The sequence below is a fragment of the Ornithorhynchus anatinus genome, chromosome 3, assembly GCF_004115215.2.
Source record: "Ornithorhynchus anatinus isolate Pmale09 chromosome 3, mOrnAna1.pri.v4, whole genome shotgun sequence".
Lineage (NCBI taxonomy): Eukaryota > Metazoa > Chordata > Mammalia > Monotremata > Ornithorhynchidae > Ornithorhynchus > Ornithorhynchus anatinus.
Genome location: NC_041730.1, coordinates 83,918,652 through 84,207,009, shown reverse-complemented (window position 1 = coordinate 84,207,009; position 288,358 = coordinate 83,918,652). Strand labels below are relative to the sequence as shown.

The 288,358-nt window shown below is 42.3% G+C and overlaps 1 protein-coding gene and 1 non-coding gene across 11 annotated transcripts; one reads left to right on the top strand and one right to left on the bottom strand.

Moving 5' to 3' along the window:
• Nucleotides 1-68,931: 68,931 nt before the first annotated feature.
• On the top strand, nucleotides 68,932-276,623 carry CCSER2 (coiled-coil serine rich protein 2). 10 transcript variants are annotated; one of them, XM_029059682.2, is made up of 15 exons: nucleotides 68,938-69,001; nucleotides 70,703-70,878; nucleotides 86,624-86,685; nucleotides 100,629-102,096; nucleotides 104,783-104,985; nucleotides 181,017-181,107; nucleotides 184,070-184,226; nucleotides 189,025-189,220; nucleotides 231,688-231,771; nucleotides 243,501-243,587; nucleotides 246,420-246,518; nucleotides 259,627-259,711; nucleotides 260,409-260,447; nucleotides 264,681-264,720; nucleotides 271,438-271,671. In XM_029059682.2, the coding sequence occupies exons 4-15, from the start codon at nucleotides 100,668-100,670 to the stop codon at nucleotides 271,499-271,501; spliced, it is 2,574 nt and encodes an 857-aa protein (XP_028915515.1). In that variant the 5' UTR covers nucleotides 68,938-69,001; nucleotides 70,703-70,878; nucleotides 86,624-86,685; nucleotides 100,629-100,667; the 3' UTR covers nucleotides 271,502-271,671. The 10 variants fall into 10 exon arrangements, with proteins under 10 accessions (XP_028915512.1, XP_028915514.1, XP_028915513.1 ...); XM_029059684.2 differs by lacking the exon at nucleotides 260,409-260,447; XM_029059683.2 differs by lacking the exon at nucleotides 264,681-264,720.
• Nucleotides 162,350-162,488, bottom strand: LOC114810965. The gene has a single exon (XR_003758653.1). It is a non-coding gene; the product is annotated as a small nucleolar RNA SNORA7 (small nucleolar RNA).
• Nucleotides 276,624-288,358: the final 11,735 nt, after the last annotated feature.

Genomic DNA, 288,358 nt, shown 5'->3' with positions numbered 1-288,358 from the left:
CGCACACACAAACGTCCTGGACTTTAGTAGAAGGTACCATTATTATTATTATTATGAACGTGGATCATTAGAGTGAACATTCTGTACAGAACAGTGTACTGAATACTTACTATATGCAAGGCACTGTACATAGCAATGGAATTTTTTAAAAATGGTACTTGTTAAGTGTTTACTGTGTGCCAGGAAAATACAAAATAATTAATTTGAGCACAGTCCCTATCCCACCTGAGGTGCACAGTCTAAATTGGAGGGAGGAGGATTTAATCCCCATTTTACAGATGAGGTGACTGAGGTAGGGAGAAGTTAAGTGACTTGCCTGAGGTCACACAGGAGAAGATCCAGGATTAGATCCCATGTCCTCTGACTCCCAGGTCTGCACTTTTTCCACTAGGTTACACTGGTTGAATGTTGGGAGTCCATTGCAGCAAACGGACAGACCAGTCTGACAGCCAGCAAACGGGAGAAGGGTTACTCTCCTTGAGCAAAGGCTCCGTGAAGATTAGAATACCAAAAGACGGGCTCAAACCAAAGGCACACCTTATTTGGGGCAAACCTGTCAGTTCAGCAAGGATCTGTTTATAGGTGCCAACGATATGGAAGGGGTTATCAGTTTCACACTGGTCTTTCCAGCTAAATCTACACTCAAGGTCAGGAGAGGTGTCTTTGGTTTGAAGATGCAGCTGCTGAAGGTGAGATTGTATCCATGGACAATAATAATAAGAATAATAATTGTGGCATTTGTTAATCACTTATTATGTGCCAAGGACTGTACTAAGCACTGGGTTAGAGACAAGATCATCAGGTCCCATATGGGGCTCACAGTCTAAGTAGGAGGGAGAACAGACTTTGAATCCCCATTTGCAGAGGAGAGAACTGAGGCACAGAGAAGTTAAGTGACTTGCCTAAGGTCACACAGAAGACAGGTGGCGGATCTGAGTGTCACACTGAGAATCCCTTGCCCATGTGCTATTATTAATGTTAAGATTATGAGAGGCAGCATGATTTAGTGAAAAGAGCACGGACATGGCAGTCAGAGGTCATGGGTTCTAATCCCGACCGCCGCTTGTCAGCTGTGTGACTTTGGGCAAGTCACTTCACTTCTCTGGGCCTCTCTTACCTCATCTTTAAAATGGGGATTAAGACGGTGAGCTCACGTGAGGCGACCTGATTACCCTGTATCTCTCCCAGCGCTTAGAACAGTCCTTGGCACACAATAAGCACTTAACAGATACCGTCATTATTATTAGTTTGCTTGTGAAAATGCAGTAATACACCTTCCTGGCCCCTTTGCATTTGGGGTGAGCACTGGTCGGCCACTAACGGTGAAGAGGGAGAATGTAAGTCCTTCCTCTCTCAGGGCATGCCTTTGACTTGTTTTCGAAAAAGTGGGGCTAGTTGGAGCTGAGTCATCCACACTCTCTCACCCCCGTTCCTCCTATGCCTGAGGCCCAAATTGCAAAATGACTGGTAGGAAGTACCGTTGTATTGTGCCGGCACAGACTACCTCTGAGACTTCAACTGCGGCAGACACCACCGTCCCTTCCACCATTTTGTAAGCCATCACTGAGTATTAGACTTTGGCTGGCTTTGTAAGGACCTGGGGAGACTTTACAGCTTTCTTGTGGAAAAGGATAGGATCCTTTCCTCAATATAAGATGGATAGACTCTCACTGACAGCAGTATTGTTTTCAAATAAGGAGAACACATACGGCAAAGAGATCATTATTCATTATTTTAGGGACTTGGGGAAAAGGAGGCTATGATTCAATAAAATATTATTGGTTTTTCCGGCACCGGAGAGGGGCTCTTCTCATTTATATCTCCAAACTCCTATCTAGTGGAGAAATCATGAGTCTGGGAGGCAGGAGATTTGGATTTTAGTCTCAGCTCTTCCATTGGCCTGCTGGGTGACCTTGGACTACTCGCTTAGCCTCTCTGGGCCTCAGTTTCCTCATCTGTATGATAGGGAAAATACTATTTGCTTCTCCCTAGCTCCCAGAAATGCCCAGAGGTTGAAATTAGAGATCGCTGATGTTTACGTGCCCTGGGAAAATGAAAGCTTCCTACCAATTCAAGGTATTATATCCACCAGGAAAGCCTGGTGGATATAATATTGAGCAGCTTATTGAGCATTCATTCATTCAACCGTATTAATTGAGCACTAACTTTGTGCAGAGCACTGTACTAAGCGCTTGGAAGGTACAATTCAGCAACAGATAGGGACAATCCCTACCCAACAACGGGCTCACAGTCTAGAAGAGGGAGACAATGAAACAAAAGAGGACAGGCATCACGAGCATCAAAAGAAACAGAATCATAGCTATGTACACATCATTAATAAAATAAATAGAATAATAAATATGTACAAATATACACAAGTGCTGTGGGGCAGGGAAGGGGGTAGAGCAGAGGGAGGGAGTCGGGGCAATGGAGAGGGGATATATTCAATGGCTTAGCTGGTGGGTGACGGGAACAACAGAATGAGGTGAAAAGCCTCTGGCCTGGGGAGCTTTGAAAATGGAGAAAGTCTGGGTGAGATTAGGGAGTCTCCAGCTCTCTGGGAATAAAATGCTCAATAATACAACGAGCCTGGCTTTAGGAATAAGGGAAGGAAGTAGATGAGTCAGTTTCAAGTTTGTGCCACTTTCCCAAAGAGTTGGAGAATCTCAGGGCAGTTGAAAGACCTAAATGCCAACACCATTTTTGAAAAGTCAGTCAGTCAATTGTATTATTTGAGCCCTTCTGTGTACTCTGTGCTAAGCGCTTGGGAAAGTACAATACAACAGAGTATTGTACTTGGGAAAGTACAATAAAACACGTTCCCCGCTCAAAAGAAGCTTACATTCAATAGTATTTATTGAGCTCTTACTATGTGCAGAGCACTGTACTAAGCGCTTGGAATACAGTGTATGGGGGAGACAGATACTATAATAAATGACAGAGAGGCAAAATATTGGAGTATAAGAATGTTTACATGAGTGCTGTGGGACTCAGGTGAGGATCAAAGTGCTTAAGGAGTATCTGGCCAAGTGCCATAGGTGACACAGAAGGGTGAGGGAATAGGGGGAATGACGGGCTTAGAAGGGGAAGGCCTGTTCGGGGAGATATGACTTTAATAAGGCTTTGAAGGTGGGGAGAATGATGGTCTGTTGGATATGAAGTGGAGGGACCTCCAGAGCTGAGGAAGGATGTGGGCGAGGGGTCAGCGGCGAGATAGATGAGACTGAGATAGAGAGTAGGTGTGTGTTATGCTTTCTGAGCTCCCTTAGTGAAGGTGCACATGTTCTCTCTCAGGGTGGTTCCACCACTTCTTTGCTATGTGACCTAGGGCAAGTCACTTAACTTTTCTGCGTCTCAGTTACCTCATCTGTAAAATGGGGATGAAGACTGTCTGCACATAGTAAGCGCTCAATAAATACAATTTGAATGAATGAATGACTGTGAACCCCATGAGAGAAAGGGACTGAGTCCAACCTGATCCGACTGTATCTATCCATGTAATTAGTACGGTGCCTGGCACATAGTACTCGCTTAACAAATACCATTGAAAAAAGTTGTTTTTTGGAGGCCAAGACACCTCTCTGTCTGTGAGCCAATCTGTTGCCGTAAATAGCACCTTGCCTTAGGGTACATGCTTGGGTCCCAGCCTCTCTTCCCCCATTTCATGGGGGAAGAGTTGGCATATCATTACGTAGATATGACCGCATTCAGATCTCAGAACTCAGGGCAGGGCACACCCTGACTCACCCTCCTGTCGTCAACAGCCAGTGGGACATTTTCAATGACAACAGGTTCGACCTCTGCCATCCCAGTGGTACTGGGCTGGGGAAGTTTTACAGGGAGAATCAAACCCAGGCCCCAGTCCAACTCTGAATGGGGAGAAGGTACAGGGTTGGTGAGAAACAGTATGGCTTAGTGGAAAGAGCACGGCACGGGCCTGAGTTGTAATACCAGTTTTGCCACCTGCTTACGGTGAGACTATGGGCAATTCACTGCTTTATGTTTCAGTTTCCTATTTGTAAAATGGGGATTAAATACCTATTCTTCCTCTTAGACTTTGAGTTCCATGGGGAATGTTTCTGACCTGATTATCTTGTATCTACCGCAGTGCTAGTACAATGGTGAACACGTAGTAAACCCTTAACAAATACTATTACTACTATTATTCTAAAAGTAGAAGACAAGGGTTTTGCAGATTTTGTTGGGCTTTTTGGATCCTCCCTCTACTTCCCTTTGATTCCTCTTTGGGCCCAAGCCCAGATCATCTCAGCCTCAGAGTTCTGAAGTTCAGAGCCGGGAGTGAAGAGGGCAGTTTACTGTTCCCCTTCCCATCTCCACCTCTAGGCCTGCCAGACCCTATCTCTTTCTCTCAATGCCACCTCCCTATTTAAAGCTGAATGAACAGGGGTTCACTCCCTCCTCTCTTCCCTTGACTCTCTCAAAAAAGAGACAGAAATGGGCAAAGATGATGAAGCAAGAGGAAACTGAAAAATCCAATCAAAAACCAAGTTGAGGTGAGTGCCCTGGAACTCTGTGGCGTAGAGGGTCTCAGAGATCAGGGCCTGGGTCTGCTGAGTTCTGCCCAGTGACTTGTTGGTCCACCCACATGGGTGGGGCTGCATGGGTGAAGGCAGGAACAACAACAATAATTATTATTTTATGGTATTTGTTGAGTACTTACTATATGCCAGGCACTGTACTAAGTGTTAAGGTGGATACAAATTAATCAGGTGGACACAGTCTGTGCCCCACAAGGGGCTCACAGTTTTAATTCCTATTTTACAGAAGAGGTAAGTGAGGCATGTAAAAGTTAAATGACTTGCCCAAGGTCACACAGCAGACAAGTGACAGACCTATGATTAGGCCCCGGGTCCTTCTGACTTCCAAGCCCATGGTCTAGCCATTAGCATATAGTGCTTCTTGTTAGGTACTAACTGTGTGTCAAGCACTGCTCTAAGTGTTGGGGTAAATGTTCCATAGAGATATAAGGTAAGCAGGTCTCACAACTGGCTCACAGCCTAAGAGGGAGAATGGGTAATAATAATATAATAATAATGATGTTGGTATTTGTTAAGCACTTACTATGTGCAGAGCACTGTTCTAAGCGCTGGGGGAAATACAGGGTAATCAGGTTGTCCCCCGTGGGACTCACAGTTAATCCCCATTTTACAGATGAGGTCACTGAGGTACTGAATTTCCATTTTGCAGATAGAGAACTGAAGCACAGAGAAGTGACTTGTCCAAAGGTCATTCATTCATTCATTCATTCAATAGTATTTATTGAGCGGTTACTATGTGCAGAGCACTGTACTAAGCGCTTGGGATGAACAAGTCGGCAACAGATAGAGACAGTCCCTGCCGTTTGACGGGCTTACAGTCTAATCGGGGGAGACGGACAGACAAGAACAATGGCACTAAACAGCGTCAAGGGGAAGAACATCTCGTAAAAACAATGGCAACTAAATAGAATCAAGGCGACACGGCAGGTACGTGGAGGAGCCGGGATTAGAACCCAGGTCTTCTGACTCCCAGGCTCATGCTCTTTCTTGTAGTTTATGCTGCTTCTCTGCTTGATAATCATCACCGGTTACTGTGGACTGAGCTTCCTTCTGAAAAGATGTAGAATTTTCTTCCATTTTTGGTGGCTACTTTCCTGGGGGGAATCTTAGCTCAATGAAGTTTGATCTTTTTTCCTACCACCAAAGAGGCTTTGTTCTCACATAACCAAGTCTCCCGCTCTCCAGCCCTGGATCGAGTCCTTTTGATCTTACTGCTTTGGGTCAATGAACTGCTGTTTTCTCAGCAGGCAAGGCTTTTCATGGTTTTCCCAGACATTTGGCTCTTTACCCTAAATTACTTCAATTCTCCCGCACCAGCTTTGTGTCAACAAGGAATCACGCTGCCCCAGAGCTGCTGACTTAAACCTGGTAAGGAAACCCACTCCCCAAGTGGGAGGATTCAAGCAATGTCAGCTTTCAGCAGCATCATCATCAGCACTGTGTGATAATAATAATGATTATGTGAAGTGCTTACTGTGTGCCGGGCACTGTACTATGCACTGGGGTAGATGCAAGCTAATGGGGGTGGGGACACAGTCCCTGTCCCACACATGGCTCACGGTCTTAATCCCCATTTTACAGATAAGGTAACTGAGGCACAGAGAAGTGAAGTGACTTTCCCAGGGTCACATAGCAAACAAGTGGCAGAGCGGGGATTAGAACCCAGTGGCTAGAAATCCTCCCAGTGGGAGGATTCCAAGCGATTTCAGCTTCCACTGGCATCACCATCAGCACTATGTGCTGAGCTCCTCCTACGTACAGAGCATCGCACTGAGGCTCTGTTGTGTACCAAGCCTTTTACGGGGCCCTTACCATGTGCAGAGCACCGCACTTGGTATTTGGGGAGTGTACAACAGAAGTAAAAGGCATGACCCTTGAGAAGCTGGCACTCTAACCATTCCAGTTCCCATTCCAGGTCCTGACACCCCCATGGTTCATTATTTTGGAGAGGAGAATTGTCCTCTTCTCCCCGATTCAGAAATGGATACAGGTGCCTCCGCTCTAAGTTCCTGGAGAGCCAGATTGCCTGTCTGAGTGCTCGGTCTCCTTGCTGCTTTTCTCTCTCCACGAGTGTTCGCACGGCTACTTTGTTCGGCCCTGTCTGCCCGCCCGACATTTCAGAGCTTCACAGAATTTGCCCATTGCAGCCCTGGCGCGTCGCTTCCCCCTGCTAATCACCTAGTCGGTCGGCACTACATCTCCGGTTACTAGGCAACCGGTGTCTCCGAGTGGGGAAGCACACGGAGAAGAGGTGAAGATTGGTCACCCTGAGAGCTTGCCCTGTGTCTGGATCGGGGGTGTTACCTCAGAACAAAGATCCGCTTTGTGAAGCATGATTCAGTGTTAGATGCTCAGAAACTTCCTTCCCCGGTCCTCGCGTGGAACCCATCTGCCACTGCAGGTCCATCCATTCATTCATTCAAGTGTATTTATTGAGCACTTACTGTGTGCAAAAAACACTGTACTAAACTCTGGGGAGAGTACAATACAACAACAGACACACTCCCTGTCCATGGTGAGCTATGAGGATCGAGGACACAACTGCAAGCCGAGGGCACTTGTGAGCTGCTTTCTGATTTACACGTGTTCCCTCCCTACCTGCATGGATCCTAATGGATAGAGCGTGGGCCTGGGAGTCAGAAGGACCTGGGTTCTAATTCTGCTTTGCTGTGTGACCTAGGGCAAGTCACTTTATTTCTCTGTACCTCAGCTATCTCATCTGTAAAATGGGGATTCAGCCTGACTAGTTTGTATGCCTGACACATAGTAGGGGCTTAACAAACACCATTAAAATAAAAAGGTTACAGGATTCAGCTCCAGCTCCGAACCTCCTTAAGTCCTCTCTGCTACTTGCCAGCGGGGATGTGTGTGACCTTAGCATCCAACCCTTCTAGCTAATTGACTCATGGAGTCATTTACACCCCCTTAAAGTCCAGCTTTTACCCTCAGTCTAATCACTGATTGTCTGAAACACAGTCCCCCATCAGCAGGTCCAGGAATGGGGAGAGGAAGAGCAGGACTTTAACTCGCCTTCCTGAGGTTCAGGAAAATTTGCTAACCCCTCCTGTATCGTTATATAACACGACACGCTCACCTAGGACGTTCTTATCACAATGAAGTTTGTGTGAACATCCAAACCCAGAGCATTTCTTCGGAGCCATTAAAGTCCCTCCCAGACCCCTATTCACAGAAGCACCACTTCCAACAGGTTCTCCCATGGCTACACATCACTGCCTGGCTCATTGTGGGCAGGGACCATGTCTACTAACCCTGTTATATTGTACTCTCCCAAGCACACAGTAAGTGCTCAATAAATACAATTGATTGCCTGCTACCTGTAACCCTCACTAATCAGGCAGTACATCTGAAGCATTTGCTTAATTTACCTGCCATCTATCAATCAATTGGTCATTGGTATGTACTGAGCGTTTACCTTGTGCAGAACACTGTACTAAGGGCTTGGGACAATACAGTATAATAGAGTTGGTGGTGCTTGGCACATAGTAAGCGTTTAACAAATGCCATCATTATTATTATTATTATCTACAAGGAGCTTACAGTTTATGGGGAAGCAGCCTGGCCTAGTGGGTAGAGCATGGGCCTGGCAGTCAGAAGGACCTGGGTTCTGATCTTGGCTTCGCCACTTGCCTGTTGTGTGACCTTGCGCAAGTCACTTAACTTCTCTATGCTTCAGTTACTTCATCTGTAAAATGGGGATCAAGACTGTGAGCTCCATGTAGGACAAGGACAGCGTCCAACCTGATCTCCTTGTATCTGCCCCCAGCTCTCAGTACAGTGACTGGCACATAGTAAGTGCTTAATAAATACTATTATCATTATTATTTTTATTATTAATAAGCCAACTCAGCTAAATCAGTGCATCCATTAAACCATCAAGGGGCCAAACAGTGGCAATCAGCTTGTCCCTCTGAAGAGACTTTCTCTTGGTGCATTTTTGTCACCTCAAAAGCAGCATGACTATTTCTTCCATCTGTTTCCTGGAACAAGGATCTTTCCCTGCAGTCCAGCTTCACTGCGGGTTGGCCTCACTTGAGATGCTGAGAAAAACTCTACTCGGGAGGTATCCTGCGTTGCGATCTTCCTCCTCCCTTTCAGTTTATTCCCTTTCCGGTGACATGACCGGTTTACTTATCGTCTGCTATTAGAAAATGGAAGCCGGAGAATAGCCACACGGATTGCATTTATCCTTTCCTTTTATCTCTTGGGATTTCTGGTCAAGCTACACCTGGATGGTCCAGAGGTCGCTTCTTCAGTCTGGAGAGTTGCAGATTGGGACGGGACAAGATTGGAGCTAAAGGGATGGGAGCAGACAGGACAAACACAGAATTATCATTCATTCAAATCTCATGCTACCAAGATAAAGGGGCACCCAGTGAATCATAGTAAACTGTGGTATTTGTTAAGCACTTACTATGAGGCAAGCATTATATTAAACAAGATAATCAGGTCAGCCACAGTCCCTGTCCCACATGGGGCTCACATTCTAAGAGGGAGAACATGTTTTGAATCCCCATTTGACAGATGAGGAAACTGAGGCACTGAGAAGTTAAGTGACTTGCCCAACATAACATAGGGAAAGGGGTGGATTAAAGTTTAGAATCCAAGTCCTCTGACTCCCAGGCCTGTACTCTTTCCACTAAGCCACAAAAGTAATCACTTCTTTACCTAGAAGGACTTGAGGTCAGGGAAGCTGTGTAGCCAAACTTTCAGCAAGTAAGATAGTATGGATAGATCTATGATAATAATATTTAGTGATAATAGTAACTGTGGTATTTGATAAGTGTTTACTTTGTGCCAGACACTGTACGAAGCACTGGGATGGACACAAGTAAATCAGGTTGGACACAGTCCTTATCCCACTTGGGGCTCACAATCTCAATCCCCAGTTTACAGATGAGGTAACTGAGGCCCAGAGAAGTGAAGTGACTTGCCCAAGATCACAAAGCAGACAGGTGGCACAGCCGGGATTAGAACCCATGACCTTCTGACTCCCAGGCCCGTGCTCTATCCATTATGCCATGCTGCTTCCATTGCAGGCGATTCAAAGTTGATTACTTACTAGAAGGAAATGTGAAGATGCAAAAAGAAGATGCATGTCCAAGAGAAAAGCCATCATAAAATTACTCTAAATGTCCTGTGTCTCTGCTCGAGACTGAGTCCTGAGCCGAATGGTCCATTTATCTGACCCAGGAAAAACCTTGCTCATGAACTGATGCTCGGTGGAAAGGCTTGGTGCTTTCCGGGTCTGGAAACCTCATCTTCCGCAGTGACTCACCTGCCAGCCTGGAGCAGTCTTTAACTTACTGGAATCCAGAGGATGTTCAGAGAATTGACTTACAAAAAGTGGGTGTGTTTGTCCATGAACACAATTCAAGAGCTTAATACAGTGCATCGCACCCAGGAGGAGCTCAATAAATACCCTTAATATTTTATTACAACTGTCTCATGAGACTAGACTCACTTCTCTCATTAAACCCACATAGTGTCACCGAATTCTGTCAGTTCTACCTTCATGACGTCATTAAAATCCACCCTTTCCTCTCCATCCAAACTGCTACGGCCCTGATCCACGTACTTATCCTATCCTGTCTCGACTACTGCATCGGCCTCCTTGCTGACCACCCAGTCTCCTGTCTCTCCCCACTCCAATCCATACTTCACTCTGCTGCGCAGATAATTTTCTAACAAAAACCTTCAGTCCATGTCTCCCCACTCCTCAAGAACCTCCAATAGCTACCTATCCACCTCTGCATCAAACAGAAACTCCTGTCCACTGGCTTTAAGGATTCAAGCAACTTTCCCCCTCCTATCTCACCTCACCGGTATCCTACTGCAGCCCGGCCTGCACACTTCACTTCTCTAGCGCCCACTTACTCGCTGTGCCCCAGTCTCATCTTTCTCACCATTGACCTCTTTCCCACGTCCTCCCTCTGGCCTGGAATTCCTTCCCCCTCAGAATAATCTAGACCACCACTCTCCCTACCTTCAAAGCTTTATTAAGGTCACACCGCCCCCAAGAAACTTTCCCCGATTAGCCCCTCTTTTCTATGACTTCCTCTCTATTCTGTATCATCTATGCACTTGGATCTGTACCCTTTAAGCACTTGATAGTCACCCCAACTTTATTTAGCCCCAGCACTTGTGTACATATCCATAATTTATTTATTTATACTAATATCTGTCTCCCCTTCTAGACTAAGCTCACTGCAGGCAGGAAAAGTACCTACTCTGTTCTACCAAGTGCCTAGTCCAGTATTCTGTACACAGTAAGCACTCAGTAAATGCCACTGGGAAGCAGTGTGGCGAGTGGAAAGAGCCCGGACCTGGGAGTCAGCCTGGTTCTAATCCTGGCTCTGCTATTAGCCTGCTGTGTGACCTTGGGTAAGTCACTTAACTTTTCTGTACTTCAATTCCATCACCTGCAAAATGGGTGTTCTCCCTTCTCCCTTCTACTTGTACTGTGAGCCCCATGTGGGACCTGATGATCTTGAATCTACCCCAGTACTTAATACGGTACTTGGCACATAGTAAACATTTAACAAATACCATATTATTACATTGAATGACTGATTAACTGATTGATAACTACTGGACCCACAGTCTACTGGTAGGGCTGTTCTTTCTGCCTGAAAGGTCCCTTCCTCAAGCAGAGCTAGAAACCGAAACTCGGGCGGAAGGCCTGGAGAAGGTACGTTCCTCAAAAGGTTCTAGTCCTGCTGCTGGTGTGAATGGCAGTGTTGCGAGAGGAATGTGGCACTTTGTCTTTGCCAACGGTCCCAGGAAGAGGAACTGGGTTTGGGAATTCCATGATGGCCCACTGAACAGTCAAAGGCATCCCCTCCTGCTGCCTTCCAAATCTCCCCAAGAAAACTGGAAGCGGAGAGCTGGGAGGATTCAGGCTCTGGACCCAGAGGTATTTAAGACCTTCCTTCATTCCATCATAGTTACCGATCGCTTACTGGGTACAACGCACTGTAAAAAGCGCTTAGGAGAATGCACGATAAAAATAAACAGACACATTCTCTGCCCACAACGAGCTTACAGACGTAGACAGTAACCTCAGCATCCCCCATCCCTGAAGTCAGGGCATCCAATATCTCATAGAATCCAGCCAAGGGGCCGGCAGGATTTAACTTCCATCTGAATACCACCTCGAAGGGTCTTCTGTTCAGCAAAATGGATTCTGTCTGTGTTTTTTCTTGTCAAGGGCATGTCTCCCGTTCATTGGATTCTCAGCTGTAGCTAGAGGGCACTCTCTCTCCATTCCTCTGCATTTCCTTCTCAGTGGGCCATTTTTCTCGGTTAGAGAGCCGTGAGGCTTCTCTGAGAAATTCGACTTGTCATTTTCCGCTGCTTCCTGCAATCATCCTTTTGCCTTTGGGTCCAAGTGTGTGAGCTGAAAGAGTACTGGCCTGGGAGTCAGAAGACCTGGGCTTTATTCCTGGCTATGTCTCTTGCCTGCTCGGAGAACTTGGACAAGTTATGTAAGTTCACTGTGCCTCAGTTTCCTTGTCTGTCAAATGGAGATTCAATACCAGTTCTCCCTTCCTCTCCATTTATGAGCCCGATGTGGGACAGTGATTGTGTCCTACTTGATTATCTAGTGTTCACTCCAGTGTTTAGTAGAGTACTTGGCATTTAGTCCTCCACAGTCTGGCTCCTTCGCTCTTGTGCTCGAGCTGCAGAGCACTGCTGGTGGAAATCTAAATATAATAATAATAATAATGTTGGTATTTGTTAAGCGCTTACTATGTGCCGAGCACTGTTCTAAGCGCTGGGGTAGACACAGGGGAATCAGGATGTCCCACATGGGGCTCACAGTCTTAATCCCCATTTTACAGATGAGGTAACTGAGGCACAGAGAAGTTAAGTGACTTGCCCATGGTCACACAGCTGACAGGTGGCAGAGCTGGGATTCGAACTCATGACCTCTGCCTCCAAAGCCCATGCTCTTTCCACTGAGCCACGCTGCTTCTCAAATATCAGGTCGACTTTGTACACTTCCAGTTTACCCTTGCACGCTTTAACTCTACCCTCTCCTTTTCCTGGCAAAACTATTTCTCTACCCTCATTGACACCCACGCTTGTTCCAGACATGTCCTCTGCCCCCCAATCTCCCCTACCCCTTGCCCCCAATAACCTGGCCACCTACTTTAAGAAAATTGACACTATCAGGTGTAAGCTCCCTAAAATCACCCCTCCCTCCTCAGTCCCTCCCTTTCCGGCTCCCTCTTTAATTTTCCCATCCTTCCCAGTAGTATCTCTAGAGGAGATCTCTGCCTCCTCTCAAAAGACACCCCCTCCACCTGCACATCTCACCTCATTCCTTCACACCTTATCAAAACTCTCACCCCCTCTCTTCTTCCCTCCCCAAAAGCCATCTTCAACCGTTTGCTTTCCAATGGCTTCTTCCCCACTGCTTTCAAACATGCCCATGTTTCCCCTATCCTAAAAAAACCCCTCCCTTGACCCCACAGTTCCCTCCAGTTATCTCCTCACCTCCCTCCTACCATTCCTCTCCTCTCTGAACTCCTTGAGCGAGTCGTCTACACCCGCCATCTCAAATTCCTCTCCTCCAATTCTCTCCTTGATCCCCTCCAATCTGGCTTCTGTCCCATTCACTCCACAGAAACCTTCCCCTCAAAGGTCACCAATGTTCTCCTTCTTGCCAAAGCAGTGGACTCTACTCCATCCTAATCCTCCTTGACCACTCAGCTGCCTTTGACACTGTGGACCATCCCCTTCTCCTGGAAACATTATCCAACCTTGGCTTCACTGACTCCATCCTCTCCTGGTTCTCCATCTATCTCTCTGGCCGTTCATTCTCAATCTCCTTCAGAGGCTCCTCCTCTACCTCCCACCCCCTAACTGTGGGGGTCCCTCAAGGTTCAATTCTGGGTCCCTTTCTATTCTCCATCTACACTCACTACTTTGGAGACCTCATTCGCTCCCATGGCTTCAAATACCACCTCTATGCTTATGACACCCTAATCTACTTCTCCAGCCCTGATCTCTCCCTCTCTCCAGTCTTGTATTTCCTCCTGCCTTCAAGACATCTCTACTCGGATGTCCTGCTGACATCTCAAATTTAACATCTCCAAAACAGAGCTCCTTATCTTCCCACCCAAACCCGGTCCTCCTCCTGACTTTCCCATCACTGTAGACGGCACCAGCATCCTTCCTGTCTCACAAGCCCATAACCTTGGCATTATCCTTGACTCCTCTCTCTCATTCAACCCACATATTCAATCCATCACTAAATCCTGTGGGCCCCACCTTCACAACACTGCTGAAATCCACCCTTTCCTCTCCATCCAAATTGCCACCATGTTAATACAATTGCTCATCCTAACCTGCTTGGATTACTGCATCAGTTTCCTTGCTGATGTCCCAGCCTCCTGTCTCTCCCCACTCCAGTCCATATGTCACTCTGCTGACTAGAATCATTTTTCCACAAAAACGATCTGGACACATCACCCTGCTCCTCAAAAAACTTCAATCGTTGCCCATCCACCTCTGCATAAAAAAAAAACAACTCCTCTCCATTGATTTAAAGCACTCTATCACCTTGCCCCGTCCTACCTCACCTCACTTCTCTCTTCCTACAACCCAGCCCCTATGCTTTACTCCTCTAGTGCTAACCTTTTCACTGTGCCTTGATCTCGCTTGTCTTGCTGTCGACTCCTAGTCCGAGATCTGCCTCTAGCCTGGAACACTCTCCCTCCCTCTAATCCGACAGACAACCACTCTCTCCTGCTTCAAAGCCTTATTGAAGACACATCTCCTCCAAGAGGCCGTCCCAGACTAAGCCCCATTTTCCTCTTCTCCCACTCCCTTCTGTGTTGCCCTGACTTGCTCCCTTTGCTCTTCCCCCTTCCCAGCCCCTCAGCACGTATGTACATAACTGTAGTTTTATTTATTTTTTATTGATGTCTATCTCCCCCTGTGTACACAGTGAGCTCTTTGTGGGCATTGAATGTGTCTGCTTATTGTTGTATTGTACTCTCCCAAGCATTTAGTGCAGGGCTCTGCACACAGTAAGCACTCAATAAATGTTTGAATGAATTGAATGAATGAATGCTTAACAAATTTTATTAATATTATCATTATTACTATTATTAGCTCACCCAGAAGAAGTCTGCCCCTTCACAATAGTGAAAATGGTGCCTAAAGGAAGACAAACTCCAGAGAGAATCAATCAGTCATAATTATTGAGTTCTTACTGTGTTCAGGGCACTGTACTAGGTGCTTGGAAGGGAACGAAAAAACAGAGTTGATAGACATGTTCTCTGCCCACAATAAGCTTACAGTCTAGAGAAACTCACTGTCTTTTCTCCTCCAAGAGATCTTCCCCAATTAATTTTCCTTCCCCTCTGGATTACATCCCCTCAACTGCCACTTTCCCACTTCTGCATCAGGTAAGCACTGGTGTACTCAAAACTACTGCCAGCATTTCTGTACATCTCAAAAAGCACTGATTCATTGACATAGTCATTTCTGCTTCTTATTCTTAACCCTAAATTAACTCAGTGCCTGCCCCCTCTGTAGAGTGGAAGACCCCCGAGGGAAGAAATCCTGTCTTCTAATTCTAATTGTATTCCACGAAGTGCTTAATACAGTGTCAGGCAAACAATAGACACATAATGATTAATAATACTGCTATCTAGAGAAACACTGATTGTATGTGTGTTTGCAAATGTGGACTTCCGGGAGGGCAAGAGGTGGGTTGGCAGGGTAGGACATCCCCAAGACCAAGAACCCTCAGGAGTAGAGAATCCATGGCCCCGCAGAGCTGAGTACCAAAAGCAGGCTCCATCTGTTTGAGGTTGCTGAGAAGAGGAGAAGTATGGCTTAGTGGAAAGAGCCTGGGCTTGGGAGTCAGAGGTCATGGGTTCTAATCCTAGCTCCACCAACTGTCAGCTGTGTGACTTTGGGCAAGTCACTTCATTTCTCTGCGCCTTAGTTCCCTCATCTGTAAAATGGGGATTAAGACTGTGAGCCCCACGTGGGACAACCTATTTACCCTGTATCTACCCCAGTGCTTAGAACAGTGCTTGGCACTTAGCAAATGCCATTGTTATTATTATTATTATTATTATTCTTAAGAGAACAGCTTCCTAAGGTGGGGGAAGCAAGGGAAAAGGATGATGTAGACTTCCATAAGGGAGAGAGAAAAAAGAGAGGAGACTAGGAGAGAAATGTAAGAAGAAAAGAGAGAGCAGGAAATAAAAATACATATGGAGACCAAAATATTGTTGTTATTGATTTCGTTATATTTCCCTTTTGTCTTTTTCCCCATAGATGTAATGATAATAATAATTATTATAATGTTGGTATTTGTTAAGTGCTTACTATGTGCAGAGCACTGTTCTAAGTGCTGGGGAGGATAAAAGGTGATCAGGATGTTCCACGTGGGGCTCACAGTCTTCACCCCCATTTTACAGATGAGGTAACTGAGGCACAGAGAAGTGAAGTGACTTGTCCAGAGTCACACAGCTGACAAGTGGCAGAGCCGGGATTCGAACCCATGACCTCTGATTCTCAACCCCGTGCTCTTTCCACTGAGTCACGCTGCTTCCCCTGCCCCTTCCCTTTAGATTAGAAGCCCCCAGTAGACCAGTGACTCTCAGAATGGATTTCCGTGAATTCTTCCCACTTAAGTACAGGACTGCACGCATGAATAAGGGCTGAAAACATTCTGATAAGGATTGATTGATATTGAGTTGGTAGGGGCTCAGGGGGCTCAGAGTACATCCTCAGCAACAGACAAGTGCTTAGTACAGTGCTCAAGCGCTTAGTACAGTGCTCAAGTGCCTAGTACAGTGCCCAAGCACTTTGTACAGTGCTCTGCACATAGTAAGCGCTCAATAAATACTATTGAATGAATCTGCTTAGTTTCTGTTTCAGAAACCTTGGTGAAGTTCTGGCTCCAGTCTTAGTTTCCCACGCAATGACACTGAGCTGTCACCACTGGACAACTGGTCTACTCCCAGTTCTAATAATAATCACGATAGTGATAATCATGATGGGGGAGTTTATTCATCCCTGTTCCCAGTCTCACAGCACTTACATACATTTTAATTTTATTTATCTGTATAAATGTCTATTTTCCCCTCTAGACTGTAATCTTGTTAAGACCAGGGAAGTGTCTGTTATATTATGCTCTCCCAAGTGCTTCATACAGTGCTCTGCACAAAGTAAGTGCTCAATAACTATGACTGACTGACTAATCACTTACTATATGTCAAGCACTGAACTGAACGGTGGGGTAGATCCAAGAGGATCAAATTTGACACAGAGACTATGCCTCAGAGAGCTCACAGTGTAAGCAAGTGGGAGATGCATTCATTCATTCATTCATTCATTCATTCATTCATTCAATCGTATCTATTGAGCGCTTACTGTGTGCAGAACACTGTACTAAGCACTTGGAAAGTACAATTCAGCAACAGATAGAGACAATCCCTCCCCAGCAACAGGCTCACAGTCTAGAACGGGGGAGATTCAACTCTACAAACTCTGTTATGTTGTTATGCGGCACTTTCCTAAACTCTTAGTGCAGTGCTCTTCACACAGTCAGCGCTCAATAAATATGATTGACTAATTGATTTAAACCCCATTCTACAGATGGGAAAACTGAGGCCCAGAGAAGTTAAGTGACTTGCTGAAGGTCACACAAGGTGAAGGGGCAGAGATGGGAGTAGAAACCTGCTGGGATTCTCTTCGTTTTACATCTCAACGGCCTCAGGTCCCAATCTTTTCACATCTCCTGAGTGGAACAAGATCAGTCAGGCTTTGTGCTTGGGTGGGAGGCAAGCAACTTCTTCCTCTCCAGGAGTCGAAGTTCAGCACCATTACTGGGTGAAAACGTTGTTGACCCACCCAGAGTCAACACATAGATGAACTGGCCAGTGCAGTCAGGGAAGGTGGTACCATTGAAATATCTTCTGGAATCATTCAGCCAGTCTATAAAGTTTCCTCCACAAAACTTCCCAAAGAGTGACTGCTTGATGCTTCAAATACTTATCCTCTGGGGGTCACCAACTCACTTTCCAGAAGTCGTTTCCATAAAACATTCTAGAAAATGGTGAGTCACCCATGGCTTGGGGCCCTGATTCCAATCAGTGTCTTTAAAATGATTGGCTGTTCCCACTGCTTGATCTTCATTAGGAAATATTAATACTTTATTCATGCACCCAGTTCTATCTTGTACCCTATGATTTATCTACTATCCACATGAAGCCGTTTAATGAATTTCCATAAATCCTCAAGAGAGAAACAAAATGACAAGAAAGCCAATGAAAATTGCATCTTATAAATCAAGCATTGTTGGAAACATGCTTCCATACGTCGGCAAGCAGTACAAATGGACAGAGCCTTCCACAGTTTTGCTCTTGGGCTGGTACAAATAACAAAACCTTCATCATTGTTAAATGGTGGAAATTCCATAACCCTACGCCTTAGTCAGCTCTTTGGTTTTGGCACGGCGGGGAGGGCGTTCAGAAGGCTATACGAGGTCAGCAGCTCCGCTCGCTTATGATGTCCACCTCATCTGGTTAATTTGAAACACTAAAGAATGATCAGCACCAACTGAATGAATGCATCTTGTGCCTGGCTGGTGCTCTCTGACAACATCTGAAGCAACGGGCGGTCCTGCATCCTGACTGTAAGTTCTTCTAAGATGAAATGTATGGAGCCTTCTGCCAGAAGTCGATGGGTCACTATTAGATTACAAGCAGCGTGGCCCAGTGGCCTAGATGGTAAGATCGTTGTGGGCAGGGAATGTGTCTGTTTACCGTTGCATTGTACTCTCCCAAGCGCTTAGTACAGTGCTCTGCACACAGTAAGAGCTCAATAAATACGATTGACTGACTGAAAATCGCCGGTCTGGGGATTAGAGGATCTGGATTCTACTCCTGGCTCTGCCACTTATCTGTTGTGTGTAAAATGGAAATTAAATTCTACTCCCTCCTACTTAGACTGCGAGGTTTATGTGGGATAATCTAATCTCCCCCGATTAGACTGTAAGCCTGTCACTGGGCAGGGTTTGTCTCTGTTGCCGAATTGTACATTCCAAGCCCTTAGTACAGTGCTCTGCACATAGTAAGCACTCAATAAATACTGTTGAATGAATGAATGAATGGATAGGAACTGTATCCAACCTGGTTATCTTGTATCTAACCCAGAGTACACTGCTGGACACATAGAAAATGGTTAACACATACCACTGAAAGAACTGTATCTTTTACTTTTCTTATGTATCCCCAAGCATCCACTATGCTGCTCTGCCCACAACAGGCACTCAGTAATAATAATAATAATTATAATGGCATTTATTAAGTGCTTACTATGTGCCATGCACTGTCCTAGACACTGGAGTAGATACAACATAATCAGGTTGTCCCATGTGAGGCTCACAGTCTTAACCCCCATTTTACAGAGAAGTTAAGTGGCTTGCCCAGACAAGTAGCGGAGCCAGGTACAGTATTCTGTGCACAATTTATTATTAAGTGGCATCGAGTCTTTTCTGATTCATAGCGACTCCCTGGAAATACTTTCTACAGAACGTCCTGTCCTCTGCCGTAATCTGCAACTTTTCTAATGGTTCTTCCATTCTCGTTGTTATGGTCTCTATCCATCTAGCTGCCGGTCTCCCTCTTCCAGGTTTTCCCTGGACTTTTCCTAGCATTAATATCATCTCCAGAGGATTAGTCCTCCTGATTACATATTCAAAATACGTTAATCTAAGTAGAGCCATTTGGCCTACCAAAGACCACTTTGGTTTAATTTGCTCCAAAGTCCATTTGTTGGTTTTTTGGGCAGTGACAGTAGGCACTGAATAATAGGGAAGATGATGGTGAATGACTTGGGTCTATCAATCTCCTCCTTGAGATTGTAAACTCACAGGGAGCAGGAACCTAATCTCCTACTCACATAGGAGGGTTGGCCTTGAATTGGCACTCAATTGGCACTGCGCACAGTTGGCACTCAATTAATACTACTGATGGACTGATTCAACCTCAGAGGGAAATGCAGTTAAGTCCCAGCCAGCTGAAACATTTTAGAACCCCAATGACTTTGGTATAGTGTTTTTATCTTGATCCATTTGGGTGAAAGGGGCTTGCTTGAAGCAGCTTAGCCTAGTAGAAAGACCACAGGTCTGGAAGTAATAATAATAATAATATTATGGTGTTTGTTAAGCACTTACTATGTGCAAAACACTGTTCTAAGCGCTGGGGAGGATACAAGGTGATCAGGTAGTCTCACGTAGGGCTCACAGTCTTAATCCCCATTTTCCAGATGAGGTAGCGGAGGCAGAGAGAAGTTAAGTGATTTGCCCAAAGTCACACAGCTGACAAGCGGCTGAACGGGGATTTGAACCCAAGACCTCTGATTCCCAAGCTCGTGCTCTTTCCACTGAGTCACACTGCTAATCTGTGACTAGTCTGCTGTGTGTGTCCTTGTGCAAGTCACTTAACTTCTCTGTGCCTCAGTTACCTCATCTGGAAAATGGAGATTGACTGTGAGCTCTAGGTGGGATAACCTGATTACCTTGTATCTAGCCCAGTGCTTAGAACAGGGCTTGGCACAGAGTAAGCGCTTAACAAATGCCATCAGTATTATTAACTTCTCCGTGCCTCAGTTTCCTCAGCTGCAGAAAGGAGATTCAATACCTGCTCTCCCTCCTACTTAGACTGTGAGCCCCATATGAGACAGGGTCTGTGACTAAACTGATTATCTTGTATCTTTTTCATTGCTTCATATAGTGTTTGGCACATAGTAAATGTTGAACAATTATGATTATTACTGTTACAAATGATAATAACTGGTGCCAAACCTAGGAACGGACAGCTGTGCTTCAGCCTATTGGCCATATCCCTACCGAATGTCCAGCCTAGCAACATATCAACTGCATACAAGAAGTGCAGGTACACCCCGGTGATTTCGTCCTAAACCCCTCAGCCATCTCAGGGTACAGCCTGCCAGGGGCATTGAGAAGCGAGACTTATTGGTACGCTGGTTTTACTAATCTTTGAACAAAGAAGCAAATCAGCCTGGGGAATTCTCTGTCGGAGCGGGAGAGGATGTAAAGTCAGGTACGAGAGAAAATGTCATTAGTGATTCTCGAGATCAGCCCCATGGGGTCCGGAGGAAATGTAACCAAATATGAAAGTACATTGAATCTTACATTAGCTCTTGCAGGCCCTTCCAGATGGTTTCAATTGCTTTTATGAAAACGTGTGATTGACTGTCAAAATGTTGGAGGGAGACTCTGCCTCTGGATTTCCTTCGTCTCCCTAGGTGCTGGCGTGCTGCTTAGCCAGCTGGCAAAGACAGGGGATTTGCCCCCCTTTGGCTGGAGAAGGAGCACTCTTTTTTTCCCTTTTTTATTCTATTTCTTATTCCGTGATAAGCCTGACCTGCGGGTATTAATGGAACATGTGACTATATCCCCTTAGGACAATAAATTTGAGAGGAGGTATATTTTCCTTGGGGCTCAAACTGTCACCAGATCAGGATCAGAAAAAATGAACCATGTAGAAATCCCCAGGATTTTTTATGGTTCAATATTCTTCATTAGAAAACTACTTATGATTTAATTGTTGAAGGGGAGAGTTTTTCTGTTGAAAATGATTTAGGATTTCGAAAGCGTAAAAATACTAGTATCTGGAAATGTATCCAAACTTTGTTACATACTTAAAAAAAAAAACCACTCTTTGTATTCTCAGCATTCTCCCCTCCCTGAGAAAGTTCTCCTCCAACCCAAAGTTGGGCAAATTGAATTCTAAGCATCAAGGCTACTGTTCTCCTTTCAATCTCCCTGAAGAAGCATTTAAGAATGTATGACTAGGCGGATGGACTGAAATTGAGTTTATAAATCCTCTTTGCACTGTCTCTGGCTAGGAAGTTTATAGATTGGTAGTGCTTACCTCTTTGCTTCCCTTTCCTCTTTATTATTCTTCACCATTTTGCCTTTTTTAAAATTTATTTTGGGGGCCGTGTGGAGCTGCTCAAGAATATAAAGTCAGTCCCATCTGGAGCCCTGCCTAGAGGAGCCCAAATCCAAACAGAGAGTCCATTTCATGCAGTGCAGCTGGGGCCGGACAGGTCTAGACTTTGCATTTCTGTCTCCTTCAGTGAAGAATTGGACAAAGAACTTGTAAAAGCTTTATGGGAAGAATACACTGCATTGGTTATTCTTAACACAGGGATAGATATGGTGATCTGTTTCCCTTTGGGTGCTTTTTAAATTCCCCACCCGAAACCATCCCCTCCTGGTTCTTGTTTTATATAGGTATATCAATCCAGAATATTTTAGAAGCAATCTGAATCAATTCCGCTAGGAAATGGGAGAGAAAGAGCTAATTAGAGAGAAAGAAAGAGGGAGGGGAGAGGGAATAGAGAGTGCCAAGTGACCTTTGGCATCCTAAACCCAATCCACACTTCATGCACTCTTCAGGGCCACAAGAGAATGGCGGGACCGTCGCAACTGAAAAATGATGAGGTAAATAATAAAAAGATCAATTAAAGGACCCCAGTGTGCTGGGTGAAAACAGGGTTGGGGCTGCTATTTTATGCCAAGCGACAAGGCTTGATAAAGTTCCTCTGTGGAGCCTTGCAGACAGAGAAATTCAAAGCATGTGAGAACACACACACAAAGTCCCACTCAGAGGGTATTGACCTTTCCGCATCTCTCTAAGTAGAGGTGCTGACTTTTTGTTTTGAACACGAGGATGAAAGTGGAGCAGGGATTTTAGTGAGGATGAATAGTCAGTTGTATTAATTGAGTGCTTACTATGTGCACAGCACTGTAGTAAGCACTTGGGGGAGAAGAATCCAGCAATAAGCAGACACACTCCCTGCCCACAATGAGCTTAAAGGCTAGAGGGGAAGACAGTAATATAAGTAAATTATGGATATGTAATAAGTGCTGTGGAAGTAGGAAAGGGAATGAATAAAGGGAATCAGGGTAACTCAGAAGGGAATAGGTGAAGAGGAAAGGAGGGCTTAGTCGGGGAAAGCCTCTTGGAGGAGATGTGCCTTAAATAAGGCTTTGAATTTGGAGGAGAGTCATTGTCTGTTGGATATGAAGAGAGAGGGCATTACAGGCCAGAGGCAGAATGTGGGCAAGGGGTTGGTGGTGAGATAGATGAGCTCGAGGTCCAGTGAGAAGGTTAACATTAGAAGAGTGAAGTGTGCGGGCTGGGTTGTAGTGGGAGAGTAGTAATAATAATAATGATGATAGTATTTGTTAAGTGCTTACCATGTGCCAAGCACTGTTTTAAGCACTGGGGTAGATACAAGGTAATCAGGTAGTCCCACATAGGGTTCACAGATGATTTTACAGATGAGGTAACTAAGGCACAGAGAATTGAAGTGACTTGCCCAAAGTCACACAGCTGACAAGTGGTGGAGTCAGGATTAGAACCCATGGCCTGACTCCTAAATCCGTGCTCTTTCCGCTAAGCCAAGCTGCTTAGCGAGATGAGAAGGATGGGGGCCAGGTGATTGAGTGCTTTAAAGCCAATGGTGAGGAGTTTCTGTTTGATGCAGCGGTGGATGGGCAACCATTGGAGGTTCTTGAGGAGTAGGAAAACATGTCTCGAATATTTTTTGTAGAAAAGTGATTCTGGCAGCAGTGTGAAGTATGGACTGGAGTGAGGAGAGACAGGAGGCAGGGAGGTCAGCAAGGAGGCCGATATAGTAATCAAGGTGGGAAAGGATAAGTGATTGGATTAATGTGGTAGCAGATTGGATGGAGAGAAAAGGGTGAATTTTAGCAGTGTTGTGAAGGTGGAACTGACAGGATTTAGTGACGGATTTGAATAAGTGGGTTGAATGGGACTTGTGAGACAGGAGGATGGTGATGGAAAAATCAGGGGGAGGACAGGGTTTGGGTGGGAAGAAAAGAAGTTCTGTTTTAGACATATTAAGTTTGAGGTGACAGGAGGACATCCAAACGGAGATGTCTTGAAGGCAGGAGGAAATGTGAGACTCCATGGAAGGAGAGGACAAGCTTTAAATAATAATAATGTTGGTATTTGTTAAGCGCTTGCTATGTGCATAGCACTGTTCTAGGCGCTGGGGTAGATACAAGGTAATCAGGTTGTCCCACGTGAGGCTCACAGTCTTAATCTCCATTTTACAGATGAGATAACTGAGGTACAGAGAAGTTAAGTGACTTGCCCATAGTCAGCTGATGTGGTAGAGTGGGGATTTGAACCCCTGACCTCTGACTCCCAAGCCTGTGCTTTATAGACCTAATAGGCTCTGAAGCCATCATTTTGGATCTTTTCATCTCTAAATGGAAATTTTTAAGTTTTGTCAGAGACCTGGGTTGACCCACACTACAAGTCTACCTCAAAAAGCTAAGGGTGATGACCCCCAGTATCCCCAGAGGTTGGGCACCTATGTCTCCAAGTGCCCTTTTCCTATTCTTTTCTGGGATGTACTGATTCAACCTTGTTTAGCACTCTTAAATTAGTTCCATGAAAATAAGGTGCTATGCACAGAGATCCTACGCCAAGTATAGTTTCCCAAAGGAAAAATGTCTAGTACATTTGTGAGTTATCAAGGTAAAAAAATTAATCGAAATCATCTGACTAAAAAATGGTGATAAAAAACACCACAAAAAAACAGTGAAGGAAAATGCTCCACACTAAGTGTAGTTATGTGATGGGAAGCAATCAGACCTAGAGTAAAAAACAAGGACCTGGGAGTGAGGGGACCTGCGTTGCGATCCTGGCTCTGCCTCTTGCCTGCCATGCGACTTCGGGCAAGTGTTTTAACTTCTCTATGCCTCAGTTTCCTCCTCTTTAAAATGGGGATGAGAAACCTGTTCTTCCTCTCCTTTAGACTGTGAGCCCCATGTGGAAAAGGGACCATGTCCGACCTGCTTATCATCTATCTACTACAGGGCTTGGCACAGAGTAAGTCCTTAACAAATATCATAATTATTAAATGTCCATGTAAATACGTACCAATACTATGATACTTTGATATATATATTTTATGGGTGCATATTAATTTTCAAAGTACTGCTCTTCTATGCTATTTAGCAAAGGGCACCTTGTACAAATAAACTACAGATCTCACTTCATTCAAAGAACTGTTTGAGTGGGCTAATCTTTCTATTCATTCATTCCTTTACTCAATTGTATTTATTGAGCACTTGCTGTGTGCAAAGCACTTTACTGAGCGCTTGGGAGAGTACAATATAACATCAGACACATTCCCTGCCCACAACGAGCTCAGAGTCTAGAGGGGGAGACAGACATTAATATAAGCAGGGACTGTCTCTGTTACCGATTTGTACATTCCAAGTGCTTAGTACAGTGCTCTGCACATAGTAAGTGCTCAATAAATACTACTGAATGAATGAATGAATAAATAAATAAATAGATCAAAAATTCAGGTCAGTCCAGGCTATACCCAGATCACCTATAACATGAAGGTCGCCTTCTTGTGAAACCTTATAGTGAAGCAGCATGGCCTAATGGAAATTTATAGCACTCACCTGTTCCAATACTGTGTCTGTATACTTAAGATGTTTTTTGGATAATGTGGCATGGAGAGCCCAACTAGGCTTTTATTGTCAGAAGAAGTTTTCCTAATTCCCTAATCATCTTCTAGCCAAAGCAAAAATTGAAAACACAAATTATGGCAGAAGAGTCTACATCAAAAGATGAAGGGGAAGGGAAAAATACACAGTGAGATGCTTGCGCCAAGGTAAACTGGTTGCAAAACCAGAGAGTTATTTTGAGGGGAGAAAATGCTATAAGAAATATCGGCATTAAAATTCAGTTACCATCTCTAAGTGGACAAGTTCCAAATCTCCCTCTCTAGCTCTGACTTCTAATCTGATCTACAGATTCCCTCCATTGTCTTGCCTCTGGGACATTTCCACCTGGCTGTCCTACCATCTCCTCAACCTCAGTTGGTCTAAAACAGAACAACTCATCTTCCCTCCTAGATATATTCCTCCTCTTAACTTTCCCATTCCTGCCAGTAACACCACCATCTTCCCTAGGAGTCATGCTGGACTTCCTGCTGTCCTTCAATTCTCGAATAATGATAACAATATTATAATTAATAATTAATTCAATTATCATTTATTAAGCACTTCCTCTGTGCGGAGCACTGTACTAAGCTCTCAGGAGAGTACAATATAACAATAAACAGACACATTCCCTGCCCACAATGAGCTTACAGTCTAGCTGAAACATGTATTAAGTGCTTACTATGTGTTAAGCCCTGCACTAAGTGCTGGGATGCAAGATCAGTGCAAGATAATCAGGTCCAACATGACGCTTACAGTCTAAGTAGGAGGGAGAACAGGTATTGAATACCCATTTTGGCATATGAGGGAACTGAAGCACGGAGAAGTTAAGTGACTTGCCCAAGGTCACACAGCCGACAAGTGGCAGAACTGGGATTAGAACCCAGGTCCTCTGACTCCCAGGCCTGTGCTCTTTCCATTAGGCCATGCTGCTTCAAACTATTGAGTGCTTACTATTGTCCGAGGTCTGTATTAAAAGTGCTTGGAAGAATATATTGCAAGAGTTTGTAGAAACATGCCCTATAATGCATGTAATGCCATGTATGTCTAGTAACAAAGGCTACCAGTGGTCATCCTGTATCCACCATGGTACTTATTTCCCCATCTCTCACTGGGGACAGTGGTAGTAATTTCCAAAAAAAAGAGCCTCGTGGTGGGGCGGTCTTGCTAAACTCTGAAAATGTTAAAACAATTGTGAAACCATAGGGAAGGGGAATCTCCACACGTAGCCTAATGGACAATAACTGGGAAATAAGAAAAGTTCTTCAGGAGCCTTTTGCATGTCACATGGGATAGGTTTGCTGAATTTTACGGCTGAGAAGCTATCAAACTATCAGATTTTCTTAGCAAACTCTGGCAGGAGTTTCTCAAACTCAAATATGAGGGAACGCCTCTCCCTCATCCTTCTCTTCCCCCACCCCCAGCTCTTTGATGTCTGAAGGTGGTTACTTTCACAAAGTTCTTTCTGGTGAGGCCACTGCTTTTGACTCCATTATTATCAACAGGGTTGTTATTATTTCTCAGGCGTTCCAAAAAAAAAAACTTCTCTAAAACTGCGATTCACTTACTCTCAAGCGTCCTCAGGGATGGGAAAGAAACAGGACACAACCTCTACTTTCAGACTGAGAAGAATTAAGGCAAAGTGGAGATGAAGTGACTCATTTTAAGCCCCATACTGGTCAAGGGTGGGGTTCTGTGACAAACCCAGAGTTCTGATCCTTGGAAGAGAGCTCAATTCAATAAGCGATACCGATGCCCTAGAATATTAGCAATAATAATATTGACCATAATAAATTATTTCCAAGGCCTCACTGAGATTGGAGATCTCCAAGTCCTTTACTGAGATAGTAATGTTCTATGCCAAGCAATTATTGGAAAAAGTGAATCACATGCATCTTATTAGCAGAATCCCTTCCTTCCAGAGAGGGAAGAGAGGATTGGGAACATTCTGGGGTGATATTTCTTGGAATTTGCTCAGATATTCACAGCATTCTCATCCCAGCTCACTCAGAAGAGTCCGAAGCACTGTCAATTTAACTTAGAATTGAATTCTGATCCTAGCTGTACTTCTAGGTGATCTGAAGACAGATGAAACAACACCTTATCAAAGGAGCAGAGAGAAGTAAATGGAAAGGAGGGGAAAGGGTTGAGAGGAATTAAGCTCTTTGGTAGGAGGTTAGTGGTCCCTGTTGAACTCTGTTAAGGGGAAACAACTTCTGGATCAGGTATTTTTTTGAGAGATGAAATGGTTTCAATCCCTTTGGCATATTTATTGGGCACCTAATGTGCCCACACACAGTACTAAGCACTTGGGGCCATTTCCCAACCGCTAAGTACAGTGTTCTGCACACCATAAGCACTCAGTAAACATCTTTGATCAATTCCTTGAAGCCAGCTGATGCTCTACTGTCAGATGTGGGGAAGGCAGCCCCTCTCACCTCACTTGCCTATAGACTGGATTTATATGATCAACGCTCTCTGGGCTTAGAGGTCAGCAACACACCCTTCCCAAACCAAACAACTTTCTGGCAAAGTAGCACTGCCCGGCATGTTCTTTTCAGAGATCACAGCCTGGAGGGCAGGAGTGAAGAGGAGTGTCTTTGGGAATAATAATAATAATGATAATTATGACATTTGTTAAGTGCTATGTGCCAAGCACTGTACTAAGCAATGGAGTGGATACAAGCAAATTGGGTTGGACACAGTCCCTTTCCCAGGTGGGGCTTAAGGGCTCAATCACCATTTTACAGATGAGGGGAACTGAGGCCCAGAGAAGTGAGGTGACTGGCCCAAGGTCACACAGAGGACAAGTGGCGGAGTCAGGATTAGAACTCATGACTTTCTGACTCCCAGGCTCATGCTCTGACTATTTTTCTCATCAGAGCTGGGTCTTGGGGAAACCGATGACACCCAGTGCAGCTGCAAGCAGCCTTGAGTTGATGGGGGTCCTGGCTTGGCCACAAGACTCTCAAGATGGGTTTCCAGGCAGTGATCGGGTCTGGTGCTAACCCCAAACTCTTCGGGACTTTGTCAGATGACATTTTTCCCAGAATTGAGAGAGGAACTAGCTAACAGGTGCCATTCCCATTTAACAGAAGCTCAATCAGTCAATGAGTGATCTTTATCGAGTGCTTACTAAGTACAGAGCACTGTACTAAGCACCTGGGAGAGTACAATACAACAGAATTAGCAGATATGTTCCCTGCCCACAGCGATTTTACATTCTAGAGGAGGAGGCTGACATTAATATGAATGAATAGGTAATTTATAATGTATAATTTCAAGTTATATACGTAAGTGCTTTGGGGATGCGGCAGATATCAAATGTCCAAAGGTCTCAGATCCAAGTGTATGGACGATGCAGATGGGAGAGAGAGCCAGGGAAAAGAAGACTTAACCCGGAAAGGCCACTTGGAGGAGATGTGACCTTAACAATGGTTTGAAAGTGGAGAGTGTGGTGGTGGATTTCTCTGTGCCTCAGTTACCTTATCTACAAAATGGGGATTAAGAGTGTGAGCCTCATGTGGAACAGGAACTGTATCCAACCTAACTAACTCGTATCTACTCCAGTGCTTAGAACAGTGCTTGGCACATAGTAGGTATTTTACGATTACTATTATTAAGTATTATTAATAATATTATAATATCAAGGGGGAGGGCATTCCAGGCTAGGGGGAGGACGTGGGAAAGGGGTTGGCGGTGAGGTAGATGAGATCGGGGCACAGTGAGTAAGCTGGAGCTTAAGGAGCAGAGTGTGTGGGCTGGTCTGTAATGAGAGATGAGTGAGTAGAGGTAGTATGGGGCAAGCTGATCGACTGCTTTAAAAGAGTTAGTAAGGAATCTCTGTTTGATGCGGAGGTGGATGGCCAGCCATTGGAGGTTCTTGAGGAGTAGGGAGATGAGGACTGAACATTTCCATTGCAAAATGATCCGCGCAGAAGTGAAGTATGCGTTGGAGAGGAGAGAGACAGGAGGCCAAGAGGACGGCGAAGAGGCAGATGCAGTAGTCAAGAGGTCACTGAGGCTGAGAAGATGCGAAAAACTGCAGTGCTTTTGGAAAATCTGCTAATAATGCAAAAGCAAGTAGACTTAATTTCCTTGCAGAAGACTGTACCAGGCTCCGACTGCCATAAATAATGGATGAGGGAGGAGACACCCAATTACTTTTTCAGTAACTTCTCCTAGATAATATGGGTTGAGGCCATCTTTTTCTCCTATTCCATATTACTCGTGTCCAAAGCAGGGCTCTACACACAGTAAGTACTCAATTCAGTGCTCTGCACACAGAAAATGTTCAGTATAGTGCTCTGTACAATAAAAGAGTTCAATTCGGTGCTCTGCACACAACAGATGCTCCTTCAGGGCTCAGCACTCAGTTTAGTGCTCTGCACAAAGTATGTGTGTGTTTTTTATGGTATTTGTTAAGCACTCACTATGTGCCATGCACCATACTAAGTGCTGGGGTAGATACAAGGTAATCATATTGGACACAGTCCCTGTCCCACATAGGGCTCACAGTCTTAATCCCTATTTTGCAGATGCGGTAATGAGGTTTTAAGTTAAGTAATTTGCCCAAGGTCACACAACAGACAAGTAGCCCAGTTGGGATTAGAACACTATGACCTTCTGAGTGATCCAAATATTTAATCTGGCAGTGCAGTTGGTCACGGGCAGGGAACGTGTCCGCTAATTCTGTTGAATTGTATCCCCCCAAGCACTTACTACAGTGCTCTGCACATAGTAAGCTCTCAGTAAATACCACTGATTGATAGATCGATTGATTGTGGCTATACTGGTTATTACCATAGCATTTCTACCGAAAGATCTCTTCCACTTTCAGTTAGAGTCTCCAATTCCACCATCACCTCCAGCGTTCTTCATCCAAAGAGCTAAGTATTGTTTCCCCCACTATAAATTGAGATACTGAGAAGCGCAGCTTTTCACTCGAGCATCTAATAGAATACACAACTAAGCAGCATGGTTTAGTGGATGAAACACAGTCCTGAGAGTCAGGAGGACATGGGTTCTGCTATGTATATCTGCTGTGTGATCTTGGGCAAGTCACCTAACTTCTCTGGGCCTCAGTTACCTTGTATGTAAAATGAATATTAAGACTGTGAGCCCCATGTAGGACAGGGACTGTGTCCAACTTAATTAACTTGCATCTACCCCAGTGCTCAGGAGAGTGCTTGGTACAGAATAAGAGCCTTAACAAGCACATTTTTTTCCTTGAGTTTCTGGCCCATACCCCAAATCCCAGAAACCAGAACTCTAGGGGTCTGGTCAGAGGAGGACTAAGCAAGGGGTGAATGCATGTGTTGGTTTTTGGGGAGGGAGGGTGGGTTGTGGGGAGAGGGTGTGTGTTGCCTATAGGTGTGAGAATCAGTCCATCAATTGTATGTAGTGAGCACTAACCACGTGCAGAGCACTGTACTGAGTGCTTGGGAGAGTTGGTAGACATGATCCCTGCCCACAAGGAGTTTATATTCTAGAGGGAGGCAGACAAAATAAATTACAGATGGGGAAAGGGCAGAATATGAGGATTTGCACATAACTGCTGGGAATGGGGGTGAGAATCAAAGTGTTTAAGGGGTAGAGACCCCAACTGCAGAAGCAAGCAGAAGGGAGAGCAATAGGTGGGGAAATGAGGGGTTAGTCAGGCAGGGCCTGTTGAAAGAGAGGTGATTTAAGTAAGGCTTTGAAGATGGGAGAGTGATGATCGGTCCAGATACGAAGAGGACAGGGCTTCCAGGCTAGAGGGAGATCATGAGCAAGGGGTAGTGAGGGAGACAGATCGAGGTACAGTGACAAGGTTGGTATTGGAGGGATAAAGAGGGAGGGCTGGGTTGTCGTGGGAGAGCGGAAAGGTTAGGTAGAAAGGGGAGAGCTGACTGAGTGCTTCAAAGTCAGTGGACTCAAGTAGAAGAGGCAGACCGATGCAGAAGGGTTGCTGCTTCTCCCAGGTGGGACATGATATGTGACTTGGTATTCCTGGGGGGGGGGGGTCCGCTCTGCTTTAGTTTCAGTGAAGGGCTTCGTCTCTGTGTTAGCAACTGAATGAAGCAGCGCCGTTTCTGAGCTCTCTCCTGTAGGCTGATTTACTGGCAACTGCCTAAAAGCCGGGCCTCAGTGTTGTGCTTGATGGACGATAATAGCTCATATTAGCCAGAAGCGGCAACCGACAGATGTAGTATATATCGATTGGGGAACTTAAAATCCGAGGCCTAATGATACATTCTTCTCTGCCACATGGGGAGGGCTGAGGTTTAATGAAGAGCTTTTCTCTCTCTCCCCCCAGTGCCATCTAGGGCTGCAAGAAGGGACACAACTAAATCTCGTGGGAAAATAGGACCTTTATCAAACTCTGTGAGAGTGACAATCTGTCTCCGCTTGGCTGGAGTCATCCTAATTCTGGGAAATGAGATTCGGTCCGAAGAGAAGCAGTTTGGCCGAGTGGAGAGAACTAGACCTGAAAGTCAGAGGGCCTGGGTTCTAAACTCAGCTCTGTCACTTATTTGTTGTGTGATCTTGGGCAAATCACTGAACTTTTCTGTGCCTCAGTCACCTCATCTGTAAAATGGGGATTAAGGCTATGAGGCCCATGTGGGACATGGACTGTGTTCAACCTGATTACCTTGTATCTACCCCGGCGCTTTAGTACAGTGTCTGGCACACAGAAAGCACTTAACAAAGACCATTAAAAAAAAATGATAGCTCATCAGGAGCTGGAAGGTTCAGTGGCCAGGGCAGTAGTCGAAGCATACTGGACTGGTATATTTCTCCATTTCCAGCCTCTTCTCATATCTTGAGTTTTTATAACTTTTTTTTAAAGTGTTTTCTCATCCTCGGTTTAGATATTACCCATATTTTAAAGGTGAGGAGACCAAGGTTCAGAAAGGCTGTGTGACTTGCCTAAATCACTCAGCAGACCAGTGGCAGATCTGGGACTAGGTAATATATGGCTGAGATGGATATAAGTGAGCTCTACGATGCTGGACTCCCAAAATATACGCTTCCCACTAGGCCATATTGCCTCCCCTCTGCTTTTCGCTCAGATTGTTTGTCCTCCTCTGGGAGCCTTTTGGATTGGTTTTTTCCTTCACCCATCTAAAAACGTCCTTGGAATATCCTTCAAAGGAGCCATGACTGATTCGGATCCAAAGGAAGAGGGCCTCAGTCCGGAGGGTGACCGTGAAGTCAAGGAGATAGCTCCTCCTCTCCGGGCCTCTCCCAGACTCTTCAGTGAAGTCTCCCTGGTGCATCCTAACATGGTGATTTGTAACCATAGTGACGGGGAGGATATTTTCCAGAGGAATCCAACTCCCCGGCTTCCCCGATGAGTCATCCTGCCACCACCATCTGGATGGGCGGAGGCATGGGTCTAGATCCCAAGGGACAGGCAGCCTCGTGGGAGAACCCAGCCGTGGTTATTAATGTGAGATCATGCCCATAAGCAACTGGGAAGCTGAGGACTTGGCCACAGGGGGCAAATTGATGGTGGGTCTTTGCTGGGAGGACCACTGTCGGAAGCTTTTTGGTTTTGCCAGGTGTCTCCCTCCTCATCTCCAGGGTAATAGGCCCATTTCTTGGAAGCCTGGTGGTGCTGGTTGCCTGAAATCCAATCTAGTGTTAAAAAAAAAAACTAACCCCCCCCCCCACTGGATTACTGTAACGTCCTGTGCTGACCCTTCATTTTTACTGATGGGTTTTGTGCCAAAAATCTTAATTTTTCATTTTATGCTACCTCCTTTAACAATGTGTTTCTTGGCAGCTTTCCATGCCTAAATCACTCGGCTATTAAAACGTCTGTTCTGCACTGCAGCTGTCCATTTAGTTTATGGACCGATCAGCCAGGGGAGGATAATTTAGTCGACTCAGAACACGCCACATTTGGGGGCACAAAAGATCAGCTGACTTGACAGTGGGAGGTCTGTCCTTCAACTAATTTGTTCAGGGTTTGTCATGTGGTGTGATTATTTTGTAATTAAGACGTAGCGGGAAAAGGCGGACCAGATTGATGTGCAGCTACATGTGGCAGACGCACAACTGCAAGACTGTGCTCTTGTTGAAACATCTGTCTCCCCAGAACAGGTGCGTACACACTATTATGACGCTCCTAAAGTGTCAGTGTTTCAGAGTCTGCAATAGCTTCCTTGATTGTGCCCCGCACATCTGAAAGGATCGGTATTTGCACTTAGATCGATTTTAAATTAAACTGCCCATACCGAGTTAAAAAAGATAGCGCTCCCATCTAAGCAAGGTGAAATGAGTTTTCTATGTATTACGTTGTTGCACCTGTAGGTCTGTGCATCTGCTGAGTTTGAGACACCCCTTTGAAGGGCAGGAAGAAAGAAAGTCTCTTTGTCATGATGATGTCCTGTTGAGGGAGGAAAACCCTTCCCCAGAAAGAAAAACACAATAATAATAGTAATACTAACATTTGTTAAGAACTTACTATCTGTCAAGCACAGTTCTAAGCACTAGGGTAGATGCAATCTAATCAGGTCGGGGACAGTCCCTGTCCCACTTGGGGGCCAACAGTCTTAATTCCCATTTTACAGATGAGGTAACTGAAGCATAGAGAAGTTAAATGACTTTCATTCATTCATTCAATAGTATTTATTGAGCGCTTACTATGCGCAGAGCACTGTACTAAGCGCTTGGGATGAACAAGTCGGCAACAGATAGAGACAGTCCCTGCCGTTTGACGGGCTTACAGTCTAATCGGGGGAGACGGACAGACAAGAACAAAAGGTCACAAAAACAAACAAAAGGTGACTTAAAAGGTCACAGCAGATTCTACCCGACAGGAGAGATGCAAGGATTTGGGGATGTCTGACTTTCCCTTACTGCTCCCCAATTCTTTAACCCCGCATTAGGTCAACACTCTGGGCTGGACCTTGTGCCAAATTGCCTCCTAGAGGAGGTCTGTGGAATGAAGTTTCCAGAATATATTTGGCAAGTGACATCTTGAAGAACTACTCTGGCATCTTATTGGGTTCCTTAGCTGGCCGCTCTTCCTAGTGACCTATAAATGACTTGTGTAAAGATTACTTTCTGTCAATTTCATGCTGCTACTGTCCCACTGGCTACAGGGGCAGATAGATGATGTCTGCTGGGAGAACTGGATGGAGGACCAACTTTCCCCACCCTGTCCTGAGAGCTTCAGGACAGCTCAGCATGTCTAGTTGTCGTCCCACCTTGGTCACTTTGCCACTCAAGGGACTGACTTACCCACTCTCAGGTTCATCGAAAGGTGAATAATCAACAGTCTAGGCTAGAGATGGGTCATACTCGTACACTCATTCATTCATTTAGTCATTCAGTCGTATTTATCGAGCACTTACTGAGTGCAGAGCACTGAACTAAGCATTTGGGAAAGCACAGTATGACAATAAACAGACATTCCCTGCCCATCTTGAGCTTACAGTCTATCTTCTCAGTTCCTGATGGTCACTAGAGGGTCCCAGGAGAGAAGTGGCATCTAGTGGTTACCCATAAGGGAGACACTGCATTCCTGGCTGTACTGGTTTTGAAATCTCGGGTGTCCAAATATTCTACTGTTACCAGTTGACACTCCTCACTCTGACCCTGGCAGCATGGATGACTCAGCTGGGTGGAACCAGTCACCCCAGTCCTGGCCCAATGGTGACTTCGTATGGCCTAAAGACACTCCCACTTCCCCCTCTTTGGTTGTGTCATTGCTGCTCTGAGGCAATTAAGAGGAGCGCCTGTCTCTCCCATGTCTGGCGGGGTGGTTATGAATTAATGATTATTGTTGTGATAATACTGAGGAGGTGACGCAATACAGTAGTTATGTTTGGAGATGCTTATTACAGTTGGGAGCGCGTGCTGGGTCTAGCTAGGAGAGCAGGGCAGAGAGGGACTGCTCAGTTCAATGGACTGCACTCAGCTGAGGGGAAAAGATCATCACATGGTAAATCGTGAACCTCCTGGGTCAGTCAGTGCCTTGGCTCTCTTTGCAGTCTTTCTCACAACCTACTTAGTTCTGCTGACCCAGGACAGGCCAGCCTGACCCTGACTTTCCTTCCCCTTCTTTGCACCACATTCCAAGCTCCCAGTAGATAAGGCCAGTGGCATCGGGGCAAACATTACAGTACTAATGGTAATAATTATTAAGCGCTAACTGTGTGTAGAGCCCTGTACTGTAGAGAACTCTTTCCCAGCCAAAATTTAGGATCGAAAAGCAAGAAGCCAGTGAGGACGTCTGGGAACATATATTCCGTAATCTCTTACTATCCATGCTGATCCTATCGAAGTATAGGTTGGGGGGGGGAAAGTGTATATCAGCCCACCCCCACTGTCGCTCTATGTATACATTTCATGGTTGAACATGGCAGCTGTTTCTCTGAAATGCTCTTTCTCCTTCCCTTGACTGTGTACACTCTCTGTCCTTAGTTCCTGAAAGCTGAGCATTGTAGCTGGGTAACAGTAAGGGGGATTATAATGGACTGTGGGAAACTAATAGCTCCAAACTGAAGACACAGTGTATCCTGTAGGGACCATTGAGGATGGAAAGAGGCCAAGAGCTCTATCTTGATCTATTCTTGTGTCTGTTTAGTTCTCGTCCGGTGTAATGTGTCTTTTTTTTTTCTTTTCTCCTTAAGTGCTAATGTCTAAATCTATCGGTAATACGATCGTGGCCGTAACCCCTAGATCCTCTAGATCTGCTTTGTTTGTGAGCGACTTGCTCTGTAAAAATGTTCTCTGCTGGTTGGGTTTCTTTCTTTTTTTTTTCTTTCTGAGCTGGCTGCTCTCAGGAATGAAAAATATTTTTTTTGGATTAATGATATTTAAGCCAAATGTTTTTAATGACTGATTGATTTAGGCCAACTTCTCATCCTGGGATAGTTCCTTTAGGTTGTTGCCCGTAAATACAGCCGCCTTCTGTGGCTTAGAGAAATACAGACTCCCTCATCCCCCTGGGCAGCCCTAACTCCCCTGACAGCATGGCTGGGCTATGAAGTGTCAGGGAATGAGGTGAAGCATCTGGATCTCAAATCTCACTCCGGTGCTGACAGACAATGCCAGCCTTGTCCTCTGTCCCCACCCTGTCCCTTCTCAGGGAGGTTTTATGGAGGTGAGTGACATCGTGTCTACCGACTGCTCTAAACTTGTCTACCTGCTCTATTGTTCCCTCCTAAGTGCTTAGTACAGCGCTCTGCACAAAGTAAGCACGCAATAAAGATCTTTGATTGACAGCTGATTGAACTGCCCTGGGTTCCACAGAGGAAATTCCATCGAGGAATAGAGGTGGTTGGGATGACACGATCACCCTTCTGGGAAGACGGTGCTACCTCTTCTATCTGGACAGGGGCTCGAGTGAAAATGTTTTGATCCTGAATGTATTCCACCTTGGGATAGTTTGGGAAAACTGTCTTGAATTTCTTTAATCTATAACTGGGCTAATAATATGTCCCAGGTAGGGGCAGTTAAGGAGGGAAGCCTTCCAAGAGGGCTTTGAAAAAAGCAGGATTTTGCATATTTTTTTTTTTTTTACAGTAAAGCTAGAAACCTAGAGGGAAATTGTATTTGGTACTTACGTATTTACGCCCAACTTCAAAACATATATGGGTGTATATTCAATTGTGCTTTCTATTTATTTGGATATTTCATACTGATACCTACGTATCCTTGTTGCATGAGAATGTCAGTACCTGTTCTCACGTCCCTTAGTCAGTCAGTCAGTCAATCATATTTATTGAGTGCTTTACTGTGTGCAGAGCACTGTACTAAGCATTTGGGGGAGTACAATAAAGCAATATACCAGTCAAATTCTCTTCCCAAAAGGAGCTTACAATCTAGACTATGAGCTCCATGAGGGATAGGACTGTGTCCAACCTGGTTATCTCCTCAGCAGTTAGTAGAGTGCTTTACACATAGTAAGCACTTAATAAATATCATTATCCTCATCATCAGACCTTTTTTTAAATCCTTGTTCTTCCTCCTTCTCCCTTTATTTTTTAAAAGTTTGCTTTCCTATATCCCCCATTATATTGTAAACCCCTTGAAGGCAGGACTGTACACTATGACACTATGCTTCTGATGTTCTCACCCAAGCACTTAATACACTGCTCTGCACACAGTAGATGCTGCAATTGAATACAGTCGATTGATTGAAACGAGCTACGGTATTGCTCAGCCCCCTTCCCCTAACAACCCTTCCTAGTTCCTTCTCTGCCTTTTTATGGGGCCGAACTCCTTGAAGGGAGCAGGGGAGGTGAGGAGGCTGCTATGAGAGGTGATGTGGGCAGAGGTGGAAGAGGAGTTTAGCTGCCCGGAGCAGGCTAGATTGGGCAATCTCTCTAGGCTGGAGTGTAATAATGAAGATTAGAGGTTCTTCACCTTCTGCCACTACTGGAAGTGGCTTTAAGACAAGGAGGGAGAGTGGTATGGAAGCAATGAGAGAAGTTCTGTGAATTGACTGTCCAAAGCCAGTCCAAACTGGCTCACTCCAGGAGTGAAGCCTTCCCCAGCTAGTTCCTCATTTCTTCTTCTCCCACTCCCCTTCTGAGTCATCCTTGTCCTTGGATTTCCTCCCCACCTTCACCCCTCCTTCAGCCCCACAGCTCTTATGTACATAACTATAATTTATTTATTTAGATCAATGTCTATCTCCTCTAGACTGTAAACTCATTTTGGTTGGGGGATGTGTCTACCAACTCTCTTATATTGGGGAAGCAGCATGGCATAGTGGATAGAGCACGGGACTGGGATTCAGAAGGTCACAGATTCTAATCCCAGCTCTGCCACTTGTCTGTTGAGTGGCCTTGGGCAAATCGCTTCACTTGGGCCTCAGTTCCCTCATCTGTAAAATGGGGATTAAGACTTGTGAGCCCCATGTGGGACAGAGACCGTGTCCAAACTGATTGGCTTGTATCCACCCCTGTGTGGGATCCAACCAGTGCGTGGCAAATAGTAAGAGCTTAACTAATACCACAATTATTATTATTACCCTCCCAAGAGCACAGTAAGTGCTCAATAAATACATTCAATAAATGAATGATCGCAATAAATAAATGCGATTGATTGGTTATCCAGTCTAGCTTTAGTGTCTCTAGAGATGGTGGTGCTTCTTGAGAACTGAATGAATCCAGCCCTGGATGTGGATTTTGAGTTGCCCATAGGGGTGAGGTAGCAATAATGTTGTTGCTCTTTTGATTTCCATCTTGACTCCTGGTTGCCCTTCATTTCCCTTCAGTGGCTTTTACAGAGAGCTTACTATGGTTAGAGCACCTCCTCCCTTAGATGTAAGAATGGAATCCATGAATCATAAAAACAAAGCACTTCAAGAGGTCAAACATCTAGCCATCTCTCTTTGCAAGCAAATAATGATATTACTGTCTTTACTGATATTTATTGTTTACAAATACGCAAAGTGTTGTTCAACAAACTGGGTTAATTACGTGAAAATCCAAAAGGAACTCAGAAATCTGAAGTGAAGACTTATAGAGCAACAAGACTATAATGATAATGATAATGGTATTTGTTAAGTGTTTACTCTGTGCCAAGAATTGAGCCAAGTGCAGGGGCAGAAACAATACAATCAGATCAGACACATTACTTGTCCCACATGGGGTTCACAGTCTAAAGGATAGGTTCTCCTCTTATCTTTCTGGCCATTCATTCTCTGTCTCCTTCGTAGGCTCCTCCTCCCCCTCCCATCCTCTAACTGTTGGGGTTCCTCAAGGGTCAGTTCTTGCCCCTCTTCTGTTCTCGATCTACACTCACTCCCTTGGTGAACTCAACTGCTCTCACAGCTTCAACTATCATCTCTATGCAGATGACACACAGATCTACATCTCTGCCGCTGTCCTCTCCCCCTCCCTTCAGGCTCGTATCTCCTCCTGCCTCCAGGACGTCTCTACCTGGATATCTGCCCGCCAACCTAAAACTCAACATGTCCAAAACAGAGCTCCTCATCTTCCTCCCAAGCCCTGTCCTCTTCCTGACTTCCCTGTCACCGTGGATGGTACGATCATCCTTTCCGTCTCTCAGGCTCGCAACCTCCGTGTCATCTTTGACTCGGCTCTCTCGGTCACTCCACCCATCCAATCCGTCACCAAGCCCTGCCGGTCTCACCTTTATAGTAAGATCTGCCCTTTCCTCTCCACCCAAATGGCTATCTAACTGGTACAGGCTCTCGTAATATCCTAGCTGGATTATTGTGTCAGCCTTCTCTCTGATCTCCCTTCCTCCTGTCTCTCCTTGCTCCAGTCTATTCTCCACTCCACTGCCCGGCTCATCTTCCTGCAGAAACGCTCTGGACATGTCACTCCCCTTCTTAAAAACCTCCAGTGGTTGCCTATCAACCTCCACATGAAACAAAAACTTCTCACTCTAGGCTACAAGGCTCTCCTTCACCTTGCCCCCTCCTACCTCTCCTCCCTTCTCTCTTTCTACAGCCCATCCCACAGGCTCTGCTCCTCTGCCGCCCACCTCCTCACCATCCCCCGTTCTCGCCTATCTTGCCGTCGACCCCTGGGCCACATCCTCCCGCGGTCCTGGAATGCCCTCCCCCCTCACCTCAGCCAAATTAACTCTCTTCCCCTTTTCAAAACCCTACTGAGAGCTCACCTCCTCCAAAAGGCCTTCCCAGACTGAGCTTCCCCTTTTCCCTCTGCTCCCTCTGCTGGCCTCTCTACCCCCCCTTCACCTCCCCTCAGAAAAGATACTGAGAAGTAGCAGACGTAGAGGTAGGAGAACAAAGAGAGGAAGGTGTTAGTGAAAGCCAAGGTTAGATAAGGTTTTCAAGGAAGAAGAAAGGTCAGTGTCAAAGGCAGCCGAGAGGTTAAGGAAGGTTTAGGATGGAGTAGGAAGCCCCTGAATTTTGCAAAAATGAGGACATTGGTGACTTTAGAGAAGGCAGTTTCCTTTTGGAGTGAAGGGGGTTCAGAGGTTGGAGGAGGTCAAAGAGAATTAGAGGAGAGGAAGTCAATGCAGTGGATGTTGTTCAGCCGGTCCAGGAGTTTGGAGAGGAGAGGTAGGAGGGAGATGAGGTGATAACTGGAGGGAACCATGGGGTCAGAGGAGGGCTTTTTAAGGTAGGGTTTGAAAGCAGTGAGGAAGGAGCCATTGGGGAGTGAGGAGTTGAAGACAGAATTCAGAGAGAGGAGAAACAAGGGGTCAGATGTCTTTATATGTTGCCAAGGGATGAGGTCAGAGGCCCAAATGGAGAATGTAGATTTTGAGAGGAGGCAGAAGCTCTCCTCTTGATATACAGCTGGGAAAGATGAAAAGTTGAAGAGTGGGCAGCGAGGAGGGTGGACTGGAGAGGGGTTGACAAGATTTTTAGGGAGATCATGCCTGATGGTTTCATTGTATCAATAAAGTATGTGGTCAGGTCAGTGGGGTAAAAAATGAGGGGACAGAGTTTGAGGAAGGAGTTAAACACTTGAAACAGCTTCCACATGGATAATGAAGTAAATTTTGAATGTAAGGAGAACTGACCAGTACATTTTAGCAGAACAAAAGGAAAAAGGCTGCAATTGAGCCTGTTTAATTAAAATTTCCTTAACCTATAGAGTGGTTAAATAATAGAAGTGTTTAGGTTATAGAATGTTGCCTGCTGTAGACCTTTAAAACCTTCTGAGAAGCAGCATGACCTACTGGAAAAAGCACTCATCTAAGAGTTGTAATCCCAGCTCTGCCGCTTGCCTGCTGTGTGACCCTGGGTAAATCACTTAACTTTTATACACTTCTGTTTTCTCATCTGTAAAGTAGGGATTAAATACCTGTTCTCCCTTCTACTTGGGCTCTGACCCACGTTAACTGTGTCCAACCTGATTATCTTGGCTCTATCCCAGTGCTTAGTGTATAAGCGCTTAACAAATACTACCCATTATTATTAAACAGCACTAGCAACCCTCTGTGTTGGATGACAGGTGTATTCTTGGCTGAGGATGACAAGATGAATGTTTGAGAACCCCATTTCTTTATTCCCCCTTTCAAGTTACTATTTTTCCACAAATCTAATAGCTAGCAAACCCCAAATATTGAAGGAGCTTTGAAGTAGTCCATTTACTCTGTATGTAAATTTGTGCGTATGCACACATTTGTGAGCAGTTCATTTCCATAATCAGGAGTATTTATTGACCGACTGTTTTAGGAGAATGGCAGTAGTTTAAATATGACCATTTCCAGGCTAATTTCACAAACTAGCCCTAATTTTTAACCAAACTAAAACAGTAATGTAACTGGAATTCAACTCTGCGTACTCTGCCTGGGCCACATTTATCTGACCATAGTTGTTCAGTTGCTGCCACTAAATATTGAGAAAAAAAGATGCTGTGGATGTCAGTTTGAAAGATGTATAAAAATTCCCCTTTAACACCATAAATATCTTTCAAAAGGTACATACAAAAATTGTTGGAGTATTAAATGTTATCTTCTATAAGACAAGTGTAATGACTTATGCTGCAAAACGTCTTAGGCAGTAGATTTAACAAGATTTTTTTTGGAGTTCATATTATAACACTCTCGACCCCACTTCTCCGTCCAGTTATCGCCCTATCTCCCTACTATCCTTCCTTTCCCAAATCCTAGAACGAGTCGTCTACACTCGCTGCTTAGAATTCCCTCTTCAAATCTCTCCTGGACCCCCTCCAATCTGGCTTCCGTTCCCTCCACTCTACCGAGACTGCTCTCTCTAAGGTCACCCATGACCTCCTTCTTGCCCAATCCAATGGCTCCTACTCCATTGTAATCCTCCTCGACCTCTCAGCTGCCTTTGACACTGTCGACCATCCCCTCCTCCTCCACACCTTATTCAATAGTATTTATTTATTTTCTCACCTTGGCTTCAACCGGACTCCGTCCTCTACTGGTTCTCATCTCTCTGGCCGGTCATTCTCGGTCTCATTCATTCATTCATTCAATAATATTTATTGAGCGCTTACTATGTGCAGAGCACTGTACTAAAGCTTGGAATGTATAAGTCGGCAACAGATAGAGACAGTCCCTGCCCATTGACGGGCTTACAGTCTAATCGGGGGAGACAGCCAGACAAGAACAATGGCAATAAATAGAGTCAAGGGGAAGAACATCTCATAAAAACAATGGCAAATAAATAGAATCGGGGTGATGTACATCTCATTAAACAAAATAAAGAGGGTGATGAAGATATATACAGTTGAGCGGACGAGAACAGTGCTGAGGGGGTGGGATGGGAGAGGGGGAGGAGGAGAGGGAAAGAGGGGAGAAGAGGGTTTAGCTGCGGAGAGGTGAAGGGGGGGATAGAGGGAGCAGAGGGAAAAAGGGCGGCGCTTCGCAGGCACCTCCTCCCCCTCCCATCCTTTAACTGTTGGAGTTCCTCAAGGGTCAGTTCTTGGCCCTCTTCTGTTCTCCATTTACACTCAATCCCTCGGTGTACTCATTCGCTCTCACGGCTTTGACTACCATCTCTACGCAGATGACACGCAGATCTACATCTCTGCCCCTGTCCTCTCCCCCTCCCTTCAGGCTTGCATCTCCTCCTGCCTCCGGGATGTTTCCACCTGGATGTCGGCCCGCCACCTAAAACTCAACATGAGCAAGACTGAGCTCCTCATCTTCCCTCCCAAACCCGGTCCTCTCCCAGACTTCCCTATCACCGTGGATGGTACGACCATCCTTCCTGTCTCTCAGGCCCGCAACCTTGGTGTCATCTTTGACTTGACTCTCTCGTTCACCCCACACATCCTATCCCTTACCAAGACCTGCCAGTCTCACCTTTACACTATCGCCAAGATCTGCCCTTTCCTCTCCACCCAAATGGCTACCTTACTGCTACAGGCTCTCGTTATATCCCGGCTAGACTACTGTGTCAGCCTTCTCTCTGACCTCCCTTCCTCCTCTCTCGCCCCGCTCCAGTCTATTTTTCACTCCGCTGCCCGGCTCATCTTCCTGCAGAAACGTTCTGGGCATGTCACTCCCCTTCTTAAACAACTCCAGTGGTTGCCTATCAACCTTTGCTCCAAACAAAAACTTCTCACTCTAGGCTTCAAGGCTCTCCATCACCTTGCCCCTTCCTACCTCTCCTCCCTTCCCTCTTTCTACCGCCCACCCCGCATGCTCCGCTCCTCTGCCCCCCACCTCCTCACCGTCCCCTGGTCTCGCCTATCCCGCCATTGACTCCTGGGCCACGTCCTCCCGCGGTCCTGGAACGCCCTCCCTCCTCACCTCCGACAATCTAATTCTCTTCCCCTCTTCAAATCCCTACTTAAAGCTCACCTCCTCCAAAAGGCCTTCCCAGACTGAGCTCCCCCCTTTTTCCCTCTGCTCCCTCTATCCCCCCCTTCACCTCTCCGCAGCTAAACCCTCTTCTCCCCACTTTCCCTCTGCTCCTCCCCCTCTCCCTTCCCCTCCCTTCAGCACTGTGCTCGTCTGCTCATTTGTATATATTTTTATTACCCTATTTATTTTGTTAATGAGATGTACATCCCCTCGATTCTATTTATTGCTATTGTTTTTGTCTGTCTGTCTCCCCCGATTAGACTGTAAGCCCGTCAATGGGCAGGGACTGTCTCTATCTGTTGCTCATTTGTACATTCCAAGTGCTTAGTACAGTGCTCTGCACATAGTAAGCGCTCAATAAATACTATTGAATGAATGAAATAATAGGTTTTATTACCATTTTACAGATGAGGAAACTAAGATAAGATCATATAGCAGGCAAATAATAGAGCAGGGATTCGAACCCAGGTCTCTGGACTCCCAGCTTCTGTGCTCTTGCCACCAGGCCATGTGACTTCTCTACATTGCTTTTATTTTTTAAAATAAGATTTAATAGTAATTATCATTACTAAAGTTTATTCAAAACAATTAGCAGAGTACCACTGTAAGCACTGGGTTAACCCCTTGAAAATTCTATAAGGAACTCAATAATATAACTGGGAGGACAGACCCAAAAAAGAATAAGACTGTAATTCATGCCATAATGAAAGATAGATAAAATTCAATCAACAATCAATCAATGCTAGGTACTGAGTGCTTGCTTTGTGCAGAGATCAAAATTATCAGCAGTACGTGGCTCAGTGGAAAGAGCGTGGGCTTTGGAGTCAGAGGTCATGAGTTCGAAGCCCGGCTCTGCCACTTGTCAGCTGTGTGACTGTGGGCAAGTCACTTCACTTCTCTGTGCCTCAGTTACCTCATCTGTAAAATGGGGATCAAGACTGTGAGCCCCAGGTGGGACATCCTGATTCCCCTGTGTCTACCCCAGTGCTTAGAACAGTGCTCGGCACATAGTTAGTGCTTAACAAATACCAACATTATTATTATTACAATGTGTCTGTTAAACCCTGTTTTTGAGAGAACAGGCTTCGGGAACTTCACTGCTTAGGCAAACCACCCTTGGAGAGAGAACCCCATAACCATTCCCATGTTCTACCCTTAAGGTACTCTACTAAGGGCTTAGCACAATGCTCTTGCTCCCAGTAGGGGCCCAATAAGTATTATTGATTGGCTGGTCCTAAAGGTTGTCCAGGAGCTTTTGCCCGCTCTGCACTCTTGTAGAAGTGGGGCTCATAAACCATAGTGTCAGACAGCAGGATTATGATTAATGGTATTTATTGAGCGCTTACTGTGTGCAGAACACTATACTAAGCACTTGGAAAAGTACAGTACAAAAGAGTTGGTAGACACGTTCCCTGCCCACAATGAGTTTAGGATGAGGGTGCCAGGACCATTAGGTCACCTCCTGTGAGGCCCCAGACTTTAGGGATGAAGGCTACACAATCTCTCAGTAGCTGCTTCTAATGACTTAGCATCTTTATATCCAACATCACTCTCTCTTGCACTTTAAGTCCATTTCCTATAATTCGATACTCCGTAACCCCCGATCTCCCTCAAAAAACATCTCACACTGAAAACAGCCCTTCTTCTTCAGACTAAAACGCCCCCTCACCTTCCCTCTCTTCTTAGAACCCTTTCATCATTCCTGGTGCTTGTTGCTGAACCACCTCTAGTTTTTTCACGTCCTCTCTAATGTGCAGTGATAAAGACTGGACATACTTGCAATAGTACAGATTATGGTGAATAATTAATTGCTTATTGGCTCTTTCCAAGAGGCCTTTCTTACTTACGCCCAACGCCTGTAATTTACAACTGTTCATTTTCTCTATTGTGCCAACTTCTCTTTTTCCTTAATATCTTGAACTAATTACCTTAGATCCTCAATTATTGAGATGCTTCTCTGTTAATGAAATTCGGAAGGAATGCCCTACTTGATATCTGTTCTTTCCCTATAGTAGCAGGAAATTGTTTCCATTGCTGTCCCCAACCTGGAAATGCTGCCAGCTGGCTAGGGCAGTTTCCCTCATCCCACTTGACAATCTGGGAGTGAAACCTGTTTGACAGTTAGATTATTGTTAGACTATTGTTAGACTAGAAGCAGTGTTGCCTAGTGCAAAGAGCACAAGCCTGGGAATCAGAGGACCTGGGTTCAAATCCCAGTTCTGTTTTATCTCTAATTTGCTCTACCATTTATAATTTATGATGATGATGATGGCATGTGTTAAGTACTTACTAAGCACTGTTCTAAGCGCTGTTAGTTTATTCTTAATAGAAGTTACCGTATTTATTGAGTGTTCTGTACTAAGCCCTGTTCTGTTTGTCTGTACTCCCTCTCTCAGATTCATTCATTCATTCAACCATATTTATTGAGCACTTACTGTGCACAGAGCACTGTACTAAGCACTTGGAAGAGTCCAGAAACAATAAATGGACACATTCCCTTCTCACAGTGAGTTTACGGTCTAGCGGGATTGTGAGCCCCTTGTGGACTAGAAGCTGTTGTTAATTATTGTTTTCTTTTTTTGTATCAGTCCCAATGCTTAGCTTAGCCCTTGATAGTTAAGAAGTATTTAGTAAATGCAATAATATAAACCTCACAAAATGACAACAATAATGGTAATTCTGCAGTATAAACTCCTTCATGGCAATGCCCATGATTGCTGGGCACACCTGGGAGATGGCCAAGTCTCACCCGTGTGCTCCAGTTCTTCATTCTGAACCTCTCTCAGCACTGTTTTACCAAAGAGAAATCTCAGTCTCCTAATGATTAAGAAAAGACATTTAAGGAAATGTCAGACCTTTTCATTTTGTTCTTTATATATGATGGGTCATCCTGTGATTTCTGTAAATGGAAACAGGAGTTATAGTTTGTTTTCTTGGTTCAAGTGATCTGAATTAAAAGAGAAAAGGTTACATTTTTTTTTAAATGGACCTGCTGTCTAAAAATTGTAATGTCCTTATATGGCTGTTTATGAAATGGTACAATTTACATTTTGTCATTAAGAATTACAATTGCCCCACAATTCATGCTTAATTTACATCACCAGAGGGAATCAATCATCAATTAAGTAATCAATCAATTAATCACATTTATTGAGAGGTCCCAGAGTGTAGAGCTGGTTAGACACATTTCTTGCCCACAACAACCTTACAGTCTAATGGAGGATCTGGGAATAGATCTCTTCTTTTCTTCTAGAAAACAACCTTGGTTTACAAGGTGACTTCAGAACACTGAAGTTTTGACTATTATAGTTTTGAGAGGGAATAAAGTAAATCCTTGAGCATTTGATAAGTATATTTTAGAACGGGTTGGCTTAACCTGTCACTTAGTCTTTAAAGAGAACCATAGTCCCTAATAAATGAAAGTTTGTTCCTTCTTTTTTAATTATCCAGGCAAGAGGGTCTATGGTCAGTGTCGGATTTGATTATATGTATTTGATAAATCAATGTTCAACCTCACCCCTAAATAGAAGAGCAGGGTTAATTCCATTTTTCAAAATTTAGATTTAGGTTCTCATTACAGTGCTTTATGACAGAAACGATTTCTTAAATCCTTAAGAATTTATTCAGAGACAAGAGTCCATTGGCCAACAAACCTGCTAGATTGTAAACTCCTTGAGGGCAGCAATCCTGTCTACTAACTCTATTGTGCTCTTTCAAGCATTTAGTATTGTGCTCTGCATAAGGCAAGCACACACCAAGTACACAATAAATCCTATTGATTGATTGATGGTTGAAGTTATCCCTCCCTCTCTCACTGCCCTTCGCTATGATAACCGCAACAAAATGTGTGTATTTTGAAGATATATATTCACAGAGCCCCATTCTGGGAAAAATTTTGGACTGAAGAGCAGCAGTTGAAGGGATTGTACCCCCCCCCCACATTGTCAGGAGAGGGACAGGGATTCCATTTTTAGTGTCCGTTAGCTGAAGCACACAAGGAATGTACCGGGAGATGAGCTCTCAGCTTTCACTCCTTGTCTCTCCCTGACCATCTGCATCTCTCTTTGTCTTTGGTCAGCTTTTTCTTGCTAAGTGTCAGCTTTCTCAGTCCCTCAGGGAAACCCTCTTCTTGACCTTCAGGGCCTGTGGGGGCTCTCTTCTGCCTTCTCAGCCAGTCACAGTTAATTCCCTTCTCTCTGGAATACTTGTATTCCTCTGAGCTCCGGTTTCAGGCCAGACAGGCTCATTTGGGAGCAGAGAGTGTAGCAGAAGTTTCCATATTACTTATAGGGGTAGTTGCCGTATGTACTTGTCTATTGAGAAGATCATATACTCCCCGATCCAAGAGTTTTGACTTAAAATGCCTGGACAGCATGTTTGTGGTCAACCTGGATTACAGTTTTCCTTTATTTAATCCTATTTTTTCTCAATATGCATTGTATTTTATTTTATCCAATTGTTTCTTTAGAAGAAGTTATATTAAGAGCCAGAAGACAGTGTTTGGAGGCAGTAAAGACATTATGTTAGAAATATATTTTTATATTGATGCAAACTCTTTGGAATTAAAATTTGAAAGTATCTTAAAGTGTGCCTGAAGGCACAGATTAGATTTCCAAACTAATTTGTATGTACATGTTGAATCAAGAATGCTCAGAGCACTTTCTAAATGTATTTTCTGCCACATCAGAAATCCACATTTTGTTCCTCAAAGCCAGATTAGTATTCTTTAATGCCATTTTGGAAGATCGTGTTCTGCCTGCCCTAGAAATGGGGCCTGGAGGTGAGGGTGCTGGAGGAAAGGGACCGGAAGGAGAGTAGAGTGCTTGGCACATAGTGAACATTTAACAAATATGTCAAAAAAAAAAAGGAGAGGGGGAAGGGATACGGGACCTAGTGGGAAGTGAGAATGGAGGACGAGCGGATTTCTCTGACCCAAGTGTTTCTGGAACTTGCAGAACTAGAAACAAAGTTTGAGAAGCAGACTAGGACTTAAATATCCCAGCAGGGCCATCCCTGGGGCTGAGCAAATGAAGGCAGTTGGCGCAGAGTCCACAGGGTAGAGAGTTTCTCTCCTCTCCACATGAACGAGAGGCAGAGCACAACTAGCCAGGAGAAACCAGCAGCCTGTAGGACCAGCACAGCCCCAGGAACCAAAGGCTCATTTGCTGGGTCAGGGGAGGGAGAAGGAAAGAGTCACTGTAAGAGATATTGAAAAGGGTAGTAATTTGGCTGCTTCTGCCTGGCCCCTTGTTCTGGTAAGGCACTTCACTCCTTAAATTCCCTCCCTCTCACAGTGCCAGTCCCACACCACCGATTTGCCCCCGGCTCATCTGATTGTAGAGGGAAGAGACCATGTCCATTGTTTCTGTTTTACTCTCCCATGCTTAGCACAGTTCTCTGCACATTGTCGTAAGCACCTGATAAATATTGTTGATTGATTGATGGATCGGTAGATATCTCAGCATTTAAGGATGGCCCTCTAACCCAGAAACCCGGGAAGCAGAGAAAGCAGAAGGCTATGACTTCACCACCATTAGTGTTTGCTATCCTATTGAGGTTGGGCAGGGGAGGGGAAATTGGTCTGGTTACTGGTTACTGGTTTCACAGGGTCTGGTTCAAATGAACCAGTTGACTGATTGAACTTCCCTTGGCCTGACTTTACCTTCCAGTGAACACAGTGAGGATGTAGATCCTGTTAGATTGTCAGTTCCTTGATGGCAGGTACAGCATTCTACTCTCCTAAGTGTCTACTACAATGCTCTACAAATAGTAGGCACTCACTAAATACAACTGGTTGAATGAAAGAAAAGATCTCTCTCTTCCCCCTACTTAGCCCTCCTGTTCCCGCTATAACTCAGCCTGAATTCTTAGCTTCTCTGAAGACAACCTATTCACTGTACCTCTTTCTCTTGCTCATACTTTTCCTCCTGCTGGAACTCCCTTCTGCTTCTCATCCAGCAGTTCAGTACTCACGACTTTTTCAAATCTCTTCTAAAACACGTCTTCTCCAGGAGAGAATCTCTAATCTTCCCCCTCTACTTCTCCCCTCTAATGCCTTTTCAACACTTCCACATCATCTACGCACTTGAGCTCCCCCTCCTTCAGCACTTTTAGCACCTAAAGGGGGTCACCGCCCCCAATGGCACCCTCCTGATAGATAACACTTATCTAGCCTTTAAACTCTGTCATTTCCCCCCTACCTGTAGTTTATTATAGTGTCTGTCTCTTTCACTAGATTGTAATATCCTTGAGGACAAGGATCATGTCTACTAACTCTACTACTGTCCCACGCCGTTAGGACAGTACTCCGCACAGAGTAAGCGCTCAATAAGTACAATTGATCGACTGATTAGTAAAGGACCTGAATGCTAGTCTTAGGTATGCTCCTGATTTGCCACAGGGTTGAGCTCCGGGATACCAGGATTTCCCCATCTGCAGAATGTAAATAATCCCATCTGCAATTTCCCCTCAGCATTGTTCTGAGTGTTGAGTCAGTCCCTCCAAGCAAAATTACACCCAGTAAGGGAATGGAGGACAGAGAGGCCATTATTTCCATCTTCAGCTACTTTCTCCACAACCCACCTGACTATGAGATAGTCATGGCAACCCCCAAGAGGATGGGCTTTGAAGAAAGAGAGGGATGTGGTTTGGCAAAGCCCAGGGAAAGAACATTCTGGGCCTTAATGCTAGATGGCTAATGAGCCGGATGTCATTAAAACTATTAAGCTATTAAGGGTGCATGGGGATTTTATGTTTTTTTTTCAACCACTATAAGATTTGTCACGTGCAGTCATGGCCATTTTGAGAATATAAAATCGGAGTCATATGTTAAGAACTGACCTCATCACATAGATTCCCCTGGGTCATGAAATCAGTCGGGCATCTGGAGGCAAACCATAATCCTCGAAAAGATGACGTAAAGGCAGGTCTCAGATTTTAATGATTGGTTAGAAGGACGTGACCTCCTTCATCTCCATGACTACTCGTTTGAATCCCCAGCAGGTTGGGGGTGGCTGGGTAAACTGTTCCATCTGATGGGCGTTCAGTGATTCAACTGGTAGGCTCTGGCTTGATGTTGGGAGTTTTCAGAGCTGTTTTTAGGTGCTTCAGCTCTGCTAATCTAGCACTTTTCAACAGAACGTAAGAAACCAACAAACCAGAACTCTATTTTCCCCCTCCACACTCACTGACCCTCCTCGAGATGGATGCACTAGTCAAATCATTTCAGATGGAGTTTAAAAGGCAGAGAATAATCCCACTGAGCTGAATTGAAGGTATCCTCGGATATGGATCTTCCGTGTATATAGATATTTTCAGAAACTTGCTTTTTCATTAGGCTCACCACCATCACCACCATCATTCACAACTTCACTGTCAATGATATTATTAGATTGTAAACTCTTTGAGGGCAGAACCAAATTTTTAAAAGGGCTTTCCCAAATGCTTAGTTGAAAGTTCTGCCTACAATAGGTACTTAAAAAATTATTCTGATGACAATGATGTCATTAAAAGTATTCGTATTTTCATGGTCTTTTTTAAGCACTTATGTTACAGGCACTGTTCTAAGCATGGGGTGATAGAAGTTAATCAAATTGGACACAATTCATGTCCCATATGGCACTCACAGTCTTAATACCCATTTTACAGATGAGGGAACTGAAGAGAAGTTAAGTGATTCGCCCAAGGTCACACAAGAGACGAGGGGTAAAGCCAGGATTAGAATCGAGTCCTCTGACTCCCAGGCTGGGGCTCCATCCAGTTGGGCTATGCTGCTTTAACCAGTATTGGTTGAGTGCCTATGTGCAGATCAACTCAACTGAGTAGAAGGAAGACATATGCAAAAAATGAAATATATGACACTTGGCCTTGAGGAATCACCAGACTATGGGGGAAGCTGCTAACAAACAAACAAATATGGTATTGTACACATGTAAGAATAGATTTAAATAATAAGCACAAATGGGTCAATTTATCAGTAACTCATAAATAAACTGAAGTAGATGAGGGTATGGCATGACTGGGAAAGAGATGGGATGCCCTGGAAACTTTTTTGGAGTGCTTTGAAGGAGAGGAAGGACATGGTTTGTTGAAGCTAAGGGGCATGGACCTCAGCAGGGAGAAATTCTAGAAGAGTCAAGCATGAAGGAGGTTTTTTGGGGGAAGAGAGAAAAGCACAAGCTGTAGGGTACAGTGTAGCCCAGAGGAACGAGCATAAGCCTGGGACTCAGAGGATCTGAGTACTAATCCTGGCTCTGCATCTTGTCTGCTGTGTGATCTGGGCAAGTCACTTAACTTCTCTGTGCCTCAGTTTCCTCATCTGCAAAAGTGGGGATTCAATACCTGTTCTCCCTCCTTCTTAGACTGTAAGCCCCATGTGGGACCTGATGATCTTGTATCTACCCTAGTGTTTAGTACAGTGCTTGGCACATAGTAAGTCCTCAACGAATACCATTATTGATATTATTATTAGGAGATGTAAGTGGATAGGGAAGAGGGAACTGAGAAGCAGTGTGACCTAGTGGAAAAAGCATGGGCTTTTGGAGTCAGAGGACCTGGATCCTAATCCCAGCTCCACCACTTGTCTGCTGTATGACCTTGGGCAAGTCATTTACCTTCTCTGTGCCTCAGTTACCTGTTACCTCATCTGTAAAAATGGGGAATAAGACTCTGGGCCCCATGAGGGACCTGGATTGTGTCTAACCTTATTAGATTGAATCTATCCCAGCATTTAGCAAAGTGCCTAACATATAGTAAGCCCTTAACAAATACAATTAAAAAAAGAAAAAAAGTCGATAGAAGGTCTTGAAGCTGTCAAGCTGGGGTTGTAAGAGTGAAGATAAAGGACTGACTTTGGCTGGGTCGATCTGTTCCAGGTGGCTTTTGAAGAATATTTTTCAGGAGGCAATTCCATTTTTACCTCCTATGCAGACTAAACCCTCTTATGATATGCGGATTAAACCCTCATTTTTAGAGTCGCTAATTTCTAGCCCTACCTCCAAATCTTCCTGGGACACCAGAACATCTTCCTGATTCAGCTAAATGTTCCCACCTCTCTCTGCTTTGACTCCCCCCTCACTCTCCCCTCTTACACTGTGGCCACTCTGGGTCATCTCAGAGTAGCTGCCAAGGTCCCGGCAGCCTGGGAGAGATCGCTGAATAAAGGATGCTGAGGGAGATTCCTGGACCTGCTGGAACAACTCTGCCTCAGGATGGGGGACAGGCCTGAAGATGGCCACATAAGGCAAGATGGCAAAAATTAAAAAAGGACAGTGTAGCTGACAGGGGCAACTTTCCTTCAGATCTTGGGTTCTGTGGTAGTACTGTAGCTATTGCTTGGGGGTGAGTGGAGGGGTGAAAGTGCACACTATTTTCTTTCAAACTCTTCTTCTTTTCCTCCAGCCACTCTCTTTGGGCTTTTCTATTACAATGGCTAAACTAATGCTAAACAGTCTCAACCCAGGAGATTTAGAGACAGCCCCAGCCGTCTAGGGAAGGGGAAGGCAGTGTGAAATCCCGGCAGGAGAGGGAGGGAGAGGGAAGAGAAAAAGGCTTTGGGAACTGTGGAGAATGGGAACGTTTGAAAGAGGCCTTCATGGTGATCAATGCAAGTGAGCCACAGCCAATCCCACAGGAAATGGATGACTATCTACACTTTAAACAGTATCAATTACTAATGCAACTGAAGTCAAAGGTTCCCAGGGTGACAAATTACAGTCTGAATGTAGACAGAACAAAGCACACAATCTTGAATTCTGCAGGCATGACCTAGTGAAAAGAGCCCAGATCTGAGAGTCAGAGGACTTGGGTTTTAATCCCAGCTCTGCCACTTGTCCGTTGTATGACCTTGACTTCTCTGTGCCTCAGTTTCCTCATCTGTAAAATGGTGATTCAATACTTTTAGAACGTGAGCCCCATTTAGGACAGAGACTGTCTGACCTAATTAAATTTTATCTACTTTAGAATAGTGCTTGTCATATAGTAAGTGCTTAATAAATACAATTATTATTATTATCATCATCACCATCATCACAACATTTTCTTTTATCGAAAGGAAGGGGGAACTAAAATAAACATGAAGATCCACCTATGGTAACAGGTCTACCAGGCAGATACTTGGACCCACAACCCTGAAAAACAGAAGCAAATACAAAATACCCACTTCCCACCTTAACCTTTTTGTTGTTCTGAGCTAAAAGTATGATCAAAAGTAGGAAAATTAAATCCCCTGAAGTAGAGGTTGAATATAAATAATAGTGATGGTATTTCTTAAGAGCTTACCATGCGCAAAGCACTGTTCTAAGCACTGGGGGGGATACAAGGAGATCAGGTTGTCCCACCTGGGGCTCACAGTCTTAATCCCCATTTTACAAATGAGGGAACTGAGGCCCAGAGAAGTTAAGTGACTTGCCCAAAGTCACACAGCTGACAAGCAGCAGAGTCGGGATTAGAATCTGTGACCTCTAATTCCCAAACCTGTGCTCTTTCCATTTGAGCCACACTGCTTCTCATATGTGAATATGTTTATTTTGTTAATGAGATGTACATCCCCTTGATTCTATTTATTGCTATTGTTTTAATGAGATGTACATCCCCTTGATTCTATTTATTGCTATTGTTTTTGTCTGTCTCTCTCCCCCGATTAGACTGTAAGCCTGTCAGTGGGCAGGGATTGTCTCTATCTGTTGTCGATTTGTACATTCCAAGCACTTAGTACAGTGTTCTGCACAAAGTAGGCACTCAATAAATACTATTGAATGAATGAATGAATGAATATGTGGGGGAAGCAGCTTGGCCTAGTGGAAAGAGCATGAGCTGGGAGTCAAAGTACCTGTGTTCTAATCCCAACTCTGCCACTTGTCTGCTGTGTGTCCTTGGGCAACTCACTTAACTTCTCAGGTACTTCATCTGCAAAATGGGGATTCGATGCCTTTTTTTTTTTATGGTATTTGTTAAGCGCTTACTATGTGCCAGGTATTGTATTAAGTATTGTTCTTCCTCCTGCTTAGACTGTGAGTCTCATGTAGGACTGGAACTGTGTCCAACCTGATTATCTGGAATCTACCCAAGTGCTTAGTACAGTGCTTGGCACGTAGTGAGCACTTAGCACATACCACAGATATTATAATTTGGACTGTTGAAGGTGGACCAGGTACTTTATTGTAACCTGTCCTTATGGGTCTCAAAACTACTGTTGATATTCAAAACCATTCTACACCTCTGCTACTTTCAGGGAAGAGACAAAAAATGAAAGAGCAGCCCAACAGTCAATTCCCCTTTTTCTTCATAAAATAAGAAGAATGGTTAAATTGCAAAAACCTGTGGTTAAATATTAAAGCTATAAAATTTAAATATCCCTCATGGTGAGATTTTTGACTGATCCTAATCAAGGTTGTATGTTATTATTACATGTCTGAGAATCCTCTCCTTATTGCCATATTATGCACTTCAGAGAGTATTTGCACAGCTATAAATTCCTGTCTTTCTTCTCCTAAGGATATTATAGACTTCAATTTCACCTATTTGCTTCAGTTTTTCAGCCAATCTTTGAAAGTAAAGCTATTACAATCTTCATTACTGAATTGCCAAATGAAGTCTGCGCAAAATTACATTTTAAAAGGCTTCTGGGGAAGGCAGGAGATACACTAGGGAGATTTTCCAAGTGATGTTTATTAGAGATCGAGCCACAAATTCTTTTGGACAGCTGAATACCTTACCCACTGTTTGCCTGATTCAAAACCACTCACGGTATGTAAAGCCTGGCAAAGAGTTTATCTCAACAGACCTAGTATGTTTTTGTTAATAACAAAATAGAATTTCCATATAGGAAAGTCAAGTTGGAGTCTGTTTTCACTTCACATTTGCATGTGCCCCTGAGTTAGTAGAAATACAGCAGACACTTTGGGCTTCTTGGCTTGTGAAAACTGAAATGAAGTTTGAAAAATGAAGAGCTCTTCTGTGACTTAAACAAAATAGTCTGACCGCCTATTCATCACAGCATCCAGAGAGTGAAGAAAGCAAGCATGCCAAAGAGCTAAGCAAGAGCAGAATTGGAAGTGTGATGTTTGATCTTTATCCAGCAATATTCTGTAGATTTCCCAATATTTGTGGGAAGTCAAGTGAAACTCAGTATTATTTATAGCAGAAAAGGAGACAGAACAACTGTTACAGGAATGTCACTTTTTCCTTGCCAAGGTAGAAGAGGAGAGAGGAGCAGCACACATTTCTCTGAACCTTTATGCATCAGCATCCCAACTGGGGCTTAAAAGAACATTCTCATGTCCCGCAGGAGAGTGTTCAGCTTTGGTGTTAGATGTACTTGTGTGACTCACTGAAAGGCCTGCCCTGCACTGAATTCAAAGTGAAATAAGCCGGATAGCAATAATCTAACAGTTCTCAATACACATTCATCTTCCCCCCCAAAAAGGTGTTTTTTTAAAAGATGAGACAGTTGTGTAATAACTCACAGTAACGAACTCCCAAGAGGCTTTTCATTTGTCCTGACCCTCTAGAATAGAATCTGTGAACTTATGAAATAGAGGGTTGGAGGGAGAATAGGGAACTAGACATCCATTGTTAAAATGCTCTTCTTTAAAGTGCTCTTTCTGGATAGCCCCATTGAATATTTATGCTGGTATTTATGGTGTTCTTTCTCTCACTTGGAAGTAAAGTTTTATTATTAAACCTACTTTGCAAAGCTTCTTTTCTTTCTCAGTCTTTGAATAGGATGATTAGAATCCATTTCAACGTACCATTAATTAGTATAGATTTATTTAACATAGATCAGGACAGAGTTCAAATGTATTAGCTCAATTTGCTTTTTTGCTGGGTAGAATGTGAAAGGTAGCATCTTGAAAATTAAGTATTTATACATGTCAACATAAATGATCAAATTCAAAGTATTTTATTATTAGTACATATTTCCATTTCTATTTGATCATGTAACCATTGTGGTCTTTATCATTTTAAAATATATTTACCTTGTTTTGACCATTTTTTGGAATCTTGGGGATCTAGGTTATATTTTCTCCTCTAGGAAATCATACACGGTTTATCATTCTTTCACCTTACATTCAGTTTTCACAAAAAACAATGAGAGTGCTAACCAGGGTATAGTTGAACGTGTATGTTTGATGAGATTCAATCTCATCTATCTCTCCCTCCCTCTTAAGCAGGGAGCCCCATGTGGGACTGGGATTGTGTCTGATGGGATTATTTTGTGTTTACCCGAGTGCTTGGTACAGTGCTTGGCACATAGTAAGTGCTTAACAAATGCCATCATCATCATCATCATCTTGCTATTGACCCCTCGCCCTTGCCCTCCTTTTGACCTGGAATTCTCTCTCCTATCATATCTGAAAGACCATCACTCTCCCCACCTTCAAAGTCTTATTAAAAGTACTTTTCCTCCAAGAAGCCTTCCCCAATTTAGCCCTCATTTCCTCTTCTCCCACTCCCTTCTATTTCTCCCTTGCCTTTGGATTTGCCCCCTTTACTGACCCCTCCCTCAGCCCCATAACACTTGCATAGTTTTCTGTAATTTATTTATTTATGTTGATTTCTGTCTCCCCCTTCTAGACTACAAGCCCATCGTGGGCAAGGGAACATGTTTACCAATGCTGTTATACTGTACTCTCCCAAGTGCTTAGTACAGTAAGCACTCAATAAATATGATAGATTGTCTAAGTGATTGACTCTCTTTCCAGATATCAGCATTCCAAAGTTGGGGTGTTCAGCATGCAAAAATGGGTTTTGAGGAGGGTCTTGATGGGAGGGTAGTGGTTGGCTGAAGGTTGGTCCATGAAGGCATCCAACCTCCTGAGATCATTTTCCAAAGCAGGTCTTCTGTAGTCAGTATATCCTTGATCACAATATTTTTGAATACACTGAAATACATTTGGCTACACAGATCCAGATCAGATAGGACGACCTGAAATTGAACTACTGGATTTGAACTGGTCTGGTATCTCCGGAGTTGCTAACAAATGACTCGGAGTTAACTTGTACTGTCTTTGTAATTTTTTTTTATATTCAGAATATAAAGGATATTAGGCACCAAGTCATTTAAAAATAGGAATTGTATCAATTTTGTTAGAACTCTCTTGCATGGTTTAATGTTAAAGAATTTTGGATACTGATAATTATTCAGTAAATAGGCATTGCTGAAACAGAGAAAGGAAGGAGAGTTTCTCCGCCTGAGGCAAGGTGACCGGTACGTCTGCAAAAGGACTTCTATTGAATTATGTTGGAATGTGGAAAAAATACAGTGCTGTTATAGATTTGCAGTACATTCACAATGTTTTCAAAAGTGCTTATTATAGCAGAGTAATTTTGCTTGGCTTCGTAAAAGGTCACTTTAACTTTTAGTGTCCTGATCGATTAAAGTCCATCTCTAAACTACTTTAATTTAAAAGTGCTTCTCCCAGCTTCTACATTGGAAATGAGGTGGGTTCTGTTGATTGTAAACAATGAAGTGTTTGGGGACTTTTAAATCTTAGGATAACACTTTTCCTAAATGATTTGAGCTTCCAAAACAAAAAGAATCCCCATTATTCACCACTTTCTGACAACATCCCAGTATTTGTTCCAGAAGCTTTCTGGAATCCTCTCTCAAAAGAGACCAGACCTGGGCTAGAATAATCCCCAACTCATATCCTTCCCCCTAGGTTAAAAATGTTCTAAAAGACATAGCACTTTATCAACAAATTGGATTTCTAAGTCAGGTAGGGTGAGGCAGCAGCCTGATGAAAATAATCTAAAAGGATTTTGGTTTAATGAAGAATGCTTTTGTCTCATGGTATATTATTATAATAATCAATTGCAACTTTAATTCATTTGCAAAAATATTCCTCTTGGAACAAATTTCTAAGGTTGAAACAAACCTGCTATCTTTATTTCCACCTAGAAGGAACAGGAGAATATTTTAGACTTGAAAGAAAAATGAATTTGATTTAATCAATCGATCAATGGTATTCTCCTATGCATTTGGATCTATTCCCTATAAGCACTTGATAGTCACCCCATCCTTAGCCTCACAGCACTTATGTACACTTATTTATTTATGTTATTGTCTGCCTCCCTCTCTAGGCCACATGTCCACTGTGTGACCTTGGGCAAATTGCTTCACGTCTCTGGGCCTCAGTTACTTCATCTGTAAAATGGAGATTAAGAGTATGAACCCCATGAGGGACAGCGACTCTGTCCAACCTGACTGTCTTGTATCTGTCCCAGCGCTTAGAACAGTGCCTGGAACATGTAAGCGCTTAACAAGTACCATCATTAAAATGGACCAAAGAGATATGTCTGGGATTTTGCTCCTGGACCAGAGTTTGTGGGATGGTTAAAACCAGCACCAGGGGTCTCCTTGAACCACTTCCCAAGAGAGAAGGTAAAGGGTCAGAGCAACTGGGTCAAAGTAGTCCTCGGGCACACGTGACTTAGTGGATAGAGCACTGGCCTGGGAGGCAGAAGGACCTGGGTTCTAGTCCCAACTTTGCCACATGTCTGCTACGTGACCTTGGTCAAGTCACTTCAGTTCTCTGGGGCTCAGTTACCTCATCTATAAAATGGGGATTAAGACTGTGATCCCCATGTGGGACAGGGACTGTGTCCAACCTGATTGTCTCCAGCGCTTAGAACGGTATCTGGTACAGAGTAGGGGCTTAAGAAGTACCATCATCATTACAATAAATGAAATGGGCAGGGAATGTTGAATTTTACTGTCCCAAGCATTTAATACAGTACTCTACACATAGTAAGAATTCAATGAATACCATCGATTGATCGGTTGGTATTTATTGAGAGCACACTGTGAACATTGTCCTAAACTCTTGGGAAAGTACAATACAGTAAAATTGGTAGACCGGGTCCTTGCCCTCAAGTAGTTTACAGCCTATATGAGGAGACAGATATTGAAATAAATTACAGATTGGAGAAATTTTAAGAATCCTTATACAAGTATTGTGGGGCTGGGGTGAGTAGCAAAGTGCTTCAGAGATGAGAAACAATGACAAATCTGACAGGAGCAACAAAATTTTAGGCCCCAAAAAGCAGAGACCACCAGTCACAGAAATCATAGACTGCAGCCATCTCACAGTGCATATGCCCATTGGGCATAAGAGCATCAAATGAGAGAATGTGGATGATTTTATGCCAACCATCACCACTACCATTAGACCAATTCGGGCACATGTCCTGATGGTGGTAGGACATTCATTTCCCCATTCTCCCATTTAAAAATTTATCAAAATTTTATTTGATTGATTTTCCATTAATAACTTTATGACTTGTTCTGCTCTTCCCTTGGGGACAGAGTACTTCAAGCAAGGTTCTGGAGTGGGGTTTTAAGGGAGGAGGATAAATGGGGAGGAAAAGGAAAAGAGGGGAAGAGAAGAAGGCGGGGGGGGCAGGAAGAAGAGGAGGGTGGGGGAGAATAAGGAGAGGAAGGGGGGAAAGGGTAGAGGAGATGGAAGCGAGAAAGAGGGAAAGAAGAGGAGGAATGGAGAAAAGAGATGGAGGGTAAGGAGAAGACTGAGGGAAGGAAGAGGGAAGTAGAGGATAAGGAAGTGATGGCTAAGGGGAAAGTGAGGAAAGGGAAAGAGAGGAAAGAAAGAGGGTACTCTTGCTGTTGTGTGGACTCCTCCTCCTCTGCCACCTCAGATGCTCCTGCTGCTGCTTTCACCAGCCAGTGACTGAGGATCTGGATGGCCTAGGATGGTACGGGGAAGCCGGAGTTAGTTGCTGTCTCTCTTCCAGGGCAGCAGCTGGGGCAGGAGCTGGCTCTGGGTCAGGAGGTGATGCAGCGGCTGGATCACCAGGCCCCGTGGGGTTCATTACACAGCCAATGCAATTGGTCTGGAACCCTAGTGCCCACCTTGCTCCCGGAGCGTCCTCAGGCTGCCTGACATGGGAGGCGATGTGTGAACTGGGCATACAGCTTGGTCTCCCTCCACTCCTCAGGCTAGGATGAGATAACTCTCTGGGCCAGCCCCAGAGCTTAGTGATGACAAAAAGAACTTTGCAGGCCCTCCGTTATCCCTTGGAACTCATGCCCCTGAAGAAAACTTTTTATGTCGGTTTTGTTTTTTGCCTCATATTGTATTTTGATTTGTTTAGAAGAAGCATATGAGACCAAAATTAACACTAACGGACCGAGCCCTTGAGTAGAGTATAGAGCAGATAGATAAATGAATATTTCCTCTGTGGTATATAAACTCAGCAGCCGACCCACATTAAGGAATAATAATTATCACCATGGCTTATAATAATAATAATAATAATTATGGTATTTGTTAAGTGCTTACTGTGTGCCAGGCACTGTACTAAGCACTGGGGTGGGTACAACAGATTGGGTTGGACACAGTCCCTGTTCCACGTGGGGCTCACATTATCAATTTGCATTTTACAGATGAGGTAACCGAGGCACAGAAAAGTAAAGTGACTTGCCTAAGGTCACACAGCAGACAAGGGGCGGATCGGGGATTAGAACCCTCGACCTTCTGACTCCCTGGGCCGTGCTCTATCCATTATGTCATGCTGCTTCATAGTGCAAAATAGCACTAATAGATAGCAATATAATCAAATCACGATCCCTTGTTTGTGTCCTCTGTCTGGTTTGGTACTCCCTCCCCATTTATATCTGAGAGATTTCAACTCTCTCCAACCTCAAACCCTTATTAAAATCATATATCCTCCAAGAAGCCTGCCTTGATTAACCTCTCTTTTCCCTGACCTACTGTCCCTCCCTATGACATTATCTATGCATTTGGGACTGTACGCCTTAAAGACTTTATTATTCATTCCACTTCCAACCGCCCCAGCCCTTATGTAAATAGCCTTATATTCTGCCGCTTCCCCTATCTTTTTTTTAATGTCTGCCTCCCTAGATTGTAAGATCCTGTGGGCGGGTATCATATTTACCAAGTCAGTTGATTTGTATTCTCTCAAGCACAGAATACAGTCCTCTGTACACAGTAAGCACTCAATTAATACCACGTGATTGACTTGATTGATCAGAGGCAATCTCTGTCTTTCTCAGCCTAGGAGGGAGGAAGGACAGGTATTTTATCTTCACTTTGCAGATGAGGAAACTGAGGCTCAGGGACGTTAAGTGCCTTGCCCAGTGTCATACAGTAGCAGAGCTGGGATTAGGACTCAGGTGTCCTAACTCCGCGTCCCATGCTCTCTACAATGGACCACGCTACCTCATCACTCAGAAGCCTGGAAAACTACTAAATTATCTTACCCCATTTTACGGCTCATGGCATCTCACTTCTCCTTAATGGGAAACCTAATTGCAGTTTAGTGCTTACTAACACCTATTTAGCATTTATGAAGGTGTTCGAGACTGATAAAAGATTGGGAATCACAAATTTAGGGTAAATTAGATATCCTTAGTCTAATTTACACACCTTATGGTTACCTCTGGTAGCCAGTACCAGTTTCCAAGTAAAATGTGAAAGAGAAGCAGGGTGACTAATGGAAAGAGCATTGCCCATGGAGTGGGGAGAACTGGGTTCTAATTCCAGCTCTGCTGCTTGGGGCAATTCACATAATTTCTCTGTGCCTCAGTTTTCTCTTCTGTAAAAAAACATGGGAATAAGATACTGTTCTCTCCTGCTTAGACTGTGGTACTGTGTCCAATATACTTCTATTGTACTTAGCCCAGCATGTAATATTGTGTTTGACACATAATAAAGGGCTTAACAGGTATCACAATTATTATTAGTGAAAGTCATTCATGAACCAGCCAAAGGGTATTACTTCACAGCATACTGGAATTAATAGAAACTCATTTTATCTTTCTTTAACCATAACCAAACTAACCCACAAAGGCTGCCAATGTGGGCTTATTAAGAGTGAACTTTGAACCCAAAAAACCTATTATTCTCAGGGTTTGTAAACCATTAAATTGCTGATAGAAGATAGGTTTAATTGAGAGAAATGATTATTAGGCATCACAATTTACCCTCCATAGCAATTACTATTTAGGAAAATTCAAGAGGCAGATTGGATTTCTAGAGAAGATAAGGTTTATTCATTCATTTAATAGTATTTATTGAGCGTTTACTATGTGCAGGGCACTATACTAAGCGCTTGGAATGTAAAATTCGGCAACAGAAAGAGACAATCCCTGCCCATTGACGGGCTTACAGTCTAATCGTTTAGCTACAGATCCTCTCGAAAGCATTGTTCTCTTTTTAACTATAAGAAGTAGCATGGCCTAATGCAAAGAACACAGGCTTGGGAGTCAGAGGACATGGGTTCTAGTCCCACTCTGTCAATTTCTTGCTGTGTGACCTTGGGCAAGTCACTTAACTACTCAGTGCCTCAGTTTCCTCAACTGTAAAATGGGGATTAAATACCTGTTCTTCCTCCTACTTTGAATGTGAGCTTCAAATGGAACTGGGACTATGTCCAACTTGATTAATTTATCTACTTGAGCACTTTGTAGTGCTTGACACATAGTTAGCACTTAAATACAATAGTAATGAAGAGCAATAGTAACTATGATAGATCCTGACTGAAGCCTAATACTACTCTTACTGATGGTGCTTCTGGAATAGGTGTCTAACTATGTCTTCTGGTTTTGACTTATCCGTTAGGAAAAGTGACTTCCTCTTGGGTTTTACGGGGAGGGAAAGAACCCCAGATTTTGGTTTCTGCCATTAAAATATTTTTTAAAGGAATCTAGTAAAAGTGAATGCCAAGAGAAAAACATGTTCATAGCTTTTCTTATATGTTCAAAGATAATAGTATTAGTGTTGAATTTTAACCATCTATGTGGATGAAAATTTTGTGTGATTGACAGTTCCTTCCTTCATTCATTCAATTGCATTTATCGAGCACTTACTTTGTGCAGAGCATTTTTCTAAGCGCTTGGGAGAGTACATTATAACAATAACAGTCACACTCCCTGCCCACAATGAGCTTCATGCACCATTCGCAGCCCTTGCATAAAGTTGTTAGATGTCCCACTGTAGGGTTTCCATCTTTCTACCTGAAAAGTCTCCCGAGTACCCCCAAGTTTTCTGCTTTCAGACAGGATGATGGGAGCAGTCTAATGGAAGCAGCAGGGACACAAATAGCAGGGTGGTGGAGGAGATGTTGCCCAACTGCCTCTTCTTTTTCCTCTGTCCACTCTTGTGACCATGTTAGAGTCCAGGACAGAATTTGGACGAGATTTGGGGTTGCTTTACTTCTTCACTCATAAATCAGCATCGATCCCAGCCCTTCTGTATTTGTTAGGATTAAAGGAGGGCATAGAAGCAGTGTGACTTAGTTGAAAGAGCACAGGCTTGGGAGTCAGAGGATGTGGGTTCTAATCCCGCCTCCGCCACTTGTCTGCTGGGTGACCTCGGGCAAGTCACTTAACTTCTCTGTGCCTCAGGTCTGTCATCTGTAAAATGGAGATTAAAAATGTGAGCCCCACATGGGACAACCTGATTACCCTGTATCTACCCCAGCACTTAGAATGGTGCTTGGCATAATTATCATTATTATTATATTCCTCCCAGGTTCCATTAATCAAGATGTATAGGCCTCAGTGATTAATGATGAGTGAGCTGCATCCACAAATAGGCAGGACAAACAAACAGGATTTAATTTGGAACATAAATAGAGAGGTACAACACAAAGTCAGAGCTACACTAGGAAAACCTCTAAATAGATCAACTTCCCCTAACCTGGTCTACCTTCCTATCAGTTTAATCAGGTGGAATCAGCTTGGAAGAGGCTCCTCATTCACTCAGCATCAGAAGGGAAAAGAGCTGAAATCTTTCTTGGTTTATGGAGGGAGACCTGTGGACATGGGTCCACTTAGAATGACCCTAATTAATTTATTCAATCACATTTATTGAGCACTTACTGCATGCAGAGCACTGTACTAAGTGCTTAAAGACCCTCCCCAAAGAAGTCAGGAGTCAAGCCCTTTGGTTTCTTGGGTAAATTGTTTCCCTCCCTCTCTTTCCTACAATGCTCCAGTCTTCAGTTGGATCTTTTGCTTGAGTAAAGACTGACCATAGCGGAGCATTTGTCAACAACCTTTTGTATCTCTTCAAGAGATTTGTCCCGGATCTGACACCGGGGCGCATGCAGGTGGTGTGTTTCAGTCACTGAAGCCAAACAGTTCGGGGTACGGAGGTTCTTAGCTCTGCTCCCCATGGAGCTTATCAGGGCACAGATGACTTACTTCAACTTCCACACCCTCTGGACCGTGTTACATGCTGTGTACCAGACCGTATGACCCACACAGCAGAATCTAGTAATAGCTTTCAGCACTATAGTCCTGATAGAAATCTCTGAGAAGAGGGTTAACCTGGTGTAGGCTTACTTAATCTTGGCTTTAGTCTGTGTAATTCTAACTGCAAACCTGTAGAAATTTGCTTCTTCTACAAGGTGACTGAGTCATTTGCGTGTCTTCTTTTGGGATCGTTAACACAGAACTGCTTCTAGATGATTGACTCGAAGGTTTTTTGTTTTTATCCTAGTTTATTGAGTTTGGACGTGTTCCTCAGAGGTCCAGAGTTTATTTAAACATCTGCTTTCAAGTTCCTTGTTGGCTTCTCAACTAAAGTGGTTGAGAATTTAAATCCTCATACGCTGGGCCCTAGTGGAAATAAATATCTGCACCAGAACAGGAACCCAAATCCACTTCTAAATCTGTATACCGGGAACTGAGGAAATTCTAGAACACTAAATTGTCTGTGAAATGCGCCTCTTTCTGCGACAGAGCCAGGGGTGGCACTTCTTGGTATGATAAGTGCTACTTGGCCACATCCTGTACCAGTACTTGAAAGCAGAGCAGGCTCCTACCTGCTCTCTCACTGTTGATTTTCCTTCCCTGCTCCTTCCATCTCAGCTCACACATTAATTTTGAGTCCCAGGCCCTTTCTCTTTCATTCGAGAAGTGTCAGGGGTTGGGGGGAATAGAGATAGAGAACTAATGTAACCTCACTTCAAAGGATATAGCAAACCTTTTTCATAAATAACCTTTTTACATAGTAGCATGTTTAAAACCAGGGCCCACAAGGAGGCCCAACCGATAGAAGAGAGAGGGAATTTGATAACTGAGTTAATGTACTCTCTTCTTCCCCCACCTTTTCTGACCGCAGACCTCAATTAGGAGGTCAGAGAAAGCAGGCAGGCAGCATAGGGAAAGGGGCAAACTTTGGGCTTCTCCCACTTTAACATTTAAGAGACCCTATAGTTATCTAAACCAAACAAGTAAGCAGATTATTCTATCTTCATTTTCCTTAATAATACAAACAGTAGAACTGTTTATTTTAGAGGCCTGGGCTCAGTACCATGTGGTGTGCTGTGAAGTGCCCTCAGTGGTTCACCCATTCCTGCAGGTGAAAAGCACTCTGGAGAAGCAGCGTGGCTCAGTGGAAAGAGCATGGGCTTTGGAGTCAGGGCTCATGAGTTTGAATCCCAGCTCTGCCACTTGTCGGCTATGTGACTGTGGGCAAGTCACTTAACTTCTCTGTGCCTCAGTTCCCTCATCTGTAAAATGGGGATGAAGACTGTGAGCCCCACGTGGGACAACCTGATTCCCCTATGTCTACCCCAGCGCTTAGAACAGTGCTCGGCACATAGTAAGCGCTTAACAAATACCAACATTATTATTATTAACATCCAAGCTATTTATAAAATCTTGAAACATATGTTTTCTTTAACCCAAGTAGTTTTCAGCTTTTAAATTCTGTTGCTGTTGCGAAGCCCCACAAAACAACATGAGATGTCATAAACCTAATGGTAAAGGTTGGGAAAGGGTTGCAATTTCCAGGGCAAGAGAGAACATGCAGGCTAACTGTCAATTTCCATTCTTCCCACTAATCCTGCCCTCAGAGCTAAAAGAGTTATTGGAAACTCAAAAGAGAGTTAATGTTAAAGGGATACTTTCCAAATTAAATGGGGCAAGTTTGATAATGGTTAGGCACATGAGAGGAACAAGGAGCTTTTAAGACACTGCTTCCAGACCTGCGATTGTCCTGTGACTAATTTTGGAAATTTTATGTAGTTGGAGCTTCATGGCCCAGTTTCGTGAGAGAACCAAAGACCCCTGTTTTCAAAGTTCCACATTTCCACCTCAGTCATCACTTCTACCCCTAAAAAGCATGGCATAAGATCATTGACCGAATACTTGGAAAGTAAGGACTCTCACATGAAGCAGAAAGGCCTGGTGGAAAGCACATGGGCCGAGTAGTCAGAGGACCTGGGTTCTAATCTCAGCTCAGGCGCTTGTCTACTGTGTGGCCTTGGGCAAATGACTTAACTTCTCTGTGCCTCAGTTACCTCATCTGTAAAATGGGGATTAACACTGTGAACCCCATGTGGGATGTGGACCGCATCCAACCTGATTAGCTTTTATGTACCCCAAGGTTTAGTACAGAGCCTGGCACATACTAAGTGCTTTAAAAATACCATAAAAAGAGAAAAACAACACTCTAGAATTTGGGGGCATGTTCTGCCATGACTGCAAAGCACTGCCTTCCTTTATCCTGGGCCCTAAGAATGGTACTTTGGTTGAACAGTGTCTGCACCGGTATCTGGGCCCTACCACATTGCAGGTCACTGATAAATAGTAACTGCTGCTGCTTCTAGGGAAAGGAACTTTGCCCCACAACGTCACCCAGCAGGGTGGAGGAGGTTGATTTATGATTCCCAAGGTCTAATCCTCATGGAAAGTGGGTGAGGAGCAGGGAAAAGGGAAGGGGATCCCCCTATCTCCCTTCCTCCTGCTCTGGGGGCTGACTCAGCCCCGAGAGTTTCGCCTCAGGCTTAGCGGTTGCCCCGCCTAGAGCTGGGCAGATAGTTGCCCCGGCCTCCTCCCTCACAAACTTGTTTTTTGGTTGTGTCTTGTTGTTGTCTGGGGGCCGATCCAAAATATCACTTTGGGATGACCCCATCTGGAGGAGGGAAGAGGATGGGTTGCCTCAGGAAACTGGTCTCATTAATTTGTTCATTCAATCGTGTTTATTGACTGCTTTCTGTGCGCAAAGCACTATACTAGGCGCTTGGGCAAGTACCATACGGTGTAGCGGATAGAGCTCGAGCCTGGGAGTCTGCAGGGCACGGGTTCTTATCCCAGCTCTGCCACCTGCTTTCTATGTGACCTTGGGCAAGTCCCTTTGCTTCTCTGCTTATGCTTTGCTTTGCTTATGGGAAGCAGCGTGGCTCAGTGGAAAGAGCCTGGGCTTTGGAGTCAGAGGTCGAGTTTGACTCCCGGCTCTGCCACTCGTCAGCTGTGTGACTGTGGGCAAGTCACTTCACTTCTCTGGGCCTCAGTTACCTCATCTGTAAAATGGGGATTAAGTGTGAGCCTCACGTGGGACAACCTGATGACCCTGTATCTTACCCCAGCGCTTAGAACAGTGCTCTGCACATAGTAAGTGCTTAAAAATACCAACATTATTATTATTCTCTGGGCCTCCCTCATCTGTAAAATGGGGATTGGGACGGTAGGCCAGACTGTATTCACTCCAGCTCTTACTCCACTGTACTTCATTACATAGTCAGTGCTTCACGAGCCCCCTAATTACTGTGAGCCCCACGTCCCTGCCCCCAACAAGCTCCCAGTCTAGAGGGGGAGCCAGGCATTGACAGAAATAATTGCAGATGGATGCGTATGTGCTGGAGGGAAGGAGGAGGAGGAGGGAAGGAGCGAGTGCGATGGGGGGCCGAAGTGAGGTGAGGTAACTGCGCGAAGGCTGTCGGGAGGGCGGATGAGGGACCTGCAGGGGACCGCCATCCCGTCCCCGTTGCCAGGGAAAGAGGAAGCCGCCACCTCGGTGGGGCCCTCAGTAGGAGCAAGGTCCCGCGCTGTAGGCGGGGAGAAGGGCGCAAAAAGACGGCCTCAAAGGAGCGCCAAAAAGGCGGGCCTAAGGAGAGAGGGCACTGAAGAAGGGCTAGAGCGAGGGGCGAGGGCCGGTACGCGCATGCGCCGGGGAGGAGGGCGCTAGAGGGGGCGAGGCCCGGTGCGCGCATGCGCCGGGGAGGAGGGTGGTGAGAGGGAGAGGTCCAGCGTGCGCATGCTTCGGGGAGGAGGGTGGTGGTTGGGGGGGGAGAGGCCCGGCGTGCGCATGCGCTGTGGAGGAGGGTGGTTGGGGGGGGTAGAGGCCCGGGGCGCGCATGCGTCGAGGAGGAGGGTGGTGGAGGGGGAGAGGCCCGGGACGCGCATGCGTCTGAGCGGAGGGTGGGAGGGGAGAGGCTCGGGGCGCGCATGCGTCGGGGAGGAGAGTGGTGGGGGGGGAAGAGGCCCGAGGCGCGCATGCGTTGGGGAGAAGGGTTGGGGGGGAAAAAGAGGCCCGGGGCGCGCATGCGTCGGGGAGGAGGGTAGGGAGGGGGGAAGAGGCCCGGGGCGCGCATGCGTCAGGGAGGAGGGTGGTGGGGAGGGGAGAAGAGGCGCGGGGCGCGCATGCGCCGGGGTGGAGGGTGGTGTCGGGGGCGTGGCTAAGGTGTCGGGGGCGTGTCCCGGGGGCGGAGCCTGGCGGGGCGGCTGCCGGAGCCGGTCCCGCTCGCCATCCCGCCCGCCCGCCCGCTCCGGCCCGGGAGGGGCTGTGCCTGCCGAGCCCCCGGGGGCTCACCCACCTGCCCGCGGGAGGGACCGGCCCGCCGCCACCTGCCCACGGTGAGACCGGCGGCCCGCGGGGGAGGGGAGGGCCGGGACCGGGACCGGGACCGGGACAGGGACCCCGACCCCACCCGCCGTGCGGGGCACCGAGGCTGCGGCCGCCCCGCCGGAGCCTACGCCCGGGGCCGGGGGGTGGGCAAGGCCAGGGCAGGGCACGGGAGGAGAGGCGAGGGGCCGCCCCGGCCCCCAAACGCCCGTTCTTCCCCGCACCCCCGGGGCGCAGACCGGTCCAACCCCGCTGGGGGCTGCAGGATGCCTCGCCACGGACGGAGGCGTGGTCGCCTCCGCCCCTTCGGGCCAGCAGCTGCAGCAGATGCAGCAGCAGCAGCATCAGTTGCAGCAGGAGCAGCATCAGTTGCAGCAGGAGCAGCATCACTTGCAGCAGCAGCAGCATCAGTAGGTGCAGCAGCAGCATCAGTAGGTGCAGCAGCAGCATCAGTAGCTGCAGCAGCAGCAGCATCAATAGCTGCAGCAGCAGCGGCATCAGTAGCTACAGCAGCAGCATCAATAGCTACAGCAGCTGCAGCAGCAGTAGCTACAGCAGCTGCAGCAGCAGTAGTTACAGCAGCTGCAGCAGCAGTAGCTGCTGCAGCTGCAGTAGCTACAGCAGCTGCAGCTGCATCGGGAGAAGCAGGGATTGTCTCTATCTGTTGCCGAATTGTACATTCCAAACGTCTAGTATAGTGCTCTGCACAGAGGAAGCGCTCAGTAAATCCGATTGAATGAATGGCAGCAGCAGCACAGGCCCGGGACCTTCCCATCCTCCCCAGATGGGCCCGCAGGCCTGCCTGCTGGGGTCCAAAATGGGAAATCACCCAAGGGATTATCCTCCCCGGTAGGGTGGCTCCCTGCAATCGCAGAATGGCAATGTCGGTTTCTGCAGATTGCTGTCGGGGCATCTTTCCTCCCCAGATGCTGTGTGTACCAGACCTTGAAAGGGAGGTGGGGAGAAATACATGGGTAGCGACATGATGGAAGGAATTAGTCAGTGGTTGCCGGTTAAGGCCTCCAAGGGCTTGCCTTCGCTAGATGAAGGATGAAAAGTACCCCCCTGAGTTTGCAGGCCTTCCTCTTAAAACAACAACAAAAAAATAGAACCCAAATAACTTTGGTTTTATTTGTCTGAGTTTTAAGCACTTATTCTGGACCACTTAATTGACTTTATGGGGCGAGGGCACACTTTTCTTTTCCACCTGCACTCCCCCACACTTCCTGGGGAAAAGGGGAAGAATGAAAGGTGGGTTTGAAAATCAGTTTTACTCTTGTATAAATGAACTCATTTTGAAAGCACATATCATTTACATGAATGAAGTCTTTGCAAGTAAAAGCCTTTTCTTGGTTGACACATCTGTGCTTTCTTTTAACACAGCCTCAGATGTCAGAGAGGCAAATCCAGCCTTTCTACCGTCTAGGCCAGAAACATTTAAGAAATTTAAGAATCCCAAACTGTCCCTGGCTTGCTTTGGTGAATGTTAAGTACTTTTTATTATATGAGTGTTTTGCCAAGGCAACTTAAGGGAAGAATTCTTCCGTTCAACCTGGGACCCCTTTGGTCGCCGTCTTTCATTGGGGTCATACATGGTTGGGTTTAAATTGTGAAGGTGAAAAGGTAATGGAATTTGGGTGTGGCAGGCAATCTTTGAAGAGTTCCTAAGGACCCAATTTTGGATCTTTTCTGTCTGGTTTTGTAATTTTCAGCCCTTTGGATGAGCTGGGCGAGCTGAGCTGAGCGATGAGTCCAATTCCAAAATGCTTTGGCCCCATAGATGTAAACCCGTGGGTTCAAGTGGCTGTCCTCGCCATGTAGTTGGCACCCATGAAATTGAGGGGACCTTTGGAAACGCGGGGTCTAGGGTGAGTGATGAAACCTTTAGGTAAGTCAGTATGTTATTTATTGAGTGCTACGAAGTGCATGGGGAGAGTATAGTATAGTATAACAGATTTGGTGGACAGGTTCCCTGCCTACGTGTATGTGGGGGGAGGTCTCTTTTCATTCATTCAGTCGTATTTATCGAGTACGTACTGTGTGCAAACCACTGTACTAAGTGCTTGGGAAAGTACAATACAGCAACAAAGAGTGACAGTCCTGCCCACAATGAGCTCACAGACCAGAGGTGGGGAGACAGACATCAATACAAATAAACAGGCATCAATATAAGTAAAGTTACAGATATTTACATAAGTGCTGTGGGGAGGAGAGAGTGGGAAGAGCAAAGGGGCAAGTCACGGTGATGCAGAAGGGAGTGGAAGATGAGGAAAATTAGGAAGGCCTCTTGGAGGAGATGTGCTTTCAGTAAGGCTTTGAAGTGGGGGAGAGTAATTGTCTGGCAGATTTGAGGAGGGAGGGTGTTCCAGGCCAGAGGAAGGAGGTAGGCCAGGGGTCGGTGGCCAGATGGAAGCACAGTGAGAAGGTTAGCGCTAGAGGAGTGTGCGAGCTGAGTTGTAGGAGGAGTGAAGAGAGGTGGGGTAAGAAGGGGCAAGGTGATGGAGTGCTTTAAAGCCAATGGTGAGGAGCTTTTGTTCGCTATGGAAGTGGGTAGGCAACCACTGGAGATTTTTGAGGAAGGAGGTGACATGTCCTGAACCTATCAGAGTGAAGCATAGACTGGAGTGGGGAGAGATAGGAGGTTGGGAGGTCAGAAGGGAGGCTGATGCAGTAACCTAGGCAGGATAGGATGACTGATTGTATTATCAAGCTAGCAGTTTGGATGAAAAGGAAAGGGCAGATTTTAGCGATGTTGTGAAGGTGAGACCGATAGGACTTGGTGACGTATTGAATATGTGGATTGAATGAGAGAGCTGAGTCAAGGCTAATGCCAAGGTTACGGGCTTGTGAGATGGGAAGGATGGTGGTGCTGTCCATAGTGACGGGAAAGTCTGGAAGTTAAGATCAGTAACTAGATAGGTTGACCCAAAAAAAGTCAAAGCAGAGATCCCAGCTGCTGCTCCTGGCCAGCAGTGGTTTTGAGCATTTACCCCAGTGACTTCCTGCTACTCTAAGATGCCACATCTGTGTCAGCTTCTGCTTGTCAGGAGCCTCTGGGAATAGATACACCTAATTGCTCTCCCAAACCACATTCCTGTTAAATTCCAGAGGCCCTGAAAGCCAGCTGAGAAGGACTGGGGATTTGGGATGCCCAAGTCTTCATCTTAATATCCCTGATTCCTGGTTCACTGGCCTAGGTTAATTCAAAATACAGATGATCTTGCCCAAAATAAATAAACGAACAGATGAAAAAACCCTGTATTTAGGTCTCTATGAAGTGATCTATGTTTCTTCTGTGGTGGGTCTGCTGACCGATGTAAATGCAACTTTAGTTTTTTTATTCCTTTGGTCTTCTGTAAAATTTCAAGCCTTGGGCCTGGGTGGACAGGAGAGGAGAGTGGATCCCAGTGCTTGTTTTTGGGGAGCCCAGCATTTGAGGCATCCATTGGACTTAAGTGGTATTTGGGTTAGGCCCGGGTTCAAGATATTGGCCTATGAAGATTGTTTTTCTGCTTTTCATAAGGGATCTGATCTGTTTGGGATGGATCCCATAGCACTTATGTACATATCTTTAAATTATATATTATAAATGACTTATTCATGGTAGTTTCTCTCTCCCCCTCTAGACTGTAAGCTCATTATGGATAGGGAACGTCTGCTTATTCCATTGTATTATACTTTCCCAAGTGCTTAGTACAGCGCTCTGAACAGAGTAAGCACTCAGTAAATGTCATTGATTGACTTGCTTGCTAATGGGAGGCAATAGATTATGCCCAAGGGCTTGAAGCTGTGGTTAATGTAGCTAGACTTGGTCTTTAACCACCTGTGCCCATTGACACCCCCACCTCTCTTGCCTTTGGGCTTAGAATTCTCCATGGCAAAAACTGTGATCATATCTGACATAAATTCCTCAAGGGGAGAGACCACGACTTTTATTGTGCTTTCCCGAGTGCTTAATACAGTGCACTACACAAAACAGGCACTCAATAAATAGAATTTAATTTGGGGAAACTGTGCACCCAGCCCTGCCAGAATGTGTATTTTCACTATGTGTTTTGGCTTGAATGTTGTTAGGGAGTTAGGAAAAACTTGGCAGACACCAACCTGTTGGTTATAGGATGCCGAGGTGTCAGAAGAAATAGCTCGTGCATGTGCACCTGAGCACGGCCTTGGCTATTGAATCCAGCGAGGGTTTTGAGAGACCGCAACTCTTGCTTTTTCAGAAAACTGCGTGTGCAAAGGATGCTTAAATCCGTGCTACTTTGCAACTGGCAACCTACTCTAAGGCTACAGTTGGTCACAGCCCCTGTAAACATTGCCCACCAGATGGAGGAGAAACTAAATGCAAATTTTAAATAAAAGATGAGGTCTTACAATAGACGGCCTGCAGCTGGTGTCCATCAGTACCACGGTTAGAGTTACATATATTATCTTTTCTGGGAGAAGAGCCTATCTTGTTACATGTGAGTCTCATGGATATTGGAGTTGCGGTTTCCTCTCCAAAAAGTCAATTATGAAATGTGAAATGAGTTTACAGACTGATCTACTTGCACTTGTACTTAGGAAAATGGAATTTAATCATCAGGAAGCTAAAATATTGAGGATTTTTCAGTGGAAAGCAAGAAACCCATTTGGCTCTTGTTTTCCTGTTATGCTCATGGGTCCTCAAATAAGGTAGAAACTGCTTGGTTTAATGCTTGGTTAATAAATGTTTAACTGTTGCTGACAGATCTAAATAGTTTTTGACAAAATATCTTAAGCAGGTTGAATTTCATTTACAACATTTAAATTCCTAAGGTATACTAATTGGCTCATCATTTATTTGATGAAAGGAAATATTTGATGATTCGAAAGTGACTACTTGGTTCTGAAAATTGAATTGATCTCTGAAATAATAGAAAAATGTAATGCAGGAAACATGTGCATACTATCCCAGCAGTTTTATGTATCACTTTTGGCCTTATATATCTGTTTATATAATTTATGGGAGTTTAAGTGAGAAGCTGTCAAACTTTCAATGTTTTTTCAGGAGCTAGTAAATATTAAACTTTGACCTACTTAGTTGGTCCTTTATATTATTCAGATTTTAAAGCATGTGCACATCATCTTAAATCCTACAGTCAGATGACTGACTTGATTGATTCAAGTGATGTCCTTAATCCTTATTAAGAGCCATTCTCGTTCTTAGGGAACCTTATGACATTATACTTTATAAATCTAAGAACATGCATTTTCTTACCATTCAGCGCTCTAGTCCCATTTGTCCTCTTCATCCTAAAGCAGTTGTCTTTAAATGAATTATTTTCTTTCCATGTGGCCCCATTTTTCTCCTAATACTCCTATCGAGGGTGACAATTTAAAAGTCCTTGTAACGAACATAAAGCGATAACTTTATAAAAGGCAAGTGGAAAATGAGTTGAGAAGCAGTAGCTCTTAACCTGAAACAGTAAGGAGTTAGAAATCCTGGGCTGTCAGAGTGAAATAGATGTTAGTGTAAATGTTTGCTTCATTTCCATAAACAGACAGTCTTTGAGAGAATCGAGAGAATAATTTAATGGAGTTGGAAAGGTAATAGGGCAACTTCGCAGAAATGCCAATGCACTAAATGTGTTCATTTTTTAAAATCTGGAAATACCAGCCAATCTCTAAGATACGAAAGAATGTTTACTGCATTAATTCGATGCATTTTAACTTTTGAAGTTTGTTTCTTGTGGAGAAATTATGAATCAGTATAGCGAACATAAGCAAAACCCTCCAAACAATAAATGAGCATGTTCAAGGAAAAGGAGGAATAAAGGTGGAGAAGCAATTATTGCTACGGTATTAGCTCCTGGTAGTATTCATTTCTCCACTTCCTCTATCTTTCTCCTTCCCAGAATTTGGGCCCTCTTCGATCTGAAAGTAGAAAAACAGCTTTGGCAGAAAATTATTAAAAGGGCACAAAAGGCCCCTCCCATCCCCCTGGATTTAGAAAACTTGCATAAAATCTCTTGACTTCTACGGGTAAAGAGGTCGCAAATCCTACTTAATCCCTACTGGGAAGGCCTTCAAGACTATACTACTACTACTAATACTGATGGTATTTGTTAAATGCTTACTATGTGCCAAGCACTGTTCTAAGCGCTGGGGTGGATATAAGATTATCAGGTTGTCCCATGTGGGGCTTCATCCCCATTTTAAAGATGAGGTAACAGGCACAGAGAAGTGAAGTGACTTGCTGCAAAGTCACCCAGCTGACAAGTGGTGGAACTGGGATTATAACCCATAACCTCTGACCCCCAAGCCTGTGCTCTTTCCACTAAGCCAACCAGACCAGTAGATCCCAGACACAGTACCTGCTTATCCATTGGCTCCGTCTGACCTATCTGGGCATTGAAAGGTAGTTAACTATGCCGATGTATTTATAACCTTTCTGGTACTTTATTCATCCTTTTTACAGTTCTGCCCTTATCAGGGCTTGAATTGCAATTCTGGAAAGGTGTTATGTTAGTGCTTATCATTATTCAGTTCTATGGCAGGTGATTGACATTTTTTCCTCCTGTTACAGTGATCACAGGAATTGGGAGAGTAAGTCACATCTGTGTTCTGGAGAAATCAGTTAATCAATTAGTGATTTTTATGTACAGTGCCTGATGCATAGTAAGCACTTACATGCCATTATTATTATTCTTGAGCACTTACTGTGGGCAGAGCACTGTACTAAGCAGTGGAAGAGTAATAATAATGGTGGTATTTGTTAAGCGCTTACTATGTGCAAAGCACTGTTCTAAGTGCTGGGATAGATACAGAGTAATCAGGTTGTCCCACATGAGGCTCACAGTCTTAATCCCCATTTTACAGATGAGGTAACTGAGGCACAGAGAAGTGAAGTGACTTGCCCATAATCACACAGCTGACAAATGGCAGAGCCAGGATTTGAACCCGTGACCTCTGACTCCCAAGCCCAGGCTCTTTCCATTGAGCCACGCTGCTTCTCTCTGTAAGAGTATGGTATAACAGAGTTGGTAGGCACGTTCCCTGCGCACAGTGAGTTTATAGTCTAGAGGGATCAAGAACCATCTTTCTCGTAGCCTTTCCAATCTCTCTTGGCCAACTTTTCCTCAGTCTGCTGAATAATATGCAAGTAGTGCCTTTTCATGATTTGTCTCCACTGAAAATATGATGGACAAAAGGAGGAAAAAATTGAAATTGATTTCCATCTGCAGAAGAAATAAACAGTATGTAGTGAATATTCCTAGGTCATAAAACAGCTAAAACTCTTAAAAGCTGCAATCTTCAAGCACTTAATCCTGCTGTTCATTGGGTCATATGACAATTTAAAGCATTAAGTACTCAAGTCTCAAGTACTTAATCTTCACACTCATTCAAGGAACGCCTTAAAAAATGTTGCCACCCTGTGATCAAGTTGGGTTAAAATACTTCTTTCATCATGGTGTTTTATTTTCGAAGTTAATGTATTTAGACTAAATTTCGGAATCATGAACTAGCTTGTTCATATGAAAGTATCTTTGGGAGTGAGTTTGTATCCTCAGGGTGGAGAGTTTGCAAATATATCATTGGGAGGAACAGTTTGTTAAAAAAAAAAATCTTTGAAGATGGCAGTCAAATAATCTTGTTGATTCAGGAGAATCAGGAACCTCTTGTTTGGAAATTGGGTACTTTGGCAAAGCAAAACATATTAAAGCTGATAGGAAATACGGATAAGGGAAGGTTAGCATATTCACCTCTTTTTGGGAATTCTCACTGTTAGTGCAGTATTGACTTGTGATATCAAAAATATTTTCTAATATTAGAGCCTAATTCTTTTATATTCAGAATGTGAAAGAAATTTCAGTATCATTGGAAAAACGTTCCCACAGAGCAGTTTTGTAAGAGTAACCTCTAAAAGCAGCATTTAAAATTGTATGTGATTTTTTAATATGTTTGTACCATTTGTTCAAATGGGGACTTAAATGTTTGATGTTAGGTAGCGTGGTTTCTTTTTATTTTATTTAAAAATCCAATTTATTTGCCAACAAGTCATCTTCATAAAACAAGTGAAGGAATTGTTGAGTCATCTTGATTTCCTAATGAAATAACCAAATTTATAGATTTGGTATGTTGCTAAGGAATACTATTGGTATCCCTTAGTGCTTTTAAACTCATTAAATAATAGTTCTTTGATATCCCAGAATATATATTCTGTCACAATGGTCTAAAATATCTAGAATTCATTCCTAAGCAGCAAACTTAAGAATGAATAGCATCATATTGATTAACTTGCAAGCATTGTTTTAAAAAATGCTTATTTTAATGATTTGCTGACTTCCAGGATAGAGTAATTATAAATTAAATCAACTTCATTCTTAGAATATTTTGTTTACGGAGTAGCGTATGTAACAATTATTGCCATATTTTTTGCACCGTTTTATTTATATTGAAGTTAATTTAACTTTAAAATGGAAAAACAATATTGTCTTAAAAATCTGGAAGACTTTTGTAAACTTGCATAAATCATCCATTTATTCTCATTTGATGACTTTGCCTCTTGAAGCCTAGGCCCCTAACGTAGTCACTATTCAAATATGGGACTATCAAATAGGGATGAGATATTAGCATCTAATGTTAGATTTGTATTATGATTAGGCTGGTCAGCATTGTTTAATGTTTTGTATTTCCAGCCTCCTTGCAAGCCACTTTTTTTTGATAGGACAGGTCATACCTGTCATCAATAACATTTACCAAGCCCGAATCACCCTATGAAAATGGACAGTTTTGCAATAATTCAGGGTAGAGATGAACTGGATCTGGTTTCACTGTGGTTTGAAGAGATGGAGAGGAAGAAATGATAAAAGCAATTACAAACCAAGATATGCTGGAAGCAGGGTATTTAGACCAATAAAAGATTACTGGGAAATCTTTCTTAGTAGGTTAGGTGATATTATTGCATTTCCAGTTTTGATGAGGGAAGTGAGGTAATTTGGAGGGAAGATGTCTTCAAGGAATCGGAGGCAACATTTTTTCTCTCTTTTTTTTTTTTGGTTTCAAAATCCCAGAGCAAATCAGATTAAGAAACCGATTTTGATTTCCGATATTGGGTTCAATTCACTGTATATGTCAGTCAGTCAATCAGAGATATTTATTGAGCGCTTACTCTGTGCAGAGCATTGTACTAAGCACTTGGGAGGGTATACAGTACAATAGAATAGGTAGACATGATCCTAGCCCCAAGGAGGATTGGTTTTCTGATTTGCATAGGTAATCTGGGTTCTCTATATTCAGAAAGGAAGTAACCGTTTTCACAGTGTGCTCTGAATCAGGGCACAGGAAATGTTGCTCACCACAGAACACAGAAAGATTGGTAAAATCTTCAACTCAAGATGGCATCCTAAAGGCAGACTGTAGTCAGGAGGTGAGGGAGACAAGCTATCCAACTTAGGCTATCTTCAATATTTCAAGTGAACAGTTTCATGTTTCCTGGTAGGTATGGCAGGTACTCCCAGTGATGAAGAGGACAGGAACTATAGGAACAATAAACTGAAAAGTTAATGAGGGGGAGGGTGTAAGATGCTGTCTAGTCATCCCTCCCTCCAATAAAGCTCCCTGCTGCCATGCTGGGCAATGAGATGATAAAAAATAACTTCAAAAAGGGCAAATGAGGTAGATAATCAGCTTGAACCAGAGGTGTACATGTGTCATGTGCCTTTAATTTGTAGTTCTGCCTGTGCTTTACAAGTTTTATCTCATTAATCTTCACGTCATACTGGTGGAACAGAGATGGCAGTATTAGAAGAGTAATTTCTTCTATAGTTTTCCCAAAGGATGTTTATTCAGTTCTTGAACAGCGGGACATCAGTCAATAATGTGGTATTTAAGCCCTTACTATGTGCCAGGCACTCTACTAACCGCTGGGGTGGGTACAAGCAAATCGGGTTGGACACAGTCCCAGTCCCACGTGGGGCTCACGGTCTCAATCCCCATTTTACAGATGAGGTAAATGAGGCACTGAGAAGTGAAGTGATGTGCCCAAGGTCACACAGCAGACAAATGGTGGAGCTGGGATTAGAACCCCTAACCCCCTGACTCCCAGGCCTGTGCTCTATCCACTGCACCGTGCTGCTTCTCTAAATCAGTGGTATTTATTGAGCGCTTACTGTGTGCAGAGCACTGTGCTACTTACTCATTTGGGGTAGTACAATACAACAGAATTGCTAGATGCTTTCCCTGCCTACGAAGGAGCTTACAGTCTAGGGAGGGCGTGTTTATGTGAGGAAATGAGCCAGGGGAACTGCGGTATTGGCAGGAAGGGCTGCTGGGGAAAGGCACCTGGCTCAGGAAAGTTTGGGAGAGAAGGAGGAGGAGGAATGTTAGTGAGAGACCTGACTCCGAGAAATCCAACACTACTGGTCTCTTCCTGGCCGCTCTGCGGCTTCTTTGTATAGATGCCGATTGGTCCTAGATCATATCTAACCCTAACCTTTGGATAGGCATTTGTCGGTTAGTACAGTAGGTTATTTTGTAGTATTCAGTATTCACTTTGCATGGGTGTCCTTTTTAGCATCTTTTTTTCCCTCATCTCTCGACTGTCTTTGTCAGACTTCTGTTTTTAATTATCATGAGGATGGTTTTTAGCCCTGTTAGCTTTTTGGTGTTTAGAGTACTACTAAAAGCGGTAGCATGTCCTAGTAGAAAAAGCACAGACCTGGAAGTCCGAGGACCTGGATTTTAATCCCAGTTCTGCCAATTGCCTGCTTTGTGACCTTGGACCAGTCATTTTAACTCCTCTGTGCCTCAGTTGCCACATCTATATAATGGCAAGTTTATACCTATTTTCTCTTATTTAGATTGTGAACCCCATGTGGGAGATGAATTGTGTTGAACCTGATTTACTTGTATCTACCCTAGTGCTTAAATGAGTGCTTGACACACAATGCTTAAATACAAATTCAGGGACATGCCTAATGAAAAATTTGCAATATAAATTTTAGTGACCAGTATGCTTGGGGGGAATGAGAAAAAGACTGATTACTGGAGCTTAATTAGAACCTGGCCTGCCCATCTATCGCAATTTATCCAGAACAGCCCCAGAGATTTTGTAAACTATCCCTGACAGTCTTAGAAAAGTACACAAATTTTGAAATTGTAACTGCTTTAGGAAACTTTTCAGCCTGTCTTACACCTAGCTGCTCTTGCTCACTTTAAATTCTTAAGCTTGTATGTGGTGTTGGAGCATGCTCCATAATTACTTGTGTTAGGCTCCACAGAATCCAGAGATCTGTAAAGAATGCTGGTGGACTTTAGCCCTACATTTTCTTTCTCTACCATTCTTATGGCCCCCGAGAAAGAAAGGGAAAGATGTACAAGCTTGGGAGGGTATTCAGTTATTCCAGTTTTCAACAGATAATGTGATCAACCTTGCCTTGCATTACAGATATTGCATATTAAGTACTTTTTGTGGCATGACTACTCATAAAATGGGTTAATATATTTTGTAAATCAAAAAAAAGCATACTCACTTGGATTAGGGGGAAAGGCTTCTAAAGGCTTAGGAATTGATTTTGACTACTCTTACTAGAACTTGAAGGCATTTACATTTTTTTTTAATGTCTTTTCAAAGTAAAGAATTTAAGTGGCGTTGGGCTAATGGGGAGTTGTTGGGAGGGGCTGCCTGTGATGTCAAACATGCGTGGCTCTATTTCACTTGGTGCAATTAAATTGTTGGGAAAAGGCAGACTAGACAGTAAGGAGATTGCTCTGCTTCTCATACTGAACTTGTCCAGACAGAATTTGGGATGTTCTTTCTCGGATTGACCCCATTAGGGAAGTTGCTAGGGGCCTGGAAGGCTAGGGACTAGAGACAGACCAAGGTTATTTTGGTGCCATGGACAAATATTGAAAAAGTCACCCCCACCTAATTAATGGCTGTGGACTGCACTCCTTGTGTCCCACAGATGATGTCAACTCTAGTCTATACGCTCATTGTGGGCAGGGAATATCTGCTTACTGTTAAATTGTACTCTCCCAAGCGCGTAGTACAGTGCTCTGCACGCAGTAAGCACTCAATACGTACAATTGACCGAACTACTGATTGACTTTGCGCAGCTTCTTAAGGAAAGGCTGCCTGGGGCTGTTTCCAGGTTCACTTGGAACTTGGGTCGAACTGAGGAGGATCGACCGCCAAATGCCCAACTTTGTTGCCAGATCAGCTCAGCTGAGTGATCCACTTGTTCTCCTGCTCTTCGCTCGATGCATCAATGTACACATACGAGGGGTCCATCTATATAAGTGGTGCTATCCAATATACAGAGATGGCCCCTCTGGCCTTCCTGGATCCTCCTGCAGAGACCCAGTGGTTTGAGCCATGCTGAATAGGTTCAGTATTTGAGCCCAACTGATGCAGTTTGACACCTACAGGATTTTGCATCACAAAGGACCCAACCTCTAAAGCCTTGTTAGGTGTTGAGTGCTGCCCCCGTGATAGGATGACCATTTTAGAGTGGGCCAGGGCCTTTCTGCTTCCTGTTGAGGATGTTCTTGGAAGGACAGGGGTCTTGTCAGAAAGAGTAAACCAACATGGCGCTCTGTAGATCTTGCTGAGAGATGAAGAGAAGAGGAGCAGTGTGGATATGCGAGAGGTCCATGAGAGGTTAGAAAATTGGAAAGGGCTTATTATTATTATTATTACTGTGAGCATCTTAGGGTGTAGTAGTCCCATCCTGGGTGTCTGGAATATAGGAGAGAGACTGGTCGAGTAGAGTTACCTGGAGTTAAATTCCCACTGGGCTGAATCCCGTCTCCTTACTCTTGTAGCCTGTGGGCAATAGAGGAGCAGTATGGCATAGTGGAAAGAGCACGGGCCTGGAAATCAGAGGACTTGGGTTCTAAACCCGGCACTGCCACTTGCCTGCTGTGTGACCTTAATCAATCTTCATACTTATTGAGAACTTACTATGTTCAGAGCACTGTACTGAGCACTTGGGAGAGTATAGCACAACAGAATTAGCAGATATATTCCCTGCCCAGCGTGAGTTTACAGTTTAGAGGGGAGAATGACAAGTTTTTAACCTTTTTGTGCCTCAGTTACCTGTAAAATGGGGTTGAAAACTGTGAGCCCTATGTCGGACATGAACTGTATCATCCTTGTTTCTACCCCAATGCTCAGGACAGTGCCTGACACCTAGTAAGCACTTAAAAATACCATTGAGCAATATATGAACTGTTTTCAGAAATTGGAGTAAATTTTACTGGTGGGTGGGAATGAAGATGCCTTAGAAGATCTGAAGCTGACATAGGGGGTGACTTGTTGAAGGCAAGTAAAGGGTAGTGCCTAGGGGACCGTTAGCAGGATGGGTGAATGTTTGAAATTGTTTGAGGGTAGTGAAATTTAGGTGACTTAGAAGCTTAACAAAATTTTGCAAGTTTGCCATATTTAAATTTTATATGATTATGGTATTTAAGCGCTTACTATGTGCCAGGCACTGTACTAAGCACTGGAGTGGATAAAAGCAAATCAGATTGGACACAGCCCCTGTCCCCCATGGGGCTCCCAGTCTCAATCCTCATTTTACAAATGTGGTAACTGAGACCCAGAGAAGAGAAGTGACATGCCCAAGGTCACACAGCAGACAAGTGGCAGAATTTGGATTAGAAACCACAAATACAGTTATCCTTTGTAGTCGAAGACGATCCCACTGATGATGAACTTCATCTCTGAGTACATGTGTGCCTGAAAAGGCCAATTCAAGTCCCACAGTCGTGGCCACATTGTTCACACACGTTTTCAGATGTCCCTTGTGCTGTTAGTGATGATTTCAGGACATTTGCCTCCTTGTCTGTCCTTAAAACATTTCCTCTGTTTTCCCTGCCTTGGCTTTCCCAGTTTCAGCTCTCCATAGAGGGAGGTGTTTGGGTATGTTATTCTCTTTAGTTGTCCTGTGTTTGAGGTCAATGTAGTTTCAGTGCTAGGAGAGTGACTTCACTGTTTGTTTCATTGTTTCACAAACAATTTGAATTTTATCCTATATATTAGGCTATTTGGAGCCTTAGCTAGTAATCAGTACTAGCCGGGTACTACATTTTGGTATCGTCTAGAATGCTCCACTCTGACTCATGGCCAGGGTTTTATCCTTGTGTCATTATAATACGACTAACCTTGGGCACTATGCCCTTGACCTTTCTAGATCTGATCATTCAATCAAATTTATTGAACGCCTACTGTGTGCAGAACACTGTACTAAGCACTTGGGAGAGTATCCTATAACAATAATAATAATTGTGGTATTTGTTAAGCGCTTACAATGTTCCAGGCATGGCACTAAATGCTGGGGTGGATGCAAGCAAATTGGGTTGGACACAGTCCCTGTCACACATGGGGCTCCTGATCTCAAGCCCCATTTTAAAGATGAGGTAAAATAAAGTGAAATAACTTGTTCAAGGTCACACAGCAGACGCGGCAGATCCAGGATTGGAACCCATGACCTTCTGACTCCCAGGCCTGCACTCTATCCACTACGCCATCCTGCTTTTTCAACAGAGTTGGTAGACACGTTCCCTGCCCAGTCTGATGCCAAGTAGACTGAGAAGGAAATCTGCCATTAATTCTTTGGGCCTTCAATTTCTTGTCTGCTGCCCAAGGATAATACTTGCTGTCTATCTCTGAAGAGTATAAGGATTAATGATTTAAAAGTTTGCAGAGCAGTTGGATCTGATTAGAAGAAGCGAACATTCTGTGGTTGTGGCTGACATTTGAATAAGACAGCGTTGAGGCTTGGTACTGTGGAATTTCCTAGTATTGATTTTAAATGATCCTATCACTTATGTTCTAGGCACGACATATAAATAACAATGACTTAGCTTAAATTTGTTGGCTCGTACCTTTCTAGAATTGTTTCTGTGGAGTAAGATTAGGCAGAAGTCTGTCTGGATAGTTTAGGTGTTCATTAGAGAAGCAGCATGGCTCAGTGGAAAGAGCCTGGGCTTGGGAGTCAGAGGTCATGGGTTCTAATCCTGGCTCCACCGCTTGCCAGCTGTGTGACTTTGGGCAAGTCACTTAACTTCTCTGTGCCTCAGTTACCTCATCTGTAAAATGGGAATTAGAACTGTGAGCCCCACATTGGACAACCTGATCACCTTGTATCCCCCAAAGCGCTTAGAACAGTGCTTTCCACATAGTAAGCGCTTAACAAATACCACCATTATTATTATTATTATTTGCCCAGAAGCAGAAGGTTTGAATAGATGACCTCTTGAAGCCTCTTCCAGCTTTATGATTCTACAGACTTTAACCTTATTTGTAGTTAAATGGCCTCTTTCATAAGCTTATTGACTATGACGTCTCTTATATTGGGAAGCACCATGGCTTAGTGGAAAGAGCACGGGCTTGGGAGTCAGAGGACATGGGTTCTAATCCCGGCTCTGCCACTTGTCTACTGTGTGACCTTGGGCAAGCTGATAACTTCTCTGTGCCTCAGTTACCTCATCTGTAAAATGGGGATTAAAACTGTGAGCCCTACGTGGGACAACCTGATTATGTAGTATACACCCCAGTGCTTAGAACAGTGCTCGGCACTTAGTAAGCGCTTAACAAATACCATAATAATAATTATTATTATTATATTGGGAAATTGAATATGAAATAAAGTAGTGAGATTCTCTTTGGTGACTGTAGTTTACTCAGTATGTACTTGGTTGTGCATAACGGTGCACCAATTTTCAGTGCATATGCAACTATATGTAAGAAAATGAAATTTTACTTCAATTTACGTTCAATTTTTCATATTTGTTGACTGCTTACTCTTATTTTGGGCAAGTCACTTGACTTCTCGGTGCCTCAGTTACCTCGTCTGTAAAATGGGGATTAAGACTGTGAGCCCCACGTGGGACAACCTGATTCCCGTGTGTCTACCCTAGCGCTTAGAACAGTGCTCGGCACATAGTAAGCGCTTAACAAATACCAGCATTATTATTATTATTATTATTTATTATCACTGAGATATTCATTTGCAAGAACACGGGCTTGAGAGTCAGAAGTTGTGAGTTGTAGTCCTGGCTCCACCACCTGTCTGCTCTGTGACCTTGGGCAAGTAGCGTGGCTCAGTGGAAAGAGCATGGGCTTGGGAGTCAGAGGTCGTGGGTTCGAATCTCAGCTCTGCCACTTCTCAGCTGTGTGACTTTGGGCAAATCACTTACCTTCTCTGGGCCTCGGTTACCTCATCTGTAAAATGGGTATTGAGACTGTGAGCCTCATGTGGGACAACTTGATTACCCTGTATTTACCCCAGCGCTTAGAACAGTGCTCTGCATATAGTAAGCGCTTAACAAATACCAACATGATTATTTTCTGAGCCTCAGTTTCCTCATCTGGAAAATGGGGATAAAGACTGTGAGCTCCATGTGGGACAACCTGATTACCTTGTATCTCCCCAAGAACAGTGCTTGGCACATAGTAAGTGCTTAACAAATACCAATATCATTATTATCATTATTGTGATATTTGTGAATTTTTGATAAAATACTAACTGAAGCTAATTCTTATATGAAACTTTTAACATTTTTTGAGTTCATTTATGCACTTTCCAAAACCATGACTTTTCCCACATGGCGTAAAACACATCACACTCTTTCATTTGAGAATATCTATTGAGAATAGTACTAATCTTCGCTCCTGTAGTGCCAGTCTACTCACTGTACCTCTATCTTACATCTCTCGCCACTGGCACCTTGCCACGTCCTCTCTCTGGCCTGCTATTCCCTCCTTCTTCATATCCAACAGACCACCATTCTCCTAACTTTCAGAGCCTTATTAAAACCACCACTCCTAAAGGCCTTCCCTGAGTCCTCATTTCCCATTCTTCCCCTCCTTTCTGTGTCTCCTGTATTTGGATTTCTACCCTTTAAACACTTGATATTCACCCCACCCACAGGCCCATGGGACTTATGTAACCCTGGCTTCATCATTTGTCTGTTGTGTGACCTTGTGTAAGTCACTTCACTTCTCTTTGCCTCAGTTATCTCATCTGTGAAAAGGGGATTGAGACCGTGAGCCCAAGTAAGCGCTTAACAAATGCCGTTAGTCTTATTTTTATATCCATAAGTGATTTTAATGCCTATCTCCCCCCTCTAGATTGTATTCTATTGTTTTGTATCCTCCCAAGCACGTAGTACAGTGCTGTCCTCCTAGTGCTTAATAAATACCATTGATTTATTGATCATGAGAAGCCCATCTTCTGGCAATTCAAGTTTCCGCTCGGCTACTGTAATGTAGTTTCCTTTCTAGAATTTACTAGTTTCAGTGCAGTTTTGGCTAACTTTCAGAAACGGGCTAAAAGCAAAAATTAATTATGTGCATATTTCTTTTGAGAAAAGGCAAGCCTAAAACAGCATCTCAAAGCACATCTCCTGGTAAACAGACAGCTGCTGTAAGCAGTATTAAGGTTAATCATGGTACTCACTGCAATTAGTCTCCAAAGAAGATTAGCCTAATACTCTGTTTTCTGTAGTGATTTACACAGGCTTGAGCTGAGAGAGAAGTCAAAATGGCCTCAGTCACTAATCACAGAGCACCAAGCTTTTTAAATTTAGAGATATTGTAGTTTGGTACCAAGGCTAATCTAATTGGGAATACAATCTTTCTCTTCTTTCTCGTTTGCTTTCAGGAGCTTCTTTCCATGTGATATCATCCGGGCACATTTTAATCTGGACAAGGACTTTGAAAGAGGTATTTTTTTTTTTTAAAGCAAATGAACTTGTTTCTATATCTTTAGATCAGGAAAAATAGAATGCTCTGAAGCAATGATGTCTATAGATCTTGTAAATTATTTCCATTTGAAGTCACAAATGGCCTTTACTATTAAGAGGGAACATAGGTTGTAGAAAATGGTGAAACATTTCCACCTGGTTTATGATTACCTAAATGAATAAAGAAAGCTTTGTAATGGCAGTATGAGTTGCTGGTTATTAAAAGCTGTTTATTGCAAGATATTTGGTGCCAGGGTGAGCTGCCAGCTGTCAATCAATCATGGTAGTTGTGAATGCTTGCTGTGTGCAGAGCACTGTACTAAGTGCTTAGGAGAGTTCAGCTGGGAGAGAATTGTTAGACACGATCCCTGTTCTCAAGAAGCTTAAAATTTAGTAGGAACAGGAGCCTTCAATGGCTAGAATCCCTGGAGATTTCCCTAGAGAAGCCATATGGCCTAGTGGAAAGAGCATGGGACTGTGAGTCAGAAGACCTGGGTTCTAATCCTGGCTCTTCTGTGTGACCTCGGACAATTCATTTAACTCTCTGTATCTTTCATTTGTTAAGTGCTTACTAAGCACCAGCCACTGGGGTAGATACAAACTAATTAGGTTGATTGATCAGGATTAAATACCTGTTCTTCCTCCTACTTAGACCCAGAGCCCCATGTGGGACATGGACAGTGTCCAACTTGATTAATTTGTACCTGCCCCAGCACCTAGAACAGCACTTGACAAATAATAAGTGCTTAACAGTTACTATAATAATAATATTCCCAGGGTGTGCTGAGTCAAACTTGAGCCATGGGCCTATGAGACTTGTGTCCCTGGGTAGAATTCCCAGAATGACTTTCTTTGTGGATTCTTCTGCTTGAGAGTCTTCCAACCCCTGGTCTGGACAACCAGTTTTCATTGCCAACAAGTAGGACCTGTTGCTTTTATGCCCATTTCACAGTAATATTTTTTTCCTTTCCTCCTCTCTCCCCCTCCACTTGCTGAGTTGACTTCCAATCTGTCCCTTTTCTATCTGCAGCCTAAGAGGTTTTTCAAAACAGTTTTCTACACACAATCTCCCTGCTCCTCAAAAACATCTGGTGGTTGCCTATTCCATCTAACAGAAACTTCTGACCTTTAATTTTAAAGTACTCCATCAGCTCTCTCCCCACTATTTATCCAGTCCTCTGCCACCAGATCTCAGCTCACATTGTTCATTTCTCCCAAGTTAATCTACTTTCTGTGCCTCCTTGTTTCTCCTGCCACCAACTTCTTGAGCACATCTGCCCCAAACACGAGGAAATTCCTCCCTCTTCATGTCTGACAGGCCACAGGTCTCTTCATCTTTAAAGTTCTCCTGGAATCACAGATCCCCCATTAATTTCTAATCTCCCCAGTTTTTATCCCACAACTTCCATGTTAGCCCTTTTGCACCACCACCTAAATATTTTGAGATGTTGTGATTACTATGTACATATCTGATATACTTTATTAACAGTACCCTATATGTAATATACTGTAGTGTCTCCAACCCCATTTTAGTGGGAGGGAAGGGAAGTGTAAAGTGGAAGGTCACTGGCTGGATGGATAGGAAAGAGCAGATGTGGAAAATGTGGAGGAACAGCTGGTGGGATTTAGCTACAGATTAGATATGGGGATAGAAGGAGAGGGAGGAATCAAGGATACAGGCTAGGTTACAGGCTTTGAAAACAGGGATGATCAATCACTGGTAATTATTGCTATTATGCTATTAATTATTATCATTCATTATTGTAATTATGCTATTGATGTCTGTCTACTTGTTTTATCATCTGTCTCCCCGCTTCTAGACTGTGAGCGTGTTGTTGGGTAGGGATTATCTCAATCTGTTGCTGAATTGTATTTTCCAAGCACTTAGTACAGTGCTCTGCACACAGTAAGCGCTCAATAAATATGAATGAATGAATGAATCTTGAGTGCTTACTGTGTACAGAGCACTCGGGAGAGTATAGTACAACAGAGTTGCTGGACATATTCCCTGTCCACAACGTCTTTGCCGTCTAAAGGGAGAGACAGACTTTAATATAAAGAAATAATGTAGAGATATGTACACCATGCATTATAATGTAGAGATATGTACACAGGTGCCATGGGGCTGAAGGTGGGGCAAATACCAAGTGCTCAAAGGACGCAGATCCAAGTGAATGGGCAACACGGAAGGGAGAGGGAACCAGGGAAAAGAGGATTTAATAGAAGACCTTTTGAAGGAGATGTAACCTTCTTGGTGGTATTGTTGATAAACTATTAAAGAAGCAGCGTGGCCTACTAGTTACCTCCTCTGTAAAATGAGGATTAAGACTGTGAGCCCCATGTGGAACAACCTGATTACCTTGAATCTACCCCAGCACTTAGAACAGTGCGTGGCACATAGTAAGTGCTTAACAAATACCCTAATTGTTATAAAGCACGGACCTGGGAGTCAGGTTCTAATCCCGGCTCTGCCACTTGTCTGCTGAGTGACCTTGGGAAAGTCATTTAACCTTTCTGTGCTTCAGTTACCTCATCTATAAAATGGGGATTAAGACTCTGAGCCCTTTGTGGGACATGGACTTTGTCCAACCTGATTACCTTGCATCTATTCCAGCTTCTTGAGCACATCTTCTTGAGAAGATGTGCCTGGCACATAGTAAGAGCTTAACAAATACCATTAAAAAACTAAAAAATTAAGCTAGGCAAAGGAAAGAATTTGAATTGTCCTCACCAAGTGGAAGCTTTGTTGTTGATGACTACTATTTGAATATGACCAGCCAACCAGCTGTGCACTCACCTAGTAAGAGTAATCAGTGAGGATATTATGGAGGACAGAATCCAGAGCATTTCCTAAATTAAGATTGCATATCATAAATTGAGATTGTACCTTCTTCTTATATGGCCATGGAAGAAAATTCAATTGATTGGCATGCTTTACTCTTTTAAAAAAATCATGTTGGTTGCTTCTTAGTATATTGTGTTCTTTAGGCAGTTGCAAATTGATTATTTGATCATTTAAGTACCTTCCTAGATATCAGTGTTAAATTGACCAGCCTTTAATAATGTAAACAGATGCCCATTTGGAAAATTAGTGTATCTGTTTACTGCAGATAGAAAATATCAATAATTCAGGAAAGATTTAGATAAGCTTATGGTTGAGTGGGTCAAAAAATGAAGTTCTGAGAGGAAAAAAACCCCCCACTATTTCTTTGGAACATGGAGGTAAAAATGTAGGCTTAGCTCTTTGAAGGACAGGAACCATGTCTTACTTTCATTTTGCTTTCCAAAACACCTATTAGGTGTACCAGTGTTCTGCACACAGAGTGTGTTCAATAAAAGCTTGTTCTCAATAAGAGCCATTGAAAGAATGAATGCGATAGGACATGATCCAAGGAGTCAATTAGCTTCAAAGCACTACCCCAAACACAAGATTTATGAACCCAATTCTCCCCTGTTTTTAAGAGAATGTGAGTTAATTCTGCATGATTTCATGGAGCAAAAGTATTATCAGTCAATATTTGCCAAGTGCTTTCTCTGTGCCAAGCACTGTACTTAAGCTCTGGGAGAGCAAACTAGAGTTTGAAATAATGACCCCTTCTCTCAAGAAGTTTGGGAGACAGACTCTAAACTGTATTATAGGTGGAGGAAAGCAAAAGAATTTAAAGATATGTATATAAGTGCTATGGGGTGGGGAGAATGAGTACCCAAATACTTAGGTGGTATGGAAGTACTGAAGTGATAGTAATTGGGGAAATGGAGGGAATATGAAGTAGAAAGAAGGGCATGAGGAAGAGTTTGGTGGTGAGAAAAATGAGAATGAAAAACAGTGAGTAGGTTGATTTGGGAGGAGTGAAACATGTGAGCTGGCTTCTAGTGGGGGCGAAGTGAAGTTAAGTAGAGGGGAGAGAGCTGTTTGATGCCTTAAAACAAGTGGTCAACAATTTTTGCTTGATGTGGAGAAGAATGGGCCAACATTGGAGTATTTAAGGAATGTAGAGAAATGTGCAAAATGATGTTTTTGAAAAATGATACGGGCAGCAGAGTGAAGAACAGACTGGAGAGGGAAGACACCGGAATCAGGGAGGTCTCTGAGGTGGCTGCTGCAGTCGAATTGGGATATGTTAGTCGCTGGAACCATTGTGGTGGCCATTTGGATGGAGAAGAATGAGGCGGAAATTGTGAAGAAAACCAAGCGGACTTAGTGAATGAATATGGTACTTAGTAGTGCTCTGCACACAGTAAGTGCTCAAGAAATGCCAACAATGATGATGAAGTTGTGGTGGTTGAAAGAGAGCTGTGGAGGGGAATGACGAAGATATGGACTTGAGAGACGGGGAGGATGACGACCTCAACTGTGATGGAAAAGTTAGGAGGAAGAGAGAAAGAAGATGAGAAGTTCAGTTTTGGACATGGTGACCTAAAGGCGGTAGTGGGACATCCATATTGGAATGTCTTGGAGGCAGGAGGAAGTGCGAGATTTCAGAAGAGAGAGGTAAGGGTAGTGAGTTAGATTTGGGAGTCAGTCATGTAGTGTTGATAGTCGATGTTAGTGGGTGAGTTCCCCAAGAGAACGAGTGTAGATTGAGAATAGAAGGGAGCACCCTTTGATAGGGAGTGGGAGGCAGAAGAAGAGTGGATAAAAGACTGAAAAGGAGCAGGTAATCCATCAGTCGGTGGTGTTTACTGAGTGCTTTCTGTGTGCAGTGCTCTGTTCTAAGCGCTTGGAAGAATACAACAGAGTTGGTGGGGATGTTTCCTACTTCCAACGAGCAGTCAAGGAGGGTAGGAGGAGAACCAGAAGAGGTTGTTTTTATTTGTACTTCTACTGCCAAAGGTTGACTTTGCATCAGACAGCCTTAAAGAGCGTAAAAGAATATCAATCATCAATACTATTTATTGAGCACTTTTTGTGCAGAGCACTGTACTAAACATTTGGGAGAGTACAGTATAAAAGAGTTGGCAGACACATTCCCTGCCCACAACTTGCTTACAGCCTAGAGGGATAGGCAGACAATAGAGCAAATAATTTTATAGTCTATAATTTATTGATATTTACATAGATGGTGTGGGGTTGAGGGTGGGATGAACAAAGGTCACAGATCCAAGTGCACACATACAACACAGAAGAATCATATTTATTGAGCCCTTTCTTTGATGAACCAGTCCTTATTGATGGTTTTACTTAAATTTGTATTCCTTTACATAGTGGTTTGGACCGTTTTCATATTTAGTAAATATTAGTTCCTGTGGTATAATACCAGTATTTCAGTTTGAATTATCTTTTTATTTGCCCTGAACCAGAACCACAGCTATTCTTGGTGCCTAACACATATTAATTTCAAATATATGTGTTCTTATTCTGAGCTTTTTGAAAATAGGAAAACTTTCTGTGCTGGAATGTCAATTTATTACTGATTCAGTTATTTTCTGAAATCTGGGAAAAATGGCCAGATGAATCTTTACCAAACTCCTTGAATAAGATGGAAAGCAAAGTGTATCAAACTTTATTTTACAGAAGAAAATGAGACCTAGAGATTGTTGGTCTTTCCAAGGTCAAACAAATTAGCAATAAGACCTATAATGTAACCTTTCTCTGCTGCAGTCTCTCACTCTAATTGGTAAACTTTATCTTTCTCCAGGCTGTAAACTCACTTCAGGCTGTAAGCTTCTTATGAACAGGGAATATGTCTGCTAATTCTGCTGTACTGTAGTTGAGATTTTTTAGGTTTATACTTGCCTCCTTTTTTAACAGTGTTTGAGATCAGTTGGTGTACTTTGAAAATATTTTCTTCAAGAAAATGCAAGTTTTGAGTTCCATTTAATATTCTAATATTTAGTGTATCGAATAGGTTATGCAACTAATTTTTCCTTTTTCTGCACTGACCAGAAGTGTACCTTACGTACTATCTCTTGATGTTAACTATGTTTTCAGAGTGCTCTGCACACAGTAAGAGCTCAATAAATATGATCAAATGACTCTTCAGATGATATATTTCCTTCTCAACTGGAAAAGAGCAAATGTAGTTCCTTTATTTAAAACATTGAAAAGGAATGGACCTGGAAATTACACACCTTTCAGGAGATTCTAGACTGTGAGCTCGTTGTGGGCAGGAATGTGTCTGTTGTTATATTGTACTCTCCCAAGCGCATAGTACAGTGCTTTGCACACAGTAAGTGCTCAAAAAATATGATTGAATGAATGAATGAGACAGGTTATTGTCAAGTGATTAGCATGGATTGGAAAATAAGCAATTTGCTTAGGGTATGGTAATGTAATGAAATAATCCTTAGAGTTCTGTTATCATGCCCTTAGTTTGTCTCTGCTCACTCTTGGCTCAATTTTCAATTTTCCTAGCTTAATAGCTTCAGTATTCAATAGAGTAAAATGGAGCCTTGTAATGAGTAGCACATTTAAAAGTATCTCTGCCTTATTAGCAAATCAGCAGTTAATTAGTAACAAGGAATTGTTATTGTCTCATTTTGTATTTTACTTTTCCAAGCACTTCGTACAATGTCTTGCACACAGTAGGAGCTCAGTAAATAGCCTTGATTGATTGACTGAAGTACTGATCTTTAGGCTTTCTATATTAAAAGGAGGCTTATTTTGATAAATATGATAGTTCTTCATGGTGCCTGTTGGATAAAGTGCTCTTAGGTGATTAGGGAATGTTCCTCTGATAAGGCATGTCTGTCTAGTTAGTCTATGGGGCAGTGCATTTTATTCCCAAACTCAGCACTTAGGTGCTTATGTATATTTTGTGCATTTGTGTATAGTGAATGCATTTATGCATTAGAAGCAGCATGGATTAGTGGATTGAGCACAGTCTGGGAGTCACAAGGATATAGGGTCTAATCCTGGCTCTGCCACATCTGCTTCGTGACTTTGGACAAGTCATTTCACTTCTCTGGGCCTCAGTTACTTAATCTGTAAAATGGGGATAAGAGCATGAGCCCTATGTGGGACAGTGCTTTGAACAGTGCTTGACACATAGTAAGCACTTAACTAGTATTATATCTAGTAGAGGATAGAGTGCTGACATCTCAAGACTTACATTTTGGACATGTGATCCTGCATAGAAATTTCAGGAATCAGTTTGGGGAATTGCTTTGCTTTATAGATGTGAATAAATGGACTGACTTTTGTTGATTATTTATACTTTCCTAGTAGCAGTTGTATTAGTCACCACAATAATGGGTACGGAAACAAAGGTGTTAAAATATAATGATTTGTGTTTATTTACAACCCTTCTGCCTCAAACAGTCCCATAGTGCTATATTTCCAGACAGTTTAAATTAAGTGGGAATTGAACTTGATATTCTATTTGAGAACCATGTACACAGAGATAGGCTACTTGTGTCCTTCTGAACTAGTACAAAACAAAAGAGTGTGTTTCAAATCTCTTTGACCCGAGGAGCAAGATAATTGAGGTGTTTTCCGTTGAGCTCTGATGGAATTAAAATTGACATAGTTGTATTAATTACTAGCAAAATTACCTGGCTTTGCTTGGGATTAGGGAATTGGAGTCAGAAAAAGCTTCCTATTCACACCCCAGCGACTCTCTCAACCCTAATTCCTCAGCCATTTGCTAATTCTCTTACTTTTCTAAAGTAGTATACTCACTGGAGCTGATGAGACAACTTGCAGTAGAAGCAGGAGCAGGTGATTCTTTTTTATGGTATTTAAGTGCTTACTATGTGCCATGTATTTAAATGCTTCTACACCGGGGTAGATAAAAGATAATCAGGTTGGACATCATCCAAGTCCTGCATGTGGTTTACATTTTTAATCCCCATTTTACAGATGAGAAAACCTAGGTATGGGGAAGTGAAGTGATGTCCCCAAGGTCACGCAACAGACAAGTGGCGGAGCCAGGATTAGAGTCTAGGTCAATTCTGACTCCCAGGCCCGTGCTCTTTCCACTAGGCCATGCTGCTTCAGTTTCTGCTTTCATTCTGCTGGCTACCATCTTGGTGCATCTGAAAGTTGGAGATGGGGCTATCAGTGACCACAGTCAGATACTTGTCTCTTTAGTCCACCCAAAACCGTAGTGGTGAGGACAAGCTTGTTTACTCTTCACTCATGCTACTGACACTTTACTTCTTGTTGAAGAACTGCTTGGAGTTCACTTGTCTGTAAGGACCCCCTGAAATAAATTCATTCATTCATTCAATAGTATTTATTGAGCGCTTACTATGTGCAGAGCACTGTACTAAGTGCTTGGAATGAACAAGTCGGCAACAGATAAAGACAGTCCCTGCCGTTTGACGGGCTTACAGTCTAATCGGGGGAGACGGACAGACAAGAACAATGGCAATAAATAGAGTCAAGGGGAAGAACATCTCGTAAAAACAATGGCAACTAAATAGAATCAAGGTGATGTACATTTCATTAACAAAATAAATAGGGTAATGAAAATATATACAGTTGAGCGGACGAGTACAGTGCTGAGGGGATGGGAAGGGAAAGGGAGAGGAGCAGAGGGAAAGGTCTGTATATGGGATAGGTACATAAGTAACAGTAATAGCCTTTATATACTATTTTATATTAAAAAAAACTTGAAACAGTAACTGAATGAAAATTCTACAAAAAGTAGTCAAGAAAAAAATAGTAAAAGTGTCCTTATGAGCACTAGCAATCTCTGGCAGATAAGCGATTTTTCTTAGCATTTGAGCTTTCAATAAGTTGTTCTGAGGCCATTTCCTTGGAATGAAATTGTTCGGAGTTTTTAGTTGATTCCATCATGCTCCCTATTTCTTGTTACTACTCTAAAAAGCGCTTAGTACACTGCTCTAAGAAAGCTACCACAGATTGACGGTTAGTCAAGGATCACTCTACAAGGAGCAGTGGGACATAATCCAGTTTTTAGACTAGTAAAAGTGTAGTAAGTAGTATGAAAACTAGCTTCCTAATGTCACAATGATCCTTGTAGATTTATCCTTGACTAATAGATCAGTCTGTGGTATTGACTGTTCAGATTAGTGTACTTAGCACTTGGGAGAATATAGTACAAGAGAGATGGTAGACTTGTTCCCATGTCCATAAGGAGCTTTCAGTCTAAAAGTGGAGCTTAGTTAAAGTTCTCACAATGACTGTTTTTACTTTGAAGTAAAAACAAAATAGATTGAAAGCATCTTTAAAACATTTTCTATATTCTTAGGCCTCTCCCATGATCTCATAAGGAATACAGCACTTGCTTTGCAAGTGGGGAATCAAACCTTCTGAGTGCATTCAGTTCAGGGAAGCTGGAGTTTGCACTCAGCATCTTGGTACTTGTATGACATGCTGGCAAGAGAATGCTCAATGTGTCTCTCCTTCTGTTTGAGTCTGGAGGCTGTTATAGACAGCTTTGGAATTTTTCCAGCATGTTTAGGGGTCTTCTGTACATATCTGGTAATTGGTGTTTGAAGTTGCAAAGGAGTGTATTTTTCCAAGAACACATTAGTCCGCTCTCCTATAATGCATGTTTTCATGTAACGTTTTGGATAGTATATCATGGAAGAATAAGGGAATATTCTTCCAACATCTTGTGCCTAAATAGGACACGATGAATTGGACATTTTGGTTGTGTACACGCTCATTGGGATGATCAGGGCAGGAGCATTGTAATATACAATTTCTTACTGTGAAGTTATTCAAAAATGCAGCCCCCCTGCCCCATGCTTATTATAGGAATGTACTCTACTTTTCTATGCATACAGCATGCATTACACAGCATGATGTAGTGACTAGAGCATAGATCTGGGAGTCGGAAGGTCATGGGTTCTAATCCTGACTCCTCCACTTGTCTGCTGCGTGACTTTGGGCCAGCCTCTTCACTTCTGTGGGCCTTAGTGGCCTCAACTGTGAGACTGTGAGCCCCATGTGGGACTGGGATTGTGTCCAACCCCATTTGCTTGTAATCACCCCAGCACTTAGAACAGTGACTGGCACAAAGTAAATGCTTAACAAATACCATAATAATAATACTATAATGTAATATTTTAATTCACTTTTATTAATAATTTTATATGGAATTCCATTTGCTTGGGAAATTACTGATTAACCCAACAGGTGTGCTTAAACTAATTTCCCCCATCTAGTCAAAATTCTAAATTTCAGCAACTTTGAGATATGTATTTTTTGAAAGAATTTCCATTCATGCTCTTTTGTTTGAAAATGGTGGTGCCATTTGTGTGCATTTGTGTGGTAAAGCAAAATGATCTCTTCACTCAGATAATTTTTCACACATGATAGTGTTCTGGAATCACAGTTATACGTGTCTAAGGGACCAGATGTGTGGTTTATGTTTGTAATTCAGTTTTTAAATATAAATAGTGGTAGGGTACTTTCAATCATATTTTAATATAGTTTTATATTTTATTTTTGTTAAAAATGTACTTTTACCAGAGGCATTAACTTTGAGCTCTGTTGCACATAATCACCCAATTGAAAAAAAAAACCTCGACCTATTTTGCTGGGCCTGCTAATTGTAGTAGATGAGGCTAAACTTAGATATGAAGACCAATTTGAAAGGGGGTCTGTTGGGATTAGCAAATTTCAGAAAGTACTGTATTTATAAATCGAAGGTTCAATGAGCTCACTGAGGGTGTGTTATGGGAAGGGAAGAGGAAAGTCTGTGGAATGAGTGTAATAGCACAAAAGGTGGAAGTTGCTGAGTTGCTAAGATTATGTAATGGATCGTTCCTGCCATTCTTTTAGCTTCATTATTTTGCTGTGGTAGATTTGGATTTACCTTTCCATGAGGGTGAGACAATCAAATTAAACTATGCTATTGTACAGTGTTTTCTTGGCCCTTGTAATATGGCCAAAGGACTCTATCTCTTTTAATTGCTATTGATTCGCATTCAGCCATTTCCAGGAATTGATTGATACCCACTTACTCATTTTGTAGAACATACATTTAAGTATTACAGAGTGAGACTGACACTCTGCCAGCACACCTTCTTATATGATTATTCAGGTTGGAATGTCACTTTAATGATATTGCTCACCTCACAATGTTTATAGTTGCCAACCAGATCAGCTTAATGCCATCAGGAAATTTCATTAACTTGTTTTCTGCATTCCTTTATTTGTAATATATTCTGTGTGCCACTCTGTACTGGATATAATGTATAATTACTGAGTCAGACCAGTAGTTTTTCCAGTCCAGTGTTTGGTCTGTGGTAGCAAAATATAATTGGAGGAATTACTAGATGGTTGCCTTTAATTGTAGGAATTGTTAGGCGGTTGCCCTTCTTAAATTCAATCCTATTGTTTAGGGATGTGTCTATCTAACATTAGTAATTTTTCTGTAGTTCTCCAGTGTTCTCTTTAATAGGCTATTATGTCCTTCCTGTGCACGAATGTATCCAAAACCCACATGTGTATTTTCTCATATTTTTTGCTCACAAAATCCCCTGTAAACAATCAGTTGGATTTATTGAGCATTTGCTGTGTGCAGAGCATTGTGCTAAGCACTTGGGAGGGTAAAATATAACAGAGTTGGTAGACACTCCAAGAGGCCTTCCCAGACTAAGCCCCACTTTTCCTCATCTCCCATTCCCTTCTTTGTTGCCCTGGCTTACTCCCTTTGCTCTTCCCTCCCCCTTAACACCTCCTGCAGCCCCACAGCACTTATGTATACCTCCTAGACTGTAAGCCTGGTGTGGGCAGGGATTGTCTCTCTTTATTGCTGAATTGTACTTTCCAAGTGCTTAGTACAGTGCACGGCACACAGTAAGCACTTAGTAATTATGAATGAATGAATATCTGTAATTTTTTTTTTTTGTATTGATGTCTGTCTCCCCTCTTTGGGACTGTGAGTTCTTTTGTGGGCAGGGAATGTCACTTGTGTTGTATTGTACTTTTCCAAGGGTTTAGTACAGTGCTCTGCACTCAGTAAGCACTTAATAAATACAATTAAATGAATGAAGGAGCTTACAGTCTATGAGGACTATAATAACTGAAACCAAAGGCCTCTCTTTATACTTCTCTGTGCTGTTAGCTTCTCCAGTACCTAGTTTTACTTTGTTTCTTATATTCATTGGGCTTTAATCTGTGAGATTGTCCCATACTGAGTTTATTTTTCTTTTAGATCTTCGATAAATAGACTTTAATTAAACTTTTTTATGGTATTTAAGTACTTACTATGTGCCAGGCCTTGTACTAAGCGCTGAGGTAGATATAAGCTAATCAGGTTGGACACAATCCGTGTCCCATGTGGGTCTCACAGTCTTAATCCCCATTTTACAGATGAGGAAACTGAGGCACAGAGAAGTGAAGTGACTTGCCCAGGGTCACAGCGGAGAAGTGGATTAGAACCCAGGTCCTTCTGAGGCCCAGGCCCATGCTCTAACCATTAGGCCATGCTGCTTATTGACAAGTACGCAGAATATAGTGAAAGTCACATTGTGTAGATGCAAAAGTCTGCCATCCTCTTTATGCAGATCCTTTGCACTTAGAACAATGTTCTGCACATAGTAAGTGCTTAATAAATATTATCGAGTGATTTATCAAAGCCCTGTAATGATTTGGGGGATTTTAGCATGCTTCCTTAGTTTTAGAGCATTTAAACTGCCATCGTAATTTAAACTGCCATCGTAAACTAGGCAGCTTGTTTTGGGGACTGTACAGTGGATGTCTATGGCAGTTTCCCCCCAAAATAATGAATTCAAGTATGAAGCAATTCCATAGGGTTCTTTTAGGGGAAGCAAGCCACTTTACTTTAACTAGCATTACAGGTGCAGTAGTTAGTGAAGCCATTCCCTGGATTTCTTGGGGTGGTTTATGAAATATAAATTGCATTCGTTTAGCAAAAGCTTCAGAAGGCAGCATTTTTTCATAACCGAGCTCTGGATCAAAGATGATTACTTGGTTGGGGAGTGTAGTACATGGAAAAAGGAACAAAGTTCTGCCTTTCATATATTTTGTCTATCAAAATTCCCCTTATTTCATGGCCTGCTGGAGTGCTGGGTTAGGAGAAAACATTTGGAAGGCCTTAGATAAGTTATAACTATAACAACTTTTGCTTCTGCTATAGCTGTTAACAGAGACCTTCCAAATCATTTTCAATCCATCAGTGATATCTGAGGGCATACTCTGTGCTTAGTGCAGTGCTCTCTACCCAGTAAGCACTCAATAAATACCACTGATTGTGCAGAGCACTGTACTAAGCTCTTGGGAAAGTACAGTACAATAATTGATAGACACAATCCATGGTTGTAAAGAGATTACAGGGGGAGATGGACATTTAAGATAAATTTTGGATAGGGGACTAGTAAAGTGCAAGGATATTTAGGTAAGTGTTCTGGGGCCAAAGAGAGTATCAAAATGCTTAAGAAATGATTAGGTCCCACACTTAATTGTTTCCCTTTTCATTCTTCTCCAAATCTTAATTACTTTCATTGCCTCTGTTTCCCATATCAGTGGGCTAAGAGATTTCCCATATCAGTGGGCTAAGAGAATGCATACACATCTACCTTTTCATTAGACATCTGTGACTTCCTAGGCACTGAGATTGATTGCTTCATTCAGTCGTATTTATTAAGCGCTTACTGTGTGCAGAGCACTGTATTAAGTTCTTGGGAAAGTACAGTACAGCAATAAAGACGGACGATCCCTGCCCACAACGAGCTCACAGTGTCAGTACAGTACTTACTTTCTTGTTCAAGGTTACTGCTTGGTGTATTAGTAAGCTGGTTAAAATTTAATACTCTAAGTGGCTTGACCATGAGAATGTGCAAAGTTCAGCTTTGAATTAACCAGGCAAGATATGCAAGAAATCAGTAGGAATCTTCCTTTGGATAGATCTGGACTTTGATGTTTACATGTGTACTTCCAACTATATAAGAGAGTAAAAGCAAAACCACTCATGTTGTCAACACTCCAATCATTGAGCTCATTCGATATGGTGACTCGTTTCTGCCTTTTTATTTCCTCAGATTTTGCCAACTATCCAGGACCAATGCACCCAGTAGCTCATGGAAGAAAAAATCCAGCTCAAGGCATCCCTGGCTTCCAGATTACCGAAATATGGAACAAAATCTGTAGGAGGTACCCTGCAGTCAATGCCAAATGGAACAGCCGTTAACTTATCAGGGGATTATCGGAGCAGCGGTGGCAAAAATTGCATCAGACAGAATGGCTCAGTTCATATGTCTTCCTACCCATTTAACTGGCGAAAATCAAATAAATATCAACTCAGCGATCAAAGTGCCGAAGAGCCCAACCCTGTCCAACATCCTTATGACAAAGTAATTGATGAAGAAAAGCACCTTCAGTCTCCAGGAGCATTTGGTAAAGATGGACATAAGGTGTGTGTGAAGAGTACTACTTTAATTGCTTCAAAGTTAACGAAACCATCCAACATGTTTGTGTCATCTTCAGAGGAGCTTACCCAAAAGTCTCTGCCAGGACTCCCCAGTTCAGGAAAATTCACCAAAGGTACGTTATTAGGAAGGACTTCATATTCAGGACTCGCTGCTCCCAAATCTCACCTAAATGGATTCTATGGAAATAGACCTACTATAAGCTTGCAGAGGCCCAGAGCAAACTCTTATGCTGCCAGGGGCAGTTCAGGAGAAAGTTTAGCTCAATCCACAGACAATGGTAAATCTTTCCCAGGTGAAAAAATGGTAAGGTCACAGAGTTTTTCACATTCCATCCCAAATTCTTTACTGCCACCGGCATCCATAACCAGATCACATTCCTTTAATAGAGCTGTGGATCTTACAAGGCCTTATCCAAACCAACAGCTGTCCATCAGACCACCTCCAAGGCCTACTTTACTGTCAAGAAACTCAAGGCAATCAGAGGTACTCAATGGAAATGAACATTTGAGGTATGGGTTTAATAGACCCTTTGCTGCTTTACCAGGTTCTGGTTTAAAGAAACCCACCTTAACGAATGCCTCGGGCGGATCATCGTCTCTGGGATTTAGGATGGGTCGACCTTCTCTACTGAAGCCCAACAGGTCTCAGTTTATTGGGAAGAGCATAGTGGATGGTAATAAAAATTCAGCTGCTAACATATGCCCAGAGGAAGACTCTAAAATTTTGACAGATAACAGAACAACCGAGAAGGAAAATGACTCAATTGAAAATGGCAGTCAAAGGAAGGAAGGGAGCCACATCGTGGATGATGGTTTGGAGAAACATGAGTCTAAGGTCAGATACTTGAGTGACGATGTGGATGAAATATCCATATCATCTTTGTCATCTTCTGACAAGAATGACATGAGTGAGGACTTCAGTGATGATTTTATAGATATAGAAGACCCAACCAAAACTCAGCTAACACCAGAAGAAGACTCTATCAAAGAAGAAAAGGATGGAATCGCACCAGTGAAATCATGTGATACAAACAAAGAAAATGAAAAAACAGATGAATGGACAGATATAAGTATGTCAGGTAATTGCCTTTAATGTTTGTTTCTTAAATTTTGGAAATAATTCTGAAGCTGGCACTCCACCCATTAAAAGTATTTTCTACGGGAATTCAAAGTAATTTTGTGGCACAAGACCCGAATGAAAAAATTCTAGACTTGTGCTGTATTTGCAGTTCCTGTTCTCACAGTTTTCGTGTTTCCGCATTTTTATTCTACATCTGACCACATCTTGGCTTATTGATGAGAACCACCACCTGCCTGAAGCTGAGATATGCAGGCCTATGTACAGAAAGTATATGGATGGATATTAAAGCTGAGAGCTGTATGCTTCGTGCAAGTGCACCTGGACCTCAGTTCTCAAAGCAAACACAGAGGGTACTTGCACTGTGCTATTTCAGCAGGGAAGCTGTGATCTCACCATTGCTATAAATAGTCTAGCCAATTGCTTTCAGCAGGCTTCGGCCTTGAGTCTGCCAGTAGAATATGGCAAGAAACTGGAATCGAAGAAAGTTGTTAGCCTAGTGTTTGATATTTTTGGTTTGTTTGTTTGGGTCACTACAAATAGCCTTATCAGTCATCAGTGAATGTTACTGTCAACTAATGGCTGTTTAGTCATTGACAAATAAATTGGTTTCTCTCTATATACCAGATGATTGACTTTTGAAAGGTCTTCTTGGGGAGGTGGATTCACGTGTCATAGAAGCCTCACATCAATATCAGGAATTGCACTAAAAAAAGTGGAGGTGGATGTTAAAGCCAGCCCTTTGACTACCTCCTTATGGTAGGGCTTCGTCAGTGCTCTGACAGCAGTGCGATTTGAATGACAGTTGGGTTGTTGACTTCCGTTTCATCCAGTTTCATGTCTTTTCAAGAAAACCCTTCTTTAAAAAAAAAAACCGAAACACCCCATATTTCCTGACAAACTAAATTGAAATCCATTTACTCAGGAGTTTAACAGTTCCGTAGACTATATGTTTCCTTAATCTTTTAATGAACTTGTAAGAGTCTGATCTAAATCTTGGCAGTTTTCATGACAACATATTTGCTGTAGTCATGCACTGCCTTTTTCACTTTGCAAGGCAATATCTGATTTTCTTGAAATTGGGTATTGGATTGTAAATATGAACGATTAGTAACACCTAGAGAGGCTATTAGATTTGGAATTGAAGCTACTTCAGAAAGGGTAAAGTTCTTATTTTATGTTCCATGCTGATTTCAGAGATTGAGATGCAAATTGCAGTCAGCGATGGTAGGAAATCAAAGAAAATTTAACTGATCCAAGTGACATATAAAATTACTAAAATCAGAGCATTTCTTTGAATCCCTGCCTGTGTCATAATAATGAGCAATCCAAAGAGGTCTGGGAAATACGTATTTCTTATGAAAATCTCCTTCAAAAAAAAGGTATCCTATGATTGGCTGATTATATGAAGCCAGATTCTTGTATCGCTTGCCTTGTGATTGCACCACCTCCCTCTTTCCAACTACCAGATGAAGTGAGTGAGCAAATTGAGAGTCCACATTATTGAGACATGTTTCGAAGTAGTCACTGCTTCTGGTTAGTCATCAGCCCTTAGGAGTCAGATGGTCAGACTAGATAGCGTGAGTATCCTGGAGGAAATCTCATTTGAAGTTGGTAATCCTGGGATTCAGCTGAAGGAGGAAGAGGAAGTTCTCTGTCATGCCCATTATGGCTATTGAACACTTGCTAATGGCAAACCCCTGCTATGATGGGGAAGATTTTGTGAGACGCAGCATAGCCTAGTGGGAAGAGCATGGGCCTGAGAGTCAGAGGACCTGGGTTTTAATCCTGGCTCTGCCACTTATTTGTCATGTGACCTTGGCAAGTCACTTAACTTGTCTGTGCCTCAGTTCCCTCATCTAGATAATGGGGATTCAATACCTATTCTCCTTTTTACTCAAACTGTGAGCTCCATATGGAACCTGATGATCTTGTATCTACCCCAGCACTTAGTACAGTGTTTTGTACGTAGTAAATGCTTAACAGAAAAACCAAATACACAACAATTAACACCAGATATGATGACATGCCAGAAGTGAGAGGAGCCAAAATAGGGGTCTCTTTCCACCAGTAAATGCAGTGCTGGCTCATCTGGCTGTAGAGGAGCATTTCTTGAATAGGCTTGTCTTCAAAGATTCAGCCCCAGACCAATCAGTCAGTTGTATTTATTGAGCGCTTACTGCTTGCAGAGCATTTTACTAAGCACTTGGGAGAATACAGTACAGCAGAGTTGGTGGATAAATTCCCTACTCACAAAGAACTTGCAGTCTAGAGAGGGAGACGAGCATAAATATTCATTCAATCATATTGAACACAATGTGTGCAGAGCACTGTACTAAGCACTTGATACAAATAGGTCACCAATATGTACAAAAGTATTGTGGTTTTGAAGGTTGAGTGAATATCAAGTACTTAAATGATAAAATAAATATCTTGTTCAATGAGCTTTTGTTTTTGTCACCCTAGAATTACTGCATAAATGAAGATGATATTTTTCTAATGTTTTTGTATTTTAGAGCATTTGGTGTTTTTAAATAAAATTTAAGACTTGAAAGATACCCTTTGCTGACTAATATTTTGTTAGTTCTCTTTAATAACCTTTGATGGGTTTTAGAGTTGAATTTGATATGAGCATTTAAATGTTACATTTTCATGGATCAATAACTATTTTATCTTTGTTTAATCAGTGGAAGATAGGAGTCAAAGCACCAAACACACTACCGGGAATAACCTGATTTCCCCAGATACGGATTACAGAGCCAGTTCTTCATTTGAGCTTTCCCCATCCGATAGCTCCGATGGCACGTACATGTGGGATGAAGAAGGTTTGGAGCCGATTGGAAGTGTCCACCCTTGTGGAAGTTACGAGTCTTCAGAAATGAACAGCATAGTATGTACAGATTTAAATTTTTAGTTCATTTCTTGTAGTGTTTTTTTTTTAACCAAGCATTTATACATTCTATCTTTTAGAATATTGCATGTTTCTAGGATTGGAATTTCATTTAGTTACTGTTTTTCAAGGCCCACAAGATGCCCACCTGGGATTAAGTTGCTAAAGAATGAGGGTACATAACATGGAAAATACAGGGTCATTAAAATTTCATACCTTAAGTTGTTCTTATCTATTAGAACTTTCTAAAACACTCTTTGTATGTTTTATGGATGATTTGTCTTAAATTTTATTCTGAAATCAATACTTGGGTATTTGTCTGAGTCAGCAATTTCCAGTACAATTTGGAGTTGAAAAACGTGACACTAAACTAGGCACCAATACTGTATAGAATCCCTGAAGTTCCCCTGGGAAGCAAGAACCCATAGCCAGTTTTTGCTTACAGTGCTTTTGAGAGAAGCAGCGTGGCTTAGTGGCAAGAGCTTGGGAATCAGAGGACGTGGGTTCTAATCCCGGCTTTGCCACTTGTCTGCTGTGTGACTTTGGGCAAGTCGCTTAACTTCTCTGTGCCTCAGTTACCTCATCTGTAAAATGGAGATTAAGACTGTGAGCCCCATGTGGGACAGCCTTGATGACCTTGTATCTACCCCAGCACCTAGAACAGTGCTTGGCACACAGTGCTTAACAAATATCATAATTATTATTAAACTCAGAGCCTCAAAACCAAGGTTTGGGTGGTGTTCCTTCCTGTCTCACGAGCTCGTAATCTTTGCGTTATGCTTGACTCCTCTCTCTCATTCAACCCTCATATAAATCCACCACTAAATCCCGTTGGTCCCACCTTCACAATGTTGCTAAAATCCGCCCTTTCCTCTCCATCCAAACTGCTCCCACATTAATACAGTCACTCATCCTATCTTGCCTGGATTACTCCATCAACCTCCTTCTGATCTCCCAGCCTTCTATCTATCCCTACTCCAGTCCATACTTCACTCTGCTGCATGGATCATTTTTCCATGAAACCATTCAGGATATGTCACGCCGCTCCTCAAAAAACTCCAATGGTTGCCTAGCTATGTCTGCATCCAACAAATACTCCTCACCATTGGCTTTAAAGCACTCCATCACTTTGCCCCCTCTTACCTCATCGTGCTACTCTCCTATTACAAAACAGCCCACACACTTCACTCCTATGCTAACCTTCTCACTGTGCCTTGATCTTGCGTATCTCATTGCTGACCCTTCACCCATGTCCTGCCTCTGATCTGGAACACCCTCCCACCTCAAATCTGACAGACAATTACTGTCCTCCACTTCAAAGCCCGATTAAAGGCACATCTCCTCAACAGGCTTTCCCTACACCCCCCCCCCCCATTTCCTCTTCTCCTACTCTCTTCTGTGTTGCCCTGACGTACTCCATTTGATCTTCCTCCCCTTCCAACCCCAGAGCACTTATGTACATACCTGTAATTTATTTATTTTTTAATATTAATGTCTGTTTCCCCCACTCTAGACTTTAAGCTCATTGTGGGCAGGGAATGTGTCTGTTTATTGTCTTACTCCTCCAAGTGCTTAGTACAGTGCTCTGCACACAGTAAGTGCTCAATAAATACAATTAAATGAGTGAATGAATGAATGAATATTATAAAGATTTGGATTGATGCCAGAGTTGGATACTTTAAATTATGGCCTGTTAGGGTAGGCAACAGGTGTGTTTGCGTAGGCATTTGCCATTTTCAATGCCATAAAGAAATAATATTACTGGAAGAAAACTTGCAATGTAGATATAGTTGTGAGTGAAACGTAAAAATAAGAGCTAAGATGAAACCCCAATTTTTGAAATCTAAACAAGATTTTTACTCAAAAGAAAACCTCCACAAAACAAAACCTGTTGATCTCTCCCTGAAATTTATAATTTAACCCCATCAAATTCATATCTTCATTATAGGTAGTTATGAGGGGCAGGGAGAAGCAGATAAAATGCCTAAATTTGTAAAATATTGAAACAATGTGTTGATAGTCAACTACCATTCCAGAAAAGCTTAAAATTGTGGAACTTGTTTAAACTAGAGTTTGTAATACAGCTGTTACTCTGATTCAGTGTTTTAGCCCACTGTAGTTTATTTTGAGTTTATACCCTCCTTTTGTGAGGTAACATTCTAAAGCTTCAGTTAAGGGTTTGGGCTATCTTCTTTTTCCCTTTATTAGATTTCCAGGAGAAACAAATTGTCAGAAGCCTGTGGACTTGTCTGCTGCATTTTGGCTAGAATGGTGTTTCACCGATCTCTTCTCATTCTTTGAGTAACAGTAGGGACATCAGGATAAATGGTGGAGGTTTGGTAACTGTTATCGTGGTTTACATTTTAAGTATCCTAAATTATTTCCCCTCCAAACTTTTTATTGTTAATCCTTTAGTAAAGTTTTTTTTTTAAATTTCTGGAAAATGTTTGTTGCGATTTATTTTCCAAGGTATATGTAAACAGTTTTCAACTCCTTTATTGCTTGGATATTAATATGATAATATGCATTAATTGTTAGTTGTTCATCATTTCTTTTTTTAGCATGTTGACCAGGCAATATGATCTTTATTAGATTTTTAAATCTTAATTGGAATCCAGACTGCATTTAATATTGTAGAAAAACAGAATCAAAGAGTATTGGGTGAAAAGTAATTCTATATAGAGACACCTTGTGGCCAAAATGTGCTTCTTATTGATTAACGTTTACGTACTTTTCAAAGTCAGATGCAATTTCTTGTGTGGAAGTCCCCCAAATTATTAGTAGGACATAGCAGTTTCTATTTTTCTCCATTCATTCTAGAAACTCCCAATTCATTATGGAAACTTTTGACTTACATTTACGTAGACATTGAACGAAACTATAATTCATCTGCCTATGTTAATTTTGATCATTTTCCCGCTTCCTGTCTACTTCTAAATTGAGAAAATAATATAACTCCCCGGGGCCAGACAGTTTTTAGCTTCTGAGTCTCCTGAGAAGGGTGCCAGGTGTGGTGGCAGGTTTATATATGCTGTGTATTTAGTAATAATTCAAATGTTGATCAGAAAAGATTGCCATTTCATTTTACTGTAAACTTTCAACCACTTGTTAAATCGTAAGTTTTTGTTACATCACTCATCTAGATTTTGAAACTTAATGTTAAATTTCTACACACTTTAATTTACATATCTCTGTTATTGCAGAGGAAGTTGAGTATATTTGAGTTATGTGAAGGTGAGCATTGTGAGGAAGAACATTTCTAGACTTTTTTTAATGTGGTTGAAAGCTACCATGACTCAGACATAGAAAGATTCATTCATTAAGAGCAAAGAGGAAAGTAAGTTTCTTCAAGCTAGTTAGTCAGAAACTGCGAGTGTTTAATGAGGCAAAACAAATTACTCATTAGCAAAATCTCAGAAGAAATGACTTTTAAAATGAGTATTTCAGGCATTATATCCACTGACAATTTTATGTGCATTTCATTTTGTTCTGAAAAGTTACTTCTGCAGCTAACAATAGTGTTCTAGCTCAAAGTTGTCTACTTTCAAATAAAAGAGGTTCTCTTGTTTTTTGATTAAAAGCTATAGACTTTAGACTGTAAGCTCATTGTGGGTAAGGTACGTGTCTATAAATGGTTTTGTATTGTACTTTCCCAACCTCCCAAGGGGCACTCAATATGTACCATTTAATTATTAATCGGTTGCCTCGTGAGCTTGGAGGCGAAAGTTTTAACTAATTCTATTCAATGAGTGGTAGTGAGCACTGATAGTGGTAGTGATTCATTCATTCAGTAGTATTTACTGAGTGCTTACTATGTGCAGAGCACTGTATTAAGTGCTTGGAATGTACAATTGGGCAGCAGATGGAGACATTCCCTTCCCAATGATGGGCTCACAGTCTAATCGGGGAGACAGACGGACAAAAACAAGACAACATAATCACGATCAATAGAATCAAGGGGATGTACACCTCATTAACAAAATAAATCGGATAAACCAATTAATCAGTGGTACTTATTGAGCACTTCCTGTGTGCAAAGTGCTGCGCTGAGCATTGTACTCACCTCTTGGGAGAGTACAGTAGAGTTGGCAAATACGATTCCTGCCTTCAAGGAGCTTAAAATATGAGTTGCAGTCTATTTAATTTCTATTTCTATGTTCTATTTCATATTTAAATTTTGTCCGGATGGAAAAATGTTTTTCTCATTCTAGGAGAAAGAAGGGATAAATGACATTTGTTTCATAAAAACTTCAACCTTGCCAAGCTTAGATTTCTCTGATTTGCAAGAACTCCACAGCAGGGACCCTCTTAAAACACAGATTATTCCTTGTTCTGCTAATGAGTTTGTCCCACTATAGGCCTATATTTGTTTTTGAGTCTACCTCTTGGTATGGAATACCAAGGGAAAAGACCCGTCTGTTTAAGGGGCTTCACCTTCTTCCCACACTTTTCCACTAGGGCCATTCTGTGTCCCTTCCTTTTTATGGGATTAAGTGAGTGCAGCCATAGAACCCTTCTAAATCAACTTTCAGAATTAATACAGAGTCCCTTGGATTCTTAGTAAAGCATTTATGAATTTATATGCATCCTCCTTTGAACTTATATAGCATGGCTTAGTGGATACAGCATGGGCCTGGGAGTTGGTCAGAAGGACCTGTATTCTAATCCCAGTCCCGGCCCTTGTCTGCTGTGGGACCTTGGGTGAGTCACTTCACTTCTCTGTGCCTCAGTTACCTCTTCTGTAAAATGGGACTTAGGACTGTGAGCCCCATGTGGGACATGGACTACATCCAACCTGATTAGCTTGTATCTATCCCAGCACTTAGAACAGTGCTTGACACATAGAAAGCATTTAACAGATACCATCATCATCATTGTTATTGTTAACCACCCCAGCACTTACTACAGTGCCTGGCACATAGTAAACACTTAACAAATACCATAAAACCCCCCAAAACACTGGCCTAGTGGAAAGAGCCAGGGCCCAGGAGTCTGAGGACCTGGGTTCTAATCCCAGCCGTCCAGTCATCGTATTAATCTCCGGTCAAGTCACTTAACTTCTGTGGGCCTCAGTTACCTCATCTGTAAAATGGGGATTAAGACTGTGAGCCCTATGTGAGACAACTTGATTATCTTATATCTAATACCACCGCTTGGTACGGTGATTGAATGAATAGTAAACATCTAACAAATAATATAAAAAATGAATTTTTTCAACTGTACTAGTTGTGAATGTTTTTGTTTGCTTCCCTTGTTTAGAGATCAAGCCCATTGTGGGCAAGGGAAATGTTATTTTTTTTTTCTGTGTGTCTCAGTTGCCTAATACAGTGCACTGCACCAAGCTGTTGTGCGATAAGTACTGCTAAAACAAACAAGCCTAGTGCCTAAAATTCTCCTTCTCCAGACTCCACCCTCAGAGCTAATTCAGATGTTCTGGGACATCCCTTCTCCTACAGTTGTTTTTTTGGTTTTTTTTTTGTTGGTGCTCTGTACATAGTAAGGACTCAATAAATACTATGGATTGATTGTGCAGATCACTGTATTAAACACTTGGGAAAATACAGTTAGTAGACATAATCCCTAGCCATAAGGAGTTCATAGGGGGAGATAGATATTAAAATAAATTATGGAGAGGGGCATAATAAAGTGTAAGGATTTACATAAGTGTTGAGCTGGAGTATCAAAGTGCTTAAGAAATGATTAGCTTCCACACTTAATTGTTTCCCTTTTCCTTCCTCTCCAAATTTTAATTACTTGCATTTGCTTTAGCTTCCCATGTCAGTCTGTTTATTGCATCTGTTTATTGTTATATTGTATTTTCCCAAGCATTTAGTACTGTGCTTTGCAAACAGTAAACACTAAATAAATATGATTGAATGAATGAATGTGAATGAAGGAAGAGAAGCGGCCCAGTGTAGTGGATAGAGCACGGGTCTGGTAGTCAGAAGATCATGGGTTCTAATCCCGGCTCTGCTTGGTGACCTCGGTGACCTTAGGCAATTCACCTCACTTCTGTGTGCCTCAGTTACCTCATCTGTAAAATAGGGATTGGGACTTGAGCCCCACGTAGGACAGAGACTATGTCCAACCCAATTTGCATGTATCCACTCCAGCGCTTAGTACAGTGCCTGGCACATAGTAAGTGTTTAACAAATGCCAGAATTATTATTAGCCCTGAGTGGGACAGGTGCTATGTCTGATATGATTTTCATATATCTACTCCAGTGCCTAGCACAGTGCCCTGAAACATAATATTTAAAAAATACCTTAATTTTTGTTGTTACTAACAGTACAGGCAATAGAGGAGTTACAGTTTCTGAATTGCTTCCTTTAAGTTTTCAAACTGCATTTTGATACCTGGTTAATAAAAAATAAACCCCCAAACTGTGATCTGTTGAATCTCCCTCACCTGACCCTCAGTGATTGGCCTCAGTGATTGTTATTTTTTAAAAAAAGAGTTCATCAGTTAGGATGATCTCAGACCTGCTTTATAAGATGTGAGTTGACATCCTGACTCATCCCACCCGCTTGAAGCAATGCTTATTGCTCTTCTGTTTGGAAGGCATCTATAGCATTATAACTTGGAGTTGGACTTGGATGTTGTTGGAATTAACATACTCTAATTTAATTTAGTAGTCGTCCTGCATTTGGAACAGAGAACAAAACTCTGCTTGAATGTTTATAACCCCCTATTGTATAGTTCTAGTTCCATTTTTCCTAATGTTCACATATTCTATTACACATTGTTAATCTGTGCTTTACTAAGGTAGCAGCTGGCAAGAGTTGGCTCTCCGCCTGCGTAACTGTGGTAGTTTGGTGTTATTGGGAGTTAAATATCTGACAAACCTCGAGGTGCTCTTTGCAGGAGATAAAATCATGAGTCCTGAAATATTTCAATTTTGAGATGGATGTTGGAGGGAAAATCTCCGTCATCTCTCTAACTTGCCCATAAGTTGAACTATTGTAGTATTTTCTTTTCCTTCAGAACCAGTCTGTTGAGGAGAAAAATGAAATAGAGGATTAATGCTAATTAGTAAGAATATGCTTTGTTCAGAGTCTTGTCATAAGTTCTGGGGAAAAATGCATGGGTGAGAATAAGGCCAAGTCCTTGGCCCTTAGGGAAATTGTATAGCACAAAATTGTTTTTTTTTGGGATTTATAATTATTCCTTCAATTCGTTAGGGAAATATTAATAAAGTTGGCTTTCAGATGTTTTATTTTAAGTAGTATTGAATTGCCTTATTTGAACTATGAGACGTAGAAGTCTTCCGGAGAAACGTCTCCCCACTCCTCAAGACTCTCTAGTGGTTTCCCATCTACCTCCACCTTAAACAAACTCCTTACCGTTGTCTTTAAATCTTAATAAAGGAATGGAAAATATTACAGTTGAGAAGTAAATGTAGTTGGGATTGGATTATCTGGAGTTGAATTGGCTCAGGGAGTGAATTAATATTTTTAAATCAATCAGTGGTATTTATAGAGCACTTACTGTGTGCCAAGCACTATACTAAGAGCTTGGGGAAAGTACAATACAATAATAATAGTAACGATAATGATGGTATTTGTTAAGCACTTACTTTGTGCAAAGCACTGTTCTATGCACTGGGGGGATGCAAGGTGATCAGATTGTCCCATGTGGGGCTCACAGTCTTAATCCTTATTTTCCAGATGAGGTAACTGAGGCCTTGACAAGAAGTGAAGTGACTTGACCAAAGTCATACAGCTGACAAGTGGCGGAGCCGGGATTAGAACCCATGACCTCTGACTCCCAAGCCCGTGCTCTTTCCACTGAGCAACACTGCTTCTCAATAGAGTTGGTAGACATGTTTCCTGCTCACAAGGAGTTGAAAATCTAGAGGAGGAGACAGACATTAAAATAAATAATGAATACTTCAATTCTGTAGTCTGGAGGTGGGGTGAATATCAACTGCTTATAGGTTCAAATCCAGGTGCATAGGTGCTTCAGAACAGAGAGAGACTGCAGGAAATGAGGACTTCATTGGTGAAGGCCTCTTGGAGAAGTTGTGACTGTATTTTAAGGCTTTGAAGGTGGGGAGAGAGGTGGTCTGTTGTATACGAAGGGGGAGGGAGGCCAGAGGGAGGATGTGGGCAAAGAATTGGATGTGAGATAGATGAGACTGAGGTATAGTGAGTAGGTTGGCATTAGGGGAGTGAGGCATGTGAGCTGGTTTATAGTAGGAAATCGGGGAGGTAAGATAGGAGCGGGCAAGCTGATTGATTTGAAGACAGTGGTAAGGAGTTTGTTTAATGTGGAGATGGATGGGAAACCACTAGGGATTCTTGAGGAATGGGGAGACAAGAACGGAAATACTTTCCAGAAAAATGATCTGGGTAGCAGAATGAAGTAAAGACTGGAGTGGAGAGAGACAGGAAGTAGGGAGGCTGATGCATAGAGGCTTCCCCACTTCAAAGCCCTACTGAGAGCTCACCTCCTCCAGGAGGCCTTCCCAGACTGAGCCCCCTTTTTCCTCTGCTCCTCCTCCCCTCCGCCCCTACTCCCTCCCTCTGCTCTATCCCCTTCCCCCCTCCACAGCATTTGTGTATATTCGTAAATATTATTATTCTATTAGTTTTATTATGTGTATGTATATATATTTGTATATAATTCTATTTATTTTGATGCTATTGATGCCTGTCTACTTGTTTTGTTTTGTTGTCTGTCTCCCCCTTCTAGACTGTGAGCCTGTTGTTGGGTAGGGTTGTTTCTGTTGCCGAATTGTACTCTCCAAGCGATTAGTATAGTGCTCTGTTTACAGTAAGGGCTCAATAAATGCGATTGAATGAATGAATGAAGGGCAGTTTGGATGGAGAGAAAAAGAAGGATTTTTAGCAATGTCATGAAGATAGGGCTGATAGGATTTGGTGACAGATTGAATATGTGGGTTGAATGAGGGAGATATCAGAGAAGATGCCAAGATTATGGGCTTTTGGGACAGGGATAATTGTGGTGTTACCAACAGTGATGGGAAAGACGGGGAGAGGACAGGGTTTGGGTGGGAAGATGAGGAGTTCTGTTTTGAGCATGTTAAATTTGAGGTGTTGGCAGGACATCTAAATAGAAATGTCTTAAAAGTGGGAGGAAATGTGAGACTGCAGAGGTGGAGAGAAGTCAGGGCTGAAGACGTAGATTTGGTAATTTTCGGCATAGAGAGGTAGGAGTAAATGAGCTCTCCAAGAGAGTGGATACAAATAGGGAATAGGGGACCCAGAACTGAGCCCGAGTTAGAGATTGGGAGGCACAGGAGGTTCCTTAGAAAGATATTGAGAAGTAGCAGATGTAGAGGTAGGAGAACAAAGAGAGGAAGGTGTTAGTGAAGCCAAGGTTAGATAAGGTTTTCAAGGAAGAAGATAGTTCAGTGTCAAAGGCAGCCGAGAGGTTAAGGAAGGTTAGAATGGAGTAGAAGCCTCTGAATTTTGCAAAAATGAGGTCATTGGTGACTTTAGAGAGGGCAGTTTCCTTTTGGAGTGAAGGGGGTTCAGAGGTTGGAGGAGGTCAAAGAGAATTAGAGGAGAGGAAGTCAATGCAGTGGATGTTGTCAGCTCGGTCCAGTAGTTTGGAGAGGAGAGGTAGGAGGGAGATGGGGTGATAACTGGAGGGAACCATGGGGTCAGAGGAGGCTTTTTAAGGTAGGGGTTTGAAAGCAGTGAGGAAGGAGCCATTGGGGAGTGAGGAGTTGAAGACAGCATTCAGAGAGAGGAGAAACAAGGGGTCAGATGTCTTGATACGTTGCCAAGGGATGGGGTCAGAGGCCCAAATGGAGAATGTAGATTTTGAGAGGAGGCAGAAGCTCTCCTCTTGATATTCAGCTGGGAAAGATGGAAAAGTTGAAGAGTGGGCAGGAGGAGGGTGGGACTGGAGAGGGGCTGACAAGATTTTTAGGGAGATCATGCCTGATGGTTTCATTGTATCAATAAAGTATGTGGTCAGGTCAGTGGGGTAAAAAATGAGGGGACAGAGTTTGAGGAAGGAGTTAAACACTTGAAACAGCTTCCACATGGATAATGAAGTAAATTTCGAATGTAAGGAGAACTGACCAGTACATTTTAGCAGAACAAAAGGAAAAAGGCTGCAATTGAGCCTGTTTAATTAAAATTTCCTTAACCTATAGAGTGGTTAAATAATAGAAGTGTTTAGGTTATAGAATGTTGCCTGCTGTAGACCTTTAAAACCTTCTGAGAAGCAGCATGACCTACTGGAAAAAGCACTCATCTAAGAGTTGTGATCCCAGCTCTGCCGCTTGCCTGCTGTGTGACCCTGGGTAAATCACTTAACTTTTATACACCTCTGTTTCCTCATCTGTAAATTAGGGATTAAATACCTGTTCTCCCTTCTACTTGGGCTCTGACCCGCATTAACTGTGTCCAACCTGATTATCTTGGCTCTATCCCAGTGCTTAGTGTATAAGCGCTTAGCAAATACTACCCATTATTATTAAACAGCACTAGCAACCCTCTGTGTTGGATGACAGGTGTATTCTTGGCTGAGGATGACAAGATGAATGTTTGAGAGCCCTATTTCATTATTCCCCCTTTCACGTTACTACTTTTCCACAAATCTAATAGCTAACAAACCCCAAATATTGAAGGAGCTTTGAAGTAGTCCATTTACTCTGAATGTAAATTTGTGCGTATGCACACATTTGTGAGCAGTTCATTTCCATAATCAGGAGTATTTATTGACCGACTGTTTTAGGAGAATGGCAGTAGTTTAAATATGACCATTTCCAGGCTAATTTCACAAACTAGCCCTAATTTTTAACCAAACTAAAACAGTAATGTAACTGGAATTCAACTCTGCGTACTCTGCCTGGGCCACATTTATCTGACCATATTTGTTCAGTTGCTGCCACTAAATATTGAGAAAAAAAGATGCTGTGGATGTCATAGTTTGAAAGATGTATAAAAATTCCCCTTTAACACCATAAATATCTTTCAAATCGTATGTACAAAAATTGTTGGAGTATTAAATGTTATTTTCTATAAGACAAGTGTAATGACTTATGCTGCAAAACGTCTTAGGCAGTAGATTTAACAAGATATTTTTTGGAGTTCATATTATGATAACATAGAAGTATTTAGTGGGCTGAAAGTGGGGTAGTTGAACGTGGCTCTGTAGCCGTCATTGGGTATGACTTAAAAAATTAATCACAAAGGTGATTAAATTCCCATTTTTGAATTTTGTTAAAACTCATGCTTAATTACAATTAATCAGAGAAATATTCGATATTGTTAAATAGAAGGTAGTTGAAGGTTAATTGTGCATAATATCATGCTTGTTAGATATCCCTCAAGGTTTTCTGAATTTTAAAAGGGAATCAATGAGTCATTATTATGTTCAAAGATCAAAGAGGTAACTGCTTCAGTAAAAAGGAGAATATCAAAATGGAGCCTTTTTTCGATTAGTTGAAGAAATGCAGCACATCTGAAATTGAAATGGCAATGATGATCTTATACAAAATATCTTGTGGGCATACAGAATTAACAGTGGAAGTAGAATAAAGGAATACTTCAGGATTTATAGCTCAAACATTCAGGTTGAACTTTTTAAAGCAAAGAGACAAAACACTTACAGTGACTGGGGTGAAATATTTTCTCTGATGCTGACTGTAAAATAAGTTAGTGGAAGTAGTAGTGGTATTTATTGAGTGTTTACTTTGGCAGAGCGCTGTACCTTGCTCTGGGAAAAAATGCACAGGTAAAAATTAGAGATGGTCTTGGGCTCAAAATATAAAAATAAGGAATGGGAGAAGAGACAGGAAATAGACAAAGAAGAGTCGGAAGGACTTGGGTTCTAATTTCGGCTCCGCCACTTGTTTGCACTTTAACCTTGGACAGGTCACTTAACTTTCCTTCTAGATTGTAAGCTTGTTGTGAGCAGTAAACACGTCTTTCACTCTGCTACATTGTACTCTCCCAAGTGCTTAGTACTTTGATTGAGTCTGTGCCTCAGTTACCTCATCTGTAAAATAGGAATTAAGAATGTGAGTCCCTTGAGGGATATGGGTTGCATCCAGCCTGTGACTCAGTGGAAGGAGCATGGGCTTGGGAGTCAGAGGTCATGGGTTCTAATCCTGGGTCAGCCGCTTTGTCAGCTGTGTGACTTTGGGCAAGTCACTTAACTTCTCTGTGCCTCAGTAACCTCATCTACAAAATGTGGATGAAGACTGTGAGCCTCACGTGGGACAACCTGATGACTTTTTATCTATCCCAACACTTAGAACAGTGCTCTGCACAAAGTAAGCACTTAAATACCAAATACTTAACTTCTTTGTGCCTCAGTTACTTCATCTCTAAAATGGGGATTAAGACTGTGAGCCCCACGTGGGACAACCTGATTACCTTGTATGCCCCCCAGTACGTAGAACAGTGCTTGGCACATAGTAAAGTGCTTAACAAATGCCATCATCATCATCATCATTAGCTTGTATCTACACCAGCCTGGCTGGCATAAGTAAGCCTTAACAAATACTGTAAAAAATACACATAAAGAAAAATCAAAACCACCAACAATATAAAAGACTAGGACATTGATATGTACGCCGGGAGGGATAAGGCACCTTGGCTAGAGGAGCGGTTCCAAGCTCCCTGCTCCTCAGAGTCCATCAGTCACTGCCGTGGTCGTAGTCACAGCCATGATGGGAGCCGTAACCTTCCCACATTGTGAAAGTTGAGGTGTCCTCATGCTGCTGCTGCTTCCTCTTCACCTCAGCAAATTGATGTCTTGTCCCCATCCCTTGGCAATGTAACAAGACATCACCTCATCACCTCAGCGCGCAGAGAAGTAAGGGACAGCGGAAGTTGTGGTAGTGGGGCATAGGTGGGGAGGCAGGGGTTGGAGGAGATCTCTCTCACATGGAAGGTTCCCGCCATCTGTTGTAAGCAAGCGTTTGTGGATTGCTGCTTCTACTTCCTCCCCCTCTCGGCTGGGGTTAGGGGATGGTAGGAGTCCTGGTGGATTTGGGTGGAGGTCTCTCCCATGTGTCTGGCTCCGGAAGTCTGGGGTAAGGGGATGACTGTGGGCCCACCGTGCAGCCAGTCAGTCTGCAAATGCTTAGAGAAATATTTGTACTTTCAGAAAACATATAGCATAATGGAAATAAATAATGAAGTTTGTATCCTTTCTCAATAAGTATTCAGCCACTAACTAAATTTATCTATTGAATTATACAGTTCTAATTGGGTAATATTCATTATGCCCCCAATAGCATTTGTTGATGTTCAGCTGTGGGCCTGATTAGGCCCTCATTTCTCCCATTCACCCTTCCTTCTGCAATGCCGGCGCACCTGGAACTATATTCCTTAAGCATTTGATATTCATGCCACCCTCAACTCCACAGCTCTTATATACATATTCTTACACTCTCCCATTCCCCTATCAGTAATTTCTCGTATTGTCTTCCGCTCTCTAGATTATGAGCTCCTTGCCTATCAGCTCTGCTGCATTGTTCTTTCCCAAGGACCTAGTAGTGCTTGGTACACACCAAGTCCTCAGTAAATGCAACTATTGATTGTAAATTTTAATTAATGATAGTTTTTGAACAAGCATATTATTTGACATGTTATATTGGCATTCAGCAAGTCATTGAAGACACTGGGCATATTATATTTTTAGTATATTTCTTATTTGTTACTCATTCATGGAATACCAAAGAATTACTGTTTTCTAATCAGAGTTGATCGGTATCGGTAACTAAGGGAAACATTTGAGGCCTCTGCCTTGACTGGCTTCACACTGACCCCATAGAACTGCCTCCTGCAGCTGAGACCCTGTCAGCACTTCCATTTCTTTCCATTTTGGGATAAATGTTGCTGGGAGTTTATTTTACAATCATGGCTGGCATTTTTCTGGGGGAAATAGTGTACTATTTTGGATGATTTAAATGAGAGTCAGCCACAGATTTACAGAGAAATTGCCAGCTATAGTGGACCATCTGTCCTCCCCAGGCACAGTGACATCAGGTTTTACGATCTCTTGGGCTCCCAAAGTAACCATAAATGACCTTCCCCTTTGAGCAGTCATCATCATCATCAACGGTGGTATTTATTGAGCACTTACAGGGTGTATAGAACTGTACTAAACACTTGGGAGACTACATTACAAGAGAATTGATAGACACGTTCCGTGCCCACAACGAGCGTACAGAGGGGGAGACAGACATTAATTTTGTGTGGTGATTTACACAGTGATTACTAATGAAATTTTATGATAAATATCTTTCCTTTAGAGCAATGCTCTGAATTTTGGAGACATAATAACTCGAGGGCCTGAAATGAATGGTTTCATTGGTTTTCCAGTGTAACACTTTAACCAGAATAATAAATTGTGAATAAATTGGAAAGTATAGTAGTTCGAAAAATGTTATCAGCTTGAAATTCTTCTCCCCTCACCCACTTTACCTCCCCATATACTATTACAACCCAGTCTGCAGACTTTGCTTCTCTAATGCCGACCTACTCATTGTACCTTGATGTTGTCCGTCTCACCGCCTACCCTTCACCCATGTCCTGCCTCTGGCCTGGATTGCGGTCCTTCTTCATATCTGAAAGATGATAACTTTTCCTACATTCAAAGTCATATTTAAAGCTTGTCTCCTCTAAGTAGCCTTCCCCAACTAAGCTCTTATTTACTCTTATCCCACTCTCCTCTGTATCACCCTTGGACTTGGATTTCAACCTTCTCAGCCCCAGAGCACTTAGGTATGTAGCTGTAATTTTTTTGTATTAATGTATGTCTCCCCCAGCAGACTGTAAGCTCATGGTGGACAGAGAACGTATCTGCTATCTCTGTCACATTGTACACTCCCTAGTACCTAGTACAGTGCTCTGCACATAGTAAATGCTCAACAGATACGAGTGATTTGATTACCTTCCCTCAGCCTGTTTGAGGGTAAAATACGGTTCACAGTAACAACTTTTATAGGGGAGAAAAAAGGGTATGATATCAGAGATTCCGCCCAGAAACTCTCCTTTTCTGGAAGAAGGATGTTTTAAGAAACTCTAGCCTCCAGAAATGCCTGGGCTGTCTTGCACCTTATTGAAAATATTTTGATTTGTTGATGTTTCTTTAATAAATTCTTGACGACCCCAAGTGGTATATGGGAAAAGTGACTGGACTGTTAAGTTCTGTTGACTCAGGTCTGGCTACAGACTTGAAAGCTCAAAGGAAAAGAACACCCAGGGACTGGTTTGCATATCAAAACCTTCCGAATAAATAAATTAAACTCGCCTTGAACCATCCTCAGGAAATCCTCAGGATATCAGTGCTGCAGAGATTTGTGGAACATGAAGTTTTTCCTAGCATAATGTCACTAAGGAAGAAGAGGGGGCGAGATGGGGGGATTGGAAGAGGTTGGAGAGAGATTTTGTAGTTAGCTTTATATAATCAGGTGTTTCTGTCCAGGGGTATTTTGCTGTCACTCTAAGCAAAATTGAGCCATCTGATCCACCAAACCGTATATTATGTTACCTTCCCTTTAAGGCCTCTTGATATCCATGTCAAGGCCGGCGGATGAGATAGAGAGGAAATATAGATGACATGAGAACAAATGGAAACAAAATTACCCTAAGCCAGCTTGATCGGCTAGAAGGAATCAGTCAATCAATCACTGATATTTCTAGACTGTGAGCCCGTTGTTGGGGAGGAATCGTCTCTATCTGTTACTGAATTATACTTTCCAAGCGCTTAGTATAGTGCTCTGCACATAGTAAGCGCTCAATAAATACAATTGAATGAATGAATGGTATTTATTGAGCACTTCCTCTGAGCAGAGCACTGTACTAAAGTGCTTTGGGAGAGAACAGGAATGTACTGGAACCACTGTACGAGACCCCTGCCCGAGGGGCAGCATCCTGTCGAGCCAGAGAGGAGTCGTCACACACACCATAGGTCTGATCCTGAAAAGATTGACTCGTGGACCCGAATTCCTGAACTAGCTCTACCCATTGAACATTTTGGTAGCTGCAGCCCTGAATCACCAATACCAGCTGAGCCAGTCCGTCCAAGTAAAATCCTTTCTCGATACTTGGGCACCAGGGCTCCCATAATCTTCTTTCATGGGTTATGCCCTCAGCATTCTCAACTCAGTGGGTATGGTTGGGTGTCTGTCTTTCTGGTGTAGTTCTAGAACTATGTGACTGAGACTAGACTGGTTCTGGGCAGGGAACGTGTCTACCAACTCTATTACATTGTACTCTCCCAAGCACTTAGTACAGTGTTCTGCACCCAGTAAGCGCTCAGTAAATGAGAAGCAGCATGGCTTAGTGGTGGAGCCCAGGCCTGGGAGCCAGAAGGTCATGAGTTCTAATCCCGGCTCCACCACTTGTCTGCTGTGTGACCTTGGGCAAATCACTTCACTTCTCTGGGCCTCAGTTACCTCATCTGTAAAATGGGGATGGAGACTGTGAGCACCACATAGGATAGGGATTGTTTCCAACCCTATTTATTTGTATCCACTGCAGCACTTAATACAGTGCCTGGCACATAATAATAATGTTGGTATTCGTTAAGCGCTACTTTGTGCCAAGCACTGTTCCCAGTCTTCATCCCCATTTTACAGATGAGGTAACTGAGGCACAGAGAATTTAAATGACTTGCCCAAGGTCACACAGCTGACAAGTGGCGGAGCACATAGCAAGAGCTTAACAGACCATAATAATTATTATTACTACTAATAATAAATATGATTGATTGACTTAATGCCCCAGAAGCCATTGAGAACTGAAATTTTGATCCAAGTTCCTCCCCCACGGTAAAATGTTGAGCTTGTCAAGGGGAAATCACTTTATTTTGGGGACTGTATTCTAGTGTCTTTTCTGCACTTACCGTACGAGCTAATTATGGCGGTAAAACAGTTATGTTTGACTAGGTTCCATAACATTCATTGAAACATTTTGTCTACCCATTAGATAGATTTTTACTTGCTTAGGAGAACTTCCTGTTTGCCTGTTAGTTCTGTGATTTGAGTAGATTACAGTCGCTACTAATACAAGGACCAAAATGCTTTGATTTTTTGTACAATATCCCTTCAGTCAGGGTTTTGAGTTGCTGCCAATAATAGTGTATTACCATTTTGGCTATCATAGTATGCACTTGTAAATGGCCACAGTTTTTCATGGCTATGCTTCTTCAGCCTTTTCAAAATATATTCTTGTTTGCTTCCTGCGCCCTGTGATCACGAGTTTTGATCAATTTATCAATCAATAGTATTGAATACCTATAATGTGTTCAGAGCACTATACAAAGTTCCTAGGAGACTATAACGGAGGAAGAAGACAGGATTCCTGCTGTCAATTTGAAATCTAATGGGGGAGACAGACAAATAGTTTACTGCTAGGAGGAAGAAAGGAATGGAAAAATGGATGTCAATAAGTGTGTCAGTCAATCAGTAATATTTATTGCTTACTTCCTGTGTTGAGAGCACTGTTCTAAATGCTTGGGAGAGTACGATGCAGGGGAGTTGGTAGACAGGGTTCATTCCCTCAAGGAGCTTATAGTCTAATGGATTAAATGGTGCATAAGTGGTAGCGCATGTAAATTGATCTATCCAGAATTTCTGTTGATGGCTTTGTGTGCAAGTGCTGAGGAAATAGTTGGGAGAATTTGGCCTAGGAGCAGAGTAAATGATCTGGGAGAGTGCCCCAGAGGAAGAGGAGTTTTAGGAGGGATTTGAAGATAGGGAAGGTTATGATCTGTCGTATTTGGAGAGAGATGAAGTTACCAGCAGGGGAGAAGGTGTGAGTAAGGAATCAGAGGCCGGGGAGTCAAGATAGAATAAGAATGACTGTGGATATGTGGAAGTCTAAATGCTTCCAGCTCACTCTCCCGTTAGGATTGCAGTGCTCTGCAGTTTTCCCCTAATTTCCTTAGGACTCTTTGCATTTAAGCCAACTCTAATGGCCACGGTATAAACTGAGGGAGCAATTTGAGAATAGGGCAAGGCAAGTTTCCTGGAAGCTATTGCCATCTCTTTTAGAGCAATTTGTGCCTGAATTATAACAAACTATACTAAAGGTATATAAAAAACGATTTTGACCCTCTCACTATTTGTTGCATTTTTCATTTTTTGTGTAGGTTTAGAATGGTTATTTCGGACGATCACAAACCATTTTGGGCTTTACCGAGTTAGAGTGAAGCATAGAGTCCTGCACCCCATTTGCCCCATAAGTCTTTCCCGTAAGCCTTTAGTCCTTAACCATGGTTTTATCATCTATGTGAACTATCAGAAATCTGAATAGCAGTGTGGCCTAACACGGGCCTGTGAGTCAGAAGGACCTGGGTTCTAATCCTGACTCCTTCACTTGTCTGCTCTGTGACCTTGGGCAAGTCACTTATCTGTGCATTAGTTACCTCATCAGTAAAATAGGGATTAAGACCGTGAGCCCTATGTGGGACAGGGACTATGTCCAACCCAATTACCTTGTATCTACCCCACCTCTTAGTACAGTGCCTGGCACATAGTAAGCAGTTAACAAATACCACAAATTATTATTATTATTATTATCTGTGGTTGGTGAGGGAAATTTGCACATCTTACCTAGTTATCTGAAATAATTTCTGATTTGTCCTCCATTCTTTCTCTGTTAGGTACATTGTAGCTGCTTTAATAGTAGGCTTAATGTAATATATGGATATTAATTTTTACCTTCCTGGGGAAAATTTCCTGCTAACGTGATGAATGAATGACATTGTGTGAAGTGAATTATCCATATTACTCCTAAAGTTTCCATTACTCTACCTTAATTATTTATAAATCAATTAGCATCAATTAGCTTGTCTTAAACATTAAAAAAAAATCAATTGTATTGTTAGTCTCTTGCTTCTGGGAAGTGAGCTTTAAATTTTCCGGACAACTTTTAAAATTACTGCTTTTTGTCATTATTTAAATGAGCTGGCTAAATTGCCGCTTCATAATGAATTATGCAACTTTGCTATTACCTGGAAAATTTTATGTTCTGTGATTCTTCATAATAATAATAATTATGGTATTTGTTAAGTGCTTACTATGTGACAAGCACTGTTCTAGTGCTGGGAGAGATATAAGATAATCAGGTTGCCCATGTGGGGCTCACAGTCTTCATCCCCATTTTCTAGATGAGGTAACTGAGGCAGAGAGAAGTTAAATTGCTTGCTGAAGTTCACACAGCAGACAAGTGGCGGAGCCAGGATTAGAACCCACGTCCTCTGACTCCCAACCCCATGCTCTTGCCACTAAGCCACTTGGCTTCTTAATTGCTGGTGAAAGAATGCTCAGTCTTGGATAAGGGAAAATATATTCTATTTAGTTGCCATTGTTTTTGCGAGATGTTCTTCCCCTTGACTCTATTTATTGCCATTGTTCTCGTCTGCCTGTCTCCCCTGATTAGACTGTAAGCCCGTCAAACGGCAGGGACTGTCTCTATCTGTTGCTGACTTGTTCATTCCAAGCGCTTAGTACAGTGCTCTACACATAGTAAGTGCTCAATAAATACTATTGAATGAATGAATATAAAATACATAAGATATATTAAATAATTTACTGCAATTCTAGTAATGCAAGAGAGAATGGTCTCCTACCCATAACTAGCACATATGATGCAACTTGCATCAGTGTTAAAGATCTCACTCAAGTGCCAACTGGAGTGTTTCATTTTCATTATCAATTAATGGTACTGAGTACTTAATGTGTGCAGAGTACTGTTCTAAACTCTTAGAGGAGTGCAGTATAATACGGTTGGTAGGTACATTCCCTGTCCCCATCAAGCTTATAGTCTAAATCTGAAAGTAAGTACTGTAGGGCTGAGGGTGGGGTGGATAAAGGATACAAATTCAAATGCAAGGACAATGCAGGAGGGAGAGCGAATAGGGGAATGAGGGCTTAGTTGGAAAAGACCCCATGGAGGAGATGTGATGTTAATAAGGCTTTGAAGATAGGGAGAATGATTGTCAGATATGAAGGGGAAGGGAGACTCAGACCAGGGCAGGCCCAGGGGCTGGCAACCAGATAGATGAGATTGATTCTCTAACACCAACCTACTCGAAGTATCTTACCTATCTTGAAGTAAACATGCTGGGCTGTAGGAGAAGAATGTGGTAAGGAAAGAGGGGTTAAGGTAATTAAAGCCGATGGTAAGGAGTTTCTGTTCGATGTGGATGGGCAACCACTGGAGGTTCTTGAGGAGTGAGGAAACGTTGAATTTTTTTAGAAGAATGATCTGGGCAGCAGAGTGAAGTATGGACTGGAGTGGGGAGAGACAGGAGGCAGGGAGGTCAGCAAAGAGGCTGTTGCAGTAATCAAGGTGCTTGTGTTAACACAGCAGTTTGGATGGGGAGGAAAGGGCAGATTTTAGCAACGTTGTGATTACTGACGGAGTCGATGCAATAGATGAGCCTACCTTTAGTGAGTAGACACAGCATGGCCCAGTGGAAAATGCAAGAGCCTGGGAATCAAGAGGATGTGAATTGTAGTCCAGGGTCTGACATTTGTTGACTGTGTGACCTTGGGCAAGTCACTTTATTGAGCGGTTACTTTATGTAGAGTATTGCACTAAGTGCTACAATATAGCAGAGTTGGTAGACGTGTTCCCTGCCCACAGTAAGCTTACAGTCGAGAGAATGAGCTTACAGTTATCTGCAAAATGGGGATGAAGACTTTGAGCCCTATGTGGGACAGGGACTGTGTCCAAACTGAATATCTCGTGTGTACCCCAGTGCATAGAACAATGCCTGGCACATAGCACTTAACAAATACCATAAAAAAAAGCAACTCTACGAAATAATTTAATATTTTGGTAGTGATCCTCACAGCCCTCCTTGAACTCTCTCGTTTTTGCCAGCTGTATTTCCACTGGTGCAGTGGGTGCAGCAAGTGAATGGGTAGGCAGGGTTTAGAACACTGTGGAGTGCTTGCAATAATTTTATCTACAAAAACCGATTTTTGTCCAAAGTCACTGTAGTCTGGTAGCAGTAGAAATAGTATTTGAGAACCCACTGAGTGTAATGTCCATTGCTAAGTGTTTGGGAAAGCACAAGCAATAGCTCTATAAATAAGTCCGTGATTTCTAGGGTAGCGGCCTCACTAGCCACTGACCTTTACTGCCCAGCATTTTTTCAAGATTCCTTCAGAGCCTGTCCAGCACACAAGATGTTAAAGATGGTTCTCTCAGAAACCTTCACTATTGATATAGCCTATTCATAGTAGGCTTTCCCTTACTTTTTAAAAAAATGGTATTTGTTAAGTGTTTACTATGTGCCAGACACTGTACTAAGCATTGCGGTAGATAATTGTATTTATTGAGTGTTTACTTTGTGCACAGCTCGGTACTAAGCACTTGTAATCCACACCGTAAGCCCCCCCTCTAGACTGTAAGCTCCTTGTGGGCAGGGAATGTGTCTTTTTATTGTTGTATTGTGCTCTCCCAAGTGCTTAGTACCATACTCTGCAGATGGTAAGTGCTCAGTAAATATGGTTGACTGACTGACTTGGAAGAGTACATAAAGCAATAAAACAGAGTTGGTAGACAAGTTTCCTGCCAACAACGAGTTTTACAGTCTAGAGGAGCTTACTATCTAGATAATAAATTGGGCACAGTCCCTGTCGCATATAGGGCTTACAGGCTCACATCAGGAAATGTATTTTTATTTGAGGAACTGTGTTAAAGTTACTCCCTTCAATGTTTTATATCAGTAGACTTTAAAATAGATGACTTACCAGTCATCAAATGGTGGTGTTTATTGGATGCCTAGAGAGTTCAACTGACTTAGGCCTCAAGGATTAATAAAACCAAAAAAAACCAAACAACTCCTTGTTACTGTGGAATGGGCCATCCGTATTTTAACAGGATTATCCCAGGTGGTTCCTTAGGGCAAATGTTCAGAAGCTGAAATTAGTTTTCAGGCTATTTAAACTTTCGAGCAAATAATTTCATCAATTTAATTTTTAACTCCCAGTTTTGTTCATTCCTCTTCAAAACTGATGAAGAATTTCAAGGCAAACTTTTTTGTTTAAAGTGAAAATTCATTAGGTGGTGAGGGAAGCCCCTACCCAATCTGATCTCAGTGAGGAACCCATTATTAGGTAATGTGTTTGGGGCCTTGGAAAAGGCATATATCTGAATAGAATAAAGTATGTTCAACAGACCATTGATCATTCAAGTTAAAATAAATTTCTTTAGAAGTATATGAAGAGCAGGCCATATCATTGTTTGAGTCCTTCGTGTCCAAAACTGAACTCCCATCTTCCCATCTGATCTTGCTCCCCTACCCCACCTGACTTTTCCATCACTATAGACAACACCACTATTCTCCCTGACTCACAAGCCCGTAACCTTGGCCTTATCTTTGATTCATTTTCTTATTCAAACTTTCACCAAATCCTGTGGGCTCTACCTTCACAACATTACTAAAAGTCCTTCCTTTCCTTTCATTAAATCATATTTATTGAGCACTTACTGTGTGCAGAGCGTTGTACTAAGTGCTTAGGAGAGTACAATACAACAATAAACAGACACATTCCCTGCCCACAACAAGCTTACAGTCTAGAGGGGCTACTGTCTTTTCATCCAAACTGCTACTATACTGATCCAAGCATGGATTTGTATTATGTCTTGATTACTGCATCCGCCTCCTCGCTGATCTCCCTGCTTCATCTCTCCCCACTTGAGTCCATACTTCACTCTATTGCCTTGGTCATGAGTCAAAAAAAAAAGTTAAGTCCAGGTTTTCCCATTCCTTAAGAACCTCTAGGGGTGGGCCATCAACCTTTGTGTGAAACAGAAACTTTTTACCATTGGCTTTAAAGTACTCAATCACCTTGCCCCCTCCTCTCTTACTTCTCTGATTTCCTACTACAACTCAGTGTGCTCACTTTGTTCCTCTGATGCCAGCCTACTCACTGTACTTCATTCTCAACTATCTCGCCACCAACCCATCCCATGCCCTCCCTCTGGTCTGAAATGCCCTCCCCTCCCCAGTCTCCCCACCTTCGAAGGCTTATTAAAATTGCATCTCTTCTAACACGCCTTCTCCAAGAAAGTCCTCATGTCCCCTGCTCCCTCTCCCTTCTGTTTACCTCTGCACTTGTATTTTGTATTTTAATTTTTGCATTCTTTAAGCACTTGATATTCACCTCAGCCTCATGGCACTTAGGTACAGATCCATAATTTATTTTAATGTCTGTGTTCCTCGCTAGAATGTAAGTTCCTTGTGGGCAGGAAGCATGTCTACCAACTGGTTTAGTATAGCGCTCTGCACACAGTAAGTGCTCAAAAAATACCATTTGTCAATTTATTGCAGATGATCGAAGTTTTTTGGGTTCTGTTGTATAGGTTGCAAGTCTATGGTGACAGCCATTAGGGACTCACTTTAGGCCTGAGTGATGGGAGTGAATTTGACAGCTGCAGGAGACATGCAGTAGTGGCAGAAGGAACAGGAAGCAGCGTGGCTCAGTGGAAAGAGCATGGGCTTTGGAGTCAGGGCTCATGAGTTCGAATCCCAGCTCTGCCACTTGTCGGCTGTGTGACTGTGGGCAAGTCACTTAACTTCTCTGTGCCTCAGTTCCCTCATCTGTAAAATGGGGATTAAGACTGTGAGCCCCACGTGGGACAACCTGATTCCCCTATGTCTACCCCAGCGCTTAGAACAGTGCTCGCCACATACTAAGCGCTTAACAAATACCAACATTATTATTATTAACAGGAGAGGAGGAGAGGCTGCCTTCCTCTCACCCCTCTATCTTAATCTTCCTCCTCTTTTCTCTTCTCCTCTTCCTCATTTCCTCAATGGTGGGTCTCTCTGTGGCTGAAGTGGCACCGCTTGGGTTGTTGCTTGGGTTTTTAGGTGTGATTTCATTGGAAACTCCTATTTAACAGCCTGGAAGGGGCCAGTTATTATTATGTTGGTATTTGTTAAGCACTTACTATGTGCAGAGCACTGTTCTAAGCGCTGGGGTAAACACAGGGGAATCAGGTCGTCCCACGTGGGGCTCACAGTCTTCATCCCCATTTTACAGATGAGGGAACTGAGGCACAGAGAAGTTAAGTGACTCGCCCACAGTCACACAGCCGACTAGTGGCAGAGCTGGGATTCGAACTCATGAGCCCTGACTCCAAAGCCCGTGCTCTTTCCACTGCGCCACGCTGCTTCTCAAGCTTCTTCTCAAGCTTCTTCGCTGCTTCTGCTTCTTTACATCAGTTCTGTTGGGACTGGTCATCTGGGGCACTGTCACTGCCACAGCTGCTGTTCGGCTCAGGTTGAGGTCGGGTGGTGGCTGTATGACTTTCTGGACTCAACTGAGCCATTCTTTGAGTTTCCTGGGCCATTATGTTGAGTTTCAGCTCTAGAAGGGCCGCTTCTCATAGGCAAACATTGCTGCCTAACTCCACTAGAGAATGAGGAGGGAGGATGCAGTCAGTGGATGACAGCAATTCGAGTGGCCCTTTCCCTCCTCTGACTTTTTCCTTTTGTCCCTCCCTTTCTGTATCCTTTCCTTCCATATGTGCTCCTCCTTTTCCCCTTTTTGTGCTTCCTCACTTGGGAGATTGATAATTTAGTTTGCTAATCGGCTTATAAATTGTGGGTCACGTTGTCTGAGGTTAGGTCTTAGAAAGGTGGCTGGAGGTTTAACTGAATACTGATAGAGAAGGGTAGAGTGCATTATCCTATTCAGTGGAAATCCTTCTATACTTGGTTTTGAAACTACAAACCATTTTTATCTATATTGTGACATATTCCTCACCTACAAAATAAATTTGAAATGTGTCAAAATGGTAAATAAAAGCATCAGTGGCGTTGTACGTTGTGAAGCTGAGGCTCTGTTCAGAGAGTTAAGGGCCAAGTGTATGGTAGATAAAAATCTTATAATGAAAGTGGTAATTTAAAAATACTATTTATTGTGGATTTAGTTTAGTGAAGATTTTAGCTTTAGTTGTGGTTTCTGATAACATTTTGGCATGCGATTTCTGGTTCTGAGCAAACTTTTCAAGATTCATATGTTTACACTAGGAATAAATAGAAGTAGCATGGTGTACTGGAAAGATCACGTGCTTGGAAGTCAGAGGACCTGGGTTCTAGTTACAGGTCCACTACGTGTCCTCTGGGTGACCTTGGGTAAGTCATTTAACTACTCTGAGCCTCAGATATCTCATTTATAAAATGGGGATAGACTGACATGAACCGTGTCCAACCTGATTAGTTTATATCTACCGAAGCAGCGTGGTTTAGTGGCAAGAGCCCGGGTCTGGGAGTCAGAGGTCATGAGTTCTAATCCTGACTCAGTCACTTGTCAGCTGTGTGACTTTGGGCAAGTCACTTCACTTCTCTTTGGCTGTTACCTCACCTGTAAAATGGGGATTAAGACTGTAAACCCCACTTGGGACAACCTGATAAGCATGTATCTATCCCAGTGCTTGGCCATAGTAAGTGCTTAACAAATACCACCATCATCATCATCATCTACGCAGGGCTTGCTAGTGTGTGGCACTAGAGAGCATTTAATAAATATCTCTTCTCTCTCTCTCTCTCTCTCTCTCTCTCTCTCTCTCTCTCTCTCTCTACCACAGTGCATGTGCACAGTGTATGTTATTAAAATGTTGTTAAATGATCACTCCTGAAGACGTTGTATTATTTTGTTGGACTGTTATAATTCAGATTTCCTAAAATAGGACTATCCTTTTGTTGAAGATTTCCCATTCGTGCACATTAACATTGGCTGTGCAATTTAGTTTAAGTAGAGTAATCTTAAGCGTGTCAGGGTAATGAATAAATGAACACTTTTTCTGAATAATTAACAAGCCTGACACCTTTCTTGGTAAATTCTGGTTTTCCTTTTGAAACCATTGAAACAATTTAAATTTACAAGGAAAAAGGGATAACAGTAGAAATATTATAGAGCTCAGAAGTGGTAAAAATTAAAATAAGGGATTGCTTTAAAGTGTTAAAGAGAATAGGTTGCATGACCTATTAATCTGATGAGTTTTGGGTTAATCTCTGAATTTTGCTGCAGTGTTCAGAACCTGAGAACATTTTCAACATGCCTGCAATGCTTAAAAACATCTCACTAGACCTACATAAAATATTTTTCCTCTTGAACAGTGCCTTGTTCTCTTTTAACATAAATGAGATGTCACTTTAACTTTCAGTATAGCTTTGCATGCCTTTGTTTAATGATAGATGTAGCAATAACTATATTATACTTAACAAATGTTCAGCCTCAGTAGAAGCAAACAGGATTGTTTTAAATGCAGTCAACTGTTAAATAAACTGGGAAAGGGTATTAATCAGAGTGAATGGAAGACTAAGGATTGCAATATTGCTAGATTATTTTCTTTTCCATGTCTAGCTGCATCACAAAGATCACAAAGGGGCAATATTTCCTTGGGTGTGCGTATATTCTAGGTACTCTCTCAAGTCTTTATGCTTTTTAGCTTTTGTGTCTACTTTTGTTAAGTGACTCAGAATAATTAAACTACCAGCCTTCATGCATTGTTTTACTTGGGAATATTTTGATACTGTGAATTTCTGGAGAGAAGGATTGGGAAGAATTATGCTGCAGAGGAAATTTAACTTTCAGAAAAATGCACTGTCTTTGCATCTGCTTGGAAAAGTAAATGACACACTTGTACCCTTTTTTTACCATCTCTTATAGAAAGCCGAAAGTACATAAATTAGAATGAAAATGAATAAAGCCCACAGATATTGAGCACCAGAAGGCCATGTTGAAAAATGCATTTGCATTCAGGTTTTATTCAAAGCAGTTTAAGGGACAGCAGAATCAATTTGAGAGTAACAAGTGCTTAAAATTTGTTTTTACACAGAGATATAGATAAAGGCTGACAGTCTAGTCTTGTTAGCTATAAGGCACTCAAGTTACATACACACATGCTCATCGCATGTATCTAATTCTTCTATAAAACTCAGATTGTATTCTTGGAAGCCCTCTCATTAATAATGTTGGTATTTGTTAAGCGCTTAGTATGTGGCGAGCACTGTTCTAAGCGCTGGGGTAGACATAGGGGAATCGGGTTGTCCCACGTGGGGCTCACAGTCTTCATCCCCATTTTACAGATGAGGGAACTGAGGCACAGAGAAGTTAAGTGACTTGCCCACAGTCACACAGCCGACAAGTGGCAGAGCTGGGATTCGAACTCATGAGCCCTGACTCCAAAGCCCGTGCTCTTTCCACTGAGCCACGGAGTAAGAAAAACTCACCCTTTACTATTGACCCATTGTCACGACATAAATATACTCAGCAATGCTTCTTTGGTAATAGGGCATAGTGAATTCCAATAGGCTGCCTCAATCAGTGTTATCGATCAAATGCCTACTGAGTGTGAAGCGCTGTGTTGAGTGTTGGGAGAATACAACTCAAGCAAGATATCTATTCCCTACCCTCAGAGACTTGCGGTGGAATGGAGGAGGTTGACAAAGATTGTTTGCAAGTTGTGTGAGCAAGAGGAGGAACCTGTATATAGTTAGAAGTAGTTCAACTATTTCAGGATAAAAGAGCAGAATAATTGAATATACAAATGAAAATCAGTGGTGTACACACACGCACGTATGTGCTGAGGCCAGCAGTAGAATACATCAGTGCTAAGAGTGGCCACTGTTCATTCATTCATGCAGTCCTATTTATTGAGTGCTTACTATGTGGAAAGCACTGTACTAAGCACCATGTATAATGAATATTGTTTTGAAGTGGGGGAGAGCAATTATCTGTCTGAGGAGGGAGGGCTTTCCAGGGCAGAGATATTGATGCCTGTTTACTTGCTTTGATGTCTGTTTACCCCGTTTTAAACTGTAAGCCCATTGTAAGCGGGGATTGTCTCTACTGCTGAATTTTACTTTCCAAGCACTTAGTACAGTGCTCTGCACACAGTAAGTGCTCAATAAATGCGATTGAATGAGTGAATAAATGAAAGGAAGGATGTGGGTGAGAGGTCGGCGGCGAGATAGATGAGTCACATCACATTGAGTTGATGTGACTAGGGTGTTGTTAATTATTTGGGGAAGGTTCCCTGATGATGGTGGGATTTTAAGAGGGATTTTTTAAATGGGGAGAGCTGTAGTAGGGCAGATTTGGGTCAAGATCTCCAAACCCAGGGAACAGCCTCACAGCACTTATGTACATATTTGTAATTCATTTGTATTAATGTCTGTGTCCCCCTCTATACTGTAAAATCGCTGTGGGCAGGGAATGTGACTGTTTATTGTTCTACCGTGCTCTCCCAAGTGCTTAGTGCTCTGCACACAGTAAGCGCTCAGTAAATATAATTGAATGAACAGATGAGCAAGGCTATGGAGGCAGAGTCAACAGTGAAGTTTAGTTAGAAGGAATTTTGAAGAAAAGAATATAAACTGGGGAGTAGCTGGTATAAAGAGCAGATATGTAAAATAATCAGATCTGGTAGAGAGAGGAGTTTTCACTCATTGCAGGGGCGGGATGGGGAGCCACTGGAGGTTTTAAGGAGTGGAAAAATGTGTGCTGAGTGCTTCGAGAAGATGGATGGAGGAGCAGCGGGTGGTGGAGATTGGGGGGCTTGGAGGCGGGAAGACTTATGAAGAGATTCACAGCAGAAGAACGTTCTGTAATTCCCTGATCACATTTTAGTCAAATACATTTTGGAAACGTGTGTTATGGCAGGACTGCATGGCTTAGTGGCAAGAGCACAGGCTTGGGAGTCAGAGGTCATGGGTTCTAATCCCTTCTTCACTTGTCAGCTGTGTGACTTTGGGCGATTCACTTCTCTGTGCCTCTGTTACCTCATATGTAAAATGGGGATTAAGACTTTGAGCTCCACATAGGACAACCTGATTACCTTGTGTCTACCCCAGCATTTAGAACAGTGCTTGGCACATAGTAAGCGCTTAACAAATGCCATTATTATTATTATTATGTTTTGTGTATTTAGAATGTATTCTTTGAGTCTGATCTACCGGTGGTAAGGTCTTATTCTTGTGGGTCACTGAAAAGACCACCGTAAAACTGGCACACGCTTGTTCGCACATGCAGAAAGAGAACCTTGTTACAGTAATGTGTTAGTCCCACATGTTTGTAAGCCTGTCTCCTGGAATCCCGATCTTTGCATAACCTTTGGTCAACGAGCACGGTGAATGTGTCAGCTGCGGTGATCTCCCACCAGTCTTATGTTGGTTCACGCTGCTGAGACTGTGGTGCAGACAGAGCAAACGTATGAAACCAAAGACTACTTCCTACTTAACTCAGAGGATTATTGTAAGTATGAATGAGAGGTTAGAAAAGCAGATGGAGATCTTCTATGAAAGCCTCTAGTTGCAAGTCTTCTATAGAAGTATTAATCAGCTAATTTCATTTCACAAGAAGAATTTCCATATTCCATATTTCCATATTTTTGTTTCTAACCACCTAATTATCTCAGGATACGTAGAGTTGACTGATTTGCTGCCTTTTAAATAGGTAAGTCAGCGAGACAGAAAATACATAAAAGAGGTACACTTGATTTACTGTTTCATGGAATTTAAATGAGAACTAGATCAAACTAGTTGACTAAGTTGATGTATTGTTTTTCCTAAACTGGATATTTAATCTTCAGGCTTGCTGTTTTGAAATAATTACTGGGAGAGGTGAGTTTTAGGAGTATGTCTTACAAGATGTAATAATAATGGCATTAGTGATGCGCTCACTATGTGCCAGGCACTGTACTAAGCACTGGGTGGATATAAACAAATCAAGTTAGATGTAATGGTGAGAAGAAGTGTCATGGGCCATCCTCTCTTGTTTCAGTCCTTTCCTTCCCGAGTTTACATGATGCATAAGGCTGATTTTTTAAAAAAGAGTTGATAAGGAATTGTTAAAAATAATGCTTGACTGAGTAAATCAAGTATGTTTCAATTCATGCCATTTCTTCTAATGAACATGCTTGGTCCTACTCCACAGCTTCATTACCAATCATCATGTCACTGTATCATATGATAATTTTGAGTTAAAGCATTCACATCAAAATGTAATCTTTATAAATGTGTACTGTTGACTATTATAACTTCCCAGATTAAAAGACAATTATAGATGTCCGAGTTGGAAGATGATGCTACTGATGGTGAAATTTTTATTTATTTGTGTGAGTATGGCTGATAAAAAGCAGAGTTGACTGACAGTCCCTTCCACACTGTGGACATATAAAGATTGCCCCTTGATGCATTATTGCTTTTGCTACTCCATAGTTCCTGATTTCATTTTAATTTTTCCCTCTCTTTTTAATGGTATTTGTTAAGCATTTACTATGTGCGAGGCACTGTACTAAATGCTGGGATAGATAGAGTATAACCAGGTTGAACACAGTCCTCATGGGGTTCGCAATCTTAATTCAGCTGTTACAGTTGAGATAGGCCCAGAGAAGTTAAATGACTTGTCCAAAGTCGCCCAGCAAATTGGTGAAGCTAGGATTAGAACCCGGCAACTGTCTGATTCTCAGGCCTGTGCTCTTTTCAGTAAATCATGGTGCTTTTCTCTGTCATGAACTTCTTGAAACCATTGCTTGAAGAGATTCACCCCATTTCTAATTGCTGTATTTGACTTCTCTTTGCTGTCTCTCAATTCTCCATGGCTCTGCCACATCATTTGAGGTTTCGTCTTGTGTTTTCAACACGTATCTTCCTACCACAGATTTTACTACACATTTGGGTAGATCTCTGTTGGAGAATTAGACAACACGCATCTTTCTATAAAGAAATTCTTTGATGTTGGAAGAAACTTGCTTGCATGGGCATCAGTCGGTGTATGTATTACATAACCTGAATTTTCCTTAAAATGCGGTTATACAAGGATGTAACCCCCTCATTTTAGGAGAGCTGACAACTGTAATAGATCAGCATATTTACTGAGTGTCTACAGTGTGCAGAGCACTACTAACCACATGGGAGAGTACAATAGTTAGAAGACATGATACCGTCAGAGAGCATATATTCATTCATTCATTCAATAGTATTTATTGAGCACTTACTTTGTGCAAAGCACTGTACTAAGCACTTGGAATGTACAATTCAGCAACAGATAGAGACAATCCCTGCCCATTGACGGGCTTACAGTGTAATCGGGAGAGACAGTCAAGGTGGGGGACGGTGGGAGAAAAAAGAATAAAACACAGTGATTAGGTTAGCTTGGGAGGAATAAGAAAAGTGAGCCAGAGTGTAGCGGGAGAAGGGAGTGGTTAAGTAAGAGGGAGAGAGCTGGAGTGCCCCTGCTTGATGGAGTTTCTGTTTGAAGTGGAGAGAAATGACTAACTCTGAAGGTTTTTGAAGTTGAGGAGATACGAGGTCACTGATTATTTAGAAAAATGATCTGAGTAACAGTTCAGTCCGTGTCTTCTCACTCCTCAAGAACCTCCAGTGGTTGCCCATCCACCCCTGCATCAAACAGAAACTCCTTACCAAAGGCTTTAAAGCATTCAGTCATCTTACCCTGCCTACCTTACCTCACTGATTTCCTACTGCAGCTGATCCTGCATACCTGGCTCCTCCAGCGCCAGCTTTCTCACTGTGTCCCAGTCTCATCTATCTCACTCCCAACCGTTTTCCCACATCCTCCCTCTGGCCTGGAACTCCCTCCCCCTCCATATATGCCAGACCACTACTCTTCCCACCCTCTAAACTGTAAGCTCGTTTTGGACAGGGAGTGTGTCAGCTTATTCTGTTGTACTCTCCTAAGTGCTTAGCACAGTGTAGTAAGTGCTCAATAAGTACCATTGATTGATTGATTCAGAGCCTTATTAAGGTCACATCTCCAAGAGGCCTTCCCTGATTGAGCCCTCTTCCCCAGGTCCCTCTCCGTTCTGCATCATCCGTTCCCTTGGATCTGTGAATTTTGGACATTTACTATTCACTCCACCCTTAGCCCCACAGCACTTATGTACATATCTGTGAAGTGTATATTATAAATTATGTATGTTAAAGTCTGTCTCCTGTCAGTCTCGGACAGATTGAACCTTGTGCTGGCTTTATTTTGGGGTGGCAAAACTGAAGGGGTTTGGAAGAAAAGATCTCCTTGTCCCTGCTGCCTCTGCATGCCAGACTCCCCTAAAGTCCACCCCCACTCCCTTGTAGCTTCTCCGTGTCACGATTGCCTCCTCCCTACAACCAGAAACCCCAGATCTTAATTCCCAGTATTTCCAGAATCTGTCCCTGCTTCTCCATCCATACTGCCACCAAACTCATTCAAGCACTTGTCACATTCTGATTTGACCATTGCCTTATTGTGGCCTTTTCTGCTTGTAGTCTCTCCCTTCCCCGGGCCGTGTTTCTTCACTTGGCTGCCCGGGTTCCACCATCTTACCCCACCTTACTTATCTGCTCTTTTCACCAGCTACTCCCCAACTCACCTTGTTTGCTCCTCCCAAGCCAATCTTCCAAGCTTTACCTCACTCTCAACTTTTTCTCCTTTGTCCCCTTGCTCTTGCTGGTTCCCTGCCTCTTTTGCTTTTCGCATCAAGCAGACCACAGCTCTCCCCACTTTCAAAGCCCTTCTAAAATTCCAGCCCTTCCAACAAGCCTTCCCTGATCAATTTCTCAACACCCTGAGGAAACTGCAGCATGGCCTAGTGGAAACAGCACGAGCCTGGGAGTCAGAAGACCGGTGTTTTAATCTCGGCTCCACTACTTGTCTGCTGTATGATCTTGGGCAGTTCATTTCACTTCCCTGTGCCTCTGTTCTCTCATCTGTGAAATGGAGATTAAGACTGTAAGGCCTACATGGGACATGTACTCTGTTCAGTCTGACTAGCGCTTAGTACAGTGCTCTGCACATAGTAAGCGCTCAATAAATACTTTTGAATGAATTTTGTATCTATGCAGCCCGTAGTTACAGTGCTTGGCACATGGTAAGTGCTTAACACATACCATAAATAACTTAAAGCAAAACCAAAACAAAATCTATACGTTCTTCACTACCCATGTATATGTGTACTAAATTATGCACTTTACTGTAGCTGTAAATATTTTTATGTTCATCTCCCCCCATTATGAGCATAACCTCCTCTTGGGCAAGGAAGAGGTCCTTTTTTTATTCTGTACTTTTTGAGCCCTAGTACAGGGCAGCTAAAAAATGGGCATTCCCAAAATGCTACTACTAGGCATAGCAAAACCATTCACTTCAAACTGTGCAATGAAAGCATGTGATCTAGAAGAACGTAGTGTACCGTGTTTTTATCTGTCCTTTGACCCATTTCAGGATGTTGACCAGACTCCCTGATAGACTTGGAGGAACCAGGATTTCAGCAAAGACCCCTTTCTCCCTGCACGTTTGCAGACTTTCATTACGGCTGAATGGGGAGGGCTCATTAGAGCTGTGGAAGTCAGGACAGAAGATTTCAAATTCAGAGGCTTTGCTACGATAGGGAAAATCGCTAACAAAGCATACCTGGAAGATTGTGTGCTGTCTCTGAATTTCTAATAACGTTTCTAATGAAATTACCTAGCAGGGCTTATAGTGTAATATTCATTTTTATAGCTTAATATTCTAGAAGTGATTAATTTCTTAAAATCACACGTTGCAAAAATTCATCAGGGTAGATCTCATTCTCTTGCTTCAACTCCTGAAGACAGTCAGCCTTCCACAGGACCTGCAGGGGGAGAATGATCAGTGTGCGGTTGCTCCATTTTTTTCCATGGAAAGCCAAACTTACTCAGTCCTGAATCAGTCTCAGTGTTGCACCAGGTGCCCTGCCCTTCCTATGTCTCTCCCGAGTGCATCACTTTCCAAACACATTCAGGAAGTCTCAGGGGGTACAAAGTAGCAGATTTCACAGGAGACATGCCTATCTTCCCTTCCTCATCCCCAGATGGCATTGTTTATATTGGAAGGGCAAGGGTGTGTTTATCAGACTTGGGAGTGTTTTCTTGCCCTCTTTTGGATACTATGCAATATTGGGGGAAGTGGGTGTCTTTCCCCAGATACTGGAAGGACTTTGCATCATAGACTCTTATGAGAAGCAGTGTGGCTTAGTGGATAAAGCATAGGCCTGGGAGACAGAAGGACTTGGGTTCTAATCCTGGCTCAGCCACATCTGCTGTGTGACCTTGAGCAAGACACTTCATTCTCTGGGCTTCGGTTACCTCATCTGGAAAATGGGGATTAGGACTGTGAGCCCCATAAGGGACGGTGCCCAACCTAATTACCTCATAACTACCCCAGCATTTAGTACAATGCGGGGCACATAGTAAGTGTTTAACAAATACCATATTTATTGTTATTAGACAGTTTTGCTGGGCCTAGTGTATGCCAGAGGTCCATGTTTGTCCTTTAAGGGGCATCTTAACAGATAGCATTCCCATCTCCCAGCTCTTACCAGTTTCTAATGGGGCTTGACTGCCATTTGAGAAAGCCCTATGAGAGGGATAAACGCAGACTTATGATGATGATATTTGTTAAGTGTTTACTTTGTGCCAAGCACTGTTCAAATGAGACTACACTTTGGGAGAACTAAAGTTGTGATGAGTAATCTCCGCCTCTCCTCTTCTGAAGGAAAATTTGTACTCACTGTTTGTAAAATATGCTTGGTGTCTATGAAACAAGCCATAAAAAGATTTTTTTAAGAAATTTTTTAGAATTGTCATTTTATATTTCAGGTTCTGTAATAACTCAAGTGGAAGCTAGATGGCAGTAAAGTAACAATTTTACTCTTACTGGAAAAAGGTGAATTTGTTTACATGTCAGTAAATACTGCTTAATCTAGAATTTTTTGAGTGCACTGCAGGAAACAGATGAGTTGCCACATACACAAAAACACACACACAGTGTTTTTCCTTTTCTGGGAAGCGAGGTTCTGGAACTCTCTATTATTTTAAACCCTTAAATATTTCTTTTGTGTGTAAAATTGATTAGTCCTTCCCCATTTGGGGGTCCACAGTAGGTCCCTGTAGCCACAGGCCCTCCAACAATGGCTGACCATTCCCAATTTTGAACCCCGGGGCGGGGCAGAGCTGAGCAGCCTCAAAAAAGACTTAAATTTCCCATAGTCCACCATTGACTTTTTAAAACGGTATTTGTTAAGCACTTGGTATGTGCCAGGCACTGTACTCATCTCTGGGCTAAATACAACCTAATCAGGTTGGATCCAATCTGTGTCCCATGTGGGCTCACAGTCTTAATCCCTAATTTACAGATGAGGTAGCTGAGGCGCAGGGCAGTTAAGTGACTCGCCCAGTGTCACAGGACAGACACGTGGCTGAGCCGGCATTAGAACCCAGGTCCTCTGACTCCCAGGCCTCAACTCTTTTCTCTAGGCCATCTCTGGTATGGAGCAAGCTGTTTCATCTGTAGCCCAGGGTTCCCAGAAGGGTTTCCTGATGGCTGTGAATTTAAAGGCACTTGGGGGCCACTTCACCTCCTTTTCCTCCATCACCTGTTCCTTTATGCTTTTCCTGTTTTCCACTCTCCATTCCTTCATTCCTTCCCTCCCAGCAACTCATTCTCCCCTCCTCTTGGGTCGTTTTTATCGTGACTGCGACAAAAACAGTAATTCATCGAGGTCTAAAAGGGGTATTTTAAATGTAAAAACAGCACACACTTCCCCAGAGTGATTGTAGTAAAAACAAACCAAATGCCCAAACACAGCTCTTAAAAAATCAGTGGCTAGAGTCTCCTCAGCTTTGTCTAGAGAGATGGCTTTCAGACACCCTTTCTGCTGAGGGCAACCCTGGGACTCTGAACATTGAAAATGCTCAGTAAATGCTATTGATTGATTGATTGATTGGAGGCTGTGACCAGGGAGAGGCAGGCTGGTGCGTAGCCTCCCACAAGACTCTGTGTGTGTGTGTTTATGGTATTTGTTCAGCACTTATATGCCAGGCATTTTGCTAAGTGCTGGGGTAAATAGAAGCTAATCAGGTTGGACACAGTCCCTGTCCCATTTAGGGCTGATAATCTTAATTCCCATTTTATAGATGAGGTAACTAAGGCACAGAGAAGTTAGGGAACATGCCCAAGATCATACAGCAGGCAAGTGGCAAAACCTGGATTAGAACCCTGGGAGTCCTCCTAACTCTAAGGCCCGTGCTCTATCCGCTAGACCACCTTGCTTCTCAGCGATGTGAGGCTGAGCCATGGTGGGTGGCCGGGAGCCCCTCTTTCAGCCAATTACCCCGTCTGGAAGCCATTTGAGACAATCAGAAGACTCAGGGGTAATGAGTCAGACTGCTACTCAGGACCCTTTTATGATTTTATATGTACACAGATTTCCAGGGCACCAAATGAGAGTAAAACAAGTGAGTACTGCAACCTCTGTTCCAGGTCTAGTACAGTTGCTTCAGTTTAGAGCAATTAAAATAACGCTCCCCGAAGTTCATGCCTTTCCTGCCATAGACAGCTGTGTACGTAATCTAAATGCTATATAATACATGGCTTTATTTAGGTTACAGATGTTCACTTGAGCTACTGTGCTAACCTGTATGACCCCTCTCTTCCCCTCCATCCTCCCCTCCCCCCACCAAAAGCGTGCCACATACCTGCTCAGTTTGTCTACCAACTCTGTTATATTGAACTCTTCCAAGCACTTAATACAGTGCTCTGCACATAGTGTGCAGTAAATACCTTTGATTGATTGTCCATGCCTCCCATAGTCATGTGGAGCCCCATCCCAGGCTTACTGTGTGCAAAACCTGTACTGAGCTCTTGGGGTAGAGTAAAATATAACAATAAAGGTCACATTTCCTGCCCGCAGTGAGCTTACATTCTGCCTTTCCCTCATTCCTTTCACACCCTAACCATTGTTCCTAACTTCCTATCCCCAGAACTGTATTCCTACCCATTTTCCGTAGACCCCAGTCCTTGCCCCCTTTCTAACTTTCCCATTCTAACTCCTCTGTAAAGACTGATGTGGAACCAACCACATTGTACACTATGTGCATGGAAAAACAGTTCCTTATTGTGTTTACAGTTTAAGTACAGCACCTTAAGCCTTAAGACTTCTATAGTTTGATATTGAACTGTCCCAGTGGCTTGGATGGTCATTTTTGGTAAAGTGAATGCGTCGCTACAAGAATTTTGGAGTATATTCACCATCCCCCCCTTTTTTCACCCCCTCCTGAGGTGCACAGCTCTTATGCACAACTCTAATTTATATTAATGTCTGCCTTCTCGTCAATACTGTAAACTTGTTGTGGGAAGAGAATGTATCTGTTATATTGTAATATGGTATTCTTCTAAGTGCTGTGCTCTGCACACACCTAGCACTCAATATATATGATTGGTTGTGTATCCAAGGGTGAACTGTCCAGCCATTTATCTTGCCTAGCATCAGTGATCCTTATGTTTTTCAGTTCCCTGTGTTTCAGGTGCCTTTATTTAGCCTTGGGTGCATCGGGGGTGTCTTCCCCTTATTGGGTAGGTGGAAAGTGGTAAAGGTAATTACATACTGAGGTTTGTAGTACTCTCTGATCAGGGTACCGTTGTTATTTACCTTTCCAGTCTCGTATGGCCTACTGAGGTTTTTTTTTATCCAAGTTTCGACATCTCTACCGACCCATTTGCTGAAAAATCCCCCATCACAACCAACCTGTCAGATTTTGGTATTGCTTTAATAGCTGGGTCTAGATCCTTTTTGAATTTTTCATTTTCCTCATCATTATTCAGGCTATCCTCTTGATACTGGCAAAGAAGATTTGTTTTAGAGGCCAGGGTAGGGTTATCAGTATATGATATGTTTCAGAGGACTAAAAATGAAAACTGTATTTTCCAGTGTCAGAAAGATAACTCTGAAGAAAAGTCCCTCTAGAAATAGATATATCCAACAGCTACCTTCGTGAGCTGTCCTTAATCAGGTAGCTTGCTATCAATTATGGCAGGGGTTGTCGAATGCATCTAGCTTGTTCAAGTGTAACAAGTACTACTTTTGGACATCTGTTATATTTTTTTTGCGGGGGCGGCTAGGCGGTGGGTATTTGTTGCACACTTGTGTGCCAGATCCTGAGGTAGAAGCAGTCCTTGTCCCATATGAGGTTCACAATCCCAGGAGGAGAGAGTAGGATTTAATCCCCATTTTACAGATGAGGAAACAGGCACAAAGTTAGGTGACTTGCCCAAGTTCCCTAAAGCAAATGGAAAAGCTGGGATTAGAACCCAGGTCCTCTGACTTCCAGGCCAGTGCTCTTAACGTTGTCACACTGCTTCTCTACATTTTTACATTGTGCCCTAGTGTGGTTAAGTACTTTTTTTGGTTATGGCAGTGCATAACCAAGAACCATTCTCCTAGACTTATAAGTGGGGCAGACAGCTGGGCCTTGTTTTGGTAGATTGTTTGTTCTGGAATTTTGTTTTTTTGTCATCCCAGCTTCTCAATTTGATGTTAGGTATGGTCCAAGAGGGTTGTCCATGGAACTCCTCCAGGAGTCAGATGGGGCATTTTTGTGTGGATCCAGAGGCCAGGCAACACTATAGCTCTGTAGACTTTTGATTTGGCGTGAAGCCACGTGGCCCAAACTCTTTGAGTCTCCCAGTGGACATGCTGGCTTTCTTGATTAGATTTTCAATGCTGAAAAAATGAAGCCAGTTCATTTATATCCACATTCACACATTGTCATTATTCTAGATCTACTGTACATTTAATAGTGCCTCCATTTGCATCAAACTACTCCTTAGAGTAGGTAATAGTACTCTATAAAATTATATCATATTTCATAGATCTACATTACATTCGGCGAGACAGCCGATGGATTTTTTTTTCCATGATGGCCAGGGCAATAAACTGATTAATTTTGTTTTTGAGAGAAGGTTACATCAGATATCTGTAACAATTTGCTTATACATGCTCTGGTATTGAGTTTGAAAAGCTGATTGCAGTTGTTGCCCCGGCAACGGGCTCTTTTTAGGCAAAGCAAAGGATGGAGTACAAGTGACGTTTAATTTAATTATGGTCTCCAATTTGACTTGTGACTTTTGTTTCTTGAGACTTACATAAGATGTGAGGCATCCTGAATATAATGGTTTATCTCAATAAGTTTTACCTTATCAGAATTGGAACAAAGGAAGACATGCAAACAGCACCCAGAAATAGGTCACTGCTTTGCTGACTTGAAATCACCAAGATTGAAGATTCATATTGTAAGGATTGTGAAGCCAAAATATAGTCTTTATAAGATGGTCTTCTTTATTTTAGGTTTTGCTATTGTCAGGGTAGCTCAGATGCTTTCAAAATAAAGGCTTCTCAGAGAAAAATCAGAGTTAATGGAGAAGAAAATAGCTTCTTCACTGCATGGCCAGGCTGCTTTTGAGCTTGCCCTTTTTGTCTCTGGGTCTGAGGAGATTGCAATGTTTTAGAAACAATACGATCAATTGTAGGCCTCTGTAAAAGGGTCCTTCAAGCCAATTTGATAAGAGTATTGCTTGGCTGTGGAGGAGGGTGTTCTTTAATCTCCCTTGGCCAGAAGAAGTGTGGTCAAGATTGGGTATTGTGGGATATAAATATTGTGAGGAAATGAAAATTCAGTTGAATAATGTGAAGGAAACTCTCAGGGTTAGTTTGTAGAAATTCTGTCTCTGCATAACAGAGGCTAGATTTGATGGTCATCTGGTCTGGGGAAAAGCTGTGGAGGATTTTAGTAATGGAGCAGTCAAACTACAGCTCATTAATAAACAAGAGCTGTAGGAGGATGTAACTAAGACACTGCCCTTGAGCAGTGTCTCTGCAAGAAAAGTTGTTTATTAATAATAATAAAAAAGGTATTTAAGTGCTCACCATGTGCCAGGCAGTGTACTAAAGCACTGGGGCAGATACATGCAAATCGTGTTGGACAAAGTCCATGTCCCACAATGGGGCTCCCAGTCTTAATCCACTTTTACAGATAAGGTAACTGAGGCACAGAGAAGTGAAGTAATTTGCCCAAGGTCCCAGAGCAGACAAGTGGCAACACCAGAATTAGAACCCACGACCTTCTCGGTCCCAAGCCCATGCTCTATCCACCAAGCCATGCTGCTTACTAACTAGGCCTTCCTATTAGTCCAGTGGAAAGAGCAGAACTCGACTTATCTGGAGACCTGGGTTCTAGTCAATCAATCAGTGGCATTTATTGAGCAGGAATAAAGCCTCCTTGCATAGATTTCACAGTGTGCTTCATTGCTGTCTGACTCCTCGCTGGTTGCACTTCACGCTGCCGTGGGAACGGCAGCCTGGACCGGCCACTTGTCAGCTGTGTGACTTTGGGCAAGTCACTTAACTTCTCGGTGCCTCAGTTACCTCATCTGTAAAATGGGGATTAAGACTGTGAGCCCCACGTGGGACAACCTGATTCCCCTGTGTCTACCCCAGCGCTTAGAACAGTGCTCGGCACATAGTAAGCGCTTAACAAATACAAATACCAACGTTAACAAAAACGACAGAGACGAGAGAGAGTGAATGGTGCTGTAAAAGGAGTAGCGTGGCCTAATGGAAAGAACACAGACCTGGGAGTCAGAGGACCTGGGTTCTCATCCCAGTTCTTCCTCTTGTCTGTTGTGGGACCTAGAGCAAGTCACTTCACTTCTTTCTGCCACAGTTACTTCATCTGTAAAATGGGATTAAGATGTGAGTCCTATGTAGGACAGACCCTTGGTTTTATTTTATATCTGCCCCATGATTAGTAGAGTTCCATGCACATAGTAGGGGCTTAATAAATACTGTAAAAAAGACACTTTAACTCTAATCAGTTCTTTTTTCGGTCCTCCTTAAGTCTCAGAGAGGCTTGTCTGTCTGTTGAGTCTTAATGGGAGATTTCAACTTCATCGTCCTATCATCATCATTGTATTCACTCCAGTCAGTGGGGCTAGCTTTTAAGTGCTCATCTGCTGTGATAATGGTTTGATTTTGGGTTATTTTATGGAAAAAAAAATCCCATTGGATTGTAAGCTTCTCTTGGGAAGGGACCGTGTCTTCCGATTCTGTTTTATGATCCCAAGCTCCTAGTGCAGTCAGTTTTCTGTAACACTCTTTTCATTGCACATTTTGGATAGAATCCTGTTGAGGAATCAGGGAAGTTTCTTCTGGCAGTCTGACGATGTGACAAAAGTGTGAAACATCGTCAGAATAAATGGTTGCCTGCAAGCTGGTGGCGTCAGTGAAAACTTTAATGCTCTAACACAATTTCTCCATAGCAATAACAAAATCCCCATGTTCTAGAACTGCCTATATAGTGTACTCTGCTAGTAGTTACCCAATACCTACTGACAGTGATCATCTGTACCTTTTGTGATTGGGTTAGACTTGATGATTGTTGTCATGTTCCAGTTGGTAATTTCTGAAAAATGTTATTTTAAAAGACTGAATGGGAAAATTCTAAGAAAATGCAAATCACAATTCCATTCTAGTTCTGTAGTATCTTAAAAGTTGTTTCAGTGTTTCTTCAGCTCTTGAAAAACGTATTTTGCTTAAGGCAAGAAATTATTCTTGGTTTGAAGGAGTGGATGCATCTAGGGCCGCACCTATTGTAGTGTTATTCTTTAACATTTGCTTCCAGTATTAAGATGCTGTGAGTATTGAAACATTCACACCCTTTAGACCAGTAATGGTAGTCAGGATATTGATGTTATGTTAGGTGATAGATGTCAATTCCTTAGCCTAAGTATGTATGTTTAATAACATGACAACTCTGTATAATTTAATGGCATAGCAAAATTTTATTGCCATCCAGTGATAAAATGTAATCATCTTGTAGCACAGATGTCTTCGGCAGGCTGAATTTCAGTCAAGCCAATGCATCTTTCTGTTACAATTTTCCTCCATTTAGCACCAGCTGGATCGCAACATATAGATGAGTATATACTATATCTGAATTTTGACAAAGGCCCATCTAACATGTTTTCATGACTTCTAAAATCAAATTGTAATTGAAAAACTGTCACGAAAAGCCTTCCCCTGTAGTTTTGAGTGAATATTATTTTATATTAAAAATTTCAAAAGATGCAAATATGAACCTTTAAAAGCCATGGAAGTATTTGGGGATGACAGGAACATTCGACAAATACAACGAAACCTGAGCTCAATGTAAATGACAATGATATAGTTGTCCTTTTTGATCAAAGGAGACACCGCTGATGGTGAAATTCATGTATGGTTGCAGATGTGACTGAAAAGGCTATACACAACTCAGGATACTGATCAAACTTTCTACACAGAGACTATCCTTTGATCTGTCAAATGTGTGGTTTGCCACCTTTGATGGGGATAGTGATGCCTCGACGTCTTATGCTTGCAGTGTGCCATACCGCTGTATCTGCAGCAACTGACACCTGGTTTTCGGCTAAGGCAATGTTGCCTGAGGCATTCAGTCTGTTTGGCTTTCATTTGCCAATTTCCGTTCACCATCAAGTAGTTGTTTGAGTATTTTACTTATCCATCAATCAGTCGTACTTATCGAGTGCTTACGGTGTTCAGAGCACTGTTCTAAGCACTTAGAAGAGTGCAGTGCAGTTGAATTGGTCGACAAAAATCTCCTTCCTCAAGGATCAAGTGACCTAGTGGAGGATCTTATGATTTACTATTGTTTGTTCTCCTCACAGGTCCCATTCATCGAGGCTTTGTTGTGGTACACATAGTTGCATTGATAGATCATGACTTTTTTTTATGGTATTTTTCAGTCAGTTGTATTTATTGAGCACGTACTGTGTGCAAAGCACTATACTGAGCACTTGGGAGAGTACAATGCAACAGAATTAGCAGAAGCGTTCCCTGCCCACAATGAGCTTAGAGGAGGAGAGACATTAATATGAATAAATAATTTATAATATATATTTAAAGATATTTATGTAAGTGCTGTGGGGTTGTATGTGTGGGGTGAATATCAGGTGTTTTTTAACCCCTTGCTCTTAGCCTTGGGTTAGATATAAGATAATTGGGTTGAACACAATCCCTGTCCCAAGTGGGGCTCCTAATCTTGATCCCCATTTTACAGATAAGGTAACTGAGGCCCAGGGAAGTGATTAGACTTGCCCGAGGTCACACAGCAGACAAGTGGTGGAACTAGGTTTAAACCCACGTCCTCTGATGTGCCCCTGCTCTTTTTACACTAGGCCACCCTGCTTATCCTAGGATATCATTGTAGGAACACAAACAGGAAGACAACATATAGCAAAACAGGGCCACAAACAACAGCATTTGTGGCCCTGTTGAGTTGTTTGTCATCCTGTAAGTGATGCGGATTGAAGTTTTCAGAGGTGATGTACGCTAGCGTCTGTGGGGACTTCAAGTTTTATTCTACTGTTTACTACCTACTATTTTCTCTATCCCTAAACTACTTTAATGTCAGCCTCCTCCAGCAGACGGTATGCTCTTTGTGGCCAGGGATCGTGTTTGCCAGCTCTCTATTTTACTTTCCCAAGAATGTAGTATAGTGCTCTGCACCCAGTAAGCACTCAGTGAATACCATTGATCGATTAATTGATTGCTCATTGTGTTTGAGTAGGTGGGATAACATTACAGCTCTATAGATGTTTATGTCTGAACATCCCACTGCCACAATCTGCAAAAGGATGTGGTGGCTTTCTTGATTCAATTTTCTATTTCCGTGTCAGTTGTTGCATAGTGACAGTGTTTAGCTCTGTGTTGATTTTGGGTGCGGCTTTCCTCGTACAGACAGGTTCATCGCCTTGCTTTTCTTCAGACTCTCTTCAGCACATTCTTACTGCCTGGCTTTTTAAGACAAGTGGTTTATATTCCTTTTCTGGTCTCCGTTAGGCGTGACTTTCCAGGCTGCAGCCTTCTGGTTGCAGCAATTCATGAGTAATTGTCTAGGAATTTGGATAAATAAGTTACAGTGAGACTTCAGATGTCATGTTTTGGAATATTTTTAGTGGGCCAGATGAATTAGGGAAAGCGTAATTCAGATGCAAACAGTTTGATACCTGATCTGATAGACATGGTTGTTATGAATAATTGAGTGACGATCCGCCACGGGCTTTTCAGGACAAGGAAGGAGCCCTGGTCTGTGCTCCTTTGCTATTTTTTGTTTAAAACAATACTTAGTGGCAGACATTTCTCCTCAATTCTTCTTGTATTTGCCTTACTACAATTTGTAATAATAATGATAATTGTGGTATTCGTTAAGTGCTTACTACTTGCCAGGCACTGTACAAAGCATTGGGGTAGATATAAGCAAATCAAGTTGGACAAGTCCCTGTCCCACATAGGGCTCTCAGTTTAATAACCATTTTGCAGATGAGGTAACTGAGACACAGAGAAGTTAAGTGATTGGCCCAGGGTCACACAGTAGGCAAGTAGCAGAGCAAGAATTAGAAGCCAGGTCCCCTGACTCCCAGGCTCTTGCTCTTTCCCTTAGGCAAAGCTGCTTCCCTATCTATCAATAGTACCCTCATAGCTTCTTTCTTTCCATTTTAAAATGCCTAATATCTTTAGTAAATCTTTTTAACAGTATCTACATCTGATGATTTTCCAAGATGCCTTTAACCTTAGAATTCATATTTTTTAATCTTTCTTGACTAAATCTCAAAAGAAGGACAAATGAAGCTAATCTCCAAACAGGTGTATCCCAGAATACATACAATACGTCTTTTTGAAAGCCTGGGTAATTTTGAGTTATTAGAAGATCGGGCACGGTCATGCTGTGGGATACCTTTTCCTGTAGGCCTAAATAAAATTTGTTTCCTGTTACTTAGCAAACCCCAACATCACAACCGATCCCCTTGAGATAACTTATAAAGTAATCGATCAATGAGCAACTACTGTGTGCAGAGCACTCCATTAAGCACTTGGGGGAATACAACAGAAATAGTAGACCTGATCCCTGCCCTCAAGGAGTTTACAATCCACTTCGTAGGTTCACTGCTGCCTGCCCCCTCATGACTCCTAGACTGTCCTCATCCGCCGTATATTAAGCGCTTAGTACTGTGCTCTGCACACAGTTGAATGAGTGAATGAATCCCAAGCACGTCCCTCTCCACCCATCTACCCAGTATTTTATTTAACCAGGGACTTGTACAGCAGCTGCTCAAGCTGTGTTCCACTGTCACCACTTGCAGCAGGAAAGGACAGAAAAATGTTAGAGGACTCAGGCGGGAGCCCGATGGCCAGATACCGAGCCCTGGCTTCTCTCTCCTGCCCTAGGTGGCGGCGAGCCGATTCAAGTTTGACCATTTGACATAATAATTGCGGTATTTGTTAAGCGCTTACTGTGTGACAAGCACTGTACTATGGGCTGGGTTATATGCAGGAAAACTGAGAAGTGAAGTGACTGTCCCAGTGTCACACAGCAGACAAGTATTGGAGCCAGGATTAGAATCCAGGTCCTTCTGACTCCCAGGCCCATGCTCTTTCCACCAGGCCATGCTGCTTCTCACAGAGGTCGAAGTTCTTTCTTGCCAGCCCCTCTGTCCCTTATAGCTACCTGTCAGATTCTGTAGCCCAGGGGCATTTCCAGCTGTGATGGACAGCACTTCCCCCTTAAATGAATGGGAAGGCCTGAGGACCACTGATCGGGTTTCTCTTGGTTTGGCTGAGGGCAGAAAGGACTGGAGGCAGGAGAGAAGAGAGCGCCATCTCTTCCATTCCGGCTCCATCTGTGCCACCTCTCTCTGAAACCCAGCTGGCAAATCACCAATTTCAGGGCGATGATGTGGAGACAGGGCAAAAAGCAGGAGTGGAGAGGGAATTTAATTCCCTGCAGTGATTGGATGCAACACTGCTGGGACTTGAAGATCTTGGGCTACATCAGCAGTTAATGCATGTAATATCTCTAGCTTTTATGGCATTATAGTCGCTTTATAATTTGGTGGATAGAGAATCAGATTAGAATTTTGGGTATTGTACGACTTTGGATAAATCATTTACATTTTTTGCCTTAGTTTCACTATTTACAAATGGATTAACATATCTTCAAAGCAGAGATGCTGCAAAAGCGTATGTGGATGCTAGTAAAGTACTTGAGCATTTTGAAGAAAGGTTCCGTCTATGTATAAAGGCACCTTTTTTCTTTGATGAACAGCACTGGCTTATAAAATATCACAATACCGTAGATATTTGAAAGTTATGACTGTATCTAGGCCTTGGGTCCCTTCGAAGGGTCCTGTGCATTGAGATAGATAATGAAATTTTAGGAAAAAAATGTAGTTTAGAGACAGTTCAGCTCTGAGAAGAAAGAAAAGCAATCCTTGGTTTTATGATGCAATTGGTTCTTGAAAACTGCTTTAGTAAATTGAAATGGCATAAACACAAATTTATAAATTTTCTCATAGGCACACAAATGGGAGTTTGGTTCTGAACCAAGTCCATTTAACCAATTTTTATCCAAATTACGTGAAAACGTGATTTCGGTCCATTACAGCTGAGTGATATCTCTACATTCATGTTCTTGAAAATGTATACTGACTGTACAACTGTCAGCGTTAAAAAACAAAACAAAAAATCAAAATGGAGTGCTTGGTGTGAGAAGGAAGGAAGGGGCCACTGGGAAACCCTGGCGACAGAGGAGGTAAATTCAGGGACATGGGGTAGGGGAGAGCACACCGAAGCTGGTGATTAGAGATACATTTGGGGGGCACAAGGGAAACAACAAATTCTATCAATCTTGGTGATGATAACCAGGCTCCCTGGTTAATATTATCTCCCCAGGCACTTAATGAAGCAGATTTCCCAGCATTTCTTCTTTCAGCCCAGTGTTCCCTCTCTCAAATGTGCAGGAGCTGATTTGTCTCAAGTGGTGACTAATCCTTTTGGAAAGCAGAATTTAAAAAAAAGTTTTAGGATTTCTTTTTAAACGGTATTTGTTAAGCACATACTATATGCCAGGCACTGTGACACTGATCAGGTTGGACACAGTCCCTGTCCCACTTAGGGCTCACAATCTTAATTCCTGTTTTATAGATGAGGTAACTGAGGCCCAGAGAAGTTAGGTGATTTGCCCAAATTCACACAGCAGACAAATGGCGGAGCTGGGATCAGAACCCAGGTCCTTCTGCTCTTTCCACTAAGCCATGCTGCTTCTCATGCTTCTCTTAGGAATTTCCCTAATAAGATTAGCAATTTCAGATTTATGGGTAGAGGGGAGTTGGGAAAGGGGTGGATTGAGAGAGGTTGGGGATTAGTTTTCAAAATTGATCACCCAGTGGAGTCTCTAAGGACAGACAACTTGTCAAGCAGTGAAGCATTTCACTATCTGAGGCAGTAAATGATGCTAATCCCATAAAGGAGGCTCTTCTAATAAAGTCAGTCTTGATCACGTAAAGCCGAAAAAAAGTGGAAATGTAGACATATCAGGAGTATCATCCATCAGAACCCAAAGTCTTGAGGTAAGAAATGTCTGTAAATTATAATTAGGGCCCAAACCATCTTAAATGGAATAGAGCGACCTAGTGGGAAGAGCCCAGCCCTGGGAGGCAGAGTACTTGGGTTCTAATCCTGGCTTTGCCACCTTGGGCAAGTTGCTTAATTTCTCTGTGCCTCAGTTCCCTCACCTGTAAAATGGGGTTTCATTACCTTTTCTCCCTCCTGCTTAAAATGTGAGCTCCATGTGGGACTGATTATCGTGCATCTTCTCCAGCACTTAATGCAGTGCTTGGCACATAGTAAGTGCATAACTAATGCCATGATTATTGTTAATTATTAAATGGAAGTTGAAACCTGCATATTTTATTTTAAAATGTTTAGTGCAGTGGCATTGCTTCTACATCACCTAGATGTTTCACCTGGCTCCTGGGAAGTGAAGCCATGAATTTGAAAGCTACTTTAGGAAGCAGCATGGCCTAGGGGAAAGACCATGGGCCTAGGAGTTAGAGGACCTCGATTTTATTTCCGCCTCTGCCTGCCATTTGTCTTCAATATGAGCTTGGGCAAGTCATTTAATTTCGGTGCCTCAGTTTCTTCATCTGTTTAATGGGGATTAAATACCTGATCTCTCTCTTATTTAGACTGCGAACCTCATGTGGGACAGGGACTGTGTCCATCTAGATTAACCTGTATCTATTACAGCACTTAACCCAGGGCTTGGCACATAGTAAGCCCATAATGAGAACCATTGTAATTATTATTATTCTAAGTTTATTCAAGCCATGTGGAAGACAGAAGGCTATCAGTATGCTCTCTTATCCTTTTCAAGTGTATTTGCACATAGAGGTAGGACCTCATCATCAGTAGTATCATCTTGAATAACAAAAGATAGACACTGGTGCCATCAGGTGTTTTGAGCATTGGACACATACTATATAGAGGTAAGTAATTTGACATATGCTATGCTAGTTAGTGTGTCTCCACTTCTGAGTCATTTTGAACTATCGTTTTCTCTGGGCTTTAAAGAAAAATAACTGAAGCTTTGCTTCTTCCAATTTGGTGTTATATATTTACTTGCTTTTGCAATTAATTCCTAATGCTGAATTTGCAACATGTTTATTTTCTACTGGCTTACCCACTGGTAAAATAAGCAGATCTATAATTTCACTGCTACATTATGCTGAAGAAGCTGGTATTTCAGAGAGAAAAAGAAGTCTCATGATTTAGCTGAAAGTTTTTGTAATTTGGAGTGCTGAAAACACTTGGATGAATAAAATGTGTGTGGGCTGTATAAAAATGTTCATTTCTTTTCCAACTTTTTTCTGCTTTGAAAGGTTTGCTTTAGAAAGGATTGCTATTTTGATGAAAGGCTAGCCATAACGTATCAGGAGCTCACCAGAAAATTAATGGAATTGTGGTATTGGCAGGAAGATATTTTTGTTTATGTGGCAGTTAGGGTGAATAGTAAGAAGAGAAAGAGAAGTGGTTTGGACCCCATCCTGGAATGGAGTTATATTCATAATGATGTAAAAGGAAAACTAGGAAACTACAGAATAGCATTTATCAAACAGTAATGAATGAGAATGAAAGAGAAGAGAGAGTAAATAGATGGTCCCGTATGAAGAACCTATAACAGTGACAGAGAACATGATGATATGCTGCTATATTTATTTAGTTGTCCTTCACATTTGTGGATGGTAATACTGATACTGAACTTTACAAGTCTACTGAGGAATGTGCTGTTAACTTTCTTTAGCTGCATAGGTGTCAGCAAAAGAGAAAGGCAGAAGGAAAATGAGACTACTAGGTATTTTCTACAAATACATGCTGGCTAAATAGAAGAGCAAGAAGTAGTTTGATCAATGTCCTAAGATAGAATGTGAAAGACTTGCGCTGTATAGTTTGAAGACAAACTCTATAGAGTAGGTTAAAATCGGAATGTGAATCTTCAACGGTCACCCAACAAAATGGGTTCATTTGGTGTTCTGGGATTTAATGTTTAATTTCTGGGTTATTGTAACTTATTTTTAGACTTGCTTAAGAAATTTGACATTTCTGAGCTTACCATTCTCTCCTGGTTCTCCTCCCATATCTCTTACTGCTGCTCCTTCATCTTTTTCAAGGGCTCCTCTGCATCCCACCCCCAAACAATGAAGATTTCTCAAATCTTAGTTTCGGGCCCCCTTCTACTCTCCATTTACACCCACTTCCTTGGAGAACTCATTTACTCCCTCAGCTTCAAACACCTTCTCTATGCAGATGGCTCCCAAATCTATCTCTCATTCTTTACAATCTTGCAAATCCTCCTGTCTTCAAGACAGCTGTACTTGAATGTTTCACCGACACCTCCAATGGAACGTATTCAAAAGTGAACATCCCATCTTCCCAATCAAACCCTGTCCCTGTCTAGAGGGAGAGAGAGACAATAGTATAAATAAATAACATTCTTTGATGGATGAATTGTCAAATTCTCTCTCACATCTTGTTTTCCTACAAATATGGGCAAAGGCTTCTTCCTTCCTGTACTTTTTGTTCCTTTTAAAATCAGTATCTGGAGAATCAATTTCAGATAAAAAAATGATATCTTTAGTAGCTGGTAGTGCAAATTGATGTACCGCATATTTTGGAAACTGGCAGACACTAACCTGTTACCTTTTGAACTTTCTAGTATTTTGGGTCCACTCTCTATTTGGTTCTCTAAAACTGCAAGCTCAAACAAAATGGCTATTTATATACTATGATACAACCTTTTTGATGGCTCAGACATGCTTTTTTAGTATTTAAGGAAAATACTGGTCTTTGCTATTTATTTCCCCTGTTAATTGCCACTTTGCTTCTAAACTACCATCATTGTTTCTGGATATAGACCTGTCTAAACTATGTATTTTGGTTCCTCCGTTTTCCAAATGAAGGAAACATGTTTACTGATTTTATTTTGTAGTTCCAGAGTCCATTTTTACTTCCTTTTAAAAAAGTGAAAATGTTTTGTCAAATTTTAAGCATGATTACCATTCTTTAAAGCACACTGTAGGGCAAAACAATGTCTTAGTAGAATGCGTTCAGTAGTTCCTCAGTGAGAATATGTAGACTACATGAAACTTTGAATAGAATTCTGGTCTATACGTAACAATTTCATAACCTTTACTTAGTGGATGTTCATATTTAGTCAGAGGTCGTGGGTTCTAATCCCGGCTCCGCCACTTGTCTGCTGTGTGACCTTGGGCAAGTCACTTAACTTCTCTGTGCCTCAATTACCTCATCTGCAAAAATGGGGATTAAAAATGTAAGCCCCACGTGGGACAATCTGATTATCCTGTATCTACCAGCGCTTAGAACAGTGCTCTGCACATAGTACACGCTTAACAAATGCCATAATTATTATTATATTTGTTTTTTGACTAGGGAAGACACCCGTTGTTTTAAATCCTGTGTGAAAGATGTGAATAGTAGCGTGGCCTACTTGAAAGAACATGGGCCTGGGAGTCAGAAGGCCAGGGTCCTAATCCTGGCTCCACACTTGCCTGCTGGGTAACTTTGGGCAAATCACTTAATTTCTCTGTGCCTCCATTTACACTTCTGTAAAATGGGGGATAAAATACCCATTCCCCCCACCCTCATAGCTTGTCTGTGGAAGATAGAGACTGTGTCTGATCTCACTGTTTTGTGTCTAGCTCAGTGTTTAGAACAGTGCTTGGCTCATAGTGTTTAACAAGTGTCACAATTGTCACTAGTATTAAAAATTTGAATATGCCTTCTCAATTTCAAACTGAAGTTAAAGAAGGGAGGTGTCATTTGTCATGAAAGCCATATCTTTTTTTATGGCTGACTTAAAAAAAAACCCAGCAAAGATTTGCCTTCTGTTTATAAATTGAAATTGTTTAGGTTTCCTGGGGGAAAAATATGCGCAGTGAAATATTCTATTATTTAGTTTTGAAAAAACTCATTACATCAGAGTCAAATTTGTCATAATAGGGAAACATGATTAGAGTAGATATCCACCAGTGGATATAGTTTTCTAAATGTTTAAAATCCTTTTTAGGAATAGTTCCAAAAATGACTGCCAAAGTTTGATAGGTCTTTTGGGTTGTTTGATCTTTACGTTTGCCAAGAGGGTCAGCCGGTGTTTTTAACTACGGTGAATTAAAAACAAAACAAAAAAATGTTTAAAGTTCTGAAGACCGTTCTTTGAATAGACCTGCTCTGTTCTCTACTTGAACCCTGAATAATGTTTTTACTTATTTATTTTCAAAGCAAGCATATGGTCCACGTTTTGATTCTAATTGAATTATACTACAGCAGCAGATTAACTATTTAGCATAGAACTCTAGTATATAGCACAAGGTACTAATACCTTGCTTAGTACATGTAAAAGACACCACTTTGAAAATTCAGTATCTACATCCTAAAATAATTTATTATTGGCACGTATTTACATTGCTTATCGATCAGGTGACTGTATGGTGCTTTTCATCACTTTAAAAAGTATATTTCAATGATTTGGTCAATTTTTTTAAAATCTTGGGATCACAGTGTATTTTATTTTCTAAAGAGAGCTAGAAAATGGCTACTGAGCCTAGTGATGAAGGAGTGTAATTCCCAGGGCATTCTGCAAGGTGGACAGGCCCAACAGAAATCCTGAAAACTAGCTGACACTCATGGGTGGCAGAGACCCCAGTGACAACCAAGGCAAAAGCCAGCCTAGGGACGGTGTTTGGACCCAGTGTTTATGCTGCTGCAGTTCTTTAGGCTGGGAATAGATCGTCCACCTGAAAATAAAAATAATAATAAAAATGTTGGTATTTAAGTGCTTACAATTTACAGAGCACTGTTCTAAGCATTGGGGTAGATATAGGGTAATCAGGTTGTCCCATGTGAGGTTAACAGTCTTAATCCCCATTTTACAGATGAGGTCATTGAGGCACAGAGAAGTTAAGTGACTTGCCCACAGTCACACAGCTGATGAGTGGCAGAGCTGTGATTCGAACCCATGACCTCTGACTCCCAAGCCCGTGTTCTTTCCACTGAGCCACACTGCCCCTCGCAGACACACATTTGCTTGAATTTCACGGTGTGCCACACATATTTTCATTCAATCGTATTTATTGAGCCTTTACTGCATGCAGAGCACTGTTCTCACCATGTTACCTTACCTTAGCCGCCGCCTACGGCCGCCACCCACCCCGGACAACCTCAGGGCCCCCCCGCCGCCACAGGGTTATTTGGTCATGAGCTCTGGGACTCTCTCGGCCGCTGGCCGCTTGACTTTGAGTCTGATCGGGTAGGGTCGGCTCGTCCCCCGACCCTGGTCATCGCCTGCTTATTAACACTATTGTAGTGTGCCTTACTGTAGCATGTTGCTATATTTGCGATCTCGCTTTTTATTGTTTATTGTCGTCAGACTTTGAATTTGATCAGGTCGCCCCTTAATCGAGTCTACCCCCGACCCTGGTCATCACCCCTTTTATTAACACGACTATATTGTATCATACTGTATCATGTTGCTATATTAGCACCACTGTATTGTATCATATTGTATCATGTTGCTATATTACCGATTTCGTTTATTACTGTTTATTGTTGTCAGTGCTGCCACCCACCTCTCTGGCCTCGCCATGTCCCTCCTCCCCCCCTCCCCCCTCCCGCCCCTTCCTATCCTCCCCTTCCCCTTCCCCTCTCTCGCTCAGCTCTTTCCCGCGCTCTCCTCTGTCTCCTCCCCCCCTCCTCTCTCCCGCCCTAGAACCCCACTTTACCAGCGCTACCCCTCTTCCCCCTCCCCCTACTCTTCCCCCCACCAAACCCCCTCTTCACCCCCTCCCCCCTTCTCTCTTCCCCACCCATGCCCCATCCCAGTCCTCTTGTCCCACCGCCACCCCTCATCCCCCTCTCCTCGTCCAGGGCCCCGCCACCTCCTTCCCATCCAAACCCTCCCCTCCCCCCGCCCTTCCCCCCCTCCTCCCCTTGCACCCACAGCTACTTTCAAGTGTGGCCTCTGGAACCCCCGCTCTATCACAGGCAAGCTACCTTTCATCCATGACCTTTTCCTCTCCCGCTCTCTCCTCCTCCTCGCCCTTTCGGAAACGTGGCTCTCTCCCGAAGACACGGTCTCCGCCGCCGCTCTCTCCAGCGGAGGCCTCTCCTTCTCCCACTCCCCCAGACTCACCGGTAAGGGAGGAGGCGTCGGCTTCCTCCTCTCGCCCCGATGCCGCTTCCGCACTATCCCTCCTCCCCCCCCCTCTCCTTCCCCTCCTTCGAAGCCCATATCATTCGCCTCTACCACCCACTCCAGTTACTTGTCGCCGTCATCTACCGCCCTCCCGGTCCCACCTCCGACTTCTTCAACCACCTTGACTCCTTTCTCACCTTCCTCCTCTCCTTCTCTCTGCCCACTCTGATCCTTGGAGACTTCAACATCCATACGGATGTACCCGACGACTCCTCTGCCACCCGCCTGCTATCCCTCCTCGACTCTGCCGACCTCCTCCTCCACCATACCGCGCCCACTCACCGACTCGGTCACACCCTCGATCTCGTCATCTCCTACCGCTGCACTATCTCCTCCCTCACCAACTCTGAAATCCCTCTCTCTGACCATAACCTTCTCACCTGCCTCATCTCTCACACTCCCTCCCCCTGCAAATCTTCGCTACTGCCCCACAGAGACCTCCGCTCTCTCGATCCCATCCGTCTTTCCAATAGCATCTCTCCTCACCTTGCCGCCCTGTCCTCTCTTCCCACTCTTGACGATCGGGTCTCCGCTCTCAACTCCACCCTCTCTACTCATCTTGACTCTCTCGCCCCCCTTTCCCTCCGCCGCTCTCGCTCCACTAACCCACAGCCCCGGATCACCTCCTCCGTCCGCCTCCTACGCTCCTATGCTCGAGCTGCTGAGCGCTGCTGGTGAAAGTCCAAGCACCGAGCCGACCTCACACACTTCAAATTTATCCTTTCCTGCCTTAACTCTGCCCTCTCCTCCGCCAGGCAAAGCTTCTTCTCCTCCCTCATCGACACCCATGCCCGTCACCCCCGCCGATTGTTCCGGACCTTTAACTCTCTCCTTAGGCCCCCTGTTCCTCCCCCTCCCCCATCTCTCACCCCTAATGATCTGGCCACCTATTTCCTCACGAAAATCAACACGATCAGGTCTGAGCTCCCCAAAGTCACCCCTCCGCCTCTCCCCTCCCCCCCAACAACCCCCTCCCCTACTTTCCCATCCTTCCCTGCAGTATCCTCAGAGGAGATCTCCTCCCTCCTCGCAAGTGCCACCCCCTCCACCTGCGCCTCGGACCCCATTCCCTCTCACCTTCTTAAAACCATCGCCCCTGCCCTCCTCCCTTCCTTAACTTCTATTTTAACCACTCGATCTCCAAGGGCTCCTTCCCCTCTGCCTTCAAACATGCCCACGTCTCCCCCATCCTAAAAAAACCCGCTCTTGACCCCACTTCCCCCTCCAGTTATCGTCCTATCTCCCTACTACCCTTCCTTTCCAAAATCTTAGAACGAGTCGTCTACAATCGATGCCTAGAATTCCTTAACTCCCATTCTCTCCTAGACCCCCTCCAATCTGGCTTCCGTCCCCTCCACTCTACCGAGACTGCTCTCTCTAAGGTCACCCATGACCTCCTTCTTGCCAAATCCAATGGCTCCTACTCCATTCTGATCCTCCTTGACCTCTCTGCTGCCTTTGACACTGTCGACCATCCCCTCCTCCTCCATACCTTATCTCACCTTGGCTTCACGGACTCTGTCCTCTCCTGGTTCTCCTCTTACCTCTCTGGCCGATCATTCTCGGTCTCCTACGCTGGAGCCTCCTCCCCCTCCCATCCTTTAACTGTTGGAGTTCCTCAAGGGTCAGTTCTTGGCCCTCTTCTGTTCTCCATTTACACTCACTCCCTCGGTGAACTCATCCGCTCTCACGGCTTTGACTACCATCTCTACGCAGATGACACGCAGATCTACATCTCCGCCCCTGTCCTCTCCCCCTCCCTTCAGGCTCGCATCTCCTCCTGCCTCCGGGACGTCTCCACCTGGATGTCGGCCCGCCACCTAAAACTCAACATGAGCAAGACTGAGCTCCTCATCTTCCCTCCCAAGCCCGGTCCTCTCCCAGACTTCTCCGTCACCGTGGATGGCACGACCATCCTTCCCGTCCCGCAGGCCCGCAATCTCGGTGTCATCCTTGACTCGTCCCTCTCGTTCACCCCACACATCCTATCCGTTACCAAGACCTGCCGGTTTCACCTCTACAATATCGCCAAGATCCGCCCTTTCCTCTCCACCCAAACGGCTACCTTACTATTGCGGGCTCTCGTTATATCCCGGCTAGACTACTGTGTCAGCCTTCTCTCTGACCTCCCTTCCTCCTCTCTCGCCCCGCTCCGGTCTATTCTTCACTCCGCTGCCCGGCTCATCTTCCTGCAGAAACGATCTGGGCATGTCACTCCCCTTCTTAAACAACTCCAGTGGTTGCCTATCGACCTCCGCTCCAAACAAAAACTCCTCACTCTAGGCTTCAAGGCTCTCCATCACCTTGCCCCTTCCTACCTCTCCTCCCTTCTCTCTTTCTACCGCCCACCCCACACGCTCCGCTCCTCTGCCGCCCACCTCCTCGCCGTCCCTCGGTCTCGCCTATCCCGCCGTCGACCCCTGGGTCACGTCCTCCCGCGGTCCTGGAACGCCCTCCCTCCTCACCTCCGCCAAACTGATTCTCTTTCCCTCTTCAAAACCTTACTTAAAAATCACCTCCTCCAAGAGGCGTTCCCAGACTGAGCTCCTCTTCCCCCTCTACTCCCTCTGCCATCCCCCCTTTACCTCTCCGCAGCTAAAGCCTCATTTTCCCCTTTTCCCTCTGCTCCTCCACCTCTCCCTTCCCATCCCCACAGCACTGTACTCGTCCGCTCAACTGTATATATTTTCGTTACCCTATTTATTTTGTTAATGAATTGTACATCGCCTTGATTCTATTTAGTTGCCATTGTTTTTACGAGATGTTCTTCCCCTTGACGCTGTTTAGTGCCATTGTTCTTGTCTGTCCGTCTCCCCCGATTAGACTGTAAGCCCGTCAAACGGCAGGGCCTGTCTCTATCTGTTGCCGACTTGTTCATCCCAAGCGCTTAGTACAGTGCTCTGCACATAGTAAGCGCTCAATAAATACTATTGAATGAATGAATGAATACTAAGCGCTTGATGCAGAGAAGCAGCATGGCTCAGTGGAAAGAACCTGGACTTAGGAACCCCAGAGGTCATGAGTTCTAATCCCAGCCCCGCCACTTGTCAGCTTGTGATCAATTCCTTGGCACAGTTCCTTGGTCCTGAAGTTTCAGGATCCTGGCCTGGAGGGGTAAAGAGAGATGATAGGAGGAAGAAACACTCATTTTCTAACAAGTCATGAAGGCTGTAAATTATAAACCATGAAGGGTGAACCCAGTTGATTCAATATCAGGAGCAAAATCTCCTAAGTTTTTATTGCACATGAAGGGATAAGAAGTAAATTGCGTATACATCAATCAATCAGTGGCTTTATGTTGAGCACTAATCATGGAAAACATTTTAGTAAATACTTGGGAAGATACAATACTCATTTCCGCTTTTCCCCCTCCCATCTGCATCACCCTAGCACGTATTTGCACCCTTTAGTCGTCACTCAGCTCCACAGCATCTATGTATATATCCGTAATTTATTAATTTATATTTTCCCCTCTAGATTTTAAGCTCACTGTGGGCAGGAGGAATAGCTATTAACTGTATATCATACTCTCCCAAGCACTTAGAAAAGTGCTCTGCACAAAGGAAGCACTCAATAAATAAGATTGAGAGAATTGGTAAAGACAGTCCTGTCCCCCAGAGAGCTTCCTACTATCTAGTGGGGAAGACACACATTGAACTAAGTTACAGATAACAAAGTGTATGGATATGTACTTATATGATGCGGAGTGAATATCAAGTGTTCTGTTTTATGCTGTCGAGTCTTCCTCGACCTTTTGCGAGTCCATGGATAGATCTCTCCCAGAACGCCCCACTCTCCATCTGGAATCGCTCTGGTAATGTATCCAAAGAGTTTTCTTGGTAAAAATACGAAAGTGGTTTACCACTGCCTTCTTCCCCGCAATCTCCGCCCTCGACTCTCTCCCGTACTGCTCCTGACTAGCACAGTTGAGTTCCGATTTGTAGCAAATTGCTTTCCACTCGCTAGTCACTGCCCAAGCTAGGAGTGGAATGGGGTAGGCCTCTGCTCGACTCTCCATCCTGTAACAGAAGCTGGTAGAGTACTGGAAACTCTCCAGGTGCAATCCTGAGAAGGATTAAGTGCTTTAGCTGTGCTTTAAAATAAATTTCAGATACAGACCATGAGGATATTTCCATAAGTGCTGTGAGGCTGAGGGTGGGTGAATATCAAGTGCTTAAGCAGTAAAGATCTGAGTCCACAGGCAAGGCTGAGGGGAAGGTGGGTAAGGTAAATGAAGGCTTAGCCACATAAGACATTTTGGAGGAGGTGTGATTTTAGGAGGGCTTTGAAGATGAGGAGAGAGGTTGCCTGTCCTATATGAAAGGGGAGTGAGTTCCAGGACAAAGGGGAGGATGTAAGCAAAGGATCAGTGGTGAGAGAGATGAGATTGAGGTGTAGAGAATAGTTTGGTGTTCTGTAGAAAAGAAGTGTATGGGTTGGGTTGTATCAGAAAATCAATAAGAAGAGGTAGGAGGGAGAGTTGATTGGATGTCTTAAAGCCAATGGTAAGGAGTTTTTGTATGATGCGGGGGTGGATGGGCATCCATTGGAGTGTTTTAAGGAGTGGGGTCATACGGGCTGAACTGTTTTTTAAGTGATCTGGGCAGCAGGTAGAAGTATATTTTGGAGGGAGGAGAGACAGGAGGCAGAGAGGTCAGCAAGGAGGTTGATGCGGTAATCAGAGCAGGATATTAAAAGTGCTTGGATTAGAGTGGTAGCATTTTAGATGTAGAGTAAGTAGTTAATTCTAGAGATGTTATGAAGGTAGAACTGATAGAATACTGAAACACTGAATGTGTGGGTGGAATGAGAGAGATCAATTGAGGACAGTGTCAAGGTTTTTTTTTAATGGTATATGTTAAGCACTTACTATGTGCCAGGCACTGTACTAAGTGCTGGGGTAGATATAAGCTAATCAGGTTGGGCACAGATCATGTCCCACTTGGAGCTCATAGGCTCCATCCTTATTTTACAGGTGAAGTAACTGAGGCATAGAAATTAAGTGACTTCCCCAAGGTCACACAGCAGTCAAGTCACAGTGTTGCAATTAGAACCCAGATTCTCTGACTCCCAGGCTCGTGATCTTTCCACTAGGCCATGCTGCCTTTTATGGGCTTGGGAGACAGGGGAGATGTGGTATTATTTACCACGATAGGAGGACAGCGTTTGGGTGGCAAGATGGAGTTTTCTGTTTTTGTTATGTGAAGCTTGAGGTCTCGGTGGACTATTCAGGTGAAAAGGAGAGAGATCAGGGCTGGAGAGATAGATTTGGGAATCATCTGTGTAGAGATGGTAGTTGAAAGTTTAAAGTAGTTTAAAATAATAGTGAAAAGATTGAGAACTAAGGCAATTCATATGTCTGTGAACCAGTCTGGAGGACTGCTCATTTTTAGCTACAAAAAGCCCCCTTCAAACATGAGTAAGGCAGAATCCATGCAGAAATAATTAATATAAAATGAAGGGGCCCAGTAATAAAAATAAATGAATAACTCAGGCATTAAAGGAAATGATTATGGTGTTAATTATCATGATATAATTTTGTATGCCTTTCAACATTACATATGCAATTATGAAAATAACTTTCTGTCAAATACCATGAAATTAAAAGTTATTTGCAAATAAATGGAATGTACCGGGTGCTGAAATTCAGAAATTTGTAATTGCTGTAAATTTTGTGAGCAAACCTTATTTAAAAAATGAGTCAAAATAGAGATTTCCCTTATTTACCTTATTTTTATTGCTCCTTAAATTTGACTAAACACTTTAATGCAAGACATTGTTTTATATGTAGGAAAAGTGGTGGATAAATAAGACTTCTGGTTTACTCAAACTCTGGCTTGCAAATGAGTCTCTGGGTACTGTGATGCTTAATGTTTCTGTGGGTATAGGCCGAAGAAATAATAGAAATTCTGCTCTAATTTAATTCTCAGTAAAAACAAACAAATACCCAAATTCCTGTGATTCACATTTGTTGAAAAGACATAGATGTTTGGGCCTGAAAGAATCGTAAACTATCAATGAAAGGAAAGAATGTTGCCCTTTGGCTTTCTACAGTGATTTCAGAACTATTTATCTTGTGTAAAATTCTGAGATCTATCACTGCTCTTAAGTACTTCTGAATGTAATTTTGGAGTTTACGGGCTAACTTAAAGCTTACGGGCTAACTTAAAGCCAAAGGTAATGAGTGACTTTCTTTTAGCATTGCTGTTCTATTAAATCCATTTGAAATAGATATTTTTCACTTTTATAAGTTAGTCTTTGTGTTACTATCCATCTTTTTTAAATATATGACAATGAATAAACTTTGTGTTAAGGCTTAATAGTTTTAATAGTGCCGTATTAAATTTTAAATCAGTGTACATTGGTGGGACAGATTAAATACTGTGTGAAAACTTGTCAAATAAAAAAATTCTAAAAAGCTTTTCTAATATTTAGATATTTTTAAGTGAAAATGGTCAAGTTCACCCAAAATGTTTAAAGTGTATGCTACTGTCATATGTGATACAGTACAGTTAGGTGAACTATTAATGCTAATCAGTTATGTTTAGTTGATATTCCTAATTACTTGAAATTTTTTATTCTAATTTGAATTGGAATTAAACTGATTCAATTTTATATATAAAAATTTATTTAAATGATTATATAACCCATGATACAGATCTATATAATGAAGCTAAAATTTTATCATTACACTGTGGTATTAAAAAGAGTGCTAAGCTTTTTGTAGGCCTTTATTTACATTTGTAACTTAGAAATTTATTTCATTTTTGTAATTCCTATGGAGGTATATATCTTTTTGCCTTAGAAGGAATTTCCTAGATTTAGGGATGCTATTTAAATAAATATGATGAGTTTTGGGATAAAATATTTACCTCAGACTCCTGGGAGTGAAATTCACTTGTGACTTTTTGATTTATGGTTCTACTATTCTCTTATTGTTTAGAGTGGATACATTGATAAAATTGAATCATATAAGATAAACAATTGAATCGGATCACAGTGAGCGTCAGTCTATTCTCATTACTAATATATAAGTCAAATTAGGTAGCACGCTATAAAAAGGTTTATACTTTGTTCTCCCGGCTAAATTAAAAATGTTTGTGTTCATAATTGTTCTGTGCTTGCTATCTGCATGGAAAATAGACTCACGTTATGGTAATCAATTTTGAGGGGTAAAGATTGCCCAATATTCTGTGTTAATGTAATTATAAAACCCCTCTCACTGAAGTCAGTTTATCTGCCATATCAAGAAAGAAAATGACCTCTTTATTTTCAACTTATATTGTGCTAATTTGTCTTTAGCATTCACCATCAATGCTCGTGTGTTTATCCATTTGTCATTTATTCACCTGTGTCTAATATTCATGTCTATTTTCTTGTTCTTATTTTTTTGTGGTATTTGCTAAGTGCTTACTATATACCAGGCTCTGTAATAACCACTGGAGTAGATACAAGTTAATTAGGTTGGATCCAATCCATGCCTCATGAGGAGCTCAGTCTTAATTCCCACTTTAGAGATGAGGTAATTGAGGCCCAGAGAAGTTAAGTGACATGTCCAAGGTCACACAGCCACATGTTGGAGCCGGGATTAGAACCCAGTTCCTTCTAATTCCCAGGCTTATGCTGTATCCACTAGACTATTCTGCTTCACAGAGGGTCTTTCAATTTGTCTGCTGCCTTTCCTCCATTGTTAGTCTGAAAAACCTCGAGGGCAGGGGCATCTTTGACTACTTTTGTATGTTTGCCAAGCATTTAGTTCAGTACTGTTTCCGGGAGGGATTCAAAAATGCTGTTGATTCTGATGTTTCATAGAGGGCCTATTGGAGCCCCTTTTATGGCCATGTTATTCAGGCTGTTCTTGGTAAATATCTTCAGTTGAAAAGCATTGTTTTAGAAACTTCTAATCAATATGAAGCTGGATAACTACCTGGTATTTTATGCATTTCAAACCAACCAAAAGCTCAGACCTCTTTCATAGTAGCAAGGAACAATAAATTTATTTACTTGAAATAAACAAACTATTTTGATTTCTTTGAATCTGGGTAATGGCATTCTTGAGAAATTTTAAGATTTATTAACAACATTCTTGAGAACAACACTGCTTGAGGAACAGCGTGGCCAAGTGGTTAGAGCCTGGGCCTGGGAGTCAAAAGGACCTGGGCTCTAATCCCCGCTCCACCAGTTGTCTGTTATGTGACCTAGGACAAGTAACTTCTCTGATTGCCACATCTGTAAAATGGGGATTAAGACTGTGAGCCCCATATGGGACATAGACTGTGTCCAATCAGATTGTTTTGTTTCTACCCCATCACTTAGTACAGTGCTAGAACATAGTAATCGCTTACTAAATATCATTGAATAAAAAAAATTGTCAATGTGGAGGAATGACAAATAGGATAGGTGTAATGAAAATATCCCTGTTCTGTAGCCTGAATGTCACCCTTTTGAATACACTGCTCCCCTCCATATGTGAGGTATCTTAATGCAAGGTTTCATAAGATTGCAATCCTCATGTTATAGTAGAAACCAGATGTAATATGGTAACTGAGGGAATGGTACTAATCTCATTTTGGATTGGAGGAAGTGATGAGGCATGATCCTTTTGGGGAAGTTTCTCAATAGAAAATCTGGAAAGATTTGTTCACTTTTCTTGAAGGGAAGGGAGAGTAGATGGTTAAGCTGGAACTTTTAAAGAATCAGTCAGCAAATCAATGGTATTTATTGAGCACTTAGCGTGTGCAGAACACTCAGCTAAGCCCTTGAGGGAATACAGTACAATAGAGGTCATAGTTTTAATCCCTATACACAGGGAGTTTACAGTCTTTCAATCAATCAAGCACTCCATGGTATTTATTGAGTGCTTACTGTGTGCAGAGCACTGATCTAAGCACTTCGGACAGTATAGCACAGCAGAGTTACATTGTCTAGAAGGGGAGACAGGAATTAAAATAAATTACAAATAGGGAAAATGGGAGAGTGTCAAGATATGTATGTAAGTTTTTTTATGGTATTTAAGTACCATGTGTCTAGCATTGTTCTAGGTCTGGGGTATATACAAGATAATCAGGGGGCTCACAGTCTTAATCCCCATTTTACAGATGAGATAACTGAGGCCCAGAGAAGTTTAATGACTTGTCTAAGGTCATACAGCAGACAAGTGGCAGGGCTGGGGGTGGGGTGAATATCAAGTGCATAAGAGGCTCAGATCCGAGTGCATCGGTGACACATAAAAGGGAAGGCATATAGGGTCAGGAAACTAAGGGTTAGTCAGGGGAAGCTTCTTGGAGGAGATGTGATTTTAGTAGTCCTTTGACGATGGGGAGAACGACAGGCCTGATGGATGTGAAGGGATCGGGAGTTTCAGGCCGAAGGGACAATGTGGGCAAGTTGGCCACGATGAGATATATGTACAGTGGGTAGGTTAGTGTTAGAGGAGTGAAGCGGTAAGGCTGAACAAAAAACTGATTCCATTTTTTCGGGAGGCCATTTCCATGAATGTAATGAATAAACATAGTTGTGGTGTTCGTTAAGCACTTACTATGTGCCAAACACTGTACTAAGCTCTGGGGTAGATATAAGGTACAGGTCCCGCATGGAGTCCGTGGTCTAAATAAGAGGGAGAAGAGGTATTGAATCTCCTTTTTGCAGATGAGGGAACTGAGGCACAGAGAAGTTAATTGGCCTGCACAAGGTCACAGGTCTTCTAACTCCTGTGATCCTGCTTGTGTATTCCTGACATTGGATTAATGTAATCCTACACTTTTATAATTTGGACAGGTATACCTCCAGCAGCAAGGGAAATAATAAACTTACAATGCACTCTTTTTTCTGTTCCTGTTTGGATTTTAATTTACCCACTGATTTTTGTTGTTGTTGTTGAGGTAAATTAGTATAGTGGAGTCACACCAACTGAGTTCTTTCAATGTGAGGGACTAAGTGATAGGTATCTTTCAAAACATTTTGATAGGTAGATCTTGCTATGGAATTTGGTAATTCAAGAGTTAGACTTAAGTTAATTAGCATTATTGCTTGTTTGGAATTTCAATTTCAGTAATAATGGGGTGGTGTTCTTCTCGTTTGAAAGATAATTTGATTTACTCTGTTTGGGGAATTATGCAATAGCATTTTTTTCTAACAATACATAAGATCAAATGGATCAGTGAATAAACACATATTTCTCAATACTTCTGACTGTTGAGCTCTAAATGAATAATGTATAATTACTGAAAAACAAGTGACCATTTTGGTATATAGTTCTGAGCAAGGAATTTCAGACATTATCCAAAAGATGAATTATTGGTATTGTTTCCGAAAGAGAGTGCATACTGTCATGCTAGTCCTAAGACTTTAGTCTCCAGAATATTTATCACACCTAATAAAGATCAAGAAAATGAAACAAAACAAAAATGTTGTTTTAACATTCATAGCGTCTGAAACCTTAAACTTTTAAAATGTAGATAGTTGGTTTGTTGAGTAAATCATTTTTAAATTTGCTACTGTTGAAACCAGTACTTTTTCATGTTTTGCTTTTTATTTCATATTAGGCTTCCAGCTCTCCATTAATTATCTTAAATTAGCCATTTACATTCTGGCTATTTACTTCTCTCCCTTTTTTTGCCAAACAGCATGCCAGTTAATGCTGAAAATTTTGAAGTTATGAAGATGCTGAGTTCTGTAATAAGATAATGATAAACTCTTCCTGATGTCTAAGGACATGTATCAGTAGGCATATAGCTGATAAGGATTAGCCAAGTCCTATAAATTGCTGATTTGCAAATGGCAGTTATTGATGGTATGTTGTGTGCTTATATTCAGAGGCTACAGCTGCAATCTGAAGAGCAGTTTTTGTGTAGGAACATCTGTTTGTCTTGCATTGCTCTTTTCAGTCATACTCATGGAGAACAATTACCAACAATATCATCATCTTTAAAAATAAAATGATAAATATGCATTTTTCTGATGCCTCCTCTAGACTGTAAGCTTGTTGTGGGCAGGGAATGTGTTATAGTGTTGTGTTATATTCCCCCAAGTGCTTAGTATACTGCTTTGCAAACATAAGTTCTCCATAAATGCAACTGATTGATTGACCTTCTTATAAAGCTCAGTCCCCTCCATTCATTCATTCAATTGTATTTACTGAGTGCTTACTGTGTGCAGAGCACCGTACTAAGCACTTGGGAGAGTACAGTACAAAAATAAACAGATACATTCCCTGCTCACAGTGAGTTTACAGTCTTGAGAAGGCGAGACAGACATGAATACAAGTAAATAAAATTATAGATACGTACATAAGTACTGTGGGTTCAGGACGGGGAGGAGAGAGGAAGAGCAAAGGGAACAAAGGGCAACGCAGAAGGGAGTGGGAGATGAGGAAAAATGGGGCAGAGTCTGGGAAGGGCTCTTGAAGGAGATGTGCCTTCAATAAGGCTTTGAAAGCAGGGAGAGTAATTGTCTATTGGATTGGATTTGAGAAGGGAGGGCAATTCTGTCGGATTGGATATGAGAAGGGAGGGCAATCCAGGCCAGAGGCAGGATGTGGGCAAGGGGTTGGTGGCGAGACAGGAGAGATTGAGGCTTAGTGAGAAGGTTAGCACTAGAGGAATGAAGTGTGCGGGCTGGATTGTAGAAGGAGAGAAGTGAGGTGAGGTAGGAGGGGGCAAGATGGTGGAGTGCTTTAAAGCCATTGGTGAGGAGTTTTTGTGTGATGCAGAGGTGGATGGGTAAAGACTGGAGTTTTTTGAGGAGTGGGGTGACATGTCCTGAACGTTTTTGTAGAAAAATGATTCAGGCAGCAGAGTGAAGTATGGACTGGAGTGGGGAGAGACAGGAGGCTGGGAGGTCAGCAAGGAGGCTGATGCAGTTAATCTAAGCAGAATAGATGAGTGATTATATTAACCTGGTAGTAGTTTGGATGGAGAGGAAAGGGCAGATTTTAGCTATGTTGTGAAGGTGAAACCAACAAGATTTAATGATGGATTAAATATATGGGTTAAATGACTGAGAGGAGTTGAGGATAACACCAAGGTTATGGCCTTGTGAGTCAGGAGGGACGGTTGAAAGAAAGTGCTTCAGTAGTAGTATTCATAGTATTTATTAAGCACTTACTGTATGCAGAGCACTGAACTAAGCTTTGGGAAAGAGTATACAGGTGGGAATTAGGCACTGACCCTATCCCTGAAGGGCCTCACAATTTATGAATATCGGTGGGAGAGAGGACTGGAGACAGACACATCGGGACCAGTGTAACAACAAAATACCAAAACAGCATAAGAGACAGGAAGAAATAGACAATGCTCAGAGTAAAAAACAAAGTCTGGGAGTTTGTGACGGAGGAGGAGACTTTCAGGCCACTTGGGATCGAATCCACGGCACACACATAGCCGCAGCGATGTCTTCTGCAGTCACTTACTTTCCCCAGGTTCTATGAGGCCGCATGCTGCAGGTTCTCTGTTCTCTTGCTGTTTTGTTTCCTGGTGGAAAGCAGGGCGGGATGGGTTCCCCTCAGTGGTGTAGACTCTAAACTCAGCGTGGGCAGGGAATGTGTCTGTTATATTGTTGCATTTTACTCTCCCAAGCACTTAGTACACTGTTCTGCATGCAGTAAGTGCTCAATAAATACCATTGACTGACTGAGGGGAACTGGTTTTGGGTCCTGGAAAGGCAGTGTGTAGAGCTGTAGAGCTCATAGAATATGCCAGGGGCAGAATGCCCTGGGTGACAAGGAAGAAAGACAGTTCACTCAGCCACGAGCAGGGATTGAGGATGTGCTCTTTAGCTTCTGAAGAGCTGTAGCCTCACGCAAGACACTCCTAGAGAAAGATTTGAGGTGTCAGCAGAGCTATAAATGGAGGGATTGGGGCCTGGGACTGATTAGCTTTTTAGGGCTTCCTACACTTTAACAGTGATTAAATTAGTTGCCAAAGTAGTGGATTAATTATACAGTCCCACTAATTCCACATTGGTGACATGCAAAATTTTGCATCTGAATTTTTCAAAGTATAGGGCTTGCCGTTTGCTCTTATGCGCTGGAGTGCAGCATGGCTTAGTGGTTAGAGCATAGGCCCGGGAGTCAGAAGGATCTGGGTTCTGATCCTGGCTCTGCCATGTCTGCTGTGTGGCAATGGGCAAGTTACTTCACTTCTCTGTTCCTGTTACCTCATCTGTAAAATGGGGTTAAGAGTGTGAGCGTAATATGGGACACGGACTGTGTCCAAACTGATTAATTTGTATTTACCCCAGTGCTTGACACATAGTAAATGCTTAACAATTACCATTATTATTATGATTATTTTTGTTAGAAGAAAAGTTGCTGAAAAGAAAAGAAGGGTATAAAATGGATTCACAAGTGGACTGGTAAAAAAAAAATGGTATTTAACTCATGTAAAACTAAGCAAAAAACTAATCAATATTTTGGAGAGCGGCTGTACCCATACTCTCTGTGGCTCAGAATTGGGGTATGCATGAAAGAAATTCCCAGATCTTAGCATTGATTAGCTGCAGTTAGATACAGTCAGTCCTCAAGTTTTCAGCATCTTAAATCAGTGTTGGAAGTTGCAATCTTTTTTTCACAGGAACGGTGTTATGAATGGACTCTGTATGAGTATGAATTGAGGCCCAGAGAAGTTAAATGACTTTGCCAAAATCACCAAAGCAGAAAGGTGACAGAGCTGGGATTAGAACCCAGGCCCATGTTTTTTCCACTAGGCTATATTCCTTCTAATAGAGTAACTAAAACTGTAATGCAGTGCAGTAAAATGGGCATTATCCCTATAAACATTGCCCCTACCTATAAATTGTCTAAAAAAGCAGACACACATTTTAAATATTATTTTTTAACCAAAAATAGGCTCATGGGACGGTCTGGGTGAAGTTTCCAGGGCATTTTGAGGTAATATGGAGGGACGTTTTGAAGGGTTCTTGGCTGAAGTCTTGTTAGATGTCCTGACTGGAGCATAAGAAAGAAACAAAGAGGCTTCCCTCATAGGAGGCAACTTCCAGTTTGGTAACCTGACAAAACAGAGAAAGGAAAGAGTTGTAGGAGAGGAGAAGAAGGTTAGAAATGTTGGCGATGGTGATGATGATTATTGGGTAAATTAAAACAATTACGTGAATGAACTGATGCATAAGTGGATGGATAGTAAGTGTAGACAATATCAAAAATGTTTTTTCTCACAGGCATAGTTTTATTGGGACTCTAGAATGAGGACCCCTCTCAGGGTCACACTTGGAGAGTTTACCAGTCTCGGCTACAGGAGGGAGAGTCAGGCAGAGGTTTACCCATTCCATTCCTAGCTTGGGCAGTGGCTAGCGAGTAAAAGGCAATTTGCTACAAGTCAAAAACTCACCTGTGCTGGGCAGCAGCAACATGAGAGAGAATCAAGGGTGAAGACTCAAATTTACTGCGTGGAAGAAGGCAGTGGTAAACCTCTTACCAAGAAAACTCTATGGATACGCTACTAGAACGATTGCAGATGGAGGTGGGGCGTTCTGGGAGAGATGTGTCCATGACATCGCTATAGGTTGAAGACCACTCGACGGCATAAGCAAGACAAGAACGAGAAGGAAAGACTCTCCTTGAAATAGTGTATGTAGGAACTTTAACAGTAGGAATGTAAGCAAGTAGAATTTGTAAGAGAGAATTCCTATTGTTTGGTTTTAAACAGTTATATGCTACTTAGATTACGCAGAGTTGCTTCATAATATATGAAATGATGGATTAAAACATTTACTAGATAATTGGTACACAGAGAATAGAAATTCTAGACTACAGATTGTAAGTTCGGTTTGGGCAGGGAATGTGTTTACCAACTCCGTTATATTGTATTCTTCCAAGCACTTAGTAAAGTGTTCTGCACACAGTAAGTGCTCCTGAAACACCATTGATTGACTGATTGAAGTAGAAATAAATGGCTAAGAGTATCTCTTGATAACTGAACTATTATATTTGTAGTTATAATATTTTCTAAGAGATGAAGCTAGTGCCATATATTCTGCAAAATATATTAATTTACTGGTGAATGAGTACACTTTATCAGATTGCTCACAGATTCTTTTATTACTGTAGATTTTTTCTCACTACTTAATCCACATTTTAACATTTCTTTTCTTCTAGTGCTAACTGGCTGAAAATGGGAAATTTGACTGATTTTTAAGTTAGCTGCTCTTGTTCTTGTTACTTCTAGGCAAAAGACAATTATATTCTGCATTTGCTTATTTCTTCACCTGCCGTCTAGTAATGCATTTATATGGCCTTATATACTCTTGTAATTTTGAAAAAGTCTATTATTTGCAGTTTAATTAGTCATTTACAGTGATCCTCTCAACGACCACTGCATTTCAGAATGGGAAAATAATTTTCTCCACAAAATATGCCAAACATTTAAAAAGCATTAAATATATGTTCAGTCTTGATATTATTTTAAATTAATATTAATAAGATGTGATGCATTAAATTTTGCCTAATTAACCACTTGGAAAGATCCCATCACACTCACACCAGTTTACACTATTCTGGATTATCGGCATTGTTTTCATCGTTGTCTCCATTTTCTGAGCACACATGTGCCATGGCAGTTCAGTCTTTACACTCAGGGTTTTCTAATCAATCGTATCGAGTGCTTATTGTGTCCAGAGCACTGTACTAAGGGTGTGACCAACCACAGTTTAACAGAGTTGGTAGACACATTCCTTTCTAATAGTCTCAAACCCTCCAAAGAGTTCACCTGTATCAGTACCAAGCCTATCTACACCTTCCACAAAACAAGGATTTCCTAACCCAAAGCCATTAGGATTTTTGAAATCCCCAAATCCTTAGCTTTCAACAACCCTTTGGACAGTGTTTCTCAGAGCATTCTCAGATTGCCTGCTAATCTCCATCACCATCCTGTGACTTGAATTTTTGTCCCCTGAGCCAGGACAGAATTAGTTGAGGTTCAAAATCTAGCCTGGCTGTATGGCTGGAAAGATAGCTGCTCTCTGAGGGATTCTCCCGCCCTCTTCCTTGGTAGTGTGACCCAAATATAGAACTCAGATTTCTGGAAGAAAGGCCACAAATAATCACCCCTTTTCCCTCTGCTCCCTCTCTGCTCCTCCTCCGCCCTCTGCTCCTCCTATTCCCCCCTTCATCTCCCCTTAGCCAAACCCCCTTTCCCTCTGCTTCTCCCCACCCACCAGCACTGTGCTCATTTGTATATATTTTTATTACCCTATTTATTTTGTTAATGAGGTGTACAGCCCCGTGATTCTATTTATTGTGATTATGTTGTCTTGTTTTTGTCTGTCTCTCTCCCCTGATTAGAATGTGAGCCCATCATTGGGCAGGGATTGTCTCTATCTGTTGCCAAATTAGACATTCCAAGCGCTTAGTACAGTGCTCTGCACATAGTAAGCACTCAAATACTGTTGAAGGAATGAATGAATTTTCTATGAGAAGATATTCAAAGCCATTTTACCAAAGATGAAGATAAATTTAGTCACTTGATACCCCAGTATTGAACCAGCTTATATTCACTTAGTGTTTTGATTGTAAAGATTTCATTTGTAAATGCAGACGTGACTGAGAAAACTAAAGTGAAGCCGACAATCCCTTTCACATAAGGTATCTCGAGAGCTCACCCCATGCTGCATTGTTGCATTGGTTATGCATGATGCTTGTTGCAGCTTACGATTTTTTCTTCACATCACAATCTTCCCAAAGCTTTTGCTCCAAGACGGTTACCCCAGTTCTGATCACCGCATGTCATATAGCTTGAGGTTTAACTCTGTGGCATTTTTAAAACTTTCCTTCTCTCCACCTTTTCTGTGATCATCCTGTTTCAGCTCACCATGGAGCAGTTGTTTGGGCATCCAGTTTTTGTTTATTCTCCCCCTCCACCCAAGAAAGAAGTGAGGTACTGGTGATCTGATTGCGTGCTAGGATCTCCTTTTTGATGATCCTGCCTTTCATTGGATATTAAGTGGGGCAAGTATGTAGCACTGGTGGAAGTACTGTAGAAGCCCAATGTTGTGTCTGTGATAAATGTAGGCTACTTGCCAAAACGAAGGTAGTGCAACTCTGTATATTTTCAGTTTATTCTGAATCTCGCATAGAATGCACTAGCTAATTTGGTTTTCTACCTCCTTGTCTGTCTCTGCACTGTGACAGCATTCAAGGGCCATGATGTTGGACCTGGGATTTTTTTTTAAAATATGGTATTTATTAAGTGCTTCCTACATTCCAGGCACTGTTCTAAGTACTGAGTTAGATATAAAGTAATCAGGTTGGAAACAGTCCATGTCCCACATGGGGCTTACAGTCTTATACCCCATTTTTCAGATGAGGTAACTGAGGCACAAAGAAGTAAAATGACTTGCTCAAGGTCACACAGCAAATTGGCAGAGCTAGGATTAGAACCTAGGTCCTTCTGACTCCCAGACCCGTGCTCAATCCATTAGTCCATGCTGCTATTCTTTGTATGTAAGCTTTATCAAATTTTCTACTGCATTCTCCATCTTGGCCACATAGAGTAATTTTAACAGGCCTGGAACTGTTACACCATGGGAGATAAAGGATATGATTTGGTACCTTTAATTCTGTAGAGATCAGCCATAATCTTAGCACAATTTCATTAAACTACCTATTAAACTACCAAAGGTTAGTCAGCTAGCGGAGTCAAATGATTTTGAGAGGTCTACAAATATTATCATTTCAGTACTTGTTAAGCATTCATTACATACCAAGCAGTATACTAAGCACTGAGATTGTTACAAGATAATCAGATTGGACACAGTCCCTGTCCCACACAGGATTTACAGTCTAAATAGGAAGGAGTAGAGTTTTACCGAGAAATTGCCCAAAGTCACGAAGCAGACAAGTGACAGATCTGGGTTTAGAACTCAGGCTCTCTTACTCCTAGGTCCACGTTCTTTCCCTGATACTGACAGATACTGAGTCTTAATGTTGTGCCCTGTATTTTTCTGTCTAATATGCAGCAAAGATTGTGTCTATTATGCTTTGCTGTGGTGTGAATCTGCCTTGCAGTAGTAGGAGTGCATGGTAAACAGTGTTCTCCAATAGTTGGATGTTTCGGACTGGCTTGGTAATGAGCAGTAAGATCCCACATGTTTTCCACACTCAGTTATTTTCATTTTCTTCTTGAAGATGGCATATTTGAAATCCTGTGGCATTTTCTCTGTGTTTCATATGTTGAGGAAGCACTGTGGTCTAGTTGTTAGAGCACGGGCCTGCAAGTCAGAAGCACCTGAGTTCAAATCCAAGCTCTTCCACTTGTCTGCTAAGTGACCTTGGGCAAGTCACTTCAATACTCTGTGTCTGTTACCTCATCTGTGAAATGGGGGTTAAGATTGTGGTCTGTTTGTGGGAGACTGATTCTCTCTACTGTATCAACCTCAGCTCTTAATACAGTGTGTGGCACATAGTAAGCACTTGAGTATCGCTGAGGAAGAGTCTGTGGAGGTGACCAACCAGTGTATTCAGCTTGTTACCATTATTCAGTAGAGCTTTGCCATTCTTCATGACACTGCCTGTAAGTGGAAACTTCATTAAGTATTGGGGAAAAGGCTTTGTCTTCCTCTGTTGATAAGCAAACTCTTGTTAGAGGATGAATTTCAGTGGTGGAAGGTGATTATAGAAGTCATTAATCAGTTATTGCCTGCTTTTTGTCTCAAGATGACAGAGTCATTTCTATTCATCAAAGATGGTGTGTGCATTCATATATACAAGTTTGAGGGTTGGGTCTGCAGAGCTATAGTATTAGGAAAGAAGATCTAAAATAATATTTGGTTAGGAGTGCGTTCTTCCCCTCTCCTAGGCTATTCCTTTACTAGGGTCCATATTAAAGTTTTTCAGCTATGCAGAGGGTTGCTACTGGGCCTCTCTACTCATTCGAGTTCTTCCTATAATTTAACATGGCTCGTTTCTTCCAGCTCTTCCAAAATGGACCTGCTCACCTTGGCATTGGCTTGGCCGAAAGCCTCCCTTTTTGTGTTTCCTTTTCTATTATTTAACCCTTTCATTAGGTCTGGGATTTCCTGAGCTGGGATTGACTATGTTGTTGACTCATTAAGAATTCTATTTTTCTGGCTGGAGTTTCATTTTAAAATCATATTCAGCTAGAAATTTGTGAATTTGCAGACATTTTCCTGGTTCCTTCTCATTAACAGACTATTAATAGGGGGAGCTCCAGGATTACTTAACAGTAGAGCACAGATCATGCAGCATTTAAATTCTAGACATATTACAAAAGCAAAGTAGAATTTAAACCCCAAACAAGTTTGCCCTGATTATCACATGCACACAGCCACCACTTAAGCCACCTAAGAATGTGTAAACATGTGTAAGGGCCTACATTGTAGGGGGCTGAAATGGAACCTACACAAATAAGGAGTGAGAACAACTATTTTAAAGACTTAGCTTCTATCAAACAATGTAGTAAAATAGCTTTTGGGGATACAAGTGGCAGGCAAATCAGCCTGGCATGCAACCTTTGGGAAAGGTGTAGCTCCCCTTGAGCGGAGACCTTGAGGAGATTGGAAATCTTAGGCCGATTAGGAAGTAATTACAGGTTTTGGAAAGTGGCAAGTATTTTGTCATATCAGGTTGGGTTTTTTTTTTTATCACACAGTTTGGGATGAATTGTATGTTGTTTTTTTTTAGCCAAACTCACAAGCATGATCAATGACATAACCATTAACATGATTGAAATATTCTTGCCTTTTGTGTGTGTGTGTGTGTGTGTATATGTATTTAAGAGCCTTGCTGCTGATCTAGTGGGAAAAAACACCATTTTAGGAATCAGAATACCTGAATTCTAGTCAATCAGTGGTATTTATTGAGTGCTTACTTTGTGCAGAGCACTGTATGAAGCATTTGGGAGAGAACAGTACAGTTGGTAGACAGTCTCTGCCCACATGTAGTTTTCAGTCTAATGGGGGAGACATATTGAAGGTAAGGAGAGCAACTGATTACAAGGATATGTATATAAATGCTATGGGAATAGTAGGGGGAATACCTAACTGTGTAGGGGGTGGGACTTATTACATAGGAGAGGTGGCAAGGAGAGAAAATATGGCAGAAGGTGTGAAAGCATAGTCAAGGAAGGCTCCCTGGAGGAGATATGATTTCAGTAGGCCTTTGAAGAAGGGGAGAGTTCTGGCGGACACGTCAGGGGAGGGGCTTTCATTCTGGAGGGAGTGCATGCCCAAAGGTTGACTGCGGGTGAGGCAAGATCGAGGACCAGTGAGTAGGTTGGTATTAGAGGAGCCAAGTGTGCAGACTGGGTTGGAGTTCTGATTCTGCCGGGAGCTGGCTGACACAGAGGTCTCTGCAGTGGGTTCCACCCCAGCCACCTACTCACTCATTGCACTCTGCCCACTGGGAATGTGGCTGGCGGGGGGTAGGGGGAGGGCCAATGACATTGTACAAAGTCATGCACTATAATCAACTCTTTTGTATAGGTTCTCAGTTCTGAAATCTGAGGACTGAGGCTCATTTCTCATTCTTGATGGGCATTTCCATTGTATAAATTTCATATAAGGGATGATGTCTACCCACCCTGTTATACAGTACTCAGTGTATACAGTGCTGTTGGAGAGAGGTGGGATGAATGATAAAGTACTTAAGGGGTACAGACCCAAGTGCATAGGTGACACAGAAGAGAGGGAGTTGAAATCCAAGTTGTTTTCCAAGCACCTCCTCTTTGGGTTAATAATAATAATAGTTATGGCATTTGTTAAGCGCTTACTATATGCCAGGCACTGTTCTAAGCACTGGGGTAGTACAAGTTAATTAGGTTGGAAACAGTCCATGTCCCACATTGGGCTCACACTTCCAGCCTTTCAGAGTGATTCTTTCGGCTCAGGGCACTGTTCAGCCAGATCTAAGCTTTAAGGAGCAGATTTATTTCAATGGAAAGAAGTTAATGTCTCTTTGCGCTTGGACTTCCCCAGTTCTCTGCACCATTTCACTCTTCATTGTTACAAATAATTGAAAGTATACTATAATTGTTTAGGGTGACTTTTTCTAAAGCTAAAAATGTAAAATATTTCATGTTGGTTTTGGAGAAATGAGGTAGTAAAATCTTTTGTCCATCTGCTGGTAGAGTGGAAGTTCCCAAGTCCTCATGTTCCTTGAATTTTCAGCAGTGTACTTTATTTCGCAAGAATATTAACTAGAATTTTTTAATCTTGTTAAGTGGCAAGCTGTGCAATGCAATTGGAATAATGGAATAATTAGACTTGTATGAATTGTATGACTAAAATCATACAATCAACGAAAACTTCTCTCTCTAGGCTTCAAGGCTCTCCATCACCTTGCCTCCAACTACCTCTCCTCCCTTCTCTCTTTCCACTGCCCACCCTGCACGCTCTGCTCCTCTGCCGCCCACCTCCTCACTGTCCCTCGGTCTCGCCTATCCCGCCGTCGACCCCTGGGCCACGCCCTCCCGCGGTTCTGGAATGCCCTCCCTCCAAACTAATTCTCTTCCCCTCTTCAAAACCCTACTTACAGCTCACCTCCTCCAAGAGGCCTTCCCAGACTGAGCTCCCCTTCTCCCTCTACTCCCTCTACCGCCCCCCTTCACCTCTCCGCAGCTAAACCCTCTTTTCCCCCCCATTTCCCTCTGCTCCTCCCCCTCTCCCTTCCCATCCCCTCAGCATTGTACTCGTCTGATGAACTGTATATATTTTCATTACCCTATTTATTTTCTTAATGAAATGTACATCTCCTTGATTCTATTTATTTGCTATTGTTTTAATGAGATGTTCATCCCCTTGATTCTATTTATTGCTTTTGTTCTTGTCTGTCCGTCTCCCCCGATTAGACTGTAAGCCTGTCAAAGGGCAGGGACTGTCTCTATCTGTTACCGATTTGTATATTCCAAGCGCTTAGTACAGTGCTCTGCACATAGTAAGCGCTCAATAAATACTATTGAATGAAAGAATGAATGTATGATCATAAAATCATACATAGCGAAGCAGCATGGCTCAGTGGAAAGAACCCGGGTTTAGGAGTCAGAGGACATGGGTTCTAATCCCAGCTCCACCACTTGTCTGCTGTGTGACCTTGGGCAAGCCACTTAACTTCTGTGCGCCTCAGTTACCTCATCTGTCAAATGGGGATTAAGACTGTGAGCCTCTCATGGGAGAAACTGATTACCTTGTGTCTACCCCAGAGCTTTGAACAGTGCTCGGCACATATTAAGCGCTTAACAAATACCAAAAAAAGCCATTATTATTATTATAAAATCAGGTGTTTATTTAAGATATTCTTTTGAATATTTTGCTCTTTTTGATCAACTTGGAATATACCTTTTTCCTGCATGTAATTCAGATATTGTAAGGAATGATGCAGAAAAGGTGTAGAGGAGAGATGACTGTCCCCGAGTGGAGAATAGAGTCCAAGGTGAATTTATTAAATTATAGTGGGGACTGTTTTTCAAAAATCTGCAGTAGTGCTTGTATAATGAGGACAGATGCCTCAAGCAAGGTTGTCTAAAGCAGTGGTGTGGAATCAAGCTAAGTGTGCCAGTGTTGTACACATAAGACACCTGTGGTTCTGTTTAACTGAAGTCTTCATTCCTAAAATCCGTGTTCTGTTTGTTCATAGGACATCCTCAATAACCTTGACTCATGTGACCTTGAGGACGATGATCTCATGCTTGATGTGGACCTACCTGAAGACACACCTCTTGACAATGGTTAGTGAAAAAGGGAATGACCTTTATGGGAATGTTGTTCAACCACTCAACTTAAAAAACTGAAGCCCTGTTGTGCAATGGATGTCCCAAGTCCTTTCCCCGTCCTCTGAGTAGGCTTTTTAAATTGTTACCGGCACCTTGAAAGAAGGCAAGTAAATTCAACCGAGCATTTTCTTAATGTTCAGCAGATGGAGTATGTTTTTGAAAATTTTAAAAAAAAATTTTGGTATTTGTTAAGCACTGCATAGTCTAGTGGATAGAGCACGGGCCAGGGAGTCAGAAGGACCTGGGTCCTAATCTTGGCTCCACCACTTGTCTGCTTCTCTATGACCCTGGGCAAGGCACTTCACTTCTCTGCATCTCAGTTACTTCATCTGAAAAATGGGGATTAAGACTGTGAGCCCCTTGTGGGACATGGGCTGTGACTGTCCCATCGCTTAGAACAGTGCCTGGAGCATAGTAAACAGATGCCATTTTATTTTTTTATTATTTATTTACTCCATGCCAGGCACTGTATTAAGCACTGAAGCAAATACAAGCTCACGAGGTTGGATACAGTCCCCATCTCACATGAGACTCACAGCCTTAATCCCCATTTTATAGATGAGGTAACTGAGGCACAGAGAAATGAAGTGACTTTCCCAAGGTCACAAATCAGGTATGTGCAGAGCTAGGATTAGAACCCAGTTCCTTCTGACTCCCAATCTCATGTTGTATCCACTAGGTTTTGAATGGAAGTAGCATTAAAGTTTTGGTTACATCACTAGATGTTAGGTTAGTCTTTTACCTTCACACATGCTTAACTTCCATCAGAGTTCAAAAGTGTAAGCCTACGTCTACATTTTTGAAACTAGGTGAAAATGTCTCATTCTGGTTCCAGGAAGGAAAGTACACAGTCAAGTATCAAGACATGGGTTATGGAAGACACAATATATGTCACCCTGTCAGAAAAAGAAATGAACCTGGAATAGTTCTTTTTTCATGTCACTTGATATGACTTCTAAAAGTCACTTTTTTCTGATTATCCCTTTTATCAAGAAGAAAAAATAAGGTGCACATTTTCAAAATATTGCCATTCAGTGCCGTGTACCCCTTTGCCAAAACTCTGCTCCCCTTAAACCTCTCTGTCCTAAATTTGCTCTGTAATTTTATCGTCTTGAATGATTATCTGTGTTTTTACAGTTGGACATATGTGATAGGTTTAACAAGGGCATGTGTGAGAAGCTTCCAAGAATTCCTACTTTATTTATAAACTATTCTCTAAGATCAGATACTTTTAATCAGACATACCTGTTATTTTGCATTGTATGAAAACTGTGTGAACATTACAATATCCTTGTGTAAATAAAGGCCTCCTTATCTTCCTCAGTATAGATCATGGAGGATCATATTATTTAGTGACAATAATAATATTAATTATTGTATTTAGACACCTACTATGTACCAGGCACTGCACTAAGTACGATGGTAGATTCAAGTTTATCAGGTTGGACACAGTTCCTGTCCCACTTGGGGCTCAAAGTCTCAATCTCCATTTTGCAGATGAGGTAACTGAGGCACAGAGAAGTTAAGTGACTTGCCCAAGGTCACCCAGCAGACAAGTGGTCAAGCTGGGATTAGAACCTATGACCTTCTGACTCCTAGACCCATGCTCTATCCACTGCACCATCCACTTTTCTACTTTATTTTGCTCAATATGTGAAGGAACAAGCAGTCAAAAGCCCTAGTAGAATAGTTTTTAGGAGATATTTTCTTGGAAAAGTGCATTGAGCTGCCTACTTATAAATACTAAAAGGTGTTGATTAAGTACAAAATATGAACCGTGTCGTCTTTAAACCTTTTAACCAATCCGCAGGCATTCTTAATTTATGTGACTTCACTGAAATCAACTCCCTCATTTGCTGTCTTCCCGACCTAAAGAAACTTGGCCTGTTCCATTCCACAGTCTGGGATGGTGCTTAGTAGTATTTATAGAAACAGCCCTAGCTCAACAGCTATGTAAGCACCGAGCGAGGATGGTAGTTTGGAGTCACAGGGTAAACTGGGCTCACTTCCCAGTATGAAGGCTGGGAACGAAGCAGGAAGGAAGGCCTGTTTATCAATGTCTTGTGTAGAACTATGTCTGAGTAGGCTGCAGAGCAACACAATGTTTCTCTTGTACAAAGTAACTCTCTTAGTGAGAGGCCGAAGATATGAGGAAAAAGTTTTCCGGTAAGTGAAGAGGAAACTTGGGTGATCGAATGGAGGGTCTATTCTTTAGGGTTCTGCTCTGCTTTGATTTCAGGGAGAGAACTGTTTGTTGCAGCGAAGGGTTGGCTTTTTTTCAGTGGTTTTTTAAGACCTGCCAAGTAGTTTCCACTGGCCGGTTAGCGTAGACAAAAGCTTTGTCCTTTGTGAAAGCGTTATTGCTTAAGAAGCTTTTAAAAGTTTAAATCGTGTAGATTATTTAAAGGTTGGAATGCAAACTTGCAGTTGATGAGATTTAATCGTTTGAGAGAATTTTCAGTGGACAGCTGTTTTTCATTGCACTTTGGTCTAGGAACTTGAAAAAATCCTTGTCTTTTCAGTCATTTTTTCTCCAAAATCATAAAGGGTAAACCACTGGGATAAAAAACATTTAAAAAAATAACTCCACCACGATTATAAAATCCAAAATGCTAACTGCCATTTTAATAAGGCAATTTTGATGTTTTTTAACATAAAATATGATGGTATTTGTTTTTTACACCATTGTAAAATTAAGTTGCTGTGGGTTAACTAACAGTGGTACTGCTGCATCTATATCCCCCTGAAATTCTTTTCTTCTGTAATCTGTGTATTGTAACCGATATTAGAGCTCTCCCTGAGCTCCTTTTAACAGTATCCTAGCTGCAAACCATTCACAGTGCAGGCGGCGTGGTATTTGTATATGTGTGTAACAGGTTTTATTTCCACATTAATTTCTCTTTTGAAATCTGCCCAGTGGATTGTGACAATATGAATCGCTTCGATCGCTCGGACAGAAATGGGCGGCAGCAACAGGAAGGATTCTGGAAAAGGACTCCCCAGCGTTGGAGAGGGCAAGAACACTATCACCTGGGCCACACGGAGCACTTTCATCACGGAGAAACTGATAACAGGTAGAAACCTATTGCTGCCAAATCCAGTTTGAAAAGTTACTTTTGAAAAGTGACTTTTGAAGAAGCATGTGTCATTAGAGTTTTGAGAGGCACACAAAATGTGTCCCTGCCAAAGCAGCACTGTTGTCTGTTGCTAGTTAGACCTCGGATCTCTTTCAGCATTTCCTCATAGCAGCCCTTGTGGCGTGAAATCCTGTTTCTCTTTTAGTTTTGTCACGTGTAAGTGGTGGAGCTAAAGGTGAAGTTTGAACTTTAGGAAGGCCTTTTTTTTTTTTTTTAGCTCAGCTCAGCAATCCTCAATTTAGAGCTGAATAAACTTTGGAGTGTTTGATTTAATTGGTCATTTGTTCAAGAGCAAATAGAATCATTTTCAGGCCATTTCATGTCCTACTAAGAAGAATGCATTAATGAGCAGTTGTAAATGAACTCTTCTTGCGACTGGATAGGTACTTAACTCAAGTTATTCTCCTTCGAAGTATAGGAAAGTCTCTAATTTGATTTGACTTTGATGGCACTGTAATTTATTGGCTGTAGAATAACTTTAGCTTTCTTTTATTTATAATCTGGAACTCCTTTGATACTTTCTCTTCTATTTTTAAGTTACAAGGCAGTGCTAAAACTAAGGAAGATTAAGTATGTGCATGAATTATAATTTAACTTACTAGCGTTCTGAGGACTTATTTTCAAATTTCCCATTAGTTGGGAATGGGTCTGCCTCTAATGTTGCCAGCTGTAATATTTTAGGGAATGGGGCAGTTTTTATGGGTTAGGTGAGAGAGTATTCCATCCAGACTCGTAATCTAGATGGATGAGTGGTTAAAGATGATTCAGGATATGGTGCTCAAAGATGCGGAAGGCATCTATGCGACGTACTCCGATGCCAGAAAACTATTTGATTCTACCCTATCCCGAGATGACAGTGTGGATCGTGGAAGTCTTGATGTACCTGATCTTACCTGATCCCTGGACCAGAAAGCCCCTGGAAAGGCAATTTTACCATGGACTTGAGCGGTCCAGCCTCATGGATGGTCTTCAGATTAGAGCAAGCTGAGAGTCCTGATCCACACCCTGGGGTTGTTTGGGTAAAGGGGATGATGATGATGATGATGGTATTTGTTAAGTGCTTACTATGGGCCAACCACTGTTCAAGCACTGGGGTAGATAGAAAGCAATCAGGTTGTCCCATGTGGGGCTCAGAGTCTTAATCCTCATTTTACAGATGAGGTAACTGAGGCACAGAGAAGTGAAGTGACTTGACCAGGGTCACTCAGACGATGAGCGGAGGGCTGGGATGAGGAAAAGTGTACCGGGGCAGGCACCCCATGGCATTCATCTATGTGTTGGGCTTTCCATCCATGGGAGACGTGTTCAATTTAAAGAATGAAGAAGAGGGCAGAATTGTAGTTCACCCAGTTCTGCTTTAACATTGGGATTGCATTCTTGCAGTATGGTCTCGTGGAAAGAGCCCACCAGGACTAGGTGGGAGTTAGGAGACTCAGGTTATAATCCTGTTTTTGCCACTTGTCTCCTGCTTGACCTTAGGCAAGTCATTTCACTTCTCTGTGCCTCTGTTTTTATCTCTGAAATGTAGATAAGCTGCCAATTAGCCTTTCCCCTAGACTAACTATGTGAGCCAGGCACTGTGCTTGGTCTGATGATCTCGTGTCTTCCCTTGTGCTTAATTCATTGCTTGGCATAGAGTAAGTGTTAAACTAATGCCACAATTATTATTATTATCGCAGAACCCCACATTAGGAAAAACTTGCATCATGGTGCTCATCTTGTGCCACTGCAGTCGGAGAGACTTGGGTTGTCAGAGGAATGTTCCCCAATTATGCCAATGAGCCTTGACCAAAACATGTAGTGAAAAAATGTACTGTGGCAGGACTCACGGAGTGTACTTATTTTATGTATATACTATCTTAGGCTCTGGGGACTGGGGGTGCACGTTAGAAGAGAAGAGCACAAGAACCGGATCTTGCCATTTAGGAGTTAGTGGCTTCTACTGGGCGTGCTTCTCCTTTTCTTTGGGATCTCAGTGAAGTTGAAAAAGGAAACTAGAATATGCCCGACTGCTCTGGATGAAGAGCTGAATTTGACCTTTTTACATTTAATTTATGGCATTAGAAGCAGTATTTTACAAGAAGCCAAACTCACTAGTTAACCTGCAGAAACTCTTCTTTAAAAGTATTCCTTTCAAAAAAATGGAGGACTATTTAGTTCTGCCACAGTGCTTGCTTCCACTAGGTGTTTTGGATAGGTTATAGTGACAAAATTAGGAACTGCTTTTTGGACACTGTACTTCTGTCCAAATAAGAGGTTGTGCACATGCAGGGTGTGTGAATATTACAAGATGGGTTTTCTTTAATAAGAATTTCTTTTAACTATGCAAACCCCATGTTATAGGAGTCTTGTTTGAAGATCAGTTTTGGGGTTCGTGATCTCCACTTCTCATTCATTCAATTGTATTTGAGAGTTTACTGTGTGCAAAGCACTGTACAAAGCGCTTGAGGGAGTACAATATAACAATAGGCACATTCCCTGCCCACAATGAAATTATAATCTCTTTGGTTCCCTCCCTCCATCTACTGTTACAGCCACACCATAATATGCCAAATTAGAGAATTGAGGAGTGCTGTTTTTATAGAGGAGATAAGTCCAGAGAGAGCAACCTGAAAAATAGCCCATTCCAATTCAGAGAATGAGGCTTCAGGGAAATGGAGGACCCCTGGGTTCTATTTCCAGCTCGGAGTCAGGAAACAGCATATGCCATCGTTATTTGAGAGGATGTGCTTTCATCTGTAGCAAATTTGAATTCAAGGATTTATGAACCATTGTATAATGGAAATTTATGGTAATTAATCTTGCGTATGTTATTTTGACCCCAAACCCTTAAATAGCAAATGCAGCTAATTTTTTTAAAGCAAACCAATTCAGCCATGTTAACTAAAGTTTGCATTCAGCTGTCCTAGGAATTAAATTAATACTATTATGAGACTCCTAAGACTAGTGTTTCTAAACTACTTGATTTTGGATATGAATTTTTATTTGGCAACTTTGGCCTTTATTTTCTATGTCCCACTGTTAAAAGCAATCTAAAGAATGTTAGAGAAAATACAGTTCTGATAGGTCACTCATAATATGCATTTACTTTGCATTAATCTAACAGTAGTATCATGGTTTCAGATTTTACTATATTACTTTAATCTTACTTCTATATCATTTTGTCATTTCATAGTTTAACAATATTCACCTTATTTGAACAAACAAAAATGTTGCAAAAATATGTCCTAAATAATAAAGATATATGTGTAAATTATTTGACCTCAAAATGCCCTAAAGACTTCTTTGTTTAAAATAAAAGTATTTAGGTCTGAGCCAGCATGAGAAATTTGAATAATTCAAACAATAATTTCACAATGAGAGTTTGCATAACCATTTAAAGACATGGAGTTTTAGGATGTGAAGATGTATTTTGAATTGGGGTAAAGACATAGTGATTGAAATAAAATGAAACCACGGCTTCCAGGTTCCTTAGAGTCAGTGCATTTTAGTGTTTGATTATAATTACACTTTGACTTTAATCGTTATGGGTTGTCTTGGGTAGTCAACAGTGAACAGAGAGAAACTTCCACTTCAGATGAATTGAGCTACAAAATCAACTCCACCACTAGGTCATATTCATTTTGTTTTATTCAAATGGTACAGATACTGTACAATTTGGGTCTGGCACTGCAGATCTGTGGTGATTGTTAGAGTTGTTGGTTTATTGTGGTGGCAGAGCCTCCATGGACATTTAAAACACTTTTGTCCCAGATGAAATATCTCAGAATGCCCTTGATAACCTAGGGAAGATGATGGTTGATGAAGAGTTTAGGATGAAATCCCTCAACTGCCTTTTCCCCCTGTGCCCCCACCCAAAAAACAAAAGCGAAAAAAAGACAACTTAAGAGAGCAGAAATTAGCAGAAATTTAGATTCATTGGGTAGAATTCTGGTTTTGGCGAGTATTTGACCTAAAATCAAAAATTACATGCTTAAAACTCTTGCTGTAGTGTATTCTTAAAAGCAGAGCACCCCTCTGAATTTTATACATTGTATTGCCACATCAATAAAATGTACTCCCATCATCAACTTTAGAGTGAATTGTGACCACACACATCACAGATCCTCCACAGAACTCCCTTTAAATAGTTTGCAGACTTAGTGAAATGCACAAACCTCTTTAAAGTCAGTGTGTATCGCACATCTCCATACAATACTTGACTTTTCATACTTTTTTACCCTCATAGAACATGCACATCATTGGCATGAAATTAAAATTCGTCATGCACTGATTTAATGGGGTATAGATGTAATGGGCTTTTTGCAGTTAAGATGAAATAATAAGGGACTTTTTGTCAATTCCAGTTTGTTAGGGAACCTAGTTATGAAAGTGATGCATAGACAAAGCTCTGATGAGGGGTTTTTGTTTCTATTGCAGCAAAAATGAATGGGATCATTCTCTCTAACCAATGATGACATTTGGGCCTCAGCCACAGTTTTTTTAAAAAAAAAAAAGAAAGAAAACCCTCCCAGAGGACTGCTAGAGCTAATTCCAGTGGAATTTAATGCTGGGATTCAAAGGAGAGTTAATCATCTCAAAGGCCTTCTATAATAACTATAAATTATTCAGTGCCAGTAGTGACCATTTTGCAACCATTTTGGTTTATTCTTGATGTGGTTTTTTCCCTAACAAATTACACGTTCTTGTTAAAGCTGCAAGCTGAGATCAATCTAAAGCAAACTGTTTCTTTCAGAAGATCACCCTACTTAGAATCTCCTGTGGGACATTTTGAAAACTATGGCAAAACCAACCTTTACCAAGCTTCTCGCCCAGTGATGGGTTTACCCGAGAATACAGTGATGCTCGATGAAATGACACTTCGGCATATGGTTCAGGACTGCACTGCTGTAAAAACCCAGTTACTCAAGTTGAAACGGTTGCTGCATCAGGTTAGTGCACACTGATATTTCACATCTCTAACAGTTTTACTGGTGAAGCATGTGACTGGATATTATTTTCTCCAACTCTTTATGTCGTGAATACTGTGATTTCGTTCAAGATTGTTTAGGACAGAAATGGAAAGGGTAAATGAGAAATTTTAAGAACACATACAGTAGAAGCTTGTTTACATGGTTTGTATAGCATATAGTAGGTTAAATATTAGACACTTACCCACCCATTTCTTGAATAAATTATAACATATGAACCCATCAGTGGTGTTTGAGTGCTCACTGTGTACAGAACAGCTGTATTAAGCGCTTGAGAGAGTACGATACAGCAGAATTGGTAGAAACATTCCCTGCCTACAACGAGCTTACAGTCTAGAGGACTGTAGCAAACTCCCTGATCTGTTAAAATATCGGCAACTTGAAAAAGAGTGGCTTTCCTCTTTCAGTAATATGGTGATGTGTACCTATTTTGATTGCAGGTAATACTTGACTTGATAATATTACACTTAAAGCATCAGATTAGAAGGTATATTTCTCTTTAAGCAAGAAATACAAGAACCAGATGGTTAATAGTGAATGGACATGTTGTCATGCAACACTAAGCAGCAGCATTAAGTAAAATTGAGCAAAGCCATAGACTAAAGTAGAGGAGGTGAATGAATCCGTACTCCAACCACCCCAATATGAGTTCTATAAACAAATGATTTTGCACAGCAATCTCTGAAATAGATTTCAGGTAGTATAGAAGTGTGCATTTGATTATTAAGTATTGAAATTCTGTAGTTCTGTCTGGCTTGGCATGGACTGGTGTGATTTTTATAAAAATTATAATATAAATATTGTCATAAAATAACACTGTCCTAATCACTCAGAAAAGCTGAGAATCAGTGTGACCTGGTGAAAAGAGCACAGGCCTGGGAGTCAGAGGATCGTGGTTCTCAACCCAGCTCCACACATGTCTGATGTGTAATCTTGGGCAAGTCACTTCACTTCCCTCCCTCAGTTACCTCATCTGGAAAATGTGCATTAAGCCAGCAAGGCCCAGATGGGACATGGACTTTGTCCAACCTGATTAGCTTGTATCTCCCCTAGCGCTTAGTACAGTGAAGGGCACCTAGTAAGTGCTAAACATATGCCATAAAAGGAAACAATCAAAAAACAGTGCTCTGCACACTGTACTTGCTTAATAAATACTATTAAGTGATATTTTGAAAAGCACTGAAGAGCAGTACATTTTAAAGTATGTGTATCATGTTTGTACTGTAGTTAAGTACTTTTCAAAATTTTTTTTGAAAAATATAAGCCTATGAATAATTATTACCTAATTTTAATTGAGCCAGAAAATTTTTAAAACAATTTAAAATAAGAGTTTTCAATAATGTGATTACAAAATTACAAGTCCTACAACCTTTAAGAAGATGGGTTTCCAAGTACGGAAGTACTTGTTGGAGCATTAAGTTCTTTTCATGCTGCATTTTTGCAGAAAAAGAGGGCTAGACTTCTTGGATAGTTTGAATGACTCTGTCAAAATTTTTTGCATTTGATCTTTGGAAATTCAGTGATAATGAAGCTAAACCTTCCTGGGTATAATATTATTTTGTCTGGTTGTATCCACATTGGAGGACAGAATAGGATTTGAGATCAGGGCCAACAGGGTTTTGGGAGAAACCCCAAACACTTCCTCCAATTCAGAATTACCATTATTAATATTTTTCCTAATTCAGTGATCCCATTTACCTTGAGAGGAGAAGTAATCAATGGAAACTGCGAGGTGTGAAATTCAAACGATGATCTCTTATTATCCTGAAAGAACAGAGGTTGTGAGTATAGGCTTGTCTTTGATGTGAAATTTTCGTTTTCCAATATTTGAAAGCATCATTTCTGGGAGGAATGAGGGCTCTCCCACCATTATCTTGAATTCCTCTACGGGTGCACACTTGATGAATTAAGCCTGTATTTTTTGTGGTGGGAAACACAGTAACCGGTTTGTGACACTTTGCTATTATGTACCAAAGGATATTAACATCAACTACAGGATGAAACTTCTTGCTTTCTGTACCGTCATAGCTACTTATTGGAAAGCAACTTGGATTTCAAGTCAGTGTAAATGAATGAATGAAGAACAGTGTGACCTAGTGGATAGAGCATGGACCTGGGAGTCGGAAAGACCTCAGTTCTAATCCCGGCTCCGCCACTTGTCTGCTGGGGGACCTTGGGCAAGTAACTTCACTTCTCTGTGTCTCAGTTACCTCATCTGTAAAATGGGGGTTTAGACTGTGAACCCCATGAGGGACAAGGACTTTGTCCAACCTGTTTACTCATAGTGCCTGACACATAGTAAGAGTTTAACAAATATCATAAAAAAACCACAAATATTCTAAATATTCAGCATTTCCATCCTCAGACTCTTAAATGGGCCTAAATGATTCTTTGCTACCCTTGGCCCTCTGAAGGCCAGCTGAAATGAAACTGCTCCCTTCAAGGATCCTTCTGTCTTTGCTTTTGTGGTATAACTTTCTCCTTTCATTCCACTCCCTCTCCCCAACCTATGCACAGTTTTTAAAATTCTTTTCTTGCAAGAATATTCCTAGGGCAATCTTTTTCCGAGAATCATGCTTATTCTTCATTTTCAACTAATTGCAAACTTGTGTATTTCTTTAAATGATGAAATTACTCTGCTAGTCTGTGGATTGTCCATCATCAGTAACTCTTCATGTTGCCCTCTCCTGTGTTAACAGCCCAGAAAGGAAAGTTTCTCAACCCAAGACTCCCCTATGGAATGACTTCTCTTACTACTATGCATAATTGGTCCTCCTTATTTTCTTACAATTTCAATCTGAAACATAAATGTAAAAGCTTTTTTATATTTGTTCCTTTGGCTCCCTTTGTAACAGTAGTTTTTTGAGAATCACGGGTAGTTAAGTGTTTTTACATTTTAAATCTCATTTTTCAAGGACTTTGGATCTAAATGGATGGATTTGAATACATCCATCTATTTAAAGTACTCTGAACATTTTCTTCCCTATTCAAATTTTGGCTTGCCATTGAAAATGGCATTCAGGTTAAATGATCGCTATTAAATTTTTTTGTAAAATCAGAAGCAAAAAAAAAAGCTTTTGCATCTTCACAGTCATTTATTGTTAACTCTCTCACTCATTGGGATGTTTTTCTTGGTCATCTTTTTTTTTAAAAAAAAAACAAAAAAACTTTTAGTACTACTTTTGTTTTAGGGCAACTGCAGTTCCCTCTTGGTTTAAGATTTTCTGATTTTTATCTCAACAGAGACTTGCTATGATTTTGTTTCCTTGACTTAAGCACCTAAAGCATACATTTCAGAAATACAGTTCTATTTTTATGGGAGCTTAAACAATTTTAAAGCATATATAGTGCCTATCAGAATAACAGCTGTCAGAATAATGCGTTGGTTATGCTGTTACATTCTACTCTCCCAAGCGTTCAGTACAGTGCTCTGCACACTCTAAGCACTCAGATATGATTGATTGACTGAAGGGAGTACCCAGGGTGTACTGATCAAATGAGAATTAATCTATCAGTGATATTTACTGAGCATTTACTGGGGCACAGCACTATACTAAGTACTTTAGAAAGTACAGTACAACAGAGTTGGTCAATTGGATCCCTGCTCTCAAAGAGCTAAAACTCTACAGAGGGAGACAGGCATTAAAATAGATTAGGGTTAGGGAAACTAGTAGAATATAAGAATATTTTAGAATAAGTACTGTGGGGCTTGGAAGAGTATCAAAGTGTTTAAGGGGTGCACAGCAAAGTTCAGAGTTCATGCAGAGGAGAGAGCGCTTAGGGAAAATAAAATGCTTAGGCTGGGAAGACCTCTTGGGAGAGATGTGATTTTAGGAAGGTTTAGGAAGGATGCAGGGAGGTCAGCGAGGAAGCTGCTGTGTAGTCAACATGCGTATTGAGGAGTGCTTGGATCCAACCGCGTAGCAATTTGGATGAAGAGAAAAGGGCCAAGTCTAGAGATGTTGTGAAGGAAGATCCAACAGGATTTTGTGACAGTTTGAAGGTGTTGGTTGAATGAGAGAGATGAATTGAGGATACTCTCCAGGTTTCAGACTTGTGAGACAGAGGATGGGGATGCTGTCTACAGTAATAGGAAAGTCAGGGGGATAACAGTGTTTAGGTGGGAAGATGAGTTCTGTTTTGTATATATTAAATTTGAGGTGTCAGCAGGAGGGTGGGAGGCAGAGGAGGAGCCTACAATAGAGATTGAGAATGAGCTGTAAGAGAAATAAGAGGAGATCTAGAAGAGGACAATGCCGGGGAAGCTAAGATTAGAAATGTTTCCAGGATAAGGGGGTGGTCCTCAGTGTCAAAAGCAGCAGAAATTGAGGAGGATTCAGATGGACTAGTTAGTGACCATCAGTGCTTTTACACAATAAGCGCTTAATAAATACGACTGAATGAGTGAATTTGCCAAGAAGGACACATTGGTGTCCTTAAAGAGGACCATTTCCCTGGAGTGGAAGGGACAGAAGCCAGATTGCCAAGATCGTGGAGACAATTGGAAGAGAGGAAGTAGAGGCAGGAAGTATAGACAGCATGCTCAAGAAATTTGAAGGAGAATATGAGAAAAGATGAAATGCCATTCCTAGATCCTAGTCACCCATTGAGGACCTTTCATTCTTTATCCTAAGCCTGGTTGAATCTATTGATATATATGGCATGCATAGCTTCCTGGGGTAACAAATTCAATGCACTTAGACCCACTGTGTGACTCCTCTAAGTCATCTCACAATTTACCCTTTAGTTAATATCAGAAAATTTTTCGTTCTTTATTTTGAGTTCTTGTGTACTACTTGAATACTGATATTTTCAGTCATTCATTTGTATGTAAAACAATGATGGCAATTATGCAGTAGGGATTGAGGCTAATTCAGAAGTCCACGAGTCCAAATTTGACGAATTGAGCGTTAAACATGAAATTTCAAGAGCAGAATACTTTTTATGGCTCTTTCAAAAATCAAGTTACAGACTGTCACCAGTGCCTTCTATTAACCCATTTGCTGTCTGTATTATCCAATGATGGGACAGTTCTCACTTTGCTGCTTTGTTCGGCTGAGAGGGAGGTATTGTGGAAAATGGTGTTATTTTGGTAGTAGTGTATAAAGTAATGTGCAGGTCACTTTGTTGAAAGCAAGCAAGCGCCAGTCTGAGAGGATGCTTGTCCTTTCAAGGAGCAGACTCCCTTTATTGCTCCCTCTGAAATTCCAGCCAACATGCTGTGCTAAAATTGGGTTTCCTTTTTGGTGTCAAATAAGAGCTGAATAACTTAAAGAGAATCAGGAAGCTTTCTAGGGCGTGTTTGAAAGCTTGTCCAAATTCTTGCAGAAGCTAATAACTTAAAAGTCATGGTGCCAAAGTTCTTTTTTAAAGTCAGACAGGAAAGCGCTTTCGGAAATGGCTCAGGAAGGAATTTTTAGATACGTGAGTGACCTTTGATATCAGTTTACTTTATTCTGTCAGGCATCAAGAGTGCAACTCTGAGTGTGGTAGAATTCAGGAAAAAAGATATTGTCTTAAATTTACAAATAATTTAGAGAGGTTGAATCCATTATGTTTTGGTATTTCCTTAAATATAGACCTAAAGTGAGGGAATAGGGAGAAAGTGAAGGAGGGGGGTCAAGTTTGGGGTACGGGGAGCAAGAAAACTGCTAGGAACAAAGGAGGGGAAGCTACCAGGTTGAAGAATTTCCTTACCTGAAGGGCCCTATCATCATGTTAGTTCTGGTTCTGGAGTGGAACCCACCAAATTAAGTGGAAATCTTGGGGGAAACCACCATGAGCTGTTCCATGACTGTATTGTGGGGTTCATCTGTGGATTGTTCATGGGGCTGAGGGTTTGTGTTTAGAGGTGATCGTGACATCTTTTCATCTTAAAAATAGATTTATACTACTCTTATGTGGGTTTCAGTAATGCCTTTTCTTGTCCAATGTCTTCAGAGTTAAAATGAATCATCTGGAGGTAAGATGTTCAAAATCTTCCAATTTGTAAATGCCTTTGTTCTGTTTCCCAACACAGTTGTTTTTCATCTGATATAGAAAGGTAACACATTCTTGTGAAAAGGCAGTATTCATTCTGAGAATAGCAATAGGACAGTCTTATATTATTGATTTTGCTCCACTCCCTCAGTCCCATACCCTTTTGGCTGGACCAAAATCCTAACCTGCCACACTACAGTAAGGAGGATTATCTTCTTGCTTACCTGTTGCCTGTCTGGGTCCCAGTAACTTTTAAAAGATGGCGCATAAATGTGTTAATGTCCAAATCTATCCCTCTCCTGGCATAGATAAAAGGATGAGGGAAAGTTTGGAGGTGTATGCAGCTTGCAACAACTTTATTTCAAAAAGCCTCTGGGAGCCAGGGTCAGGGCAACAGATTGTTTTCTTTTTGTATGGTATTTGTTTATGTGGCAGGCACTGTTCTAAGCTCTGGGGGAGATAAAAGCGATTCAGGTTCGACCCAGTCCATGTCCCACATGGAGCTCATAGTCTTAATCCCCATTTTACAGATGAGGGAACTGAGGCACAGGCAGAGCTGGGATTAGAACCCGGGTCTTCCTGACTCCAAGGCCCGTGTTCCATCTACTAGACCACCCTGCTTTTTGTTGGCTTTCTCCAGGAGCAAGTGAGGCAACCAAATAATAAGTAGGGCCAGGCAGAGAGAGAAGTAGGCAAAGTGGCACATGAGAGGCCTGAGTAGGAAGGGTTAGAAATAATACTATTATTATTATTATGGTATTTGTTCATCAATGAGTGGTCTTTATTGAATGCTTATTGTGTGCAGAGCATTGTACTAAGCACTTAGAGTACAATACCCCAGAGTTGGGAAATACATTCCCTACCCACAATAAGCATACAGTCTGGAGGGGGAGACAGACATTAAAATGAACAAATTACCAAAATGTACAAATGTGCTGTGAGGGTTTGGGGGTGGAGGGAGGTGAATAAAGGTAGCAAGTGAGAGTAATGCAAAAGGGAGTGGGAGAAGAGGAAATGAGGGCTTACTCACGGAGGGACTCTTAGAGGAGATGTGCTTTCAATCAGGCTTTGAAGGTGGGGAAAGAGAGTAATTGTCTGTTGGATAAGAAGGGGGAGAGCATTCCAGGCCAGATGCAGGACATGGGCGAGAGGTCAGTGGTGAGATAGATGAGATCGAGGTACAGTGAGTAGGTTGGCAGGAAAGTATGTGGACTGGGTTGTAGTAGGAGAGCAGCGAGGTAAGATAGGAGGGAGGAAGGTGATTGAATGCTAAAAGAGCTTATATTTGATGCAGAAGTAGATGGGCAACCACTGGAGGTTCTTGTGGAGTGGGGAAACATGAACTGAATGTTTTTGTAGAAAAATGATCCAGGCAGCAGATTGCTTCTGGAACACTAATCTCTCCACCTGCCAACTCTCCTGAGAGTGAAGTGAGGCCAGACATGGGGAAAGGATCCAGGGGACAAGCCCCCACTTTTCCACCCAATATAAGAGACACCACCCACCTCATCGTACAAACATGAGTCTCTGGGCTCTCCCTGGTCTATTTCTGTCTCCCGTGCTTTGTTTTTAGAGCTTAGTTCTCAGTGTCCTTCTTTCTGTCTTCCTCTCAGTGGGTCTGTGGGTCTACTTCTCTATGGGACTGAGATGGCTTCTACTCTTCTTTTGCTTTTCCCGGCATTTTTCCCTCTTTTCCCTCCCTGTCCAACACAGTAGTAGAATTATCCTTCAGTTAGAAGGTGAAATTTTTTGGTGAAATTGCTGTGTGTGAGTCTTTGAGAGAGAATCTCTAGCACGTTTGCATATGTGGGTGATGAAAATATAAGCATGCACTTTTTCTTGGTCTCTTATCATTGCTCAGGCACTGATGATTAAGAAAAGGAAATACATATACCTGAGTTGTTTTTCAGTAGTGGTGCTGATTTAGTAATAATTGTGATATATAAGTGCTTACCACATGCCAAGCAGTGGAGTAGGTACAAACTAATCAGGTTGGACACAGTCCCCGTCTCCCGTGGAGCTCACGGTGTAAGTAGGAGGGAGGACAGGTATTGAATCCCCACTTTGCAGAAGTGAAGTAACTTGCAGGTAACATGGCAGGCAAGTGGCAGAGCCAGGATTAGAACCCAGCTCCTCCAACTCCAAGCCTCCGACTCTTTCCATACTAGGCCACGCTGCTTCTTGGTGCTGAGCCACCCACACTCTCCAGCTTTGTCCTCCTGTGCCACCTGGGTACCTATTGTGAGACTGCTGATAGCCAGAATGAGTTAGTGCAGTCTGGAGTCCCCAACAGAATGCCCCAGCCCTAAACCACAGCAGACACCGCAATGCTGTCATCCTTATGCTAAGCCATTGTTGAATATAAAGGTCCAAGGGGATCATTTCAACTTTCTTGTGAAATCCAAAGAAAAACAAAGAGCCACAGCAACAGCAACAAAAGGATGAATAGAAAGATGATTGTGCTAAGGGCTGGGCCAGGGTTCTCGTAGACTGTGTGCCTTTGGTCCCGACTTCAGGCCATGCTGGCGTGGCTCACTGCCCATCATACAAGGAAGTCCAGGGAGCTCAGGAGAAAGAAAGAGGATTTTGGGACATTTGGGGTAGCAGAATCAGTCTGTGGTGTGGTGGGCAGTCAGCCTGGCCCACTGGCATGGCATGAGGCAAGGTGATGGTGGCTTTGCAAACCCCTTTCTAGTAAACCCCACAGATGTCTCCCCTCCATCCATCCTCTGTCCCACAGTGAAGCTAAAGTCTCTCCAGTTTGTAGTTGTAGCGATTGATATTCTGAGCCATGAGAAGCAGCATGGCTTAGTGGATAGAGCACTGGCCTGGTAGTCAGAAGGAACTGGGTTCTAATCCTGGTTCTGCCACTTATCTGCTGTGTGACCTTGGGCAAGTCATTTAACTTCTCTGTGGACAAGTTACCTCATTTGTAAAATGGGAATTAGAACTATGAGTCCCATGGGGGACAGGGACTGTATCCAACACAATTTGCTTGTATCCACCCTAGTGTTTAGTACAGTGCCTGGCACATAGTGAGCCCTTAACAAATGCCCAAGTAAAACCCAAGTAAAAAACCCAAGTAAGAACCTTGTCTAATTGAATGTCACCAAAATCCCCTTTTAGTCCCAAATAGGTGTTTGTTAATGTTATATTTTAACCATCTGTAAGTTCTGGTTGGTGTTGGATATCTTTTGTCATCCTTTTGAACAATGGGCCCAGTAAGTTATTTGTACAAGCCTACTAGGCAGTAATTCAAACCACCCCCTCAACAACAACAACAACAACAACAACAAAAAAACAAGCCCCAAGGTGTGCAGGAAAGTTTATTATAAGCTGTTTAGATTTCCTTCAGGGGTAGACATTGAGTTTTCAACTTAGAATTTCCATAAAGCATTAGGGGAAAGCAGCTTGTAAACCAAGAATACATTTATTTGAAAAATGCCTCCTAAGGCCCGAGATGTTTTAATCTGTTATGGAACATTAACACTGGTCTCCTGTCCAAAGCACACAGCTTTCAGCAGCTCAATAATTTTCATGTGTCTACAGATCATTGCAAAGGGGGAAAAGGTTATAATGAACAAATACCTACAAAACTTTTAATAAATATTTTCTCCTGGCAGATTTAAGGCACTCTTGCTTCTACATTTTTGTATCTAATTGGAGATTCATTTCATTCTTTTGGGAATATGTTGATATTTCTTGTTTGTATTTACAGGCCAGGCATTTTGAAGTGGCACAAAAATACTGCTGAGGAAATTAATTCTGGAGTGGATTAGCTAAAGAACCCATTCTAACCACGAAATATTTTGTAAATATTAATAAATGATTTAGTATGCATCTGCACAAAAAAGACACAACTCCTGAAATCGGAATGCCTAAAAACAGGATGATTTGTGGCTTTTACTCTTCCCTCTGCTGTTTCGTACTCAATCTCTCTGCATGGTTAGTGACAACAGCCTCACGCCCTTTGGCGGATTATAGTCTTATTTTTTTTTCCTCTATTTCATTTCCATTGATTTCCTGGATCTTCAATCTTACTTTAAATTTCTGAGCTTTGGGGAGTTGCAGAGCCATTGATAAAAATGAACTTTGGTTCTTAGGTTGGTTGATTGGAGAATAAGTAGTAGTAAGTTTTGTTCAGGATGGGGAGAATGTCTGCTCCCACAGGGTAGGGGCCAGAGTGCTCTGAGGGGTCCCTGCGCATAAGCACATATCCTGTTCTAAAAGTTGTTTGGGGCCTGGGACAGTTCTGCTGGGAATTCAGCAAGTTCTATTTGGTTTTTGTTGTCCTTTGTAATCCTTTTAACCAGTGGGCCCAATAGGTTTATTACATAAGTTTACCAGGCAGTAATTCAAGCCACACCCTCAAGAACAAACAATAAAAAAACTTGTCTTTTCAAAGAATGACCCATTTAGAAGCTGCAATGCCTCTAGCTTCATAAGCCAATTTTGAGAGGCATGTGCATGGAGAAAGGGTAGAAGGGAGAAGGGGAGCCTGGAAGGGAAGACGTCTACCAACTCCATTACATGGTATTATCCCACGTGCTCAGTACAGGCCTCTGCACATAGTAAGCACTCAAAAAATACTGTTGTTGAAGATGATGATGTTCTGTCAGCCACAGATATGAAGGGTGTGTTGTTAACTTGATGGAGTGGCAAAGGGGAAAATGCGATTCAGTGAGTTGTAATTTAAACTCACTGAATGCAGAGGTTTTTAAGTTAACCAGCCAAGATGAGCAGCATCACCCATGTGCAGATTGCTTGCTCTCCCTATTTTCAGATCACCTGAGCATGAAAAACCCTGAAGCAGAACAGCCATGAGAGAGAATTACATAATAAAATGTGGAAGACTGTGAAAGGAACTATTACAGGGTGGGGTGGTGCAACAGAGGAAAAAAGTCAAAAAATTTAGAAATAGAAAAGTTGTGTAATGAGTTAGAATTCTGATATATTGAAATTTACATTTTGCAGTTTTGACAATACAAAGCTTAAAAGGCTTTATGAAAAGGCATAAACTTTCTCCATGTTTTATCCATTGTTCTTCTGGATGTCAACCTTCTGCTTTTGATCTTAATATGATGTGTTAATTGAATTTTGACCCCATAACTCTTAGAAGTCTTAGATTTATTCATTCATTCAATCGTATGTATTGAGCACTTACTGTGTGCAAAGCTCTGTACTAAGTGCTTGGGAGAGTACAGTATAACAATAGACACATTCCTGCCCACAGTGTGCTCACAGTCTAGAGGAGGAGACAGACAATACTATAAATAAATAGATTAAATAAAGAAATAAATTACAGATAGAACCTTATGTGCTGTGGGGACGGGAAGAGGATGAATGAGGTTGCAAATAAGACCAGTGCAGAAGGGAGTGGGAGAGGAGAGGAAGGCTTAGCCAGGGAAGGCTTCTTGGAGGACAGGTGCCTTAAATAAGGTTTTGAAGCGGGGGAGAGCAATTATCTGTCCGATATGAATAGGGAGGGCATTCCAGGCCAGAGATAGGATGTGGGCGGGAGCTTCATAAGCCAGCGGAGAGGTAGATGAGATTTATCCAAAAACGTGCCAGTATGCCTAATGCAATGTTTGGACTGATAGAGAATTTCAAAAACATGCAACTTTTTAAAAAAATGTATGAATCCAGAAAGAATGCAATTCAGTTTTTTGCTTACCCAGGCTGGATATGAATTGGTAATAATCGTTAGGAAGAAGACTGAACATTAAGTAAAAAAGTTCAAAAGCATTTACAACGTACAGAGAAGTAACCCCCAAATGAACGTATTTTCACTTATAATTTTCCATTCATGTTTTGAAATCTGGGTCTGTGGTTTGGGTATTTTAAGGGTATTGCAATTCCTGTTTTAAATTAATCTTCATATTCCCAGAAAGGTTTCTGGTAATTTGTTGCATGCTAAAGCAGAAACTTGAATGCTGTTATCCATGAGAAGTAGAGAACTGGAAGGAGAATGGGGCATGATTTTCTGTGGGTTTTTGGAAAGGTAAAAGTTGTTTCTTATGAATTTTCCATTTGGATTTTCTCAAGACAGTAGTTCCAGAAGGAAAATTCCAGATAAGCACTTTCAACCTAAATAACTTAAGGTGCCTATCTGTATCCGTCCCAGTGAAAGCCATGATTTCTCTCTTCTCTGAGCAGTGAAAACTTGTCATGACTTCTCCAGAAATTGGAGTTATGAAATTAGAAAGCATCCGCTGTAGGAACGCCACCTAATTTTAAAAACAGTGTATATACTTGTCCTTTTGAGTATATAAGAAGACATTATCCTATCCATGGCAGATAATGTGACTGACACACTCTTCCATTTAATGGGCCCAAAAAGACATTTTCTTGCTGTGCTTTTGCATTTTGTCCTATACAAGACCTCTCTCACTCTCTTGACCATAAGCTCCTTGTGGATAGGGAACATCTACCAACTCTCATATATTGCACTCTCCCAAGCCCTTAATCAGTGCTCTGCACTCAGTAAGGGCTCAGTAAATTCCATTGATGATGATGATGATCATCTTGGTTTCCTGATCTTTGCAGAATCTCTGCTCCAAGAGCAACCCCTCTCCTGGTTTTTACCCTTTAGGCTGGTGTTTCCTGCTAGTCCCCTGAGCTTTATTGTCTTTAAGATGTTTATTCTGTCTTACAAGTGCTCCTTTTCAATTCCTAGAGAGGTGCTCTCAGTTCGGAACAGTGCTGGGGATGCAGGGATGTGCTCAATAGATATTGTTTTCATGTGAGAATCTCAAATGCTTTGCAAACTTTCCCTGCTATGGTCCTCCTAGCACATAGAAGAAAAGTGTTTTCTAGCCTAAAGCCATTTACGGCGTACTGTTTGTTATAGATTTTCTGTCCACAAGGATGAGGGTTCTAATTCCAGCTAGGGCTGTTTATGAGCCTGCAGAGCAGTCTACTAGGCTTTTGGGGAAAAACAAAAGAAGACTTTACTCAAGGCTTTGAGAAGTTTACAGATTGCAATTCTATTGTATTGTGCTCATCCAAGTGCTTAATACGGTGCTTTGCACACAATAAACAATCAGTGGTATTTGAATGCTTACACTGCTCTGTAGAGAGCAGTGTACTAAGCTCTTGGGAAACCATGATATAGTAGAGTTGGTAGAAACCATCTCTGCCCACAAGCAGCTTACAAGGCAGAAGGTAAGGTGGGTAGGGGAAATGAGGATTTATTTAGGAAAAGCCTCTTAAAGGAGATGGGATTTTTAGGAGGGCTTTGAAGGTTGGTAAAGTGGCCTTCTGTTGGCCATAAAGGAAGAGGAAGTTCCAGGCCAAAGGAAGATATGGGAAAGGGGGTCAGCCGCAGGATGGATGAGAATGAGGTGCAGATAAGATTGACATTAGAAAACTGAAGTATGTGGGTTGGGTTGTGGAAGAAAATCAGTAAGGTAAGGGAGGGGGAGAGCTGATTGAGTGCCTTAAAGCTAATGGTAAGGAGTTTCAGTTTGATGTGGAGGTGGCTAGTCAACCATTGGAGGAATTTAAGATGAGGAGACATAGGACCTGAATGGCTTTTTTTTTTCAAAGAATTGTGGTATATATTAAGCTCTTACTATGTGCCAGGCACTGTACTAAGTTCTGGGGTGGATACAAGCAAATTGGGTTTGACACAGTCCCTCTTCCACATAGTGCTCACAGTCTTAATCCTCACTTTACAGATGAGGTAACTGAGATACTGAGGTACAGAAAATAATAAATTCTCATATTTGTTAAGCATTTACTATGTCCCAAGCACCATACCAAGCTACTGTACTAAGACAATCAAGTCACACACAGTCCCTGTCCCACAAGGGGTTCACAGTGTAAAGTGGAGGGAGAACAGGTATTGAGTCCTCATTTTACAGATGAGGTAATTGAGGCACAGAGAGGCTAAGCAACTTGCCCAAGGTCTCACAGTAGACAAATGGCAGAGTTGGGGTAAGAACCCGGATCCTTCTGATTCCCAGGCCCATGCTCTATCCACTAGGACACACTGTTCCTCTGATAAGTGATAAATACCATTTATTGATTGGGACACTGGCCTAAAAACTATGCAGTCTTGTTTGGTTAGAGTGTAAGCTTCTTGTGGTCAGGGAACATGTCTTGTGCTTCTGATTCATTTCATTCATTCATTCAATAGTATTTATTGAGCGCTTACTATGTGCAGAGCACTGTACTAAGCGCTTGGAATGGACAAATCGGCAATAGAGACAGTCCCTGCCCTTTGACGGGCTTACAGTCTAATCGGGGGAGACAGACAGACAAGAACAATGGCAATAAATAGAGTCAAAGGGAAGAACATCTCATAAAAACAATGGCAAATAAATAGAATCAGGGTGATGTACATCTCATTTCATTTGTTGTTGTATTTATTGAGTGCTTACTGTGCAGAGCACTGAACTGAGTGCTTGGAAAGTACAATTCAGCATCAGAGGCAATCCCTGCCCACAAGGGGCTTACAGTCTAGAAGAGGGAGACAGACATCAAAACAAGCAAGCAGGCATCAATAACATCCATATAAATCAATAGAATTAAAGATATATATACACATCAGAACAAGTACAGTGGACCACATTCATAGGTACTCAGTCAAAAAACCTCAGGTCCCTCACTGGTAAAATGGGCGTGGCTCAGTGGAAAGAGCCCGGTGTTGGGAGTCAGAGGTCTTGGGTTCGAATCCTGGCTCTGCCACCTGTCAGCTGTGTGACTGTGGGCAAGTCACTTAACTTCTCTGGGCCTCAGTTACCTCATCTGCAAAATGGGGATGAAAACTGTGAGCCTCACATGGGACAACCCAATGACCTTGTATCTACCCCAACGCTTAGAACAGTGCTCTGCATGTAGTAAGCACTTAACAAATGCCAACATTATTATTATTATGGGGATTAAAAGTGTAAGTCCCATGTGGGATAGGGACTGTGTCCAGCCTGATTAACTTGAACCTATTCCAGCACTTAGAACAGTGCTTGGCACATAGTAAGCGCTTAAGAAGTACTCTCATTATTAGGGCAGGGGGCAACCGAGCGGCAGCCCGAAGAGGTTCCCACCCTAGTGGCTGCACATGCCAGGAGGTGTCCGCTCAGGGCTAGGCTCAGTTCCTGGAGGAGCTGCGGGTCCTGGTCCTCATTCATCCACATTGTCCCCTGCCTGACAGATCTTACTGGGGTTCATTCATTCAATCAATCGTATTTATTGAGCGCTTACTGTGTGCAGAGCACTGTACAATTGGAAAATACAATTCGGCAACAGATAGACAGTCCCTACCTGACAATGGGCTCACAGTCTAGAAGTGGGGAGGCTTCCCCTCCTCACCCAAACTGTGCAAGGCTGGCGTGGGAACCCTGGCCACTCTTTAGGTCCTCTCTCTTCCCCCTTACCACAAAATATTCTGCACAAGCGTTCCTAGTCGTCAAATGGAAGGGCGTGAACTACTGCTAAGGACAGCAGCACTGCTTCAACAGCAGGAAGACGAGCACACTTTAGCACCCTAAAAAATAAGATTTAATAGACAGAGCGTTTAGCTACCTGCAGCCATGGGGGAGGACCGAAGGAGAGGGAGGGGAGAGAGTGGGGAGAAGATGGGGGGAGCGGGGGAGGCAGAGGGGATCCAGCTGGCATGGCGGACGTGCAGGCTCCTCTTTTGGACTGCCCATCCCAACTTCCCCTAAGTCAAAGCTGAGCCACTGGAACGAGCCCTCTGAGAGCGGGTCGTACTGTGAGTAGGGGCAAAACAGCGCTCTGAGGCTGGGCTCAACTGGAAGACTGTGGTCGGCTGGTGGCAGCAGACCTTGAGGCCGGCACTGAGCCGTGCGTGGCGGCTGGAGCGCTGCTCCGAGAGCACAGTCCGACATGCTTTCCCCTGCTCATCCAACAGCCGCCTGCTTTTTCATAGAGGAGAAATTCAAAGCTGTCGCAGCGTCAAGGGAAACAGGGAAGGGAGGAAGGATCGGATGGCGAGGACTATGCATTGATGATATTGCAGCATTTGAAGACAAATGTTTCGATTGCTATCTTCTGTCAGGAGCTGTCTTCCTAATGTTCCAGCAGTGGCCCTAATGCTAAGATTAGGAAACATGCGGTTGGAAGCAGCGTGGCTTAGTGGAAAGAGCACGGGCTCGGGAGTCAGAGGTCATGGGTGCTAATCCCGCCTCTTCCACTTGTCAACTGTGTGACTGTGGGCCAGTCACTTCACTTTTCTGTACCTCACTTACCTCATCTGTAAAATGGGGATTGAGACTTTGAGCCCCACATGGGACAGGGATTGTGTCCAACCTGATTTGCTTGTATCCACACCAACGCTCAGTACAGATCTTGGCACATAGTAAGCGCTTAACAAATTCCACAATTATTACTATTATTAGTGGGAAAAACACAGGTCCAGGAGTCGGGAAGACCTGAGTTCTAATACCAACTTTGCCACCTGTCTGCTGTGTGACCTTGGGCAAGTTATTTAACTTTATTCCTCAGTGCCCTCATCAGTAAAATGGGGATTAAGACTGTGAGCCCCATGTGGGACAAGGACTGTGTCCAATCTGATTAACTTGTATCTACCCCAGCACTTAGAACAGTGCCTGGTATTCAGTAAGCATTTAAGAAATGCGGTAAAAAAGTTGGCATCTATAAATGACCTCTAGAAGTGGGGGGTGGCAGGGCCTAAGACTGACCCCTAAATCCTGTTCTTCAGTTTCCACCCCCTCTTAGGCCTCTGCTGCTGCCTTGGGGAGTGTGAGGATAGAAGATGGAAAGGTATGGGGAGAATGGTAAATTTAAGCTTGGGAAGAAAGAGCAAGGGAGCCATACTGGTGGCAATTCTAAGAAAGGCGAGGCTAAGGCAAGAGGGAGAAGAACTTACAGAGAGGGATTTACCTGCAAAAGCCATGAAAGTGAAAGCAGAGCATATATCACTTGAATAAGAAGTGATTTCTGCCAGGATTATTTCATTTTATTTATTTCATTTCTTTATTCATATCTCAAGCCTTTGAAAGCCTCACAGTATATTAAAAACAAGCTACTTATCCGCCCTCATCACATTGGTTGCGAAAGTGAGTTTCAGAGTAGCTAGCTAGGGCGTATATTGCAGGGTAAAAATGAAGAGGTGTTTTATTGCTGGGATGTTCAACATTACTTATAACTTTGTTTGGGACCATTCTGTGTTTGTGTTAACTAAACTGATATTTCATATCCTGTATTTACTCACATAATTGCCTTCCTTGCATAATTCTCCCCAGGCCCCTGGTTTTTGAGGAGAAAATATGAGATTATTTTTGTAAACAGTGAGAGTTTTATAGAAACTCCAGGGACGAAGGGGAAATGGAGGCTGAGTTTCTTTGTGAGCACGTTAGGGTAGAAAGAAGAGAGGGGTCAGAGCATGCAGGGTTAGAAAGAAGAGAAGGATCAAACCATGCATGAAAGTTGCAGTTACAAATTCATCACAGTTTCTTCACTGATAGAGAAGCAGCGTGGCTTAGTGGAAAGAGCCCGGGCTTGGGAGTCAGAGGACATGGGTTCGAATCCCGGCTCTGCCACTTGTCAGCTGTGTGACTGTGGGCAACTCACTCAACTTCTCTGTGTCTCAGTTACCTCATCGGTAAAATGGGAATTAGGAATGTGAGCCTCATGTGGGACAATCTGATTACCCTGTATCCACCCCAGTGCTTAGAACAGTACTCTGCACATAGTAACTGCTTAGCAAGTGCCAACATTATTATTATTATTATTTTTGCCAATCTGGGGTAGGAAGAGGAGAAGGGAGAAGGGTTAATTCATTGAGTGCCTATTGTATGCAGCATTTGGGAGAGCACTGTGGAAGAGAGACAGTATCAAATGCCCTTTACCTTTCTATTCCTTTCCTGTTTATTTTTCCTCCTCTTTCTCCTGCCTTCTTTTTTTGCTTGACTAGACTCCCCACATATTAGCCCCTCCTCTGTGGCTACATATCATGTAAGAAACTTTGGTATTTGTAATTCATCTCGGCAAGGATGGTTTTTAGGCAGAATTATAGTATGTTCCAGTATCGTGATTATTTCATGAGAAGAATTGTGCCCTAGAAACTTTCTTCATCCTCATCACAATTGATACCACCACCAACCTGTCTCTGTTTAGATTGTGAGCCCGTTATTGAGCAGGGATTGTCTCTATCTGTTGCCAAATTGTACATTCCAAGCGCTTAGTATAGTGCTCTGCACATAGTAAGCGCTCAATGAATACTGTTGAATGAATGAAGCCTATAGTCATGACATTATCCCTGAGTCCTCCCTCTCCTTCAACCCCCAAATTCAGTGACACACCAAGTCCTGTTAGTTCTTCCTGCACAACACTTCTTGGATCTATTCCTTCTCCATTCCAGTGGTCACCACTCTGTGCAAGCACCTGTAATAGCCTGGCTTCCCTCTAAACTGTAAACTCATGGGCAGGGAGTGTATCTACCAACTCTGCTAGATTGTACTCTACCAAGCACTTAGTACAGTACTCTGCACACAGTAAGTGCTCAGTAAATAAGATTGATTAACTGCTGCATCAATATCCTTAGTGATTGGGCTGCCCAGAGAGAGTCCCCAGGCTTTTTAGGCTCCTCCACGTTGGAATGTCTGATTCGGTCAGAGTCAAAGGAATCATTTCTGGCCCTTTTCTGTTGTTGTAGGAGTGAAGCAGAACTGGGGGGGTTAGTCCCCAGTCTTTGTTGTCACGTTTGACGATACAGAGAGAGATCTGCAGGTTGAAGTCAGAACGTGCTTCCGGTCCACTGGGGAACTTCCAGCTCATCAGGTTATGAGCACCGTAAAAAGTTTTTGAGACCGTAGTTCAGGAATTGCTCTATGCAGATGACTGTGCTCTGGAGACGCATACACGAGAAGACGGGCAAATGCTTTGCCGATTCAGCACCGTGTTAAGGGCCGACAATAAATCTGAAGAAACAGAAGTTATGTATCAGCCTACACCTGGGAAACCCTACACACAGCCAGAAGTTTTCATCAGCAACACAGACTTTGAAGCAGTTTCCGTTAATTCTGCTAGGTGGCCAAAATGTTGTTCAGTTATGCATGGGAGAGAGAGAAAATAATAAGAAAGGTTGGCATAATCTTTGGCAGATTGCACAAGGAAGTGTGGTGACAATGAGGCCTCCGGTGCCAAATCAATTTGAAAGTCTAACAAGGTTCTTTTTTAGGGCATTAGTTAAGCACTAACTACGTGCCAGACACTGTTCTAAGCGCTGGGAGAGATACAAGCTAATCAGGTTGGACCACATGGGACTCACGATCTTAATCCACATTTTACAGATGAGGTAACCGAGGAACAGAGAATTGAGGTGACTTGCCCAAGGTCACCCAGGAGATGAGTGGTGAAGCTGGGATTAGAACCCAGGTCCTTCTGACTCCCCTGCCTGTGCTCAATCCACTTGGCCACGTTGCTTCTCTTGTGGAGTCCATTCTTCCAAAACTATGAGACCGGAACCTACCTATCTAGCTTCTGTGCCATCTATGAACCGTGCCAAACAAATGGTAGATAGGACAAGTTGATCAACAACAAAGTCCTGGAATGCAGTCAGATTTATTACCAGGCTCTCCCCAACACAGATCCACTGGGTGGGACGTGTGAGGAGAATGGATGACTGCAAGGTACCCGAGCCGCTGTTACGTGGAGAAGTATATGGAGCACACCCAAATTGGGAAGGCGGAAGAAACATTTTAAAGTCATGGTAAAACACAGGCTCAAACAGTCCAACGCAGCAGTGGAATGTTAGCCGACCATCACAGCGGACAGGACGGGAGAGCCTGGTGGGCAGAAATCAGTGAGGGCATTTTTCTCCTAGTGTCAAAGACAAGGAAAGAGCCAGTGTACGACAAGCTGGTTAGGGTGTCAGGGATTTCATTTTTATGATATTTGTTAAGCGTTTACTATGTGTCCAACACTGTTCTAAGTGCTGGGGTGGGCACAAGTCAGGTCGGACACAGTCCGTGTATCACATGGGGCTCACGGTTTAGGAGGGAGAGCAGGAATTGAATCTCCATTTTAAGGTTGAGGAAACTGAGGCACAGAGAAGAATAATAATGATCATGGTATTTGTTGAGCACTTACTATGTGTAAAACACTGTTCTAAGTGCTGGGGGCGGTACAAGTCAGTTAGGTCCGACGCAGTCCCTGTATCACATGGGGCTCACAGGTTAAGTAGGAGGGAGAGCAGGAATTGAGTCCCCATTTTAAAGTTGAGGAAACAGGCACAGAGAAGAATAATGATAATTATGGTATTTGTTAAGCACTTACTATGTGCCAAGCACTGTTCTAAGCCCTAGGGTAGATACAGGGTAATTCCCACGTGAGGCTCACACTGTTTAATCCCCATTTTTCAGATGAGATAACTAGAGACACAGAGAAGTTAACTAGCTTGCACAAGGTCACACAGTAGACAAGTGGCGGAGGTGGGATTAGAACCAATGTCTTCTGAGTCCTAACCCCATGCTCTTTCCACTAAGCCTTCCCGCTTAGTCAAGTGAATTGCCCAAGGTCACACAACAGATAAATTGAAGACCTGGGATTGGAACCCAGGTCCTCTGACACCAATGCCCATACTCTTTCCACTAGTCCACTCTGCTTCTCCTAACAATGAGGGAGATGTGTCCATCCTGAACTGGTCACTTCAGCCATACCTGCTACATGGTTAAAACCTCACTCATTCCTCCAATACCTGTCAGAACTCAATTGTGATAATTGAGAAGCAGCATGGCTCAGTGGAAAGAGCCCGGGCTTGGGAGTCAGAGGACATGGGTTCTAATCCTGGCTCAGCCACTTAGCTGTGTGACTTTGGGCAAGTCACTTAACTTCTCTGTGCCTCAGTTCCGTCATCTGTAAAATGGGGATTAAGACTTTGAGCCCCAAGTGGGACAACCTAATTACCTTGTATCTGCCCAGCGCTTAGAACAGTGCCTGGCACATAGCGCTTAAGAAATACCAAAATTATTATTATTAAAGCCAGCCTGGCACTGACCCCATTGCCGCCCAGCCTCTCCTGTTGCAAGATAGGGCTGTGAATGCCAGGGATCTGGGACATTCCTGATAGGCGTGGGGGTCGGGGGAGGGCAGGATGGTTCCCTCTAGACTGTAAGCTCATTGTGGGCAGGGAACATTCATTTGCTCATTCAGTTGTATTTATTGAGTGCTTACTGTGTGCAGAGCACTGTACTAAGCACTTGGAATGTACAATTCGGCAACAGAGATAATCCCTGCCCAGCAACAGGCTCACAGTCTAAAAGGGAAAAGCAGTGTGGCTTAGTGGAAAGAGCATGGGCTTAGGACCTCCGCCACTTGTCTGCTGTGTGACCTTGGGCAAGTCACTTAACTTCTCCGTGCCTCAGTTATCTCATCTGTAAAATGGGGATTAAAACTGCGAGCCCCCCGTGGGAAAATCTGATTACCTTGTATCTACCCCAGCGCTTAGAACAGTGCTCAGCACGTAGTAAGCGCTTAACAAATACCATAAACATCTCTACCGACTTTATTTTGTACTCTCCCAAGCGCCTAGTCAGTGTTCTGCACATAGTAAGTGCTCAATAACTACCATTGGTGGAACAGTTGCCCTCAGTGAGTAGAGGAAGGGGAGCAGAAAAAGGCTAGGCCGTCCTTCTGCTCACCCCTGGGAGTGATCTACCCCTTGGCATACTTTGCAGCACTCCTACTTGGTGCCCAGACCTTTTGCCTCATAGCTTCCAGAGTGGAGGGGCAGAGCCAAGACCTATGGCCTGCCACGCTTTCTCCCAGCACACTTTCTTGCATCCATTGAAAACCCCAGGAAGATGTCTCAGGCCAAGCTTTGGTTCCCATCACTGACCCCCTCCATCACGGATAAGTCATGTGTACATTGGGGGACACATTGTGGTTTTCCCACCTGGATGAGGATTGTATCTGCCTTTTTTCTTCTCTGCAATAACACTGGTTCTGAGGGCTGAAAATAATAACAGCAATATAATAATGAGAGTTAAGGACTTTTTAATGGTATTTGTTAAGCGCATACTATGTGCCAGGTATTGCACCAAGTTAGTCAGGTCCCACATAGGGCTCACAATCGTAATCCCCCTTTTACAGATGAGGCAACGGAGGCCCAGTGAAGTGACTTGCCCAAGGTCACACAGCAGATGAGTGGCGGAGTGGGGATTAGAACCCAGGTCCTTCTGCCTTCCAGGCCTGTGTTCTGTCCACTAGGACACACTACTTCTCTATTATGTACCAATCATTGCGTTAATAATAATAATATAATAATGTTGGTATTTGTTAAGCACTTACTATGTGCCAAGCACTGTTCAAAGCGCTGGGGTAGATACAAGGTAATCAGGTTGTCCCACGTTGGGCTCACAATCTTAATCCCCATTTTACAGATGGGGTAACTGAGGCACAGAGAAGTTAAGTGACTTGCCCAAAGTCACACAGCTGATAAGCGGCGGAGCTGGGATTCGAACCCATGATCTTGCCACTAAGCCATGCTGCTTCTCAGTTAAATTCTGGTTTAGATACAAGATAATCAGAGAGTACACTGACCCTGTCCCACAGTTGGGTACTGATTGGGGGAGGCAGCAGAGTAAAGCTCATTAAAGGACTAGAAGAGGGCGGAATGGGAGTCTGATGGACCTATAGACTGTAAGCTTCTTGTGGGCAGGGAACTTGTCTACCAACTCTTTTGAATTGAATTCTTCCCAGTGCTTATTACAGTGCTCTGCACACAGTATGTGCTCAATAAATACCCTTGATCGATGGACTCTGAGGGCAGAATTAGAGTGGACAATATAACTGGACTTTCCTTTGCTCTTCTGGTGGCAGGGGTTGGGGCTCTGATGGGTTACCTGTCAGGAAAAGGGGAAAGAGAACCCACTCCAGACCAAGTGTCCTTCTCTTTAAGAGATGAGTAAGGTGGAGGAAGGGGAGAGAGAGAATTGAGCTGGACCCAAATAATAATATAATTATGGCATTTAAGTGCTTACTATGTGCCAGCCACTGTACTAAGTGCTGGGCTGGGTACAAGCTAATCAGGTTGGACACAGTCCCTGTCCCACATGGGGCTCACAGTCTGAACCCCCATTTTACAGATGAGGAAACCAAGGTCCAGAGAATGGAAGTGACTCGCCCAAGGTCACACAGCAGACAAGTGGCAGCGGTGGGATTAGAACCCCTGACTTTCTGACTCCCAGGTGCGTGCTCTATCCACTACGCCAGGCTGCTTCTCAGAGATGTTTGGTGGTACATCCAGGCGGCAAAGGATGAGGAGAGAATGAAGGGAGGGAACTAAAGTAGAAGAGAAGATTGTGGAGGGTGGGGAGGGAGGGTGCCCAGCAGGGAGGGAGGGCACCCTAGTCCAGCCACGAGCAGCTCAGCTGCTCGGGATGACAGAGGCAGTGTCAGTTTGTGCTCCCCTCCAACCTGCCCCGTGTCCCCGGCCGCTCACCATTGGGCATTCCTGGAGGTTTTGGATGCCCGTCGTTGCAGCCGCCCCACCTGGCGCTCTGGCCGTAGCCCTTGCCCCTCCGCCTTCGGCCGGGTCTCCGAGGCCCAGGGGCCGCTCAGCACGGAGTGGAGCCTGAGCAGCCTCACCACTGGCACCCAACATCCCGCAGCAACCTCACCACGCCCACAGAGCGGGCCAGGAGGAGCCGCGGAAAGGATGCACGAGCAATCCCTAGGGCACAAGGACACTTAGTCTAAGAGGGAGAACGGACCCAGCGGGGAATAATGGTAAGCTAATTCAGGTAGAAGTAGGAAAAGTGATATTTCATGCCTGCAACTCCTTCCCCCCTTCATAGATGACCAACCACCATTCTCCGTACCTTCAGGGGCTTTTCCAACTTCACATCCCTGACTAAGCCCTCATTTCTCTTACTCCTGTCTGCTTCACCTGTGCAGTGGGATCTGCACCCTTTAAGCACTTGGTATTCTTCCCACCCTCAGTGCCACAGGCCTCATGAGCATATCTGTGATTTATTTTAATGTCTGTCTCTCCCACTAAACTATAAGCTTCTTGTGGGCTGGAACACACCTACCGACTCCGTTATATTGCCTCCCAAGTGTTTAATATGGAGCTCTGCAAATAGTAATGCAGGGTAAATGCCAGTGATTGATGTTAAAAGCAGCTCACACAGTCTTTTTACATTTTCAGCACTTGCTTGATTTCTAATACTTTACAAAAATATTTCACATATACCCTTTCTTTGCATCCAAAGGTACATGTTCATTTACAACTGAATGTATAAGACATTTTAAAGCTGGTCTTATTTTCCCAACTCTTCTCCTTTTATCCTCATACTATCCCTGTGAGGTAGGGAGAGTCAGCATTATCCTCCTCATTTTCAAAGGCACAGGGAGGTTAAATGACTTGCCCAAGGGCGTACAAGCCTGTGGCAGAACTGATACTCCAGATTTGCCAACTTCCCGAGTTGGGTTCTTTTCACCACACTAGGGGTCTGTGACCCTTTTTGTGCAGAGCAGCAAAAAAAAAAAAAGGAAACTTGGAACAAATGGTGCATGGAGTCAATCACAGAAATTAAGCACACATTTAATGAACATTAATGTAATTTCATTGTGGTGGTATAATTGTGAAGTAATAATGAAGAGAAAAGATATATATAATGAAAAGATATATATATATATATATTTTTTTATGACGAGAGGAGGCAACGAAAGAAGGAGAAAAATCAATGAAACAGTGAGACAGATAAAAAAACACCCCAGTAGGAGCTGAGGATGGGTAGAAGCAGGGTCTTGTGGGGCTCTGAGCGCCCCTTGGCTCTACCAGGCACCATAGAGGAAACCCTGCCTCCAAAGAAGTAAAGGGCAGGTAGAACATTTAGAATGTCAAAAAGCTTGGGCAGATAGGAGACAGGTAACAGAAGCCACTGAGTATAAAGAAATGTACAAAAGTGCTGGGTGGGGGGTAAGGGTGGGGCAAGAACCCAAGTGTTTAGGGAGGGGAATAAGAGAAGCAGCGTGGCCTAGTGGATAGAGCCTCGGCCTGGGAGTCAGAAGGAGCTGGGTTCTAATTCCAGCTTCACTACTTGTCTGCTGTGTGACCTTGGGGGAGTCACTTGACTTCTCTGTGCCTGTTACCTCATCTGTAAAATGGGGATTAAGACTGTGAGCCTCATGTGGGACATGGAATGTGTCCAACCTGATTATCTTATATCTACCCGAGTGCTTAGTACAGGGAACATATTAACAGATATCACATTCTTATTGCAGGAATTAAGGCAAAATACTGTTACCTCAAAAAAACCCCCCACGAACTGTTGCTTTTCCTGCTTTGGTATCTGAATAGCTTCAATTAGCTTACCATTTGTTACTGTTATCAATTAGCTTACCATTTAAGCAGTTAGAACAGTGCTTTGCACATGGTAAATGCTCAATAAATACGATTGAATGAATTAATCTCCTATAGGTCTGTTCTCCCCCTCGAGACTTTTTTTTCTTTTCCCTCTCCCTCTGTTTGGGTGGGCTCTAGAGTGGGCGTCATTGTTGCACACCACCAGGCTAAACAGATAGGTTAAAGGGGGTTAGGTGTTCATCTTGATTCCAATGTTAGAGGGAATATCTCTGTTGGCACTCAGCTGGAGGGGAAAGAGGTTAGCATGGGGCAGAGGAAAGGAACTGGGAGGGACATAGGCTTATTTGAGCAATCAACCAGTCAATTCAGTATTTACTGAGTGCTTACTTTGTTCAGAGCATTGTTCTAAGCTCTTGGGAAAGCATAATGTATTTTTTCCTCTTTTTTTTTTAAATGATGTCTGGGCAGTAGCTAGTGAGTGGAAGGCAACCTGCTAAAGTCAAAATTCACCTGTGCTGGGCAGCAGCAGCATGGGAAAGAGTCGAGGGCAGAGACTCATTTACCGCATAGAAGGAGGCAATGGTAAACCATTTCTGTGTTTTTACCAAGAAAACTCTCTGGATACACTACCAGAACGATTGCAGATGGAAGTGGGGATTTCTGGGAGAGATGTGTCTATGGCGTCGCTATGGGCCGGACACGACTCGACAGCATAAGACAACTATAACAACATTTTAATGCTTACTGTGTGCCAGGAACTGTACTAAGGGCTGGGATAGATACAAACTAATCGGATTGTACATATTCCCTGTCCCTCATGGGATTCACAATCTAAATCAGAGGAGAATAATCCCCATTTTACTGTTGGTGGAAACTGGGGCACAGAGAACTTTCTCCCTCTCTAGACTGTAAACTCCTTATGGGCAGAGAACATGTCTACCAATTCTCTTGTACTCTCCCAAGTGCTTAGTACAGTGCTCTGTACACAGTAAGTGCTCAATACCAATGGTTGAATGACTTATTCAAGATCATGCAGCAGACAAGTGGCGGAGCTGGGATTAGAACACAGGTCCTCTCTCTCCCTGGTCTGTGCTCTTTCCATTAGGTCACACCGCTTGATGGACATGATGCCTGTCCTCAAGATCTTATAGTCTAGCAAGGGAGACAGGTAACAGAAGCAACTGAGTATAAAGAAATGTACAAAAGTGCTGGGTGGGGGGTAAGGGTGGGGCAAGAACCCAAGTGTTTAGGGAGGGGAATAAGAGAAGCAGCGTGGCCTAGTGGATAGAGCACAGGCCTGGGAGTCAGAAGGGCCTGGATTCTAATTCCAGCTCCACCACTTGTCTGCTGTGTGAATTTGGGCAAGTCACTTCATTTCTCTGTGCCTCAGTTCCCTCGTCTGTAGAATGGGGATTAAGACTCTGAGCCCAATGGGCACACGGACTGTGTCTAACCTGATTACTCAGTCAATCATATTTGAGCACTTATGGTGTATAGAACACTGTACTAAGTGCTAGGGAGAGTACAGTAAAGCAGTAAACAGACAAGACTCCCTGCCTACAACAATCTTGCAGTCGAGAGGGGGAGACAGACATTAATACAAATAAATTACAGATATGTGCATAAGTGCTGTGGGGCTGGGAGGGGAGGATGAATAAAGGGAACTTGTATCTACTCCAGCACCTAGTAAAGTGCATGGCAAATAAATACTATAAAAAAAGCATGAGGAAGTAGGGAAGGAAAATAAGGTGGGAATGAAAGGTTAGTCAGGCAACTCTTCTTGGAGAAGATGTTTTACTAAGGCTTTGAAGATGTGGAATGTGTTGGTCTCATGGTTATATAAGTGGAGGGACTTCCAGGTAGGAGGTGGAGTGTGAGCAAGGGGTCATTGGTGGGTGAGGTGAGAAGTGAGGAGCAACTGTCATATTCAAGCGCTTACTCTGTCAGGAACTGTACTAAATGCTGGGGTGGATACAAGCAAATCAGGTTGGAAACGATCCCTATCCCACATGGGGCTCATGTCTTAATCCCCATTTTACATCTAAGCCCAGAGAAGCTAAGTGGCATTTAGGTTGGTATTAGAGGAGCAAAATGTGTGGGCTGGGTTGTAATGGAGAGGGTTGAGGTGTGCACATGGATTTCTAGCCTTTCTTCACCTCCCACTCCCCTCAGCCCCCCAGCATTTATGCACATATCCATATTTTCATTTATATTAGTGTCGAGAAGGACTGAGGGACTTAAAAACAACAACACATTAACAAATAATGGAAAGTACTGCTCAACTTGGACTTCAGACTACTTTACACTTGCCTTTTTAAATAACTACAGTTCAGTGAAATGCTTTCCATTTTTTCCTTTTCTTTATCCCCTGAAAGATTGATTTGGTTTTTAACAATGTAGATTATCATTGAAGTCGTGCATTTATAGAATGTGTTCAAGCATGATCATAGTGTATAGGAGCCAAACAAGGAATGTGATTGTAGACTTGAAGGATAATTTTTTGTTCAATTCACAGTTTGTTATGACTTTCTGGCTCTATTTTGAGAAGTGTGTTTAGTGAAAAAATTATACTCCCAACATACTTGTCAGTTGAATTGTTCAGGAATGTTGTTCAGGAGAAGCAGCGTCTTCTAGTGGAAAGAGCACGTGCCTGGGTTCTAATCCTAGATCTGCCACATACCTGCTGTGTGTCCTTGGGCAAGTCAGTTAACTTCTCTGTGCTTCAGTTCTCTCATCTGCAGATGGGGTTTCAATTTCTGTTCTCCCTTCTACTTAAACTGGGAGCCCCGTGTGGGACCTGATTGTCTTGTTTCTACACCAGTGCTTAGTACAGTGCTTAACAGAAACCACAATTACTAATATCAGCACACCAAATTTTAATTTTATTATCATAATCAAAGTACTAAGATGTGGTGTATAAATTGCTCTTTGGAAACAGGAGAATCCAGGCCAACCAGAAAAAATAGCAAGAGCTCTGCTCTACGTTTGAAGGTGATGTGCGTTTTAAAGCTTGAATATTTCAAGAAATGTTTTGTGAAATTGATGTAGATTGTTCATTGAAGAAAGAAAAACCATTTTCAGTTGTGCATTTTTCCAAAAGGAACAATTTATTTGGTGAGCTAAAGGACTTTCATGAATTCTGGCCCAACCAGTTTCCCATTTTAGTCTGCATCCTTTAGCAGTAAGGCAGAGATCTGTACTCATAATCAAAAGGCTAGTGTTATTTATGGTTTGGACACAAAGTGAATCTGAGAACTTTCATAACAGATAATAGGTGTTATCTGCGGTTTCATTAACTATAGCTAGCTCTGAGAGAGAAGATTTTCACAGTTAAAATGAACATATTCTAGGTCTTGACATTTGTTTTTAAGTGAAAAGAATGGAATTTTCAGTTCCTTTTTTCAAGCCTAGCACATTTAGCACATGTACAATTATAGAAATAAATTTGCATTAGAAAGATGTTGTCGTGATCTATGCTTTTTTAAAAATATTAGTGATTCTGTTACAATCTAGTATTTTTCTTCTACTAATCACAGTTTATGGTTATTGTAATTATTGCTTTAGAGGAACAGAAATTGTAGGTAGTTAGCAGAGTCATGGGCTATTTGGAGACAGTATTTTGAAATTAGGCCAAATACTGAACTAGGATTTATTATTACTTAATCCAAAATAATTCCTCCTTCCCCTCCTCCTTTCCCTCTCCTCTCCCCTTCTTTACTCTCTCCCCTCTTTTTTTCTCCCCCCTCACCCCCTTTCCTCTCCATCCGATCTATTGGATTTTCAAGGATGAGGTTCTGGGGGTTGGTGGTGTGTTTCCCCTTCTAGACTAAAAGCTGGTTTCAGAAAGGAATGTTTACCAACTCTGTTATACTTTACTTTTCTCAAGTGCTTAGTACAGTGCTCTGCGCACAGTTACGTGCTCAATAAATATGATTGATTCAAGTGGGGGCCAGGACTGAATTTAACAGATGTCTGACCCTATCTCCATTCATTAAGGGATATGAAACATCTGTCCCCTTTCTGGTGCTCAGTATCATCTATTTCCATTACGTATCCAATTCAGAGTAGAGCTGTCTGAGCCATGGAGGCCTACATGATCACATCTCTCAGGTCATAAATTCCTGTGACTTTTGTCTTCTATTGTCCTCTCCCAAGTGCTTAGTTCAGTGCTCCGCGTACAGTAGGTGCTCGATAAATACTATTGTTCGACTAACAAAAGGGAGGAGCAGAAAGCAATCTTCCTTACTGCTTCTAGTATCACACTTAGCCCAGTTTTTCTACTCACATCCTTGCCCAGATTCTATTTTCAAATGAGGAGTTAATAAATATCTAGCCGCTAACAATACAGAATTCCCACACTACTCTAAAAGTAGAGCAGAATGGTCTAGTGGTTAGAACATGGGCCTGGGAGTCAGAAGAGGCTGGGTTCTAATCCTGGCTCTGCCACCTGTCTGCTGTGAGACTTTGGGCAAGTCACTTCACTTTTCTGGGCCTCAGTTCCCTCTTCTGTAAAATGAGGATTAAGACTGGGAGCCCAACTTGGGAGAGGGACATGTCCATCCTGATTACCTTGTATCTACCCTAGTGCTCAGAATAGTGCCTGGCACATAGTAAACGCTTAGCAAATACCATAAAAAAGGGCCTAGAAAAGTGGCCTTGGCAGCATGGTGGAGCTCCTTCTATATGACCAGAATTGATTGTCCTGTCTACCTGTCCTGTCTACCTGGCTACCCCTTCTCCTTTACTGTCTACATTACTAAATTTGCTCTCAGATGGAGGTAGGCCTGAGTGTGTAAGTGGGAAATTCTCCCTTTAAAGTATAGCCTGAAGATGGTTTACAACAGGGCCTTTTCCCTCCAGGGTGGGGAAAGGCAGCTTAGCCAGTTATATGTGTTTCGTTGCAGTGATAAAAGATGGAGGGCACAGTGGGAAAATAGGATCGTGCCACAATGCCACCAATTCAAAGCCACTTCCATTTCTAGCTTTTATATGACAGTGTGTTTTATGTTGGGATACACTATTGCACCTCTTGGTAAAGTCAGCAATGACATTTTGACTTGTAGAACAGGCCCTTCAGTCATCATTTAGCATGAGTTAACTCTTTTCTTTTGCTTTAACTGCAGTGAGATTCAATTCCTAAGATCTTTCTCCCCATATATGTCAAATGTAACAGGTATAGATCACATTGTTGAAAAATAAGGACATTAGTTATGTTTTCATAACAGTCGCTAAATAAAAAATTAAATGCACAATAAAGAATTAAATTGAATATTGTATAGATTGACAGAAAATCACATCAGACAATTGAAGTTTTCGAAGTAAAAGGCGTTAAACGTTATCCCTAGAAGGAGTGCATTAAAACCAAATCCATACAATCCATTAGTTTCTCACTAAGACAATAAACTCAGCTAGTATGTATGATGTAGGAGCCCTAAAAAAAAAATTCTAAATTCTATTGCTGTGATATTAACTTTCTGTGTGTGGGTTTCAGACTATTTCCTGACCTGCTTCGAAGCCTGAAATGAAAATCTCATGAATAACTTTGAGTGCCACTATGAATAACAGCCACTGTGATTGCAAAGTTTTAGTCAGCTCAATCCTTAATTTAAAGTAATGAAAACTGACTACGTAGATTTAATGATGGAAAACTGTAACTGAGCCCTTTTCATGAGGTTCTAACTGTTGCCACTTAATTAGTTTTACTGTGGTGTTGAACTTGAAGTGGGGCATGCCAGGACTGTGCAAGAAGCCACATAAATAAGAACAGTGTGGCCTCATGGATAAAACACAAGCCTGGGAGTCAGAAGGACCTGGGTTCTAATCCTGGCTCTGCCACTTGTCTGCTGCGTGAGCTTAGGCAAGTCACTTCACTTCTCTGAGCCTCAATTACCTCAACTGTAAAAATTACCTCAACTGTAAAATGGGGTTTAAGATTGTGGGCCCCATGTGAGAAAGGGCCGGTGTCCAACCTGATGACTTTTTGTCTATTCCAATGCTTAGTACAGTGCTTAGAACATAATAAGCACTTAACAAATACCATTAAAAAAAAAGACTTCTAAAGATCCCAGAAGAAATGTCCAAGCCCAAGCCCTGCCCCAAAACATTACCTAAGTGGGTCCCCGGACCATGCGTTTCACAGCCGCAAACCCATTGGAGATTACATCTACTCCCAAAAGACTCAGGATGTAGCTTGGAAAACTATTAAATTCTGGTATTTGTTCAGCACTTTATGTGCCCAGAACTGCAATAAGCTCTAGGATAGATGCAAAATAATGCCACTTTCCCTTCCTCTGTTCTTTCAAATTTAATGTAATCAGTCAGTCAATCAGTTGTATATCATAAATGCTTACTATGTGTAGATCACTATACAACAGAATTAGCAGACATATGTCCTGCCCACAGTTAGCTTAAAGTCTGTTGCCATGATTACACTCCTTATCCTCTTCAGGTCACCTAATGACATAAAACTAGGGTTTCATGCTTTCTACATTGCTAATTGACAGCTAAAGACATGTCAACAGTCTTCTTAATGCATACTCCACTGGAAAAGGGGCCATCCTATTGAGAAGAGTGTTCTAGTTTTTGCAGACATTTTCACTGCAGTTTAGTCAATCATTGGTATTTATTCAGTGCTTCCGGCAGGTAGAACACTGTACAAAGTGCTTGGGAGAATATAATACAACAGAGTTGATAGACACCTTCCCTGTAAATGCAGGAGAAGTTTAATAATAATAATAATAATGTTGGTATTTGTTAAGCGCTTACTATGTGCAGAGCACTGTTCTAAGTGCTGGGGGAGATACAGGGTCATCAGGTTGTCCCACGTGGGGCTCACAGTCTTCATCCCCATTTTGCAGATGAGGTAACTGAGGCACAGAGAAGTGAAGTGACTTGCCCAAGGCCACACAGCTGACAGGTGACAGAGTCGGGATTTGAACCCATGACCTCTGACTCCCAAGCCTGGGCTCTACCCACTGAGCCTCGCTGCTTTAGGAAAAATCATGCTACCTTTACTGTATTCGAGGACCTTGGAAAAGGGTTCAGGGCCATCAGTTGATTAAGCTCTGGCAGTTGATGTGTTTTGACTACCTTGAGAAGTTTATCAAGACCTTAAAGTTACTCTAAAATGATAATAGCCGAGGGTGTCAGAATCGAACTCACCAGGTGACCTTTTTCCCATCAGTCGTGCAGTGCGAGTGTAAGTGTGTGTCAAGACCAATTTTGATCGACAGTCCTTGCATTTGTTACCCACAGTACCCGATGCTGCTTAATTTTTCCCTCTTGGTGCAATAGAATCCCGGCTCTGCCACTTGTCAACTGTGTGACTGTGGGCAAGTCACTTAACTTCTCTGTGCCTCAGTTACCTCATCTGTAAAATGAGGATTAAGACTGTGAGCCCCACGTGGGACAACCTGATTCCCATGTGTCTACCCCAGCACTTAGAACAGTGCTCTGCACATAGTAAGCGCTTAACAAATGCCAACATTATTGTTATTATTAATAGAAGCAGTGCATCCCAGTGGAAGGAGCACGGTCCTGGGTTCTAATCCTGGTTCTGCCACTTGCCGCCTGGGTGACCTTGGGCCAGTCACTTCACTGGACCTCAGTTTCCTCAACTGTAAAATGGGAACTCAATACCTCTTCTCTCTCCCCTTTAGACTGTGAGCTCCTCAAGGGACAGGGATCGCATCTGACCTGATTGACCTGTATCTCCCCTAGTGCTTGACATAGTGCTTGACACATAGTAAGCGCATATCAAATTGCACCATTATTATTATTGTTATAGTCTTCCCAAAGCCTCTGCTGCGAGACATTCCCTCCATTTCTAAAACAGCTCCAGAGGCTGACCTTCCTTCTGTTGCTGCCTTCCTCTGCCATGCCTCTTTATTATGACTTTAAACTCTGCTCACAGTTATCTCATTTCACCTCACCTTATGACAGTCATCGGAGAATCTTGCTGGATCTGTTCTCCTCACGTGTGCCATCCGACAGTAGTTTAATCAAACGAGTACTGATCTGCTGGCGGGAGCCCTATTACATTACAGGATCTTATTGTCCCTGATCATGTCTTGACCCTCGATGTCATTGAGGTGGTCTTGGTGGACCTATTTCAGAAATTGGCTATTGAGCAGGTGGCAGATTTGGGTTTTACAACTATAAAGCTGTCATTGCTTTTTATAACTTAAGTACTATCTGAATCTTGATACCGTATTGTGCCACAGTTTTTTGATTCTCGAAGGACCACTAGTTTATCTTTTTTTATTACTTTCCAGAGCCCAGAGGTACTGTTATTAGTTTTGAAAGATATGTAAATGTTGTAGAGATGTCTTAATGATGTTCCATATACATTTGCTACCATGTTAATCCATGCATTTATCCTATCCTGCCTTGATTACTGCATCAGCCTCACGGCTGACCTCCCTGCCTCCTGTCTCGCCCCAATTCAGTCCATACTTTACTCTGCTGCCCAGACTATTTTTCTACAAAACTGTTCAGTCTGTTTCCCCATTTTTCAAAAACTTCCAGTGGTTGCCCATCCACCTCTGCATCAAACAGAAATTCCTTTAAAGCAATCACCTTGCCCCTTTTACCGTATCTGTCTGATTTCCTGCTACAAGTCAGCCTGCACACTTCACTCCTCTAATGCCAACCTACTCACCGTGTCGCAGTCTCACCTATCTCACTGATGATCGCTTGCCCACATCCTGTCTCTGGCATGAAGCTCCCTCCCGCTTCATGTCCAACAGACAATCACTCTCCCCACTTTTAAAAGCTTTATTAAAAGCAACTTTCCTCCAAGAGGGCTTCTCCAACTAATCCCTCATTTCTTCTTCTCCCACTCCCTTCTTCAGTGCCCTAACACTTGGATTTGTACCCTTTATTCATCCCACTCCGAGCCCCACAGGACTCACATGTATATCTGTCATTCATTTTAATGTCCGTCTCTTCCTTTAGACCGTAAGCTCCTTGTAATCAGAGAATGTCTCTACCGACACTGCTGTATTATACTCTCCCAAGCGCTTAGTACAGTGCTCTGCATACAGTAAGCATTCAGTAAATGCAATCGATTGATTCTGTATCCGATTCGTAGCAAAAATCAAATTATCTCTACCTAACTGTGGTCTGGAGTCACATTGAGTTTCTGGGAGCACATAGTCGACAGTATTCTTCAGTAGTTGTTCCAGGAGGACTTTGGTTAGGATTTTGCCCACAGCGTAGAGTAGTGAGGTCCCGCGTCTTAGTGGAAAGAGCAGGGCTTGGGAGTCAGAGGATGTGGGTTCTAATCCCGGCTCCACCACTTGTCTGGTATATGACCTTGGGCAAGCCACTTAACTTCTCTGTGCCTCAGTTATCTCATCTGTAAAATGGGGATTAAAAGTGTAAGTCCCACATGAGACAACCCCTATCTTGTACCTACCCCAGTGCTTAGAACAGTGCTTGGCTCATAGTAAGTACTTAACAAATACCGTAATTATTATTATCCCTATGTGTACATATTTATAGTTATAATTATATTTATTTTTATTAATGATCTGTATATATATCTATAATTCTTTTTATTTATAATAATGCTACTGATGCCTTTTACTTGTTCTGCTGTCTTCCCCCTTCTAGACTGTGAACCTGTTATGGGCAGGGATTGTCTCTGTTGTTGAATTGTACTTCCCAAGCGCTTAGTACAGTGCTGAGCACACAGTAAGATCTCAATAAATACGATTGCATGAATGAATGAATCCCAGGAGGGTTTCTGCATTCAGCTTTTGCTAAATCAGGTATATGTATTACAGCCAGTCATATTCACTCCAAGGCTCTGGTGATGTACTGAGGCACTGATATTAGAATGCACTTTTCTAGACCACTGGGAAGCTTCTAACTCAACAAACTATTTGCCCAATCACCTTACATAAATTGGATTATGGAAGCACAAACACAAAAAGGTGCACAATTATGAATTTCAGTAATTCTGAGTTGCTTTCGGGAATTAACCAAATGCTGCACTCTTAATAAACTGAAGACTAAGGTTAGGTTCTAACCTATATTTAGCAATTTCTACATATAAGTAAAATTTTCACTAGTGATAGAGATTATTACTAACACTGAATTTTGCTAAATGGGACATAGTCTAATCACTCGCTCTCTTTGTACGTGCACGCCGCCCCCCACCCCCACACACATATTTTTTGGGAACTAACAGCCTCAAACTTTGGCCGAAATTGAAGAACTACAGTACCTATCCAATAGAGAAGCAGCATGGCATAGTGGAAAGAGCACGGGCTCGGGAATCAGAGGTCATGGGATCTATTCCCGTCTCTGCCACTGATCAGCTGTGTGATTTTGGGCAAGTCACTTGACTTCTGTGTCCCTCACTTACCTCATCTGTAAAATGGGGATTAAGACTGTGAATCCCATATGAGACAACTCTGGTTACCTTGTATCTACCCCAGCGCTTAGAGCAGTTCTCAGCACAAAATAAGTTCTTAACAAATGACATTATTGTAATTATTATAGTATCTAACCTCTGTATATCATTGAGGCCTGGATCCTGACTTATTACTTGAGGTAATTGTTCATTCAGTTGTATTTGTTGAGGGCTTACCATGAGCAGAGTAAAAGATGCTCAGTAAAATGGGCATGATGATCATGTTGGATTGCTGGGAAGTAACAGCTGTAGGAAAGTCATTCCGGTTTGTGACAATCAGGAATGGGATTGTATTTAGAAGACTTCAGAGAGTAATTGATTCCATAAACCACAAATGCAAACGCTTTCAAAGCAGCAGCTATTTCCAGCCCATTCCTGAGCACAAAAGACAGTACTCCCTTGTGTACCCTTGCAAACCCTCCCACATGGAGGATTATGGCATTAGTTGTGTTCAAAAGAAGGTGCATATTATGAGCTGTAAATAATCTGGGGCCACCTTTTATTGTAGCAGGCATATCCCACAATATTGCCATAATGTATTCTCAAAAATGCAGTGGATTTAAGTATGTTTTCTTGTAGACTTGCATTCATATAGTTAGGTTCTGTTCCCAGAATCAAGAAACCTCTCTTTCCACCTCTTTTGATCTTATGTTTTCCTCATCCCCTTGCACATAAGGTCTCCTCCCATCCCCAGAATTTGTATTTTTGAAAATAGAGAAGCAGAATGGCCTAATGGATAGAGGAAGGCCTGGGAGTCAGAAGGACCTGGTCTCTAATCCCGACTCCTTCACTTGTCTGCTGTATGATCTTGGACAAGTCGGTTAACTTCTCTGGACCTCAGTTACCTCACTATAAAATGAGGATTAAGACGGTGAGCCCCATGCAGGATGAGAGCTGTGTCCAACTTGATTAGCTTGTGTCTACTTCAGCACAGAGTATATTGCCTGGCATACAGTAAATGCTTAACAGATGCCATTAAAAAAACCCAAACAAACAAGGAAAGGGTGCCCTTCAAGATATACACCATTGCCAGTCGAATAGGAACTGAAAAATGTTTCCGGGTTTCCAATTTGAACCATCCCAGCGGCCTGATGCCGGTTTCCGTCCCCTCCTCTGTGCCCCAAGCAGGAGGAACCGTCTCCCCATCAGCTTGGCTGACCAGCTCCCAAATTTTCCTCCTCCCTGCGTGCATCTCCTTCCATTGTTCTCTGACAGAGAGAACCAAGTTGCTTCTAGTGTTTCTCCCTGGAAGCATACAGCCAGGGTGTAGTAGAAGGTCAGAGCCTAAAGAGGGGAGGCCAGAGGAAAGGAAGGGGCAGCAATCCCCTCCCAAGCCTACTTCCCCTGCCCTTCCATTGGTTGTTCACTGACTCGGCCATCCCAGAGAAGCTGGGCTGCAGCTCAGAGAATGAGTTGTGGTAAAGAGAGGGGGAGGTGGCTTCTCCACTTTGAACGGAGGCAGCCCAGATAATAATAGTTGTGATATTTGTTAAGCACTTATTGTGTGCCAGGCACTGTAAGTGCCAGTGGGGTAGATACAAGCAGATTGGGTTGGACACAAACCTTTGTCCCACAAGAGACTCACAGTCTCAATCCCCATTTTACAGACGAGGTAACTGAGGCACAGAGAATTGACTTGCCTAAGGTCACACAACAGGCAAGTGGTGGAGCTGGGATTAGAACCAATGACCTTCTGACTCCCAGGCCCATGCTCTATCCACTACGCCATGCAGATGGATGTAGGATAAAGGGGGCCTGGCTGCTCATCAATGAATAGTGGAAGGGAGCTTCTCAGCTCCTCCTGGAGGCAACTTAGTTTCGGGGCAGAATGTAAGGAGTAGCCCAAGTTCAGGAACGGGAACAAGGGTGAGCAGGAGCGCCAGGGGAGTGCGGCTTATCTGACTGGTGATGGCACAGATCAGCCTGGGATGGAAGAAACAGGCCCGCTGCAAGTTGGTGAATGGGAGGTGACAGGGTTGGGGAGGGAAGAGTGGCATCTTTGGAAGGGATACCACCCCTATTATCCCATTCCAGTCTTTTCTGCCTTTGTCCCACAAGCCTTTTGGTTAGAGAAGTTGAACTGCAGCTCACTGAATGATTGTTAGTGGGGTGGGAATTGACTTGCCTGCCTGTTTCCTCTCATGTCCTTGACCCATACTGACTGCTGCTTTCTATAGGGGTGAAGACCACAGGCATCCATATCGCTTCTGTCTATTCGACTTTAAAAGCAACATAGCTGACAGGATTCTTCACCTCTGAAAGCCGTTAAAGGAAGGCACTTGTCTTCAAAGCAACCTGGCTGTTGGGAGGTTTTAGTCATAATCAGTAGTATTTTTGAGCACTTATTCTGTCAAGATCACTGTAGTAAGCACTTGGGAGGACACAGTAGAGTTAATAGACATGATCCCTACCCTCAAAGATCTTCAGGGTAGAGGAACTGTAGAGCCTGGAGTCCTACAAGGGGTTGGAACAGTGGGGTAAGAACAACCTAAAAGCTCCCTGTTGGACACTGCTGCTTTAAATGATAGGAAATGCAGCCAGGATACTAAAATCCCACCTTCTGCAAGAGGCCTTCCTTGGCCAAGCCCTTATTTTCCCCTTTTGTCTCTCCCTTATGCATCATCTGTGCACTTGGGTCTGTACCGTTTTAGCACTTGATATTGATCTCACCCTCAGCTCCACATCCTTTATATACATAGCCATAATTTATGTAATGTCTGGCCCGTCCTCTAAACTATAAGCTCCTTGTGAATGTCTTCCAATCCTGTTGTACTGTACTCTTCCAAACAGTACAGTGCTCTGCACATAGTAAGATCTCAATAAATACCATCGATTGATACTAGGATGATTGCAAATCTGAAGGTTGGACATTTTAGTTTTAGAAATGCCAAGCAGTTTTGAGGGCTTGATGTTGTAATCAATATGACACATGGAGATTTTGCAGGCTTCACAGAGCATTTTTGAGAAGGTTGTCAGTGTTTTACATAGATCATTAAATGTTCAATGTAAAACTGTCCCTTTAAGAGGGACTGAAGCAAGTTTATAGATGGTTTTTGAGCCTTCATTCGCGTCGATGGTACAGATCTCCATAGAAAGAGTCAGTTTGTAGATCTTGAATTTATTAGAACTTTGTGCTGGTTTTATAGCTTCTTAAATGGATTAAAAGGCAATTTAGGTACAAATTTATTGTATGGAGTTTATTTTTTCTTTTCTGTCCCACAGCCCTCACTTATTAACTGAAGTTAGAATTCAATTTAAGAAATTAGGTAACTTTTTTTCTACACCCATGTGCTGTTGCCGATTGGTTTTTAGTATGTAAAATTAATCAGCAAAGCTTGTCAACAGTGCATTTGTGCCCTGGTTATTAGCATTTTCTTCAGATTTTCATTGAATTATATTGCACGGATCCAAATTACAGAGAAGCATTTTCATCAGAAGAACATTAGACCTCTTCTCTTTTGCGTGGTCCCCTAGGGTGCTGCAACTTACTTTCAGAAATCGTGGAGGGGGAAACAACTTCTCTAGTGCTAATTCTCTGCTGGAAACCATTTTTGGTGAATGACTATCACTCTACGGCTGCCGGTTTTCTTGCCTCTCCTTAGTTCTCCAGGATTCCTCTCTCACGTGTGTTGGGGGATGTGGAAGAGGATTGAGACAGTGGTGGCCATGCTGATGGCAGAGTCATTGGAACCACTCCTATCCGTTACCAAGACCTGCCGGTTTCACCACTACAGTATCGCCAAGATCCGCCTTTTCCTCTCCACCCAAACGGCTACCTTACTGATACAGGCTCTCGTTATATCCCGGCTAGACTACTGTGTCAGCCTTCTCTCTGACCTCCCTTCCTCCTCTCTCGCCCCGCTCCAGTCTATTCTTCACTCCGCTGCCCGGCTCATCTTCCTGCAGAAACGATCTGGGCATGTCACTCCCCTTCTTAAACAACTCCAGTGGTTGCCTATCAACCTCCGCTCCAAACAAAAACTCCTCACTCTAGGCTTCGAGGCTCTACGTCACCTTGCCCCTTCCTACCTCTCCTCCCTTCTCTCTTTCTACCGCCCACCTCGCGCGCTCCGCTCCTCTGCCGCCCACCTCCTCACCGTCCCTCGGTCTCGCCTATCCCACCGTCGACCCCTGGGCCACGTCCTCCCGCGGTCCTGGAACGCCCTCCCTCCTCACCTCCGCCAAACTGATTCTCTTCCCCTCTTCAAAACCCTACTTAAAACTCACCTCCTCCAAGAGGCCTTCCCAGACTGAGCTCCTCTTCCCCCTCTACTCCCTCTGCCACCCCCCCTTTACATCTCCGCAGCTAAACCCTCTTTTTCCCCTTTTCCCTCTGCTCCTCCACCTCTCCCTTCCCATCCCCACAGCACTGTACTCGTCCGCTCAACTGTATATATTTCCATTACCCTATTTATTTTGTTAATGAATTGTACATCGCCTTGGTTCTATTTAGTTGCCATTGTTTTTACGATATGTTCTTCCCCTTGACTCTATTTATTGCCATTGTTCTTGTCTGTCCGTCTCCCCCGATTAGACCGTAAGCCCGTCAAATGGCAGGGCCTGTCTCTATCTGTTGCCGACTTGTTCATCCCAAGCGCTTAGTACAGTGCTCTGCACATAGTAAGCGCTCAATAAATACTATTGAATGAATGAATGAATGAATACAGTCTATTCAGGGGGAGAGCTGGGACATAATTTTCCTCCTACCTTTAACCCCCTGTAATGTCCCTCTGCTGACTTGTCAGCCCTAACTTCTTCCCAGCATTAGAATCAGACTCAGTATGCTTAACTGAAAACACAATGAGCCGGGATATTTTATTTTCTACTTGAATATTTCCCAAATGTTTCCCCTTGAGGTACTCCCAAATAAGGAATAACATGCTTCAGAAAGTATTTATTGAGTAAAATGCATTTAAGAAAAAAAAAAACAAACCTTTCCATATAGCTTTTTGATTTATTGTAGGAGAGGGTCTGAATGGGTTCCGAAAATTGTCTAACTACTGACCTTAAAAACTGGCTTTATGTTTTTCCACCATTCATTGAATTGTATTTATTGAGTGTTACTGTGTGCAGAGCACTGTACCAAGCACTTGGAAAGTACAATTCGGCAACAGATAGAGACAGTCCCTACTCAATGGGCTCACAGTCTAGAAAAGCCACATGGCTCATCTTTTCTTCCTCCCATATCCCTACTCCTACACCCCACTTGAAGAAAGCATTTGAATTAGGTGTCCTTAATCAAAACTGGACAAAGCATTTAAATTGGATATCCTTAGTCAAGCAATCAGTCAGTGTTATTTATTGAATACTTATTGTGTGCAGAGCATGGTGCTAAGCACTCGGGAGGGTACAATATAGCAGAGTTGATTGGTTCCTTCCCTCTCCACAAGGAGCTTACAGTTTAGAGGACTTAATATATAATAGCTCCTCCACTCACTGACTGAGTCACATGGGGCTTAAAAGTAGAATTAATAGAAAACATTCAGCAATCTTCCCATCAGTGGCACCATCCAATTCATACCCAACACACTGCTTGATAGGGATGGAGAAGCAGTGTTGCTTAATGGATAGAGTACAGGCCTGGGAGTCTGAAAGACCCAGGTTCTAATCCCGGTTCTGCTACATGTCTGCTGTGTGATCTTGGGCAGGTCATGTCACTTCTAATAATAATTTAAAAAAAAATGTTGGTATTTGTTAAGTGCTTACTATGTGCAGAGCACTGTTCTAAGCGCTGGGGTGGATACAGGGTAATCAGGTTGTCCCACGTGACGCTCACAGTTAATCCCCATTTTCCAGATGAGGTAACTGAGGCACAGAGAAGTTAAGTGACTTGCCCACAGTCACACAGCTGCCAAGTGGCAGAGCTGGGATTAGAGCCCATGACCTCTGACTCCCAAGCCCAGGCTCATTCCACTGAGCCACACTGCTTCCCTACTTCTTTGCTTGTTACCTCATCTGTAAAATGGGGATTGACTGTGAGCCCCATGTGGGACACGGACTGTGTCCAACCTGATTAGCTTGTATCTACCCCAGTATTTAGTATAGTGCCTGGCACATAGTAAACGCTTAACAAATACTATTAAAAAGAAATAGTGTTCCTGTGGCCTCTGGATAGGTTTGTGGCTGCGGGCCTGTCCACCACAGCTCCATTTTGGACCCTGCCATGGGTGTCTCCTGCTGGAAGTCCTTGAGGAAAGCTGGTTGGCCAGGGAGTTTCAGCTCCATGTGATCTGGAGTTTTGCTTCCCTCTGCATGGTCTGGACCTTTTCAATATGACATCCCTACCTGTCACCTAAGAAAGATCTTAAATTTACTTTTCTTTATTGCCCTGCCTTCCTCCTACCCACTTAGTCAAAAAACATGAAGTCAGATGAGTCAGTTGAACCAGTGGTATTTATTGAACACTTACTCCGTGCCCAGACCTGTACTAGGTGCTTGGAAGAGAACTGTACAGTAGAGTCGGTAGACATATTCCCTGGCCCCAAGGAGGAGGGAGGAGGAGGGAGTGTGTTAAACACTCGGGTTAAAAAAAAAAGCCTAGTCAGTGATGAGATTGAGCAGATTGTTAATTGAAGTTTTAGGACAATCACAGGGTTTCATGCTATTATTGACATCTAGTACAACCGATAAAAATTGGCTTCATACCTTTAACTCAATATAAACTTTGATTTTGGATATTGTAGACACAGTTATTCAGCAGAAAAATAGACAACCTTCCTTTTCTTTTTGCAGAATGATGAAAATGACTCATTGCAAGAAATGCAACTCTCCTTGCCACCAAGTCCAGAAGTAGAGGATGTCGATCCTGTGTATAAGGTAGAGTCAGTGGTATTGTGTTTTTATTTAAACTATTGCTTATACTAAATGTTTGATAACCCATGAATGCACAGATGAGAATACTCTATAACCTATATATTGAAGAAATTATAAAAATCTTTGAGAATGAGACGATTACTCTCTTTTTGCAAGGCTATCAGGTAATTCTCTTCCCAGTTCCCAATCTGTTTTGCTTGCATCCTGCTTTGGTTATCCCGACTGCTTCTAGACTATAAGCTCCTTGTGGGCAGGGTACATGTCTACCAGTTCTATTATGTTGTACTCTCCCAAGAGCGCAGTACAGTGTTTGCACACGGTAAATGCTCAATCAATATAATCAACTGATTGACTAGCATGAATCTGGTCCACTCCCCTGACTCCTGATCGGTAGATCGAACTTCCTTCTTCAACAGGAAAGGTCCCTGTTCTGGGAATTGACTCTAAAGCTCCGGGACAAGAAGGATGAGCCTAATTATGTACGTGTGAGAGGGACATACCGGCCAGTTATTGCTGGCCATGGTACCAGAAATCTCCCTTCCTCTGCACTATTTTATCTTTCCTCACCCAACCCTCCTGTAATCATGTGCCTCTGTTCACATCCCTTACTCGTATAAAATTGAGGCACAATTCTGGGGAATTCTGGTGAAGATCGGGTCTCCGACCGTCGTTCGGGAACAGACTTCCTACTTAATAACATTAGTTACAATATTTTCTCATTACATCATGCCAGCTTGTACAGTTTTGACTTAGTATTATAACCAAGAGCATTTGCCCATGTTGTAACCTGAATTTCACAAAATTTAGGACCTCTGAACATTCGAATATACCCAAAGTGTGGAGAGCTGAGAGATGGTGGAAATGAGTCTCTGCCACCTCTCAGCTTTAGGACTCTAAAGAGGATCTCTGCTCCTCTTGCTTTCAGGACTTTCTGAATAGCTGCTCACTTTACATGTCCCACCTTCTGGTATATTTCTTGAAGACAAAAAACAGAAACAGAACCTCAGATCATTCTATCTAAAGGGCCCTAAGATGTTTTCATTTTAAAATAGTTGGCAAATGTGTGCTCTGTGAAAGTGAGGAATACTGTATTTTCATTTTAGTGACCCTCACTGACCTGCAGACTAATTGAAGGTGGAATAGTGACACCTTTAACATATATATGAAACTTCTTTTCCGATCGTGGAGAGGTAATGAGTTGTATCCTTCTATAGAGTACCCAAGGATCAATCGTTTCTATGCTTATCTCTAGTAATCTTCATAAAGCAGTCAGCCAAGAATGAAACAATAAAAGTATTGATATTTTGAGGGCAACTAGAAGCTGGTGCTAGTTAGATATTGAAAGTATCAAGCTATCACCTTTTTTTGGTGAACCTAAGAACATGAGAATTGTCAGCCTTTGTGAGATCAGGGTTTGATATACACCAGTTTTTTTTTCTCTGATAGCATCAGAAGATCTTGCAGCCTTATTTATATTAATGTCTATCTCCCCGCCTAACTGAAAATTTGTTCCGGGCAGAGAATGAGTCTGTTATATTGTCTTAGTGCTTTGCATATAGTAAGTGCTCAATAAATAGTCTCATATTTAAGAGTGTCTATATGACCAATTTCTGACTTAAGAAGTTTGGAGTTAAACCACAAGGCACTTAGACTTATAAATTCACACCCTGTTTCAGCTTTTCAACACTGGTTTTCTCTATGGTTCTGAGGTGGTGGGTGGTGGGAATATACAGGAGCAGGAGGAAAGAGGAGAAGCAGGAAAGCCATGGTGGAGTAAAAGAGAAACGAGGGTCGAGGGAGAAAGGAACAGAAAAGGCCAGAGAGTGGTGGGGGTGTTAATCTAATTGCTAGGGAGGGTTGAAGTACCCTTTTTGCTTCAGGTGAAGTAAAAATCAGATTTGTTTTCCTGGAACCTTGCTGATTAAATATAAATAAATTAATTTAGTTGTATTACTCATCTGCAATTGAGTACACAATTCTGGTTTTTGAAAAAATAGGGCATCTGACTGTGGTTCTGGGACCATTGCTTCATTTAATAATCATTTAAGAAAATTGGTTTTCACTTCCAACATTTTGACTAAAGGCACAGTTTTCAGGAATCGGTTAAGTCATTAGTCTGAGGACTGTCTGTACTTCCAACATACCTAAATTATCCTGCTAATAATCCATTCTGGACCCAATTTCCATGAATTTATCAATTTTTCTTGAACCTAATGATTTTTTTCTGCCTACACAAACTGCCCATGCTAATGAATTGTTTCCCTTTTTCATAGTTCTACCATATCTAGATAAAATTTATATGGACATTTATTACACTTCATTATGCTCAGTTCTACTTGAAGGGGGCAAATTTAGTTGACTCACAATTTAACGTAAAAAAAATTGTTCCCAATATGTCTTTGAAAAGCTCATTTTAAGCCTTCTTCTTCCTGTCCTTTCTTTCACACTTGTGACAAACATGCAAAGGGAATTATATCGATAAAAGTTAAGCCGATGATTTATCTGGCAACATAGCGTAATGGAAAGAGCATGAGCTTGAGAGTCAGAGGACCTGGGTTCTAATCCTGCCTCTGCCACTTGTCTGCTCTATGACCTTGGACAAGTCATTTATCTTCTCTGTGTCTCAATTCCCTCATCTATAAAATGAGGATTAAGACTGGGAGCCCCAAGATTGAGATGGACTGAGTCCAATCTGATTATTTTGTACCTACACCAGTGCTTAGTACAGTGCCCAGCACATAGTAAGTGCTTAACAAATACCATTTCCCTTTAGACTGTAAGCTCCTTCTGGGAAAGGAATATATCTACCAACTCTTGTATTATACCCTCCCAAGTGTGTAATACAGTGCTCTGCACACAGTAAGCACTCAATAAATATGATCGATTGATCTTACCAGACCGAATAAGAAATTCAGAGGTGAGTAGAATTGTACATTGTACCTTTCCTCAAATTATTTCCTAGATCTCTCAATTCCTCCCTAAATCTACTCCTTCCACCTGTGCTTCTGACCCCATCCCTTCATGCCTTTTTTAAACACTTCCCCCTCCCTTCTTCCCTCCTTGACTGCTAACTTCAACTGTTCGCTCTTTAGTGACTTCTTCCCCACTGCTTTCAAACATGCTTATGTATCCTCTATCCTAAAAAACCCTCCCTCTCCCCCCCCCCCGGCCCTCTCCAAATATCGCCCCATCTCTCTCCTACTATTTCTCTCCAGACTTTGGGAGGAAGTTGTCTATACCTACTGTCTCCACTTCCTATCCTCCAATACTCTCCTAGATCCCCTGAAATCTGGCTTCCACCCCCTTCATTTCACAGAATCAGGCCTCTCTAAGGTAAGCAATGACCTTATCTCTTCAGATCTGATGGCCTCTACTCCATCGTAGTTCTCGTAATCCTCTCAACCATCTGTGACATGGTAGACCACCCCCTTCTCCTTGAAACTGTATCCAACCTTGGATTCAATGACTCTGTCCTCTTTCGTTTCTCTTACTATCTCTGACTGCTCCTTCTCAGTCTCTTTTGCTAGTTTCTCTGCCTCCCACCCTCTGACAGTAGGGGTCCTTCAAGGCTCAATTCTAGGTCTCCTTCTGTTCTCCCTCTATACCCACTCCCTTGGAGAACTCATTTGCTCCCATGGCTTCATTTACCATCTCTATGCAGGTGATTCCCAACTCTATAGATACAGCCCTGACCTCTCTCTTTCCCTTCAATTTCACATTTCCTCCTGCCTTCAAGACATATGTACTTGGATGTCCTGCTGACACCTCAAATTAAACATGTCCGAAATTGAACTCCTTATTTCCCCATCCAAACCCTCTCTTCCTCCTGTCTTTCCCATCCTGTAGACAAACACCACTCTTCCCCCTGTCTCAAAAGCGTGTAACCTTGGCATTGTCCTCAAGTCATCTCTTTCATTCCACCCGCATATTTAATCTGTCACCAAATCCTATCAGTTCTACCTTCCCAGTGTCGCCTAAAGTCAGCCCTTTTCTCTCCATCCAAACTGCTGCCATGCGGATCCAAGCCCTTATCTTATCCTGCCCTAACTACTGCACCTGCATCCTCGCTGACCTCCCAGCCTCCTGTTTCTCCACCTTCCCCCCCCTCCCCCACAAACCTCACACCAATTCGTACCTCACGTACCTCACTCTGCTCCACGGATCATTTATTAACAGAAACAGTCAGTCCATGTCTCCCCACTCCTCAATGGCTGCCCATCCACCTCCACATCAAACAGAAAGAAACTCCTCACTATCAGCTATAAAGCATTCAATCAACTCACTCCCTCCTACCTCACCTCACTAATCTTCTACTGGTGTACAACTACTATACTCCACTCATCTAGTGCCAGCTTATTCACTGTGCCCCGATCTCATCTATCTCCCTACTTACCCTTTTCTCACATCCTCCCCAACCCTGGAACTCCCTCTCCCTCCATATATGCCAGATCACCATTCTTCCCACCTTCAAAGTATTATTAAGGTAACATCTCCAAAAGACCCTCCATGATTAATCCCTCTTGTCCCTGGCTCTCTCTCCCTTCTCCATCATCTTGGATCTGTGACCTTTGGACAGTGGATATTTTCTCCCACCCTCAACCTCATAGCACTTATCTACAAATATTTACATTAAATTATATATTATAAATTACTAATTCATATTAATGTCTGTCTTCCCCTCTAGAGTATAAGTTCTTTATAGCCAGGGAACCTGTCTGCTAATTCCCATGTATTGTACTCTCCCAAGTGCTTAGTATAGAGCACTGTAAAGTGCTCTGCACGTAGTAAGCACTCAATAAATTCCATTGATTGATAGATTTATTTTGAGCCAAAAGGAAAGCTCCCATTACAAGCTTACCTCACTTATAGTCACCCAATATTAAACACCCACACACACACACACACACACCCAGTTTTCCTTCATATTCAAAGAAGACGCCAGTGACAGTGAAATTCATTCCTGGGTGTCTGTGTGATTGCAAGTCCAACCCACCTCAGTGCAGTAGAAGCCATTTCAGGTTGCATCCAGTATTGTTTGAAAGCTTACCCTGCATTACAGCGATCTTACAGTATAACAACCTTGTAAACCCAGCATGGGCAGGGATTGTGTCTATTGCTGAATTGTCCTTTCCAAGTGCTTAGTACAGTGCTCTGCACAAAGTAAACGCTAAATAAATATGATTGAATGAATGAATTTGCTTGATGCCTTACGCTGTGCCCAGGCCTGACTAGACCTAGTGAAGTAGCTGAGCACTGTAGGTAAATATATTCCTTCTGCTTTCTCTCCTCCTGGAGGAGATTAAGCAATCAACAATGAATTGACCTTGGAGGAAACTCTGCCCACATTGTATGTCAGCTTTTCATGGTGTTGATGACACCGTCAGAGCAGATAATCAAGGAGATGATTGAACTGAGAAGACAGCTTACTTAGCTCATTAATAGCCACATCATCCATTTCTAAATTGGGTCTCATTGTGAGGAATCAGTGTCCAAAGAGTTCAACAGTCCAGTGCATCAATGCCAGATGCTGAAAAAGAAATAAAGATTTCCTCACCACCCACTGAAATCTGGAGAATAATATTAATGCTATTTAATGCTACAATATGCTCAGCATTGTACTAAAACCTGGGGAATATGCAAAGGTAACCAGTTTGGATAATCCGTTTAATCCCTGTCCCACATAGGATTCACAGTCCACAAGGGAGGAAGAACAGGTATCTTATCCACATTTTAACACTGAGAAAAGTGAAACCCAGGGAGTTTGTGACTTTCCCAAGGTAACACTGCAGATAATAATGATAATTATGGTATTTGTTAAGCAGTTACCATGTGCCAGGCACTGTACTAAGCAATGGAGTAGTTACACGCAAATTGTATTGGACACAGTCCTATCCCACATAGGACTCACAGTCTCAATCCCCATTTTACAGATGAGGTAACTGAGGCATAGAGAAGTAAAGTGACTTGCCTGAGGCCCACAGAACAGACAAGTGGCAGAGACAGGATTAGAACCCATCACCTTCTGACTCCCAGGCCCGTGCTGTATCCACTACATCATGCTGCTTCCCCTAGGTAGTAAAGCCTGCACTGGAACCAAAATGTCTTGACTCCCAGTTCCATGCACCTTCTCCTAGGCCATGATGCTTTTCAAATGTCTTGTATGAATTTTCAAGAAAGTGGATGAACTTACAAAGGTAATGGAAAAAAGTCAACTCTAATCGAGAGAGGAGTTTAAAGATGTTGTGAGACGTTCCGAGGGAGTTAGCCTGTAAGAGTTCTTTAGAGAGAAAAGAAGTCTGAAGTTCAATCCAAGTGGGACAATTCTTCCCAGAAGTTGAAAAGCCATAGTTAGCAGAACAAATTTCTATTTTTGCAGTCACGTGGAAGTCATATTACAACTGCTGTGATATTATGATTTGAATTATTTTAGTAAAGTTTACTAAAGTATATGGCATAAAAAGGAATTTCATATTAGTTTACAAAAGATTGTGGAATGGCTCCCAATTTATAAAATGTAAATCCATGGGGAAAAAGTACCCCCAAACCAAAATACAAGTATATTTTCAAGGTACATAATCCAGTTGTATTATGTGGTGTGCCTGAGTCATTAACCTGTATCTAAAAGAGAAAAATAAAATAATTATTTTCATTAAGGAAGATAGCCCTTGTTTAAGGCATGACTCTTCTTTATCTTTTTAATTAGTGCAAATTAAAAATATTTGTTTAGTATCTATCAAAGTGCTTTCTTTTTCATTCAATAGTATTTCAGATGTATTTACTGAATGCTTATTGTGTGCATAGGACTGTACTAAGCACTTGGAGGACTATAATGCAATAAAATCGGTAGACGTGTTCCCTGCCCACAAGAAGCTCGCAGTTTGGGGTGGGGAGGCAGACATTAAAAAAATGTACATAAGTCCTGTGGGGCTGAGAGTGGGGTGAATATCAAGTGCTTAAAAGGTTCAGATCCAAGTGCTTAGGTGACAAAAAGGGAGAGCAGGCAGGGAAAATGAGGGCTTAGGAAAGGACTTTTGGAGGAGATGTGATTTTAATAAGGCTTTGAAGGTGGAGAGAGTGGTGGTCTGTTAAATATGAAGGGGAAAGATTTCCAAGTCAGAGTGAAGACGTGGGCAAGAAGTAGGTGGTGAGATAGATGAGTTCGAGGTACAGTGAACCAGAGTACAGTTAGAAGAATGAAGTATGCGGACTGGGTTGTTGTAGTAAGTCAGTGAGGTAAGGTAAGAGGGGGCGAGCTGATTGAGGGCGAGCTGTCTGATGCAGAGTTGGATGGGCAACCACTGGAGATTCTCAAGGAGTAGAGAGATAGGGACTGAAGTTTTTTAGAAAAACGATCTGGGCAACAGAATGAAGAATGGATTAGAGTGGGCAGAGACAGGAGAAAGAAAGGTCATCGAGGTGGCTGTTGCAATAGTCAAGGTGGGATGTGACTGGTGTTCCGATCAGCATAGTAGCAGTTTCAATGGAGAGGAAAGGGTGGATTTTAATGAGGTTATGAAAGTAGAACTGGCAGGATTTGGTGACAGATAATAATAATAATGTTGGTATTTGTTAAGCGCTTACTATGTAATAATAATGATGTTGGTATTTGTTAAGTGCTTACTATGTAATAATAATGTTGGTATTTGTTAAGCACTTACTATGTGCATAGGAGTGTTCTAAGGGCTGGGGTAGATGCAAGGTAATCAGGTTGTCCCATGTGAGGCTCACAGTCTTAATCCCCCTTGACTTGCCCACAGTCACACAGCTGACAAGTGGCCGAGCCAGTATTCAAACCCGTGACCTCTGACTCCCAAGCCCAGGCTCTTTCCACTGAGCCACGCTGCTTCTCCATGTGCCAAACACAGGTAGTCAGGTTGTCCCATATAGGGCTCAGAGTCTTCATCCGCATTTTACAGATGAGGTAACTGAGGCACAGAGAAGTAAAGTGACTTGCCCAGGGTCACAGAGCTGACAAGCAGTGGAGCTGGGATTAGAACCCGTGACCTCTGACTCCCAAGCCCGAGCTTTTTCCATTGAGCCATACAGCTTCTCATGGAATATTTGGGTTAAAAGAGAGATGAGTGGAGGATAATACCAAGGTTACAGGCTTATGAGATAGGTAGGATAGTGGTGTTGTCTGCAGTGATGGGAATATCAAGGAGGGGCAGGTTTTGGGTAGGACGATGAAGTGTTTTGTTGTGGAAATGTTTAGTTTGAGGTATTGGTGGGAGATTGAAGGCACTGGAGTATTGAAGGTATTGGGATATTGAAGGCACATGTCGAAGAAGCCTTCCCTGTCTAAGCCCTCCTCTCCTCTTCTCCCACTCCCTTCTGCATCACCCTAACTTTATTCATCCCCCTCCCAGCCTCACAGCACTTATGCACATATTGTAATTCATTTATAATAATGTGTGTCTCCCCCTCTAGACTGTAAGCTCGTTGTGGGCAGGGAATGTATCTGTTATATTGTACTCCTCCAAGCACTGTGCTCTACAAATAGTAAGCGCTCAGGAAATACGATTGACTGACTGACATCCTGGTAGAGATGATATGAAAGCAGAAGGAAATGTGAGGTTGCAGAGAAGGAGAGAGTTCAGGGCTGGAGATGTCGATTTGGGAATCATCAGTGTAGAGATGGTAGTGGAAGCGATGGGAATAAATTAGTTAGAGGGAGTGGGTATAGGTGGAGAATAGAAGGGGACCCAGAACTGAGCCTTGAAGGACTCTCAATGTTAGATGGAGGGAAACAGGAGAAGAGGAGCCTGCGAAAGAAACTGAGGAATGGCTAGAGATATAGAAAAAGAACCAGAAGAGGACAGGGTCAGTGAAGTCAAGGTTGAATAATGTTTTAAGGGGAACGGGGTAGTCTGCAATGTTTTTGCTTTCAGAATAGCTGCCAGCTACCAAAAATCTTTGGTTTTTTTGTATTGAGAGCTTCTGGAGCCATGGCAAAAATCCTGGGACCAGTCCAGAGGCTTTTATAGCTTGATAAAATTCTTGGTGGCAAGCTATCTTCTCCTGTTCCCAACTTTACTCACCTTTGAATTCATACAGCAATGTTAGAGAATGGGCCCGGGAGTCAGAAGGATCTGGGTTCTCATCCCTGCTCCTCCGCTTGTCTGCTTATGAACTTGGGCAAGTCACTTAACTTCTCTGGGCCTCAGTTACCTCATCTGTAAATTAGGAATTAAAACTGTAAACCCTGGGCTATGGACTGTGTCCAACCTGATTACGTTGTAGGAACCCCAAGGCTTAGTCCAGTGCCTGGTAAACGCTTAACAAATGCCATATAAAACAAAAAAAAAAGATATTCCCTTTTTATCATGAATGGTTGTATCATGCGGTATTTTTTCCCATTAGATGTATGTGATATAAATTGGGTTCCATTCCAAAACCTCTAGAAAACTATGCATTTCCTTTATATGCTATATACTGCTACAAAATTATTGTTTAATTTGGTTCAATAATTCAAAACGTATCACAGAATTAAATGAGAAGTTAGAGTATATTATTGAGTTTTTCATGGTGGCTGAAATGGTAGATAGTTGTTCTGCTGATTGGAGTAATGGCTTTTTCAGTTTTAGTGAAGACTCTTTCCAATTTAGTTGAACACCACCCTTCTTCATGAAGTTCCTTGTTACAGATCAACTCCTCGTTGTCATCTCAAATTTGAACTCCTTTCATCCTCAGATTCATCTCTTTTTCTTTAATGCAAGATGTCTTTTTTCCCAGATCTCGTCTGATGGTGCCGAGTACAGTGCTCTGCACATAGTAAGCGCTCAATAAATACTATTGAATGAGACCATAACTTTTTCATTTCTTTACGCATTTTGCAGTGATACATTAGATTTTCAAGGTGTCAAATAATAAAAGTTCCCATCCCAGTTGTTTGTATTAAGGGGTGGCTTTAACCTGGAATATGTAAGCAGATTGATTCTATCTCTGGCTTATAATTATCACAGGGTGGCTGTAACCTGGAGTGTGCTTGTGTTTGTAGTAGAAGAACATTGTTATAGTTTAAATTATATGATGTTATGATTTGCTGTTCTCAAGAAGGACCAGGTCTTTTAATGCTCAACCAGTTACAGTTGCAAAAATAAAAGTTTTGTAAATATGAAGGTTAGCATTGTCCCACCTAATAGAAAGAGCACAAATTTGGAAGACAGAGAACATGGGTTCTAATTCCAATTCTGCCACATATCCTCTAGACTGTGAGTTCATTATGGGTAGGGAATGTGTCTGCTAATTCTGTCATATTCTCTCCCAAGTGCTTAGTACAGTGCTCTGCACATTGTGAGCACTCAATAAGTTCCATTGATTGATATCTGTCATGTGACTTTGGGCAAGTCACTTAATTTCTCTGTGACTCAAGTATGTCATCTGTAAAATAGGGATTAAGACGGTAAACCTCTTGTCGAACTTGGGTGTCCAGCCTGATTATTTTGTGTCTACCCCAATGCTTAGTACAGAGTAAGCGCTTAACAAATAGTGTTAAAAAAAATGGAAAAAAACCCAAACACTGCAAACCGTTCTCATGTGCTTTGTTGCGAAGTGTCTTAGAGTGGCGAAATTCTATCTGAATCTGTTCTTAGTTTTAGTATTTTCCTTTCTTGTGCTTGCTTACATCTTGTATGTATTAGAGCAGTGTTTGAAATGTCCTTGCACCTTTTGAAATGTGTTGTCTTTGAACCCAATTCCAAGGAAATCCCTTGCTAATAGTTAACTTCACGAGGGCTTTTTAAAGTAGTAGATAAAAGCAAGCATCGGGGAATTTAACTCATCCAATACACCTATCATCTAAAAGGAGATTACTCAACAATGCCTATGTGGCAAAAATATTAGAGTGGATTGCCCTTTGAAGCACCTAATAAATGATGAAAGGAAAAATATATTCCGTATGTTTTCTCGTATTTCCTTTATATATAATCTGACTTGCTTTAGTTATCAAGATTAAAACCGACCAGGTTTTAGAGTTATTTTGGTGGTTGTTTTGTTTTTGTTTTTTTCTTCTATATCTGGATGTCTTATTCCTTCTAGGTCACTCCCAAATAATAATTGGAACAAAATGTCCTTTTTGTACAGCAGATCAGTCATTCTAAATTGAGAATATGTGGCTTTAGTGGCTATCTAGTCAAAACCCGTTAAAACATAAAACCCAATTGCAAGATCAAATTCTATTGTCAAGTGTTTACTCTTTACTGTGAACTTTAAGTGTCAAGTTGCCTTTTGCACACAAATCGTAGCTCCCTTGTTTTGGGTTAGGCAAGCCAGACTGTAGCTATTAATGTGGAGCCCAGCTTTTGTCTCCTCTGTGGATTGAGTAACCCTGTAATTGAGGGAATGTAGATAGCATGGAGAATTAAATGGCACTTAAAGCTTTTTCCTTCAGAAAAACATGGTGTAAATATGATGGTCGATAGACTGTACTTAGTCCTGTTTTTCTCAGAAAAACATCTAGCCTTAGTGAAAAGCTCTGCACGTAGTAAGCGCTCAATAAATACGATTGAATGAATATGTTTTGGCAAATACATGTTTCCTTCAGAACATGGCAGGATGATAAAACTAAATATTCACTTTCTATGGAAGATCTTTTTTCATAATTAATGCTTATTTTCATACTAGGACTTGAGCACTATTTGATTTACAGCTTCACAGGGAGATAGAAAATGTATTGAACTACCTCCCTCCTCTGCCCAGAAAATTCATATTGTCTCTTTTTTCTATTATGCTAGACTGAAGATCTCCTAAATGAGATAAAGCAGCTTAAAGAAGAAGTGAAGAAAAAAGATGAAACAATTAAACAATTAGAGCATCAGCTTGTAAGTAGTTCCAGAACGCTCTAGATGGATACTTTTACAGAAAAGATGTGCTCTCATACGAGGGTATATTTTTATAGCTCCCTTGATGAAATTCTGGGCTAGGTTTTAACTTCAATTTTCTCCTTTTCCCCTGTCAGGAACATGAGGTTTTTAATTTAGACATTTTAATTTAGCAAGGGACTATCTGTATAGTTCAATTTTCAGTCAAGAGGTGAAAATCAAATATTAAGAATGAAACTTTGACTTTTTTGGGGCATCCAGGGAGCACGTCTATGAAATCTGTTGCATTATACTCTCCCTAAACCTTTAGTACGGTGTTCTGCACTCACTAAGTGCTCAATAAATGCTACTGATTGATTGATCCAGGATTTATGGAACAAGATTGACTATCTGTGGCACTGATGAGTTTTTAAATTTTCAACAGTTTCTAATCTATAATTTTTCAAGGCAAGTGTTTGCCTCAATAACACTGTTGGTAATTTAGAGAAATATTTTTCTTATCAATAGATAAGTATTTTGAAGAACACCAGATTGATAAGTTAAACCAATTTTTCATATGCAATATTGACAGCACTTTCTCTTTTTCTCCTTCATAGAATCATTCTCAAGATTATTGAAGGAGCCTCTGTTGCTCAGGGGATGTGACCAAAAAAAAGTATAAATATGCTTATTTGGCAGTATGCCATCTGGAAAAATAGCTACTGAGAGCCCCAAGACAGAAAAAAAATTCAGCAGTTAATATATTTTAAAAAGGGCATATAATTTTAATGAGGGAGGTCTTTTCTTTAGTTTTAAACAAAAGTAATCATTAGTGGTGATTCGTGGTTATCACTGTTGCTAATAACACATTAAACCTTTAATTTTCCTTCCCAACCCCAAACCAGGCTCAGCAATTCTCTTTCATGGTTTGCTTTTGACTATATAACCCCTTTTCTTGATTTTTAAAATATATCTTTTTGGGTTTATTTGTGTGGGATTTTGCCCCAGGAATATATAATTTTGTTTTTGAGACTAGCAATTTGAGTATGTGAATTGGAGAAAAAAGGAAGGTGGAGATGTATATTTTAGTGGGAATCTTCAAAAGAGCATTTGCAATTTGAGCTTGAAATACCGGACTTATGCAAAACTAAGATAAAACGTTTTTCATAGACTACAGCCACCTTTTAGCTTAATCTGTGGAATATTACTTTTTCTGACTTATACCATTTTTTTCTTGAAATCCTTTTTCCTTGTAGCAAAGGATTACATTTTTTCCCTTTACTAGTTCACCTGATTACTTCCTTACCAGTAGTCTTGGAATTTATTGACTGTACACTTATTGACTGTAATGAGAAAGAATTTTGCATTTCAACACTTCCTTTGTTTTTTCATGGAATTTTGGATATTAGTCTTCATCTCTCAGCCTCTTTGTTTCGTAGAATGTCAGGATTCCAGCATTACCAACTTTTCAGCTCTCTGTATTTTTTTCTTGTGCTGTATCATCCTTATATTGAGCTTCAGAGTTTCCTAATGCCAGCCTCCTCCCCAAATTGTGAAAGTGTATTGCCTTTCCAAATGAACTAACTTTCTTTAATAGAAACGTTTTGCCTTTTAGATATTTCTATTCAACTTTTACGTGTACAAATGACTTTATCTTTCTTTCATAGTTTTCAAATGAGAGCTTATTTCTGATTACAATCCTTATCTGCGAGCCTTTTCTCCGAGGAGCTTACAGGACTTCCACCAGGGTGAATTGTAATCTTATCGTGACAGATCATACCCCCATATAATATATGAAAAAGCTTGAGCTGAAGAGAGGTTAGGTTATTTGCTCCAAGTGAACAGCATACCCTGATTTAGTTAGGGCAGGCTGTTGTTATGAACATCAGTTTGGCTCTCCCATGTAACAAACAAAGGCAGTTTCAGAAACCATTTAGTGTGGTCTCTCCTTAATGGAGCTGAAGTCCTTGAGAGGCATGAACACTATCACAATAAGTGATTTTTTTTTTACTTTTTCATTCCCTTGATTTACAAAATTCTTCATGTGTAAAACCTTGGTTTTTATGCATTTTTGGCATTAAAAAATGAATTTTAAAAATCAGCATTATAGAGACTGGCGTTTCCAGGGAGCTCTTGTATATTCGTCTTTTGTGCTGAGCCAATATGTTTTGTGTTGCATATTCTCTCTCTGTCACTCCCTCCCAAACAGCGAAGTAGGAAAATGAAAAGCTCTGGTAGTATTATGAATTGCCCATTTTCTCAGACAGAATTCTTAGTGTTGGTGTAGCAAGACAAATAGCAGCCGTCTAGCATTATCGTTTCTTGCAGTAATCGTGGATCTTTTTTTTCTAGTTGGTTCCTCAAGGAAGGGAATTTACTTTCCTACTGGGCTTTATAACTAGTTGTTATGGCAACTCACTAGCTTCATGTGGAGGAGAAATGTATTTTAAAGATGAATGGACTTTTCACATTTTTGGTCTATGGTTATTTAAGAGAATCCTAAAATGTATTGCCTTTCCAAACCCAGATTTTCACAAAACAAAACATTTATTAACTGTTCTAACCAAATGTATGCATAAATATATTTGGAGTGAATAGGATGTTTAGTGATGATTGCTTTCTAGATATCTGTATATACAGTGACTGTCACCCTAAGACTTCCCTTTCTACTATGAGCAATTGCAAAGGTTAGCACTAAATGCCCCAAAATATATATATACATATATATGTATATATATATATGTATATATATGTACAAAGATGTCCAAGCTGTATATATATTTGTCCCCCCAAAATTGAGAAATAATGATTTTGATCAATAATTAAAACCAATTTTTTTTTTTTTGTGTTAAGACTGTGGGGTGCAACTGCCAGAAAGAGAGCCCAAAATCTAAAGGAGACAAATGCATATTATTGGACAAATATACCCAGACATCCTGGAGAAGAAGTTCTGTGAGTAGCACTTGATCTTTATCCTTTCATGCTTGCTCCCTTCCCATACAGTTTTGCTTCATTCTTTCATGCCAGGCCCTGATAGTTTGGGCTGTTTTATTGCTGCATCTCTTATCTCTTTCTTTCTTCGTCTTTGTCCTCTTCCCCCTAGTTGTGTCTGTGTGTCATCAAAAGCTTTTATCGTGAGTCCTGTAGAGATCGTCCTTGCATTTTGATATCTTTGCCGTTCCGCACCTTTATATAGCCAGACTTATACGGGGGACTAGCCTGCACATGTGTAAAAAACAAAAAGAAGCCTGATCATAAAGAAACCTAGAAAGAGGTCCAAGCTTTATTCCTTCCTAGTAACCAGAAAGTACACAATATCCACTCGAAAATTATTCCCTTCATAAAGTTTTGGATGATCAGTTAGTAAAGATTAAATGGTGTTTTCAAAGTGTAACTTGATCAAATTTTTTATCTGGTTCAGTCGTACGTCCAAATTAACACATGTGAACACTGAGACGTAGATATATAGAGATATATAGACGTAGGATTTGAGAGGGGGGAATTGTTCCACTATCTATCCTCCCACAAATGCAAGCTTTTTCAGCTAGGTAGCACAGCTTAAAGAATAAAGAACCACCGTAGTTGGGGAATGTGGACACTGCAGAAGGGGATAAATGTTAGTGGGGGAAGGAGACCCATAATACTTTTTATTTAAGCACACCCCCATCCACCATTAGACCCTACTCATTTGCAGCACTTTGAGGCAGTGTGCAGAGTCATTGGTTCTCCTTTCCCTTGTTCCTTTCATCTGCCCAAAAGAGCCAAACATTTTTCTCAGCTCTCTTTTCCTGAGTGAGTGTTTTTTTGGGCCGGGAGAGAGGGGAATGGACTCTCATTTTCAAAGAAGACCTGAAGTTCACCAATCAGGTGATTATTCCTGGATTAAGGGGTTCTAGAGAAGCAGCGTGGCTCAGTGGAAAGAGCCCGGGCTTTGGAGTCAGGGGTCATGAGTTCGAATCCCAGCTCTGCCACATGTCAGCTGTGTGACTGTGGGCAAGTCACTTAACTTCTCTGTGCCTCAGTTACCTCATCTGTCAAATGGGGATTAACTGTGAGCCTCACGTGGGACAACCTGATTACCCTGTATCTACCGCAGCGCTTAGAACAGTGTTCGGCACATAATAAGCGCTTAACAAATACCAACATTATAATTATTATTATTATTATTACTTTTCATCTCATTTTTCAAACATTGACATCAGTTGGATTTCAAGCTCATTTTAAGAGGGGTCTGGCATACCCGAATTGAAAAATATATTTAAGCCTTGAAGTTTGGGTGGAAATTATTTGCTGTAATCCTTGGAGAAAATCATTTGGTGTTTGCTGTTTCCTCAAAATACATTTTTGATAACTATAAAGATTTAAAAATTCTCTGTATTCACTGATTTTATTTTTCCACAATAAGGTTACTGCAATTATATAGAATGGTATTTCTCATCTCAAAAATTGTCAATTTAGCCTGCTTGAACTTTAGCAAGAGCCCAGGAGTCTGGAACAAGACAGTGATCTGGAAAGAATATCATCCACTTCGGTTCAGGCTCCAGTAACTCGTAATATCGTTTAATGAGTACATTTCTTCTTTGGAAATATGTAAATTTGCCTCTACTGAATTCAGTTTAAGTTTGAGTTTTAAAAATCTGCTTTAATCTAAAAGAGACTAGGGATAGCTCTCCTTGTGGGTGAATGAACTCAAGTAGGAGAAAGAATCCTGGGCTAAGAATCAGGACACCAATTTCAGCCCCACCCCTGTGACTTGGGCTAGCTGAATGACTTCTCTAAGACTTTCTCCATTTGGACAATACTTGTTTATTTTGGACAATGCTTGTTTATTTGTATTCATGATGGTATTTATTAAGCACCTGCAATGTGTCAAACACTATCCGAAGCACTGGGTAGATACAAATTAATCAGGTTGGACGTAGTCCCTGTCCCACCTGGGGCTCACAGTTTAAGTAGGAGGGAGAACAGGTATTGAGTCTCCAATTTACAGTTGAGGAAACTAAAGCACAGAGAATTAAATGACTTGCCCAAGGTCATACAGCAAACAACTGGCAGAGCTGAGATTAGAACCCACGTCCTCTAACTCCCAGGCCCGTGCTCTTTCCATGAGGCCACACTGCTTCCCAACTTTATAGGGATTTTCCTAACTTTACAGGGGTATTATGAAGTTGGGAATCATTGAAAAAAGAAAGTTAACGCTAATCTTCCTACAGAAAGAGATGACGTTGGCATAATAATAATTATGATATTTGTTAAGTCCTTCCTCTGTGGTAACCACTGTAGTAAGCCCCGGGTTACATACCAGATAATCAGGTTGGGAAGAGTCACTGTCCCTCCTGGGGTTCATAGTCTTAGGGGAAGGGAGAATAAGTTTTGAGGAAATAAAGGCACAGAGAAGTTGAGTAGCTGAAGGTCACACATCAGGCCAGTGGCACAGATTCTCTGACTGCTTAAAAAAGGAATGGATCAATGTTGGGGAGGACAGGCAAGTGGGAAGCTAGGGGTTGGGAAGAGGGCTTTGGGGAGACCATAGAGGAAGGAAGCCATAAAGAGGTGGGATTTCTGTTTGTCAAATACATGTGAATTCGTCTAGACTGTCAGCTTGTTATGGGCAGGGAACATGTCTGCTGATTCTGTTGCGTTGTACTCTCTTAAGTGCTTAGTACAGTCCTCCCCACATAGTAAGTACTCAATAAATGCGACTGATTGATTGAAATCTGCAATAACTAGTGAAATTCACATTGAGAGATATATACCAAATATTCAACATTTCTGAGGAAAGATCACAGAATCATAGCTTGAGTACCATCCAGATGTTTCTGGGTTAGGCTCAATTTTAGAGAATTCCCTTTTACCCAATTATTCTGTGGTAGTTTCTTTTTAAATTGAAGTTTAATTTGGATTTTCTAAGAGACATTAATGGATAATAGTTCAAAATGGAAAATGAGTTCAGATTTAAATAGGTTATCATTTGATTTTTGTACTAAATTTAAAAGTTTAAAATAATTTTCTGAAAGAGTTTGGAATGTTGTCCCTGATAAAATTTCTAAAAACAAATCTACAAGCCGAACGAGATCATTAATGTGCAAATACGATGAGCCTCTCCAAAGAGAAATGCTATGAAAAGATGGCCAATTTTCAATGATAATAATATTAATTGTGGTATTTAATAATTTTGGTATATGTTGAGGGCTTCCTATATACCAGGAACTGTACTAAGTGCTGGGTAGATAGAAGCAAATTGGGTTGGACACATTCCATATGGGGCTCACAGTCTCAATCCCCATTTTACAGATAAGGTAACTGAGGCACAGTGAAGTGACTTACTTAAGGCCACACAGCAGACAAGTGGTGGAGCTGAGACTAGAACCCCATGACCTTCTGACTCCCAGGCCCGGGTTCTATCCACTACGCCATTTCTAGCCAGTACACCGGTTTTGTTGTTACCATGCAACAGTTCACATGTGGTGCTTCTCATATGAATGGAAGTCTGTATCTCTACTGTCATGCAGACCACATGATGAAACCAGATCCTGCCTGGGTGGATGTTGGGTAGAAAATGGGCCTAACTTGCTTTGGCTGGGCTCGAGCCAGCCACTGTACAAAATATCGTGCTGCTCTGGGCTCTCTGTGAAAGATTTGATGGTTGAGAGAATTGAGAATACTTGAGATCTGTCTTGGGAAGACTGATAAACCTCCGCAAGAAACAAAAACTTCCCACTCTAGGCTTCAAGGCTCTCCATCACTTTGCCCCCCCCACCTCTCCTCCCTTTTCTCTTTCTACTGCCCACCCCGCACACTCCGCTCCTCTGCCGCTCACCTCCTCACTGTCTCCCATTCTCTCCTATCCTGCCGTTGTCCCCTGACCCACATCCTCCCACTGTCCTGGAATGCCCTCCCTCCTCACCTCTGTCAAACTAACTCTCTTCCCCTCTTCAAAGCCCTACTGAGAGCTCCCCTCCTCCAAGAGGCCTTCCCAGACTGAGCTTCCCCTTTTCCCTCTGCTCCCTCTGCTGCCTCTCCACCCCCCGCTTCACCTCCCCTCAGCTAAGTCCCCTCTACCCCCTTTCCCTCTGCTTCTCCCCCTCTCCCGCTCCTCTCAGCACTGTGCACATTTGCTCATTTGTATATATTTTTACTACCCTATTTATTTTGTTAATGAGGTGTGTATCCCCTTGATTCTATTTATTGCTATGGTTTTTGTCTGTCTGTCTCCCCCGATTAGACTATAAGTCCGTCAATGGGCAGGGATTGTCTCTATCTGTTGCCAAATTGTACATTCCAAGCGCTTAGTACAGTGCTCTGCACATAGTAAGCGCTCAATAAATACTATTGAATGAATAAATAAACGTTAGACAAATTCCCTTTAGAAAGTTTAGTGAATTAGATTGCCACAAAATACCAAGTGAATAGAGCAATAGCGCAGTAAAGGAATATTTTTGATATGTATTGATACATTTCATGTATTGGAGATCCTACGTTTTCAATTTTCGATAGATATATTACTATACATCCTCCATCTGCTTCCTTGTGTATATCCGTGCCATTAAAGTACAGGGCAGTAGTGTGCATAGATTTTGGAAAGAAGTAGAAAGTAAATCAAACTAAGAAGAGATCGCAGTTGCCGTACTATGTCATTGAAACTTTTTCTTCACATCAGCCAGTCAAAAAGTTTTCATGTTGCCTTCTTTTTTTAAATTGTTGGCAAGTGACAGAAATCATTTCTAAAATTTTCTTTTATTACCTGAGAATACTCTGTGATGAAAGCTAAACAGGGACTCTGTCGAGCTATATTGGAAAATATGCTAAACTATTCTTGGGTTAACTTAATTTGACAATACAAAAGTAATCTTACTGTCCTTCTAAGTTAGCTCAAGCCTATTTATATTTCATAGGGTGGTTTAATATAGCAACAAATATAATGTATTGACATGAAATCATTTTTGATTTGGAAGCAGAGGACATGAAATATCTGACTTGCCGTATAAGAGGCAGTAATGGGCTATATGTTCTTGATGGAGGAATACATAAAATGAAATGATTTCAGAAAAGACCCTGGTACAGTATCTCTACTCAGCACAAAACAGAACCGAGTGGTTTTTTAAAAAATGCTTTGCTTTAAGCAGTGATTTTCCTTCCCAACCACCATCCTTCATTATGAAATAATGTTCTGAACTATGTGATATACTGGGTGCAGGAAAATAGAGTTCCAAATTGCACTTTTATGAAAGTGAAATAAAATAGTGCAGATAATGCCCCTTCTTGAATCCTGCCCTTTTTTTCAAATAGCCAACCTACAAAAAAATACTGGAACACAAAATCCGATGTCTGTCTGGAGGCATAAATTTCCTGACTTACTCAGTTTTGTGGCGGTATTAGCTCATCAACAGGGCTATAGAGTAAATTATTAAATGATTCAACTCTCAGTTATCCACTGGTGTATCATCTGTGGGAGATTTCCAACCTCCTTCCAGCTCCATGCCTGTCCTCCCATTGCACCGCCCCTTATATTCCTTGGAAATGACTCTTTTCAGTCTCCAGTGAGCAGGAGTTGACTCCCCTAATCATTTAGAGCAGCAGGGCTAATAATAATAATTATAATAATTACGATATTTGTTAAGTACTTACCATGTGCCAGGTCCTGTACTAAGCACTGGAGTGGATACAAGCAAATACGGTTGGACACAGTCCTTGTCCCACATAGGGCTCACAGTCTTAATCCCCATTTTACAGATGAGGTAACTGAGGCACAGAGGAAGTGCAGTGACTTCCCCAAGGTCACACAGCAGAAAAGTGGCAGAGTCTGGATTAGAACCCATGACCTTGTGACTCCCAGGCCCGTGCTCTATCCATTGCTCTATGCTGCTTCCCCAGCTCCATGCTGCTGCTTTCCTGTCATACAGATGGAATTCCAGCCACCTTCTCTTCACATACAATCAGGAATTTAATTGTAAGTGCCTCCTTTTCATTAGACATGGAGGGTTTTTTCCATTCATTTTTTCACCATTCATTCATTCAATAGTATTTATTGAGCGCTTACTATATGCAGAGCATTGTATTAAGCGCTTGTAATGTACAATATGGCAACACTTAGAAACAATCCCTGCCCAATAACGGACTCACAGTCTAAACAGGAGAGACAGACAGCAAAGCAAAACGGAACAAAACAAAACAACATAATCAAGGTAAATAGAATCATAGAGATATACACATCACTAACAAAATAAATAGAGTAATATAGACCTGTTACGGTACTGATGTAAAAATTCTGTATCATTTTTGCTTATATTTATTTGCATTATGAATGCTTTCTGTTAAATATAGCCACTATGGTTGTGGTATTTTGCAAGGTTTCCCAAAGATAGGTTCAGTGAAAACAAGATCCCTCTGCATTTGTCTTTTAGGATTTGTCCCTGAAAAGCTTACGGGTGCTTTTCCAGAAAACCCTGGGACCTATCCGATATGTCTGTAGTGCCTTCCCTCCATTCCCTAAGGGGTCTCTAAGTAGAGTAGCCCCCTTCCTTCCTTCCAGCTTCCTTAGACTGCAGATGAAAAACAGTAATTGGTGGAAAGAGCACGGGCCTGGGAATCACAGGCGGTGGGTTCTAATCCTAGCTCCGCCACTTGTCAGCTGTGTGACTTTGGGGAAGTTACTTAACTTCTCTATGCCGCAGTCACTTCGTCTGTAAAATGGGGATTAAGACTGTGAGCCCCACGTGGGACAACCTGATTACCTTGTATCTACCCCAGTGCTTAGAACAGTGCTCGGCACATAATAAGCGCTTAACAAATGCCAGCATTATTTTCATTATGTGACCCTTGCCCACAAGGTGCTTACGGGCTAGCACGGGAAGCAGTGTGGCCTAGTGGAAAGAGCACGGGCCTGGGAGTCAGAGGACCTGGGTTCTAATCCTGACCCTGTCACTTGTCTGCTGGGTAACCTTGGGCAAGTCACTGGACTTATCTGAGCCTCAGATCCCTTATCTGCAAAATGGGGATTCAGTACCCATTCTCCCTCCTACTTAAACTCTTAGTTCCATATGGGACCTGATTATTTTGTATATACCTCAGGACTTAGTATAGTGCTTGGCACATATTAAGCTTTTAAGAAATACCACAATTATTATTATTATTATTGTTACTACTATTATTAGAGGGAGTCTGACATTAAAATAAATTACAGAGAAAGGAATGGTAGAGTATAAGGACATGTACAGAAGTGCTCTGGGGACCTATGACAACGGTGAGCTCGTTGTGAGCAGGGACTGTGTTTATTGTTATATTGTACTCTCCCAAGTGCTTAGTATAAAGCTTTGCACACAGTAAATAATAAATACCTTATTTATTAGTGATAGCTCATTAGTGATAGTAGTGATAATAGCATTTATTGAGCACCCACTGGATGAAATGCAGTGTATTGTGTAGTTGGGAAATAAAAAACAAGTAAGTGACTAATTGCCTGCTAATAAGGAGCTAATACTTTAATGGCGGATGATTCTATATAGTTTTATATGACCTGATGAAGATGCTGGGAATTTACTGGTTGAACGCATCATGAATATGGGGGCTTTTAGGTGGATCGTGAATATGGGAAGGGCTGAGGTGGGTTAGATTTAGGAGTGAGTTCCCAGCCAGGTAAACAATGTGAGCAAGGGGGTGAGGGCAGGAAGTTGAAAGTGAACCTCAGTTGAAAGTGAGGTACAGTGAGAAGGCTACCTTGTGAGGAATGAAGACAGTAGATTAAGGAGTAAATAGGTGAAGAAAAAAATGATGCTATTTGTTAAATGCTTACTAGGTGTCAAGCACTGTCTGAAGTGCTGGGGTAGATACAAGCTAATCAGGTTGGTCACAGTCCATATCCAACATGAGGCTCCCAGTCTTAATTCCCATTTTACAGATGAGGTAACCAGGCACAGAAACATTAACTGACTTGTCCAAGGTCACACAGCAGACAAGTGATGGATGCAGGATTAGAATCAAGGTCCCAAGCCAGTGCTCTATCCACTAGGCCATGCGGCTTCACTAAATGAAGAGAGTAGGGAACATGTCTACGAACTCTGTTGTATTGTACTCTCCTAAGCACTCAGTACAGTGCTCCGCCCACAGCAAGCACTCAGTAAATACCGCTGATGATGAGGAGAGCAGATACATCAAGTGGGGTGACTTGGTGAAGAGCTTTGAAGTCTGTTGAGTTTTCGCTTGTTGCAGAGGAACACGTTGAGGAGTGGAGAGATGTATGTCAAGCGGCAGTTCAGGAAGATGATTTGTGGAGCAGCGTGAGGTATAGGTTAGAAACCGGGGAAATTAAAGTCAGGGAAACCAGTGAAGGGGTGAATATAGTAGTTTTAGTCAGGATTTAACCAGAGATTGTACAGACTGGTAGCTGTTTGGATGGAGAGTAAGTTTCAGATTTAGGAGATGTTGTGTAGGAAGGACTGGTGCTATGTGTCAGATAGAATGTGGGAGTTGAAGTAGAGCAAGGAGTCAAGGTTGTGGGCTTCTGGGACAGACAGGATGGTGGTATTGACTGAGATAAGGAAGTTAGCTATGTAGGAATAGATTTAAGGGGGAATCAATAATAATAATAATAATGTTGGTATTTGTTAAGCGCTTACTATGTGCCGAGCACTGTTCTAAGCGCTGGGGTAGACACAGGGAATCAGGTTGTCCCACGTGGGGCTCACAGTCTTAATCCCCATTTCCAGATGAGGTAACTGAGGCACCGAGAAGTTAAGTGACTTGCCCAAAGTCACACAGCTGACAAATGGCCGAGCCGGGATTTGAACCCATGACCTCTGACTCCAAAGCCCGTGCTCTTTCCACTGAGGCACGCTGCTTCTCAGCATGGCTGCTTCAATCAGTCTTCAATCAGTCGGTAGTATTTATTGAGGAGAAACAGCATGGCCTAGTAGAAAGAGTACAGGCCTGGGAATCAGTGGATCTGGGTTCTAATCCCAGCTCCACCACTTGTCTGCTGTGTGACCTGCAGCAAATACTTAACTTCTCCCTATCTCCATTTCTTCATCTGCAGAATGGGGATGGAGAAACTCTGGGAAGTTTCAGTTTTGCCACCAAAGTAGTAATCAGTCAGTGGTATTTATTGAGCATTTGTGTGCAGAACACTGTACTAAGCACTCACTCGGTTTTTAGGGGTTTAGGGATGGAGGGGATATTGGCACTATATACTTCAAGAGGGAGTTAAGTGTTTGGAAAAGTTGATGGATTTTGTGTGGAGTTCTGTGAGAAAGGAATAGAAATTCTTGAACTTTCCCTCTGCAAGGAACTCTAAATATTGATGAGGGTAATTATCAAGTTGCATGATTATAGCTCAAGTTTTGTCATAGCTTGGAAGTCTATAGGATGAACCCTTTAGTGCAACTGAATTCCAGTGTAGCATGCATTTTAGAATATTAAAGAATAAAGAAATTTCTAGCATAATAAGTTTATAGGGTAAGTGGAAAAAGATTCATAAAATGGAAAAGGGCCCGAGGCAGAACTATAAAGTAGAGAAAGTGTTATTGAAATTATTTGGCAATAAACTATGCTATCTTAAGTGTGAGGTTCCATTACCAAATTTAAGAGTTGTTTGTTTTTCATCCGACTGATGAATGCCTTTGAAGTAACCACAGAAGGAACAAGGAGAAGGAAATTGCCAATGGCTCCTTCAACCACATTCTTACAGACTCAGTTTAATAGGGCTACTTCCCAGAGTTTATCAGGGATTTTAATCTTTCCTGTCCTCTGCCTGATAATACTAGTGTCTTCCTAAAATAGAATTCAATTTTTATTTTATGTGTATATTTTAAGGACATCATTTATCTGTCCCATTCTTTCATTACAGAGATGGACTATTCATTGAGTTGGTGGTCAAAGGTTAAACAGCAGAAACTCTCTGTTACAGATTAGCAGTGGGAAATGGAATCTGTATACCAAGATCTGGTCAACAAGCATTCTGCTTTCTAGCTCGTAGCACAGTTTATTAGAGGTGAATGTTAATTCTCTTAAGGGTTAGAGACTGTTCAGCTTTTGGTGCATGTCACTTGAGTGATAATCAGTACTTAACTGCATGCTAGCTCACTGTCAGATCTTCTTTTTCATAGGGCAATTCATAAGCATCACTATAGCTACGTTACACATTGAATTTTGTTTTTCAGTGCTAAAAGAAATCTCTGACAATGGTAGCTTGGTGGATGACACAAGATTAAATACATTTTTACCAGAGACTCAATCTTCAGGGCAATACTTTGAAGGCTCCCTTACAAAACCGTGTTAATATTTCATGTATCATGCTCTGGGGGAGAAAATTAAAACCAGCACATCTAAGAGATGGCTTTTGAAAGTACAAACTAAGACAGGCATTCTTTATTATTCAGGGTAATGCAAAACCCGGGATTGGATTATCCCAAATCACTGGTAATCTGTGCATTATACAAATTACACAGTAGAAAAAGGTAACCATCGCTCAATCAGTAATAACCCTTATTAAGCTTTTACAGCATGCAGAACACCATACTGGGAAGAACAAATGAGTAGGTTTCAGTCACAGTCCTTAGTCCACCATGGACTCAATCTAAAACTCGTAGGAAGAGAGGGAGAAACAAACCCACAGAGAAAGGAAAGGTTTAAAAAGAAAATAAATAGCTTCCCCCCATACACACACACAAAAAAGCAAAGGCAAAATGACACATCACTACTGCCTGGAGGGAACAGAATTCTCTCTCCTCAGATCTTTCTGGCTTCAGTTAGGGCAGTGCCTGCTGCAGTCTTCCCAGCACTCAAAAAGTTACGGATGTGGGCTTTGGCCTTTCGGTGGGGAGAGGGAGCTGAATAAAATTTTAGGTACAAAATTTTTTGTTACCAATTATACTCAGTTCTCCTATATCATGGATATTGTAATCCTGAGAATCCATCAGTAAGAAAACCTCAGGTTACGGTATGCATGCTATGTGGGTTTGCACAACCATATTTCCTCTGGCTAATTGCATTCTATTCAGGAAGACACACATTTTGGGAAGAATGCCCTAGTTCCAAGGCAGAATTATGTCCAAAATGCATAGTTATAAAACCTGTTGCATAGTTAAAAAACCTGTTCTTCTGTCCTCCCTTCATCCCCCTCATGGCTCCAGACACCAAACCCTATTTTTAATCCTCCGACATCTCCACTCTCTCAAGAGGGACTGCGAACAGACTTCTGTCTAGCTTGCACTGTCAGTGATTTGTTTGACTGATGCTTGGACTGTTTATAACTTAACTTTTGCTTTTGCATGTGACTACATTTTATTATTAATTTTTGACTGTTGACCATTTCTTACAGAAATACCAACTTCCTTTTTAATGAAAGGCTGTTATCCTTGAAAGAAATCTCAACGGATTTACTAGACTGTAAGCTCACTGTGGGCAGGGAATGTGTTTGTCCATTGTTATATTGTACTTAGTACAATGCTCTGCACACAGTAAGTGCTCAATACCTACAATTGACAAAATACGACTGACTGACTGAGAAAATCCTTTACTTTTTCTTCTCTTCACCTTTTTTTTTTTAAAAAAAAAAGAAAGCAAAAGTTGGCTCTAGAAATAATGCATTCGGCCAGGAAACTTTTTTCTCTCACTTTTTTCCCCATAAAAATGTCAACTCGAATTTATTGTCTTATTAAATCTTTTCGTTATTGTCTTTGGAACTTCCCCAGTTAAATTAATTGTTAGAACTGGGTGGCAAGACTTTCAGGAGAAAATAGTATAGTATATTACTCTAATTACAGTGTGCTGCTCATCCAAGGATTTTGAAATGCTTAGAGTTTGTTGGGTTTTTTTTTAATTAATTTTTTCCTCCACCAGCAAAGTGAACAGGAGTTTGTATTTCTCCTCCTCCAGATCCCCTCTGTCACCTTAGTTTCTGAGAAATTAAGGGAAAACCAACTGGAGAAATAACCAGTTGAATTGCCTTGGGTTGAGAAGGCAAGTACCACAGGAACAGCAAGGATAAAAAGTCTTTGGAAGGATGATAGATGAAAATTGGGAATTTGTTACATTTTATTTATGTGATCTGTTTAAGGCTTTAATGCATTGTTCCTGGAAAATGTGCATTTATTGTATATAGTGATATACACAGCTGAGGGACCGTCATTGACAGCTTCCGAGGAGTTCAAAAAGCAAAGTCGGGATTTAATAGTCAAAGTGTAAAAGATCTAAGACAAGACAGTCAAGTGACAAATTGTAATTTTGTTGGGATATGTATCGACCAAGGGAAGATAAGGTACCTACTATACAACAAAGTAGAATTCCACATTAATGACTGTTTATTACATTTCAAATTTTGTTTCAAATGAACTGGGTTTTTTTACCAAAAATTTATTCTCCCACTTGTTTTCTCAATTCTTTTTGGTTTGAAAACAAAGCCTTTCATATTGACATGTTTTTTTCCTTCTCTAATTATCATTCAGTGCTATTGTGGAGGTACAGTTGTAACCAGCTGAATGTCGTCTTTTTCTGAAATGAATCTAGCTTTTTTTTTTTTTAAGAAAAATCAATAGTAGATTGAGCCTATACTGCTAAAAAGAAAACATTTCTATACTATCATTAATGGCAACTCATAGAAGAAATGAAAATATAAAGAAAATAAATATAGACAAGCAGCATGGCCTAGTGGATAGAGCATGGGCCTGGGAGTCAGAAGCACCTAGGTTCTAATCCCAGCTCCACCACTTCTCCGCTCTGTGACCATGGACAAGTCACTCAACTTTTCTGTGCCTCAGTTACCTCATTTGTAAAATGGGGAGTAAGACTATGAGTCCCACGTGGGACATGGACTATGTCCAATCTGTCTCGTATCTACCCCAGTGCTTAAAACAGTGACTGGCACATAGTAAGTGCTTAACAAATACCATTAAAAAATGAAAAAAATCAAAGACTACTGGTTTAGTTTTTGCAATCTGCTGCTCAAAGGATGAAACCATTCCTAATTTGCATTTCTTTCTTCCAAAAGGAAACTGTATGGCTTTTGGTGTCTCTATTTTCCTGTTCTCTGTTTTATTATACTTTTCTCCTCTCTCTTTCTGCACAGGGTGGGTATTCTGCTCCCTCCTTCTCTCCTTGGCAGGGCCCAATCCAAGGGATTCCTCGGACTGTTCCACCGCACCGCAGACAGAGTGAGTCTGTATCTCTCACTCGTATCCCTCACTGTTCCCAGTAGACGTTTCTCCCTTGCACGCACTGTTCCTCCTGTAGCATCCTCCTTCCAAGCTACAGAGATTTTCAGCCATCCCTACTGACTCCTAACTTAGATGCTTCCTTTGGCTTCATTTAAGCAACTCCAACTTACACCTTCAGGAAAGTTATTAAAATTTGATTTTTATCCCCATGGTAGCCGAACCTCAAGGTCTTGTTGTCAGTGTTTTGCTTTTAACATGTATCGCTCTTGCTTGATGAATTTCCCTTTCTTTTTGGTGGCCTTGCTATATTACGAGGGAGCAGTTGTTCTGTGTGCTGAAACACATGGGCCTACACAATTTGTGTTGTAAAAGGCACAGATGCAGGTACATATTTGATATCCTGCTGCATATTTTTATTTTCTGTCTTTCTAAAGTAGTCATAAAAATAGTGGAAGTTGAATTTCCATTCAGTGCCACCTGAAGGAGAGACCTTTTCCTTTTTTAATAATTCACTTTTTGTCAAGATAGCTATGTCACCTGTGAACTTATTTTACATCAGCAGCCTGAACTATTTAACCTGGGAATGTGGCTTTCAAAATGCATGGTTGACTAATATTGCTAATTGAGGTACCTGCGCTTGAGTTTTAATAAAATTAATTTGTTACAAATTTTGATTCTGCTTTTCAAAAACCAGATTTTTCATTGTGTACTACGTGCTTTCATAGCAAACCTGGTAAGTTTGTCTTTGTGTGAGTTTGTCCAAAAACAGTTAAATCATAAAATTCTATGCCCCATTCTTAGATGTACTTTAACACTTGAGTTACAACCCGTTTGCAGTTATTTGAAAATATACATCACCCATCCTTCCTAATCGTGATCTAAATGATGCAGTCTTTGCCTGGGTCTTCACACATTTAACCAGTGGACCTATTATGGCTCCACACATATTTGGGTTTGAGGCCAACATTTCTATCATTCACTTAATGGTATTTTTTAAGTACTTACCCTGTGCAGAGCAATGAACTAAGTGCTTGGGAAAGTACAATGCAACAGAGTCAGTAGACATGACTCCTGCCCACAAAGAGCTTACAATATACAGCCTATTTAGTTTTTCTTCATATATGAAGATGAAGATGCTGATGGGGAATTTGCATCCATGCATATGTAATTGAGAGACAGTCTCTTCCACCCTGGATCTAGGAAATGTAATTGGGTGAGTTGCCTCCTCTCTTCCATGCTTACCTCAAGGGGTTTGGGGACAACATCAAGCTCTGAAAATACCAGGAACCTACCATTCTGGTGGTAAGCTACTGTCTGAAAGGGCACTGTGATCTGTTTCTTGTGGAGTCACAGTCTGTGATTTCTACCTTCCTGAGGCCTCTTGGAAAAGTCTGCTAATGCCTGCTCTGCTAATGGTATTTATGATAGGTTTTAAGAAAATGTTGGTTTAAAAACTAACTTGAGGCCATCAGCTTTTCCTAAATTGAGATGGAGGGGAAGAAACTTGCACAGCTCTTCGTTGCCCCAGTATTTGTCTTCTAAAATGATTTCTTCATTGGTTCTTTGGTATGTGCATTGTTTAAAATATTATCCCTATGTATCTTTTAAGCTTTGATTGTTGACTACTCTAGGTATCGCAAATGAGAATATATCAGTGCTTTCCAACTACAAAGATGAAAATGCACAGTGGACTAGTTATGCTGAACTCTATTATTACTTGGTTCATATGGACTCATTTATTTTCTCATATTGTTTAGGTCTTGTTTTTGATCTGAAGAATCTGTGTATGGGCTTGATGATCAAGAATGTGTATCGAGACTGAAAATGTTATGCTTTACAAATGCCCCATTTCCTCACCTTTATCCCCTTTTCCTTTTAAGGATCTGTTTTACAGCATACATTTTGTTTTTATTCCTGCCCTCAGAATTATGTTTATTGCATTAGTATTTATAGTCTTCATCAGGTGGTGTGTCTACCACAATAATAGTGGTTCCTTGAACAATCTTTTAGAGGGTCTAGTTTTAGAGATGATGTGGTTGATTGGTTGAGAGAGAACGATAATTCATATGCCTAGTCAGTGAATTCCAGGTCTTTGGAGCCTAAATCCTTTGGTTACCAAACCAAACTTTCTTTAGAATAGCTTTCCAAAGGCATTTATACAACTAAAACAATCCCATGTAGATGAGCCAAATAAAACTACCAGACAGATCCTATTTTTCTTATGTAGTGCCTCCCCTCACCCCCCCTCCTCCCCGAAATCTAGTCTTGGTGAGAAATAGTACCAGAGACTTTCCACAGTTTCAGTAATGCAGAGGAAAACAGTGGAACTTTAGAATGATAAATTTTCCTTTGGCGCATTACAGAACTTCCTGAAAGGAAGAGCGATTTAAAAATAATGCCTTCTTTATTAAATAGATCTGTAAACACATTCGTATTGCTTGACTCCCAACTCCGAAGTCACATCTTTGCTAATTCCAGACTCTGCATCTAATCCCAACCAAGCGTCAGAGGTTCATTTCCCTCTACAACCTGTGTTCTGCCTCTCTAGTGACCAATAGGTGGATCTGTTTTCTCTTCTGTAAAATGCTGCTATTAAATGTTGACCCAGTTTACCGTTAAACTAATGAGATGTTGAGGGATAAATTGGACTATAAGCTCATTGTGGGCAGGGAACTAATTTTTAATGCTTAGTACAGTGCTTAGCATACAGTAAGTGCTCAATAAATACCATTGATTGATTGAAAAGTGGTCATAAAACCCCAGCAAAATTAGAAATGTGATGTGAGAGTCAAAGTCTGTCTGTGTCAGTATGTATGTACCCAGGCCTATGTCTATGGCAGTATGTACCCAGTTAAAGCACATTTTGAAGTGCAATTTGAAATCTGCTGCTAATAGATAATGCTATAGGAGTCACCTATTTTCCATCTAAGCTCTTTCCCTATTAAGTTTCCCTGCAAACATCTGCTTGAACATAGGATTTCCCATTAAGAGTCATGGATTTGTAAACCAAACAAACTCTTGAAAGTACTGCACACTGAAAAATATAGGGAAGTAAAAAGCCTAATATGCTGAGAGATTTCCTTCTTAATTTAGAACTCAAGTATGGGTAAATAATCAAATCCTCAAAATGATAAATATTCCCAAAAAATATTTTATTTTCCTTTATAAAATTTCCATTTTTCATTATAAAAGTTTAGATGACTTCAACTTAAAGCTGTTTACCATCATTAGACTAATTTTTAAAAGGTTCCTAAAAATCTAGTGGCTGCAGGTTTGACCCCAGGAATGTATTTTTTTTAGGAACTATTGGTCTACACATTGCTAATAAGCTCCACTCTGTGCTAGAATGCATGCATCCTGTTTTTTTAAAAAATTTTAGATACATTTTTAAAAATCTACTGCACATTGAATTACTTTGAATATTAAGCAGCTAAACCTACCTGTTAAATTTCAATAACGCTACCATAAAATGTATAATCTTGAGTCACTGTGAGAGAATTATAATTGAAGAGATCATTCACAGTCTAATTTTAGGAAGAAATTACTTTACCCTTTATACCCTGTGCTCTACATTTTGTTCCTTATGTTGTAGAGGACTAATTACAGGTCAGTTCAGTCAATCAATGATGTTTATTGAGTGCTTACTGTGTGCAGAGCACTGATCTAAGTACTTGGGTCTATACGAAACAGCAAAGTTGGTGAGCATATTCCCAGCCCACAAGGAGCTTACAGTTTAGACTAATTGTCCTGCATTATAAACCTTTGGGCTTATCTTCAGCACCTCTTAAATCTTAAGTTCCCAATCAGAAAATTCTGCTCAAGTGTATTAACACCAATATTAGCTTGATATTCAGATATTATTATTATTAGTAATATAATAGTTAATTATTACTAATAATATAATATAATAATTAATATTACTAATAATAATAATATCTTGCAGCAACCTAGCATGTGATATCAAGCACTGTGGAAAATTTCATGAGGCACTCTCTCAGTAATACACCTGAGCTTAAAAAACCAAAACACTTTTCTAAGAAATACACTCTTTATCTTATCTAAATTGTACAGATGAAATCTTGCTGATATGCTTTTCAATTTTCAGCTGCTCTTTGCACTCTTGTACTATATCCTAATACACAGTGCAGTCATCAGAGATGTTGCAATTTAGAAAACTATGATGTTAAGTGAACATGCTGGGCTTTTATAATAAACAAGATCTCAGACACTGTCACTTTTCATAAGTAATTTTAGCTGTTTGAACAGTGTTAAGTACTAGATTTTAGAAGTGACTGCAGTCTTTTAGAAATGCCAAGTTTAATTCATAAAAGAATGAATTTGTTCGGCAACCACAGCTATCGGGTGTCTCTGTAGTTTTGCCAAGAGCTACTTGAGACAACTAAGCAAAAAAAGAGAGTGTTCATGATTGCTAAACAATCCTAGAAATTGATTTAACTGGTGAGAAGGCATTTATGTAAAATATTCAACTTTTATTGAGGCCTAAATTGCAGTTTAACAGACTTTCATGAGACTTTCAGAATTTCATTAGGGGTACGGATCTAAATCAACTAATATTCATTTGGGAAGGATTATAGAATACTGTCTTTAGTAGACAAAGGAAGGTCTGAAGAAAGAGAAGTCATTTTCACTTCCTTTTAGTAGAAATGTGTTGAGTGTGACCAGAGTACTTTTAATTTCACTGAGGTAAGAACTTATGAGTGAGTCCTTAGGAATGACTGACTGCTTTGTTGATGAAATTCTGTGGGTACCTAACACTTGGACTTCTCTCCGACACCATTTAAGAAGACAGTTGATGGGATTCTATTCAGTATCCTTAATAGAGTGTATCTAAATACTCCTAGTTGCTATTCTGTCCTGGCAATTGCTCATTGTTTTGTGTTGGCATTCTGACTTCATTGTCCTTGTCTTTTTCTTGTCTCTGCTTTCCCATTATGCCATTGGCAAGGAGTTGAGGAGTTAGTCCATTACTTCTATGATAAAGCGTGGTACAGTACAATTTCAGATTTCTTCCCACTACCACCTTCCACCAAAAAAACAACCTATTTTTCCACCTTGCATGATGCATGCTTGTCAAGTCTGTGCATGGATTACAGTCATGCTTCATATTTCCCTCCCTCTTACCCATTCAAAATATATTTAATGGAATCCAATATGTATTTGTCCCAGTAAAACCTTTTAAAAATGATGCAATATTTTGGCTCAGTGGAAAGAGCACGGGCTTTGGAGTCAGAGGTCATGAGTTCAAATCCCGGCTCGGCCACTTGTCAGCTGTGTGACTGTGGGCAAGTCACTTAACTTCTCTGGGCCTCAGTTACCTCATCTGTAAAATGGGGATTAAGACTGTGAGCCCCATGTGGGACAACCTGATTCCCCATGTCTACCCCAGCGCTTAGAACAGTGCTCTTCACATAGTAAGCACTTAACAAATACCAACATTATTATATTGTAGCCAAATGTTTAAAAATATTTAATATCTCGTACCTCTGTAAGCCTTTACGTAGTGGGTTTGCAGTTTTCTCTGGTGACCAAGTTTGACTGTTGCTTAACAGGTGAATTGGAGATAAGCATGGTTTTTTTGAACATATTTGAATCCAGTTATAAATAAACCTCTCTGGCCAGCAGGCTGCCAGTTAGCCAGGGAGAAAGCTCGAAGTGGGTATATTTTCAAGGCCTCAGACTCAAGGCCTTTCTTGTGGTATAAAACAATAAAAAAGGCTCCCAGTTAGGTGCTTCAGGCTCCTTTCTTCATATTAGATTACTCTGTGTGAGTTTTATCAATCAGTCAAAGGTATTTATTGCATGCATACCGTATGCAGAGCACTGCATTAAGTACTTGTGAGAGAACAGTACAAGTTGGTGGACACAATCCCTGCTCACAAAGAGCTTAAAGTTTAGAAGGAAAGACACATTAAAATAAATTACAATAGGGGAAATGGTAGAGTCTAAGAATATGTCTGTAAGTTCTATGAGGCTGAGACTGGGGTGAATATCAAGTGCTTAAGGAGTGCAGATCTGAGTGAATAGGTAATGCCGTGGGGAAGAGAGTTAGGGGAAATGAAGGCTTAGGGAAAGTTTCTTGTGAAGTGCTGTTCCAAAGTTTACCACATCTTAATTGCTGTCATATAAGGAGCAGTAGGATGTAGCCCAAACTGGCCACATAGATGAGGGAGAGGAGGAGAGAGTTGAGAGTACCTTGATTTGGAAGGAAGTATTGAGAGCAGACCAGCTAGGGAAGGATTGGGGAGGTGGGTTAGGAAAGACAGCCTCATTGTTTAAGTAAGGTACCTCTGGTGTTGACCTGTTGGTGTCAGGTGAGTTACTTTCAGCTCAAACATGTGGCTAAAGTTAACCTGGAAATGATGAATGGTTATCCCAGAGATTTCTTTAGCAGTGACAGTGCCTTCTTTCCATCAAAACATCGTGGCCTAGTGGAAAGAGCCTGGGTCAGGGTGCTAGAGGATCTGGTTCCCAATCCTGCTTCTCCACTCAACCTTTTGTGTGACCTTGGGAAAGTCACTTAACTTTGCTCTGCCTCAGTTCCCTCCATCTGCAAAATGGGGATTAAATACCTATTCCCCCTCCTACTTAGACTGTGAGCCCCATGTCGGACCTGATTATTATGTATCTACCCTAGCGCTTAGTACAGGACTCAGCACTTAGGAAGTAGCATGGCTCAGTGGAAAAAGCATGAGCTTGGGAGTCAGAGGTCATGGGTTCTAATCCCGGCTCCACCGCTTGTCAGCTGTATGACTTTGGGCGAGTCACTTAACTTCTCTGTGCCTCACTTATCTGTAAAATGGGGATTAAGACTGTGAGCCCCATGTGGGACAACTTGCTTACCTTGTATCCCCCCCAGCGCTTAGAACAGTGTTTTGCACATAGTAAGCGCTCAACAAATGCCATCGTCATCATTATTATTATTATTATTTAACAAATAACCACAATTATTATTAAACTCTTAAGCATTCTGAAGCACCGAGTGATTGACCATTCCTTCAGTGGAATTCCTGAATCCCGGTTGAAAAGGCTCTTGACTTTTATAAAGGCATTTAGGCTTTTGCATATCTCTAATAATTAAGGGAATTACAGGAGTACTTGGAAATACCAAAATATATGTCATATTAAGTGTCTGCCAGTGTACTAAGTGAAATGTTTGTTTTCGTAGAGGCTGGCTTTCTCTGGGACGGAGACTTGGAAATATTCCATTGCTGTGGATTGTAACCAAATGCCGAAAGGCTTTGTGTGAACATTTAGATAGAATATCCATTGTTAAAACAGAGTTCATTAGGAATGGAACTAGAGAATAGTAAAAGGTTGCTGAGGTGAACTATCATTGGATGGACAAATTGGACACATCAGTGAAAATCAGATTACTAAAGATGTAGCATTGACAAGAATAACTTGCTGATACTGTCAAAAATTGAAGTTTACTCATTGCCAGAATCAGTCAACCAAACTCCTTCATCCTTCCTGATCAATTTGGACTATGCAGATTAGACCTTTAATCCAAAGGCTCGGCACGCAGTAAGCGCTGAATAAATCTCATTGATTGATACATGAAAGTAATGTCTAATCAAATGAGACTCATTTTTATCTAGCTTGAGACTGTTCAGATGAACTACCATGTGCAGTATGGATGGGCTGACCTCCCTCCTCTGATGCTAGGACTGTCCAAATGATAGGTTTCTGATCACTGACCTTAGGGTTCAAGCAGCTCCAATATAAAAGGGTGAGATTGCCCTTCTGATATAAAGACTGCAGCTGACCAAGTGATGTGGATTGCTGATCTAATCCATGAAAGAACTCCTCATGGATTGGATCAGTGACTCCGAATGACCCCGGCTACTACTATCCCAATATTGGGAAGGAGAAGGGTAAAAGACCTAAAATTTTGTGGGGCAGGGGTAGAGGGAGGGAAAGGGGAAGAGGAGAATTCTGGGAGAGGTCAAGGAAACTCAGTCTAATTAAGACCGGTGCTAGAATTCATGTTGGAAATTCAACCTTGGATTTTGGAGTGTTAACTCTTGATCAGCAGTATCACGATATCAGGAAATTATCCATCACCCAGGCATTCCTCCCATTCCAACACTTGTCAGTGGTTAGTTTGTATTATTATTAGTATTTATTAATTGCAATGCAGTAAGTGTTGAGGAAGTACAGAAGGTTGAGAGAGAGGGAATTACTGGAGACCCAGTCATTCTTGTTAAGATCCACTCAGTTCCTTCAAGCCCTGACTATAGGACCAGAATCATATCTGGTCGTCCAGGCCCCATCCCAACTTGTTAGATCCCATTTTGAAACATACCTAGTTAAAATGTGGCAAAGACACCAATAGGCCCCATTGGCAACCTTTGTTTCCAACTGACGAATCGTAGGGGATCCTAGATTTGTGTCAGTTTGAAAATTTGTCATACAGAAAATGGCTGTTTGGGAGCTAGAACAAGCACACCTAAAATATATTTTTATTTATTTCTGGTATCTGTTAAGCATCTACTATACTGCTAAACACTTTACTAAGCACTGGAGTGATTACAAGACAATTGTGTTGGATATAGTCTCTGTCCCACCTGGGGCTCACAGTCTAAGAGACTTTAAAATGAAAAGTTTAGCTAGACGTGTAGAATTGATTACAGAAGAATCTTAATAAGCATTGCATTTGAAAGTATTAAATATGCTCAGTACGCACCCTAGTTTACATTTTTCCCAACAGAAATTCTCTGATGGTAAGATCAAATAAAAGTTGGCCGTGTACCATGACATTATACCATGCCCATAGAGTTAAGATTTGGTAATATACTGAAGGTTAATCAAGCTATTAAGGCATCTGTTCTTTGCCATGGGACCTAAAGGTAGCACAAACTCTCTTTGTCTGATGTACTATTATTTTGAGATTGTTGTTTTGATCAACAGGTTTTAAGGAATCTCTGTACTGAGAGAGGCATTTTTTTGTTTCACTGTCTCTTGGGCTTAAGCAGCCTTTTGATTCCACTCAGTAAAGCCAACTTGTCATGGAACACCATCTCTTGAATTTTTTGTTTTTTGGTTTACTTAAAAAAATATATATTGGGAACCATATCCTGTTAAAAAAAAAAAAAGCAAGGGGTCTAATGAAATGGAAAACCTACCAAGGCGTTTTTAAAAAAATTTACTCACGACACTAATTGCTTTTGGATAATTTGGAACACAGCTAATTAGTGTGTCTATTAAAATTGATTTGAAATACAACAATATAATGTTTAATTTCCTCTTATAATTAGAAAATAAAAATTTGAAGTATTCATTCACCTGAAACAGCTATTACTGTGCAGTAAACATCAATTGCCACATTAATCTTTTCTATATTTTACAATTAGAGTTTAAAAGCCGAGTGTTTTTGACCTTTAGGTAGCCCATTCATTTTGACACCCCCTACTTTGGCATGACTTATTTCATAGAAAAAACACCACTTCATTAAGGTGTAGATAATCAGATTTTCAGTGTGAGCTATTGTCTGTCATTTTAGGGCCTTGATGTAGGATTCCTGGGTCTTAGTAAGCAATTCAGATTTTACTCTTCAACCCAAAACTCATCAGCCTGGTTTAAGCTTTGATTTGACTTAAAATGCAAACTTCATTTTGTGATAGCAGAAGCAGTAGCAGCAATAGCAGTAGTAATAGTAGAATTGGTAGTGGTGGTAATTAGATTTATTAAAGCACCATTCAGAAAACAGCACAAGAGGAAAGCACAAGTGATAATTAGATTTAGTCCCTTACACCTAAGGCACTCACAGTCTAAGAAAAAAATGTTGGGATGGTTAGAGATGGGCGCATAGGAAAAGAAGAAATGAAAAACAAAACCCAAAATAACATAAAGGATAAGAATAATGGTACATACAAAAAAGAAATGGGGAATTGCGGCTAGAGGAATGGAGTTTCAAGCTCCTCACAGCTCAGATTCCAACATTTACAACAGTCACAGCCACGGCATCAGTCTTTTTGGCTTTCTAAAAGTGGAAAGGCATGCTGCCAGAGTTTAGGTCTACAAGGATACTGCTGCCAAGCCATTCCTTAAATTTCTCTTTTCACTTCTTTAATTATTAGCTTGGCTGTAGAGAGCTGGGTATGGTGATGAGCAAGTTTGGTTGTGAGGGTCAGTGAACAGGAAAGAAAGCATCCTGGAGGTACTAATTCAAGAGAGCCCTTATCCTCTGGCTCAGAAGTATTTTCCTTTCCAGTTTTTAGATTTGTTTAGTGTGTCCTTGTGTATCATTTGCCCCTCATATCCTGGTTTTCATTCCACTTAGAGCAGTGCTTGACCCATAGTAAGTGCTTAACAAATACATTATTATATCCATTCTTGTTAGACAGGGATTGCAGGGAAACCCAGTTAATTTCATATTGAATATGGTCACCTCACAAAGGCTGAAATCTTTTCCCTTTTGTTTATTCATCTGTGGGGTAACTTACCGGGAAAGTGATCCTTCCACAGTATGGAAGCCAAAGATTTAGAGTTGATTCCGATATGCCCAGTCGAGAGAGCAAGGCCAAAGAAAGTGGACAGGTGTTAAAATTCACTCAGAAAGTCAGTGGTTATAAACCCAAAGAGTAGCTCTACTGTTTTGGAGAGTTTGAACAACAATGATAAAATTCCCATAACATTTTGGGCCACACAGTGGTCTGTTGAGAAAATGGCATATTGGAAGAGTTACCCGGTTTCTGCTCTATTCCTCTCAGCTCTCATTTTATACATGGGAGTTGGGGAGTTTCTTGAAAATCAGCAGTAGAGTCTTGACGTTCAGAAATTAGACTTACAACCTTTTAAATACATAGATAAAAGTGGTTTTCAATGACTTTCCCAACCATTAGGTGAAAGTTTTGGGGGTGGGATTAACTCTACTCAGTGGAGCCATGTACCCACTGGGTTAGCTCCCATTGACTTTTTTTTCCTCTGAGTATTTTCCTAAGTAAGGATGATGATGAAGTAATAAAGGTCAAATGTAGGTTGATTTTGTGTGAAATAATCAGAATTTCCCTTCACTGAAGACTCATAATCGTCACTAAGCATCGTACTGGGTATGTAATACAAGCACTCAGATACGGCTAGTGATACTGGATTGTATTTTATCAGTTTTTTGAAGTTTTACAGGGTAAAAATGATTACTTCAGAAGCCCAATTAGAACAAACTTTTTTCATAGGTGTATTCGCTTTTAGTTCTCTCCAAATAAGTTTAGTGTGCTTTGAGTATACTCCAACCACAAGTGTAGCTATAGAATTTAAAATGAATAAAAGGCCGGAGATCATAATGCTAGCCGTATGCTTCGTGAAGATAAACTGGGACTTTTTATTAATTTATTCAGGATACTTACAATACCTAGTACTTAGGTATAATGTCTAAGATTTTCAAATAGAATTATAAAGTGAAACTCTGTTTCTCAAGAGTAAATCAGTCATTATGCTTTTCCATTTGGGACTTCCATTTAATTTTGACACTCGTCTGGAATTTATTGCTGGCATTTTTTTTCTTTTTTTCTTTTTGCATACGGTATCAGTCACATTTGTCTCATGGGCCCACCTGTGTGTTTTGCCAATGCCGATTTCTTTTAAAACATGAAGCCGCATATCAAGTCACATTGGGCACCAGATCGGCACACTTTGAATTTAGCGTGGTATTGACCACCCTTTTTTAAAGTTTTTTGTTGTTTATATTGTTTTTCATTTTACAGCCTCAAGTACTACAGCCTTCCAGCAGCCTTCCCAGTTCCACAGGCCACGTCCGGGGAAAACTAACAAAGCCACCACTTATCGAGGCCCACAGTGAAAGGCCAAGCCACAGCTCATGTCAGGATGCTGACCGTCCACACGAAAAGGTTACAGCTGCCTCTCAGAGGAAAGGTGATTATGGTCTCGATGAACTGCCCCTGTTATTTAATACACAGCTAAACTTAGAGGATGAAGCTGAGAAAGCACCTTCTGGAGAGAAGCAGGGGGTAACTGAGAGTGTTACGGAGTCCACTCAAGCAGGTAGTCATAGAGCTAGAGACCTACAGTCTTCACTCCTGTCTGTTCAGACACTTACTCCAGCAAATTCGAGAAAAGAAGGGCAGATTAATTTAGCAGTGAAAACTCCACCGTCACCCACGGATCATAAATTGCAGGAAAAGACCTCGCAGCTTCTAAAGCCATCAATTCAGGATGTTGCATCATCTCAGAAGAGTTCCCTCGCTTGCAAGGAGTCAGAGTCAACGTCAACATGCATTCCGCTTCAACGGACGCCTACTCAGACAAGCCTAATGAGTAAGCCGAATCTGAAAACCTCTAAGCTTCGCCCACCAACTGCCTCCTTGATTAAACATACGCCAACAGGCAATCCTAAACTATCATCGTCTGCAGAAAGACAAAACATCCAGCCCAAGACACATATCCCAAGACCTCTGGCCCAAAGAAAGGAAAACCTGCAAAATCCGAGTAGCAATTTACATTCTGGGGATAGCTTGATGTCTAATCGGTATTCTCGTCTCCCTAAACCAAAGATGCATTAAGGCTCTAACTGCTCCAAGCTCATTTCTTCGTAAAGATTGTCATGCTGTAATTGCATTCTGAAAATGCATCTGGTCTGAAGGCTTCTCGAATATTAAAACTTGCAGCTGTCATTCGTTAGGCCATTCCCTTCTTGGTTGAATTCCGTCTTATTGGAAATATTCAGCATCTCTTGAGTGAATGCTAAGGTTTATGTGTCAGACTCCAGGGCCTACAGGAGCACCTGATTTCATGGCCCTTCTTCCCACATATCAAAAGGTGTAGCAAACTTTGAAGCTGGCAAAGTCCACCAAGCCCATTATCAGAATGCGCCACTCGGCATTCAAGAAGGTCGGCTTGCAGACGTGCTCCCTTTGCAGGTCTGATTAATCTTGACTATCAAAAAAAAACACTATGATCCCACCATTCACCCAGTCTTTGTAGTGTTACCGTTTAGGCTAGAACTGTTGCTTATTACTCAGAGTCTTAGTCTATAAGCAGATATAATGGCATCGGTCATAAGTCTGACTCTGGATTTCAGAGGGCTATGCAAAATCCTCATAGTCATCCAACTAACTCAAGCCTTCAGTAGATAGTTTGTGAAGTCTGTGATATATTTTTTTTTCCCTCAAGGATCAAAAAGTTGTTTTGTTATATGATTTAGTGCCCCTGTTCTCAGGTGCCAGGCAATTCCACAGGGTAAAATGAATCTGTTTGCTTATAAACACCTATATTATCCATGCATTGCTGTAACAACTCCTTGGTATTCCTTTGAGTTCAGCTGATGTGACGGGGAAGTTTCTGAAACACAGAGCTGAAGGTGCAGCGCTTTGCAAAATAGCTGGTGTTACTTTTGTCAGTGGTGACTCATGGCCTGTTGGATGAGGGCCCACCGTGATGCCTGTGCTAGGGTTCCACAGCATACATTTTTTAATTATGTTTTTAACTTTATTGTACTATTTGTATTTATTGAATTTCTGCTAATATCAGAAGACTCTGAAGTACCTGACTTGAAGTGTTTGCACAAAATTTTGCTGTATGTATAGGGATTTAAGACTATTTTGCATAATAAAACTTGTGTTTAAAAAATATTTTGAGAAAAATCACAGATTTGCTTTGAGCAAACCCATGAGAAGAGCTGGTACTCTTAAGAGCTTTCCCCCCACCCCCCGCCCCAAGGCTGTCTAGCTTTCTGTCCTTTGGATGGATGGATGGATGGATGGATGTGTGCATACGTGTATATGCGTGTGTGTGTGTGTGACTAACTCCTTGAAAGGTGAAAAGTAACTGAGAAAGAGTTGTGCGAGGAAGAGCAAATGTGATGGTTAGGAAAAAGCCTTCTCTTAAAGGGATTTTGGGAAAAAAAATCTGTAGCAGGGGGAAGCTGTGGGACTAGGAAGTAAAAGCATGCATGGTACTGGACTTGTATGCCCGCCAACAGTGAAGTGTTTGACAGATTTACCCTCATATTTTTCACATGCCTGCTCAGCAGTATTGAATCTGCATCCCGGCCAACTACGAAACACAGCCAGATTTAAAATTGTTTTCCGTAAGAGATGCCTCAGCTGAGGTTGTGGACAAAAAGAAAATCCACATTTTGGCAGTCTTGTTTTTAGCACCTATTGAATCCTAACGTATTGAAAGTGTATCAAGTCAAGAAAATCAGTCGCACAGCTTCCGAGTGATAGTTTTGAAAAGAAAATGCTGGTGAATGAGGCTAATCTTTCCCCCTCCTAAGTGGCCAGTGTTGAATTTAATTTCAGAAATGACATCCGCTTCATGATGCTGATCAATTTTCCTTCCTGAACTGACCTTAGAGTGCACATATAGTTAAGTGTGAACTGTTTGTTCTGGGATATTCAGGGAACTGGTGAGAAAATGGGACTAGATGATTTTTTTCATTCTTGCCATAAAATTTTGTTGTGATGCATTAGTGTTACAGCAGATTCTATAGATGGTATCATTTATGGTAAGCGTATAGTAATGGACCCCATCGACAAGACATTTAACGTCATTTAAATGATTTCCATTGGAGACGGTCTGTTGGACTTGCAGTCCAGAAGCAGAGGGCCTTTTTTTTTCCTTCTTTTTATGTGGAGATGAAATAAGGCATGCCAAAAAACTGGCTTCAGCTTCTAGACTCTTTCCCAAAAGTTGAAATCTGCTGACTGATCATTCAGCAGACTTCTGGTTAATTTTCAGGTCTCTTTAGATTTTTATTGAGTATTATTTGAAAGATAACCTTTTCTTTTATTGGGGAAGAGCAATTTTATTTTTTTATTTTGTTTTTTATCCACTTGTCCAGGAAGATGTGGAGTTTGAATTGGTTGTGTTTTGTCTTGTTTTTCTCCCCGATTCCTTTCTCATAATGTTAATGTACACGATTCACGGGTTCTGCACCTTAACTGATTTTGAGTCTTTAAGGCCTAGGCCCATTAGGTCGTCATAGAAATGGGGTAACCTATAAAGAAAAAAATATTGAAACGTTCACACGAGGCAAAACAAGTTTTAGGCCTGTAGTTATTTTAATAGCTGCAAGAAGAAACAGATTTTGACCTGAACAGGAATGCCAGGTTTTCTTCAGTGTAAGTTTTGAATCAGAAGAGGAGGCAGGGGATTAGCAGAGCTTCTGGATGTTAACAGCTCACTGAATCAGGGATTGACAGGATCTTTATTTGAGTCCCTCTGTTCGCAAGCCTCTCGCAAAGTGTTCCTCTGGAGCTCAGCTCAGCTCCTCAGTTGGCTTTTGTGTGGTTAATGGAGAAGGCTGCAGGTATGTACTTTAGAGTCCAGAGGATGAAGTGAAAGTGATCAGCTGATGAGTGGGTGGAAGAGATAATGGAGTGAAAATAAAGTTTCACGCTGATGAGCAGGAAAATAAATGGTAGTGGAGAAGAAATTTGGAATTGGGTTATGGGTGTTAAGTGGTTGCCCGAGAGCCTTAGCAGTACAGGTGCAGATGATTTTAAAGGCATTAATCAAAGGATTAAGGAGTTGCATCTTTTAGCTTGGTTCTCTAGGTTTCAGAAGACTATTAATGTTGATTCCCATTGATGTTTTTCTTTTGGGGTCTCATTCATTTGTGCAATATTTTCAAGAGTATGAGACTACTAACTGTTCAATGTATTTGTATAGAAATGAGAGCAATTATTAATTATTTTAGCAAGCGAATAATGGAACTTGAGGAAGAAAAAGAAAAACAAATTTGCACTTTAAATGAGCTTTATTGCTTGGAGTTGTGCCTAAAATAATCTAAACGCCTCCCGTTGTGTGTGGCTTTTGTTTGAAACAAACTTCCTGTAATTGTTGCTGTTTGAAGGTAGCTATACAGCACTGCACAGAATTACTATATCCCCCCTCCCCCCTCCCCCCTTCCTTGCATGGCTATTTTTTCCATTAAAGCGCTAAGTTTTCTTGTATTTAATCCTCCTTCCCATAAACCCTGCCCCCCTCACTAATAATGCAGCACAGAAATGTATCCCTTCCCTTGACTGCCATGTAACGATGCTTGTGTAGTATAACGCGAGGTTGATTCTGGGCTGTGTGCACAGTGTTGATTCGTGGGTGCAACAGAACTGCGTTCATCATTTCACCCACTCCAAAACTGTATCACTTCCCTTTTCACATGCTAAAACCCGCTGGTGCCCGAATTGCACCCAAACAGCTTAAAGTGAGTCTCAACAGTAAATCTCAGTGTGTCCTCATACTTAAGCACCGGCATAGTGTTTATGATTGCTAAAGGACCCGGATTCACTTAGGTCGTGATAACAACATGCATGTATCTGCCCTAGGCACCCATTTTGAATTTCTGTAGAAAATGTATATGGAAAATTAGGCATAGGATGAGGGGAGGCAAGGTGAGGACTACTTCATGATTTGCAAAACACACTATTCCCGCCCCCACCCCTTTATTCCGATGCTTGAAGTCAGTGATCTAATTTGCCTCCATATTGCCTCTCTCGTCTCACTGTAGCTGCAGGCTCTGAAGCGCAGTGAGTCTTACTGTACGATTGTAGTGGTAGACATCAATTTTAAAGTAATCTACAACCATGCTATTAATGAAATGTACAATTCACTTTGATCACTGCTGTGGTAAAGCTGCTCACTGCCTCCTTAGCTTTCAAAAGTCCAGAATAAAGACTGTAAATGTTAACTCTAATGTTAAGATTTGAAGTCTTAAATTCAGTACTAGATACAAAACAAAAACACAACATCTCCTTAATACCTGCAGTGTTTGTTTTGCCCCTTTGGTTTTATTTAACCAATTCAGAGTAAATACTGTATATTGGAACTTGCTTGTAAAATGGATTTAATAAACTTGTATGTAAAAATAAAATCTTTCCTGAAAGTGTTGCTCTAGTGAATAAAAATAAAGTTGATATTCTAAAAATGATCCCTTCTGACATTTGCTGCTATGAGTTATTTGGATTTTGTTTTCCATTTTCACCAAGAGAAATCAAGCTGACCAAAGGACATCTGTCATGGTAGAGTATTTCTCTTCTGGCTTTGCTGCTTCAGTTGTCCAGTAAAAGACTAGTGTCTACTGAAATGGGAGTTTGGGAAATATCACTTCTCGTTCCACCAAGGGTTCAGCGGAGCAGCATAGCGTAGTAGAAAGAGCATGGGCTTGGGAGTCAGAGGACCTGAGTTGTAATCCCGGCTCTGCCATTTATCTGCCGTGTGACCTTGGGTCAGTCACTTAACCTCTCGTGTGCCTCAGCTCCCTCAACTGCAAAATGGGGATTCAATGCGTGTTCTTCCTCTAACTTGGATTTTGAGCCCCATGTGGGACCCAGTTATCTTGTATCTACTCCAGGGCTTGGCACGTAGTAAAAGCTTAAAAAATTATTATTATTATTTGACCTTTCCCATATTATTTAGCTCTCTGCCTCACAATTTTCCCATAAGTAGAGGAAAAAGTTGTCCCATCCAATACTTAGCCCACAAGAACATTGGGAGGGTTTTGCTTCATTGTAGGCTGTTAGGCACCTACCACACTGCAATTATGGGTTTATATAAATGAAGGAGGAAATATCTCCAGAGAATCTTCCTCGCAGAAGTGTGAACATGGAGTTGAAGAAACGTCAGTGTCAAAAGGATGGAAATCCTAGGATCCAAACCTTAAAATCTATCTCAGTGAAATTGAATGTTACAAATGAAATGTAGATAATTAAAAGGGTAATACACTTTAGCAGTGTTAGTAATATTTATGAAGTGCATACTGGGTGCAGAGCACTGTATTAAATGTGGGAAAGAATGTACAGGTGGGAATTAGTCCCTTCCTTGGAGTGCTCACCCCCTAGGTGTTGGATAAAAGGAAAAGACATTAGAGGAGAGTCATTACCTGTGGTTTTGAAAAGAGGAAGCAAAAGTTCCGGTTTTACAACTACCGAGAAGATGGAACTGATTTGTGTACTAAGTCCTCAGACTTGAGGTAGAGTGAAAGGCAGTCCTATTGAAGAGAGTAATCCCCTGTTAAACTAACAAATACCTAGATTTCATCCTTCACATTCAAAGTTGACCTTAACCTCAAGTGAGGTTCTACCAGTGAATGAGGCTGTAAAGAGCGATGTGGTATTGACACACCTTCCCTCGATGTTCCAAATAAGGATAGGTCTTTCTGCTGTTTGGGGTTGTCTCACATTGGACCAACCTCTGTCTCCCGTCGTTATGACCTTCATGAAGACTTTGCTCAAAGAAGCCCTTCCTGGGGCTTCTGTCCCAGAGGCTGTCCTGTCAGCTCCCGTGGTGTCCCATAACATCCCACGGCACTGTCGCACTGTCACCGTGCCTTTAAATAGTTCCTTCTGCCCTCCAGGATTACATGTGCCCCTTTTCAGTGCTCCCACAGTAACCACTCACATATCCTGCTGTCATATCTTCTCCTCATCTGTCCAGCAGAACTGCATTGCTGTGATTTCACTGATTTCCTGGGTTACAGCTGTTGAGCCATCACCAATGGCATTTATTGAGTACTTAACTGTGTGTGGTGTCAGTCAATTGTATTTATGGAGCGCTTGGGGGAGTACAATATAACAGGCACATTCCTTGCCCACAGTGAGCTTACAGTCTAGTGGGGGAGACAGACATTAATATTAATACATAATTTATAGTATATAATTTATAGATCTGTCAATAAGTGCTATGGGGATGAGGGTGGGGTGAATATCAAATGCCCAAAGGTCACAGCTCCAAGTGCATAGAACAGAGAGTGAGCCAGGGAAAAGAGTGGACGTTGGACAGGGTGCCTGAAAAGTGCTTAACAAATACCATAAAAACCCCCCAAACAAAATAAAAAACATATAGAGAGGATCAAGCATAGGTGAGTTAGAGTAAAACCTTGTTTAAATTATTTCTAATAAAAGTTGTCAGAAATGGAGGAAGGCACAACTTTTCTTGGGGCCTCCAATGATTATGGAGAAGAAGTTGAAAGGATTTAAACAGCTCCCGGCCCAATTGGAAACATTCAAAACAATTTACAAATGAAGCTAGAAACAACTGAGCTGTCATAGCTGCTGGGGAAACTCAAAACACTGGGAGATGGCAAGCTTTAGACCTTAAGCGGTATCCTCCTGTCTCTCTCCACTCTAGTCTATACTTCATTCCACTGCCCGGATTATCTTTCTTCAGAAATGCTCTGGGCATTTCACGCCCCTCCTCAAAAACCTCCAGTGGTTGCTTATCAACCTTTGCACGAAACAAAAACTCCTCACTCTTGGCTTCAAAGCTCTCCATCACTTGCTCCCTCCTACCTCACCTCCCTTCTCTTCTTCTACAGCCCAGCCCGCACACTCAGCTCCTCTGCCGCTAACCTCCTCACGGTGCCTCGTTCTCACCTGTCCTGCCGTCGACCCCTGGCTCACATCCTACCATTGACCTGGAATGCCCTCCCTCCTCACATTGGCCAAACTAACTCTCTTTCCCTCTTCAAAGCCCTACTGAGAGCTCACCTCCTCCAGGAGGCCTTCCCAGACTGAGCCCTCCCTTTCCCTCTGCCCCTCCTCCCCCCCAATCCCCCTACCCCTTCCCTCAGCTCTACCCCCTTCCCCTCCCCACAGCACTTGTGCATATTTGTATACATTATTTATTACTCTATTTTATTAATGATGTGAATGTATCTCTGATTTTATCTTGATGGTATTGATGCCTGACTACTTGTTTTGTTTCGTTGTCTGTCTCCCCCTTTTAGACTGTGAGCCCGTTGTTGGGCAGGGATTGTCTATCTGTTGCCGAACTGTACATTTCAAGCGCTTAGTACAGTGCTCTGCACACAGTAAGCGCTCAATAAATATGAATGAATGAATGAATGAATGAATGTGTTACGGAAAAACCTTTGGCCAAATTCCCTATAATATAGAGGGCGTAAGGACATTGTAGAATTAGTTATTCATGAGCAGGGACTTAATTTAGCACAACATTTCGGTTTGGTGGATGGAAAATGTTCATTGCAAATTTGCCATGGGGGTGGTGATTTACATAGCTGGGGAGCTATAAAGTCAGGGGCTTTGCCTGAAGTCCTAAACATAGGCCACTCAGTATATATGTGTTCTGGGACAATTCAAATAAGTCTTCAGGGATAGTTCCATTAAGAAAATCAAAATGAGGTCGGTTCTAACAGGATACAAAGGGAAAGGGAAAAATGAAATAATGTAGCTTTGCCATGGGGAATGCTGCCTGGCCATCAGTGTGGGAGAACTGCCAAGGTGAACTTACCGCCCCCTTGAAATGGCCTCATAGAACTTGAACAAGGTCACTAATCGTGAGAGGTGAGAGGAAGGTGAGAGCAAAGGAATAGTGAAATATGAGTCTCACAAGAACTGGGGCTGGCTGGTGATTGGGGAAATAAATGTTATCTTCCAGTTTCCTCATTGCAGGTGCGTAGAAGGTTAGCTGCTTGCTGCCCTTTGATGGAATTGGTATTAATCAATGGTATTGGAGTGCTTACTGTATGCAGAACACTGTACTAAGTACTTGGGGGAGTACAATATCCTCACTAGAGTCAGCTCCCTCAAAGAGGAGGGAGAGGGGGAGAGGGGTGCTGACCCTGGCCTCTCCTCCCTTCTCTCTTTCTACTGCCCACCCCCACACGCTCCGCTCTTCTGCCATCCACCTCCTCACTGTCCCCCGTTCTCGCCTATCCCGCCGTCGACCCCTGGGTCACGTCCTCCCGCTGACCTGGAATGCTCTCCCTCCTCACCTCCGCCAAACTAATTCTCTTCCCCTCTTCAAAGCCCTACTTAGAGCTCCCCTCCTCCAAGAGGCCTTCCCAGACTGAGCTTTCCCTTTTCCCTCTGCTCCCTCTGCTACCCCTCTGCCCCCCACCCCCACCTCCCCTCAGCTAAGCCCCCTTTTCCCCACCTTTTCCTCTGCTCCTCCCCTTCTCCCTTCCCCTCCCCTCAGCACTGTGCTCATCCACTCAATTGCATATATTTTTATTACCCTATTTATTTTGTTAATGAGATGTACATCACCTTGATTCTATTTATTGCTATTGTTTTTGTCTGTCTGTCTCCCCCGATTAGACTGTAAGCCCGTCAATGGGCAGGGACTATATCTGTTGCCGATATGTACATTCCAAGCGCTTAGTACAGTGCTCTGCACATAGTAAGCGCTCAATAAATACTATTGAATGAATGAATGAATACAATACATAGAGTTCATAGACATGATGCCTGCCCTTCAGGAATTCTAAAATTTGTAGAAGCTGTGCATTGCTGAAGCTTAACTCCCCCTGGGGCATGTTGGGAACGGGGGGATGGGGGTGGGGGGTGGTCTCATGGGTTACCAGTGGTTTTGCTCAGTAGTTCAGGAGAAGGACACCACATTGCTAAATCATGTTCAGCTGGTGGTCAACTCTGACCTCCAGATCTTTTTCTCCTGTGTGAATGCTTTGTCAGTTGCACCCCTTTCCCCCTTTTTGTGTCTTGGGTTTTGTCCCCAGAGGGTCTGTCTTGGAAATGAAAGAGTATTTTACTGAAGCCAATGGCAGATGACAAGCTTGTAATAGTGTAAGGTTAAAAGAGCATACTACTACTAATAATTATTATGGTATTTGTTAAGCACTTACTATGTGCCGAGCACTGTTCTAAGTGCTGGGGTAGAGATACAGGGTAATCAGATTGTCCCACTTGGGGCTTACATTTTTTAATCCCCATATTTACAGTTGAGGTAACTGAGGCCCAGAGAAGTTAAGTGACTTGCCCAAGGTCACACAGCAGACAAGTGGCAGAGCCAGGATTAGAACCCACGACCTCTGACTCCTGAATCCATGCTCTTTCCACTAAGCCACACTGCTTCTCTAAAGCATAAAATCAAAACCAGATATAAACCACAAAATTATTTCTGTAGCAGTAATAATAATAGTTAAGTACATAGTGGATTTGGAATGCTGTACTAACTACCAGAAAAGAATATAAAGTGGGAATAAGCCCCAGCCCCCATCTTTTGAGGGGTTCATTCATTCAATCGTATTTATTGAGCGCTTACTATGTGCAGAGTACTGTACTAAGCACTTGGAATGTACAGTTTGGCAAGAGATAGAGACAATCCCTGCTCAACAACGGGCTCACAGTTTCTCTTCTTCTTCAAATGTCGTCGAGTCGTTTCTGACCCAGAGCGACTCCATGTACACTCCCTCTTCAGAACGTCCCATCTTCTGTCATAAAATCGTTCTGGTGTGTGCACCCATAGTGTTTTCTTGGTAAAGATATGGGCGTGGTTTACTATTTCCTTCTCTGACGCATAAATACTTGAGTCTCTGCCGTTGTCTTTGATCATCGTTTTGATCACTTAAGCATCCGCCTTTGACTCTTTCCTGTGCCTCTCCTGCCCAGCAAAGTTGAATCAATTTTGTCTGATGTTTCTGCTTGTACCTTTCCGTTATGGGTAGCCCTCTATGAAATAGCTCTAAGCTTCATCTGCATATGCAAACTCTCCTGCCATGATAAGGCATTGATTTATAGAGTTTGAGGGGCTCACAATCTATGAATAGAGGGGCAAGGGAGAGGATTGGAGATAGGATTGGGGGCAATGAAACAATAATAATAATAATCACGGTATTTGTTAAGCGCTTACAATGCTTCAGGCACCATACTAAGCGCTGGGGTGGATACAAGCATATTGGGTGGGACGCAGTCCCTGTGCCACGTGGGGCTCACGGTCTCAATCCCCATTTTACAGATGCGATAACTGAGCCCAGAGAAGTGAGGTGACTGCTCCAAGGTCACACAGTAGACAAGAGGCAGATCTGGGATTAGAATTTATGATCTTCTGACTCCCAGGCAAGTGCTCTACCCACTATGCAGTGCTGCAATAAAACCTTCCACACTGGGGATAGTGAAACAATAAAACATTAAACAGTAAAACATTCTCCCCAACTCCCTAACTTGGAATCCCAGTTTTCCGAATAATAAAAATAACTAGAGTACATGGTAAATGCTTACTATGTGCAAAGCACTGTGTGAAGCATTAGGGTAGATACAAGATTATCATCTTGGACACAGTCCCTCTCCCATATGGGGCTCACAGTCTAATAGTAAAGAGTAGAATTTAACCCCCATTTTAAGAAGAAACTGAGGTATAGAGAAGTAGTGGCTTGTCCAAGGTCACAGAGACAAGTGGTAGAGCAGAGATTAGAACCCAGGTTCTCTGTCTCCCAGCCTTACTGCTTCCAAATCTTTCCCAAACTCAAATCCCAGGTGTGCAGGACAGTTTAGAGCCACACTTTACATTTGACAGTTCACACATGTAATGGACATATCAAACGTGGTTTGATGGATCAGACTTTGGCAGCCTGGCTCCGCCACCACGCTCCAACAAATATGATGAATGTCCAAGTCAATTTCTATAAGTATCAATGAGAACCATTGATTCTTGATTCTATTTATTGCTATTGTTCTTGTCTGCCCGTCTCCCCCTCTCCCTTCCCATCCCTTCAGCACTGTACTCGTCTGCTCAACTGTATATATTTTCATCACCCTATTTATTTTGTTAATGAAATGTACATCGCCTTAGTTCTATTTAGTTGCTATTGTTTTTACGAGATGTTCTTCCCCTTGACTCTATTTATTGCCATTGTTCATGTCTGCCAGTCTCCCCCGATTAGACTGTAAGCCCGTCAAAGGGCAGGGACTGTCTCTATCTGTTACCGATTTGTACATTCCAAGCGCTTAGTACAGTGCTCTGCACATAGTAAGCACTCAATAAATACTATTGAATGAATGAATGAATGAATGAATGAATGAACCAGACCCTGGACCAATTTTGGTTGGACCCCACTTAATCCATCCCCCAAGATGAAACCTTAACAATTACTGTGGCATTTGTTAAGTGCTTACTCTATGCCGGGCAATGTACTGTGTACTATGGACAGCTGGGGTAGATAGAGAATGATCAGATTGGACCCAGACCCCATCCCACATGGGGCTCTCAGTCTAAAGGAGGGTGGGGAGAACAGGTATCTTACCCTTGTTTGTACAGATGAGCAGACTGAGGCACAGAGAAGTGGTGACTTGTCCAAAAACACACAGCCGGCAAGTGGCAGAACCAAGTTAGAACCCATGTCTCTTGGTTCCACGGCTTTTTCTCTTTCCACTAGACCATACGCTTTCGGGGGTGAGCTTTAATCTAGCCAGGTGTGCCCATCTAACTTCAGATTGATCAGTGGAGCAGACTTGAAATTCAGCTACTGAGTGCTCCTTGAGGGGAGGGAAAACGTCAGACAATTTTGTTCTAGCGTACAAAATTACAAAAACGTTCAGTCCACGTTTCCCTGCTCTTCAGAAACCTCCAGTGGTTGTCCATCCACCTCCACATCAAAAATAATCTCCTTACAATCTGCTTTAAAGCACTCAATCACCTTACCCGCTCCTACCTTACCTCACTGTGCTCCTACTATAACCTAGGCTACACACCACTCTAATGCCAACCTACTCACTGTACCTTGTAAAATGGGGTTTCAATACCTGTTCTCTCTCCCCTTAGACTCTGTGTCCCATGTAAGACAAAGACTTTATCATGTTTCTACCCCACTGCTTAGCACAGTGGTTAACAAAAACAACCACTATTATTATTGTTAAATGTGTTTCTATTTACATAATTATTCAGGTATTTCCTTTTGATGTATTTGTCTTATTCATTCATTCAATAGTATTTATTGAGCGCTTACTATGTGCAGAGCACTGTACTAAGCGCTTGGGATGAACAAGTCGGCAACAGATAGAGACGGTCCCTGCCGTTTGACGGGCTTACTGTCTAATCGGGGGAGACGGACAGACAAGAACAATGGCACTAAACAGCGTCAAGGGGAAGAACATCTTGTAAAAACAATGGCAACTAAATAGAATCAAGGCGATGTACAATTCATTAACAAAATAAATAGGGTAACGAAAATATATACAGTTGAGCGGACGAGTACAGTGCTGTGGGGATGGGAAGGGAGAGGTGGAGGAGCAGAGGGAAAAGGGGAAAATGAGGCTTTAGCTGCGGAGAGGTAAAGGGGGGATGGCAGAGGGAGTAGAGGGGGACGAGGAGCTCAGTCTGGGAACGCCTCTTGGAGGAGGTGATTTTTAAGTAAGGTTTTGAAGAGGGAAAGAGAATCAGTTTGGCGGAGGTGAGGAGGGAGGGCGTTCCGGGACCGCGGGAGGACGTGACCCGGGGGTCGGCGGTGGGATAGGCGAGACCGAGGGACGGTGAGGAGGTGGGCGGCAGAGGAGCGGAGCGTGCGGGGTGGGCGGTAGAAAGAGAGAAGGGAGGAGAGGTAGGAAGGGGCAAGGTGATGGAGAGCCTTGAAGCCTAGAGTGAGGAGTTTTTGTTTGGAGCGGAGGTCGATAGGCAACCACTGGAGTTGTTTAAGAAGGGGAGTGACATGCCCAGATCGTTTCTGCGGGAAGATGAGCCGGGCAGCGGAGTGAAGAATAGACCGGAGCGGGGCGAGAGAGGAGGAAGGGAGGTCAGAGAGAAGGCTGACACAGTAGTCTAGCCGGGATATAACGAGAGCCCGTAATAGTAAGGTAGCCGTTTGGGTGGAGAGGAAAGGGCGGATCTTGGCGATATTGTAGAGGTGAAACCGGCAGGTCTTGGTAACGGATAGGATGTGTGGGGTGAACGAGAGGGACGAGTCAAGGATGACACCGAGATTGCGGGCCTGCGGGACGGGAAGGATGGTCGTGCCATCCACGGTGACGGAGAAGTCTGGGAGCGGACCGGGCTTGGGAGGGAAGATGAGGAGCTCAGTCTTGCTCATGTTGAGTTTTAGGTGGCGGGCCGACATCCAGGTGGAGACGTCCCGGAGGCAGGAGGAGATGCGAGCCTGAAGGGAGGGGGAGAGGACAGGGGCGGAGATGTAGATCTGCGTGTCATCTGCGTAGAGATGGTAGTCAAAGCCGTGAGAGCGGATGAGTTCACCGAGGGAGTGAGTGTAAATGGAGAACAGAAGAGGGCCAAGAACTGACCCTTGAGGAACTCCAACAGTTAAAGGATGGGAGGGGGAGGAGGCTCCAGCGTAGGAGACCGAGAATGATCGGCCAGAGAGGTAAGAGGAGAACCAGGAGAGGACAGAGTCCGTGAAGCCAAGGTGAGATAAGGTATGGAGGAGGAGGGGATGGTCGACAGTGTCAAAGGCAGCAGAGAGGTCAAGGAGGATCAGAATGGAGTAGGAGCCATTGGATTTGGCAAGAAGGAGGTCATGGGTGACCTTAGAGAGAGCAGTCTCGGTAGAGTGGAGGGGATGGAAGCCAGATTGGAGGGGGTCTAGGAGAGAATGGGAGTTGTCTTATGTGCTGCGGCTTTGTTCTTCCTCCTACTCCCACTATTTATAAATCATTTGTCTGTCTCCCCCATTAGATTGGAAGATCCTTGAGGGCAAGGGGTAACTGTCTTTTGCAAGTGTTTCCCAAGAGTTTATTTTAGAGCTTTGCACTCAATAGTCCCTCAGTGAATACCACTGATTGACTGACATTATGTGTTTACAGGTTGGGAATAATCCTTGAGCTCCTCCCTGCTCTTAGGCAAGGTCAAGGTAGGTCTAAATTGCCCCAAATTTCTGGAAGTTAAACAGAGGCTTTAGTCTGTCGTGCTTTACCGGACCACCTGGAGGTCCCATGGCTGATAATTCCCAGTCCACCCTTTGAGAAATACTACTGCCTGGAGTTCTAACATATTGATGTGTTCTGGTGTACTCTCAGGGAGAACTCAGAAATAATGTTTGCATATGCAAGTGCCTTGCAGTGACTCTTCTGTCACCCTTACACTGAGGATACACCGGACTAATTAGCACCCAATTAACAGCAATGCATCACTACTAAGTACTGTCAACTCTGATGTTCAGTCTGTTATCTGATTTTTGGGTTTTTTTTTTTTTTACTTATTAGGAGCTTTGGCGCCAAAGTTCAAAGGAGAAGAGAGTGAAACTGTTGATTGAAGTAAGGTTTTGAGATGGGTTCTTTGGTTTTCTTAATCTGCCCTGAATCTTACCCCCATTTCTACCAGAATCTTGAGTTACTTTTCACTGTAGGACCAAGATATGTGCCCCACATATCCCCTCCATTCCTTCCCTCCCAGCTCTCCAAGTATGGACAGCAGTCACTGTTTTCACCCCCACAGCCCCACTCTCTCAAGGTTTCTGACTAGATTAGAGAACCCTGGAGGAGAGCTGAAAAGAGTTAAGATTCCAAATGGGGCTGTGGACCCCGATAACGTCTCTTTGACCTACTCCTGCCTCAAAGCCTGCTTTCCACCTTGTTACACATTACTTGCTCCCAGCCATGTCCCAAGCCCTTTTTATTCCTATACTCAAATTGAAAAGTTTGAAACCGAAGAGAGCATCTATTTTCTGCATTTCAGGAGTCTTAAGTTTCATGTTTTAAGAAACCATGCTAAGGGGGAAGACATTAGGGAAGGACATAAAAGATGTAATATTGATCTTCTCTGGTGAAACAGATTTAGCTGACTTGGGTTGATGACACCACAGGTATCCTTGCTAATGGTGTTGAACATGTAGTTTCCCAAACTTGAAAAATTCTCACAATTCTCAAATTTGTCACCTTGCATAGGAGCCAACATTACAATATGTGAACAGTGGTGAAAGAAAGACAGAACTTTGAGTAATAATAATAATAATAATGTTGGTATTTGTTAAGCGCTTACTATGTGCAGAGCACTATTCTAAGCGCTGGGGTAGACACAGGGGAATGAGATTGTCCCACGTGGGGCTCACAGTCTTCATCCCCATTTTACAGATGAGGGAACTGAGGCACAGAGAAGTGAAGTGACTCGCCCACAGTCACACAGCTGACAAGTGGCAGAGCTGGGATTCAAACTCATGACCTCTGACTCCAAAGCCCGCGCTCTTTCCACTGAGCCACGCTGCTTCTCTGGGGGATGGTAAGTGGGTTTGAAGTGATACCAGTCCAGAAAGCTACCATTTTGGGACTTTTCAGCTTTGCTTCAAGATTTCTCAGGTTTTGCCAGAGATCTGGAATGAACAAGACTGGAAGCCCAGCTCCAAAAGGTGTGAAGAAATGACTCCATGAAGTTGAGATGTATGGCATTGTGGAAAATGAAATTTGGAGAAAAGCAATTAAGTGATTTTCTTTCAAATTCACCTTTGGCTTGGAGGGGCTTAGGAAAGGATAAACTGACAACATTTAAGACTTAACAAGAAATTTGAATTCCCTTTAATAAGCTGAGCTGGCCACCCTACAGCTGAACTAGAATCCAGACAGTTGAAAATAAACCTCTAAAAGTCAGTCAGCAACAAACCAGTCATTCTTTATGACCAACTTTCTAAAATACCAATTATTGACTCCTTCCTCCAAGTTCCAACACCAACCCTGAGGAAAATATAGTTATGTACCAGCTTCCCCATAACCAACATAACAACATAGAACTTAATTTGATCACTGGATTCTTCTCTGATGCCAACCTATTCACTGTACCTCAATCTCATCTGTCTCATAGCTGACTCCTTACCCATGTCCTCTGACTAGCCTGGACTTTCCTCCCATTCTAATGCAGCAGTTCATTTTTTTCTCCACCTTCAAAGTCCTACTAAAATTACTCTTCTCAAAGAAACCTTCTCTGATTAAGTCCTCATTTCTCCTATTTGCCTTCCCTAATATGTTGCTTGTG

What these genes read in the sequence shown, in the direction of transcription:
- CCSER2 (XM_029059679.2), top strand. Translation starts at nt 100,668, where the DNA reads ATGGAAGAAAAAATCCAGCTCAAGGCATCCCTGGCTTCCAGATTACCG. An exon ending in AGACACACCTCTTGACAATG is followed by an intron (nt 181,108 to 184,069) that starts GTTAGTGAAAAA and finishes AAATCTGCCCAG; the next exon opens with TGGATTGTGACAATATGAAT. An exon ending in TGAAACGGTTGCTGCATCAG is followed by an intron (nt 189,221 to 231,687) that starts GTTAGTGCACAC and finishes TTCTTTTTGCAG; the next exon opens with AATGATGAAAATGACTCATT.